General features: G+C 37.4%; 2 protein-coding genes across 9 annotated transcripts in view; one reads left to right on the top strand and one right to left on the bottom strand.

Moving 5' to 3' along the window:
• Positions 1-76,662: 76,662 nt before the first annotated feature.
• On the bottom strand, positions 76,663-253,609 carry elavl4 (ELAV like neuron-specific RNA binding protein 4). 8 transcript variants are annotated; one of them, XM_049486068.1, is made up of 9 exons: positions 252,759-253,609; positions 251,679-251,807; positions 179,726-179,812; positions 164,310-164,550; positions 131,123-131,226; positions 116,706-116,858; positions 98,627-98,862; positions 90,716-90,754; positions 76,663-81,892 (listed from the first exon to the last, which is right to left on the bottom strand). In XM_049486068.1, exons 1-9 carry the CDS (start codon positions 252,804-252,806, stop codon positions 81,565-81,567), a joined length of 1,365 nt encoding a protein of 454 aa, XP_049342025.1. In that variant the 5' UTR covers positions 252,807-253,609; the 3' UTR covers positions 76,663-81,564. The 8 variants fall into 8 exon arrangements, with proteins under 8 accessions (XP_049342025.1, XP_022526741.1, XP_049342027.1 ...); XM_022671020.2 differs by having other exon boundaries at positions 98,627-98,852; positions 116,705-116,858; positions 252,759-253,607; XM_049486070.1 differs by having other exon boundaries at positions 251,793-251,807; positions 252,759-253,599.
• A 13,914-nt stretch (positions 253,610-267,523) lies between these two features.
• agbl4 (AGBL carboxypeptidase 4) overlaps positions 267,524-288,358 on the top strand; it is a 678,742-nt gene continuing 657,907 nt past the window's right edge. Inside the window, exons 1-2 of the mRNA XM_049486062.1 lie at positions 267,524-267,629; positions 272,294-272,416. Of these exons, the coding sequence (XP_049342019.1) occupies positions 267,599-267,629; positions 272,294-272,416 (154 nt within the window). The 5' untranslated portion in view covers positions 267,524-267,598. The remainder of the gene's footprint in view (positions 267,630-272,293; positions 272,417-288,358) is intronic.

The following is a 288,358-nucleotide window of genomic DNA, read 5'->3' as shown; positions in this document are numbered from 1 at the left end:
TCATCACCCCACTGCTCTCCACTGTCCCTGACTCCTGTCCTCAAACTGCTGGGACAGCACATGCACCATTGACTCCAGTGGAAATCTGTCCTGCTGACTGCAGATTTCTGCTTACACTGATGGATTTCTGCTCCAAACGGCCAGACGTGACCTTTGCTGTGCTGGCTGGGCTGTTTTTTAATGCCACCACCTCACAAACTCAGTACACCTCATTAATGGAGCCTTTGTGAAAACATGAGGAACATGAGCATGAACACCAGAACGATTAGAAAACCCGTGTATGTTAATAAATTAATGTATAAATACTCATGGTGGGTGCTCTTGGTCTACTCAGACATCAGCAGCTGGAGTCAGAGAGAGCATAATGCTAATATAATGCTTTTACTTGGTGGTTAGATGACACTCTCTCTCTTCTCTCATCACTCCTAATATAGTGTTGGTTGAAGAATATTGATATTTGATTGTTGGTTCTGTAGAAGAAAAGCACTGGTCAGAGAAGCAGCCAAGAGGCCCATGGTCACTCTGGAAGAGCTGCAGAGATTTTTCTAAAATTCTCAATTTTAATCAAATAAAATTCTGAAAAGTGATGTAACGAAGAATTCTTAACTTAATTAGTTAATAGTACTAATCCATCTTCATCGGTTTGTTAGAGCACAATTTTATCTGATCTAAGTGGGTAAAAGACTTAAATGGAAGACATTTAAAAAGTAAAAAATATAATGAAGATATAAATATAAATATGAATATAATGATTTGGTGCTCATCAACTGATCCGAATCATAGAAACCAACTACAGGTGTGAAAACTCCAATTACCCAACCCACTCATTAGAACTCATTCCCTGTCACTATTAATGCCTTAAACACCAGGAGGGTGAAGACTAGCACATGCCTCCTCCAATACATGTGAAGTCAGACTCCGCCTCTTTTTGAACTGTTGCTGATGCAGCATTGCCAAGTTGCATCGACTCAGTTCCGATACATCAGCTCACAGATGCAGCCTCATGCTGATACACATCACCTTTTGGAGTGATGAGGGGAAAGAGCGCCATCTACTGTACCCACCCAGAGAGATCAAAGCTGATTGTGCTCTCTCAGGGCTCTGGCAGCTGATGGCAAGCTGCATGAACAGTCTTATAGTGCCATTTCATTTGTGTTTCATTTGTTTTGTTGTGTTTGTGAGTGTATAAATATATATGTGTGTGTGTGTGCTATAGCTTTGAGTGTACGGGTAGTTTTAGAAGTCAGCTGTGCTTTACTTCCTCCCCCTGAGCTAGGATAGAATTCAAAGTGGAAGGGATTCTGGCGCTTACCATCTGTAATCTCTCTCCGGCTCTGCTGAGGGAATCATCTCATGCTGAGAGTACGGGAGAAGGTGAGAATTTCCTCATATGCTCCGACAGTAAAGGAAATACGTGTCTTTTCTCTGTTTCTGTGGTATTTATGGCTCTTTTCTCTCTTCTCTTTTTTTTTCTGTATTTGCTCATTCACTCATCTGTCCATCCGTTTGTTTGTCACATTTGTGGAACTAGTCACGCCAAAACTGAACACAGCAGAGCACTAGTGTTCTCCTATAGAGTGGTCGACCTGTTTCACTCATTTCTTACTGCTTCTGCTGAAGTGCCCCTAAGTACTATGTAGTTACACGGTAACAATCCATGTAACTACAGTGTAACTACTGATGAAGTACACATTGTTACAGATTAACTACAGAGGTACAGGTTATGTAATTACACGTGTATTAAGGTTAATTTTGACTTGTGTAAGTACACGTGTACTAGGGTGAGTGTACTTACACATGTGTAACAATGTGTGTGTGTACTCAATCAGCCCTAATTACATACTAGACAATAGCTGTTGGATAGGTTTGTACTCAACTTATTACACACACTATTACACATGTAAGTACACACACATTGTTACACATGTGTAAGTACACTTACCCTGGTACACATTTTCACCTTAAAATTAACCTTAATACACATGTGTAATTACATAACCTGTACCTCTGTAGTTAATCTGTAACAATGTGTACTTCATCAGTAGTTACACTGTAGTTACATGGATTGTTACTGTGTAACTACATAGTACTTAGGGATACTTATCATAAAGTGGGACTCTTAATTGTACTTGATTTTAGGCTATGTCCATATCGTCGCTGTCCAATAAAAAAATGGGTGTCAGGTTGAGAGCAGGAAGAGGACGCGGAGGCGAACGCAAAGAAAACAAACACAAAATAAACATAAACTTAACAAAGAAACCAGAACTGAGCATAAACAGGAAAAACATGAGGACCACTGACAGACGTAAAAACGTACAAGAACCGACAAACTAACACTGACGACAAAGGAGCTTAAATACACACACAAGGCGGGAAAGGAAACAGGTAAAACCTGGGGACTGATTAATAAGGGGCGGGGCTACAAATGAACACAGGTGAATGGAAAATTACTGGGAAACACACAGGGAGACGAGAAACACAGGAAACAGGGCAAGGGAGTGACAATGGGTATCTAAATTTTTTAAAAGATTTTTAGTTTACTACATAATTTAAACCCACAAACAATCCCTTACACTGTGCTAAAAGTTCTTTAAAAATGGACCAATAGAAATACTTTAAAATGACCTGAAATAAACTCTTTTTACATTGACTTCCATTAAACATTGGAAAGCACTGATATGTGTTAAGACATTTGATGTTCTTTAATTATTAATTTTACCAAAGTTTGACCCAAACCTTCTCCCATTAATCACTCTTTTTACAAATCCTGCTGTTGTTTATTTATTTTAATGCATTTACATCACTAAAATAAACTGGTGTGTGTCAACAATCTGAACATTAAGGAGAATTTTTCATACTTTAATTTGTTTTTTTGTTCACTAAGTTCAATCTGTAAAATTAAACAGGTATGATTAAACAAACATATTTAAATATGCATGAAATTCCATTGTGTTGGTCTTACTTAGATTCTTTTATTTGTTTTTGGGTGTAACAAGAAATAAACCAATCAGGGTGTCACTTGCCATTCCCTTTAAGAGCCAGGTGAGCTCTGACTCTGGCAGATTGCTATTTTAAAAGTTCAGAGCTTTTGTGTTTCTTAGCAGAGAAAATGAACGTGCTGACTGTTGACTGTTGTCAGGGTTCTAATCAGTCAGTGGTGCAACTGTGTTTTCTGTTGCTAAGATACCAATACACAAAAAAATGACCTGAAAACACCTCATTTCCAGACCACTACGCCCATTAGCATAGATATGTTCACGAACGTTGTCACTATTTTAAGGATTTAAGGATTCAAGGAGATTTTATTGTCATTTCACATGAAATGGAACAAAATTGTATTCCCACGGTCCAGTGGGCAATTTTAAAATAGATAAATATAAAGATAAAATAAAATAGAATTAAAATACAATAATAAAATAGATAAAATAAATACACAACATGAAGTCTGAAGTGCAAATTGCTATAGCAGCATGATGATTATTATAAAAGGATATCAGTAACATGAAAATTGATAAAGTGATAAACCAAGGCAGGTGGAAGGTGTGAAAATAGACAGTTTGCGGGGTGTAAGATTGCAATGAGCTTAGCGGCACAGTATTTAAGATATAGGGCTTATTAACTTATAATTCTCCTCTATATCAAACTGTTTAAATCGTTTACATAGAGTAATACTAACTAACTGTTTGTTTTTCCCTGTTTTCTCTCAGTATTTTATGGCTTTATTTTAATTTATAGCTTCTCTCTCTCTCTCTCTCTCTCTCTCTCTTTCTTCTCTTCCTCTCAGTCGTTTAAACTCGTGATTTCAAGGTTTTTCTCCCAAAATCCACACGGAGACACTGAGACGCTGATTATCTGCATGCAGGAGAATGAAATAAGTCTGTAATTACAGTGGGGGCAGGATGCTAAAAGAGCTAATTTGACAGAACAAGACTAACTATAAAAAAAGTATTTATGTAATCATCTGCAAGGTTTAACTTTGGCCTGAAAATACCTGGAATAAAGTGGGTTTAGGTTTTTTTTTCTTTTTTTTACACTCCTGCCTCCCTGCGCTGCCGGGAGATTATTACTGTGGCCGAGAGTGGAGCCGACAGATAAATTGTGCATTAAGACGTTTCGCCGCATTGAAATATGTCATTTTTATTCAACACACTGAGGAGAGGCCATTAAAATGGTAAGCAATTTATTTATCTGGATATTTTTTTTTTCTTCTGCACTCTGAAATAAAAAGCCGTATCGCATTAAACATTTCTTTTCCCCCGCAAGGCCATTTTCTCCTTGAGCTCCCAGGAAAGGGAAGTACCTGATTAGGCTGAGAGCGAGTGTTATTTGCTTACGCAGTGATGCTGAAAGCACGAGGGCCGTAGTGTTTAAGACTGTTCCCGTTCTCGCTCACGCCTTCATTTGCTTGAATAATTACCTCCATCATGGCCAAACTGATCCACGCTGATCCACACTGATCCACACTTCCGGCCTCGCGGATCTGATGGTGCCGAAGCCCCGGAGCTGCACCCTCTGGAAGCTCCGTAATGCGTAATTTGTGCACAGCCAGCTCTGGTTCCTCCATGACTGAATGGGTTGTCACAAGTGGCCATTAAGTCAGGGACAAACTGAACATTGAGATCAGTTAAATGACCTCTCTATGGCCCTGCTTCCTCCTAACACACCGTTAGCAGCTGCACTGGATGGCTACATTATACCCCACAGAGAAAACAGTGTGGACTGGGCTATTTTTGTCCATATTACTCATATAGGCTGCTGATTTTAGCCAGATCTCGCTCGCTAGCTTGTTAGAATAATGTGTGGAAAGACCTTCTTTCAACACCCTTCTCTTACAGTCCTCTTGGAAAAGAAAAGTGCATTTAAGTATAACCTTTTTTAAAAGTATACATAACATGAAAGTATATACAGTATATACAGGAGCAGCCTGGTGTTCAATCTTCTTTAATTGCACATTATTGCACCAGTAAGAGCATAAAGAGTATGAAGGTTCAATTAGCAGGGTAAGAGCACAGTTCTGCTCAAAATATTGCAATGCACACAACATTAAGGGAGACATACCAGAGTTCAAAAGAGGACAAATTGTTGGTGCACCAATCGTCTTGCTGGCGCATCTGTGACCAAGACAGCAAGTCTTTGTGATGCATCAAGAGCCACGGTATCCAGGGTAATGTCAGCATACCAAAAAGAAGGACCAACCACATCCAACAGGATTAACTGTGGACGCTGTAAGAGGAAGCTGTCTGAAAGGGATGTTCGGGTGCTAACCCGGATTGTATCCAAAAAACATAAAACCACGGCTGATCAAATCACGGCAAAAATGTTTGTGCTCTAAAACCAGTTGTTTCAGTTTCATTGCTCAACCCCTGTACTTTTAACATTAGAATTAAAACAATCTTAAATACCTACTAAAGCCCTATCCGGATCAGATTAGTTTTCTCTTTTATGGGGGGTTTGAATCCTCTGTGATTTTATTCCAGTCCAGAACGATCATGTACGTGTTTTTCTCAGACGTTCTCTGAAAAAAAATTACAGTCTAAATTATCTACTGTTTTTCTCTGAACTCCTTGGTCCTCCAGTAATTTTAGTCCCGTCCGGACACACATCTCTGAGTTTAGTCTCCTCGTGTTTAATAAAATAGCTATTTGTGCAGTGCCGCGCACCGTAATTACACTTTGGGCGCACGTTTCCATGGAGATCCACGTGAACACAACAGCGAGTGGAAATGGAGGAGCTACTGAACACAATGTCATGTCACAGAGAAAGCCAAAAAACTCACTGGTCCTCCTGTTTTTTCAATTGCAGTCCGGATGAAGAGTTTTATCACTAAGTAGAAGAAGTCTTATGGCCACTTACTGTAAGTATATTTTAATACTAATTAAGGTATATTTAAAAAGCATTTCATTGTGCTTTTGAGTGTTTTTTTTGTGTAACTTCTCCAAACTTAAGTAGATTTTAGTAAACTTAAGTTGATCATTTTTAATACACTCACATTATATCCTGTACAATCATGTATTTGTGTGAGAAGCTTCCAAGTGGCTTAAGAACTGGAAGAATGAGAAGAACTAGGCCTGTCACGATAATAATATTTTTTTCTGGGCAATATATGATTAGAATTATTGCAATAAACAACTTTATTTTTCATTTTTTGCAACTGGAGCAATAATGATTATAGAAATTATACCCTTTTAAATACCACACATTTAAATGAATCTTAGTTTGGGAAATATACTAGTACATTTAAAAAATATATATAGAATATCAATGAAAAGTCACTTTATTTCAGTAATTCAGTTCAAAATGTGAAACTCATATATTATATAGATGTATAACCCAAAAATCAGTGTTTCAGAAGATTAGATATTACATAAGACCAATTGGTACTTTTTGAAAGTCCTGCTGGAAAATGAAATCCACATCTCTATAAAAGTTGTCAGCAGAGGGAATCATGAAGATTTTGTGGGAAAACAAAACTGCACTGACTTGATAATAAGACTTGATACTTGATAATAGACTTGAAGACTTGATAATAAAACACAGTGGATCAGCACCAGCAGATGACTTGTGTGTGTGTGTGTGTGAGGTGGAGAGAGAGGGGGGCTTGCTGTGTGTGTGTTTGTGTGTGTGTGTGTTCAGCCTGAGTGCTAGTTTTAGCCTGTTAGTCTTTTAGCTTGTTAGCCTGCTAGCCTGTTGTTATTTTGGCGTGGCAGCTGTCAACAGTCGCTTTATTTCTGCAACAGTCGCTTAATTCCAGCAATAAAGCAACAATACTAATTCATCTTTTTACAAAGGAAAATGACCAAATAGTAACACACAGTGAGTTGGATAAGTAACTTTAATCTGATTTGATCTGGATTGAGAAATAGTAATGCGTTACTCGTTACTTAGTGACGCGTTATTGACATCACTAATTATATATATATATATATATATATATATATATATAGTATTTCTTACACTATATTCGTTATCAAGACATTCATTGTATGTTGTGTTTTGGATATTTTTTCATACACTTCAGTTTATTTCAGTTTGAAAAGTTGGAACTTGGAGCAGAGAAGCAGGTTTTATTAGAAGTTAAGGGGAGTTAAGGGAAATTTTTTAGCGGTGGCGCTTCCATATGCTAAAGGCGTCAGTAAATGAGGCCATTAGTAGGGAAGTGTGGAGGGTTAAAGTATGGTGTGAGAGCCTTTCCCTGCTCCGGCTCTGCTCTCATCTCCCCTCGCCTCGGCTTTATGCTAATGGAATCAAGGGAGAAAACCAATTGTCCTTAAGGAATGGTTGAATGAAATGTGCTGTAAATGCCAGTAGATGACAGATCGAAGAGATTGCAGGAGCGATACAGAGAGGGAGAGAGAGAAAGGGTGATGGGAGGAGGAGGAGGATGAGTGAAGAAGCTCCTGCTTTTCATCTCTGGCTCTGCTGTATGCCCCCATTTCCCAAGCAGATATAAGCCGCAGTTTTACGGCCTAATAGTGGAAGAAATATAAAAATGTCTGTAGATGTAAGCTGCTGAAGGATCTCCGCAGTGGGCTACATCGCTTTAATTAAAAACAAGATGAAGAGACAGAAGAGACGGAGGGAGAGAAAAGCCCCGGCACATTCTCCTGCCGTTTATGGCCACCCACAAAGTATTTTATCCCAAGGCAATGACATGTACCAATGCGTTTACTGCACGGCCGTAAAGAGAGGCTCTTAGTGTACTGAGATACTGAGATCCTGAGATCCTGAGATACTGAGAGCGGCTCACAGGACCACAGACCCAGGCCAGGGATAGATTTTTACTAGCCAAAAGATTATTACCACTGCAGACTCTGAGATCACGCTGTGGCGTAACTGTCCTGCAGTGTATATAGACTGATATAATTATTATTAGGCCTGTCACAATAACTACATTAGCGACTTATCGTTCAATAAATGGACATGACCTAATTCATTTTAAAAATCGCGATATTGTCCATTGTGTTTGCACTTACAAAATGCACTTACACACAGTACAGGCCAAAAGTTTGGACATACCATTTTCATTCAATGCATTTTCTTTATTTTCATGACTATTTACATTGTAGATTCTCAGTGAAGCATCAAAACTATGAATGAACACGTGGAGTTTTATGTAAATTATTTTTGATCTTTTTAAAGAAGTAAAATTACAGTTTGAAACTCACTGCAGCGCTGCATTGAGGTGTAATAGGAGGAATAGCGGTGCTCTCGTGTCTGTGCCGGAGCTCCTCTGAGCTCAAACCAGACTCTGTAAGTTTTCCGAGGCGGCCGCGACCAACGCTCGTGAGAACTGCGACCTGCTTTCCGACCTTTAGTTCTAACAGTTCTACAAGAACTACTGGTTCATTCTTTACAAACTAACATACAGACACTCTGCCAGAAGCTGGAAAGAGACCAGAGAAACTAATCCGCCTGAAACATTTATTACACTCTGCACCTTTAGGGGGAGCCCACGAGCACAAAATCTCAATCCTACCTAGTGGAGCTTTAACAAAAAAAGGGGAAATAACTGAAAACATGTTTTATATTCTAGTTTCTCCAATGCTTTAATTAGCCACTAGGGGTGTGACGAGACACAAATATTACGAGACGAGACACGATACTGGGTTCACGAGAACGAGACGAGATGAGATTAAAACATTACATTTTAAAGAAAATGTCAAAAATAAAAAATAGCTTGAAAACTAGAGTTTTATTTGACAAAATCATATAACTCAAACTTAACACTTAATTGATTTCTCTCACATATTGATTCTATAAGAAATAGAAATAAAAATAAGAATAAAAAATAAAAATAAAACTTTTCTAGGGGTTATATTGTGTTTTTTCTCCTAAATCTCTTGTAATTTAACTATTCAGAACCATAACCAGTCATATTAAGACTATGATTGAAGTGAAACAGAGACAGAACATGTTTTTTAATACAGTACAGAGCTAAGGGATTAGTACAGCTGCCTATGAAACAGTCAGGTGTAGGATTTACTTACAGTATTTATATATGGTTTGTGTCTTGTTGGTCACTCTGTTACCGTTTATTGTTTCCACTGGAGCCAAAATGCAGCCAGACATACAACTTAAAAGCAGCAGAAGCATCTTCTATACAAATACCTGAATTTTCCTCTTCTGCTCAGCCACCACACTCGCTGCTATCACTACTGTGTTGCCAGATCCCTCTGAAAAAAAGTCCACGCTAAACTGTTTTTTTCCCCACAAGACAGGTTTAAGCTTGACGAGAAATATCGTCACGTTTTAAATCGTGAGATCTCATGCTCTGATTACTGCTTTGCACACTCTTGGCATCATTCTCTCAATGAGCTTCAAGAGGTGGCCACCTGAAATGAAAAGTTTTCCAACAGTCTTGAAGGAAGGAAGGAGTTCCCAGAGGAGCTTTTGGATTGTGTTCAGGTCATCTGCCACATCACTCCATCAATCTCCTTCTTGGCTTCAAATAGCCCTTAAACAGGCTGGAGGTGTTTTTTTGGGGTCGTTGTCCTGTTGAAAAATAAATGATCGGCCAACTAAACGCAGAGCAGATGGGATGGCATGTCGCTGCAGGATGCCGTGGTTGCCATGCTGGTTCAGTGTGCCTTCAATTTTGAATAAATCCCAAATAGTGTCACCAGCAAAACACCCCCACACAATCACAGCTCCTCCACCACCATGGTTCACAGTGGGAACCAGGCATGTGGATTCCATCCATTCACCTTTTTTGGTTGGAACCAAAGATCTCAAAATTGGATTTCCACTGGTTTAATGTCCATTCCTTGTGTTTCTTGGCCCAAACAAATCTCTACTTCTTGTTGCCTTTCCTTATAGCAGTGGTTTGCTAGCAGCTGTTTGACCATGAAGGCCTGATTTGCACCTTAGTCTCCTCTTAACAGTTGTTCTAAAGATGGGTCAACTTGCGATTTCTGATCATAGAGGCAGCGTTTTAGACTGCTGGACCAACTCAGAGCCTTTTAATAATGTTTATTACTGGTGTAAGTACTGTTATTTGTGACTCTTATTTTAAAGTGTTACTGTTATTTGTTATGATAAGTTTAATTTTAATAGTTGCAAATGCTTCCACTCAGTAAAATGTTACCAAATTTTAGATTTTTGAGAATTTCCTATTTTTCTAAGCCAAAACAAGCTATTTGGGATATAATTAGGGCTCTGTCCAATTATCATTCAGTATTTATGGAAACTAACGCTGACCTCAGTATTGAAAATGTGAGCATTTCCCCACTAATGACTAACTCTGAGGAGTGTAAATCTGAGGAGAATGTCTCGAATGTGAGTCTGAACTTTAATATAATGAATTATAATGTAATAATTAGATAGTTCAGATATCTGCGCTGTTTTGCTCACATGCTCTCCTCCCATATGTTCGTTCGTCTTTACGTAAACCTTACATTACATTTTTTTACGGTTTTAAAAATATATAAATATGAAATCCCTAACAGATGTTGAGCGGGTGCTTAATGGATGATCAGCCTAATTAGCTCATTATTCATGCGGTGGTTTTGGAACTGGAGCTGATGCATAGTGATGAGGCCTGCTGATTGTTGTTGTGGATGTACTGTAACTGGATGTCGCTCTCTGTGTCTGTCGGCAATTTGTCTATTAAACACCACCAGTGAAGTAAAATTGAGATGGGTAGGTTGGTAGATGTGTGTTTAGAACAGTTCTGTTTACACTAGTTAAAAGTAAAAATCCACTCTGGCTCTGCTGTGGCTCATCCAACAAAAAACCCAGGGTGGATTTTTACTTTCTGGACCTGGACTACCCACCTCTGTGTGTTAGTAACTATAGGTTTAAATAGGATCTCCGGTGGATTTGGTGTTTTACTCTGAGAGACTCTAAGACTAGGTCAGTGGCTGAACTGCACTTAGCAGGGCATTATTACACATGTTGTAAAGTAAAATATGACATTGCAAAGACTGTTATTCGTGTAAAAATGTCTTACATTGATTCTTCGATTTAAATCGATCTTCATTTGAATGATCCGATATCGATTTGTAAAAACCTGAATCGATCTTTAGAAATGGCCCATTTTCCCCATTTATCTCGTGAGACCATCCTGGCTGGGGTGGGTTCACTCAAATGATTCGTTCACTCAAATGACTCGTTCACTCAAATGACTCGTTCACTCAAATGATTCGTTCACTCAAATGATTTGTTCGCGAACGACACAACACTAGCAAAGGAATCGGCACTGCAGGAAGTTTCTGTAAAAAAGTAAGTAATTTTTTTCTGTATTTCCGCTAAATTCAGCTTGTGTTTATCAAACACAAATCAAAAGTTGTTTTCCAGTGTTGTTTTCGCTTGTACTTTATTTAAACTAAGACCTGACCGGCTGAATCCACCGTTAGCTTAGCGTCTTAGCCAAATCTGCTCAGACCAGCTGTTTTTTCCTTTGGATTTAATAAAGTTTTCTCTCTTTACATTCACTCATATTCATTTAGCTTGTTGTGTTTTTTATGATCACTGTGCTTATTATATTATCACATCTGATAATCTGAAATTTCACACTTTTGTTAGCAAATAAATTGAAAAAGACGTTTATAAAGCATGCTATGCTATAAAATGTCAGTATATATGTTCATACTGCGCTGTGGAAAAAGCCTCATTAATGTTCTAAATCATATTTTACCCACACGTACAGTACAGGCCAAACGTTTGGACACACCTTCTACTATTTACATTGTAGATTCTCACTGAAGCATAAAAACTATGAATGAACACATGTGGAGTTTTATGTACTTAACAAAAAAAGATGAAATAACTAAAAAAACATGTTTTATATTCTAGTTTCTTCAAAATAGCCCCCTTTGCTCTGATTACTGCTTTGCACACTCTTGGCATCATTCTCTTAATGAGCTTCTTCAAGAGGTGGCCACCTGAAATGAAAAGTTTTCCAACAGTCTTGAAGGAAGGAAGGAGTTCCCAGAGGTGTTTATTAGCACTTGTTGCCCCTTTGTCTTCTTCACTCTGTGCTCCAGCTCACCCCAAACCATCTGGATTGGTTTCAGGTCCGGTGACTGTGGAGGTTCAGCTCATTTTTTGTTAAGTACATAAAACTCCACATGTGTTCATTCATAGTTTTGATGCTTCAGTGAGAATCTACAATGTAAATAATCATGAAAATAAAGAAAACATTGAAAAAGAGAAGGTGTGTCCAAACTTTTGGCCTGTACTGTATATACATTGAAGTAATACCTGTATAGAGATTTGAAGCACGGTGTCGCAATTAACTAAGCTATATTAAATGATATTAAAAAAAGAATGTAACTGTTGTCTTTATATTTTATAAGTCTATATAATATAAACACACATATATTTTTAATAATGGAAGTTTGAGTGCTCCTTTTTATATATACATTTTATATATAAACTACAATTTTTTATCATGGTTGGCTTTGCTTTAGCATTGCTTTAACTATACTCTATTCTGCGTTAGTATTAATATTATTGTTATTATTATTATTATTATTATTATTTGCACTGACCTAGCAACTGCTTAGCAATACAATAGTTACCACCACAAAAACCATGGCAGCATCTTAGCAACCACCTAGCAACCAGCTACCAACACCATAGCAACCACCAGAGACAGCATAACAACACCTTAGCAACCGCTTAGCAACACCATAGCAACCACCACAACCAAATGATTTCGATTTTGAATCGGATCGGGACATTCTAAACTGGGAAATCATTGACAAAACTGATACCCACCCCTAGCAGAGACGTTTTTAGGCGTTTTCCTGTTTTTTTTTTTCCCGGGTATGAGATTCCCCACACAGCTGCGTCTCCCCGGAGCGTTTTTATAAGAACGCTGCAGAATATTTTGTTTTTGTAATACACAGTCTGCTCCGGGGCGTATTTGGTGAGACGGAGTGAGCTTCAGAACTGTTTGGACAGTAACACGTTTTTATTATCTGGCGTACTCCAGCACTTTGAATTGGAAATGACAAAGTGACGGAGTGTTAAAGTGCTGTCTCTCAGCTTTAAAGGAGCTGCATGGAAGATTAATGACTTATTAGGCTTTTCCCTCCACAGTGTGCCGTTGTTGATAATCGTAGCAGGCGAAGCTTCTTCTGAGTCAATATTGGAGCGTGATCACGCGTTCTGCTGCGTTCTGCTGCTGTCGTCTTCCTGCTTACGGAGTTTGATCATTTGCCATATTAATTTGGTACAATACTCGAGCAGACAGGGTGATATGAAGATCTTAAAAGACGCATGAAGATCTTTGTAATGATCGGCAACTCAATTCAAAAATGGCATTACGTTAAAACATCACATTGCATCACAACACATTACATTACATTACATTACATTTACAATAGTGAAGTACAAAAATAATAGAAGTTAAAGATAAAGGAGGTCAAAGGGAAATAATGGGATAGAGGAGTAAAGTAGGGGAAGAAGAAAATGAGGTTAGAAGTAGTTAGTGTGTTAGAGGTGTTAAGAGAGTAAGTGCTCTTTGAAGAGCTCTGTCTTCAGGAGTTTATTAAAGATAGTGAGAGATTCTCCTGATCTGGTAGTAGAAGGTAGTTAGTTAGAGGTGTTAGGAGAGTAAGTGCTCTTTGAAGAGCTCAGTCTTCAGGAGTTTATTAAAGATAGTGAGAGATTCTCCTGATCTGGTAGTAGAAGGTAGTTAGTTAGAGGTGTTAGGAGAGTAAGAGCTCTTTGAAGAGCTCTGTCTTCAGGAGTTTATTATTAAAGATAGTGAGAGATTCTCCTGATCTGGTAGTAGAAGGTATTTAGTTAGAGGTGTTAGGAGAGTAAGAGCTCTGTCTTCAGGAGTTTTGGGATTAGTTTCTCAGGGAGATACTTCTACTCAGTAATAAAACTCCTGCATCTGGACTGCAATTGAAAAAACAAAAAACAGGAGGACCAGTGAGTTTTTAGGCTTTTATCTTGATCACATGACATCATCACGTTCAGTAGCTTCTCCATTTCCACTCGCTGTTGTGTTTTTAATATGGATCTCCGTGGAAACGCATGCCTAAAGTGTAATTACGGTGCGCAGCAGTGAACAAATCGCAATTTGCTCGGAGATGTGCGTCCGGACGTAACTAAAATTACCAGAGGATCACGAAAAGAGTCCAGAGAAAAACAGTAGATAATTTATTCTGTAATTTTCTCAGAGGACGTCTGAGAAAAAAATACGTATGTGATCGTTCTGGACGGGAATAAAATCACAGAGGATAAAAAAAACTCATATAAGAGAAAATTACCCCAGAACCCCCTGAGAAACTAATCCCATTACAGTAAAATTATAATACATTTAATAAGTATTACAACAAAAAAGGAATGATTGATGTTAAATACATATTTACATTAGAGTACAAATATGCTTCTTGTTCCTGTCTTTTGTAAATAGCACACTTTAGTATACTTCAATGGATATAAAAATATAATTTAATATACTATACTTAGTGCTGGGGGATTTTCACAATTCATTTGATTAATTCAAATTAAAAACAGCTTTTTTACAGTTTTAATGCGGTTTTCAAAATAGAGTAATCACAATTTTACATAGTCATTTTATCTTTTTATTTATTTATTTATTTATTTTTATCAGGTATTCCTAGTTTTGAACCATTTCTTTGTCATATGTAGTTTGATTTGTAACAAGGGGGAAAAAACAATAATAATCAAAAATCAGATTTTTTGGGGAAAAAATCGAAGATTTTTTTTTTAAGCCATAATCGCCCAGCACCAACTGTACTACAATTTTTAGCTTGTTACAAATGTACTTTTTTTTTTTAAATTAGTAGTAGTAATTTAATTTACTTTCTAAAAAGTTGATGACACGATACAATGCTCTTTAAGTGAACTACTGTAACAGCTGTTTTTAACACACCCTGCTAAAAATGTACAAAAGTATATTCGGAAATATGTATTTTAGAAGTATGTATTTAGAATTACATTAATCTAAAAGTGTACTTCCTAGTAGTCTATTTATTTAAAATACACTATATTGTACTTATCAAAAAGTATGATCATAGTTTACTTTCAAACATTTGATGAAAGCGTAATATTAACCTCTTAACATGCCCTGGCCCGCCGGCGGGCCAGAAAAATATGATATTTAATATCTGGCTGTGTTTATGAATAGTTATAGGTTCAATATAGACACCCAATATACAATTTTAAAGCTTAGAATCTCTGCTTTTCAGTTATATAGCCTATTTAGCTGTATCTCCTTTCAGAAAATAAACATTTAGGGTGAAATATGCCTTGGTTATGAAAATATTAAATCATAATTTTCATATTTCCGTTTATCGGACGTCCATATTTGATCGAATGCGGACATGTTATACACCATTCGAACCGTCTGGCTCTCCGGATTCCGAAACTGTGCTCCGTTTTAGTGCTAATGCACAGGTTTGGTCCTGTAGTTACCTACAGTCACTCCCCCCACCCCCCCAACACCCACCAGCGCGTCCCCCACTCTCTTACCTTCAAAACGAGTCCACACTCAAGAAAATCCATCAATCCAGTCTCCTATAATCCACAGTTATATCCACCCCGCGCGAGGAATAATGTGAGACGGAATCTTAACTTTAATTACGAATTAAAAGCATTTTATTCGACGCTGCTCCGATTCTGGCCCACAGCCAGACAGGGCGGAGCCTACTGGACATGACGGTATGAGAATGAGGTCTCTCAGCCAATCAGGTGGCGAGTTCGGCCAGCTGAAAGGCTAAGGAAGAGAGATGCTTGGCCATAGAAACTTTCTCTAATAGAATTCCACTCAGCAGAACAACCGCTCTTAAAGAGACAGTGCGGATTTCTGTTTGTATATGAGTAGACCACACAAAAGCCCAGAGTTTACTGCAAAATGAGTTATAAAAGTGGTAGTTTTTATTCTTATAAAGTTTCCAGTCCTTTGGAGAAAGAAAAGACCATTACTGGTTCAAATCACTATAACTTCTAACCAGTAATAGGTAGCAGTTTAAAATTTTATATGATGATTGTAAACACATTATAGTAAAATATAGAGCTGTCAAAACCCTTGTTCCATATAAATAGTTCATTTTATGTGTCTGAAAATAAAAAAAAATAATAGAAAATCTGAAAAGCGCCTAAAAATTTTTCCTGGTTTTTACCATATTTTGGCCATTACATGTTCAATTGAATAATTAAAATGCTTTAAATGAATTGTGTAAAGGCTTCTAAGTAATATTAATTCATAGAATTGACTCTAAATAATTTAATATTGGAGTGATAAGCCTTCAAATGTGAGTATGTAATTTCAGGCGGAAAATGGTAAAAATAGGCTTGGAGCTTGTATTTTAAATATTTTTAAAGTAAGTACATACACTTAAACATTTCTTAATATGTAAGTATATATTTTTTTTCACCAGAGTAGATAACCAACTCAAGTTTCTACTTAAGTAACGTAGCATTCGTTCACCCACTTAGTGAGCAGTTCACTTTTACACAGAGCGTTTTCACCACAGTAACAGCAGCTCACAGTTCAGTGATAAGTGTGTTGACACGTGTCAAATGGTTGAGGCGTGCACTATTTGTAAAAGCAGTGGATCTCCAGTTCTATACCATTACAGCGCGAGTATTTTCACTCCTCTGCCTCTAATGGTGCGCTGCCTCAGACAGCGTCCATTAAAAAGAAGCCAAAACTCCAGCAGAAGCTGTCAGCTCTGGAATAGATCACGTTCACTCGTGTTCTCCGGGGAAGACACTGCAGAGGAAGCAGCTGACGCTTCCTGTCTCGCTTCAGTTTGTGCTGTGTCTCTTTTTTTTTTACCGTTAATAGCTTTTTTTTTGATGATCCGCGAGACTCATATATGTATTTTGCCAGACTTCTGTTTCTTCTTCTTCTTCCTCTTCGTCAGACGGAGAGATCCCCCCACGAATGTCACTGCAGACGATGTATGGAGCTCACTACATGTGGTGTGTGGGAAGCTGAAGAACGTTATATAACGTTATGCTAATGAGGTGTCTCTCTTTAAGTTTCTCTGGTGTAGTCGTAGGCATAGTAGTCTGGCTAAAGCAAAGACTGGAACAATGAAAAATCCACCTGAAGGCATCTAGACCAGGGATGGGCAACTTCCATGATGGAGAGGGCCACATTTTTTTCAGCATGACCATTGGAGGGCCACATGACCTCGCACTTCAAATAATTGAATATGAAAAACGCTACAAATGATTTTCAATAAGAACAAATTTTATATGAATTTATATCTGTATGTTTACAGCACCAACATTTATCAACAACTATTTTCTGCATATTAATGCATTTTAATACGGCAAAAGACAAACCGTTTGCTTAAAAAAAGTGCAAAAAGGAAGTCCTTCATATCAAAGAACAAAAAGTTTGCTTTAAAAACTGATTGCAAATACAGTAGTTCCTCTGTGTAAAATAAGTTCATTATAACAAGTCCTTCATAAGCAACAAGGACAAAACATTTGCTTATAAAAGTGCAAAAGGCATTTGAACTCATTTATAACAAAGAACAAAAAAGATTTAAAAACTGATTGCAAATAGCTCATTCAATAATAGCAGAAAACTAGACCACAGAGGCCCAACATTTATTGAAGCGAATGAGAGAGCTGTGGTTTGGCCTGCTGGCTCACAATGGACTGGATGTCAATGTCAATTTTCGTGGTTGTTTGGCAGCGCCCTCTAGCGGTCAAAAGTAGAATTACGTTTTTTTTTTTTTTTTTTTAATTATGAAATTATGAAATTATTTTTGATCTATTCGCGGGCCGCACTGAGTGATGACGAGGCCCGTGTGCGGCCCCCGGGCCGCCAGTTGCCCATCCCTGATCTAGACTATTGTGCATGTTCAAATAATGGATATTTATGACAAAAAAATATATATACATACACTATATATATATGCATGCACATTGGATTTTTCTAAAAGATGCTGCAAAGCTACTGTCATATCTTACGCACAGCACTCATTACACAAACACAACGGTAAGCAGTGGCAGCCAATCAGGCACAGCGTACACTCAACCGGAAACCACCGTCCACCTGGAGGACTGCATCCAGCAGTAAGGGACTCTCATGAAAGTCTTCATTTTACAGAAATGGTTGACTGCATGTTCAAATAATGGATATTTATGACACAAAAATCACTATATATATGCATGCACATTGTATCTTTCTAAACAATGCAAAGCTATTTTATCTTAACAAATGACGACCCAAACAGAATTAGAAAAGAATGGTTTACACCTGGAACTGGAACACACTCCTGTTACTGGCACTCAGTCCTGTTACTGGAACTAGTTTTTATTACTGGCACTCAGTCCTGTTACTGGAACTAGTTTTTATTACTGGCACTCAGTCCTGTTACTGGAACTAGTTTTTATTACTGGCACTCAGTCCTGTTACTAGCACCCAGTCCTGTTACTGGAACTCACTGTAGCTCACATTAATAAATCAATAGACCAGGGGACAATATTCATTCCTGTTACTGGAACTCACTCCTGTTACTGAAACTCACCCCGGCTCTCAAGAAAGTCTTTATTTTACAGAAATGGTTGATTGCATGTTTAAATAATAGATATTTATAATAAACAATCACTATATATGCATGCACATTGTGTTTTTCAAAAAGATGCAAAGCTATTTTTATAGCTATTATCATGAAATGTATTAAACAAATGGATAAACGACAAACCAAACAGAATTGGAAATAAAATAGTTTACATTGACAAATATTTACATTAATAAATGAATGAACCAGGGGACAATACTCACCCCTGTTACTGAAACTCACTCCTGTTCCTGGGACACACTCCTGTTACTAGCACTCACCCCTGTTCCTGGAACTCACTCCGGCTCTCAAGAAAGTCTTTATATTACAGAAATGGCTGATTGCATGTTCAAATAATGGATATTTATGACAAAAAAATTCACTATATATGCATGCACATTGTATTTTTCTAAAAGATGAAATTGATCTCATTCAATTTATTAAACAAATGGATAAATGACAAGCCAAAAAGAACTGGGAAAAATTGGTTTACATGAACTAATATTCACATTAATAAATCAATAAACCAGGGGACAATACTCATTCTTGTTACTGGCACTCACTCCTGTTACTGGTACTTACTCCTGTTACTAGCACTCTAACCTGTTACTAGAACTCACTTCTGTTACTGGTGCTCACTCTTGTTACTGGACCTCACTCCTGTTACTAGCACTCTAACCTGTTACTGAAAATCACTCCTGTTAATAGCACTCTAACCTGTTACTGAAAATCACTCCTGTTACTAGCACTCTAACCTGTTACTGAAAATCACTCCTGTTAATAGCACTTACCCCTGTTACTGGCATTCAGTCCTGTTACTGGAACTCAGTCCTGATACTGACACTCATTCCTATTACTATAACTCACTCCTGTTACTGGCACTTATTCCTGTTACTGGAACTTATTCCTGTTACTGGAACTTATTCCTGTTACTGGAACTTATTCCTGTTACTGGAACTCACTCCTGTCACTGGAACTTATTCCTGTTACTGGAACTTATTCCTGTTACTGGAACATATTCCTGTTACTGGAACTTATTCCTGTTACTGGAACTTATTCCTGTTACTGGAACTCACTCCTGTCACTGGAACTTATTCCTGTTACTGGAACTTATTCCTGTTACTGGAACATATTCCTGTTACTGGAACTTATTCCTGTTACTGGAACATATTCCTGTTACTGGAACTTATTCCTGTTACTGGAACTCACTCCTGTTACTGAAATTTACTCCTGTTTACTTTCAAACATTTGATCAAAGCATAATATTAATGTACTTTTAATATATTTTAGGTAAGTACATAAATCTGTATATTTACAGCATACTTAGACATTTATCAACATGTTTTAAGTAAAATTAATTATAAATATATATATATATATATATATATATATATATATATATATATATATATATATATATATATATATATATATATATATATATATATATATATATATATATTTTTTTTTTACCAGGGTATAGATGTTTGAACATGGGGGTAAACCTTTTCTAGACTGGATTTTTTTTAATTTCCCGAAACTTTTTAGTGTTTTCATGCTGTCAGGCCAAAAAAACAGCTTTTTGAGAATGCTGACATCACATCCTTCAACTTTTCCATAACTCTGTACAGAACATCCTGTGCTCACATTCATAAAAAGTTATTAAAACACCACCGTTCAGATCAGGAGAGAAGAGTTTGTGGGTGATTTGGAAGAAGAGGTGTAGCCTCGGAGCATAGTAGAGCGTATTTAGGTTGTCTTGTGGAGAGAGAGAGAGAGATTTTCAGAAATGCTGCTGGAGACAGATAACAAAATATGTTTTTTAAAAAATATCTGTATATATGTATGTGGACAGGGCCTTAAGATAGGCTGCTGCAGCTTCTACAGGATCATTTAAATACACAGAGGACTGTAAATCTGTATTGGATCAGAAGTGCTACTTTACACACTGTTAACATTAATATTTAACTCAGATTTACAGGAACGTAATGTTTAGATCAGTGAGATTACGTTTTTTTTTATATTTTTATTTCTGACCTGGAAAAATATTTTTACCTGAATACAGTAGCTTATAAAATTATTCCTACCTCTTGAACGTTTCCATATTTTGTAAAAACCACAACCACAAACTTAAAACCTTAATTTAATATATTTAAATGATAGGGCAACACAACCTCATCACCCTAGGAGTGATGAGGAGAAAGAGCACCACCTACTGTACTGTACCCACCCAGAGAGAGAGCAAAGCCAGTTGTCGTCTGGCAAGCTGCATGACTGGGATTCGAACCAGCAATCTCCATATCATAGTGGCAGCACTTAGCTGCTTCATATCAGATTCTCAAATATTTTAATAATATTTTCATAAAGAACTATTTGGATATTTATAAAGGGCTTATACTGTTACTTGCAACACAACAAAATTTAAATGAATGTTTAAGGCACTAAACTAAATTAGTAGCCTATTTTCCTTTAATAACACCATTATTAAGCAAAATTCAGTAGATTTCATGTTATGTATTGGATTTATGTTATTTCATGTCTTAAATATTACAGTTTTTAATTTTCAGTACAATATAATTTGTTTTACACAAAGCCTTATATCATACTGTACTCATATTGACAATAATGGCATAAGCTCTTCATATATATATATATATGTATATATATATATAATGCGTTATTCAGTAAATATACACCAATGAATTGGTGGAATTGGTGGAAATGTGCACTATGACTTTGCTCATTATAAATTGTCTAGTGGGGGGAATCTCTATTTATAGGTAAATGTTTGTATAAAATGAACATTGCAAAAAAAAATTAAACAATAAAAAAATATTGTCATTTAGAGCGTTTAATTGCAGAAAATGAGAAATGACTGAAATAACACAGATGCAGATCTTTCAGACCTCAAATAATGCAATTTAAAATGCATTTTTTGGTTTCCTACATGGCGCTGGTGTCTTGTCTCTAAATAAAAAAATTAAAAAAGCACAGTTTGCATAGTGCATTAATGGTAAGTCCATTTTTTACTTAATTTAAAACCTCTCATGATCCTAATCAGCTGAATTAGTAGATTATTTGATCCCTATTATAATCCACAGTGACAGCCCTACAGTGCAGATTCACTTAATTACCACTGGATTTCACGCCGGTCACAAAACCTCAGCAGCAGCAGCGTAGATTCCTCCACCGGTTAATGCAATCTCTTCTTTCCATCTTTCTGCTGTAATCTCGGCCCCCCAGGCCAGGTGAGGCTCATCCTGCATTCTCCTACCACTCCATACATTATGCATTTCAGGCGGAATATCTGTCCCCCAGCTGCCCTTGTTATTGGAAGACTCCTGGTATGAGTTATGGGAGGCTCTCAGGACCAAATGTCCCGTGCAGGAGACGGTGGCGGCGGCGGCGTTCTGCACCGAGGAGTGGAAAGGAGCACATCTGGCTGAGCTGCCATATGGAGAGATCCTTAATTTCACTGCTCGGGCCAAACGTTCCTGCTCAGCTTCATCCTTCACTGAGTGCAGGGTCAAAACTTACTGCTGACTTTCTGAAACCACAGGAAGTTGTTGTGGGAATCAGTACCTGTATCAGATAAGGAGCAGGAAGGGCAACTAATAAGCAACAAAAATGAAAAATGAAACTGAAACACCTGTCATCATTTTATTGTGGGAGGTTTCATGGCTAAATTGGAGCAGCCTGGTGGCCAATCTTCATTAATTGCACATTGCACCAGTAAGAGCAGAGTGTGAAGGTTCAATTAGCAGGGTAAGAGCACAGTTCTACTCTAAATATTGCAATGCACACAACATTATGGGTGACATACCAGAGTTCAAAACAGGACAAATTGTTGGTGCACCAATCGTCTTGCTGGAGCATCTGTGACCAAGACAGCCAGTCTTTGTGATGCATCAAGAGCCACGGTATCCAGGGTAATGTCAGCATACCACCAAGAAGAACCAACCACATCCAACAGGATTAACTGTGGACGCTGTAAGAGGAAGCTGTCTGAAAGGGATGTTCGGGTGCTAACCAGGATTGTATCCAAAAAACATAAAATCACGGCTGATCAAATCACGGCAGAATTCAATGTCCACCTCAACTCTCCTGTTTTCATCAGAACTGTCCGTCACCACAATCAATTATTGTGCTCTAAAATCAGGTGTTTCAGTTTCATTGTCCAACCCCTGTAGATACAGCTCTGGAAAAAATTAAGAAAGCACTTAAAATGATAAGTTTCTTTGATTTTACCAGATCGAAACCTCTGGAATATAATCAAGAGGATCACAAGCCATCAATCCAAGCTTAACTGCTAGAATTTTGCACCAGGAGTCTAAAGCATAAAGTTATCCAAAAGCAGTGTGTAAGACTGGTGGAGGAGAACATGATGCCAAGATGCATGAAAACTGTGATTAAAAACCACCAGGGTTATTCCACCAAATATTGATTTCTGAACATATTTAAAACTTTATGAATAGGAACTTGTTTTCTTTGCATTATTCGAGGTCTGAAAGCTCTGTCAATCAATAACACCGCCCCCCTTCCTGACGTCCAATCATCTGCATCTCAGTGCTGTCAGGGTGGAGTCAGCTAAAATCAGGGGGTTTAGTGGTCATTAACAGATTCCTGTAGATGTGTTCTTCACTATTCATTAACAGTATAGGAAATCATCTTATTTAAACCTTTGTTTGATGCAACACACCTCAAGTGTAAAAGGGTAAAAGTAGTTAGTAAACCGTGCAATTTACATTTTTTTAACATAACCCCAAATAACCCTACAATACCATGTTACTGCATACGAGATCACGTCCTTCAGCTTTGTTTTCAGACAGTTTTCTCAGAGAAGACACTTTCTGTCAGTCATGTCAATTATCCAGCCCCAATCCAGTGGAGTGTGCAATTCAGATAGAGAAGAGGAATCTGAGAGTGGTGAAACATGCAGGAACTAAAAATGAATATAGCATAAGCCCAGTAGTTGTTGATGTGTATTTAATTTAAATTATTTGCATTTAATTTATAAAGTATTTAATTAAGTAATTATAGTGCTTGTAATGCCCTCATAGATGCCAGTTTACATACTGAAATATCCATCTCAGCTGGTTTTAGATGATCCGGGCTGGTCTTGGTCTAAAACACCAGCAACAAAAGTGAGTAGACCCCTTGTGAAAGTGAAAGTTGACATGTCTTCAGCAAGCTGTTTGCGGACTTTCTTGTGTACAGTCTTCAGAAGAGGCTGCTTTCTGGGGTGACAGATATACAGACCAATGCTGGCAGCCCTCCTGCATCTATCTTTCAAATACAGCACTTGGACGTGACACTGAGCATTTGGACGACCAACGCGAGGTCTGTTCTGATTGGACCCTGCTCTTTTAAAACGCTGGATGATCTTGGCCACTGTGCTGCAGCTTAGTTTCAGGGTGTTGGCAATCTTCTTAAAGTCTTTGCCATCTTCATGTAGCGCAACAATTTGTCTTTTGAGATCCCCAGAGAGTTCTTTGCCATGAGGTGCCATGTTGGAACTTTCAGTGACCAGTGTGAGAGACTGTGAGAGCTGTTCTACAAAATGTAACACACCTGCTCTCTATGCACACCCGAGACCTAGTAACACTAACGAGTCACATGATATTTTGGAGGGAAAATGACGAGCAGTGCTCAGTTTGGACATCTCTTTCATACATCTCTTATATCTCACTTTATCTCTCATCTCTCTCATATATCTCTCTCATATCTCTCACTTTATCTATCTATTCTCTCATCTCTCTCTCTTATCTCTCTATCTCATATCTCTGATATCTCTCTTTTTATCTCATATCTCTTTTATACATCTCTTATATCTCACTTTATCTCTCATCTCTCTCTCTTATCTCTCTATCTCATATCTCTCTCTTTATCTCATATCTATTTCATACCTTTCTTATATCTCACTTTATCTCTCATCTCTCTCATATATCTCTCTCATATCTCTCACTTTATCTATCTATCTATTGTCTCATCTCTCTCTCTTATCTCTGTCTTATATCTCTCTCTTTATCTCATATCTCTTTCATACCTCTCTTATATCTCACTTTATCTCTCATCTATCTATCTATCTATCTATCTATCTATCTATCTATCTATCTATCTATCTATCTATCTATCTATCTATCTATCTATCTATCTATCTATCTATCTATCTATCTATCATATCTCTCTCATATCTCTCTGATATCTCTCTCTTTATCTCATATCTCTTTCATACCTCTCTTATATCTCACTTTATCTCTCATCTCTCTCATATATCTCTCATATCTCTTACTTTATCTATCTATCTATTCTCTCATCCCTCTCTCTTATCTCTCTATCTCAAATCTCTCTGATATCTCTCTCTTTATCTCATATCTCTTTCATACCTTTCTTATATCTCACTTTATCTCTTATCTCTCATATATCTCTCTCATATCTCTCACTTTATCTATATATCTATTCTCTCATCTCTCTCTCTTATCTCTCTATCTCATATCTCTCTTTATCTCATATCTATCTATCTATCTATCTATCTATCTATCTATCTATCTATCTATCTATCTATCTATCTATCTATCTATCTATCTATCTATCTATCTATCTATCTATCTATCTATCTATCTATCCCCTCATCTCTCTCTCTTATCTCTCTGTCTCATATCTCTCTAATATCTCTCTCTTTATCTGTCATCTCATACCTCTTGTTTATCATATTTTCTCATTTTTACATTTCTCTCACATCTCTTTCTTTGTCTCTCTTCTCTCTATCTCAATTCTCTCCTATCTCTTTTTGTTATTACTCCTTATACGTATCGTCTGTCTGTCTATCTATCTATCTATCTATCTATCTATCTATCTATCTATCTATCTATCTATCTATCTATCTATCTATCTATCTATCTATCTATCTATCTATCTATCTATCTATCTATTGATCTATCTATCTATCCTATCGAGGTGACCACTTGTTGAAAAGCGGTGTTCAGAGAGGAGGTTTAGGGGAAAGCTGTTCTTAATGTGGAGATCTGCACAAGCGCAGCAGCCGTACCATCCGTGAAAAAAATCATGTTTTTTTTGTGCATAATTGAGCCAAACACTACAGATTAATCATGAGGGTTTATCAGAATTTGTCAGTGACTTAAAATATGTTTGTGACCTTCAGTTTCCAATATTTTGGTCTTTTTTTCCCATTCAATGAGAAAGGCAGCTAGCTGGTCTTCCGTAAATGGACGGTAAGTAAACTGACTTGCCTACAAGGACTTTGATTGAACCCCTGGAGCAAATACACCACCCATATCTGCTACTGGTGCAAATAATTAATCAGCACTGAATACAGGTTGTTTTTTTTTTTTTTTTTTCTAAGGCTGAGTTTTAAAGTTAGGAATAGAGAATTATAGAGCGCTGTGAAATAAATCTGCTGAAACTAATTTGTTCAGTAAGGCAGAGGCTAAAGTTTTCGTCTGGCCTCTTTCTGCATCTCTTCGTCAGGTGAGATGAGAGCGGTCCTCCCTTTTAGAGCCAACTGCTCCCCCCTTCCTCATATTTCCTTACAAAGCGTTTTCATCCTCTGATTAATAGACCAGAGAGGGAAAAAATCAGTTTTAATTAGAGAAGAAAATCTATTATCAGCTCCTCGGGATAATTTGCTCCAACTGCGAAAGCTATTACGAGTAACAGGGGTGTGAGGGTGCAACTGTGGTTACCTACGATGCCAAGCTGTATTTTAATTAGTTGTTGTTTTACCAGTCGCAAAGAGCGAACTGTCATTCGCTTTTTCTTGTGTTTTCATGGTCCGTGATTCAGAGCGCTTTAAGTAGAAAAGTGTCCCGTTAAATAATCGCCCAAACTAAAACACAAAAACACGTAAAGCTGAACTCTTCAGGTTTAAACAGGAGGAGTGTGTGATTAATGAGTGTGAATATCTGGAAATATGATGCTCTTCTCTGAGTAATCAGGTAACAATATTTATTAGAATGTCATTTTCCTCCAAAACTTGTGTGTAAGTCATGCAAAATAGAATGATTTGTGTAAGTTTTAAATTTTAACTTTTAGATGGAAATGTGCTTTATTCTGTTTTTTAAGTGTAAGATATTGAGCTATTGAGTACAAAATACAATATAAACTTTAGTGCAATTAATCAGCAACACTTTAACGGTTTATAGATGTCATTTTGGGATCTTTTTTAAACATGATTAGCCATATACATTTTTTATTTTAGAAAATGTTGCAGACTCTTACAGTAATTATCACAGTAAATAAGGGTAGTGTGAGGATTGGGTTTTGGGTTCTTTAATCAAGCAAGAACCAGAAAGTTCCTCAAAAGTCTCTTCTTCCACAGCCATGTCTTTGCAGTGTTTGCAACATGTAGCTTTAAATTGTCTTGTTGAGGAATTCAAGGACATCACTACAAAAAAAGGTACTTTTCTGCATTAATGGTGCCATCATCAGTGTAGTCGCAGTTCACATTTAAAATAAACTGGTTCAAAGTTCAGTTCATATTCATTTAAATGAACTAGTTCAAGCTAATATATATATTTTTTCCTTAATAAATATGCTGCTATTCTTTTCAATAGAACCCCTTTCTACCCATGAATCACCAACTTAAAATTACTGCTACTCATTTTAAATATATATTTATATATTAGGGCTGTCAGCGTTAAAGCAAAAACACACACAACTAACATTGAATCAATAATGTCTTATTATTATTTAAACTCGATTAATTACGCCACCCTTTATTACTTTATTACTTTAATAAAGTATCCATCCATCCATCCATCCATCCATCCATCCATCCATCCATCCATCCATCCACCCACCCACCCACCCACCCACCCACCCATCCATCCATCCATCCATCCATCCATCCATCCCACTTTGCCCCTAACTTTCACCGTAATCTGGGTAATCTAGATCCGACCCAGCTATCAAATATACTTCTTTTTTAATTGAGCTAAACTGCTGATAAGGTGCATTTTAATCTGATATATTAGTCATATAATATACTCTGCTGCTCCATGCTGTTTACATGCACAGTATGTGCAGCATTTACTTTTTATTTAATTTTTTTCATGGTTGTTAAAAAGTGTATTTCACTCGTTGTCAAATGGTGCGCACCAAAGATATGAGCTCCTCTTCTTTTATTTATAATTTTATTTATAATTTTCTCTAATTTTTCTTCCAATATATGGGGCCAATTGTCCCTTTCAATTCAGCTGCTACTCATCTGTACATCCCCTATCACTAGTGATGCCACAACACCAGGAGGGTTTAGAAGACTAGCACACACCTCCTCCGATACATGTGAACTCAGACTCCGCCTCTTTTTGAACTGCTGCTGATGCATCATCATTGCCGAGTAGCATCACAGCGCTAACGCTCGGAGGAAAGCGCAGAGACTCGGTTCTGATACATCAGCTCACAGACGCAGCCTTGTGCTGATCCACATCACCCTAGGAGTGATGAGGGGAAAGAGGCATATCTACTGTACCCACCCAGAGAGAGCAAGGCCTATTGTGCTCTCTCAGGGCTCTGGAGGCTGATGGCAAGCTGCATAGCTAGGATTCGAACCAGCGATCCATCTTCTGATCGTCAGACCCAGTCATTTACTTAAATACAGCAAAATCACTGCAGAGACTAATTGTGTGAGTGAGTGTTGTTGTTGGACATATAGTATACACTAATCAAGCATAACAAAGATTTTATTTCTAATTTTCTCTCATTTTTCTCCTTACGGAGGGTGAAGACTAGCACACGCCTCCTCTCATACATGTGAAATCAGACTCCGCCTCTTTATTTAAACTTCTGCTGAGTCATTGCATCATTGCTGAGTAGCATCACAGCACTAACGCTCGGAGGAAAGCGCAGCGACTCGGTACTTATACATCAGCTCACAGATGCAGGCTTGTGCTGATCCACATCACCCTAGGAGTGATGAGGGGAAAGAAAGAGCGATATACACTGTACCCATCCAGAAAGAGAGAGCAAAACCAGTTGTCGTCTGGCAAGCTGCATGACTGGGATTTGAACCAGCAATCTCCATATCATAGTGGCAGCACTATTCTCAAATATTTAAATAATATTTTAATAAAGAACTATTTGGATATTTATAGCGCTAACACTCTCTATCTATTCTGATACATCAGCTCACAGATGCAGGCTTGTGCTGATCCACATCACCCTAGGAGTGATGAGGGGAAGGCCAACTGTGCTCTCTCAGGGCTCCGGCAGCTGATGGCAAGCTAAAGACTTAGTGTTTATGTGATTTTTCTGCATTATTCAGCTACTATGTGACAGAAGTGTACAGACATAAAACCTGATATCATGACGGAACATTTTTCATACCGTCCCAACTTCTTTTTTTTTTACAGACTGTGTGTATGAATTGCATTGTGTGTGAGTTTGTGTGTAATGAAGACAATTTGCCTAGGAACAGATGGCGGCTGTTGATGCTCTCGTTGACAGGTAGCATGTTGTCAGCGCTTGGTGTTGTTATCATACAGAGAACAGCAGCTTTGAGTCTTAATTGGGACCCAGAAGGATTTTGCCTCAGAGCTGGGCGTTGAGAGAGAGAGAGAGAGAGAGAGAGAGGGAAAGAGAGAGAGATGGAGAGAGAAAGGCTCAAACAGGAGACAAGCCAGAGTCTGTATTAAAGCGAAACACACATCAAAAACTCACCAGCTGGTCCAACACATTCCTGAAAAGAGGAGAAGGAAGTTTTTTTTTTCTTTTCTTTTCTCCTCCGTTCCTTTCCCTCCTCTCCCTCTCGAGTGCCGCTCGCACACATGAGGAGCCAGCAAAAAAAAAAAAAAAAAATGGAGTGGAGATAAAAATAGATGGTGTGTATGTGTTTTTTATTTATTTATTTATATATTTATTTAGCGTGCAGTGGCACTGCATGACTAATGCCACATCAAAGTTCTCCCCAACTAATACCCAAAACCTCTCAATCTGCATCTGAATATTAACAACCCTTCCTCCTCCTCCTCCTCCTCCTCCTCCTCCTCTTCGCCTGGAGATACCTCGTGGAGGTAGAGATGGATGTAATGGAGATGGAGTGATGAGGTGCTGCACTTGGGTGAGCTGGAAGAGAGTACTCCAGCGTCTCTCCATTATGGAGGACCTCATCGCCCATTCCTCACGTTCATTACATTCTATCCGTCCAATCAGCTTCGAGAGTCGTAGCATTATAAGCTGAAGATATGTAAGAGCGATATCTGGATCATATCTACATAAATACAGTGTTCAACATTTATTAAACGATTTCTTAGAAAGGCCTGTGTATAGGTTTACATAGATAGAGTTGTGTTTGAATTACTGTATGCGTAGTATTTAGTATTTAGTCTTTACTTACATTACATTTTTTCTTATATATATTTAAAATATTATTTATGAAGGGTGTGACAAGATCTCGCGATATTAAACGTGACAATATTTCTCGTCAAGCTTTAACCTGTCTCGTGGGAAAAAAATAGTTTAGTGTGGATTTTTTAAGCGGGATCTGGCAACACAGCAGGAGGACGTTCTGTTTGTTGTGTATGCAAACGTAGTGTAAGTGCTGTCATTTCTAGCCCACCCAGCTCGCAAAACCAGCACTTATTGTTTGCACTATATAAGACCTAGAAACGTTTTATTTTTATTTTTTATTCTTATTCTTATTTCTATTTCTTATAAAATCAACATTTGAGAGAAACCAGTCTGTTAAGTTTGTGTTAAATGATTTTGTCAAATAAAACTCTAGTTTTTAAGCCATTTTTTATTTTTGGAGGTTTTCTTTAAATTTTTATTTTAAAATCTCGTCTCATCTCATTCTCGTGAACCCAGTATCATGTCTCGTCTCGTCTCGTGATATTAGTGTCTTGTCACACCCCTATTATTTATATATATATATATATATATATTTTTTTTTTTTATGTGGCTCCAAACATGCTCTTATTCTTCGTGGGTGTATTTCACTTATTTTCACATGGTGCGCTCCTGTATCAGCACCAGACCAGCTCACAAATGCTTTAGAGGGGCATATGCTATAAAATCCTCACATCATTTTCCCAAATTCTACAGTAAATCATTTGCAGAAGACTACTGTCTGTCGCGGGTGTATTTCACTCATTATTAAATGGTGCGCACCAAAGCTGAAAGTGACACTTGTGCCGCCTTCTTGAGAAAATATAATTATAAGCTATAGGTGTGTATATATATATATATGCCTCTGCATTTTGTACAAGTGAATAAATGTATTTCGTTACATTTTAGTAATTTAAACTTTTTTATTTATTTATTTAACTTTAATTAAAAAAACACTACATCAACTACAGCAAAACTACATCAACACTACATTTAACTCTACATCAACATATGGACCATCTAAAGTATAAGCTTTTTATACCATTTATTTTTCTCTCTTGTTTTGGGCATTGAGTATTATTGTTCTTTGAAACTCCTGGACACAGAAAGATCCTTGATTATGTTAAGTATAGCCTAACATAATATATAATATTTTTTTTGTGAATAACCCCACTCATCCCTCACACGAACTGTTCTCCCTCCTGCCTTCGGGAAGAAGGTACCGCAGCATCCGGTCCAGCACGACCAGATTCTGCAACAGCTTCTACCCCCAAGCCATCAGACTCCTCAACTGCAGAGACTGAACTGATGGTTTTTCTGTACATGCACACACACTCTTACCCCACTTACCCCAGAAAATGGAAAGCACTAAAAACCCTACTACCTCACTGGACTCTATTGCACACTGTGTAATAGAGTAATTACTACCTCACTGGTCTTTTTTGCACACTTTTTGCACACTGCATAATTTGCACACTGTCTTGTTATTTATTATTCTTTGTCTGTATTGTGTTGTATTGTCTGTCTGCACTTTTGTACTGTTGCACTATTGTTCTGTCTACACTGTGTTTATGTGCACCATGGTCCCTGGAGGAACGTTGTTTCGTTTCACTGTGTACTCTGTATATAGCTGAAATGACAATAAAAACCACTTTGACTTTGACTTTGAATATATTTATATATAGCTTATATTGTTAGTGCAAAGTTATGATATGGGTACATTTCACTTAATTTAAACTGGTGTGCACCAAAGCCATGAGCTTGCAGAAAAAACATATATATTACAAAACTTAATATATTTTAAATATATATTTACATATTTAAATTCTTGTGTTCCTTTAGTTCCTTTAGTTGTATTTTAACAATCAATACAACTAAATCTACGAATAAATCTCCATAAAGTATTGAATAAAATGAATTTTATAGGTTCGTAAACTCTATATTATCACCCTTGAATTCAAAAGCAAGTCTAAAACAGAGGACATTTTCTATTAAATAAAAGGTGCTTTTCTTATTGTAGAGTTAATTGTTATTGTAAGTTCTGTTGATTGCCACTATTACCTCATATTACCATTGAATCATATGAACAAGAATGTCATACTTTCATCAATAAGACATACTAACTATAGTTAAAAGTGCTCAAATTTGATCAGAAGGGGCATAAATATGTGAATTTCATAAATAAAGCCTCTGTCTGTGTTCAGAATTACAACAGAGGTATCAAATATTGTGAAATACATTGTGTTTTATATGAAATTTAGCTCAGTTTCAGCTCAGCTGGCTTATGAAAGTAAAGCTGATATAAAGATTTATTGATGTAAACTGTCCTTGGATTAGTAAAACAAGTCCAACAAAGCAGCTAAAGCAGTTAAAACATGGGTAGACAGTGATGCAATATAGCCGTGTTTAACATTTTCTTTATCGTCTGGCTGTGGCACAATAAAACAATGGGTTTCCAATGGGTTTTCAATGGGTTTCAATAGGTTTGTCCACTTCAGGGCCAGCCTGCCATTGAGAAATATACATTAAAGAAAAGTACTGATCAGACTGAGCCCACGAATCACTTTAAAATAAATACTTTCTGCACAATGTTTGGTTTTACAACAACGTGATACCAATCTGAAATCAGCCACAGCGGTAAACCAGTGGCGGTTGAAAACCTCTATTAGTGCAGAGCATGGGTGCAGATGGCACTGGGGATGGATTTATAGTGACCTCATCCAAAATCTAGCATCTACAAGCATAAACGTTGGGATTTTAATTTAATTAACTGTACGTTTGTGGAATTCTGTGTTCCACAATGCCCTCGTTTTTAAACTAGGAAGCGTTCAGTTCAGAGGTTACATTGTTCGGAGCTCCGTGTTCCAGTTCCAATGTAAATTTAACGCACCTTCTCAAGTCCGGGGTTCTAAGGAGCTGGTAACTGCCTGTAGACTACAGACACAGGCAGTTACCAGCTCCTTAGGGTACGTGTCCACTGGCACTTTTTTTCAACGCAATCCGCTGCGCTGGATCTCCTTGCTCGTTTTTGAATTAAAATGAAGCAACAGAAGTAGACAGTCATAAGTTTAATATTTTTATTTTTTTACCAACCTCACTGTAACCTATAGCTCTATAAATCCATATTCTGCCGCTTTCAGCTTCTCTTCTGTGGTTGAAAGGCGCCTGTTCTGTGTGTGTGTGTGTGTGTGTAAGAGGCTTGTGTGTGTGTGAAGACGCAGCCTGCTCTTCCCTCATTGGCTGGACGCAGCCTGCTTTTCCCTGATTGGCTGGACGCAGCCTGCTCTTCCCTCATTGGCTGGACGCAGCCTGCTTTTCCCTGATTGGCTGGACGCTGCCTGCTTTTCCCTGATTGGCTGGACGCAGCCTGCTTTTCCCTGATTGGCTGGACGCAGCCTGCTTTTCCCTGATTGGCTGGACTGGACACAGTGCGGCGGCCGGATTTATTTGAATAAAGTTGAGACGGAGGGCGGAGCTGCGTTAAACGCAACGCAACCCGGCATGCACCGAGGCATGCAGCGGCTCTCTCCATTGATTTTATGTATGATGTTATTATGATGTTATTTTAGTAAGCAGTCGCTGTTAACTGAAATTATAAGATGTAAAATGTTAACATTGTCTTCCTGGTCTTGCCTAGGCTGTAGCAATGAAGAAACAAAAAACAATAACATATAACAATAACAATATTCTAAAGTTTATTGCAGCATATATATATATATATATATATATATATATATATGATTTTACAGCTTGGTCCCCCCCAGTTCAAAATTTCCATCTGCGCCCCTGGTGCAGAGCGCCCCCTCCATGAGTGGAACGACCCAAATTGAAAATCATGTCAAGAGGTTATCGCAATTCAGAGTGGAACAAGGAGGGCTGGAATAATAAGAGCTAGCATCCAGCTAAAACAGGCAGGAAGCTCTTATGAAAGTGAGTCGGCAGCTCTGAGAAACCCAGAGAGGAAAGAAAGCGTGATGTCCTTGAAGCCCAAGCAGCCAAGTGAACAAAAAACCCACAGACTTTTGATTTGAAAGTCAGCCGAAGCCGGAAAAAAAGAGCTAGCAAAGTAGCATTAATAGCATTATCAACAAAGCCTGAGAGGATTCTGTTGCTAATGATGGTTAGCATTAGCCAGACGAAGGATCAAAGGCCTGGAGGTCCAGAGAGAAGCTATTAAACGGAGACCACAGACACTGTGAAGACCACCACCATTAGACGTGGGAATCACTATCAATATCTGTGATACTCAATATATATCGCTAAAAAAACCTCTGCATTATAATCAAGAGGAAGATGGATGATCACAAGCCATCAAACCACCAAACTGAACTGCTTGAATTTTTGCACCAGGAGTAAAGCAGCATAAAGTTATCCAAAAGCAGTGTGTAAGACTGGTGGAGGAGGAATGAATGAAAAAGCCAAGATGCATGAAAACTGATTGAAAAACAGGGTTCTAAACTCTTAAAACTTTAAATACTCTGAATATAAACTTTTATATAACATTCTCTTTGCATTATTTGAGGTCTGAAAGCTCTGCATCTTTTTTTGTTATTTCAGACATTTCTCATTTTCTGCAAATAAATGCTCTAAATGACAACATTTTTATTAGGAATTTGTGAAAAATGTTGCCCGTAGTTTATAGAACTACTGTGGTCTGTAGGCGACCCTGCTGTGCTGATTGTGATGATAGCAGTGAAGCGCTAAAGTTCAGCAACCTAACTGCTGCTGCTGGGAGTATTTTATCTTTGTCTTCAGAAAGAGGCCAGGTGGGGCATCAATTAATTATTATTGTCTATTCCTTAATTGATCTCTAATGGAAAGCTGAAATTTGCTTTTATTTTTTTCTGTTCCACCTTAAATACTGCTGCCTCTGCCATCTGTTGCCCCATTTAAGGTGGTTAGTTGAAGTTAGTTAGCTACTTAGACAAAAACTGCTATAATTGTGTATGCTTGTTATGAAGAAAAATGCTATAAATCATTGAAACTATGATCAATAATGTCAATAATGAACCTTTATTTTCACTCGAGAGTACATTGACAAACAGTGATGAGACTAACGCCGTTACTTTTTTCAGTAAGGAGTAATCTAATTAATTACTCTGACTGTAACTATAACACCGTTACCATTTCCCACACCCTGTTACTGCACGGTACTTTAGCAGCTGAATAAACTTTTTTTTTAACTTTGCGCATACAGACAAAGGCGCAAGTGTGCGTGTGATTCACAAGGGACCAGTGACGTGCAGACGCTATGGCCCAATGTGCTTGGGCAACTGCCCTTTTGCCGTCCTTGGCTGATATTGCCCTTCCGAGGGAGGGGAAAAAATAATATAGGCAAATATGATTTCATATTTCAACAAGATTTTCTTTATAATTCGTAATTTTGATTGAAGTTTCGTAAAACAAAGTTTTCAGAGTCAATCATTCAGATTCAGACACCTTGAGAGATAGGCAAAAGGGAGGGGTGCGGGCATAGCGGGGGACACACAGCACTAAAAAAAAAGAAAAGCGCAGCGGAAAAAATGGATTGATGGTGAGATGGTCGCTCTAACCCTATAAAAAGGGGTAGTGGGAGGGTTTAGGAAGTCGTTTGCCCTGGTTAACCCCTCCTCTTTACGGTGAACTTGAGCTTCTGGCCGCTGTGCCTGTAGGTTTACGTGGTTTTGCGTGGTGAAGCGAGGCACAATTGTGACGATTTGCGTGCTCTAATCAATTCAGTGATTGCCTGTTAAACTGTTATATTAATACCATTGTAACGGTCATTAGATTGTTGTTTTTGTCCATTCCTTTGTTTTGTTTATATATACATATTTCCTTTGAGTGTGGTTTGGTTTGTTTAATTTCCTCCCCAGACGCGTTTTTCCGTTTTTTTTTTGTTTGTTTTTTTTTTTTCGTTTTTTTCAGTATTACAAGTTTTAGTAATTTTCTTTGGTTGTGTGAAGAATTTCATTTTTTTTTTGTTAATTCGTTAGATTATATTTTTGTCAACATTTTGGGTTTATATTCGTTTGTTATTTTTCTAATAATAATAGTAAATATATAATTGATTTTCTTTTGTTATTTTCTTTTTTACGGGCGAATAACACGAAGTAACGCAATAGTGACTTTTACTGGTAACTAGTTACTTTTATAGTGGAGTAACTCCGTTAGTAACTCAGTTACTTTTTTGGAAAACTATAATTTTTTCAATCCTTTTTATACTGTGAATGCTTGGCTGCATTTAATAAAAATGACAAAACAATTAAATAACTTTTTTTAAAGGTACTCTGAATGAACACATTCTTATACAAATAGAGGAATGATAAACTTCACTGTAAAGAACTTTTTGTACTCTAAATAAACATTTTATACAGATTTCTTATATGCATAACTGATGCATATAAGCAAAAGACTAGAAGAGCAGTTGTTACTTGTTTACCGAACATTAGTTAACATTATTAATGAAGTGTATGATTTATTTTATTGTTCATGGTAATAAATGCTTTACTTCTAACGTTAGTTAATGTGAAAATAACATTAATTAATGCTGTAATTATCATTACCTAAGCATTGTTAATGTATTACCTTATGTCTTATTCATGGTAGCTAATGCATTAACCCATTAATGTAACGTGTTGCCGTAAAGTCATACATATGATGAAAAATCAAAAGACTTAAACATCTTAAGTCATATTTTGAGAGATATAAGAGCTAAAAAGGCTCAGTATTGTAGAAAAAGATCTCTTACAGTAGCATTAATAGCATTATCAGTATAGCCTGAGAGGATTCTGCTGCTAACGATGGTTAGCCATCGCCAGCCGAGGATCAAAGGCCTGGAGGTCCAGAGAGAAGCCGGTTATTAGGAGGAGACCACAGACACTGAGCCTGTATATATATATATCACCACCATCACTTTATATACTGTATTCTATAGCACTAGACCATCTCCCTCCAATTTAAGTGCAGCCATGCTTTCTTTCATGTTCTAACATGTGCAGATCCAGACCCTGATCATGCTGCAGACCCACACTACCACACATCTGCAGCTTCTGACATGCATGTTTTATCCTGACGGCCTTTATTGATTTTAATTAAGGAAATGGATTCATAAATGAGCAGGAGCTTCTTCCTTTATGCAGCTTTCAGCTTGAAATATGCAACTCAAGACCAGCTTTTTGTGGTAGCTGGTCGGGGTGGTTGAAAGATGGTTATCCACACTAAAACCATAACCAGTTAACCAGTTCCTGACCAGCGTAGTGTATGTGGAAATTAAAGTTTTGGTCATGCCTGATCATGATGGTCAATCAGCTTGGTTTTTGCTGGTCAGTGCCGTTAGTCATGCTGGCAAAAGGGTGAAAAGTATCTCCATGCATTACTCTGTAGGTAGAAGTATAGATACTAGAGTTTAAAATACTTCTGTAGACGTTAAAGTATCAACTCAAGCTTTTTACTTTTTACTCTTTAAGTAAAAGTGTTTAAAAAAGTACTGGATTCAAAACTATTTAAAGTATAAAAGTAAAAGTAATGTAAGTGGAAAAAATAAAGCCATTAGGAGCAAAAGCTTAGGCCACGCCCACAGAGTCCTATAGTGCACTATTACCCTTCTCCCCAAAACACTTTTTTCTAAAAGCCATAATGACTATATAGTTAAAATATTAAAATGTAATTAAGTTTGGGAAGATCTAAGCTGCTCCCTACTGTTTCAGCTGCATATATGCCCTTATTGTAAATCAATGTATTTTAGTAGAATGTAAATATATATATATATATTTATATTTTCTATATTAAAGAAGTTTAGTTGGACTGGAGTTTGTCTGGAGTTTGTCTCTTGAGTCTCTGCACGGATCATCTTCATACCAGGCTACATACATCTGCTGTGTTCTTGCTGGAGTGTGTGTGTGTGTGGGGAGGGGGGCATGTGCAGGTGTGATGGATCACAGCATAAACCAATAGGGAGTCGAAATGGTATATGTATATGTATATGTATGGTATATAGTTCTCTACATCCAATCACAATCAGATTCACTCTATCTGGATGGAGAGATTTATCTGGATAGGGGCCGGAATGAAAGCGAGGAGGATATTCTTAAAATGTAAGGAGTAGAAAAGTTGTCAGCACAGGGCCCCCAGAAAATGACTGGTTATGAATTGAATGCAACAACAAACTGTGTGAAACAGTCATGAAGTGGAGTTATCCATCCATTTTGCTTGGGCAGCCAAATTACTTAAAACGACCCTGGTGGTCATCAACAGCTTGGTCAAGCTTGGTAATATTGGTAGTTTAGTTTGGTCAGCAGTTGACCACGTTAGTATCGTTGGTCATGTGGGTCAAACAATATGGTCAAACTTTGATCTGGTCATTTTGGTTGTGTCTCTCTGTCGCGCTCGGCGTGACTTTAGTTTCCGCCCGTTCTCGTTTTTCCTCCTGTTCTCGGGCTCCCTATCTCCTTATAAGGGCATTTTTTCTTGACTGTGTCCCAATTCACTAACCAGGCCAGCGGTATTGTGTTGGACCGTGACCCTGACGACACAGGTCGGATCTTCTTTAACAACCCTCTGGGCTGGAGAGCTACTAGTCTGTAGCACTCCATCCCATTACACTTCATTTTCCAAAACAGAATGTTTTTTTTGTGGCCCCCCACATAATGGCTTTGGAAAATATCTGACCCCGGGTCCAACCTTAAGTGCCGACCCCTGGTATATACTGGATCTACCAATTCTTCATTATTTTTGTGTATTTTGTGCTTTTAATTGATTGTATTATTATTATTACTTTACTTTTGGTATAGCTTTTAAATGTTTTCACATTTGCCATCTGTGATTAATGAAACTGTATTTTAAGACTTATTTTCAATAAATAAACCCCAGTGCTGATGTTTTATGTAGGTGTTTATTTGGAGTATAAGTTGAAATAGGTTAAAATGGGTCTGGCGAACACATGAATCAGCAGTCGGTCACAGTTAAAGGTCAGCGAATGGGATCTGATCACGGCTAATGGGGGTCAGTGCTGGGCGGTGTTGACCCTGGTGAACTTTCTGTGCCACGCTATGAGAGAAGTTTGACTGAGGACACTCTGTGCTCTTCATACCTGAGCCTGAGCTCACAGTATCCAGGAACCAAGTTAAATAAGTTAAGGAAGGAAAAACAGCAAGCAAAGGCCTGAATCTCTGTATTATTATTATTTTTCCACTCATATGACTGTTGATATTAGTCATTGGTATTCATGTTATGACAGATTTTCCTTCTGGGTATGGCATTATGGTAGGCGTTCTCGGGAAAACAACATATCTCTGCTCTTTTGCTCTCGACTGCTGACAGACACATACTGTTTCTGAGCTCGTTTCATTTTCTGATCTCTCGCTCCTAAAGGTGCAGAGCTTAATGCTAAAATAAACAAGAAAACAGCACCGGCACACCGATACGGCACTGGAATTTGGGTGGAAAGTCACAAATCATATTCATAGACCGAAGTCTTCATGGATGTGCTTCAGAAAAAGGAAATTAAAAACGAAATAGAAAAACTTGACCTATTAAATCTTCACTTAAACAGTGAAGTGGGTAAAAAGGTTGTGAATAATGTATTATACATGATAAAAATGCTAATTTAGCAGCAAATAAAGCAGTTTATTTCATTATATTAGTTTTTCTGTTTACTGTTGTAAAGCTTCATGAATAGCTTCTATGTATCCACTGTATCTACTGGAGTATTATTGTTACTTCATTACTACTCTACTGTACTTAAGTACTAAATACTGTATCTGTATCTACTGGAGTATTATTGCTACTTCATTACTACTCTACTGTACTTAAGTACTAAAATGCTGTATCTGTATCTACTGGAGTATTATTGTTACTTCATTACTACTCTACTGTACTTAAGTACTAAAATGCTGTATCTGTATCTACTGGAGTATTATTGTTACTTCATTACTACTCTACTGTACTTAAGTACTAAAATGCTGTATCTACTGGAGTATTATTGTTACTTCATTACTACTCTACTGTACTTAAGTACTAAAATTCTGTATCTGTATCTACTGGAGTATTATTGTTACTTCATTACTACTCTACTGTACTTAAGTACTTAATACTGTATCTGTATCGACTGGAGTATTATTGTTACTTCATTACTACTCTACTGTACTTAAGTACTAAAATGCTGTATCTGTATCTACTGGAGTTTTATTGTTACTTCACTAGTGTACTTAAGTACTAAAATACTGTATCTGTATCTACTGGAGTATTATTGTTACTTCATTACTACTCTACTGTACTTAAGTACTAAAATACTGTATCTGTACTGTACTGGAGTATTATTTTTACTTCACTACTCTACTGTACTTAAGTACTAAAATGCTGTATGTTTATCTACTGAAGTATTATTGTTACTTCATTACTACTACTGTACTTAAGTACTAAAATGTTGTATCTGTATCTACTGGAGTATTATTATTACTTCACTACTCTACTGTGCTTAAGTACTAAAATGCTGTATCTGTATCTACTGAAGTATTAATGTAACTTCACTACTACTACTACTGTACTTAAGTACTAAAATGCTGTATCTGTATCTACTGGAGTATTATTGTTACTTCACTACTTATACCGACTTAAGTACTAAAATACTGTATCTGTATCTACTGGAGTATTATTGTTACTTCACTACTACTACTACTATACTTAAGTACTAAAATGCTGTATCTGTATCTACTGGAGTATCAATGTTACTTCACTACTACTACTACTGTACTTAAGTACCAAAATACTGTATCTGTACTGTACTGGAATATTATTGTTACTACACTACTGTGCTTAAGTATTAAAATGCTGTATCTGTATCTACTGGAGTATTATTGTTACTTCACTACTGTACTAACTTTCCATTGTTTTTTTTCATAACTACACAACACAGTACTGTACTTTTACTTTCATTACTTACTTAAATATGTTAGTACAAATGTTAAATACTTTTTAAGTACTTCCACTCAATTGTGGAGCATCTACTCAAGTCTCAAGTTTGTTGATAGAGCACTTTAGAGTACTTTTAATCAAGTCTGTATTTTTAGTAAAAGCATCTTACAGCATCCACAGTTAATCCTGTTGGATGTGGTTGGTCCTTCTTGGTGGTATGCTGACATTACCCTGGATACCGTGGCTCTTGATGCATCACAAAGACTTGCTGTCTTGGTCACAGATGCTCCAGCAAGACGATTGGTGCACCAACAATTTGTCCTCTTTTGAACTCTGGTATTTCACCCATAATGTTGTGTGCATTGCAATATTTAGAGCAGAACTGTGCTCTTACCCTGATAATTGAACCTTCACACTCTGCTCTTACTGGTGCAATGTGCAATTAATGAAGATTGAACACCAGGCTGCTCCAATTTAGCCATGAAACCTCCCACACTCAAATGACAGGTGTTTCAGTTTCATTGTCTAAACACTGTATATTAATTTGGTGTACTCTGGTACTCTGAAGTGCAAAAGGGCCAACTTTAGCAGGGAAATTGATTTGCTCAGAATTGGATAAAAATCTTTGCTCCATTTTTCTCCCTTTTCTTCATGAACGCACGAAGCTTTATGCAAGTTATGTAAGTGTACATAAGCAGTTTACTCACAAGACACCCTTATAAAGTCTTGTGCCCTTAACGCCTCTCCTCTCCATTTACGAGCCGTCGTGACTAAACAGCTCTGCTGATCCATCATCCCTAAACACAGAGTGCGGCGCAATCTGCGGCAGTCCTCCTCGCTCCCCGTCGCTCCGCAGGACGCAACTTTTGCCTTTGCCGAGGGCGAATCCTGCTAAATAAATCCATTTACCAACAGAAGACACCATGCTGAATTGGCCACGTCTTTCTCGGAACTTCCCGCTGGTCTCAAGCCAAATAAGCAAAGGCATCGCGCGACCTTATTATTGAGGGGGAGAAAAGGGCTGTTTTCTGTTTGTTTTGGAGGCCATATGGCTCCATTAGTGGCGTAATGACCCTGAGTCCCCTGGAGCGCTCTGCACTGCCCCCAGTGGCCACTCATCCTCGCGCACTGCTGATGGTCTTTTCCATGCTCCAATTAGCGGCTGCGAAAATGCCCGTTTGCTCTTTAGAAGATCGTTTGTGTCAGTGTGTGTTGTGTGTGTGTGCGAGTATGCCGTCCTTGCACGTGTACCTGTTGACTTGGTGATTTGCGCTGCACACACTCTGGTGGTGTAGTGTTTTCGCCTCAGCATGATCTCAGAAACTTCACCACTTCGCCGCAGAGCCGGGTGCGTTTAAGTGGCTTTTAATGCATGTAAAAGGTATTAGCGATGCTGTATTACTGCAGGCTGGAGGATTCGGCGAGGACACTTCCGACTCGCCAACAACCTCTCCAGCCTCTTTAAAGTGATTACAGCATGGCCACCAAACATAATCTCAACTTAATCATTAATTAATTAGTGCATGTTTAATGAGGCCACATTACTGCGGTAATACACTCGACTCGTCATCTCTGGGTAGGCTGGGAAGGTCAGGTTTTTAAAAGGCCTTGAAAGATATGTATATTTAAAAACATTCGAATGAAATCAGAAATCAGAAACCAGGGGATGCTAGATGCTAGAATATGCGTTTTCTTTAAAAAACAGGAAAAAAAAAAATAAAGAAAGAAATAAAACATCAAAAGGAGTGGGTTGTAGAAGTAAATTGGAATGGATTGAAATGTCATATGAGTGATTGTAAAGAACATACACAGTCTCACCCTCTAAAGGTATTGAAACAGTGAGGCCAATGCCTTTTTTCTGCTGTAGACTGAAAATATTTGGGTTTGACATTAAAAGATGAATATGACACCTTATATTTACCACCTTATGTCTGAACCCATTCATTTTTTTGTGAGCAAAATATTGAAACATCAGGACTGTCAGGTACAGGTGTTGGAGAATGAAACTGAAACACCTGGTTTTAGATCACAATAATTGATTGTGGTGACGGACAGTTCTGGTGGAAACAGGAGAGTTGAGGTGCACATTGAATTCTGACGTGATTTGATCAGCCGTGGTTTTATGTTTTTTGGATACAATCCGTGTTAGCACCCGAACATCCCTTTCAGACAGCTTCCTCTTACAGCGTCCACAGTTAATCCTGTTGGATGTGGTTGGTCCTTCTTGGTGGTGGTATGCTGACATTACCCTGGATACCGTGGCTCTTGATGCATCACAAAGACTTGCTGTCTTGGTCACAGATGCTCCAGCAAGACGTGCACCAACAATTTGTCCTCTTTTGAACTCTGGTATGTCTCCCATAATGTTGTGTGCATTGCAATAGCACAATTAGAGCAAAACTGTGCTCTTACCCTGATAATTGAACCTTCACACTCTGCTCTTACAGGTGCATTAATGTGCAATTAATGAAGATTGAACACCAGCCTGCTCCAATTTAGCCATAAAACCTCCCACACTAAAATGATGACAGGTGTGTCCTGATACATACACAGAACATCTACCATTCAAACAGATAATCTACCTGTCTTGGGCGAGTGCATTGTAGAGGTAGGGTCTCTCACCAAGAGGTGCACTACACTATACTACACTAGAGCACTAGGGCAGCGAGTGAAGCACTTTTGCGCCCCCTTGTGGTTAGACCCAGTGTAGTGTCTAATCAGACACCACACCTGTAATTGTTTGTATATCTTCATGGGAGTTTTGCAGCATTTTTTGTTGGAAGTAAGTTTATAAACTCTGACAGTTAAGCAGGAAAACATGTTTTTAGAGTTTTCGAGTCGTACGCTAAGCTGCTGTGTGTGTGTGACTGTGACTCACCTGTGGGCTGGCTTTGTAAAAAGGCCTGCAGAGTCCTCTTCGGCACACAGGTGTCAGCTGCAGGTTAATGACTGGAAAGCCATGCCCTCAAGAGTATAGCCTTAATGCCTGTTATTATAAAAGATCTCTCCAGCAACTCGCCGAAAGTCAAACCCAACTTCTCATTAACATCTCCACAAAGCTGCCAGTCTCTCAGCCTACTATTGTTAGGTGAACTTCAAAAAGCACAAAAGGAGTTTATATTATAAAAAGAGCTACTTCTCACCACATAATGCATAAAAGATTTCCTTTTCCGTCCCGGTATTTCAATTAATGGAGTCCTTGAATTGTAAATCATGAGTGACGTTAATTTCCCTTTGTTTTTAATGCGAGGAAAAGGGAAAGTATAAAAAACAAGTTAATATTCCATGCGGAGAATGAGCTATCAGTGATTTAAATGAAATAATCTGTGCCAAATGCAAGACGGCATAATTAAATCAGATATGATTTGAATATCATCTAAAGGGTTCCTTTTGTAATGAAGGCATAGGCAAAATTGTCAAACACTTGTAATTGCTGTAAATTAAGGACTTTGTTCAGGAATATATTACAGGAATCGAGGCGGTCAAAGACTAATGAAATTCATTCAGTACTGAAAAAACTTCACGTTCTATTCTCACGTGGCTTAAAGCTTAATCATGCGCTGCCTTAAAACAACTCATTCTCCTCGAAAACTTATATACAGCTCCGGAAAAAAAAACGAGAGACCACTTTCTGAATCAGTTTCTGAATCAGTTTCTCTGATTTTGCTATTTATAGGTTTATGTTTGAATAAAATGATTGTTGTTTTATTCTATAAACTACGGACAACATTTCTCCCAAATTCCAAATAAAAATTAAATTTTCATTTAAAGGCATTTATTTGCAGAAAATGAGAAATAAAAAAAATATGCAGAGCTTTAAAGTTTTAAGAGTTCAGAAATCAATATAATATTTGGTGGAATAACCCTGTTTTTTTTGCTCATGCATCTTGGCATCATGTTCTCCTCCACCAGTCTTACACACTGCTTTTGGATAGCTTTATGCTGCTTTACTCCTGGTGCAAAAATTCAAGCAGTTCAGTTTGGTGGTTTGATGGTTTGTGATCATCCATCTTCCTCTTGATTACATTCCAGAGGTTTTTAATTTGGTAAAATCAAAGAAACTCATCTCTTATTTTTACTCTGTTTATGTAAATAATTAAATACCTGATGTCTGGTAAATGCATTTAATTTGCTTGTCATGCATAAATGCAGTACTACACGTGTGGACATAAACAGTATTTAATGTTTAATTGCAGCCAATCCTCAGTTCAGTTTTCAGCACTCAACTGCAGTGGAGTGCTTCTGCAGTAATGCAGTAAACTGAGGTAGAACTAAGGATGTAAAAAAACATACAGTAGTTTTAAAAAAAAAACATTTAAATCAACTTTAAGATCTGAATAACTGTATATCTCACATGTTTCTTGCTCTCGAAACCAGCACAACATAGGACTCCGAGTGGTCCAGCAGACTTAGGTGATCCGGAGATTTCAGGTTTGAATCCAGGTCATGCAGCTTGCCATCAGCTGTCAGAGCCCTGAGAGAAAACAGTCATTTTATGTGAGCGATGACGTGCAACCATCCAATGAAAAGGCTAGCATGTTTTTTTTTATTATTATTTATTTTATCTCCTTGTTTGAAAAACTCAAGGAAACGCAAGGAAATGGATGATGATTGGTCAGTAGGGGTGTCACGATTTGGATATTTTATCGAAATCGATCAAAATTATGTCATGGTCTCGAGCCTCGAAGTCAAAAAGATGATCAACAATCTCTCCCTAAAGCTACGCAATTGGCGCAGCACGCTGTCGACGCCGCGGACATTGATACTGCTCAAAGAGCAGCCCTTTCTCCAGAGAATGTGGACATTCTCATCTCCTTAAAGAAAAACTTGAAAATATAAGTTGTTTTGTCTATCCTCATATATGTTAATAGTGTTGGTACCTTAAGGAGCATCTTTCTCTCAGATAAAGTTAATGATATATCTTTATTAAAGAAAAAAAAAACTTGTCATTCTCAGAGACCGAAAAAGTCTTAAAGTCTTATTTTTCATGTTTAACTGTTATAGTAGGATAGAGTTCAGTTTGTTAAGGCTCTAATTGTTCTATTATTTTGTAAATGACTGTTCCTGTATTTTTTTATTATTTATTTTATGTTGCACATTGCTGTTTTAATAGTGCACACTGCTGCTACCAAAAAAAGCCACTAGATGGCATTACATATGTATCTTAATTAAATTATTTAAATTTGACCGTTAGTGCCTAATGTGGTGTATTACAGATCACTTGTATCACTTTGCATCACTTATATCAAGCCCACCTTTTGATATATAAGACATTGTAAATTTGATGAATCAAACCAATGACTGACCATAGACTAATCTAAAACTGGCATAGGCCTCTCTGCTGTAAAAAAAAAGAAAAAAAGAAAATCGAGAATCGAATCGAATCGTGACCCTAAAATCAGAAATAAAATCGAATCGAGGATTTAGAGAATCGTGACACCCCTATTGGTCAGTGAGTATCGTTTAGCATTTTCCCCAGTTTCCCGATTAAGGCACGAAAAGAAGATGACTGCTTAATCTGACATGGTGAACGTTGTGAGAGAAAAAATGTTGTGTAATCTAATTTAGTTTAGTGAAAAACTGAAAAAAGAGAAAAAAGAGAGTGAAAAAAGAGTTTTTAATAAGAGTGTTTAATCCAGTAGCAGCTTATTTGCCTCGATTTATAGCTAAAGCCCCCTGTGGGACAGTGTTGTACAGCTTTTCGAAGCTCACAATGAAAGGCGAGTTGAATAGCTTTTTAGGGGAAATGAATATGTGCACGTTAACTACTTTAAGTGGCTCGTATTCGAGAGGGGATATTAAATCACAGTAAAAAGAAAAAAATTAGTAAGTTGTAGAAGTGGGCTTGGTGTGGTGTTAAGCTGCTGCTGCATGTGGTCTGTAAATGCATATATTTCTGGCCTTTAGTCTACGGGCCCTTAAAAGTGCTGCTGGTACAGTAATTACTGCATATATGTGAAGTTGAGTTGATAAGGCGCGGGGATGGAGGCAGCGTAATGCAGTTGCAGGGCCCTTAATGGAGGTAATGGGAGGTTGATTGGGGTGCTTTGTTAGGCCGTGGCGTGTGTGTGTGATGACCTGTGATTATCCAGGCAGTGTGTTGACTGGAAGGAGACCCCCTACCCGGCAGCGGCAGGCGGGGAAGCCCACCACATCATTACAGTGAGTTGTTTTGTCATGGAGGTAGAGCTAGGCTCTCATTAGAGCCACTAGCTGTTCACACAGCTCTCTTACGGCACGTTGATCGCCCTCCCAATCCACCCCGCCTCTCTCTCTCTCTCTCTCTCTCTCTCTCTCTCTCTCTCTCTCTCTCTTTTTCTCTCTCTTTTTCTCTCTCTTTCTCTCTCTCTCTCTTTCTCTCTCGCACCTGCCCACTCCATGAACTGCTGAACTGCATGAGCTCTATAGCTCAGAGTGCAGGCCTTTTGCTCTCTCTCTCTCTCGCGCTCTCTCTCTCTTTCACACACACATACAAGCCTCCACTACCACTTTTTTCCTTTTTTTGTACCAAATCTGTATCATTTTCACTCTGCCCTGCAGCTGCAACACTTCAGCTGATTTTAAGCTCTGTTTGTCCTTGGCTCAACCCTTTGAACTCTAGGCTGTTTTGCTGTTTTGCTGTTTTGGTGTGTTTTTTCTCCGTTTTCTCAGTTCAGGTCTTATAACACAGTAATTATATCAGACAGTCACATGCAATGATCTCTTTTACTCCGGAAGACATACGGCTGCTCAAAAATATAATCATTTAAAATGTGTTTTTGAATGTATAGACTTTAAATATTTTCACACCTAAGATGTGATATTGATGATATATAGTTCATTACATGGCTTATTAAATATTACTTTGATTAAATACATGGAGAAACAGCATCAGGCGGAGTTTTTTTTCTTGATAATCAATAATCACACCTCTAGGATACATGTAGATACGAAAAACCTGACACTCAGTGCAGCCTATGTCTTTCAGTATTTTGAGGAATCAGGAAACACAAAGAAAACTACAATATATACAAAAATGTAAACCTTTTAGTCTAAATAAATGTTAAAAAATGTTTACTGCAAAATAACTGCTTAGTAAAAATGTGCAAGAAAAATAAAAAAACTATATCAAGTAGTGCACACACCATACCTAGCTTTAGTTTGAGTAAAGCAGGTAGTTTCACACTTTTTCTGTGGACACTTTCTTTGAGTCATTTACTGATATTATTTGGTTTGAAACATCATATAAATATGTTTGAAGCACTAAAGGTAAATACTATTGGTTGGGGAAGGAGATTTTTCACTTTTTTTTAGGTGTTTTTTTATGGGTTTCTTGTAGATTTAGCTTTACCGCACTGGGATCTCATGGATATTTTTTAGAAAGTAAGTTCCGCCCTTTCTAACCAAATATGGATTATGTTTATGTGTGAAGGGATTCCTGAGTAATTAAGATGAGAACACAAGGTGCGATTTTGGACAAAAAATCTGTCGGTAGGGTTCTAAGGGTTAACCTCTCCAAATCACTCAGATTCACCCCTCCCCAACCATCCACCAACCCACCACCCTACAGAGCCCGTCTGGGCACCAGACACCAGTCAAACTCCAGACAGATGCCTTCAGCATCATTAAGGTGCTCTCGCAACGTCAACCATTCATCAGAAACGCCGGCCACTGCTGTGCTGCTGTCTGCAGTTCAACTGAGGAAACCCACACCCAACCAACCAACCAACCATCCAACCATCCAACCAACCATCTAACCAATCAACCATCCAACCAAACAACCAACCAAACATCCAAACATCCAACCAATCAACCAACCAACCATACATCCAACCAACCAACCAACCAACCAACCAACCAACCAACCAACCAACCATCCAACCATCCAACCAACCAACCAACCATCCAACCAACCAACCAACCAACCAACCAACCAACCAACCAACCAACCAACCAACCAACCAACCAACCAACCAACCATCCAATCAACCAAACAACCAACCAACCATCCAACCAACCAATTAACCATAGTAGATGTAGGGGTTCTGTTTCTTTTTACAGTAGATGTTCTGCTTCTTTGGACTGCTACTATCCCAACAAACAGAACTGTACCAATAAACAGGACATCAACCAACCAAACAAACAGAACATCTACTGTCCAAACAAAAAGAACATCTACCGTCCAAAGTAACAGAACATCTATTTTACAAACAAAAAGAACATCTACCATCCAAATTAACAGAACATCTAGCATTTAAAGAAACAAAACATCTACTGTCCAAACAAGCAGGACATCTACTGTCCAAACAAACAGAACATCTACTGTCCAAACAAACAGAACATCTACTGTCCAAACAAACAGAACATCTACTGTCCAAACAAACAGAACATCTACTGTCCAAACAAACAGAACATATACTGTCCAAACAAACAGAACATCTACTGTCCAAACAAGCAGAACATCTACCGTCCAAACAAACAGAACATCTACTGTCCAAACAAACAGAACATCTACTGTCCAAACAAACAGAACATCTACTGTCCAAACAAACAGAACATTTACTGTCCAAACAAACAGAACATCTACTGTCCAAACAAACAGAACATCTACTGTCCAAACAAGCAGAACATCTACCGTCCAAACAAGCAGAACATCTACTGTCCAAACAAACAGAACATCTACTGTCCAAAAAAAATAACAAGTGTTCTGTTTCTTTGGACATTAGATGTTCTGTTTTTGCTTGTTTGGACTCTAAATGTTCTGTTTGTACCGTAGATGTTCTGAATGTGGATGTTTAGTAAGGGCTTAAGGCTCAGGTCGGCTCCTGATTAGGTGACCCTGTCGGGCCCCTTCTGGAGGCCCCCTGCAGGGCCCGGTAGCATGCTGCGGCGGCGGGGTTGGGTCGTCCCTCCCGACAGGCACCGGGCCCCGGTCCGACTCGGGCCCAGTGATGGAGAGTGGCCGGCCAGCTGCTGTTTCATGCTAGATTAGCCCTCCTGTGGTCAATTTGCTTTTCCTAATGTCAGCTCCCCTCTGCTGTCGCCTAGCAACTGCCGCTGCAGCCAAGAGGCCCAGCCATGCATACAGAATTCCACCTGCCGGTTCTGAGGGAAGGGGTGTGTGTGTGTGTGTGTAAAACAGGAGGATGCTGTGCTTGTGTGAACTGCCTCCAAATGATCCAAATGCCTGCTTTCTCGCATAATACCGAAAAAAAGTACAGAAAAAAAAAGAAAAAGAAGAATAAGAAGAAGTCACATCCGTTCTCTTTCCTGGAGTACCGGTGTCTTTGTGGCTTCTTACTGGAAGAAAAAAAAGCACAGCCAGTGGTTTAGCTGGTTGACCAGTTTAGTTTAGCTCTTGACCAGTGTAGAGCATGGTTTACGGTGTTTTCACACCTGTAGTTGGTGCTCTGATCTGAATCAGTTGATGATTTCATTTTTATTGAGTGTTTTTCATCTTGGTTTGGTTTGTTTTCACACATGCACAAACCTAAATGCACCAAAATGCGCCCCAACACAGCATGAGATCCTGCTGTCTCCTCTGATTGGTCAAAGCTGTCTAGTGCTGTCAAGATTGGCTACCTTCCCCTATCTGGCTACTTATTATAACATCTATTAAATTGTGCTTTTCTGGCTTCAGTGTTCCAGGCTGTAAGAGCAAGTTACAACTTACTAACCTGCTGAGAGTGTGTCTTTGTGTTGGCTTTATGTAGACATTATTATATATTATATATATTGTCTTCAATGACATTAAGTGAACTTAAGTTGTATTAGCCAAAACACAACTCAGCTAAGTGTAGTTACCATGTATAGGGCACACTTAAATTCTTTAATTTTCTCAAAAATCATCAGTGCACTTTATAATCCAGTGCACCTAATGTATGAATTCTACGAGTCAGGTATTTGGAAGCAGTAAAGCCACTCAGCTGAAGTACAGCGTAATAGAAATGTTTTTCTGTGAAGTTTCTCCAGCACTAAGGCTGGAGCAGTATTGCCATTAGCAGCTAACAGCAATTTCCCTGTTCAGAGGTGAGCATTATCAGACTGTAGTCTGCATGTATTTTGCATTAAAACTAGCTACATGGAATGAATCACTAGATATAATACATTATATTGCCCTGGCTTGCATAAACAGTCAGAGTTCCTTAGTGTAGCGCTGTCTGGCGGCATTATCCACCGCTAACCACTATTGATTAGCCATTAATGATAATGCTCCATCCTTAGTGCTGGAGAAATTCAGATATCTAAGTAAATATCTTACCGTAAAAAAACGAAAGCGCTTTACTCACCCAAATAAACAGTATAAAGGAGTTTTCAGGAGAGAAATCTAAATCTGTGTAGATTAACATCCAGCACTCGTTTGACTTTGAAAGAAAGGGTAACATGAATGAATGCATTAAAATCTGTTATGGGTATGATTATAAGTCTTATAGCGATGACATTCATAGAAAGTGTTAACGAAAGTCTTTTTTTTTTACAGTTTTGTTTATTAAGCTTAGCTTTACTTAACTTAGTTAGAAGTTCCTTATAGTGTCTCTTATAATGCGCCTTATAATCAAGTGCACCTTATATATGAAAATAGACCAGAAAATAGACGTTTATTGATAGTGTGCCTCATAATCTGGTGCGCCTTATATTGTGAAACATATAGTATGTTATTGTTATTGCATGTCCATCCTTTTAATCACCTTTAATCGTGAAAAATACCAGATTAGACCATCTGAAATCATCTGGAATGTGTATTTTTCAGCAGCATTTCTCTCTCGTTGCGTCTCTGAGCTTTATGAAGTGCTGTGCTGTATATGTTAGAGAGTGAGGCGATATATCTCTGCTGGATGGTATGTGTGTGCCGTGCCGTGGCGCTGGCGTGCCGGTGCCGGGAGAGGAGGGAAGGAGCGGCGCTTGATTACATTTGCAAGGCATGAGCAGGAGTGAAGGTCAGTGAATCAGATAGCAGCTCGATAACGCAGCGCTCGCAGAGCCGCCGCCCGACGCCTCACTGAATGCAAAGGAAGCGTTTTCTTTTTGTGGCGGCGCTCAGAAAACGCCAGGCGTGTCAATTCCGACTCGGCCCCCAATCTCACACTGCCCGCAATTCCCCATGATTCAGCAGAGGGGTCACTTTGTTGCTAAGCAAATCATGCCGGCGCAGAGTGCAAAAAAAAAAAAAAAAAAGCAATACCTGCTAACTGACAGCCGAAGCAAATATGTTAAAGAGGATACGTGCGGAAAAATATCATCTAATGTTTTATAATCAGGCTGATTTTTCATATCTATAACCGTCTATAAACAATTCATACGGGGCAATTCAATGCATTCAGTGCAGAAAATTAGAATATTATATAAGGGGAATTGGTACTTTTGGCAGTGTGGGCAGTGTGCCAAGTCCTGCTGGAAAATGAAATCCACATCCACAGAGAAAACTCAACTCAATCACAAGCCATCACTGATCATCAGTAAATTTTATTTCATTTGGGTAAATCAAGGGAGCAGAGTCTGGAGGAAGAGTGGAGAGACACACAGTTCAAGCTGCTCGAGGTCTAGTGTGAAGTTTCCACCAATCAGTGATGGTTTGGAAAAAGAGACATGTCATCTGCTGGTGTTGATCCACTGTGTTTTATTATCAAGTGTAAAGTCAGTGCAGTTTTGTTTTCCCGCAAAACAACTTTTATAGAGAGGCGGATTTCATTTTCCAGCAGGACTTGGCACGCTGCCCACACTGCCAAAAGTAACATTTGTATTATGTAATATTATTTTTTTTTGGGACACTGATTTTTTGGGGGGTTGTATTGGCTGTAAGCCACAATCATCAAAAAATAATAGAAGTGAACGCTTAAAATAGATCACTCTGTGTGTTTAATACATCTATACAATACAGGAACTGGAACACCTGGTTTTAGAGCACAATAATTGATTGTGATGACGGACAGTTCTGGTGGAAACAGGAGAGTTGAGGTGCACATTGAATTCTGTCGTGATTTGAGCAGCCGTGGTTTTATGTCTTTTAAGATACAATCCGGGTTAGCACCCGAACATCCCTTTCAGACAGCTTCCTCTTACAGCGTCCACAGTTAATCCTGTTGGATGTGGTTGGTCCTTCTTGGTGGTATGCTGACATTACCCTGGATACCGTGGCTCTTGATGCATCACAAAGACTTGCTGTCTTGGTCACAGATGATCCAGCAAGACGTGCACCAACAATTTGTCCTCTTTTGAACTCTGGTATGTCACCCATAATGTTGTGTGCATTGCAATATTTAGAGCAGAACTGTGCTCTTACCCTGCTAATTGAACCTTCACACTCTGCTCTTACTGGTGCAATGTGCAATTAATGAGGATTGACCACCAGGCTGCTCCATTTTAGCCATGAACCCTCCCACACTAAAATGTTATTAACTCTTGATGAGTTCAGCACAGCTGTTAAGTGAAAGCTAGTATTAATCTACAATGCAAACATTTTAAAATGAAGAGAACTGTAGGATATGTGTTTGCTAAAAAGTCTGAAAGTAACTCATTAAATGTTTTCCATATTCCGGTTCCAGATTGAGGGAGGTGCTGTTAAATATTGAGCCGTATCAGAATTCAGCCTGGTGCTTTCAGAGGGGTCAACATCTGAACTCTCTCTTAAGCTGCTTGTTCAATTTGATTATAATTGACCCGCGAGCTGAGAGGCTGAGGAGGGCGGCTCTTGTAAAAAGGTAACGAGGGCTGATTGTAAATACTGCATTAGCAGAGCGGTTCACAGCCGTGGCCCTCTTCACCCCGGCCCGGCCAGGAGTGCTTTAAAAGCACCGCGGCCCCGGAGCCGAGGGCCTGACCGCACCCTCACACACCGCCACGCTCTCGCGCTCGCTCTCGCTTTATCAGCGCGAGTGGCTCCTTCACACTGCTGTGCTGGCCTGATCATTTAAAACAGCCTGCACTTCAGACGACACCCACCACCGCACTCACATCCGTACAGAGACCGTCCAAACTACACCACTCATCACATCATAGAGCAGCTAAACCTGCTGGATTTACACCCGAGCGGATACTCGAGAACAGGAGAATAAACTCGTATTATTAGGAGAATAAAGTCGTAATATAACGAGAATAAACTCGTATTATTAGGACACTAAAGTCATAATATTACAACTTTATTCTCCTAATATTATGACTGTATTCTCCTTATCTTCCAACATTTCAGATTAATGTCGTAATATTATGAGAATAAACTCGTATTGTTAGGAGATAAAGTCAAAATATTACGACTTTATTCTCCTAATATTATGACTGTATTCTCCTTATCTTTCAACATTTTAGATTAAAGTCGTAATATTACGAGAATAAAGTTGTATTATTAAGAGAATAAAGTTGTAATACTACAAAAATAAATTTGTAATAGTATGAGAATAAAGTTGTAAAATTACGAGAATTAAGTTGTAATATATGGAGAATAAAGTTGTAATATATGGAGAATAAAGTTGTAATATTACGAGAATAAAAGTTGTAATATTACGAGAATAAAGTCATAAAATTAGGAGAATTAAGTTCTAATATTAGGAGAACAAAGTTGCAATATTATGAGAATAAAGTTATGATATTAAAAGAAGAAAGTTGTAATATTATGAGAATAAAGTATTACAAGAATAAACTCGTAATATTACGACTTTAATCTCGATTTTAATCTGAAGACAGGAGGCGCCTTGTGGTGGTGGAGCCAAAGGCTAGGCTACTGGTAGCGACGTCACCTCAGCAAACCTGGACACTGTATTATCTAACTGTAACAATAAAACATTAATAAGCGGCAGGTAATAAAAGTAATTAACTGATGGAAATCACAGCAGCCCTGTAACCGTTCATGAGCGGAAATGCTATTTTTCTTCCGAGCTTCTGAAACTACAGAACAAGTAGTTAGAACTACATTTCCCTCAAAATACTGCAACGTTAATCTTGTGATATTACACCTTCATTCTTGTAATAATATTCCTTTAATTCGTAATATTACACATTTATTATTTTAAAAAAAAATTTAACAGTCGCTCTAAAACGCTGTCATACTGCAGCAGTGCTGAGAGCAGACACTATTCACTACAGGTACATTCATTTCCAGACTGCATGGAGAAACAGTGCCACAGCACAGCCGAGCGAATCAAATATGCGCAGAATCGTGACGAGGTGAGATTTACAGTCTCATTCTGTTGTGCATGGCGTGCACAACTAATCAGTATAAGGCTCCGCTCATAGCATATGAGTCCTGCAGTGAAAGCATAAAAAAATGTAGACAGCACTGCAGAATAGCAAGAGCAGGAGTGAGCATGTGTATTTACAGTGTTAAAACCAGTGCTGGTGCACCAAAAAATCTCATAAGTCTCATAAAAAACATCATAATAACGACGTATTTAAAATAGAAATCTCTATTACGGTAGCCGCATGCACAGCGGAGCTGGGGGAGAAAGCTGCGCTCGCTTCTTGTGCAGAGACAGAATGAGTTTTACAGCTCAATAAACATCATATAACCAGGTCTAATCAACACATATACACCAGAAACATAAACTACCTCTCTGTAGAACAGTGTAACATGTTGGAAATGCAGGAAATACATTATATGTCTTACATTACGTTAAGTAAGTAAGAAGAAAATCAATCTGTCATCAAAAGAAACCAATTAATTTGGAAAATTAAAAAAGTTGCATATTTGGTTCTATATAGTCCAGAATCAAAGGATTATCAAATGACTCCACTGAAGCCTTGCTAAACACTTTAAACAAATTAAGTTTTTAAGTTTTCTGGTAACCCAGGGCGCTATTAGCTAGCGGTTTGTCCCTTGTAGCTTGTTTTAACACAGTAAACACGCAGACTACAGTCCGATATAGTCACCTCTGAATGGTGAAAGAGCTAGTGCTGTGGTTAGCGACTAATGCGAATGCTGCTGCACCTAGGCTTAGTGCTGGAGAAGCTTCACTGAAAACTCACCCTTATAATGCTGTACTTCAGCTTAGAGTGGCTTTACTGCTCCTTAATGCCTGACTGGTAGAATTCATACATAAGATGCACCTAATTATAAGGAAATTTAAAGGATTTTAAGTGCACCTTATAGTCTAAATAATAAAACATTATTATAACATCACACGTGTTTTATTGTAGATCTGATATCAGCTATGAAGCAAACCAGAAACACAAAATCTAGTAAAAATTAAATCACCGCAACAGGAGGAGGGTGTATAAGAGTGTGTGTAAGTCTGTTATTGGTATGAGTGGTGAGGTAAATGTATAAAGGGACAGTGTGTATCAGGGCTTGAAGGTGTTCAGATGCTGAAGATTTTCTGAAACTGCCAAACTGCCTGGGAGAGAAACGGGAGCGTGCATGTGCATACTGCAGGAGTGTGTGTGTGTGTGTGTGTGTGTTTGATAAGAGGTGAACGTTAGGTGAGGTGGTGTTGACCCAGAAATGAAGTGATGCGTAGAGGACAGACAGCCATGACAGCGGGAGAAAACTGAATTCTCACCAGGTAAGAAGAGTGTGTGCCTCCTCCCTCCCTACTGGCCTGCTGTTTAGATGGAGGTGTGTGTGTGTGTGTGTGTGTGTGTGTGTGTGTGTGTGTGTGTGTGTGTGTACATTTTGCTACCTTTGTGAGGACCAGATATCCCCTCACGACCCTAGTGGATTGTCATAAATTGTCGGTGTGTGAGGACATTTCAGGTGATCGGCAGTTCGAATCCTGTTCATGCAGCTTGCCATCAGCTGCCGGAGCCCTGAGAGAGCACAATTGGTCTTGCTCTCTCTCTGGGTGGGTACAGTAGATGGCGCTCTTTCCCCTCATCACTCCTAGGGTGATGTGGATCAGCACAAGGCTGTGTCTGTGAGCTGATGTATCAGAACCGAGTAGCTGTAGGTGCTTTCCTCCGAGCGTTAGCGCTGTGATGCTACTCGGTAATGCTGCATCAGCAGCAGTTAAAAAAGAGGCGGAGTCTGACTTCACATGTATCGGAGGAGGCATGTGCTTGTCTTCACCCTCCTGGTGTTGAGGCATCACACTACTAGTGATAAGGGGAGTCCTAATGAGTGAGTTGGGTAATTGGGTAGCCATGTAAATTGGGTAGAAAATGAGAAGAAAAACTAGAGATGAAAGGTAACACTTTCTTTGAATGTCATCTCTATAAGACTCTATAAACACACTCATAACACATTATAATGTATTCATAAGGCATTATAAACATGGCTATACATATTTATAAAAATGTATAACTCATTATAGCAATGTTTATTATGCATCATGAACTGTGATTATAATGCATTAATAGCTGTGTTTATAACATGTTATAGGTCAATACCAAGAAACTCAGTCCCTGCTTGCAGACTTTATTATGACTAAAAAAGCTTCCAACTTATAAACACACCCTCAATAATCCTATAAATATATTTTTAAGCACTCATAAATTATTCTTGTCTTGAATATAATATTAATTATAGTCAATTATAATGTATTATAACAGGTCTTTGTGCGCTCTAAGTAAAGTGCCAGACTTTCTCACTCATTGTAGGACTAGATTGTTAATGATAGAGATATACTATTTTAACATATATATATTATAAGCACAGCTTATAATGTATTATGATCACAGGTCATAATGCTTAACAAACATGGCTATAATGGGTTATGCATTTTTAGAAACATTTATAGCCATGTTTATAATGCCTTATGAATGCATTATCATATGTTATGAATGTGGTTATAGCGTCTAATAAAGATGACATTCATAGAAAGTGTTACCAGATAACATTATATATATAAAATTAGAAAATCTAAAAGAGTGAAAAAATATAAGTGATAGTTTAAGTGGTCTACCAGTGACCAGTTTTTGGGTATTAGCTTGTCTAACTAGATGTTATCATACTTTTCATCATAATGACTTACTTTTACTATACTAATTTTGCTACTATTACAAACCTATTATTATTATTATTATTATTATTATTATTATTATTATTGTTATTATTATTAATACCACTACTATTATTAGTAGTATTATTATTACACTACTTATACTACCACTAATATCAGTACTATTATTACTGACACTATTACTACTGCCAGTCCACTTATCACACATATTGTAACATCTGAAGTTACAAAAATATTACCCTCCATATCAGTCTACATTTTTAATCATTTAGCATTACAATGATTAATAAATAATAATGATATACTGATATAAATTTATATGAATATAATACACACAAGTTATAGCAATCAATAGACATCTAAGAAGTCAACACTAGCAAAGTTAAAATTAGTATGGATAAAAATAAATCACAGTAATATAATATAATACTGTTTAATTTAATGGTATACTTGTTATTGGGGCTTGTTCATTATTTGGAACTTCTACATCTTTTATTTGGGAGGAGAATAAGGCCACTGACACTGCTGATGACCACCAGCCTTATACAACATGTGGCACAACTGGGACTGGAGGTCAGAGCTTTATTTAATCATCACCCCTGGGTTGCTCTTGGATGTTGTTGCCTGCAGCAGTTTTAGACAGCTGACGCCATGTTTGGTCCTCACCAACAGGTTGCCCATTTATAGTCCTCTCAGTGTTGAGTGTTGACAGGCATGAAAACCACAATCCAGAAGAGCACAGGAATCTGTGTGTGTGTGTATGTGTGAGAGTGTGTGTGTGTGTGTTTGTGGCCATTCATATGTGTCCTTTCACATTGTGTGTACAAGGCGTTTGTAAGGGTTCTGCCATCTAAAAGCACTGCAGTTGATTTTTTTGCTATTATTATTAGTGTGTATTCTTCAGTGGTGTGCAGTGAGGCCCTTCTAACCCTTCAGAGAAGGGGTGACAATAAATAGATGTAAATCATTACATCATTTTTAAGCAGGAAATATATATCATAGCTATTGTAAGTGTAAGAATTTATTTGATAAATTAACTAAAATAAAAAAACAGCAACTAATTCAAAGCATTACTCTATTTTTTTTAAGTTGCTACAGGACTCTTATCTGACTGACAGCGGTTTTAACCAATCAAAGCTTTTTAAAATGGCTTCTGCCCTCACGTGACTGCGTGACCCTTCTCCTGATTTTGAAAAGGGTGTGGTAATTAATCTATTAGCAAAGTCGAAGCAAGTCTAACCAATCAGATTCATGATTTTCACTCTGGGGGCGGGGCCATGAATGTGTAACCCCTTCTTAGCACTGTGCTGAAGGTTTTACGCATCGCTTAGTCATAAACGGAGCTCATGCTGGATTAATTCAATAGTTAGCGAACTATCATGGAATATTTGGGTGAATTAAGCTCTTTCGTTTATTTACAGTAAGCTTAGATTTACAGATTTCCACTAAAGCTGGAGCATTAGCATTATTAGCATCTATCAGCTAGCGGTAATGCTAATGCTGCTCCAGCAGTGCTAGCCGGGGTTAGCAGAAGGCTACAGGCTGATTATACTTACCTCTAGACAGCCAAAGAGCTAGCACTTAGCCTGGTTAGTGGCTAATGCTAATGCTGTTGGAGAAACTAAACTGAAACTCCTGTATATCTCTGTACTTCAGTGGAGTGTCTTTACTGCTTCTTAATACCTGACTGGAAAATTAAAGGATTTTAAGTGCACCTTATAGTGTGAAAAATATGGTACTTACAGTACAGGCCAAAAGTTTGGACACACCTTCTCTTTTTCAGTGCGTTTTCTTTATTTTCATGACTATTTACATTGTAGATTCTCACTGAAGCATCAAAACTATGAATGAACACATGTGGAGTTTGAGCTGGAGCACAGAGTGAAGAAGGCAAAGAGCCAACAAGTGCTAATAAACACCTCTGGGAACTCCTTCCTTCAAGACTGTTGGAAAGCTTTTCATTTCAGGTGGCCACCTCTTGAAGCTCATTGAGAGAATGATACAGAGAGTGTGCAAAGCAGTAATCAATCATAGCAAAGGGGGGCTATTTTGAAGAAACTAGAATATACAAACTCCACATGTGTTCATTCATAGTTTTGATGCTTCAGTGAGAATCTACAATGTAAATAGTCATGAAAATAAAGAAAACGCATTGAAAAGAAAAGGTGTGTACTGTATTCTTTGAGTGTTTTTTGAGTTAATATGTCTGCACTTACAGTACTCCTTCCAGCCTGATCACAGGAACCTCATTAGCCTCGTTCCTATTGGCCAAACAGCAGGCTCCCATCCGCTACCATCAGTTGGCAATGGCCTACACTTGTAGACTCCAGCGTTTAACCAAACCCATACCCCAACTGCTTCCAGTTATAGAATATGGTGAGGCTTGTGAGGCAGCTTGTTGCATTTGGACGATGCAGCTTGTTGCATTTGACTCCTCCACATGACCATGCAGATGTGCAGCATCGCTTAATGATGGAAATCAGGACCCTCGGCCCACTCTAATGAGAGGGAGGCCAATTACGTTCTGAGTCTACAACCACCTACAGGCGGCCGGCGCCCGGTGCAGCTGGATCTCAAACCCGGATCCCTGCAGCCGCTGCCAGGAGCCCAGCGGCGGCCAAGTTTCTTGAGTTGATGAACTATTTGTATAATGGGTGCTCCAGACCATGCCAGTGAAAAAAAGCAGGTCTATGGCTGGCGATTGTGCCAGTGGGCTCACAAAGTGTAGTGACTGGCTTTTGTGTGACAGAAGACTGAAGACCTGGCTGTTGGTCCAGCCTGAGAGTGTGTGTGTGTGTGTGTGTGTGTATATATGAGTGTGTGTGTGTGTGTGTTTGGAATGCAAAGCGAGGATTTTGGGGCCTTTGAATGAAGTTTTGGCTCGGAGACTTCACTGTCATCTGTGACAGATGGTGGAAAACAGCAAGTGCTGAGGAGAGATATTCAAATCTGATCTTGGAGAACCTGAAGAAGATTCCTGGCGAGAGAAAAAGAGAGAGAGAGAGGGGGGGAAAGAGGACGAGCGAAAGAGAGAAAGAGAGAGAGTAAGTATTTTCTAGATATTGATTTGATTGGCAGAACTAAAAATGACTGCTCTTTGTTGTGCTCTTGCTTGCCGTTCTGTAGCTCTTTTCACTGTATCTCCATGATAATCTCTCTCTTTTACACAAACGTTGTTTTATAAAAAAAAATACATAAAAAATCTAGCTTACACTAGCCCTTTCAATTCCTATGAGTTACAGTATGTGATGGAAAAATATTAAAATAATGCTGTTTTGTACCTGTAATGCCTGTAATTCCAAGTTGCAAAAGTTGATTTCAGGGAGGTTAACTCAAACCTCCCCGCCCCCCAACCGTCTCCCAAAAAAAAAATAATAATAATAATTGCACATACACCAAAGGATAATGGAACTTTACTTTTATATTCATTAATTTTACTTTTTTTAAATTAAATTTAGAGTATTCAGAGGTGAAATGAGTTTTACCCTTTTTTGTTTTTGGAAGGCCCTGCCTCTGCTTTCCTTTTTTGTTTTTTTTTGGAAAAAAGCCTTTATTTGACAAAAAATGACAGTTACAATATCACAAAAGAATGCACAACATCAAAAATATTTCATATCATATTACAATAATTATTAATATTGCCTCCGCCATGATCTGCTTTCTCTCACTCACTGAACAAATCCCGTCCGGGAGGGGGGGAAAACACTGCCCGCCCACACTAAAAACTGATTGGCTGTCTCACAGACTCTTTGCAGAGAACAGGCCAATCAGAACCCTCTCTGTTTTCTCTCTTCTTCCCACACGCGATTAGAGAAAAAAAGTCTGTCGCCTGTGTGAACGAGTCTGTGTGCAGTGCGCTCTTGGGGCGCTCGTTCTGAATTCTGGGAGATTATATGTGACTCGCGGGCATCAGGGAGCCACTACCGAAATGCGGGAGACTCCCGCAGCTTCAGGGAGACTTGGTTTGTCTGTAATGCTGTCAGTCTCTAATGCAAGCTCTGGACTTTGTTTCACATAGAAAAAGACTCCAATTCCCAGCATGCACCCACACCGGACTTTCCTGACACTGTTGATCACGTGACGCTACAGCGTTCACGCTCTCCCAGCTTCTGATTGCTCACACCTGGTCTGTTTAGAACACTGTAAAAATTTCAAGGCAACTTACTGCACTCGATTTTTGAGTTTTGAGGCTAAATCAAACTTAATTATCAAGTCTCACCTACTTGATAATTCACTTTGTGTTGTTTGGCTCATTTCGGTTCTATGAAATGTGTTTTGAAAGCTCTGCTGACTCTCCTTTAAGATCAACTAAAACAATTAACTTGTGCCAATCACATGTTTTGCATTTAACAAACTCACATAATGAGACACAACACTATATTTTTTGTTAATTTAAGTTAGCAACTGAGAATTTTTCTTGTTCAGCTGACTTAAAAATCATATTTAGGTGAACAATTTTAAGTTTTGTTTTTTACAGTGTATAAATACCCCTCTGTATTGAATCTAGTTAGCTAGCTCTTTTACTATGTGTTTCTTTTGATTGTTTTCCTTTGTTATCAACCTGTTTTGTGTTTTTTGACTACTCTATTGCCTTACCCTCTGTATCGTTTGTATCTGTATTGTTACCGTCGCCCATTTTTGTGTTTTTTGACTACTCCTTTCCCGCCTGTCTCTAACTATCCCTGGTATCTGCAAGTAAGATACTCAAAATAAGAAACTAATACTATTATATATTATCCAGTTAAATATAATTAACTATAATTAACTGTCCATTGTATTGGAAGCCTGTGTTTAAATTTTTTGATCATTTTTTTGATTTTTGATATTGACCTTTTAATGTCAAAAATCATTCCTTTACATTACATTACATAACATTACATTTGGCAGACGCTTTTGTCCAAAGCGACTTACAATAGTCAAGTACAAAAATAATAGAAGTTAAAGCTAAAACATTTTTAGATAGGGCCTAAAGGAGCTCGAAGGGAAATAATAGGATAGAGGAGTGAAGGAGGGGAAGAAGAAAATAAGGTTAGAAGTAGTTAGTGTGTTAGAGGTGTTAGGAGAGTAAGAGCTCTTTAAAGAGCTCAGTCTTCAGCAGTTTATTAAAGATAGTGAGAGATTCTCCTGATCTGGTAGTAGAAGGTAGTTAGTTAGAGGTGTTAGGAGAGTAAGTGCTCTTTGAAGAGCTCAGTCTTCAGGAGTTTATTAAAGATAGTGAGAGATTCTCCTGATCTGGTAGTAGAAGGTAGTTAGTTAGAGGTGTTAGGAGAGTAAGTGCTCTTTGAAGAGCTCTGTCTTCAGGAGTTTATTAAAGATAGTGAGAGATTCTCCTGATCTGGTAGTAGAAGGTAGTTAGTTAGAGGTGTTAGGAGAGTAAGAGCTCTTTGAAGAGCTCTGTCTTCAGGAGTTTATTAAAGATAGTGAGAGATTCTCCTGATCTGGTAGTAGAAGGTAGTTTGTTCCACCATTGGGGGACTCTGTATGAGAACAGTCTGGATTGCTTTGTGTGAATGCTTGGCAACACAGTAAAACAAAGTTGATTAAAGGTAAAAGTCAAAATTCTTTAGTGAAGTGGGCGGGGCTAAGCTGCTGTTTCATTGACTTGTTCAAATTGATCATTTGCTGGTTTGTCTTAATTAGTGTTGTGTGCAAAATAATGTTAAATGTAATGTAATGTTAAATGTAATGTTAAAAAAGGCAATATATGATGTCCATTCTATTGGACCCAGGGTTTGAAAGGGTTAAGACATTTCTAGAAATCCAATGTATACGTATAAATAGACATTCCTGGAACAAATCACACTTTTAGATATTTTTAGATATTAAACACATTCAGAAAGCAGGGAAGGGAAACAGCCGTGTCTTATCTAACCGCTACTTCCTTTCCCACCACTGGCGACTATGACAAAATAAAAAAAGCAGACAGTGAAAGAGACAGAGAGGAAGATACAATAAAAGACTGAGAGAAAGACTGATAAGGCTGCTGCACCTAGCCATAGTAGAAATCTAAACTTACTGTAAATAAACTGTATCTATATCTATAACTATATCTGTGTAGATTAACATTCAGCACTTGTTTGATTTTAAAAGAAAGTTTTTTTTAAGAATTACAGTTTTGTTTACATAGCTTAGCTTTTAGCTTTAGCTTTTACCAGAGGTGTCAAGAAACAAAGTACAAATACTTTGTTATTTAAGTAGAAATGTTGGTTTACTGTAATTTACTGTGGTAACTTTTATTCAGATGACTTTTTACTACTACTCCTCACATTTTCACACAATTATCTGAACTTGCTACTTCTTACATTTTAAAAATAGCCTCATTACTCCTATTTCATTATGGCTTCTTATCGTTCAATATGTTCAAATTGATCATTTGCTGGTTTGTGCTCTAATGCTTTATTCTGATGGACAAAAGCTAGTCTTAATTAGTGTTGTGTGCAAGACATTCCTGGAAAAAAATCACACTTTTTGATATTTTTTTTAGATATTTAACACATTCAGGAATAAGGGAAGGGTAACAGCCGTCTCTTATCTAACCACTACTTACTTTCCCACCACTGGCGACTATGACAAAAAAAAAAAAAGCAGACAGTGAAAGAGACAGAGGAAGATAGAATGAGAGACAGAGAGAGTGAACGATAAAGCATAATAAAGGAGAGAGAGAGTGTGTGAGAGAGAGATAGTGAGTATGTAAAGAGAGGGTGCCAGTGGAAGGGCTGTGTTGGCGCTGAAGAATAGGGCAACCGGAGCACATCCACTCCATCTGTGTGAACACACACCCCGGCAGACCTGACTGAGTCCAGGTCCTCTCTCCCACGCCTCCCTCGCTCATATACACTCACAGAGAGAGAGAGAGAGAAAGAGAGAGATACCAGAGCCCAGAGAAATGGTCAGAGTTTGGGTTAAACACGTTGAACTTTGCTAAATCTTCCCTAGCAAAAGTTTTTGTGCCTTTAAAACGTATTATACCACAGTTAGTTCCGTTCCTGCAATGTGATTGGCTGAGAGGCATTTTATGAGTACCATTATCAGCCAGTAATGCACTGTAACCAAAGCTCTCCATGTATTACTCCGCCACATACAGGTAACCTAGCAACGATGCAGCGCTTACAAGCCAAATACAAACCAAATTCTATGTCATTATACACCACTGGGAGGCGCAGACAAATACACATGATAATTTTATTATAACACATATAATTTATTTTTGCTGAATCAATCTTCTCTTTTAGTAACCTTTACTTAATGTCTGCATACAATATTACCTAATTACAATTACTTAGTTTATACAATATTATTATATATATTTTTAGTAAAAAACACACATTCAAACAGTTACATGATCTCAAAAATTTATTTTGTAAACAGACCAAGTTTCACTGTCTCAACACATGGATGGCATGTGATACATTCTTTTTAGTTTACTAAAAATGTGTAATATGTGTGTTTTATCTAAAAATATTAACGTTTCAGGAATTTTAATATATTATGTATCATAAATTATTTGAGTCATATAAATTAAGTAATTGTAATTAGGTACTATTGCATGCAGAAATTAAGTAAATGTTATTAAAAAAAAGGATTGATTCAGCAAAAATAAATTAAGTAAAGTTTGATAAAAAAAAGGATTGACTGAAGTTCAGTTCACTTATTTACTCTTTGTAACATTTAAGTCTTGAAACCGAATTGAAGTTACTTAAATTAACATGAAAAATTACATTTACTAAACCAAATGCAGAAAGTTAGAAAAGTTTTTTTAAGTAAATTTTACGCATCATTTTTTTCAGTGTTCCACCACCATGTTTTACGTTTTGTATGATGTTCTTTTTCTGAAATTATATGTTAGTTGTACGCCAGATGTAACGGGACACACACCTTCCAAAAAGTTCCACTTTCCAAGATGTTTGTGGTCTTTTTGGTCAGTTTTTGTTTTTTGACTCTTTCTTATTATTGAATCATTAACATTGATCTTATCTGAGGCGAGTGAGATCCTGCAGTTCCTTAAATGTTATTCTGGGTTCTTTTGGGACCTCCTGGATGAGTTGTTCATGCCCTTTTGGAGTAATGTTGGAAGGTCAGTCACTCCTGGGAAGGGTAACTACTATTCCATGTTTTCAGTGTATTTCTTTTTTTTTTTTTTTTTTTATCATTTAGTTGGTCATTTGTTAGGAAATTAATGATGTATCATTAGAGTCTTCTGGTAGAACTTTTGAACTAAAGCTTTAATAGTATACTTGTAGTTTGTGGTTTGGGATTTACTGTTTAATGTTGTTGAGAAAAAGCTTCTAAAAAGTTTTTTTTTTTAATATAAAGTTGGATAAGGACTTTAATTGGTCTCTTATAAATCAATTTTAAGAAGCCTTTGATTTGAAAAAAATCCCTTTAGCAATCCAAAACCAGGTTCTTTTTCAGGTTATATTTGATTACGCCAAAGAACCCTTTACAGGACCTTCAATACCTGTATTTTTAAGGGAGCGAGACGAAAAAACACAACAGATAATTCATTACTGCCATTTAGAAGTCTGAACATTGGATTTTGATGATGGGCATTGCTGACATTTACAAGCTATTCTTACTGTCACCCGTTCAAGTAGCTTATTGATTGGCCTTTAAAAAAAGAGAATTTTTTCGAAATTTTTCACAGTGCAGGAATAATATCTCTCCCGATGTTTCATGAGTTCAGGCTAAACTTCACAATGACTGACATAAAACGTGTTCATCTCTGAAGAGACAGAATGTCAGATGTGGGATGAGATACTGAGTTACATAATCGCGTGTGACATATGGCAACGTGCCAGATGTTTTTGGAGAAAGACGGCGCTAAACTGACGGACGCAGCCGTTAGATGCTTCACTCTGTAAATGCTACAGAGTGTTTTATGTCCTAATTGTGTTACAGAAACTGCATAACAAATAAAATTGAGACATTTAGCAGACTTTATTTATGATACAGTGATAACCTGCTGAACTGTAATTTACATATTCAGTTGTAGGCTAAAGTTGTGGCGCTCCAGACCAAAAAACACACAAAATTAATGCTGCACACTTAGAATCTCCTGATAGAACTTTTGCAAGAGCTTTTTTAACTAAGTATTTTTACATACCGTTTTTTTTTTTTTTTGCACTATAAGGTGCACTTAAAATCCTTTTACAAAAAGGCTCATATTTCATCTTGATAATAAGACGAGGGTTCAGGGGGTGAAGATGCTGACAGCTTACAGTGTGGGCAGTGTGCCAAGTCCTGCTGGAAAATGAAATAAGCCTACCATATATTGGACAATGCAAGCCTTTAAGCTAAGCTACCTTAGCTAGTGTTATGTTAGCTAGCTAGAGCTTTGCAAAAGCAGCCTACATTAGATCACAAATGGCAACTAAATAAATATGATTTTAATAACTGCATGGAGGATTGCAAAGCATGTTCTTAGGATGCAGGATGTGGTGCTCACCACTTAGTATTTGGTGCTCGTTGCTTTTCGCGTGAACAAAAATACACCATGTCCTTTCAGGGGCTCCGTCTCTACCTACTGAGTATAGAATGTCAATCCTTTTCATTATAGTCTTGATGGAAACAGGGGTCCACGAACACATAGTGGATTTTATTACCCACCTGTTTTTTCTTAATCTTTCAAGTGTCTATTTTAAGATTCTGACAGGTAACAGGATAAAATAATGTCCCATGACATTTATTTTTAACCCTTTACTGCATCTAAGCCAATTCCGAACTGGAAAAAATGATGAAGAAATTGGCTACCGTTTTTTTTTGCACTATAAGGTGCACTTAAAATCCTTTAATTTTCCCCAAAAATCGTCAGTGCGTCTTATAATCCGGTGCTCCTTATGTCTGAATTCTACCAGTCAGGTATTAAGGAGCAGTAAAACCACTCTGCTGAAGTACAGAGTTATACAGGAGTTTCAGTTTAGTTCTCCAGCACAGAGACTGTAGCAATATTAGCATTAGCTGCTAACCACGCTAAGCGCTAGCTCTTTCGCTGTTCAGAGGTGAGTATATCGGACTGTATTCTGCGTGTTTACCGTATTAAAACAAGCTACGCGGAACAAACCGCTAGTTGATAGCGCCCTGGCTTACCAGAACACTTAGAGTTCCTCAATGTAGTGCTGTCTGATGGAATTTACTAGCGCTAGCAGTTAGCTGCTAATGCTAATGCTGCTCCATTCAGCATTATTGGAAATCTAGGAGATCTAAGCTTACTGTAAATAAACGGAAGCGCTTTGCTCACACAAATCTGTGTAGATCAACATCCAGCACTCGTTTCATTTTGAAAGAGGATGTTTTTGCTTAAGAATTACAGTTTTATTTACTTAACTTAGCTTGGCTTTTGGTTACCCCCCACCATCACCCAGTGGTGACGCTGCTAAATTAGAATGAAAACAATTACTTCTTACTTGTGTCGCTTCATGTGTCTTATAATCCGGTGCACTTTATAGTTCAAAAAATATAGTGTATATATATTCATAATGTTTTAGTATGCAGGACTAATTGTGCAGAAACACACATCCCACAACTCAATACAGACAATTCTAGCCAGATGTTGCTACCAGAGGTGTAAAGAAACAAAGTTTAAATGCTTTGTTTCGTTACTTAAGTAGAGATGTTGGTTATCTATACTTTACTGGAGTAATCATTTAACATTTCCACACAATTATCTGAACTTTCTACTCCTTAGGCTTCTCATTGTTCAGTAAAACCCCTATCTAGATAAATGTGACTGTGATTGGATGTAGAGAAGTATTAACATATACCATTCCGACTCCCTATTGGTTTATAGCAGACGTATGTAGTCTAGTCTGAAGATGATCCGTGCAGAGACTCAAGAGAACTCCAGGCAAAATCCAGTCCAACTCAGCTTAATATATTTACATTCTACTAAAATACATTTATTTGTAATGTAATGTAATTTACAATGGGGCATATATGCAGCTGAAACAGGGAACAGCCTGGTGCAAAATCCCAAATTATATTATCAACATTAATATTTTAATATTTTAACATTATAGTCATCATGGCTTTTAGAAAAAAATGTTTTGGTGAGGGGGGTTAATAGTGCACTATAGGACTCTGTGGGCGTGGCCTACGCTTTTGTCCTTAATGGCTTTATTTTTTTCCCCTTACATTACTTTTAACGGTACATTTACAGAAGTACTTTAAACCCTAGTATCTATAATTCTGCCTATTGATTACTGAATGTTAGTATTTTTTAATGTTGAGAAGTGCATGTAGACATAAACTAGTGTTACTAGAAGGTTGAATCTTTTTTTTTTCTTCTTTTTCTTCATGAAATTGTAAAGTAAATTTAGCTTCAGCTCATATTTCATCTTGATAATAAGACGAGGGTTCAGGGGGTGAAGAAGGTGACAGCTTACAGTGTGGGTAGTGTGCAGAATCCTGCTGGAAAATGAAATAAGCCTACCATATATTGTAAAATGCAAGCCTTTAAGCTAAGCTACCTTAGTTAGCATTATGTTAGCTACCTACTGAGTATAGCACGTCAGTACTTTTCAGTATTGAGAAGTCCATGTAGACATTGCTAAAATATTTTTGGGTACCACTTTAAAATAAGACTACCTTTATAAAGGGTTTATAAATGGTTTACAATTAGATGATTAATGGTAAGTAATTAGGTTGTAAATGCCTTAAAATCATTAATAATCAGTTATAACACATACGTAGAAAGGGCAACAATGACCTGTTGTTGCCAAATAGTGAACCCACAGCCATCTATATTGTTGCCCTTTCTACGTATATGTTATAACTGATTATTAATGATTTTTAAGGCATTTACAACCTAATTAGTAACCATTAGTAAATTATTGTAAACCATTTATAAACCCTTTATAGAGGTAGTCTTATTTTAAAGTTGTACCCTACATACACTTCTCAGTACCACTTTAAAATAAGACTACCTTTATAAAGGGTTTATAAATGGTTTACAATTAATTCATTATTGGTTACTAATTAGGTTGTAAATGCCTTAAAAATCATTAATAATCAGTTATAACACATACGTAGAAAGGACAACAATATAGATGTCTGTGGGTTCACTATTTGGCAAATAGTGTTACATATGTGTTATAAATGATTATTAATGATTTATAAACCATTTATAAACCCTTTATAAAGGTAGTCTTATTTTAAAGTGGTGCCGTATGTAGACATGAACTAGTGTTACTAGAAGGTTGACTCTATTTTTTCTTCTTTTTCTTCATAAAATGAAAGTAAATTTAGCTTAAGCTCATATTTCATCTTGATAATAAGAGGAGGGTTCAGGGGGTGAAGATGCTGTAAGAGATGCTGGAGATGGTAATGATGTATGGGAGAGCTGGTGGAGGTGGTGGAGGTGGTGGTTGAAGGCTGGCAGCTGGTTGGAGAGGAATGTTAAAGGCGTATGGGGGGCAGAGTGACTCATGTTGTCACATCGCTCCCTTTACGAGCCTCTCACCTCATTAAGCCTCTAACAGTGTGGAGAGGCTCGGACAGACTGGAGGACTTTATCACTCCACTGATCTCTCTCTCTCTCTCTCTCTCTCTCTATCTCCCCGTCCTCTCGTCCTTCCATCCCTCCTCACCCCCTGCTCTCACCATCACACCGAGGAAATGACTTCAGCCTCCACCACCACTTACTTTTTATCACGGTTAAATATATTAATGATATACTCCGCCGCTGTGTGGAGGTGGTATGAATTTAGCGCTCTCGTAAAAACTGCGCTGCCATGAAGTCTACTCTAAAAAAAAAAAAAAAAAACCCTCCTAACGTCCTGTTCTTAAACCTCTCTAACTCCAATTATCAATTTAATTATTACTCTATAATAATTACATTATAACTCAATAATCTACATGGGCAACAGTGTAAACTCAATTCTTGATGACTTATATAGTCATTATGAATAAGCATATATAAAAAAAATCACCAAAAATCAACTACTTTCTTTCCTATTGTACTAAAGTTATTTTATTTTATTTTAAGAGCCTTTATGAAATGAAAGAAGAAATAAAAGTCTAAAAAAAATCACTTTTTAAAGTTTTAAAAGTTAAAAAAATATTATTATTCACGCAATTATTATGTGTTAATGTAATCAATGCACTTTCTGTCTTTTTTTTAAGTTTTAGACTTTTAGTACTTTTAACAAAAAATAAACTTAAAATAAAAGTATTCTTCATTGCTAAAATATTTTTTTATTTAAATATTAGATTTTTTTTAACAGTGTGTATAAATGTTTTCCCTTAGAAAATCTTATTTAACATTTAATCCCATGAGCCAAAACATTATGTATCAATATACACTCTTTTTAGAGATAAATCAGCTACTTTCTTTATTATTATTATTATTATTATTATTATTATTATTATTATTATTATTATTATTATTATTATTATTATTATTATTAATATCATTATTAATATCATTGTAATGTATTTTATTTTAATTGTCTTCATGAAAGAAGAAATATAAGTCTTTTTTAAACACTTTTTATTTTATATTGTTAAGTTTTTTTTTTAATGGTCAATATATGGCTATTTATAAGAGGGGCTCAGTTATAGGACTGAGCAATTTCTTTTTATAAAATTTTTAATAATATTTTTCTTGCACAAATTTCCTACAATAATTAAAATGCTTCTTATGATTTTACACAGTAATCTAGTGAGGAAAAAAAAACATTTAATCACATGAGCCAAAATATTATGACCACTTATGAATGAAAAAACATGCATCGATTTCTTTTTTCCTTTTAGGGAGAAACCAGCTACTTTCTTTACTATTATTGTAAGTTAGTTTATTTTATGTGCCTATCTGAAAGAAGAAGAAGAAAAAAAATTAAATAAAGCACTTTTTGTTTTTATATTGTAAAAAAAAAAAAAAGTTGAAAAAGTTATAATAACTGATTTCTCCCAAAATGGTGAAATGGTCTATTTATAGTTATTCATAGGAAGAGCTCAGTTATAGGATTGAGGAATAGAAAGCCTGAAACGGAGAATTTGAAACAGAAACAGTTATAATGACAGGTGTATGCAAGAAATGTAGGGACCCTAATTTGATAAAGAAGAAAAAAAATAGTTATTTTATGTAATTTCTTATTGCTCAGCACAATTTAAGCTTCCTTTTGTATTTAATAGTGTGTTAATAAAGTAAATAAAATATTTTTTTTCTTACAGAGAGCTATGTTTGTACGACTTACACAGGTGACTATTAAGACTATTAGGTCTTAATGTTTTGGCTCATCTGCTGAGTATTATGCCATTTCATTAAGTACATCACTAGTTTCTTGCATACATAACTTTTGGTATAGTGTTATTATTATGTTTTTTTAGCTCTGGAAAAAATTAAGAGACCACTTCAGTTTTTGAATCAATTTCTCTGATTTTGCTATTTATAGGAATATGTGTTTTTTTTATAGCATTTATATGCAGAAAATGAGAAATGGCTGAAATAAAAAAAGATGCAGAGCTTTCAGACCTCAAATAATGCAAAGAAAACAACAAGTTCATATTCATAAAGTTTTAAGAGTTCATAAATCAGTATTTGGTTCTTAATTCTTAATCACAGTTTTTTTCATGCATCTTGGCATCATGTTCTCCTCCTCCACCAGTCTTACACACTGCTTTTGGATAACTTTATGCTTTTTACACTCCTGTTGCAAAAATTTAAGCAGGTCAGTTTGCTTTGATGATCAGCTTGTGATCATCCATCTTCCTCTTGATTATTATATTGCAGAGGTTTTCTATTTGGTAAAATCAAAGAAACTCAGAAACTTATCATTTTTAAGTGGTCTCTGATTTTTTCCCAGTCTTCTCAGACTGCTGCTGTAAACTCTGAGCCCACAGTCTTTGCTTTTCTCCTGTATTTAAGGCGGTTTGAGTTAATTCTCGGCTGTGAATGCAGGGGGCACTATGCTCACACTCTTGATGTTGGTGCGCTCACACCGGCCGCCGTGCTTGATTGACTAAAGGAAGCATATTAATGTGATAATACAGTAGACATTTCAGTGGCTTTGATTCTGACCCGCACCACAGAGTAATGACCTTGGCATTTATACTCATTTTGATAAGTCATCAAATTCATATCAAAAGGAGGAGCTCAAGTGACATTTAGATCCTGTGGGGTTGAAGGAAAAAAGTCCTCCATGCATACCTAAAAGGTCTGGATCCTCCAGCCGCTCCATTAAACGTAACCTGGAGCTCGGGAGGAAGAGTTTTAGTTCCGCTAAAGTTTATTCAGTAACGCTTTCTGTGAATACTGTACTTATAATGCATTATTAATGGGTTTATAATGCGTTAAATGGCATAAATAATACCCCATAGAAGATTCTGGCAACATTTCCTATGAACCCTGTATTCATAATGCCTTATATGACATGCATAATACCTCACAATGATGGTGGTAACACTTTCTATGAATGTCATCTCTATAAGACTCTATAGCACATTATAATGCATTCATAAGGCATTATAAACATGGCTATACATATTTTTAAAAAATTATAATTCATCATAGCCATGTTTATTTTGCATCATGAACTGTGATTATAATGCATTAATAGCTGTGTTTATAACATGTTATACATCAATACCAATAAACTTATGACTAAAATAGCTTCCGACTTATTAACACACCCTCAATAATCATATAAATATATTTTTAACCACTCATGAATTATTCTTGTCTTGAATATAATATTAGTTATAGTCAATTATAATGTATTATAACAGGTCTTTGTGCACTCCAAGTAAAGCGACAGACTTTCATTGTGGGACTAGATTATTAATGATATATAAATAAACTATTTTAACATAGATATTATAAGCACAGCTTATAATGTGTTATGATCACAAGTCATAATGCATAATAAACATGGCTATAATGGGTTATTAATTTTTTTTGGGTTATTAATGTTTATAATTCTTTATGAATGCATTATAATATGTTATGAATGTGGTTATAGAGTCTAATAGAGATTATATTCATAGAAAGTGATTGTAATAAGCCTGTATAATAACTCATAAGTACTTACAGCAACATTCATAACACATTATAAACTACAAATATAAGGGTTTATAAAGAAACGGCATATATAATGCCTTAACATATCTGTTCATAAGAACATTGTACAATGTAGTGTTGTAATGCACTAAAACACAGATTTGGTATATTTTGGTATAATGCATTATAATATGCAGCTATGACACATTATAAAGCCTTTTGTACAGTCATTACTGACTTTAAGCGAAGTGAGTTTTTGTATGCTTTTTTAAAATGTGAAGTAAATTTGTTATGCCTCACTGTAATGTCTTATAGAGCATTATGAGTGCTTTAAGTGACGTGTGTTTTCAAATGTCTTTTCAAATGCCTACAGTAAGGCATTATAACATTTACTTTGCATTTAAAACGCACTTTTTAGCACACTTAATTTCTGTGCTAAAAACCTCATTCTTGTTACTCAAAACATTAGAAAGTAACAGGAGTGAGTTCCAGTAACAGGAGTGATTTTCTTTTCATACATACAGTGAACTATTTCTTGAAAATAAAGACTTTCTTGAGAGAAATTCAAAGGAATAAGTGAACTTTCTTTTAAACATGTTTTTGAAACATGTTGCCATTTCTGTTTATATATTCATGAACTGCTTATTAATGTGTTTTATAGTATTTGCAACCTAATTAATAACCATTATTAAACTCCTTAAGCCATAAGCCATACATAAACCCTTTATAAAGGTAGTATTATTTTAAAGTGGTACTCCATTACCTTATAATATTTTTTTTACCTTATAAAGCCAGTATGAAGCACTTATAATACTCAAATACTCTAATAAGGTGTTATATAAAACAATATAAAGAAATATATAATATATTATCTGATGAGCTGTTAACTTTCTGAGGCTGGTAACTCTGATGAACTTATCCTGTACAACTTTCTTTCCTGCGGCAGTCCTGTTGAGTGCCAGTTTCATCATTATAATGTTTTTGATGGTCTTTGCGGAGACTGCACTTGAGGATACTTTCAAAGTTCTTAAAATGATTTCTTAAAGTATTTTTTTTTCTTTACTTAGTTAATCAGTTCTTAATATGGATTAAAACATTACTCAAAAGGAGCTATTATTTAAAAGGCATTATAAAACCTATCTTTATCAAAAGGTATACTTTATATCATACTGTACTGTAAGTACTTATTATTCGATTAATATACAAGCTGCAACACTTTCCATTAATGGTACATGTTAACTAATATTTCAATTTGTTATTAATTTAAAGGATTTACAATATTCTGAAGTATTAAAATATATTAATGTTTAATAATGTTTTAACTAGTATCAATTAATAATCAATTTTAATAAATTAAAAGCTTGTCATAACAAGCTTATGACAGTCATTATAATGTATTATGTATGCTATATAAAGCATTAATAATGCATTTGTGTACAGGACACTTGGTGACATTACCTTCATAAAGCATTATGAAAGTCCCATACCTATACTCTATAATGTATTATATTTGTGCTATAATCACTTGAGTTATTACACAAGCTTGTGACAGTAATGTAAGGTATTAGCTGCTGTTGTATGTAATGCATTATGATTACAGGGCTTTTTTGTATACTGTGTAATGCTTAATACTGTATAAATGCATTTGTAGTGCATTATGTATATGTTTTTTTTTAACACCAGATATTACATTCATAAGGCATTATGAAACTGTTATTAAGTCCTATACTTGTACTCTATAATGTATTATATATGCGCTGTAAGCATTATAAATGAGTTATTATAAAAGCTTATCACATCATGTAATTAATAGGTGTTTCATATCGTATCATACTCAATAATATCCCAATATTCTTAAATATTATCACATTGTTTTCATTTCCCATTATATATCTACTACAGACAGATTATATCTGTACACTATAATTAATTTCACTTTAATTCTGGATATTTTGAGTGCTTATTAGTACCATCACATGCTGGATCACTGACTTCTGTTACAATCTGGTTTTATATATAAGTTTTATATACCCTAAAATATCGTGATATTATTATACGCCCATATCGCCCACCCCTAGCTGGTATAAAGTATTAGCTGTGCTATATAATGCATTATAAACACCTTTGCACTAAATGTTATATATGCACTATAAACACTTAGTAAAGTATTATGCAGTCATTAAATACCCTAAGTATTTTTTTTTTACTTCAGTTCTGAATATTTGTGCATTATTAGCATTATGACATGCTGGATTATTGACTTCTGTTACAATCTGGTGAAAATGTCAATTATTACATACCCTAAAATATTGTGATATTATTTTATGGCCATATTGCCCAACTCTAGCTGTTATAAAGTATGATCTTAGCTATATAATGCATTATAAACGCCTTTGTAGTTCTCAAAATGTTATATATGCACTATAAACACTTAGTAAATTATTATACTTAGTAAATTAATATCCTAAGTAAAATTTATTTTACTTCAGTTCTGGATATTTGGTTTGAGTTATTAGTATCATCACATGCTGGGTCACTGACTTCTGTTAAAATCTGGTTTTATATATAAGTTTTGTATACCCTAAAATATTGTGATATTATTTTACGGCCATATCGCCCAACCCTATCTGTTGTAAAGCATTAGCTGTCGTATATAATGCATTATAAACACCTTTGTAGTACTCAAAATGTTATATATGCACTATAAACACTTAGTAAACCCTAAGTAAAATTTATTTTACTTCAGTTCTGGAGTACATTATTAGCATCATGACATGCTGGATCATTCATACATCTGTTACAATATGGTAAAAAATCTCAATTATTATTATATATTTTTAATTCAATGTTTTGTCATATATCGTCAATAATATCGTTATCGCAAAAATACCCTGAAATATTGTGATATTATTTTACAGCCTTTATCGCTCACCCCTCTAATTGTTCTAAGGTATTATTATATGCGCTATATAGCGCATTATAAACAACACATTCTCAGTGCATTATGTATGCAGGATATATATGTATATATATATATATTTTTAAACACCACATGCGCAGAGCACAGCTTTCAACACCTCATTTTATTGTCCCAACATTCAAAAGTACAAATAATTCAAACACAACAGTTTATGAAAAAGAAAAAAACATTTACAGCAAGATTTTTTTTTTTCCATATTTTGTTTCCAGTTTTCAGAAATGACCTAAACTAGCAAGGATAACATGAAGTCATTCATCGCAGTAATTTGATTAATAATAAGAATAAGAATAATAAGAATAATAGTAATCATAATAACAATAATCAATAATTGATAGTTAAGTAATAACGTAAGTAGGAGAGACCAGCTTGGTCCAGTGAACATATTTTTTTTTTATCGTCTTTTTTGTCTTTAAAGATTTATAGATTCTCAGATAGTAAACAAACACATCTTCAGGAGAAAAATGAAAAATGACAAGAGCCTTGTTCCTCACTTGGCCTTCCCTCCTACACTACTGGCTGTTGGTTTCCTATTGGCAGGCTGCCACTATAAGGCGCTACAAGGGGAGAAAGTGAGCCACAGCGATTTTGGCGATTCTTTTTTTTTGGGGCGGCGCGCACCGCGGAGGCACGGCCCCGTGTTCACCCACCCACCCCCCCACACACACCCCACACCCTACACCCTACCTCACCCCCCGTAAAACCCCCTCTCCTAACGGCACGTATCCCTCCCCACCAGAACCCCCCTTTTACCCACCCCCAAACTCACATTCACACTCACAACCATTCACTTACGCACTTCAAAAAAGCTTTCTTTCTCTCTCTCTCTCTCTTTCACTCTCACTCTCACACTCACACAACCAACACACACACACTCAAAGCGGAGGGTGATGATGTCATAGTAGTCGTAGTCATAGTCGTTGTCATCGTCGTCTCATGAGCGAAGAGGAGGAAGTGATGTAAGACAAAATTAGCTCCTACATCAGAACAACATTCTACTGGGGTCGTTGCATAATTCAACCTGCCACCCGTGAGCGGCGGTGGGGTTGGAGGAGGGCTGCAGAGGATGGATTGATAGACTGATAGACTGATAGACTGATGGACGGACTGACTGACCGACTGACTGAAGGACTAAAGGACTGAAGGACTGATGGCGGAGGTGTATGGACGAGTGTATATGAATGTGTATCAGTGTATGAGTGTGCAGTGTGCAGGTATCAGTAAGTGTATGTATATGTGTTTATATGTGTCTAAAGTAGTTAAAAGTAGTCGTAGTAGTAGTTCTCCAACATTCACAGCAGTTCTATCTCAACATGAGCTGATTCCCCCCCCACTCTCAAAGAGCCATTCACTAAATTCACCTCTCAAAATAGACTATATATTCATCATAGAAAATATATAACGGGTGTCATCTATCAAATATCATCTTCTATAGCTTCTATTTCATTTCGACCAGTACAATCAGCGTCTATGCTTCTCTTTTTTTGTTTTTTTTTGGAGTCGTGATGTCGTATGCAATGCAAAAAATGGTAGAAATGTCGTCGTTTTCGAAATTAAGGTTTTGAGTTTAAAAATGTAACGCCGAGCTCTCCGCCGGTAGGTCCAATGCAATGATGATGACGAGAGTTAAACGAGAGCGAAAACGATGGACGATGTAGCGGTACAACGGTCATCTCGGAAAAATCCAGGCGGCGCCAGCCGAAAAATGTCGAATGCCGTTTAAAAATCCATGAGAAACTATGTTTCAGACCCACATTTTTGCATAAAGTTGGATCGCAAAGCAACGGTAGTGTGTGGAGGGAGGGCGGGACGCGGCTTTTAAAACTACACAAACTTATCACAGGTTATATTGAACCAGAGAACAACTGTTATAACATTCTATTAAGACTAAACTTTATTGAAAAAGATTTAAAGATTTATGTTTAACAAGACAAGAAAAAAGCAATAGCAAATTTAACTATCGACTAGGTTATGCATAGCGAGTAACTGTTTCTAGTAATAAGGGAAGAGCCTCACCAACCCTCTTGACATTTTTTTCGTTTTTGACTTTTAAACTTTTTTATATTGTAATTTTGATATATTGGTACAAAGCACAAACGTACTAAAATTTCTCAGTGCACAGGACTAATGGAAGAGCGTCTCCCCTAGTCGTTTGTTCCCTTTAGCTCAGAAACACCCCCCCCTCCCTGTACCAGAATCACACAAAAACACAGACAACGTAACAACAAACGAACAAACGAACAAACAAACAGAAACAACCCAATAAATTAAGTAATAAATATATATATAGAGAGATATATTCCAGATAAATAAATAATTTAAACCAATAAATAAATACAAATTCAAACTCTTTTTCAAGAAGCTTTTTTGTCCGGTTTCTTTTTGCCGCAGCGGTAAACAAAAACTCCCAAGAAGGAAAAAAAAAAGATCATAATCAATAATAATAATATTAGAACATAACCAAACAAAAACTCAAAAACATAAACTCAAAAACTCAAAAACAAAAAATCAATTATACGAATCCAATTTTTCTTTTTTTTATCCACAAGCGACATGACAACATATTAAACAGGATTCCTCACGAGTTTTTCTAAGTAACTGAACCATCACTTCATAAAGTTTTCATATGAAAAAAGACAAGCTCGAACCAAAAAACAGTGACAACTCATAGATATAGAGAGAGAGATAGATCGTAAAACAAATGTAGACTATATATCATCTATTTGTACACAACAAAGAAAGACACATTTGTAATAGATCCTCCGAGGAAACGAATACTAGACTAACGAAACTAGCTAATTATCATTGAGTTTTGACAAACGCTGTACACTCAGCAAGTAACCTATATGTCAGCAAGCCAAAAAAAAAAAAAAAAGGAGAAGGAAAAACTCCATAAGTGATTCTTACGAGGCCCGAAGCTTTTGCTTTTGCTCGTCCGGCTTCTCCGGGCGCAGAAGAGATGCTCTGGGCCAGACGCGGGGGGCCGACGGTCGGAAATCAACCGAGAAAAGAAAAGAAAAAAATAACAAAAAAACAAACAAAAAAAAACAGCAGCTCAATTTAATGCCAACATCGAAGTTTCTTTTTTCTTTTTTTTTTAAAGTTTCTCTAAATAACACACAGAACAACAAACTCGGATATTTAATAAGATATGTGAACCATGTAATATAGCACCTACGGTCGATCGCTAAAGGAAGTACATCTCAAATGCAAAGATGACGAAATCAGAGTGAAAGGAACCGTAAGAATGTTGTTTTCTTGTGTTTTCTCTAAATGATGGAGGAAGGAAAAGTGTGTGTGTGTGTCTGTGTGTCTCTGTGTGTGTCTGTGTGTGTGTGTGAGAGAGAGAGAGAAAAAGAGAAAGAGAGAAAGAGTATGCGTTACCGAAATATCCCAAAGACTGACGATGGAAAGAAAATGAGTGGACGAATGTGTGGCCGTACTCTGGGCTCTTGACTACGCGACTCGAGGATGCGTCAGGCCTGGGAAGACCCCTGTCCCTCTCCTATTGGGTATCGCTGTTGAACAATTACGTGCTATGAAAAATTACCTGCCTGAATTTGCATCTCTTGATAAAACCGTCCGTCTACAAAACCGTTGCCAATCTGGTTCTCCCCGAAAAACAAATGACCTTTGATTCCTAAAAAGTACCACGGCAGAACGAACAAGACAAGGTGGCACCTGACCCCTCCCCCCGACCCCTAATTAGCCAGTCAAAATATTTTTCTCTTTTTTTTTCAAATCCAGATTCATGTAAAAATTCTTCAATAATTATTATTTTAATCATTATTTATAAAAATAGATCTTCTTTCTCTTTATTTTTTCATTTTTTTTCTAAACCCATTTTCAAGCAAAGAGATTTTCTCTTTGGCAACAGTGTGTGTGAGTGTGTGTATATGTGTATGTTTGTGTATCTGTATGCATTTATTTATATATATATATATATATATATATATATATATATATATATATATATATATATATATATATACATATATGTCTGTGTGCAAGTGTATGTATGTGTGTGTGTGTTCATGTGTTTGTGTTCATTTAATGTGTGTGTGTGTGTGTATTTTTTTTGTATATATCTCAACAGGAATGCTAACCCATCCCTTCCCTCTCCCTGTCTCCCGATCCCTCGTGAGGAAAGACATGTTGTGTTCTGTTTTCAGTACAAAACAAAACAATGTTAGAAATCTTCAAATTTCTTCTGCATTAGAGAAAAGGGATGGCACCATCCCTGTCAATTTACCTTACATTTTAGGGGCTTCAATAATATTCACCAAAAAACAAATGAATGAATGATCACTGATTTATTTCTATATATATATATTTCTATATGTATATATATATATATTTCTATTTCTATTTATATCTTTTTAAAAAGAGCCCCCTCCCGTTCTCTTCCCAGGGAGGCGTTGTATACTAACGACAGTGGATCCGGATTTTTTTTAAAAGAGGAAAAAACGATAAAAGGAAAACCTGAATCAAGAGAGAGAGAGACCAAGAGAGAGTTCAATCTAAAGAAGGACATTCTTCTCTTCCTCGTCGAAATAAGGGCGGACTGGTTTTGCTACTGTTTTTACAGAGAAAGAGAAAAAAGAGAGAAAAAGAGAGAGAGAGAGAGAAACGAAGAAGAAGAAGAAGAAGAAGAATAAACGACCACGAGAAACTCAAAGGATATACAACAGAATGCCTGTACCACTTATACAGGTCTTCCAAATCATTAATATCATTTTCTTACTTTTTTTTTTCTTTTAATTTTCGTAATACTTAGGCAACATTGGCTTATAGGTCCAAAGGTATATTATAAGCCATATCCAGTTCTCTTTAGTTGGTTTGTTGGTTGGTTTCGTTCCTGTTTGGAGTAGGCTAGCTGTGTGGGCTGAGGTGGGTGTTAGTAGTAGTAGTAGTGGTGGTGTTGGGTTGTTTTTCTCTTTACGGGGCTACGCGAGAGTGGGGGGGGGTTGGGGAGGTGGGGAAGGGAGTTCAGGACTTGTGGGTCTTGTTGGTCTTGAAGGACACCTGCAATACGCGGTCGCCCAGCCGGTACCCGTTCAGACTGGCGATGGCCATGGCCGCCTCGTCGTAGTTTGTCATGGTGACGAATCCGAACCCCTTGCACTTGTTGGTGTTGAAGTCGCGGATCACCTTGACGTTGTTGACGGCTCCGAACGGCCCGAAGAGCTGCCACAGGACACTCTCGTCCGAATCCGGGGACAGGTTGTAGACGAAGATGCACCAGCCCGTGCCGGTGTGTCCCGGAATATTCATCCCTACGAGACTGGTCATGCTATCTATGGTGATGGGGGAGAACCTGGAAACGATTCGAGAAAAAAGAAAGAAAGAGACAAGAGAAAAAGAGAGAGAGAAGTACATTTTAGAAAAGTTGCTGTTGCAGCATGGAAGCAAACAAGCAAACATCATCACAAACATCACAAACAAAAAGACAGACACACATCCTCACTTTTTAGCACCAGTTGGGGAACAAACATTCTCAGTGGAAAGTTTGGTTATAGTTTTATATATGTTTTTATATTATCTCAGGGGTGTTAAACCTGTCCACATTGGGTTGAAGAGGCTGCAGTGTCTTTTTAATCCAGTTGTTTGACTAAATCTAAGACTGTAATCAGTTCACCCGGCGGCCATCTTTGCGATGCCAGTATGTAAGTTATCTAAGGTCACGTGTGACCAGCCTCCTATCTCTATGTTTTGGGCGACATTATTATTATTTTAACAGCAAATTTGACATGACTGATAAAATCGAACAGACCTTTACATTTTGGTGTAATAATGCATTATAATAATAATTAATAATGTTGTTTAAACTCTGATTCTACAGTATGGGCACAGGCAGCTCAGGATTATTCCAATATTATGCTCTACAAACAGGGGGTGCTATTCCTTGGGACTTGGGCTGGCTGCTGTACTATCCTCAGTAACTGGGGTGTGATGGCACAAGTGGTGTAAGACGATTCCCATAGTAAACTCAGCAACCAAGGTGTTGGCACGAGCATCATAGGACGATTCCCATAATATACTGAAAGCAAACAGTGTGTTGGCTTGAGCCAATTCCCATACTATACTCAGCAACCGGGGTGTTGGCACAAGCAGCTTGGATATACTGCCGTCTTGCCGTCATTTACCCTACAAATAGGGGTGTTAGCACATGTGGCTTGGGCCAATTTTCATACTATACTCAGCAACTGGGGTGCTGGCACATGGGACTTGGGCTGGCTGCTGTATTATACTAAGTAACTGGGGTGTTGGCACAAGCAGCTTGGGTGGATTGCTGTCTTGCCGTCTTGTACCCTACAAATAGGGGTGTTGGCACATGGGACTTGAGCCAGCTGCCGTATTATACTCAGCAACCGGGGTGTTGGCACATGGGACTTGGGCTGGCTGCTGTATTATACTCAGCAACTGGGGTGTTGGCGCAAGCAGCTTGGGTGGATTGCTGTCTTGCCATCTTGTACCCTACAAATAGGGCTGTTGGCACATGTGGATTGGGGCAATTTCTAGACTATACTTAGCAACTGGGGTGTTGGCCGTCTTATCTTCTTGTACCCTACAAATAGGGGTGTTGGCACATGGGACTTGAGCCAGCTGCCGTATTATACTCAGCAACCGGGGTGTTGGCACATGTGGCTTGGGCCAATTCCCATACTATACTCAGCAACCGGGGTGGTGGCACATGGGACTTGGGCCCGCTGCTGTATTATACTCAGCACCTGGAGTGTTGGCACAAGCAGCTTGGGTGGATTGCCGTCTTGCACCCTACAAACAGGGCTGATGGGTCATGTGGCTTGGGCCAATTCCCATACTATACTCAGGAACTGGGGTGTTGGCACATGTGGCTTGGGCCAGCTGCCTTATTATTATACTCAGCAACCGGGGTGTTGGCACATGAGGCACTCAACACGGATATGAGCTGAACATGTGGTACTCAGCTTAGAAATGGCCAGAGTGTTTCTGGCATGGCTGCTGCTCTTACACAGATCTCCACATCATGTGTGGAAGGCTTCCCCACTACCATGCTGACTCTGTTCCAATCTTTTGGCTCTTTTTAAAGACTCTTTTTTAGTTTTTATATGGGTAGAACATTATGAGAACTCCTATTCATATTTCAGCTCTGGCTGCTGGTTGTACAGTAAAAAACAGAATAAAAAAACCTGCAGCTCAGTGTGGACCCCAAGTTTGACACCCCTGAGCTAAAGTGATGTTCTAACAAATGTGCCAATAGCTCAATATTCTACACTACACTACTCTAGTCTACATCCGAAACACGATTAAAAGAGCTTCAGCTGCTTCTGCTGCTGCTGCTACTGTCTCTCGACAGGGACCGGCCTTCATCTGCCTCTCAGCCTCGTCTGCTCGGGCTTCTTGGATCTGCGGCGTCTTTTGAATCGAATCTATTGCTCTTGATTTAAGATGATTTGAAGTTTCTGTTCAATATCGGCTCGGGGCTGAAAGGAAGGCGCCTGGTGGCTTTTTGTGTCGGGGCTGAAAAGGCTGCACTGTAGACTGCGGGAGGGCTGCGGGAAAATGCCAGAGACACGTCGCGCCTTTTCTCTCTCTCGCTGTCTTCCTGAGTGCATCTATTGGAGGAAGTAAATTGCAGGAACTCGTCGCATTAATACCTCTCGAATTCATGGGAGATTTAGAATGCAACTGAGTAAATCTGCTCTCGTTCCCCTTGTAATCTTGCCTTTTTCTTCTCCCCCCCTCTCTCTTTTCTTTCTCTCGATACAGAAATTTGAATGCTCAGTTGACTTCAGTTAATTGCCTTTCCGCTTAAAGGAAATTTCCACTTTAAATAAAAGGTAAATTGGATAAAAGGTTCATTTCGTATGCCACCTCTCCAGGAATGACTATAGGCATTATTGGGAGGGGGCTTTAATTGAGATTTCCGCTTTGCTGCAGACAACGAACAATGAACAACGGCGACGGCAAGGCACGACGGGACGGCTGGTAGCAGGCGAACCCATCGTGTTGTGTGATGGTTATATGCATATATGTGTGTATATATATTTATATATATGTGTGTGTATATGCGGCACCGGTGAGGTATTAGGGTAAAATGGAAAATGGAAGCGCGCTGGTGCTTTCAGGCTTGCCTGGCATGGGAAACGGAGTGTGTATTCCACCCACACCCTCTGCAGCAGTGTGTGTGACTGTGATCGATAGCGCTGCGCGGACCACAGGGCCGGCCAATTCCCTGCTTCTTGTTTTGCCAAGAATTACTCAGACGTTTCATCTGCGCTTTAGCTACCGCGTCCTGGCAAAAGTCGGAGCGTCTGTCTCTTTTCTAACCCCCCCGTCCGCCCCCGACGCTCTCCCAGCCCTCTTTTGTGCGGCGTCGGACGCATCTCATTATGCAAACGAGGAGTATAATTGCACATCGGCTCACTTTACGTTCGCTGACAAGCAACCATCTCATAACTTCAATTACGGCGTGTTTCTGTGTAAATAATGAATCTGGCTCCATTACTCATCTTTGAGGAGAAAAAGAAGAAGAAGAAGGGCACGAGGAGAGAGAGAGAGAGAGAGAGAGAGAGAGACAGGCAGTGTTACAGAAAGAAAGAAAGAGAGAGAGAGAGGGGGAAAGAAATGGCTGGCTGCATGGTAATTTGGATGCCAGTCATCTGCGAGCGCGAGAGTGAACGGATGCGCGAGAGAGAGAACGAGGGCCAGCATAGCTTTAGTGCTGCACTCAGGCGCAGGACTAGAAGGATTCGGGGGAAGGCTCCTGTCTGTCCAAGCAGAGGCCACATGAGTAAACATGAGCGCGAGAGCGAGCGCGAGAGTGAGCGCGAGAGTGAGCGCGGAGCGAGTATAGTTTTAACCCTCCTGCTATCTTCAAATCTTCAAATCAAATCAAATTTACTAAAGCCTTTATTCTCTGGGTGAGAATAAAGGACATGGTCCTAGAATTTAACACACAAACAGTAAATTTATATAATTACATTTAAATAAACATGTTAGCAAGTAAGTCTGGCATTATTATATTGTAATATAATGTAGTATTATGTAGTATTATATAAGTATTATAAGAATTGTGTTTAGAGAATTATATTTAGAGATTATAAAACTGAATGTCCAAGTTACCTCAAGATTATTAGAACACAAATATGTGTGGAAAATATTGATATTGATATTTATTATGTTTAATGCATACAAAACAGCCTTAACCCTCCAGTTATGTTAATTTGTCAGGAACAGCAATGGTGTTCCCGGGTCATATTGACCTGGTGCATGTTTAATTATCCAAAATATGTCTGAAACCCCCCAAAAATCCTAAAAATCTGTGTGAATATTTCATTATTAACTCCTATCAATATTTGGAGCAAAAGTGTTCCTTACGTCTAACAGGTAATGCTTCGATTGGGCTAATTCACTCGTTTTTCATAAAGAAATATATGTTCAAACTTTTTTTTTTAACATTTCACTACTTATAACTACTATACCTTTTAAAAGACCTATAGACATAAAAAACACAATGGTTTTACATAACATTAAAACATTGTAACGTTGCAATATTTAGTTTTTAGTTTTAGCAAAGACTTTAAATCAGGTCAACATAATAAAACAGGGTTAATATAACAGACATTGAAATTTAAACGTCATTTTTTATGAATTGTCTTCATCAAATTAAGAAAAGACAATAAATATGAATAACAAATCTAATATCAACCTTTTTTCAGAGACTTTCTTTTTTAGAAACATTGATATAACAGGAGGGTTAAGGAGGACTTCTGTCTATATAAGCAGAGTGCGAATGTGAAAGTGTGAGAGCATGCAAGAGCATGCATGCATGCAAGCGCGAGAGTGCGAATGCAAGCAAGAGCAAGAGCATAAGTATGACTCTGGGCCAGTGTAGCTTTAAGGAATGCTGGTCTCTGTTCACGCAGAAGCCACGTGTGCTCTCGCCGCTCGTCACGCCGACCGAGAGGCAAAACAGACGGACAAAGGAGTTGCGTAGCAACAAGCAGCTGACCTGCAGCCAGCCCACTCTCGCGCATAGCGTCCACCTTCGCCCGTCGCTGCTCACTTCTTCCTTTGTTAATTACCTTCCAGCACACGCGCCGTGCCGTACCCACCCCACCCCACCCCACCTCGCTGCGCCAAGACCTCTCTGACAGCTAATTGCACACGGTGTAAATAATCAGCGTGTTTTTGTCTTGCAGTTGTTTTGAATGGTGCGCCACTGCTTCTGATGATCTCTGCCTTGTTTGCATATCTTCCCTCACTGTCTGGGTTCACTGGATTCACCTCCTGGCTTTTATAATTTGTAGGGATTTTTTTTCTGTTTCTTTTCTAAACATATTGTCTGGATGTGCGACAATATGAGTGTTTGATTGGGTAATAATATTGGTTTTCTGGATAATAACAGTCTATATGTATATACTTTCTGTTTTTCCATTCCTTTCCATACATATTCGGAATGTCTATTATATATATATATAGGGCTAGACAATCAGGAAATGTCTATTTTATGTTTATTTAATCAGGCAAGTCTTTAAGAACGCTTTCTTATTTACAGTGGCAGCCTGGATAATAAAAATAATAAGTTAGCATAAACTGCTATATGTACATTATATATACAGTATTTTCCTTGTTTCTGTCTGTCTGTCTTTTTACAGCTCTGGAAAGAAATTAAGAGAGCACTTCAGTTTCTGAATCTGTTTCTCTGATTTTACTATTTATAGGTTTATGTTTGAGTAAAATGAACATTGTTTTATTCTATAAACTACAGACAACAAGCTTTCAAAACTTGTTAAGAGTTATAAGAGTTCAGAAATCAATATTTGGTGGAATAATCCTGGTTTTTAATCACAGTTTAATCATGCATCTTGGCATCATGTTCTCCTCCACCAGTCTTACACACTGCTTTTGGATAACTTTATGCTGCTTTACTCCTGGTGCAAAAATTCAAGCAGTTCAGTTTGGTGGTTTGATGGCTTGTGATCATCCATCTTCCTCTTGATTATATTCCAGAGGATTTCAGTTTGGTAAAATCAGAGAAACTCATCATTTTTAAGTGGTCTCTTATTTTTTTTCCAGAGCAATATCTATTTCTAAATTATTAGAAGTTTGTATGTGCAAATATTCACTTAGATTTTTAGTTGTTCATATCAATATTGGAATTATATTGCATCGACTGAAATTAAGAAATATATTGTGATTTTTTTTTATCATATCATCCAGTCTTACATATATGCATAGAGTATCTAATATATAAGATTTAAGCTAGAAAAACAATGCAGCCAACATAATGCTAATATGATTGATTCATATAAATGTACACATCAATTTCATTATTGATTTTAACTATAAGTACAACTGAATAAACATAATTATTACTATATTATGTAAAAATAAAAACACATAAAATACATTTTAATTAAACACTTTTAACAAGCTAACAATTCAGCATCTCCCATCAACAATTCAACAGTCAATTCCACTCTTAAAACGATTTAAAAAATGTGCAACAAAATGTTAACGTAAGCTTTAATCCATCACACACAAAAAAAGACATTCCCCCACTAATCTTCCACAACAGCACAAAAGCAAACATGAGCAAAAAGCCCAGGTGTTCAGAGGTTGCGCTACCTGCAGTGAAACACAAGGTTTCCTGCAGGGATCCAGGTAAACTCTCGCCCTCCTCCGCCTCGCTCTCGCGCTCTCTCACTCGCTCTCTCTCACCCTCCTCGCCCAGAAATAGGACGGAGCTTTAAAGCTGCAGTGGTAGGAGTTTATGTTAAAATAGCATGAATCATTTAATGAGGCTCACTGGCCAACATTGGTCCCTGAAGCATTTTCTGTTGTTTCTAACAGCTTTTCACTTCCTACCCCCTGCCATATGTCTGAGACGGCTATGAAAATAAGAGAAACTAGCAGCCAAATTGGGATTGCAGTAACACCTAAGTCATTCGGGGGTACAGTGTGTACGGTTTTACTGCATCTAGAGGAATTACAGAGCCTCTATAGAGTTTGGAACAACGGCAAATTGGATTTCTGCAGTATGATTAGAGCTGGGATTAGAGCATTGGCATTAATGGCAGTTTACTGAGTTGTGATTAGGATGTCATCAATGTACACAGCAGCTGTGGGTTTCGGTAACACTTCCTATGAACCCTTATAATTGCATTCATAATGCATTACATGACATGCATTAAAATACCTTATAATGACTGTATAAAGCCTGTTTAATAATAGCTCAAGTACTTACAGTGAGTATATACTTACAAGTATAAGGGTTTATAAGGAAACAGTGTATGATGCCTTATAATATCTGTTCATAAGAACATTGTACAATGTAGTCTTGTAATGCACTATAACAGATTTGGTATATGTTGGTATAATGCATTATACTAATATGCAGCTATGCCTTCTCAAATTAAGCTTTTATAAAAGTGCGTAACACATTATAAAGCCTTATATACAGTCATTATATTACTGACTTTAAGTGAAGTGAGGTTTCATATGCTTTTTTTATTTTTGCCTCACTGTAATGCCTTATAGAGCCTTATGAATGCTCTTTACTGCCTTTGTAATGCTTGTAATGCACTACAACACAGCTTTTGTATATTTTGGTATAATGCATTAAAGTATGCAGCTATTACTTCTCAAATTAAGCTTTTATAAAAAGTGCTTAACACATTAAAAAGCCTTATACACAATCACTGAATTAATGACTTTAAGTGAAGTGAGTTTTCATGTGCTTTTTCTTTTAAATGTGAAGTTACTTTTAGTATGCCTCACTCTAATGTCTTATAGAGCATTATGAGTGCTCTTTACTGCCTTTGTAATGCTTGTAATGCACTACAACAAAGATTTGGTATATGTTCGTATAATGCATTATGCACATGCAGCTATGACTTCTCAAATTAAGCTTTTATAAAAGTGCGTAACACAGTATAAAGCCTTATACTCATTATATTACTGACTTTAAGTGAAGTGAGTTTTCATATGCTTTTTTTAACGTGAAGTTAATTTTAATATGCTTCACTGTAATGTCTTATAGAGCATTACGAGTGCTCTTTACTGGCTTTAAGTAAAAGTGAAGTGTGTGAAGTTTTCAAATGTTTTTTCAAATGCCTAAAGTAAGGCATGATAACATTTCCTTGTTAAAAAAACACGTTTAAAACACACTTCTCAAATCTCACTTAACTTTCACTTAAAGGCAGTAATGACTGTATATAAGGCTTTATAACGTGTTACAAAACTTTTACAAAAGCTTAGTTTGAGAAATATTAGCTGCACATTATAATGCATTATACCAACACATACCAAATCTGTGTTATAGTGCATTACGCTACAGTACACTATATTGTACAATGTTCTTAGGAACAGATATTATAAGCCATTGTACGCAGTTTCTTTATAAACCTTTTACCATTTACATTTGTAGTTTATAATGTGTTATGAATGTCACTGTCAGTACGTATGAGCTATTATACAGGTTTATTACAGTCATTATAAGGTATTATTATGCATGTCATATAATGCATTATGAATGCATTCATAAGGCATTATGAATACAGGGTTCAGAATACAGGAAGTGCTACCCATGTTTCTTTATATTGTATATTCAGTGCAATTCATCCTGTTTAATTTGATGGATTGCATGAAATTTGAGGTCAAAATGACTGTAGACTATTACTAATAAGTATTGTCCATTGTTAAAATGTAGATAAATATCGCCCAGCCCTAAGCATTATGGCATTATGACTTTATTGAGCTTCATTGCATTATGAGCTAGGCGGAGTTTAGGTTCGAGCCCCTGAATCCTCTGGCCACGCCTCCATACAAGGGCTATACACATAGTAAAAAACACAGAAAAATACCAAACGTGATACAAAAAACTCAAAAAGCCCGCAGTCATCATAATAATCAAACAATGCATACTCAACACTAGAAATTATGAAAGTATAATCTGGCTTTTTAAGCACTAAGAGTGGTTGGTGGTTTGAAATCAAGCAGAATCAAGTAAAAAACAGAAGAACTGAAGCGACGGAAAAAACCTTGAACTGAACTGAATGCAAGCGACTTTTCAGAAAAATGAAGAATCAAAAAAACGATAGAAATCATTTTGTCAACATGGGACATCTGGCATTCGGTGAAGTTTAATTACCTCTTAACGCCATAGGCCATATTAAGCAAATTGTCCAGCCTGTGAAGAGAAGGAGGGTTCTGGGGTTAATGCCAGGCAGATGGTCTACTCACTCAATGGAACTAATGCTACAGCCCTGCGTCGCTGAAGGAGGACGCCCATCCAGCGATGGACCATTACACTGTTCGGCCCCATCAGGCATCTCGCAGAGTCACTCGCTAAGCTAGAGAAGTACAAGGCTAGCAGCGGCGCACTAACATTAATTTGGAAGGCCAGTCCACCGCCCACCCGGTGCCAAACAGACTCAGTGTCATCGCTAATGTAGCTCACGGCTACTCGGAGGAGCGGGAGTCTAGCAGTGTTACGACTTCAGACTGACAGACTGAGTTTTTGGCTGATATATATATATATATATATATATATATATATATATTTATATATTTATTTATATATATTTATGTATTTTGGTAGATGAGAGAGTCTTGAGAGATTTTTATAATTCAGTAAAGCGTAGTAAATACACTGAAACTGAATGATGAACACATATAGATTTATATATATATATATATATATATATATATATATATATATATATATATATATATATATATATATCAATTCATAGCAGGTAACACTTTATTTGAAGGGTACCTACATTATACAGAGGCTTTATTACACTATATAAAATGGTTAGAGTTGGAGAGTTAGTAGAGTTGGAGCTGTATTTGTGACATTTGTAATGTTTTAGTGTTGTATTTTTTTCCTTTATACACATTTACTTTCAATTTATGGCATTTATCTTTTATCCAGAGCGATCTACAAGGTTAATCCTATTACAGAGTTGGGCCAATGTAGTGTTAGGAGTCTTGCCCAAGGACTTTGTCCCTTACACTGTTTTCTTATCAATTTCTTCATGAATGGACCAATAGAAATGATCCAAAATGATTGGAAATAAACTCTTTTTACATTGACTTCCAAGTTAAAGTCCAAGTAAAAGTTAAGAAGTTTGGGAACACTTTCTATGAATGTCCGCTCTATTAGACTCTTAACCACATTCATAACATATTATAATGCATCTATAATGCATTACAAACATGGCTAAAAACATGTATATTATGCATAATGAATTATAATGAATATAATACACTGCAATCAGCCGTGCTGATATGTATGTCAAATAGTATATACTGTATATCTATCGTTAATTATAAATATAATCTCACAATAAAAGTCTGTCACTTTACTTGAAGAGCAAGCACAATACCTGTTATAATACATCATAGGTGACTAGAACTAATATATATATATAGATATATTCAAGACAAGTATTATTGAATATTGGTACTGCTGTATAACATGTTATGAACACAGATTTTAATTAATTATATAAGTATTATAATGTTTAAAATGCCTTACAAATGCATAATGTTTTATAAACTTCTATGAATATCCTATGTTAACAAAGCTTTATTACAGTGTTATAACAGAATCATGTATTCATCCCAGTCACCCTACTAAGAGAACCCAAGACTCTACATATAGTGTATATAAGTTAATATATTGTATTTAAATGAATTGATATTAACAAATGCACAAGCATTGCTTTGTAAAATACATTATTCAATGCTTATGCATGTGTTATGAAGTCCCTATATAAAGTTATAAAGTTATGAACACAGCTATTAATTAATAATAGAAGTATAATAATGGTTATAATGCCTTATGAATGCATTATAATTTGTTACATTCATAGAAAGTGTTAGCAGAAGTTTGTGTCTACTGTAAAGTTGCTGTGTTGTAGATGCATTACCTATAAATAAGTTACAGATCTGATATATATCGATATATAAATATATATGGTTCGAAAATAGCTTAATGTCTTATAAACTTCTATGAATATGCTATGAACGTCCTATGCTAACAAGGCTTTATTACAGTGTTATAACAGAATCATGTATTCATCCCAGTCACACTACTAAGAGAACCCAAGACTCTACATATAGTGTATATAAGTTAATATATTGTATTTAAATGAATTAATATTAACAAATGCACAAGCATTGCTTTATAAATACATTATTCAATGCTTATGAATGTGTTATAAAGTCCATATATAAAGTTATAAAGTTATGAACACAGCTATTAATTAATAATAGAAGTATAATAATGTTTAGAATGCATTATAAATGTTATGGGTATGTATGTATATAGTCTTGTAGAGATAACATCCATAGAAAGTGTTAGCAGAAGTTTGTGTGTATTATAAAATTGCTGTTTTGTTGATGCATTATCTATTAATAATTTATAGATTTGATATAAAAAAAACAATGGGAAATATGTTCATGTTTTATAAACTCCTATGAATATCCTATGAACATCCTGTGGTTATAGAATGAGGCTTCATTACACTGTTATAACAGAATCATGTATTCATCCCAGTGACACTACTAAGAGAACCCAAGACTCTACATATAGTGTATATAGGTTAATATATTGTATTTAAATCAATTATTATTAACAAATGCACAATCATTGCTTTATAAATACATTATTCAATGCTTATGAATGTGTAATAAAGTCCTCATATAAAGTTATAAAGTTATGAACACAGCTATTATCTGTGTTACAGATCTGATATATAGAAAAAAATAAAAATGGTTCAAAATAGGTTAATGTTTTATAAACTTCTATAAATATCCTATGAACGTCCTATGTTAACAAGGCTTTATTACAGTGTTATAACAGAATCATGTATTCATCTCAGTGACACTACTAAGAGAACCCAAGACTCTATATGTGTATATAGTTTAATATACTGTATTTATATGAAGTTGAATACAAGCATTGTTTTATAAATACATTATTCAATGCTTATTAATGTGTAATAAAGTCCCTATGTAGGCACCCTTCGAATACAGTGTTAGCAGATATCCTGAGTTATGTCATTGTAATGGTTCTGTATCAGTGACAGATGATTTGTAGACTGATTTGAGGGACTGTGGCACACTGGGAATTCAGCAATATCAAACAATTAGCTAGCAAAAAATGAATTCATGTCATTTATGTCAAGTGCGGCATCATGGAGAGATATGAGTTATGCTGGTGGTATGAATGGGGCTGTCTCCGGGGGTCTGCACCTTTTAGTGCGAGGGAAAAGTTCAGTAATCTAATATGACATTTGAATGAAGTTTGAGGCAGAATGTAATGGGACATTAAATAGAGATGTCTCTCGCCCTCATTCTCTCTCTCTCTCTCTCTTTTCCTCTCGTTCTCTAGTCTGTTCATTCGCAGTGACCTGCTGGACCACTGCATTAGGCTCTCATCTTCATCAGTCACTCTCGTTTTGGCTTCCCGTCTGTTTGGCTCCTCCATGACCTCCATCCCTCACTCGGCCTGCCCCTGTCTCACGTCTTATTAAGCCTCGTCAAGACGGCCAACGGGGCTAATTAACACTTTCAGACCATCAGACCCAACTTTCCCCTCAATATACAAATATACAGACTCACACTGGGGCTGTCACAATCGCCGATTTTGATTGGACGATATATTGTTCCATAAATAATTGTGATAAAATGCATTATTGTCATTTTAAATGACTTTGTGTGTGAGTTTTTTAAGTTTTTAATTTTATGCTTCCTAAGCAGTGATAATACAATATATTATATATATATATATATATATATATATATATATGTATACACAGCTCTGAAAAATAAATAAAAAAAAAACACTTAAAAATGACAAGTTTCCTTGATTTTACCAAATTGAAATCCTCTGGAATATAATAATCAGGAGGAAGATGGATGATCACAAGCCATCAAACCTTCAAGCTGTGAGCTGCTTGATGAACTGATTTTTGCACCAGGAGTAAAATATATAAAGTTATTCAAAAGCAGTGTGTAAGACTGGTGGAGGAGAACATGATGCCAAGATGCATGAAAACTGTGATTCATATTCATATGAATATGAACTTGTTTATCCTTTGCATTTTTTGAGGTCTGAAAGCTCTGCATCTTTTTTGTTATTTCAGTCATTTCTCATTTTCTGCAAATAAATGCTGTAAATGAGAATATTTTTATTTGGAATTTGGGAGAAATGTTGTCTGTTGTTTATAGAATAAAACAATAATGGTTATTTTATTCAGAAATAAACCTATAAATAGTAAAATCAGAGAAACTGATTCAGAAACTGAAGTGCTCTCTTAATTCTTTTTTCAGAGCTGTATATATATATATATTGTAATGTTGCGATTGCTTTGTTTATGAAAAATAAGACAAAAAAATTACAAAAAACAAAAACATGTTCGGTTGTCAGTTTTTGGTCATATTTTTCATTTTCTTCAGTTTTAGATCAATATGTTTTAATTCTTTTAATTATTAAGAATATTTGTGTATTTTAATTGAAACTAGTTTTTATTTCTTATTTTATAATTTTTTTTCTCCCCATTTTAAAAGGCCAATTACCTCACCTACTCATTAGGACTCCCTGCTGATGCTGTAGCATTATCGAGTAGCATCACAGTGCTAACGCTCGGAGGAAAGCGCAGTGACTCGGTTCTGATACATCAGCTCACAGATGCACACAGACTTGTGCTGATCCACATCACCCTAGGAGTGATGAGGGGAAAGAAAGAGTGCCATCTACTCTACCCACCCAAAGAGAGAGCAAGGCCAAATGTGCTCTCTCAGGGCTCCGGCAGCTGATGGCAAGTTGCATGACTGGGATTTAAACCGATGATCTCCTAATCATAGTGGCAGTGCTTTAGATGGCTGAAGCCCCCTCGGCACTCGGAGCCCCTCTCATTATTTTATTTTAATTATATTCTATTCTAATTTATTTTTATATCTATCTATTTTAACCATAAGCTGTTTGGGTGTAACTGGACTGTGGGAATACAATTTCATTCTATAAAATGACAATAAAATCCTTAAATCTTTGAATTTGAGAGGAACTAAAATAAAAGTGCCTATTTTTAAAAAAATGTTCAAATACTGGCTCATTCATTCACATTAATGAATTCACTTTATTAGCCTTGTTAATAAAAATATAATGGATAATAGTGATTAAGGCCATGTCCATTTATTATAGCGAGAAATTTGTATTGTGAAAACAGGCTTAACTCTCACACTACATTCGCAAACAAGCGTATTTTTTTTTGCTTCCCTATTGTTTTTTCTCTACTACAACTTTTACTAGTGGTGTTTGCTTCAATTCTGTCAACTCTGTCGAAACCAAAACCAGGGCGTACAATGGCGTGTCGCATCATTAAAGCACCAATTAGCCAATTAGCCGGGCAGGGTGCATCGTGGGTAAATGAGTTAATTGGAGAGGGGGCTTTGAGGTGCGAGAGTGATCTCCTGTATTGGAGACGTCTGCAGGCCCGTGCCAGCCGAGCCGAGCCCGCGGCTTTTCACACCGGCTCCCCAAACAAACAGCGCACAATAGCACCTTTGTGTGGCCACCTAATCCATTCAGATACAAGGCATCCTTTTCATTTCGGCTGGGTTCTAATTGTTTGTGATGTATGAGGGATTAATTACTGATTACTATCATTAGCATTACAGTACAGCTGTAATTGCTAAGCGCCGTTCATTTGTGTTAATGCATGATCCCGGGCAACTCCATGACCTGAGTGAGAACAGGTTGTGAATGTAGAAGAAGAAATTAGTCTTATAAAAATTGGCTTTTTTTTTTCTTATCAAGTGGGTGTGATCTGTTTTTTTCTTCTTTTTCTTCTTATTTTTATTTTTTTATTAGACAAGGTTCAACATAGTGGCTTCATAATTTCAAATTTCAGCTTTATATAACACACACTGACATGCCAAAAGCCATGGGAAAGAGTTTTTTAACTCACAACTTGTACCTCACCTGTGTGGTACAAGTTGCGAGGTGTTATCTTGTGAGTTGTGATTTGAACACTAATTGAGACTAAACTGATGCCAGTTTGGGCAGTGGTGGTTACGGGTTCAATGCTCAGGCTTGGCAAGCTCTCCACTGTTGGGTAGGGTTGCCACAGTTCCCATGAACTACGGTACGAAATCGTCCTTTATTAGGCAATTAAATATTGCAGCCCATATTGAACAAATACAGGACCCGATATGTTCTGTATTTCCATAATTGTTATATACAGATGTCTGTCACAAACACATCAGCACTTTTTTTCTAACAAAAATGATCAATACTAATTGATTTAATACGTGGTTATGCTTTTGCCAGAAGATGTCAGTGCATGTGGGCGTGGCTTGAGTGTTGAGTTTCTGAAGATTAAAAATGTTTGTAGGACTTCATGTGTATTTTGTCTCAAAGTGTTTATATTTTTTATATAAATATACAGCTCTGGTAAAAAAGAGAGCACTTAAAAATGATGAGTTTTTTTATACTTTTTGATTTTATCAAATTGAAAACCTCTGGAATATAATCAAGAGGAAGATGGATGATCACAAGCTGATCATCAAACCACCAAACTGAACTGCTTGAATTTTTGCACCAGGAGTAAAGCAGCATAAAGTTATCCAAAAGCAGTGTGTAAGACTGGTGGAGGAGAACATGATGCCAAGATGCATGAAAACTGTGATTAGAAAACAGGGTTAATCAATATTTGGTGGAATTATTTCAGATATTTCTAATTTTCTGCAAATAAATGCTCTAAATGGCAATATTTTAATGTGGAATTTGGGAGAAATGTAGTCTGTAGTTTATAGAATAAAACAACAATGTTCATTTTACTCAAACATAAACCTATAAATAGTCAAATCAGAGAAACTGCTCCAGAAACTGAAGTGATCTTCAGAAGTCTCTTACTTTTTTCCAGAGCTGTATATTACATTTTGATTCTGCCTATGATGGTCATGGCCCAGAGGAGCTTTTTTGAATTATCTCAAATCATGAAAAAAAAAAAAAAAGCTGTTTTCTGTCTGTAATGCACAAAAACAGAGACTGTAATGTTCTACTATAAAATCTATATATTTACTATATGGATATACTAAAATATACTAAAATATTTAAGTTGTTTTTATTTCCATTGCATTTGAAGCCTGTTTGTAATATTTTCTGTCATATTAACCTTTTTATTTCAATAAACCATCCCTAAACTTGAAAGGGTTAGTTTCTGAAATGTGGCAACCCTACCAAATCCACAGTGTCTGGTGTTTTTCCAGGAATTTAAGGCATTAATATCACCTCTCACAGTGGACAGTGCAGTGGGTGTTATTGATCGAGGATGGTCCATATGGAGCATTATCCATTATCTGGCATCAGTTACATCCACATTCAATGCAGAAAACTCCAAACCCATGTTCCTTTTCCATGACATTCGGTCAATGTCAGTGCATATTGACTGCAGTACTATTAAAACTGGATTATTATTAATAGATTAGGTTCGTTTCTTCATTGTCTACATTGGTAACCCATTGGTAATGGGGACGGGGTGATGCGGAGGTGAGATGAAGGAGTGGTGAAGCGAAGTGTTAATGAAACAGAACAGTCATGGAGACATTGTGAACGACAGAACCCCACTGTCTCTTATAAACAGCCCTTCAGTCCTTTTTCTTTTTTTTTTTCTTTCATGTTCATTCCATTCTCTTTTTTTTTTTTTTTTTTTTTTCGCTTTTTGTCAAATTGGCACAGGGGCAGCTAGTTTCCAGAACTTTCTAACAGGAGTCTAACAAGCTTATATCGAGCTCTGCAGCTAACATCTGTATACATCTGCACAATCTGCACAGCTGCTTTCCAATCCTTTTCTTTTTTAGAGTTGGTAAAATTGGAGAAACCACCAATTTTAAACACTAAATCTTACGAATAACTCTCTATATATAATTCTAAAGACAAAAACATGCACTAGATTTAAGCAGTTTTATGATCTACTGTATAATAGGTTAGAAGACTCTCATAGTAAAGAAGGTGCTGATCTGCAGCCAAGCTGGCTGGGTTTACCTGAACCTCTGGGCTTGGTGGTGCAGGGGGCCGGGGTAGCGGCGGTTGGGGGACTGGTAGAGCTGGGAGAGCAGGGCCTGGCTGGTCTTCTGACTGGGATTGTTGGCGAACTTCACTGTGATTGGCTCGGCCGCTCCAGAGGGCTTCTGTCCGTTCAGGCCCTTGATGGCCTCCTCCGCCTCTATCCTCTTATCAAAGCGAATGAAGCCTACCCCGCGAGAGCCACCTGAAGGGCCAGCAGAGCAAAAAACACAAGTGATGTTACATTTATTGGCTTTGTTTCGCATCGGCACTCTAAATATTTCCAAACATCTCCATAAAATGTGCTTAAAACTGTGAATTCACATGAATACCAGAGTAGTGAGTATTCTAAATAAGATATACACACAAATGGGGGTTTCAACCATATAATCAACCATTTAGAAAAAAAAACACACCTGGGTATATGTTGTATGTATATGTTTTTGAGGTGTTATCTTGTGAGTGAGGCTGATGTTGAGCACTATCAAGGCGACACTAATTATCGAGATTGGAGATTGAGCGAGGCATGACAGTGAATGGAGCCAGATGGATGGGACTATAGCATAGGTGGCATTTCTTTTTTAAAGAGCATAACACAAAGTACTTCAGCATGAAAGCTCATATCTGTAATGTGTAACAGCATCCTATATCATAATTACATCTCTGCTGTTTGTAACAAACCAAACCGTGTATAAATCGGGTATAAAATGGTGGAGTTGTGATTATTATAGATGTATTAAACACCTTAATCAGAGTAAATTAATGCTCTGGGGAGCGCTGGATAGGAGAGCTTGCTTTGCTGTGCAGCCACCTCTCGTAAAGTGTCCCACAGCGCCACCTGCTGTTCTGGGGCGATGCATTTGTACGAGGGTTGGGTGTAACACGAGTTTGCGACTCTGCTAAAAGTGTGCCAAAAGTCACGTGATTTACAAATGGGCTATGCGTGTTCGTGAATCATGACACGGTAATGTTTGAAAATCATGTTTTACGTGTTATTTATTGCTTTTTGCATTTGTGAAACGTGTTATATTTGTTTGTAAAGAGCAATGTATTAGAAAACACCTGTTTATTTATTTGAACGGTTACGTATCTATTTACAACCATCAGGTTTTGTGTTTGTAAAACACTCTGTGTGTGTTAGATAGTCAAGTTTTGTATTTGTAAAACGTGTTGTGTTTGTTTGCAAGTAGTATCATATTGTAACGCAGAGGAGGAGGCAGGATGCAAATGCAAGTCTTTTTTATTATCCATATATAAACTAACCAAGAAAAGAACACTAGGGAGTATAAAAAGAAAAGGTAACTAAAACAAAACACTATGAAACAGAGGATAAACTAAAATACTGAACCAAACAAGCAAGCAAAGCAAACAAAGAAACAAACTAAACAAAGCAAACCTGAGACACTGAGGACAAACAACACAGCAGGTCTGAGGCTAAACAAAACAGATGAACACAATCTGGACAGAGTAACATGACAAGTTGAGACAAAAGATGCGACAAACTACAAAGGAGCACATGGGGTATTTATACACAGGCACACACTAGGGACACCTGTGGAGGTAATGAGGGGGGCGGAGTTACAAATGAGACAGGAGGGGTTACAGATGACAAGGCGGGGCTAAGGCGGAGACATGACCAAAACACGGTAGCACATGGCTGGGAAACATGACAGGTAAACAAAACACGAGAACAGAGGACAGGAGCAGGAAGGAACCAAAAAAGGAAAGACACTGGACAGACACAGGCTAAGGTGTAACACATATTTACAAATATCGTTTTCTTTATTTGCATAGTTTTGGCACTAATTTAGCTCCATACATTACCACCTACAGTGGACAGCAAAGGTGTAAAAAAGTACCTCCTTTCATTAATCTGTAGGTAGAAGTATATTGTAGATACTATGGTTTAAAATACTTCTGAAGAAGAGGAAGAATCAACTCAAGATTTTTAGCACAATTGATGATGTCACATTTATTGGCTTTATTTCACATTGGCTTTACCCAAGCATTTCCAAATATCTTCATAAAATGTGCTTAAAACTGTGTTCAAATGGATACCAGAGTAGTCAGTAGTCTAAATAAGATATACACAAATTTGTGTTTTAACCATGTAACCAACCATTTAAATTCAATTGTTGAACAGTGTTTAATTGTGAAGCACAGTGGCGTATTGGTGATAATGATCATGAACAACAGCGTCTGGCTATATTAGTCCATGTCCAATTAAACCTATGTAGCCCACTCAAATAGCATCAGTGTCTTTGTCCGTGAATAATCCTGTTTTTTTTAATCATGCAAAAAGATTTAGATTGTTTAATATAGACATCCAATAATATTGACTGTACTATGCCAGACCATTCTTTGAGCTTTGACTGAAATTTAATGTTATTGTCAAAAATATTCATCAATATCAGGCTTGAATATTAAACAAAGTTTACAAAAAAAGAACATAAGAATGCTAATTATTTGGGGGGGCGGGATGCATGGCTGTAAACCACTGCATGTAACCTGACTTAAAATAAGCTAAAGTAGTACTTATTGTACACACATATACAGTAAAATAGACATAATAGTGTAAAAAATAGTGCAAAACAAAAAAAATAGCTTTATTTGGTCCAGTGTCTGAAGCCTATATATATATATATATATATATCCTTTTATTACTCTGCAGGTAGAAGTATAGAGACTAGTGTTTAAAATACTTCTGTACTGCGTTCAGAAATATTTAAAGTACAACAGTAAAAGTAATGTAAAGGGAAAAATGTTTGCAGGTGTGATTAATCACAGTATGAACCAATCAGATTCACTCTATCTGGGTGGAGAGATTTATCTGGATAGGGGTTTTATTGAACGTTGAGAAGCCGGAATGAAATCGAGCTGAAATAAAATAGGAGTAACGAGGCTGTTTTTATTAAAATGTAAGAAGTAGAAACTTTAGATTATTGGGTAAAAATGTAAAATAATTACTCCAGTATAGAAAGTATAGATAACCAACCTTTCTACTTATCATGACTGTCATATTCAGAGCACACGGCACATTTTCCTTCCATGGCATGTGGCTAAAGTCTTGGAACACACAGTACTAGTCCCGTGTCACATGACGTTTTGTTTGGCAGTTTTGTCAGTGTATAAACATAGCTATTAAGTCCCTCCCGGGTGCTCATTTTTGATTCTCGCTTAGAGACACACACACACACATTTAAACACACACACACACACACACACACTTACACACACACTCATACCAAACCTATTCCTTTTAATATATAAATATATAAATATATAAATATGAAAATATATGGAGATCGAGAAGCCATACATACGTACGTACGGCTTGATGTCGGAAATGGCGGGTGACAGTGATGTGCGGCCCCGTGCGTGACGGCTGCTATTGCTGGTGTCACATTATGCAAATGAGCCGGGAGCGAACGGCGGGACTTCATTGGCTGGCCCTGCGTTGTGCCGCTGTCAGGCGGACGTGTAATTTGTTTTCCTTTCTTCACGAGATTATGGAGATATATTGTATAGGGGAGCTGCTGCCTGCTGGCGTGGAAATGAAGTGTGGGACTATGTATGCGCGTGTGTGTGTGTGTTGTAAGTGTAAGTGTGTGTGTGTGTGTGTGTGTAGGGTGAGGGCAGGGGGGTGGTAGTTGGGGGGGGGGGGGGGGTGGCGAGCGATTGTTCTCCCCGGTTCTGTGCGAGCGTATCGTGTCCTGTTCCATCTCAAGCTGTGCGGCTTGCGTAAGCTGACGGCCGCTCGCTACCGCATGGCATGCGGCACGCCGCTGACATTTCTGTGGTTTCCCAGGCAATGTTTTTGACCGCCACCTGAAAGTAACATTTAAAAGAGCCTGGCTGGCTTGGAGGCCTTTTGTTGGGCTGCTTTTTAATGAGACGGCTCCTACTGGCTCCGGCGAGGTGAGCGGGGAGACGACTCGCCTGGAGGACCATTTGCATAATACGCTGTGTATGTGTGTGTGTGTGTGTGTTTGTTTTTAGACAGTGACAGTAACAGCATATCTAGTATCTAGAAGTATCTGTAGCCTGGCATCACTCCACTCATATACACACACACACACACACTCTGCTTCAGTGTCTCTCGCTCTCACTTATTGACGGTTTCTGTTTTGTTTTCTGGGTTGTGTTGCAGCAGCAGCGTCGTCGTCGTCGTCGTCGTACTGTTACTGCTGTCTTACCATTCAAATCACACTCTTTTGATATATGCAGCTCTCCGAGCAAACATTTGTATACACATCTCTTCAATGCAACGAGCTTTCATTCAGCCTGTCTCTGCATTACACACCCTCTCTCTCTCTCTCTCTCTCTCTCTCTCTCTCTCTCTTGCGCGTACGCTTATTTATTTTTTTTTCGTCTCTCTCTCTCTTCTCGCCAGCATCATCCCTGACAGCTTTTCCTTTCTCTCTCCCAGCCTTCCCACAACCTGTTCTCTTTAATTAGTCTGACAGAAAGAAAGGCAGGAATAAAGCGAGCGCATGCATTATTCGGCACGCGCTTTTCGCGGAGCGCGGCTAGCCTCCCCGGCTTCCGCCGAGTGAAACTGAGGTCAGCGACGCCAATTCCTTCGAAAGAAGAAGAAGAGCAACAACAGAGAATAGAGAATATACAAGACAAGATAACGCGTCTCCTTTTCTGTCTGTCTCTGAATGAAGAAAAATAACATGACAGGAAAAAACAAAAGAGAGAGAGAGAGATCTGTTACTGGCAGACAAACAAACAACAGCAAACTCTATATATATACGGCAGGCCTCAGTCTAAGTGGAATCTAAGATCTCTAAATCTGAGAAATAAATCCTCAAAATCCTTGAAAAACTCCCATGACTTTCAGCTGTACTATTTCAAACTCTCAGCTGTACTATCTCAAACTCTCAGCTTTACTGTCTCAAACTCTCAGCTTTACTGTCTCAAACTCTCAGCTGGCTGTACTATTTCAAACTCTCAGCTGGCTGTACTATTTCAAACTCTCAGCTGTACTATATCTAAGTCTGAGCTGTACTATCTCTAAGTCTCATCTCAAACTTTCAGCTTTACTATTTATATAAGTCTATGCTGTACTATCTCAAACTCTCAGCTGGCTGTACTATCTCAAACTCTCAGCTATACTATCTCAAACGCTCATCTGTACTACCTCAAACTCTCAGCCATACTATCTCAAACTCTCAGCTGTCTGTACTATCTCAACCTTTCAGCTGTACTATCTCAAACTCTCAGCTGGCTGTACTATCTCAAACTCTCAGCTGTACTATCTCAAACGCTCATCTGTACTACCTCAAACTCTCAGCCATACTATCTCAAACTCTCAGCTCTCTGTACTATCTCAACTTTTCAGCTGTACTATCTCAAACTCTCAGCTGCACTGTCTCAAACTATCAGCTGGCTGTAATATCTTAAACTCTCAGCTGTACTATCTCAAACTCTCAGCTGTACTGTCTCAAACTCTCAGCTGGCTGTAATATCTTAAACTCTCAGCTGTACTATCTCAAACTCTCAGCTGTACTATCTCAAACTCTCAGCTGGCTGTAATATCTCAAACTCTCAGCTGTACTATCTCTAACTCTCAGCTGTACTATCTCTAACTCTCAGCTGTACTATCTTAAACTCTCAGCTGTACTATCTCAAACTCTCAGATGTACTACATCTGTTACTGGGAGACAAATAAACAACAGGAAGCTCTATAAAAGTCAAACTAAGAAATAAATCCCTAAAATTCCTTAAATCCTTGAAAAACTCCCATGACTTTCTGTTCCGTGTCCCATGGAAGCTAAAGAACGCTGCACTGACCACACTGTGCGAGTAAAGCATGTGGGCGGGGCCTAATGCAATTAAAGTGTTTTGTTTGAATTTGCTTGTTTGCATGGACTGGAATTCCAGCCAGAAGCCGCCGGTCACGATTACACAATCACGCGATAACACAATCACAGCATCCACTACGCTGTTCACTGTATAGTGTTTAAACTATGAATAAAACAACACCAACACTGTTTGCATGCCAACATGCTCATAGCAAGCAAGGTGAATATAATTATGACAGTGACTTCATGAGTATAAGCTAATAAATAAAGGCGCAGAGTGATCCAGCAGTATAAAGAGCTGCCGCTATGATCAGGAGATCGCTGGTTTGAATCCCAGTCAGGCAGCTCGCCATCAGCTGCCGGAGTCCTGAGAGAGCACAATTGGTCTTGCTCTCTCTGGGTGGGTACAGTAGATGGCACCTTTTTCCCCCTCATCACTCCTAGGGTGATGTGGATCAGCACAAGGCTGCGTCTGTGAGCTGATGTATCAGAACCGAGTCGCTGCGCTTTCCTTCAAATGCGCTGTGAAGCATCAGCAGCAGAAAAAGAGGAGGAGTCTGGCTTTACATGAAGTAGCGGCCAAGCTAAATTGGGGAGCTATTAAATATGTAATGTACAATATTGAGGTTTATAGATGTGTATGATACGTTAAAAATTTTTAAAATGTTAACAATTATTGTGACAGGCGTATGGATAAATATTTGGACATATAGTGATTGTGTATTTTGTATCTCTACCTTTCCGAACGACAAAAGGCAGGCAAGCCTTTGTGTTTCTCAGGTTCTTTAGCTTGAGAGTGAAAAAAAAAAAAAAGCCTGAGCTCTGCTCCGCTGGGAATAGCTCCGACCGCCATCATTACAGTTGCCACTACAGTGGGCAAACCAACCATCCATCACACGCTGTCAGCTCCACATAAAAGCTAACATTAGGAGCTAAGATAAAAGCTACTTGCTACTCAATAGTTAAAAAAGGAAAAAGAAAAAATTGAACACCTTAACGTTGCCTGTGTTTTACTGTCCTTTACTGCACTCGCTTCTCCGGCATTACCATAATGAGTCAAGCGTGTCTTTAACGGTCTTAGCTAAACAAAGCCAGCGCCGGGCTCAAACCAGAGACACGGGCACTTTGCGGCGGCGCCTTTCAGCACTTATCACCAGCCGAGCAGAGTTACGGCCACAATGTGCCAGTTAACGGCACTATTCTCCTGGTAATCACCCCGGCGCCTTACGTAACTTTTCTACCTGTACTTATCTCGGCGCTGCACACGCGTCGCAGGAGAAAGGCTGGTTTAATAATAACCCAGACATACAGAGAGAGCCAGCACAGCGCGCCACAGTGCAGCGAATACGACTACGGCCCACCTGACAAAGCCCTCGCCTCTCCACTGCCGAGGGAGAAGGAGAGAAAGAGAGAGAGAAAGAAGAAGAAAAAAAAAACGAAACAGCACATTCCTCTGGGAACAGAGAGAAGATCTGAAGCCTCGGCTGTTAATGAAAGCTTTCTCTCTTCCTTCTGAACTTAAGCGCTTTGCTACTGTCTCTCATTCACTCACTTTTAAGTGGCTGTGCCAACTGTATGGAGCATTTACGAAGCTAGCGTGCTAAACAGATCACCGTGGAGGGAGGGGGGTGGGGGGGCGAGCGTGCCCACCTCACGCTGTCGCACCAGCCTAATCAGGCTGAGGACGGGGAAAGTTTAGCCGCTGCTGCTGCTGCTGCTGCTGCAGATGGCGTTTGAAAAGCCTCGGTTAGGAAAGACTTTGAAGAGGAAAGAGAGGAGAGAGACACTTTGCTCGTTTCTGCAGCTACACAGGATCCAGTCCATCTGTTTGGCCTCGTACGATAGAAAGGGCAAGAAGGTGCTGCTGTCTGTCTTTCCTGTGTCTATAGCTTCAGCTTCAGTTTTCATTCCCAATTATTTAATTTTGGCTGAGAAAAATGTGGAATACGTTGTGTTTTCATACACTACAGTTATGCAACGAAACTTTACATGATGTAGGCAATCGAGATAAGGAAGGAGTGGAATCAAAACAACTGATGAGATACAGTTATAGCATAGTAAAAGACAATGTAGCATAGTATAGTGTAATATAGGGGAGTATAGGGAGTATAGGATATGATAGGTGAGTACAAAGTAGTATGGGACAGTATAGGGCAGCATAGGTAAGTTTAGGGTATAGTATAGAGAAAGTATGGGGCAGTAGAGGGAAGTATTACATTGAGTCTCCAATATATTAAAGGGTAGTATAGAATATTATAGTGGAGTATAGGGTAGTATAGTGATTATAGGATATTATGATGTAATATAGGGTAGTATAGGATATTATAGAGTAGTATAAGGTAGTATAGAATATAATAGTGGAGTATAGGGCAGTATAGTGATTATAGAATATATATTATGGGGGACAAAAGAGTAGTATAGGATATTAAAGGGTAGTATAGTGAGCATAGGAAATTATAGTGGAATATAGGGTTGCTTTCTGTATTTTATTATATTTTTATTTTATTGTATTTTTATATAAGGGCATTTTCAAATTGCTGGATGGAAAACTATACCAGTGTTTGTTTGCATGGTATGTTATGGAGTTTTCCTCCATACATGAACACACACATTGATATATATATATATATATAGATAGATAGATATATACATTGAGTAGAATACATTGATTAGAGGTCCTGAATGTTGGTTTTAATTACCAACTTTTTGATTAACTGTCCAGGCCAGGGAATTTATACGCATCTATGTACTGTATATAAAATTTATTCAACTCTTAAATAATTTAGAATGATCTTAAAGTGCTAAATGCTCTGATTTTATGTGTAGATTATTTTTATAGCCTGCAGTGCTGGAAGCGCCTCTTACAGCTCAAACTCTAGGAAAATTCTTTGTCATTCCAAATGAGCGAGAGGAGGAGAGGGAAGCGCGAGAGCTGGGATGTTTCAGAAGTGGGAGCGGTGTCAAGGCGAGCGATTTTCTCTAAAGAACAGTAGCTTGTAAGAGGCAGCACTCTGGATCAATTGTATTTGCTCTCATTGATGAGAGACATGTATTGACTGCTCTGCGCCAGGCTCAAGAGCTGCTCTGAATATTTAACTATTGATCAAAGCCGTGCACACATCACACTTCACTCTCGTTAATGTTATAGCTTAAATGGCTCGGCGGCGGCGGCGGCGCCGTGATCTAATGCCGCCTCCTTAAGCTGGCAGGAATTGAGTTACAGTGCAATTCTGCTCTGCACTGTTTACTCAAACAGTCCATACCGAACCAGCATATATATAAATATATATATATATATATATATATATACACTTTCAATCCGGGGGAACTGGGAGTAGAAATATTCACACCATCACCATCACCCCCGCTGCGCTGGGAGACATCGATCTGCAGCTGGTGATTCAGCTGCATCGATTTTTAAATGTTACAATATACTGTAATAACTTTCAATTACGTACATGCTTATTTTTGGGCCAAAATACAATTCTTAAAAACTCTTAAACTCACTTAAATGTCAGAAAGTAAACTTTTTTTTAAGCGTTTAACTTGTAAGCATGCATTTATTGTCTGTATCACATTTGAGTAATTTGAGTTTAATAAGATTTAGGGCTCTGTTTTAGCGAGTGCAGCTTGATTTAGGGCGTGTCCGTGTGTCTTTGCTATCGTAACGACGGGAAAAGTGCACCTTGTGCAACTCAAAACTAGCAAAAGGCATGAGGTACTTATTCTCTTAATTAATTAATTAATTAATCATGGGTGTGGTTCATTTTGGGCGTAACATGAAATAAACCAATCAAATCAGTGTGTCACTTGCTCATCATTTCCTTTAAGAACCAGGTGAGCTCTGACTTTGGCAGATTGCTGTTTTAACAGCATAGCTATCTGGATGTGTCCAATGCATTTTAGCAGAGGAAAAGTGACCTGCTAATTGACATTCATTCATTCTTCACAGCCAAGATAGCAATAAACGTCCGACTTTTGACGTCTGTCTGGGTTGTGTCTGGGTTGTGTCTGGTTGCGTCTGTCAGGTGTCTCTTGTCTGTTCCTGTGCATAAATACTCATGTGTTCCTTTGTTCTCTGTCGTGCTTTTTGTGTTTGATCCTCTGTCTTTTGTTTTGATTTCTCTTTTTTTTTTATCCCCAATCCTGCAGTTTTGTGTATGTTTAGTTTCTGGTATGTTTTCTTTAGTTTTTAGTTTAGTTCTTTGTTTGCTAATTTTGCTTGTTTGTTAACCCTTTGTTTGTTTTATAGTCTGTTTCTGTAGCCTTAGTGTTTGTTTTTACGACCCTGGTGCTTGTTTTTTGTAGACTTGCATTTCCCTTTTACCTCCCACTCGTTACAATTTGTATCTATTATTAATGTAACAGTTTAATATTTAGTAGTATATAGTTTAATAAACTAACAAATGTTTAGTTTTTTTTTTAATGGCAGTTTTTATAAAATACAAAAAAAAAAACAATCAATGAATGTTAGATTTGAATAGTATTTTTTTTTCCATGTTGAACAAAATCTCCATTGCCATTACAGCAATCATTTTTGAGTACTTTATTCAGTTTGTCAAATCTTGTTTGTGTATATATGAGTGTGTGTGTGTGTGTGTGTTAACAAATACTGCACATTTAGGCCTTTAACTGAAATACGCAGTGATTTTCAGACTGAGTGAAATGTACATCGCTGTGATGAGACTCAGACTGAAGCTCTCTGTTAGAGGATGTGATTTAGTTGCATAAGTGTTTGCCCTTGTCTGATTTGGGGTCTTGGACAATTGAAATGAATCTGTTTCCTTTTGTTTTATGCACTGAAATCTCACAATACAGCTCTATATATAAGCTCTGTATATAAGATATACTAAAACTAAGCATTGTAAATACAGCATGTCACTAATAGTGGTACAGTGTATGATTGTTTTTCTGATAAATTCACAAATAAACCTTATTAAACTTCATTATTGTGAATCTATCACAACAGAGAGAACACATTACAGCAGTTCTGGGATCATTACATTGGCTTCCAGTCTCTTTTAAAAATAGATTAATATATTAAAGTACTGCTATTATAGCAACTTACATATATCATACATTTCATCATATATTACAGATTACAGACTCCTTATTTTCCCAATTGTTTTTTAGGATCTAGCACGTCCAGTCAGCTTAAAGTACCTTAAGTTTCAAAAAGCAGCTGAAGACGTATTTTTGTAAACCTTGCTTTAAAAAATGAGCAGTTTGTATTATTATACATCGATATATGCATTGATTTATTTTTAGTAGGTGTAGCTTGATATAGAGCGTGTCAGTGTGTCTTTGCTTTCGCAACAACGGGAAAAGTATAACCAACGTGACTCAAAACTAGCAATAGGCATAAGGTACTTAATTATTCTCTTAATTAATAATTTGTGTGGTTTGAGCCAGGTGAGCTCTGACTTTGGCAGATTGCTATTTTAATGCTGCAGCTACCTGGACCATGTGTGCGTGACAAGCATGAGTGTACACACATTCAGGAAGTGCCTGTGTTGACATTTCACTGCCAAGATAGCAATGAACGTCCGACTGTTGACGGCTGTCTGGGTTGATTTCAATTATCTTTTTGTTTTAATTGATTTTTTAAAAATGTAACACAACCTGTAGTCACAACATTTTGTTATTTGTATTTTATTTGCCCTTTTTACAGTTTTACTGTTTTTATTATTTTATGTTATATGCTGTTTTTATCTTGATTGTTAATTTTACTTAACTTTTACTGTTTTTTTTTTCCTTTTTATTCTGATTTTAATCTCTCTGTATGTATAGTACTTTAAGCTGCATTTTAATGTATGAAAGGTGATTTATAAATAAAGTTTATTATTATTATTGTTATTATTAACTAGACCAACTAGACCTGCTTATTCCATTGATATTGATATATTTATATGATTAATTGTGATGTTACTGTGCATCCCTCGTATTGAGTTGAGCAGGTACAATATATCTGTTATGTAAACATTCGTTATGAGTATTAATGAACCATATTAATGCAGTACACTTTGCTGAATTTCTGTCCATAAATTGTCTGCACTGGCCCTGGAATTCAGCACTGGTTAATTATAGAATTATGTAAGTGGCATTATGTGGGTGGCATGCTGCTGAAAAAAAATGTCTCTTCAAGAAATTTAAACTTAGAGCTGAAAGTTGTTCCAGAAACATCTGAAGTTTGTTCTGACGGCAGATCTTGGATTTCTCTGCTGTTTCTTTTTCACGTTCATTATTTCCTTCATCCACAAATTCACTGAAACACACACTCTTGTAAATTTTATGGTTGACATTTAGAGATTTGCAGGAGACGCTGTTTCTCTGTCTGCTCTGAGGGCAGATGTCTACTAGAGAAACTACCCTCAGAGCAGCCACAGAAACTGCCCTCAGAACAACCAGAAAAACTGCCCTCAGAACAACCAGAAAAACTGCCCTCAGAGCAGCCAGAGAAACTGCCCTCAGAGCAGTCAAGAGAAACTTTCCTCAGACCAGTCAGAGAAACTGCCCTGCCTCCAGAGCAGCCAGAGAAACTGCCCTTAGAGCAGCCAGAGAAACTGACTCCTAGTCACAGACTGAGTCAGATATCTAGCAGGTCAAATATTTGCCAGACTAAAATCATGTAGTGTCAGCCTGGCCATCAAGCTGCCCTCAGAGCAGCAAAAGAAACCTCCCTCAGAGGAGCCAAGAAACTGCCCTAGGAACGGTGAGAGAAATTGCCCTCAAAGCAGCCAAAGAAACTGCCCTCAGAGCAGCCAGAGGAACTGCCCTCAGAGCAGCCAGAGAAACTGCCCTTAGAGCAGCCAGAGAAACTGACTCCTAGTCACAGACTGAGTCAGATATCTAGCAGGTCAAATATTTGCCAGACTAAAATCATGTAGTGTCAGCCTGGCCATCAAGCTGCCCTCAGAGCAGCAAAAGAAACCTCCCTCAGAGGAGCCAAGAAACTGCCCTAGGAACGGTGAGAGAAATTGCCCTCAAAGCAGCCAAAGAAACTGCCCTCAGAGCAGCCAGAGGAACTGCCCTCAGAGCAGCCAGAGAAACTGCCCTTAGAGCAGCCAGAGAAACTGACTCCTAGTCACAGACTGAGTCAGATATCTAGCAGGTCAAATATTTGCCAGACTAAAATCATGTAGTGTCAGCCTGGCCATCAAACTGCTCTTAGAACAGCCAGAGAAACCTCATTTAAAGCAGTCAAAGAAACTGCCCTCAGAGCAGCCAGAGAAACTGACTCCTAGTCGCAGACTGAGTCAGATATCTACCAAATATTTGCCAGGCTAAAATCATGTAGTTTCAACCTGGCCATCAAACTGCTCTCAGAGCAGCCAAAGAAACTTCCCTCCGAGCAGCCAAAAAAACTGCCCTAGGAACGGTGAGAGAAATTGCCCTTAGACCGCCAGAGAAACTGCCCTCAGAGCAGTCAAAGAAACTAACCTTAGAGCAGTCAAAGAAACTGCCCTCAGAGCAGCCAGAGAAACTGCCCTCAGAGCAGCCAGAGAAACTTCCCACAGAGCAGTCAGAGAAACTGCCCTCAGAGCAGCCAAAGAAACTTCTCTCAGAGCAGCCAGAGAAACTGCCCTCAGGGCAGCCAAAGAAACTGACTCCTAGTCACAGACTGAGTCAGATATCTAGCAGGCCAAATATTTGCCAGACTAGAAACATGTACTGTCAACCTGGCCATCAAACTGCCCTCAGAGCAGCCAGAAAAACCTCCGTTAAAGCATCCCTCAGAACAGCCAGAGAAACTTCCCTCAGAGCAGCCAGAGAAACTGCCCTAGGAACGGTGAGAGAAATTGCCCTTAGACCGCCAGAGAAACTGCCCTCAGAGCAGTCAAAGAAACTAACCTTAGAGCAGTCAAAGAAACTGCCCTCAGAGCAGCCAGAGAAACTGCCCTCAGAGCAGCCAGAGAAACTGCCCTCAGAGCAGCCAGAGAAACTTCCCACAGAGCAGTCAGAGAAACTGCCCTCAGAGCAGCCAGAGAAACTTCTCTCAGAGCAGCCAGAGAAACTGCCCTCAGGGCAGCCAAAGAAACTGACTCCTAGTCACAGACTGAGTCAGATATCTAGCAGGCCAAATATTTGCCAGACTAGAAACATGTACTGTCAACCTGGCCATCAAACTACCCTCAGAGCAGCCAGAAAAACTGCCCTAGGAACGGTGAGAGAAATTGCCCTTAGAACAGCCAGAGAAACTGCCCTTAGAGCAGTCAAAGAAATTGCCCTTAGACCGCCAGAGAAACTGCCCTCAGAGCAGTCAAAGAAACTAACCTTAGAGCAGTCAAAGAAACTGCCCTCAGAGCAGCCAGAGAAACTGCCCTCAGAGCAGCCAGAGAAACTTCCCACAGAGCAGCCAGAGAAACTTCCCACAGAGCAGTCAGAGAAACTGCCCTCAGGGCAGCCAAAGAAACTGACTCCTAGTCACAGACTGAGTCAGATATCTAGCAGGCCAAATATTTGCCAGACTAGAAACATGTACTGTCAACCTGGCCATCAAACTGCCCTCAGAGCAGCCAGAAAAACCTCCCTTAAAGCATCCCTCAGAGCAGCCAGAGAAACTTCCCTCAGAGCAGCCAGAGAAACTTCCCTCAGAGCAGCCATAAAAACTGCCCTCAGAGCAGCCAGGGAAACTGACTCCTAGTCACAGACTGAGTCAGATATCTAGCAGGCCAAATATTTGCCAGATTAAAATCATGTAACCTGGCCATCAAACTGCTTTCAGAGCAGCCAAAGAAACTGCCCTCAGAGGAGCCAAGAAACTGTCTCCTGGAAAACCCTGAGTGTCAACCATGTCTACCAGAGGTGCTATATCTGCCCTACCCTCAGAGCAACTGCCACTCGTACCCGGCGCTCTGCAGCTCAGAGGGAAGAATCTTCCTTGTTTCTTAATCACCGGCAACTCAGATTTAATTAGTCATTAAGATTCCTCCTGTGGACCCGCCGCCCCGGGGGAGCCTTCACACGGCCGTGCCGGGGCCCAGCATGTCACAGGGTGTGTGTGTGTGTGTGTGTGTGTGTGAGGGTAATATTTCGAAATGAGGTTGGGGGAATTAGCAGAAAATGTAAATGTGTACGTGTCGGTGTACGAGAAAACATGTCTATAGAGTTTATGGTGTTTATATGTATGCTAATCAAGGGCGTTAGCGGGGTGAATATCTGAAGAGTTTAGTGAGGCGATTGTTTGGAAATGGGGGGGTGGGGTAATGTTTGTGAAAATGTAAATGCAGTAGAGTGTTTACTGTGCTGGAGTACATGCTGCTGAGCAGAGTGAATTCTTGAGGGTTTATATATATTTATTTTATATATGTTTTTTATACCATATATGTATGCTGTATATAGTTTTAATTGCAATATATGTCATATGCAATCACTGTCTGGCAAAAAAAAGTCTCCACCTGGATGTAAGTAAGTAAATGATGTTGGTTGGTTGGTTGATGCTGCAGTTGGTCTGCAGGTTTAGGTTCAGCAACAGTATGTGCTGAAAGAATGAGGTCAGCTGACTACCTGAATATACTGAATATAGACCAGGTTATTCCATCAATGGATTATTTCTTCCCTGTTGATATACACAGCCATATTCCAAGATAAGACAATATCAGTATTCATGAGGCTAGAATTGTGAAAGAGTTCAGAGTTCAGGGAGCATGAGATCATCATTTATCATTTTCACACATGGATTGAGAGAGAGTTCACCACAGAGTCCAGATCTTAACCTCATAGAGAATCTTTGGGATGTGCTGGATGGAGAAGAGCTGCTTTGTGCAGTGGTCAGACTCTACCATCATTAATGCTACTGCTCTTGGTGAAAAATATGTGCCGCAGTGAATGTGTAAAGCGGCAATCAAAGCTAAAGGCGATCCAAATAAATATTAGACTTTTAACATGTGTTTTTATATATACTGTACATATAACATAATATATACAGTGTAGATAGGTGTATATATGTATGTATGCTTATGTGTGTGTATATATATTCATGTATATCTGAATATAAGCACCCACTGTTCTTTAGAGAAGCCTGAAAAAAAAAAAAAAAACAGGAACTGGCAGCATCTTTACAGTATGCAATACTCTGTGGCTTACGTGACACCATCTGCATGGTAAGTAAGGTTATAAAATATGCAGGCGTTTGAAAAGTATTGTTCCACTGCCTGCGTAAGAAATTCAGTTCCATGACCATTTATATCCTGGCTGATTTATTTATGATGCTGCCAGAAGGTGAGGTAGATGTAGAGAATGTGCCGGCTCCGGAACACACTGTGTTTCTGTGGCCTGGATTTACATTTGTTATTTGCCACTTTCTAAGGTCATGAGACTTTTTTCTTTGTGGTCAAACATACGTGCATATAAACACACACACACACACAAACATTTATACACACACATGCATACGCGGGCGCATGGTGGCTCATTTGTTGAGTCTTGGCAGATGAGTGTGTGTGTGTGTTTAAACAGGCATTCTGCTCCATCAGTGCACATTAGGCAGAACAGTGGTGCATGCCGCAGGGGAGGGGATCCTGTGAAACAGAGCTAACTGAGCTAGTTATGCAACGCAAGAGCCAGGCTGTAGGATTCCACATTACAGGAGAAACCCACAGTGTATATATAGTCTATATATGTTTTTTGGATACAACCGGGTTAGCACCCGAACATCCCTTTCAGACAGCTTCCTCTTACAGCGTCCACAGTTAATCCTGTTGGATGAAGTTCTGTGGTTGGTCCTTCTTGGTGGTATGCTGACATTACCCTGGATACCGTGGCTCTTGATGCATCACAAAGACTTGCTGTCTTGGTCACACATGCTCCAGTAAGACGATTGGTGCACCAGCAATTTGTCCTCTTTTGAACTCTGGTATGTCACCCATAATGTTGTGTGCATTGCAATATTTGGAGCAGAACTGTCCTCTTACCCTGCTAATTGAACCTTCACACTCTTTATGCTCTTACTGGTGCAATAATGTGCAATTAATGATAAAGATTGGCCACCAGGCTGCTCCAATTTAACCATGATGAAACCTCCCACACTAAAATGACAGGTGTTTCAGTTTCATTGTCAAACACCTGTATATGTATACAGTATGTGTGTGTTTGGTTGGGCGTGCCATATCATATCGAACACCATATCAATAATATCTTTAATGCTTTGGAATATCGTGAACGAAACGATATTATACCCTGAAATATGGTGCCATATCACCCACCCCTAATTATCACATGAGGGTACTACTTTTTTACTGTTTTTATCATAAGAAAAATTCACATTGTTCTCATTTCCCATTATATATCTACTAGAGACCCAGTCCAGTAGAGTCCAGTGTCATTTAATTTACTTTAATCCTGGATATATGGAGATATATGGAGTGCATTATTAGTATTATTAGTATCATGACATTCTGGATCATTGACTTCTGTTACAAATCTGATAAAATTCTTGTATTTTTTAATATGTCACTCAGGGGTGTACCATATCATATTGTATTCAGAAATAAAAAATAAAAAAAACAGTTTCTGGAACTGGTTTGCTGAAAAGCACCAAGGTTCTTAACTGGCAAAATACTACTTATACTACTAATACTAATAAGTACATTTGTGAGTTAATATACACAAACCCAATGGACCAAGTCATGATATTTCCATCCATCCATTAAAACAACAGTTATATATATATATATTTATACAGCTCTGGAAAAAATAAGAAACCACTTAAAAATGATGAGTTTCTCTGATTTTACCAAATTAAAAACCTCTGGAATATAATCAAGAAGGAAGATGGATGATCACAAGTCATCAAACCAAACTGAACTGCTTGAATTTTTGCACCAGGAGTAAAGCAGCATAAAGTTATCCAAAAGCAGTGTGTAAGACTGGTGGAGGAGAACATGATGCCAAGATGCATAAAAAAACTTTCTTTGCATTATTTGAGGTCTGAAAGCTCTGCATCTTTTTTTTGTTATTTCAGCCATTTCTCATTTTCTGCACATAAATGCTCTAAATGACTTAAATATTTCTATTCGGAATTTGGGAGAAATGTTGTCTGTAGTTTATAGAATAAAACAACAATGTTCATTCTATTCAAATATAAACCTATAAATAGCAAAATCAGAGAAACTGACTCAGAAACTGAAGAGTTTTTTTTTTTTTCATTTTTTCCAGAGCTGTATATAAAGTGGTGTGTGTGTGTGTGTGTGTGTGTGTCTGAGTGTATGGTGTGAGTGTGAGTGTAATAAAGCCCCCCCACGGATACCTGTGACCTGGTCGACGAGGATGCGGGAGGTGATGATTCGTCCGTACTGGGAGAAGAGCTGCTCCAGTTCTTTCTGGGTCATGGTCTTCGGCAGCCCACTCACGTACAGGTTAGCATCACGGATAGAGGCTGAGCTGGGCCGTGCGTATGACACCTGGGATACACACACACACACATACGCACACAGGTCAGTATATTATACAGCGTTTCATAAACACTGTTTCTCTCAGGCTCTGAGATCCTCCAAGTTTCACACATCAACAAAACCAGCGTGACACACACACACACACACACACACACACACACACACACACCTCCTGATATGAATAGTCCTTAGATATAGCAGTGATAGCTCACTGCTGGTTGACACAAGAGCAGAAAATCTAAATTATAAGTGGATGCCATATTCAAAAATTTGATAAATCAGAGCTTGATATAGAAAGAAATAAAAAATAAATGTATTTTTCATGTATAAAAACTAATTACTTAACAGTTTAAATATATACACTGATAAATGCCATATGTCTTGGGACATAAGTCTAGTATCTTGTCCATCTTGTCCCCTGATTTTGGCATTTCTCAAGAAAGCTAAAGAACAAATTTAGCCAAAAGTCGCCAGTCACTTTTTCAATCTTTACCATCCCTACTGCACTGTCTACTGTGGGTGGTAATAATGCCTAATATGATTTACACTGCTGTGGTGCCACATCCAACAGGTTAATACAATGTTCTTTAGCTTGGCAAAAGTCATGGGACACAATAGTTGCACAATTATGTAGAATTCAGTACAGTAGATACAGTATAAACATGCTTGGAGGAGAACACTAATTACTACTAATATAAGCTGTACCATGCAATTATACTCTTCAGTGATGCTCTGTTTTAGTTGTGTTTGTATAAATTGTATTAATTTGTTTGGTTTATAATCTATATACAAGTAATAATAATATAATACTACAAAATTGTAGGGTATTCATGCAATAACGAAATTTTTGGCAACATTACAAACCATTCATTTTTTTTTAATTACTGCAACAAAACAAACACTAACGTTTTTTTTTTAAGTATAAATTTAAAGTTTCATTAATTCTGTAGAAACAAACTTTTGTTAAAAAAAAATGTTTTTTTTTTTCTATTTACCAGTTACCAGTATGTTACCAAAACCCTGGTTTTATTAAATAATAATCAATCATAAAAAAATATTAGTATGTTTAGTATTTATCGTTTATCCTGATACCTGCTATTTCTTATAATTAATTTATTCTGTATTACTGCACTACCTCATATCAACATATTCATATATTCATGTATATATTCTTTTTTTTTTAGCATTTTTTAATTTTATTTATATCTTATAAGGTATAGTTAATATTTCAAATCTCAATTTAGAATCTTTTGTAGTCTTATATTTCTTAATGTGCTCTCTTACTGCACCACCCCTTATTATTGTTGTTTGTTTCTACTATCTATCTATCTATCTATCTATCTATCTATCTATCTATCTATCTATCTATCTATCTATCTATCTATCTATCTATCTATCTATCTATCTATATATGCATTTAACTGAACGTGAACAAGCAATTCAAAGTAAATACATAAGAAACACTAAATAAATATAAAATCTATGGTTTTCAAGAATATTCTGATATAACAATTTGGATTTTTTTCTTATGATATCAGTATTTTTAGGAGATATTATACAATTATGCTATACAATATGACACACCGCTAGTATAGATATATGTACCACATACATAAGAAGTGAGATGATAGAAGGCTATGCATTTAAAATAGTTACTAAAAAAATGCAGGAAGTTCATTAAAAAATACAATTCCTTCACACTAGAGTTTATTTACAGTGCTCACAAACACACATGGTGATATGATCAGAAGAGAAAGAGAGAGAAAAGAAAGAAAGAAAGAAAGAAAGAAAGAAAGAAAGACGCTGGCAGTTTCAGTACGATGGTAAAAAACACTCTGGAACCTTCTGTTTGTAGAAGCAGTGAGAGCCAAACCATCTACACCTCTCTCTCTCTCTCTCTCTCTCTCTCTCTCTCTCTCTCTCTCTCTCTCACACACACACACACACTCTTACACACACACACACATTATACTCCATCTCTTTCTCTCGTACACTAACACAATATGCTCATACCATCCTCAACTTGTCAAACTCAGTAGCACCTTGGACAGCTCCTCTCTTTCTCTCTCTCTCTCTCTCTCTCTCTCTCTCTCTCTCTCGCGCTCACTCTCTCACTAACACACTGTACTCCACCTCTCTCTCCTCCTGTCATTCACTTCCTGACACATTCTCGTTTCAAGTTTGTCACTCTCTGTTAGACTCACACTCACGAGACACTTTTTTACCGTACAGTTTTTCGGCATACTGATTGAATATAAAATAAAATAACATTACTGTTCCCAGTGTCTTCTGCTGAGAAGTGTTGGACACGTCCAGGCATCTGCGCTGTTAAAATAGCAATCCGCCAGTGTCAGAGCTCACCTGCCTCAGTGACACGCTATTTGGTTTATTTCAAGTTACGCTTAAAATTAACCACACCCATGATTAATTAAGAGAATTAGTACATGCCTTTTGTGCGTTTTAAGCCGCACAAGGTGTACTTTTCCCGTCTTTACGATAGCAAAGACACACTGAACTTTAAGGTGCACAGATCTATACAGCTCTAAATGCCACATACACATACAGACACACATATAGATCTATATAGTGTATTTCTAAACTAAAAACTAAAGATCTATTTGGGTTTACCCACAGTCCTTTTCCTTTGCATCCTCTGTAGAAATGCATATCCAATGTCCAAATTCTAGCAATTTCTCATTTCAATTTTCTTATCATTACAACTAAGCTGAATTTCAAATTATCCTCAATCCTCAATTTATTCCAGTTCTCCACGTAGGTTTTATCTCCCCTCAAACATACAAAAAAAACAAGAGAGCACTTAAAAATGATGAGTTTCTTTGATTTTATCCAATTAAAAACCTCTGGAATATAATCAAGAGGAAGATGGACGATCACAAACCATCAAACCACCAAACTGAACTGCTTGAATTTTTGCACCAGGAGTAAAGCAGCATAACGTTATCCAAAAGCAGTGTGTAAGACTGGTGGAGGAGAACATGATGCCAGGATGCATGAAAAAAAATAGTGATTAAAAACCAGGGTTATTCCACCAAATATTGATTTCTGAACTCTTAAAACTTTATGAATATGAACTTGTTTTCTTTGTATTATTTGAGGTCTGAAAGTTCTGCATCTTTTTTGTTATTTCAGACATTTCTCACTTTCTGTAAATAAATGCTCTAAATTACAATATTTTTATTTGGAATTTAGGAGAAATGTTGTCTGTAGTTTATAGAATAAAACAACAATGTTCATTTTACTCAAACATAAACCTATAAATAGCAAAATCTGAGAAACTGATTCAGAAAATGAAGTGATCTCTTTGAGCTCTATATACTAGTATTTGAATTAACACTGCTAATAGAAATACAATTGCATTTTGCTTTTCTTTCATTTATTCTTTTATGTACATTTAAACAGCTCCTATAAAAACTGGCGTTTTTAGAAGAACGAGTGCGATGAATCTCAGTTAATCACCGAATATTGGGTACCACTTTAAAATAAGACTACCTTTATAAAGGGTTCATGAATGGTTTATTAATGAGTTTATTAATGTTTATTAGTTAGGTTGCAAATGTTTAAAAAATAGAAATGTCAACAGTGAGCTATAAATTTGCAAATTTGATTCCAGACTAATTTATACTGTCAAACCTCAGATCTTTCTGAATACTGATCTTACCTTATGTTTTCCATAAACCTTTCATATTAAGTATTTAAATATTTGTAAGTATGTTTAACTATTAATTATAAATTAAATGACTTGAAGTTGAATTAAATTAGTAAGCAAACATAGGATCACTGTTGCCTTTTCAGTTGATGTGTTGTAACTATTAATCAATGGTTTATAAAGCATTTACAAACTATTAATAATAATAATAATAATAATAATAATAATAATAATAATAAATAATAAACTAATTTCTAAACCATTTAAAACCCTTTATAAGGATAGTCTTATATTAAAAGTGGTACTAAATATTGTACCACTATTTTAAAATTACGTGAACACGATACTGGGTTCACGAGAACGAGACGAGACAAGATTTAAAAATACAATTTTAAAGAAAACGTCAAAAATGAAAAATGGCTTGAAAACGCAAACTTAACACTCACACATTGATTCTATGAGAAATAGAAATTAGAATAAGAATAAAAAAATAAAAATAAAACTTTTCTAGGTCTTTTATAGTGCAAACAATAAGTTCAAACCACAACCAGTCATATTAAGACTATGGTTTGTGTTTTTTTCTCCTAAATCTCTTGTAATTTAACTATTCATAACCATAACCAGTCATATTAAGACTATGCTTGAAGTGAAACAGAGACAGAACATGTTTTTTTAATACAGTACAGAGCTAAGGGATTAGTACAGCTGTCTATGAAACAGTCAGGTGTAGGATTTACTTACAGTATTTATATATGGTTTGTGTTTCCACTGGAGCCAAAATGCAGCCAGACATACAACTTAAAAGCAGCAGAAGCATCTTCTATACAAATACCTGAATTTTCCTCTTCTGCTCAGCCACCACACTCGCTGCTATCACTACTGGGTTGCCAGATCCCGCATAAAAATCCACTCTAAACTGTTTTTTCCCCACGAGACAGGTTTAAGCTTGACGAGAAATATCTTCACGTTTTAATCTCGTGAGATCTCGTGCCACGAGATCTCGTCACATCACTAGTCCTCATCTACCTTTTCTGAGAATTTCCCACTAGTTACTACCATCAAAATCTATATCTGTCTCTATCTGCGCGTTCTCTCTCTCCCCCTCAGTCTCATTACAGCAGATCAGCCTTAATTCATGATGGAGAGATGCTTCTGCCTGTCCCTCAGACTCTGGAGTCGATGTAATCCCCTCCCATTAGCGGAAAGAGCAGCCATTGCTCTCCATGTTTCCATCACTGCTGACATTTGGACTCCAGAGCCATCAAATGCTGTTACAGTAATACAAACAGTGAGATGAAGACGTGCAGACATTCTGCAGTAATCTCCTGAAATCCAGTTAAAGTGAGAAGGCAAAAGGCACGCAGCCCTGCCAGCCTCCTCACCCTCCTCACCCTCCTCAGCCTTCTGCTCTCTCTCTCTCTCTCTCTCTCTCTCTCTCTCTCTATCTCACATTCTTTTTTTTCTCTGCTTTTTTTTTCCACGTCCTTCTCTTCTTTTCTTTCCATGTCAAGCAGCTCCAGATGTCGGATCTATCACCACCCTGTCTGCCTGTGAGAAGAGAGTGTGTGTGTGTATAAGTGTGTGTGTGTGTGTAAGTGTGTGTGTGTGTGTGTAAGTGTGTGTGTGTGTGTATATAAGTGTGTGTGTGTGTTCTCTAGAAAGACGTGCATGTACATCTAATTGAGGATGTGTGTGAGGAGTGTGTGTGTGTGAGTGCGTGCATGTGAGAATGATTTTGTGTGAGGAGTGTGTGAGTGAGTGTGTGTGTGTGTGTGTGTGTGTGTGTGTGTGAGAAGTGTGTGTGTCTCGGCAGCACGTGGCTCTGCTCTTGACGCCCTCGGTAGGATTGTTCCTCTCACACCTCGATCGGAAGGCAGTGCTGGAGTCAGGCTGTGAAACAGCGAAGTGTCATGAAGACACACACACACACACACACTCTCTCACTTAATACACACACACATATGCACAAGAAAAGTGTGTATCAGGAGTGCTGACACTCCCACCGTCTCTTTCCTTCACTCTATAACTTTTCTCTCCATTTATATCATCCCTCATTCATCTGTTTTAACCCTGCTTTAATCTAGAGTTTAGATTCTCTGCCCGAATCTGATCTGAGTCGGGTCGAGATTTCCCACCACTTTCCTCAGGCTGGTTTGGGTCAGGCTTAAAAAAATGGTCTGTGACATAGGCGTCTGTTTTTTAATGCTATTTTTATTTTATATAAAGCTATGGCGTGATAAGATAGATAGGTAGGTAGGTAGATGGATAGATGGATAGCAGGTAAGGTAGGAAGGTAGGTGAGTAGGAAGGTAGATGGATGGATGGATGGATGGATGGATGGATGGTAGGGAAGGTAGGTACTGTAGGTAGGAGGGTAGATGGATGGATGGATGAATGGATAGTAGGTAAGGTAGGAAGGTAGGTAGGTAGGAAGGTAGATGGATGGATAGTAGGTAAGGTAGGAAGGTAGGTAGGTTGGAAGGTAGATGGATGGATGGATGGATAGTAGGTAAGGTAGGAAGGTAGGTAGGTAGGAAGGTAGATGGATGGATGGATGGTAGGGAAGGTAGTTTGGTAGGAAGGTAGATGGATGGATGGATGGATGGTAGGGAAGGTAGTTTGGTAGGAAGGTAGATGGATGGATGGATGGATAGATAGTAGGTAAAGTAGGAAGGTAGGTAGTTAGGTAGATGGATGGATGGATGGATGGATAGTAGGGAAGGTAGTTTGGTAGGAAGGTAGATGGATGGATGGATAGTAGGTAAGGTAGGAAGGTATAGGTAGGAAGGTAGATGGATGGGTGGATGGATGGATGGATAGTTGGTAAGGTAGGAAGGTAGGTAGGAAGGTAGATGGATGGATGGATGGATGGATGGATAGATAGAAAGATAGATAGAAAGATAGTAGGTAAGGAAGGAAGGTAGGTAGGAAGGTAGTTATGAAGGTAGATGGATGCATGCATAAATGGATTGATGGATGGATGGATGGATAGATAGTAAGTAAGTAAGGTAGGTAGGTAGGTAGATGGATGCTTGGATAAATGGATGGATGGATGGATTGATGGATAGATAGTAAGTAAGTAAGGTAGGTAGGTAGGTAGGTAGGTAGGTAGGTAGATGGATGCATGGATAAATGGATGGATGGATGGATGGATTGATGGAAGGATAGATAGATAGATAGATCTAGTAAACTAGTAGTTTACTAGTAGATAAACTAGTAGTGCAAAATAATAATCTTCACAATATACCAAAGCAACAAATCAAACTGTGTTTTAAAAAAGTTTTTAAAAAAGCGCAGTGCACACTCCACATGTCCGTATTAAGCACTTGACCTGCAATGCTGTGCTGGGAAGTGCATAGCCTATTACTGTGTTTGTGTTTTTTTGCACATAGACTATAACTCAATGTAAAATTGAGTTCAATTGTTTAGAAATTCAGACATCCTTCTTGTAGCCTAATTTACCAATGTTTAGGCCAGTGGATAATTGTTCGCATTGTTTGTGTTATAATCGTTCAATAGTGGGTCTATGCTTCTTCAGTGTTGCAATGTTAATTAACATCACTCTGAACAGATTTCACTCATTCAAACATCCCCAAAATGTATTTTAAAAGCTCTATGCTCTACTTACTAAAAAAAATATTTGGTTTAAATCAGGCTCAGGCTCAAAATGACAGTGTATGGGGCGGATCGGGTCAGGCAGAAGGTGCACAGGCTAGGGCCGGGTCAGGCTGGATATTTTGGGCCCGATCTAAACTCTAACGATAGTTAAGATGGTTCAGAGATGGTGCTTCTTAGATCTCCAGCTGTTGTCTTTATGTATAAGTGTATAAGCTGCATCCTTCCATCTTAGACTGGGAAGCGTGTGCTGTCCATGGTGCTGCTTCTCAAACCTCACTCAAGTTTCAGTACCAGTGCTCTGGACAGCTCCAGATAACATGTGCATACATTTTAAAATGCAACTAACTGATTCACCTTACTTAATCTGGATCCAGATTAATTGCTGTTATTGCTGAATGCAAAATAACTGGATCTGTTGTAAGATACAGCTCTGGAAAAAAATAATTAGGGAATAATTATGAGGGAATAAATGATGAGTTTCTTTGATTTTACCAAATTAAAATATAAACTGAGCTCAAGAGGAAGCTGGATGATCACAAGCCATCAAATCAAACTGAACTGCTTGAATTTTTGCACCAGGAGTAAAGCAGCATAAAGTTATCCAAAAGCAGTGTGTAAGACTGGTGGAGGAGAACATGATGCCAAGATGCATGAACAAAACTGTGATTAAAAAACAGGGTTATTTATTAAACCAATTTTTGCATCTTTTTATTATTTTCATTCTCATTTTCTGCAAATAAATGTTCTACATGACAATATTTTTATTTGGAATTTGGAATGGATTAAGAGTGGAATAAGAGAGGAAAATAACAAAAGTTATTTTCCAGTCATTCCACTTTCTATTTTTTTCTTTCTAATTCTATTCCTCCATTCTATTCTATGTTTCCGTCAAGCTTTCTATTCCCCCTTATGTTCTTTCATAACCAGTATTTTTAGCCACTCTTCTCTTTCCTCACTATCCTTCCTTCCATTGCGCTTTTCTCTTCCGCCCCTTTTTTTCACAATTTTCTTATGCTTTTCATTTGTTCTCACCATCTTTTCTTCTTTTCTCTCTCTCTCTCTCTCACACACACACACACACACACACACACTCTCACACACACACACACACACTGCTTCCACAAACACTCAAGTCTATCTCTGTATGCAGTCAGAGGTAATGAAGCAGGAGTCATCTTTCGTGACTTAGTATCCCCCACACACACACACACACACACATAGATCTAGAACTGTACTCAACACACACACATACGCCCCATGTATCATGATCAATGTGACTCTTTTCCTATCTTTAACACACACACACACTAACACACACACACACACACAGAAGAAAAACACCGCAAACAAACAAAGACGGTCCACAATGCGGATCTCTCAGCAGGACTCCATCTGAAGCAGCCGGTCGGCGAGTGCTCTAACATCTTTTCCTTTCTCCTCCTCTTTTCTCCGGCCTTTCTCCATCCATCTCAGCGTGAGGCGATGGAGCGTCTCTTCCATCTCCAGGCTTTGATCAGCCCTTATCCTGTCTCTCCTCTACTTCACTGTGTGAACCCTTTTCTTTACACTAACGCCGGCCGCCTCAATGAGCCTTCCTCTCCACTAATACAGAGCGCGAGAGCGAGAGAGAGAGAGCGAGAGATTGAGAGAGGGGGAATGAATCCTCTCGTACTACTCGTCTAATAAGTGTTTGAAGGTCATCAGGCTCGTGTGTGAAAAGCACGCTGTGAGCCACAGGCCTCCCCAACCTCCCAGAACATCTAAAGAAGACCAGGGATGAAGACAGAGCAGCTAACACATACAGACAGAGAGAGAGAGAGAGAGAGAGAGAGAGAGAGAGAGAGGGGGGGGGTAAGAGGAATAGAGAGAGATTGAGAGAGAGAGAGGGGGTAAGAGGAATAGAGAGAGAGAGAGAGAGAGAGAGAGGGGGGTAAAAGGAATAGAGAGAAAGAGAGAGAGAGAGAGAGAGAGAGAGGGTAAGAGGAATAGAGAGAGAGAGAGAGGGGGTAAAAGGAATAGAGAGAAAGAGAGAGAGAGGGGGTAAGAGGAATAGAGAGAGAGAGAGGGGAGAGAGAGGTAGAGAGAGGGGAGAGAGAGAGGGAGGTAAGAGGAATAGAGAGAGATTGAGAGAGAGAGGGGGTAAGAGGAATAGAAAGAGTTAAGACAAATAGAGAGAGATGGAATAAGAGGAATAGAGAGAGAGAAGAGAGGGGGTAAGAGGAATAGAGAGGGATTAAGAGAGAGATGGGGTAAGAGGAATAGAGGGAGAGACAAAAATTAATAGAAGAGAAAGAAAAACAAGAGAAAGGACAGGGAGGAAAAGTAAGGAGGACAGAGGGTGAGGAGACAAAAAGGATTTAATGGAGGAAGGGGAGAAACAGATGAAAAAGATGTATAGATGAGTAATGGAGAAAAAAGGAGGAATGGATGGAGAAAGAGAAGAAGTAGAGGGGAAAAGAAAGGTGGTTGGTTAAGAAAGGGAGGAATAGAATGAGACCAAACTGGGAGTTAGGGATAGTATAGATAGTATAGAGTTCAGATTGAGGTCGGATCACATTTTCACCACAAATAAATCGTTTTAAAGTTAATTTAGAAATGAACCAAGATCCACTAAACCTGCGCTTATGTTTAGAGTGTGTTGGAAAGAGTGTGTGTGTGTGTGTGTGTGTGTGTGTGTAGAAGTGCAGCAGGAAGCTCAGTGACGATGAGTAAAAAACACACAGTGACTCATTTCATCTCTGACGGACGACAAGCTGAGCCTGAAACCAGCACTACAGTCGAGTCACCACACACACACACACACACACACACACACACACACACACACACGGACACACACACACACACATGGCCACCTGGTACTGCCACTCTGGAAACCGCCCATGTTTAGAAGTGCTGCCCTGTTTCAACAACAGTTCTGACAGACTACCTCTCTCTCTTTCTCTTTTTACCATCACTCTCTTCTTCTCCATCTCTACCTCCTACTGTTTCTTTATTCCACAACCACCAACACAGCTCTCCTGTTCTTTCTCAACATTACTTTTATTCTTTTGTTCTCTTTTAATCTCTCTTTTAATGGAAACAACTCAAATATCTCCTTGATTTTATTATAAAATTACATTCTGATAAAGTGGAAGATTGATGCAAAGCGACTTCCTACACTCCTATACTACCCTTTACTCATCTATACTTCCTACAATACCCAATAAGTACCCTATAATCCCTATATTACCCTATACTCCCTAATATGTCCTACCTATACTTCCCTTTATTACTTATCTTTACAGCCATATACTCCCTTATGTTCCCTACCTATACTACCCTATGCTCCCCTATATTTCCCTTTATTACTTATCTATACTACCCTATACACCTTTATATACTACCCTTTACTCCTCTATATTACCTTATACTTCCTATTCCACCCTTTTCTACCTAATACTACCTTATATTTTCTACCCTATAAACTACCCTATAGTCTGTATTCCCCCATATTCCTGTATACTTTCATACATTGCCTTTTCCACTCTACTCTACCATATACTCCCTTATATTCTCTACCTATACTACCCTATACTCCCTATACTCCCCTATATAATCTATCTCTACTACCCTGTACTCCCAATACTAGCCTTTACAGCCCTATAAACTACCCAACACTCCCTATTCCTCCCTATATTCCCTTATACGACCATATGCTACTCTATACTTCCTATATTCCCCTTTACTCCCCTATATTCCCTATATATACTACCCTGTACTCCCTATACTACTCTATTGTTTTCTATATTCCAAAAGATACGACCTATACTAACTATATTATGCTATACTCCCTATTCCTCCATACTCTACCCTATACTCCCTTATATTCTCTACACATACTATCTTATACTTCCTATACTCCCCTATATTCCTACCTATACTACCCTATACTCCCTGTACTGCTCTATTGTTCCCTATATTCCTTAAATATACTACATATACTCCTTATTACACCCTTTTCTACCGTATACTTCCTTATATTTCCTACCTATACTATCCTATACTCCCAATGGTAGCCTATACAGCCCTATAAACTATCCTACACTCCCTATTCCTCCCTATTTCATCCAATATTACCCTATACTATCATATACTACTCAATACACCCTATGTCCCCATTACTTCCCTATATTCTCTATATATGCTACTCTGTACTCCCTGTACTGCTCTATTGTCCCCTATATTCCTGAAATATACTACATATACTCCTTATTCCACCCTTTTCTACCGTATACTTCCTTATATTCCCTACCTATACTATCCTATACTCCCAATGGTAGCCTATACAGCCCTATAAACTACCCAACACTCCCTATTTCTCCCTATATTCTCTTATACGGTCATATACTACCCTTTACTCCCTATAATCGCCTTTACTCCCCTATATTTCCTATATATACTACCCTGTACTCCCTGTACTACTCTATTGTCCCCTATATTCCCTAAATATACTACCTATACTCCTTATTCCACCCTTTTCTACCGTATACTTCCTTATATTCCCTACCTATACTACCCTATACTCCCAATACTAGCCTATACAGCCCTATAAACTATCCTACACTCCCTATTCCTCCCTATTTCATCCAATATTACCCTATACTATCAAATACTACTCAATACACCCTATGTCCCCATTACTTCCCTATATTCTCTATATATACTACCCTGTACTTACTATACTAGCCTATACTAATCTATACAGCCCCCTATATTCCCTTATACTATCATATACTACTCTATACTGCTCAAACTCCTCTACACCATTTTATACTCCCTACTATACACTCCATATATGATATTGGAATGAAAACCCAGGGTCTCTCTCTCTTTCTCTGTCTCTCGTTTTCTCTCTCTCTCTCTCTCTCTCTCTCTCTCTCTCTCTCTCTCTCTCTCTCTCTCTCTCTCTCTCTCTCTCTCTCTCTCTCTCTCTCTCTCCGTGACCGGGTGCTGTGTTTGTTAGTCTAAGCTGGGGAATCCGATCTGATTAGATTAGGGTGGATGTAAGTGAGAGGCCAGGGATTATAAAGCAGATGATGGCACACACACAGCCCGATTACGGCGTGACTCAGACAAAAAAATAATAAATAAAGGAACATCGTTCAGGATTTACAGTCTAAAGCAGCTGCTTCTAAATTTACACTAAACACGCTGTTCGGGGGAAATGCAGGAGGTTATGTTTCTCAGCTGAATAAACATAAAGTACCATTGACACTAACCGCTCCGCCAGCAGCGAGCGTTCCACATCCTCAGCCTGCCGCTCCTCTCTACCCGGCTTTAGTATTAAAAAAAAAAAAAAAAAGGCATTCGAGGCGGCTACTTAGCATTTTAGCATCATTTCATTATACATTCTATTTTTCCTTTTTCGTCTGACTCCATGATTTGACATTTGGAGATGCATTTGCATATCAATTACACTATTTTCCCTTTTCTCCCCTCAGTCGCTCTCCTATTTCCTTCTGCATCTTAATGAGGCGGATTTCCCCTCCTCTCGCTTTGTGTCGCAGCACTGCCGCCCAGCACGAGTCAATACACACCACATGTGCTAATCAATGCAGCTCCACTGGCAGGAATGGTGACAGGAAACATTCGGTGAATTGACTCGTGCAGTTGTGAGAAATGGCTGATGACTAATTGGGGAGGAAAAGCAAGAGCATATTGCCACCCAAATGAGATATTGTTCCATTACCGCCGCGCCATATCATAACAAAATCAGCAGCACACACTTACTGCTGTCACACTCACACACACACACTAATACACACATACCCCTTACATACACACACATATACTCACACAATCACAGAAATAGATTTATAGATATATATATTATTGCTGTCATATCAGAAGACTGTACATAGGGCGTAGGGTTGCAGCAGTATGCCATTACTCGCTATAACATGGCATTAAAATCGTATAGAAGGTTATTTTACTGTGTGTATGTTCACTTAATATTAGTATTGGAAATAAAAAATGCAACTCAACCAAGAATGAATTGAGAATTTGTCATGTAGAATAGAATAGAATAATAAACCAAAGATGTTTTACATACACGTCCATTAATAAACTAATAAATGGTTTCAAGCTTCATCTATAGCAGTGCTTTTGTTCAATCAAAAATCAAATACACTGTAATGTTCTCGTCCTGTTCCGTGTCCTCCCTTTATCCGCCTCCTCATGTTTTTTTTTCCCATGTGCTCCTTAGCACATGGCCCTGTTGTGTTCTCATGGTTGTCATTTGTAGCTCCGCCCACTTGTTACATGTCCCCAGGTGTTTCTTGTTTCCTGTCATTTTCCGAGTATATAGAGCCCCTTTGTTTTAGCGTTTGTTTGTAGGATCTTGTGCATTTTTTTTCACATCGATCAGGTTGTTTCTGTGTTTCTTTGTTTTCCAGTCATATTGTATCATAGTATCTTTGTTGTTAAGTTGTTTTGTTTTATTTCCTGTTCGTAAATACATACCTCATCATACTGTAATGAGATGCTATATTTATTAGATGGTTATCATACTGCAAAAATCTCATAACTTTTAACAAAAATAGAATTAAGCTGAGCATTCTATGCTAAACATTTTAATTTCTTAAGCAGGACTATAGTAACCAGGGGTCAGCAATGGCTAGTCCCACTGGTGGAACTGTACTAACTAAAGGCTTTTTTTTGTTTTCTTTGTTTTTTCTTTTTTTCCATTGTAAATTTAATATTAAGACTATAAGACTAATATTAAGACTATAATGCTGAATTATTTAGGAAAGAAATGTGTTAAACAAACCTGAATATGTTTTATACTTATATATATTTATCTTTGAGGACAGATCTGCACACTCTTGGTATTTTAATCTCAGTGTCTTCATGAAGGAGAGTCTACTATTTCTATTTCCAGTATAAGAGCAATAACATATATTCTATATACTTCTGTATAGTCTGTATAGAGGTTGTTTGACAGTACCTTGATAGTTTTGGTTTGAAGTCTGAGTCCATTTAACGTATTGATGGCTTTCTCTGCATCCTTTGGGTCAATGTAGTTGACGAAACCATATCCAAGGCTCTGTCCTGTGAGAAAGAAACAAGAGAAAGAGAAAAACAGAACTGTTAATGCTGTGCATTAGCAAGAACTTGCCAATACAATATGTTTTGGGATACAGGTGATGCGATTTTATATATGGCAATATATTACAACACAAAGCATTTGTTCTTAAGGCACCGAAATGGATAGCACCGCCTTGCATGTCTACATTGTTTGAGAACAAGTAAGCATATATTTCGATTGTACTAATATTGATTTTGATAGTCTAGACAGCAAAACATTTATGTGAAATCCATATTGACTTGAAGGATTGAAGTTCAATCCTTTTTGTGCTTTGACTCCAATGTGATTGGCTGGGAGGCGTTATATGAATGACGTTATCAGCCGGTAATGCACTGTAACCGAAGCTCTCCATGTATTACTCCGCCACATACAGGTAACCTAGCAACGATGCAGCGCTTACAAACCAAACAGCGCAGCTACAAACAGAGCAACAAAGGAACAATTTTAACTGGCGGAATGTTTATTTTATAACCAAACAGATCCTATTTTCTCGTCCTCTTTTAACTCTTTTCAAAATCTTTCAGTAAACACTAAAAATGGAACTGTGGTATAATCGCAACAATACACTTTAGGTTTGTGCTATAACTTGTAATATTGGCACTGCTATTATTACACATTATTGCACTCCGTCTCGTGTATTATTACTTAATTACATTCTACATATATTTACTAATCAGTGTATAGATGCAAAGCAATGCAAACTAGTCCTAAATTATGACAATGAGGAAAAAATGTAGAAACTACTGGCAGTATTGAGGAGAAGAAACAAACAAACAAACTGTGCATCATAAAGTATCTTTACTCACTCATTTAAAGGCGGGTCTGAATACCTTTTTATTTATAGTGTTTATTAGTGCTTTATCCTAGATTTTTTTTATTATTGTAGTATTATTATTATTTTAGTTCTGCTTTTAATTGTTTTTAGTTGAATATTTTATTCATTATTATTTATTTGTATATATGGTAACACTTTATATGAGTGTCATGTCCATTAGACTCTATAAACATATTTATAACACGTTATAATACATTCATAAAGCATTATAAACTTGTTTATAGATATTTATATAATAATGTAGAACAAATTATATACATGCTATATGCATGCTTCCTATGAACTGTGATTATAATGCATCATAAGGTGTGCTTGCAATGTACCACACATCTGGAATAAAATATCATATATCTGTTACTAACAACTGAGGAAATATATGACATCTGTCACTTTATTTAGAGTGTACAACGATACATTATAAGAATGCATAAACTAATCTTAGTATATAACACAAAACATCTTATAACACAGCTGATTTGTGCATTATGATTGCAATAGATAATGCATAATTGTGGAATCTTTATCTTGACAATCTTAATTTGCAATATGTTGCTCTTTTTTACTTTTCCTGTGGCTCTTGGCTACACTGAAAATGGTTAAAGCTCACCTTCCGTCGTTTTTTCTTTCATTTTAAAATGTCTAGTTGTGGTCTCTAGTATGAATGAATGACATGTGAGCCGTTTTTGTAAAAAAAAAGTGCTCAGGTGTCTCTGTATAGCTCTTTTTTAATGGACTGTTTTAGGGGTGTGTCCAAAATGACCGGATTCCAGCTTTGCTCATGAATATTCATACATGCAAACAGCATGCAAATATCTCTCCTCTGATTGGCTAGGAGCACTGCGACGCCCCTCCGCCGCTCTGCCGCTCACTGCCTCCCACCTCCTAACTGATGAGCGGTGATGTTGCGTCGCTTCAGCTCCGCCTCTGGGAGTTTCTCGAGCCAAGGTGGGCTGGTCTGTGAGTTTCTGCCTACGTAGGCAGAAAGATAATTCAAAATTCACCCGTTTTTCGGAGGGGGGGAGGGGGGATTTCTTTGCTTAGCTCCTGCAGACAATGGGGGCTGCAAAACAGTTTAATGTGCAGGTGTACACATTCAACTCGGAGAGACCTACTGTATTCCACAAAAAACAAGAAAAATCGGATTTTCGCGGAAGGTGAGCTTTAAAGAATAAAGAATGATGATGAAATATATGATGAAAGTCTATTATAGTACTGTTTTAAACTACATATTATCATTTTGATATTGTTGGCATCATTATTTGTATTTATATCATACATTACTATGTAATTAATGTTGTATTGGTTAGTGTAATATATAGGAATATCAGTTTGCTATAGTGAATATTGGCCAGCCGTAGTGTGCATATCTGGAAAAAGGTTATATGAAGTAAATGGAGTAAATGGAGTGAGCTGCTAAAGATCTAACACTCCCTCATACAGAGCTTCAGGGATGAGTCGTGCTGTGCTTAATGATACACAACACTGTCTTACGCTCTTCTTCCTCCCTATTTCCTTAAATGGCCCAGGGCAGTTAATAGCATATATATATATATATATATATATATATATATATATATATATATATATATTTGTGTGTGTGTGGGTCCAGCTGATGCCGTTTCTGCTGCAGTAGAGCTAGGCAGGGGTTATCTGTCACCATTCGTTTCAGCTTTAGCCTAAGGGTAAAGGGAAGCCAACTGAGGCAGTAACTTCAGTCACAGGAATTCCACCCACCACCCTAACCAACGCACACACACACTCACACACACACACACATGCTCAAAAAAGCTTAACAGTGGAGAGCTCAGCAGGACGCCACCACCAGGTTCTTCACTGGAGATAAAACACCACCGCATACGGCATACATACATAAACACATTTTCACAGTATGTGTTATGATAACGGCTGCTGACGACTCTCGTAAATCTGCAATATTTGCAATATTACTCATAAAATCTGAAGAGTCTGAATAGTGTCTTCATCAATAATTTACAATCATACACGTTAGAAATTTGGATTGCACTATAAGATTTAAATCTTATAAATCTATAAATTTCAGCGCTGGTTCTGAGGAGATTAACCAAAAGAAAATTGAACAAACTGTTCATGTGCAACTGAATGCCTGGGTATGTAAAGTATAGCTTAACTCACTCTCACTATTAAAATGCGTGTCTGAGTACTGTTTAATTTCTTTTTTACATATTGTAAAAAATGCACATATGCTATTGTAGTTTAGGATTAAGTCTACACTAATGATTGTGGTAGTCTGGAAGTGAGTGAGGTGTGTTCAGGTAAATTTCTGGCGTGTTTCTATATTAGCAGCAGAAACAAATACAGGTCTGTGCGCCACTGACTGATTAAAACCCTGACAACAGTCAACAGTCAGCTGCCCAATCCTATATTAGCCATGCAGGAGTGCCGTGCGCACTGCGAATCCAGGTTTTAAATCATCATTAATAAACAGAATAAATAATAAAATTTCATTGCTGATCCCTTAAATGAGCTGCTGGTCTATCTTCACAGTGTGAACAAGCAGGTCAGAATTCCTTAAAAGCTCTGTGCTGTTAAGATAGGAAGGCGCCAAAGTCAGAGCTCACCTGTCTCTTAAAGGGAATGATTACTGGCACACTGATTGGTTTATTTCACGTTATGCCTAAAATTAAACACACCTATGATTAATTAGGTGCATCCAATCAGCAATAGGTCTGGTAATGCAGCTGGCCATGGCATTATATATGTGTATAATCAAGAAAAGCTCTTGAGATCACAGCAGTTTGTGGATAAGCACGGTCCTGTTAGAATAGCTAGTGCACTAGAGTGTGTGTTTGTTCAGAAAATGTAGAGCCACTGATTGCAGGACCACATTAGCATTAAGTTAGGCTCTCAAAATGCCTGTATTTAAGACCAAAGGTGATCTTTGAAGAACAAGATATTGCAATGTCTGTTTTTTCCCCCCGATATTGAGCAGCACCACAGCGAAAGTCCATTATTTCCTTTGCAGCCTTTAAAAAAACAGCTACAGAAAAACTCACGCCACGGTCTGAGTGCGAATACGGAGAGGGAAGATGTCTCAGCAGTGTTTGTGGTCTGTTTTGAAACAGTTAATCTGGAATAACTGGAATAAATGATTCTGAACAAAGCCTGGAGAAGAGCTGCGCACATAAAAACGCTACACTCATTCCCCTGCAACAATACGCAGAGTCAAAGCCTCCAAGATGGAAATGTCATCTGCCTGAAATCTATCTCTCTCTCACACACACACACACACATTCACACTCGCGCACACACACACACGCACTCGCGCGCACACACGCAGGCGCAGGCGTGGGAGAGAGCCGTGTGCAGATTGTGGGCCAACATAGGCTGGCTTGGCTTTCACTGTCATAACACGAACTCTCTCAGCGTGCACACAGCCCAGCAGGCTAACACACCACGCCACAGCTTTCTCTCATACACACACACACACACACACACACACATAGGCCTGGTAATGTAACAAAGCTATTTAAACTATTTAAACTATATAGTACTAACTCAGGTATTTACTACTATTCAGTTGAAATACAGGTAATTTTACCAACATAGGAAATTGTACCACTAAACTAAAAATTAAGATAGATACACAAGTATACAGCAGAAATACATATAATTATGCCAGTATACGGTAGAAATAGAGGTAAATATACCAATATACAGTAGAAGTACAGGTAATTAGACCAGTATATAGTAGAAAAATGGGTAATTATACCAGTATACAGTGGAAACACAGGTAATTATACTAGTACACAGTAAAAATATAGGTAAATGTACCAGTATACAGTAGAAATAAAGATAGGTATACCAGTATACAGTGAAAAAATTAAACATACCTGTTTACAGTAGAAATATATACAAGTATAGATTAGAAATACAAGTAAGTATACCTGTGTACAGTAGAAATAAGAAAGGTATACTAGTATAGACTAGAAATACAGGTAAATATATCAGTATCCAGTCGAAATATAAGTAAACAAAACCAGTATACAGTACAAATACAGATAAATCTACCAGTATAAATCTACCAGTACAAGTAATTTCAGTAGTATACAGTAGAAATCAGAAACATGTATACCAGTATACAGTATAATAAAGATAGGTATACGAGTATAGAGTTGAAATACACTGTATACAGTATACAGTAGAAATATAACAGTATACAGTAGAAACGTGGGTAAATATACCAGTATACAGTAGAAACATGGGTAAATATACCAGTATACAGTAGAAATACAGGTAATTTCAGTAGTATACAGTAGAAATCAGAAAAAATATACCAGTATACAGTATAATAAAGATAGGTATACGAGTATAGAGTAGAAATACACTGTATACAGTATACAGTAGAAAGTAGAGTTAAATATACCAGTATACAGTAGAAACATGGGTAAGTATACCAGTACACTGTAGAAATACAGGTAGGTACACCTGTACTCGTCAGAAATAAAGATGGTTAAACATGTAAACATGTATCCAGTAGAAATACAGGTAAATATCCCAGTATATTGTACTGAGAGCTGGGGATTCATTTTTGTCCACTGTAGTGGCACATAGGCCTGAGAGCTATAAATCAAGCACTTTTTTTAATCCCAATATAACCTCAGTTATGAGGGCGTGGCCAAACAAGCACAGGGACCTTGGGACATCATTGGTTTTCTCGCCCAAGACAAAAGCACCACGCAAAAGTCTATTATTCTATTTGTTGCCCATATAGGGAAGATAAAAAATGATGAAAAATGAATTTAATACCATTACATAACCCTTATATATTACGAGACCAAACAATATACTGTATCTGATGTCCACTTCATAAAAAAAAAAAATAAAACATATGATGGAAAAGGAAGATTTGGCCTTGGGAGCAGTAAAAAACAGTAGAAACATGTAAACAGTGTAATCTAATGCACTGAGCTGCATTAGATTAGTCAGTAGGTACTCTGCACAGTTTATAGCTGTGCTATGTGCTGCTGATCTCTAACATAAACTCATTATCGACAGCGGAGGGAAAAAATCACAGAGAATGATTCATTGCAACACAAGCACTCAGACACCCAAAGGTCTGCCAACTCATTCAATCTTTCATCAGATCAGATCTACAGCACAGAATATACTCTCAATATATTATTATACTGATACTAATGCTCAGATCCGGACTGTATAGAAACCAGTAATGTTGGTTATCTATACTTTACTGGAGTAATTAGTTTTACATTTTCACACAATTATCTGAACTTTCTACTCTTTAAATTTTAAAAACAGCCTCGTTACTCCTATTTCATTTCAGCTGGTTTTCATTTCAGCTTCTCATCGTTCAATAAAACCCCTATCCAGATAAATCTCTCCTCCATCCAGATTGAGTGAATCTGATTGTGATTGGATGTAAAGAAGTATAAATATATACCATTCCGACTCCCTATTGGTTTATACAGAGGTGGAAAAAGTACTGAAAAATTGTAATTAAGTAAAAGTACCTTTACTTTGCTAAAATTCTACTCAAGTAAAAGTAAAAGTACCCATCTAAAAATCTACTCGATTAAAAGTAAAAAAAGTACTCAATTTAAAATGTACTTTGAGTAAACGTTACATAGTTACTTTTATTAATTTGATGTAAAAAAGTACAACAAATCATAAATTAAATAATTATTAAATTAAATAATTTGGACCTTTCAGGCAGTATTTGTTCAGACCACCCCATAAAACAAGTGTTATAGGTTTCTATTATTATTTTTTTTCTTTACTGTTAAAAAGTTATGGTCATATATGTGACTATAAACTGTATTTTTATAGTTTTACAGTTCGTTATTATTTTTTAACTTGCCATTGCTATGCTTTACTGATATTTACATGTTTGTTTAACATTCAAGCAGATTGTTTAATGTTCCCAATAAAAACTTAAATAGGAAATATCATTAAAAACATAAACATAAAAAAAAAAATGTTGATCGGCGCATGCGCAGTGCCGTAAAGAAGCACATATCGATGGGTAGCATAACTCGACAGAACACCGGTTCCCCCGAGCCCAGCTGATTCACACAGCGTCTCTCCCGCTAACCGTAGTAATAAACACTGCATGAAAAAGTTCAGCTGCGCTGCCATGGAGAACAAAACTCAAGTTTTTTTTTTTTAACTCAAATTCAATTTTTAAAAATTTTCCCAGCATTGAATTTTTTTTAATGTTTTCCAATGTAGTGAAGTCAATTACTTGTGTCAAAATGAACTTGAGTAAAAGTAAAATTACCTATTTTAAAAACTACTTTAAAAAATTACAAATTACTCATATTACAGTAATGTGAGTAAATATAATTGGTTACTTTCCACCTCTGGGTTTATACTATGCAGCTGAAACAGGGAGTAGCCTAGTGCAATATCCCAAAAAATATTATTAACATTAACATTTTAATATTTTAACATTATAGTCATTATGGCTTTTAGTAAAATGTGTTTTGGGGAGGGGAGGGGGGGTAGTGCACTATAGGACTCTGTGGGCGTGGCCTTAGTTTTTTTGTACTTAATAACTTTATTGTTTCCCCTTACATTACTTTTACTTTTATACTTTAAGTATTTTTTAAACCAGTACTTTTTTTAAACACTTTTACTTAAAGGGTAAAAAGCTTGAGTTGATACTTCTACAACCTCTACAGAAATATTTTAAACACTACTTTCTATACTTCTACTTTCTTTAGCTTACATTGGACAACATGGGAAAAGTTCCTGCATGAAATATTAGTTTATTACACTGGTGACAAAGACCTGCAGTGTCTTTAGAAGCTCTTTGAGTTTTAAAAACACAAACTTGCAGAAAAAAAGGGCAGAGAATTGTAAAAAAAAAAAAAAGCGTCCATTATTTAGGATGCTGTAAAATCCTATGGGGAAATATGTGTGCGGTAAACATTAGCAAATGGAATATTAACCCAATGTTATTTTAATTAGACTAATGGATGCGTTAACTTATATGTCGTAATTGTCAATTAAAATCGCAGAAACTCTGCAATGATACATTGAGCTTTTAATGAGATTTTAATGAGCATACATCTCCACATTTTCCTCCGGTTTCAAATCCCCAGCAGGATAGCCGCACTAGCCAAACAGGGAGCCATTTAAAACGGCGTCTACATAGACCATGCCTAACAGAAAGTGAAGAATTAGAATAATAATATTTAATGAATATTACATATTCTTCTGTTCTCTGTTTAATCAGAGGCAGTTAGAGGGGAGTGGGCTTTAGCGGGAGTTCGGCGTCTGAGAGAGAGCGAGTGAGAGAGAGAGAGAGAGAGTGTATGGGCTTCTGTATTTTTGATTCTAGGAAAAAGTGTGTGGTGGATCTACTTTGTGTGTAATATTTTGTTAAAAGGTCTTAAATATAATATGAATAGTCAAGCAGCTGTTCAATAGTGGCCTATGACCACTGATAATGATGCTGATGCTGGTGATGATGCTGTTACTGATTCAGGATATTAGATCAGTATTAGATCTATAACGATAATTAACCTAAGGCTGGGCTATATATATATATATATATATATATATATATATATATATATATATATATATATTGGTAAAAATATTGTATCATGATATTTAACGGTTTTTTTTTTTTTTTCACAATACACAATCATATTTTCATCATTATACAAAATACTGTTAGTGGCTTTAGCTTCCATTTTTTAGCTTTCTTTGTTTTTGGTTTATTTTTATTTTTTTCAGTTTAACTTTTTAAATTTATAGTTTTCTCTGTAATGTTTAATCTGTCACTGCATTTCAATTTATTATTTTTAATAACTTAAAATATTTTTTTTCCTGTAATTTTATGATTTTAACCCTTAAACTTAAATTTTTTTATCTAGTATGTTTTATATCTTATTTTATAATGTCTTATATATCTTATAATTAAAATGCTGAGGCTTTTTTCCCATTGACAGTTCCCATTGCTCTATACATTGGCTCAATATATGCAATATATGCAACATATACTGTATATCTATAAATGCAATAGTGGAAAAGTAGCAAAAAACACGAAAACAGTATAGTTAAAATTACATCGATCAGAGTTGAATCTACTGGACTGCAATCTGTGTGTTTAACGTGTTAAAACAAGCTACGTGGGGTGAACTTCTAGCTGCTAATGCCCTGAGTTACCGGACCACTCAGGGTTCCTTAGGTTAGCGCTAGCGGCTAATGCTAATGCTGCTGCACCTAGCCTTAGTGCTGGAGAAACTTCACTAAAAACTCATTCTTAGACAAAATATTTTTTTTTTCAGGAGATAAATCTGTGTAGATTAACATCTAGTGCTCTTTTGACTTTGAAAGAAAAGTTTTTTTATTTTATTTATTTAGGCGCTTACCCACCTTCCCTATTAGGGAAAGAAAACATGGCGACACCCTTGCTCACTTCAATGTAGGCATCCTTACTAGTGTCGCTTATAAATGCGCCCTATAATCTGGTTCACCTTATAGTCCGAAAAATATATATAATGTTTTTCCCATAAAATACCATCCACTCATTGCGGTGTATTGCGTATCTGCTATATGATGCATCGCGCTGCTGTGCTGAATGTCATTTTTGATAAATTTGAGCATTTCCAGCAGCATTGCTCACAGTAGATTGAAAATGTGAATAACTTCAGTCCCCGTCTCCTCTCTCCTCCAACCATCTGAATTGTTGGAACATCATTTAAAGGTCCAGTGCTTCCATTGATTGAGAATGAGATGAAAATTGAGTTAAACACTACATGGCCTGCAGCGTTCTCCTCCTCCTCCTACTGCAGATTTCTGTAGCCGTGATACGCCTGCAGTAGCTGGAGCTGCACACTAAAAAACAGAGGTATGATAGAAGTACTTTCTTGTACTCAAAGGTACACTTTTAATAATTGTATCCTCTAAGATACAATATTGGTCTTTACAGGGTCAGATTTGCTCCCCTTTATAAGTATATCACTGTATCACTGTGCTAATAAACAATATATACAGGGGTTAGGCAATGCAACTGAAACACCTGGTTTTAGAGCACAATAATTGATTGTGGTGACGGACAGTTCTGGTGGAAACAGGATAGTTGAGGTGCACATTGAATTCTGCCGTGATTTGATCAGCCGTGGTTTTATGTTTTTTGGATACAATCCGGTTAGCACCTGAACATCCCTTTCAGACAGCTTCCTCTTACAGCGTCCACAGTTAATCCTGTTGGATGTGGTTGGTCCTTCTTGGTGGTATGCTGACATTACCCTGGATACCGTGGCTCTTGATGCATCACAAAGACTTGCTGTCTTGGTCACAGATGCTCCAGCAAGACGATTGGTGCACCAAGGATTTGTCCTCTTTTGAACTCTGGTATGTCTCCCATAATGTTGTGTGCATTGTAATATTTAGAGCAGAACTGTGCTCTTACCCTGCTAATTGAACCTTCACACTCTGCTCTTACAGGTGCAATAATGTGCAACTAATGAAGATTGAACACCAGGCTGCTCCAATTTAACCATGAAACCTCCCACACTAAAATGATGACAGGTGTTTCAGTTTCATTGTCCAACCCCTGTATATATCCTGACACCCTGACTTTAGGATCTAAAAAAAAAAAAAAAAAACTTTTATCTTTCGACAGTGAGCAGAGAGAAAAAATGTAAGGAGAATAGTTTTAAACATAAAACTGGATGAGAGTTTTGTATCTGGTGCATGTTTCTGTCTGAACTGGCTGTAGAAACATTTGACTGGGATTCCCACCCCCCTCTTGGTTTCAATCAATTGAGTGTTGAATGTTGTCATGTGGCCACTAGATGATACAGCAGTGTGTCCATATCAGGCCAAAGGGGTAAAAGTTTAAAGTTCTGCAAAATGATTAAGTATAATGTTGCAGAGAAGCAAAAATGTGATGTCCTCATATGAGGACATGGGGTCTCAAGAGGATATTAATTATATTTTTTTTATCATTTGAAAGCCAGACAATTTTGCATCGTCACGTTTTTGACACATATTCAGTTGATGATAATGTCTATAATTTCTTTTTAATCTACTCTATTGTACCTAATTATCAGGTAACATAAGGCAAAAAGCTTTATACTCTTTTTTAAGTACAAATCTGTACTTTTTTTTTTCTTAGAGTGTGGAGCTGATGCGAGCGTTCGCGTGAGGAGAAAGCATGACAGTTCTCTGAGCATCTGACGCTAACTCACCTTGATAGCTCGAAGCTCCCTGGCCACGAAACAAGAAAATGTGTTTGGTCAGTCTTAAATTTAGTCAGGTTTGGGATTCGGACGGCAAAAAAAGGAAAAGGGAAAAAAAAAAAAACTCTTCAATTTGTCAAAACAAATGTATCACCGCTGTTCCCGGCCTGACATCCCGCCCTTGCTGCAACAGCATCCAGGGACAGTTCTGCTCCCTGCTGACGAGAAACTTCGCCATTTCCACTCCGCTCTGCTCTCGCAACACGGAAAAAAAACACACACAAATACACTACAAACTAATTGATGCAGAATAAGAAGTCGTATTACTCAATTCGACAGTAAAGTACGACTTGACGACTCTTCTAATTTGCTCAGTAATCTTCCATCAAAAGAGAGCGAGCCTTGAGTGCAGTGTAATTAGATAATGTGGTGTGTTATGTTATAAATCTGCATTATAAATGTTGTTTATCATTAGCTCTAATGGCTTTAATTCAGCCCATTCCTGCTACATAAGCTACATAATTCACTCAAAGCTGGCTAAGTGCTCTCTCAGACAAAAGCTAAAAGCTGCTCACTATATTCTGATTGGATTTTCATTAAGGAGTCATATTCCTTTGTGTACCTCTCTCTCTCTCTTAAACCCACCGGCTTACCTGGAACTCGCCGCTCTGCTGCTGCTGCCGCTGCTGCCACTGCTTCTGCCACTGCTGCTGCCGCTGCTGCTGGCCTATTTACTAATACGCCTGGCGTAAGGTGCCAACATTTTAATGATTCTGGAGGCTTGTTTAACACTCAAATACGGCAGCAGTGATTTTTTTTCTGCTTTTACTATAATATGCTGCAGTATGTAGGTAGGAATTCAAAGGGCATGCCAAAAGTCATGGGATATCAGTATGCAGCTTGATACGGTAAATGTACTGTAAATGTCATCATTTCTTTTTTAAAAGCCACAGAAAACTGTCAAAAACATTCATAATTGATATTTGTAGCTATAAGTCATGTTAAAATTCATGTTAAAATTCATTTCGCTATCACATTATTTGGATGGTCCAATATACTGTACAGTTAGATGCCTAAATAGATCATAAATGCAACTGAATTCTCAGCTGGATGTAGATTCAGATTAGAGTGTGGGTGTAGGGTTACATTTAGTAGAGCATCATTTACTATCAATTAGTTAAGTAAAGCTAAGCTAAGTAAACAAAACTGTAATAAAAAAGATTTTCTTTCAAGGTCAAACGAGTGCTGGACGTTAAACTACACTGATTTCTCTCCTGAAAACTGTTTATTTGGGTGAATAAAGCGCTTTCTTTATTTACAGTAATCTTAGATTGCTAAATTTCTACAACATTAGCGCTACACTGCACTGAGGAACCCTGAGTGTTCTTGTAAGGCAGGGCAAAAATAGCTAGCGGTTCGTCCCACGTATCTTGTTTTAACTCTGTAAATTTGAAGGCTACAGTCAGATATACTCACCTCTGAAAGGCAAAAGAGCTAACAGGGTTAGCGGCGTATGCTAATGCTGCTCCAGCAGTGCTAGCTGGGGTTACCAGCAGGCTACAGGCTGATAATATGAAAGTAGCAGTTAGTGGCTAATGCTAATGGGCCTTATCGTGCGAAAAATACGGTGTTGCCCAGCCCTATTTATATGCTTAAAGTTTTAAATTAGGGGACAGCTTTGGAAAATCCACATACATTGTATAAGTTATAAGGTGATAGATAATAGGCTAGCATGCATATGGCTGAAGGCAATGTAAATTATTGGAGGTCAGAGTTCAGGTAAGGTCTGAAAATAGAGAAATTTCATTTCCAATGTTGTGCAAGCTCAGTACTTAACAGCATTCCTCAAACTACAGTGTCAAATATGTACTTTGAATATGTCATAGAGAGCGTAGTTATCACCCACAGTGGAAATAATGCTAATTATCGAGCCTGGCAGGTCAGTGCAGTGTCCTTAAGTCATGGGATACCATGCTAATTTTATTATGACTGATGCTTGATGCATGATCAGTAGTAGAAGGTTCATAAACTATTGATTGATAAATATAATTTGGCTAGACTCTGCTAATCGCACTTGGCTGTTCAGGTGCAGTTTAACCTGATTTACAGTATTAACCACATACTGTAATTACTACAGCTATTAACTCTATTAACTTAATGCTATCTCTGCTGCTGCTCAATGCTAAGCTGCATAGAATTCTACACTAGTCCAGAACACAGGACCTTCTTTCTGTATTTACTTTTTAGCCGCGCCCCAACAGCTCTGACCAATCAGAGGAGAGGATGTATTCACAAATTCACAGAAACTAAACCAAATCAAACCAAACAAAGGAAAAAAAAACGCTAAACTATTTTGTACCCAAAGAAACAAACTACAAAAGGGGAAAACTCCCTCAGATGACATTGAAAAGATCCAAACTGTGCATTATCTTCTATCACACGTCCTACTTAATTGCAGGCGAGAAAACTGCAGATGCTTATTTCAGTACGTCGGGTTATTTGTGATTTTATCAACCAAAACTGGGACGTTTCATTTGTCTACCGTGCATACAGACCAAAGCGCCGTGACAGTCATTTATTTTCATCTCGGATTCACCTCTGAAACACAATGTTCCACTTCTGCAACCGTCTGACAGCAGCGTAGCAAGGACGTTCTTAAAGAATGTACATGTGCACTGATGATAAAATATGCCGTATAAACAGAGTGAAAAACTTTTTACTAATTTAATACTAACAATACAGGAGACAATCCATCAAATTTTAAACTGCCAGTTCTGTTGCCTGTTGTCCAGTGAGTGAAAAACAGAAAGCAAAATTAATATTTAATTCAGCTTTTTTCATCAGCTTTTTACTAAAGGTCTACAGAGTGAATAGTGAATGAGTTCATGCGTGAACCATTACGAACACAGCTTTATACAAAAGTATTAGCATAAAACATAGCAACACCTTAGCAACCACCTAGCAACACCTCAGCAATTACTTTACACATTAGCATTCAAAACCTACCAAACCTTACCATAGAAACATCACCTATACCATAGTAAAACCTTAGCAACCATCTAAAAACACTTTAGCAACAAATAAGACACCTATAGGAAAACCTTAGCAACCACCTAGATAGAAATGCTTTAGCAGCACCTTGGAGGCTTACATCACATATACCATAGTAAAACCTTAACAACCACCTAGATAAAAAACACTAAAGTCAGCTTAGAGACTCACACCACCAATACTAGCAACCACCTAGAAACACTTTAGCAACACATTAGAGATTTTCACCATCTATACTATAAAACAACCTAAGCAACCACCTAGAAATGCTTTAGCAACACCATAGAGACTTTAACCACCTACATTATAGGAAAACCTTAGCAACCACCTAGATAGAAACACTTTAGCAACACCTCAGAGACTTAAACTGCCTATACCATAGTAAAACCTTAGCAACCACCTAGATATAAATACTTTAGCAACATGTTAAGAGATTTACAGCTCCTATAATATAGGAAAACTTTGGCAACCACCTAGAAACACTTTAGCAACACCTTAGAGGCTTACACTGCCTATACCATAGTAAAACCTTAGCAACCACCTAGATAGAAACACTTTAGCAACACCTTAGAGGCTTACACTGCCTATACCATAGTAAAACCTTAGCAACCACCTAGATAGAAACACTTTAGCAACATCTTAAGAGATTTACAGCACCTATAATATAGGAAAACTTTGGCAACCACCTAGATAAAAACACTTTAGCAACATCTTAGACACTTACACCACCTGTAACATAATAAAACCTTAGCAACCACCTAAAAACAATATAATAACTACATAGCAACAAAAACCACCTATACTATGTATATGTATGAAAACCCTAGCAACCATAAACAAAAACACTTTATTAGTACCTTAGAAACCTACACCACCTGTACCATAGGAAAAACTTAGATACTTACACCACATATACTATAGGAAAACCTTAGCAACCACCTAGACACACTTTAGCAAATGCCACCACCTATACGATAGTAACCATCATTATTAATCACATTTCAGTAATTACACACCTACAAAACCTTCCCTTATTTACCAAAAAAATTATATAAAAAATATAAAAATAAAAATAAAGTGTATTTTATGGTTTTATTCAATTTTATGACTTTATTAAAACATTAAAGCTAAGACTGGAACGGTTACTGGAATACCTCCTGCCCCTCCATCACCAATTACTGTATTATAAAGCTCAAACAGCACTGGAGGAATGAAGATGTGGATGTGTTGTGAGTGGGATGAGAGAGGAGGAAATTGGTGAGAATCCAGGGTTTTCTGGCAACGTTAGCTTTAGCTTTCACAACTAACGAAGCAAACTTCAGATAGTCTATCAAAACACGTCTTGGCTGATTGACTGAATCTGAGTTATGTAATTAATCATGTTAATCATTTTTCATTTTTCACCAAACTCTTCTTATGTCTTTTCAGACACACAGAGAGTTTATTTAAAGATATTAGATTTCATTGGTTGGGTATTGTACAGGTTGGTTTATGTGCTCAAAAGTGTTAATATGCCAACATACTGCTTTTAGCTACAGTGCACTTACACCACATGTACCATAGGAAAACCTTAGCAACCACCTAGAAACACTTTAGCGACACCTTAGAGAATTACACCACCAATACTATAGCAACCACTGAAAAATGCTGCAGTAACACCTTAGAGACTTACACGTCCTACACCATAGTAAAACCTTAGCAACCACCTAGAAACACTTTAGCAACACCTCAGCCTCCTACACATTCTATATCACAGAAAATCATAGCAACCACCTAAGAACACTTTAGCGAGACCTTAGATTTACTATGAGAAAACCTTAACAACCACCTAGAAACACTTTAGCAAAACGTTAGAGACTTACACCACCTATACATAAGGAAAACCTTAGCAACCATCTAGAAATACTTAAGTGACACCTTAGAGATTTACACCACCTATATTATAGAACAACATTAGCAACCACCAAAAATGCTTCAGTAACGCCGTAGAGATGTACACCACCTATACCATAGTAACACCTTAGTAACCACCTAGAAACACTTTAGCAACACCTTAGTGACCTACACGACCTATACTTTACTTAGACTTACACCACCAATACTATAGGAAAACCTTAGCAACCACTGAAAAATGCTTCAGTAACATCAGTAACATCATTTTAACCACCAATACCATAGGAAAACCTTAGTAACCCCATAGGAACAGCTTAGAATCTTCAATGGAAACACTAAAACTTTGCTCAAAGGTGTTACTTTAATATCTAACTATATTATCTTATTTATTCTTAGGGTTTATTTCTTGTTTTTAGTTAATCTCTAATTTCTGCATTTTGTTTATTTCTTTCACTATTTTATTTGTAATAGTTTTGTTTTATTACATTTTAACTAGTTGTAATTCTTTTTTAAGCTTTTTTTCCTTTTATTAATCTCTAATCTTCTTTATATCTTAATTTCTTAAGCTATATTTTTATCTATTTACATATTTTATTCACTGTTATTTAAACATTTCTTTTAATTTAAAATGATTAAATGCAGTTGCCCTCAATGGAATTCTGAGTCAAAATAAAGATTGATTGATTGGTTGATTGATATTGTAAATCACTATAAAGTTTACTTGACTGCGTTGCCACTGCCGCACTTGCTGTCTTTTTTTATCAGCTCTTCTAGTACTGTTCTATTCATGAGTCTTGTTCCATTTCTTATTGCATAGTGTCCATTGTAATCACACTTAATGCAATTGGGACGCAGCCTCAGAGAGTGATGGGAGTTTTGTAGTGAGTGATACGAGATTATAACAAGTTGTGGCACCTGAGTTCATTTACTTGGATACTGTAAATCAGGTTAAACTGCACCTGAACAGCCCTTTGAGATTGAGTCACGTTCTCACCACGAACAATCCACTCTGGCAGGTGCAATGAAGCAGAGACTGTGCTGTTGTGGAAACACCATCTTTTGGGAGGAAATCTTATATTTATGAAATTATATTGATCCATCAATAGTTTGTGAACCTTCTCCTACTGCTGACAGGCTTTTGGGCATCAGGCATCTTCACGTTCAGATGGATTTCATCACCGTCTCTCGTGACGTGCCGCTTATTGTACACACATATACCCAGATATTACCCAGAATGCTGCCGGTGAGCAGCACGCAGGAAGCTGATGTTAAGCTGTCAGTATTTCTTTCTGTCTGGCAGGCTAGCGGAGCAGCTGGAGGACGGAGGAGCCTCCCTCTTCCCACTGAGCCGGAGCCTACGGCGGCTTGGCTCCGAGCCCGAAGTGTGTGGGCTGCTGGGAAGGATGTGTGTGCTGAGCAGCCCCTGCGAATCTGGGACACCCCGACCGAGCGACGTCAGACCCCCGCACGCGAGACGCTGCTGCTGGCAGGCGCCCCAAGGGCTTCCTGGAAGCCCACGTGGAGCTGCGATGTGGAGCCGGCGGTTTATGCTAAGCCACCATCCAGCGCGCCTTTATGGCCTGGATACGGCGAAGGCTTATAAAGCATGAAGCGTCAGATCTGAGCTCTGCGGGAACATGCAGTGGGAGAAGATTCAATTCATAAATAAAATGAGCTTCGATATACAACATATACAACATATACAACGAATGCAGCGTATGGGCACTGCATGAGTACAGAACAGGAGAGTACGGAACATCCATTGAAAATACTGTATGCCTGTTACATAACCCTGAATTGTGTTCACAAGATGCCCAATCCCATTCACAGTGTCCACAAACACAGCCTGTATATAGACCTGTATAGAGGATGTGTGCCTTTATTTCAGAGGGAACAAGCTCAAAAAGGATAGGATAAGAAAAAAAATTGCCCTTTATCACACACTTTTTGTTCAACAACAACAAAAAAAGTTTCAAGGTTTTAGGTTTTATCTTTACAAGATGCCTAGGATGTCTAGGAGAACTCCAGAGAACATCCACACTGTAAAAAAATAAATACAACAACAATTGAAGAGTTTAATTCCAAAACGCGATAAACGCCGTTTTAAAAAAAAAGAGTTAGAGCCAGAATCAGAATGTTATGTGACCACTCTTGAAAAGCCAATATTCAATTTTCATCAAAACGCCACATCCTCCGTGTAATACTGCCCTGCTTTCTCTCTTTCTTTCCAAAACACAACAAACGCCAGTCTTGATTTCCCCCAGAATGCCACATCTCCCCTCATCCAATCACAGGGCAGCATTCCACGAGCTATCTAATGTAAACATCATAGCACGCGCCCTGTTGAGACGGCCGGCATTTCGCGTCGCCAACTTTCACTTTCGTTTTTCACTCTCAAAGTCCGTGAAAATGAACGGTTTGATGGTATAGAGGAGCCTGTTCGTGTAGCAGTTATTGAAAAAAAAGAGAAAAGCCATCAAAAAAGTCTCCTGTACGTGAAAAGGTAAAGACAATGAGGCATTCAGAAGGGGGGAAAATGCCGGCTGTCATCTGCAGTTCACACACACACACACACACACACACACACTATACTACATTTTGGGGATTTTATTGTCTTAATGTCTTGTTCGTTAATGAAATTTTGCACTTTTTCGAAAAGAAATTTGTGTTTTTAGGCCCAATGGTCGAACCATTATATTCAGATGTACAATTTATTGTTATTTATTATTGTATTTTGCACATTTTCAGTCAAAAAAATGTTCTATTGATGCCAAAGGATATATAAGACATTTTGAAAAAAAAAAAAACATGGCATGCATTTATTGCGTTTTGCGAAAAAACGAATTATTTTTAAAAATAAATCTTTAAATATTAAAATCTTGATTTGATTTTTTTGTGTTATTTTAACCCTAGTATGGTATTTGATAGTTTGAAACAGAAAACAGTGGTTTTCAGCCTACCACTTTCTCGCTAAAGAAAAACCTTTTTTACTCAAATTGATAAAAATGGATTTATAGCGTTTTGGAACCAAACTCTTCAATTCTACAATGTTTAAATGACTATTTTCGCTTAGATTAAGCTTAGATTTACATTTTTAGCAGCTAACTGCTAATGCTAATGCATAATCACAGAAACTCAGAAACTGTCTGCTTTATCTTTCTAGATAAGTTTTGGTATTTCTACAGTAAGTATGGGTGTTGTCTTGTCCCTTATCTGATGTGTTTACATGTCTGAAGACACTGAGCTGAAGGCACACACTGAGATGAGTGTGTGCCCATTGCCACATGGTACACAGGGTGTAGCCCAATCAATCAAATGATCAATCGATGATGCGTCAACAAGGAAAATCAGTGATGACAAATTTCTATAGTAGATTGAATAGATAATTGCAGCCCTACTTAAGTGCTGGAAAAAGGTCAGTTGTATATACTCAGAAGGCATTATTACCTCCCACGGCTGTTCAGGTGCAGTTTAACCTGATTTACAGTATCCAAGTAAATGAACTCAGGTGCCACAACTTGTTATAATCTCGTATCACTCACTACAAAACTCCCATCACTCTCTGAGGATGCGTCCCAATTGCAATAAGTGTGGTTACAATGGACACTATACAATAAGAAATGGAAAAAAATGAGTTATTAATGAATAGAACAGTACTAGAAAAGCTGATAAAAAAAAATTATAAAAAGTGCAGCAGTGGCAACGCAGTCAAGTCAACTTTATAGTGATTTACAGTATCAATCAACCAATCAATCATTCTTTATTTTGACTGTGCTAATGATCGTATCTGGCTAGAATTGTCCATGCCTAGAGATGAGCAGAAATCAATCACATCCATATTCAACACATTCAACACATTCAATGCACATAAGAAGCTTATTTCCTCATGCATATCCCACACATCAGTACAAATCACGATGTTCACGATACTAGTTGCTCTCCCTTGACGTTTTTTTTTTGAGATTTCAATGTATATATAGCTATTTCAGTATTTAGACCACATAACGACCTTGTTAAGAGCTTTAAAAAGTCTATAGGGAGGCGGAAGACTGCTGCACTGGTGCCGGAGTCACCGGTGCCGTATATATATCTGCAGGCGCTCTGAAAGCTGCTAATGCATTCAGCAATCATTTGTCTTGCCTGGGTGAAGCGGTGTGTTGAGTTAAAAAGATAAATTGTGTGATGTTTTAGTTATTTTCTGTGACGCGGGGGGAAATTCACTCCTTATTTCCCCAGCCAAATGTCAGGTATGGAATGTTGATTCATTCTCTTTGTGGTGTTTGTCGGAGGAAATGAGACGGTGAGGAAAAGTTCATTGTCAGACAATGTAAATTGGCTTCGGATGCTTTTAGCTTGAATAACAATTACCCATTCCCCACGCTCTCACTACGCCCAAATTGGAATTCATCAAGGCATCACATTAATTGTCTCTCCAGCATACATTCGAATATTCATGATCTCCACTTTCCCGGCGCCACCCCACGTACTCTTCTGTCGCACCTGTCTGTGCGCAACATCTATCCTTAGCAGCATCTATCCTCTCAGTACAGTTCCTTCGCTCTAATTTAGTCTCACGCTGATTAAAGCCGCCGCGACCGGGAGGACATTTTCATTTCTCCAGCATCAGACAAACGTTCTGCGTGTTTGACACGCAGGGTTTTCGCACGTTTCGCACCGAGCCTGGCTGCGCTTTAGCGAAACATCGAGCTCCATGAATTTTTCATGCCGCTACATCTGCTTTTTCCCCCCCGTTTGGCTGCGTATTGTCAGCGTAATTGCGGCGCGAGCCTCGGCACAGTGGTTGAGTCAGGTGGAGTGCCACACTGGTCTCCAGTCAGCTGGCGACGCTCTGCACCCGTCCAGCTGTGCGCGATTGTGCTGTGAACCCTGTGCTCAGATCAGGTGTGATCGGAGGGGAGTGCTGCACACACTGGTCTGCTCACTAGATGATGGTCAAAGTAGTTTGTTTTATCCGAAAAAAAAAAGTTCCGTATGAACCCAATCACCCAATAAAATTATAAAATGATTATTCTGGACATAATAAACCTAATCACCATATTTTAGAGACAACAGAAGCTTCTATATGTGGGATTTAAACTCTGAGAATATGTGTAAATGTATAATAATCTGATGTACAGTGAGTGTGGGGGTGTCGTCTTGTCCCTTATCTGGTGTTTTTACATTTTTAGAGTCACTAAAAAGTGTGAGCTGAGCGTGTGCACATTACCCCTCCTACATGGAGTAGTCTGCTCATTTTTATATCAATTATGTCGACTAATTGAAATAAACATCCTATTAATTTACAATTAAAAAGTTAACCTATTGATTTTAAGGCAAAACAAGGCAAGAAACGAATCAACTTCCATTTATGTTTTTATGTTTTACCAAATTAAAAAAACCTCTGGAATATAATCAAGAGGAAGATGGATGATCACAAGCCGTTAAACCAAACTGAACTGCTTGAATTTTTACACCAGGAGTAAAGCAGCATAAAGTTATCCAAAAGCAGTGTGTAAGACTGGTGGAGGAGAACATGATGCCAAGATGCATGAAAACTGTGATTAAAAATCAGGTTATTCCACCAAATATTGCATCTTTTTTGTTATTTCAGCCATTTCACATATTCTACATATGAATCCTCTAAATGACAATAGTTTTTTTGGAATTTGGGAGAAATGTTGTCTGTAGTTTATAGAATTAAAAAACAATGTTCATTTTACTCAAATTTATACCTATAAATAGCTAAATTTAAAGAATTTAAAGAAAGTGGTGTCACTTTCTGCTTCCATATTATTAACAAGCTCTTAATTTTGTACACAATTATGTGGAGAATTCAACTCAAATCTCGGAAATCTGCAGTTTTTAATTCCAATCTAAATCTAACACTCTAACTCCATTCAGCCAATCAGAACGCAGATGAAAATGGACGGTAAGGCCAGATATCACACTGTGTTATAAAACAACGCTATCTGCACTGTCACTCCAGCATTAGAGTGTTTTAATAAATCTGCTCCATTACTGGAGGCGTAGTCTCGTCCTTCACACTGACGCAGGATAAAACAGAGCTAAATGTGAATTATTGTATAATGAATTGTGTAACAGTAAAAAGGACAACAGAACATTATGAATCTCACTTCAGGCAAAGTGAGGGGAGAAAAGGCAGGACAAAATCTGTTTCCACAAAGTGTAAAATATTTACCAGCTCCACAGATATTAAAGAAACTCTCCCCGGACAGACTGAACCCTGCGCGCTGTGTGAAGAGTGAACAGGGAACAGTGAAGTGCTCCGTGTTCAGCCTCTAATCACCGTGCTTTGGTCAGTAGCAGTGCGACAGATGGTGCGCAGGCCGGTACGTATACCTGAACAAGCGTGCGCACAATGCAGGATCTGTTTGATGTGAGCTACATAAGCGTTCAGCACAGTCTGAACTGATAGTAGCATCACTTCCTCTGCCAAGACCATTACACACAGCCGCCAATGCAGCCTGTAGCTTTAGCACAGAGAAAAGCACAGTAATGAAGGGGAGTGGAAGGCATCAAAGAAGCCTGGGGAACAGGAGTGCGTGTGTGTGTGTGTGTGTGTGTGTGTGTGTGTGTGTGTGTGCCGTTCGATTTTCTTTCCAAGGGAAAGGAAAGAGTGCTGGCCTGAGAGAGAGAGAGAGAGAGAGAGAGAGAGACAGAAAGAGGGGAAAAGAGATGAAAAGGAGAGAGAGAGAGAAGAAGAGAGGTAGAGAAAGCGAGAGAAAGAGAAGAAGACAGAGAGAGAAAGAGAGAGAGAAAGAGAGCAAAATGGAAACAGAGAATGAGAGAGAAAGAGAAAAAGAGCAAGATATTAAGAGAAAGAGTGAGAGAAAGCATGCAAGTAATATAGATAGATAGATTAAGAGAAATATAGAGAGAGGAAGAGTGAGATGAAGAAAAAGTGAGAGAGAGAGACAGAGAGAGAGAGAGAAAGAGTAAGAGAGGGAGAAAGCACATGGTATATAGATGGATAGATAAAGAGCCAAAGAAAGCAGACAAATGAGAAAAAGAAAGATAGATAGATAGATAGATAGATAGATAGATAGATAGATAGATAGATAGATAGATAGATAGATACCTAAAGAAAGAGAAATAATGCAAGTGAGAGAAAGAGAGATAGATAGATATAGATAGATAGAGTTAGATTAAGAGAAATATAGAGAGAGGAAGAGTGAGATGAAGAAAAAGTGAGAGAGAGAGAGTGAGATAGATGGATAGACAGAGAGAGATAAAGAGTAAGAGAGAGAGAAAGCACATGGTATATAGATGGATAGATAAAGAGCCAGAGAAAGCAGATGAGCAAATGAGAAAAAGAAAGAAAGAGAGAGAGAGAAAGGGTGAGATGGAGAGAAAGACAGAGAGAAAAAGCAAGATAGATGGATAGATAGAGAGAGAAAAAAATGAGAGGCAAAGAGAAAGCATGACAAAAAGAAAGAAAGCTAGAGAGAGAAAGAGTAAGCGAGAGAGTGAGGTGGAGAGAAAGACAGAGAGAGAGCAAAATAGATAAAGAGAAAAAGAACAAAAGAGAGAGAGAGAGCAAGAGATGAAAAAAAACAAGATAGATGGATGGATAGAGAGAGAAAGCATGTGAGTGAAAGAGTGATATATAGATATTTAAAGATAAAAAGGAGAAAAAAGCAAAAGAAAGAGAAAAAGAAAGAAAGGAGCAGCTTTTCTCTTTTTAATCACACAGTAATTGTTTACCGCTCACAAAACGCCAACAGATGACCTTTATTTTTTCCTCCTCCTCAGATGGAAAATCACAGACGTGATCTATTTGCAGCCCTGCGTCTGTGTGTTTCGCCTTTTTCTGCCTTGTCATAATAAACACAAGCGCATTCTCTGTTTTTTTTCTTTTTTCGTTTGTTTGTTTGTTTGTCTGTTTGTTTGTTCACAACCCTAAATTAGAAAAAGATGCGACAGGACCGACAATGCAAAAACAAACACAAAAATTCCATTCCATTCATTTTCTTTCTCTTTAAAAGTCATTGTGGAACTGATGTCAACCACAGCCTCTTTTTGAACTGCTGCTGATGCAGCATTACCGAGTAGCATCAGAGCGCTAACACTCAGAGGAAAGCGCAGCGACTCGATTCTGATACATCAGCTCACAGATGCAGCCTTGTGCTGATCCACATCACCCTAGGAGTGATGAGGGAAAAGAGCGCCATCTACATACCCAAAGAGAGAGCAAAGCTGATTGTGCTCCGGCAGCTGATGGCAAGCTGAATGACTAGGATTCGAATCAGCGATCTCTCTAATAAATACACATTTTGCAAGAATAATGTTCTTCATTGCATTAATTCTGTCTAAAACAAAGGCAAATGAATTGCAGTGAAAATGTACAATGTACAGAATGTATTCTATTAAAAACATATCAAGAACTATCAGTGTGGCGGAAATATAAACTGTTGATGGGGACAAAAGTTGTGAGTCTCTGATAAATCACAGAATTGATAATATATATATTATTTGTAACTTAATATGTAATATGTATTGTATATAAATTCCACCAGAAGCATGATGGGAAAATGTAGTTGCAGTCTTGCAAATTTTGATCCCTAGTCTTTGTAAATTTGTATTTAGATGTGAGAGGGTTTTAGACTTTAGTCTGTTAAAAGTCTTTTTAGAGTATTTTCAAAGTCGTGTAGTGTATAGCAGAACCTTTATAACATGTGCAGCATGTGGTTTTGCATTGTACTGCTGAAATGTCCTGGATGTTACTCTTAATGTCCTCAATGTACCTTAATGTTCGGTTATAAGGCTTTATAAGTTCTCTAAGCATGAAATATCTTGGGTTTGAGTGTCACAAATTATTTTTTCTTTTAGGATTTATTCTTAGAAGCAAAATCCAGGCAGATATAGAGGAAAAATGCCTCACTTTTCATTATGTTTGGCAAAGTAACAAGGCTCCAACCCCTCCAACTTCCTCCTCCCCTCTCCCCGGACTCGCTCTCCCCGCCCGGACTGGCTCCCAATCAGCCGCTCTCTGTTGTCTCAATGCCGATAGCTGGAAGCGAACAGTCGTTCTTAATGTATTCCATTAAAAGTTCGCATTCAAGATGCTGCCGAGTCCGTGAGAGCATCACACGGCTCTCCCCGCGGCCTATGTGTTTAGCCCTTTTATTAGCGGTGCGCGGAGAGGAGCTGAGGCGGCAGGGTTTTGGCGGTGGATGTGTGTGTGTGTCTGTGTGTGTTTTTTTTTTTTTTCCGACTGGGGGGGGATTTTCAGCTTGGTTCAGGTCTTTAAAAACAAAGACTTTGCGCAAAGTTAGCAGCACAGCCATCTGTTTTATTCCTCGCCTCAAACAAATCCTCGCTGTAATGACTTTTAAAATGCTTTTCCTTCGCTCTTCCCAGCCGGGATACAAAAGTTTCCGCTGACGAATTTACACAGAGCGGGATAAATATTGACCGTAAATCGCTACATAAGCCAGAAGACAGACTTTTTCTTTTAGTTTTCTTTTTTTGTGAGAGAGAGTGTGTGAGTTTTAGCTTTTTTTGCTAAGCTGAGAGATAAAAAATTAAAAGATACATTTTTGCTGGTTGAGGGGGCATGGAAGAGTGTGTGTGTATATGTGTGAATGTGTGTGTGTATGCAGAAAGTAAGAAGTGTGTGTGTGTGTGGCCCCTGTGCGTGTTCCTCTGCATTAAATAAAAGATTAGGCCTCAGGTCTCTGGCGTATTGCTGTGCATAGAGCATAGAGCACAGAGCACAGCAGGGAGGCGAGAGGCGATAGATGTGTGTATATGTGTATATGTGTATATATGTGTATATATGTGTGTATAGGTGAACAGTACCAGTCAAAATTTGGACAATTAATATTGGTTCTTCATTTGTATTAATGTATTGTATTTTAATGCAATTGCAATGTTAATTAATGTCATTTAAACTGCCCGAAAACATATTTAAAAAATGTGGGGTTTAAATCGGGCTCGGACTCAGTTTAGAATGACAGTTTATGTGGCGGGTTGGGTCGGGCTGGATTTTTTGCGTCCGATCTAAGTTGTTGTAGTCTCTAGTACTTTGTACATAATAATAATAACAACAACGGTTAATGTATACAGAAACAAGGAGGTTGTCATAATGTTATGCTCGATATGTGTATGTATGTTCTATACATATGGCAAAAGCAGAAGGGTAAACAGTCTGCAGTGGCACTTCAGTGATGAGCATTCATCCAGGCGTGCCTGATAACGTGTTAAAAAAAATGTGGGGTTTAAATCGGGCTCGGACTCATAATGACATAAAGTTTATGTGGCGGGTTGGGTAGGGCTAGATTTTTTGGGCCCGATCTAAGTTGTAGTAGTCTCTAGTCCTTTATACATAATAATTACAACGGTTAATGTATACAGAAACAAGTAGGTGGTCCTAATGTTATGCTTAATATGTGTATGTATGTTCTATAGATGGCAAAAGCAGAAGGCGTGCCTGTCAGGGACGGAGAAGCGCTAGCCGCTAAGAAACATGTTTCTTAAATAATAGGTCTATGCTTCTTCAGTGCTGCAATGTTAATCATTAAAATCATTCAGAACAAATTTTGCTCATTTAAACAGCCCGAAAATGTATAAAAGATTAAAATGACAGTTTAGGGTTGGGTCGGGCTGGATTTTTTAGGCCTGATCTAAGTTGCAGTCTCTAGTACGTTATGCACAATAATAACAACGGTTAATGTAAAGAATCAAGTAGGTGGTCATAATGTTAAGCTCGATCTGTGTATGTATGTTCTATAGATGGCAAAAGCAGAAGGGTAAACAGTCTGCAGTGGCACTTCAGCGATCAGCATTCATCCAGGCATGCCTGTCAGGGACGGAGAAGCGCTAGCCGCGGCTAACGCTAACACTAGCGCTAACTCAGGCGCCTGGCGTCTCATCAAAGCTGACAGGAGCGAGGGAAGGAGGAAGAAAGGGGAAGAAGAGGCCTGTCTGTTACGGAGCAAAGGCCTGCCTGTTCTCACCTTGTCGGGGGAAGCGTCGCCGCTGCGTTTGAACTGCTTTGTAAAAGGCTTTCGCGCGCCACGCGTCGCGCCGCTTTGAAAAACAGAGCGCAGTGACTTCTCGCCAACATCCGTAGCCTGTAGATGAAAGCCCGGCACTGTGCTCGGGAAGATTGATCTGGTCAAATATTATGACATCGAGCCTCAGACGACATCCAGGCTCTAATACTGCACCTCTCTCTCTCTCTCTCTCACGCTCTCTCTCTCTTTACCCCACTCTCGCGCTCTCTCTCACTCTCTCTTTTCCTATACTGAACCTGATACTGTAACTAATGATGGCAGCAGCCTGAGCACACATCCTCCTGGCGCTCTTCTCCGTTCCTCAAAGAACAGCGAGCGCTTAGTTAGTCTAAAATTCTGAACTGGGAAATTGCACCCATGGGAGTGGAGCCACAGATAGACAGAGAACGTACAGAGAGGAAAGAGAGAGAGAGAGAGAGAGAGAGAGGGGGAAAAGAAGTAGAAGAGTATTTATAAAAGCTCTCTGCTCTCCTGAGCCACTTTGGAGAGACCCTGATGGAGATAAACACTTTGGAGGGAAACCACTGATCTCAGAATATCTGAGAATCTAAAAGAGATCTGCTGCGCTAACTGATCCCCCATGCTTCCCCCGAAACTTAACACTCATTAATCTAAATACAACTAATGCTCTCTAACGTACAGTAGCCTATATACCTATATACTCAAGACAAGATATGATACTTGACGATTATTGATGATATTAATCACGATATAGAGGTTGCTAATCAATATTTGCAATATATTGCAATTTATGTTTTTTAGCAAAGGGAAATCTTTCAATTGATTGAATAAATCAAAGGTTAGCACACTATCGTATTAAAAAAAATTGAGTAAAAGAAATGTTTTAGAAGCAAACTAAACATATTTAGGGTTTTTAATATATTTAAAACAGTTCCCAAAAATATGCGATACATTGATTAATCCACAAAAAAAGAGCACTTAAAAACGATGAGTTTATTTGATTTTACCAAATCGAAAACCTCTGGAATATAATCAAGAGGAAGATGGATGATCACAAACCATCAAACCACCAAACTGAACTTCTTGAATTTTTGCACCAGAAGTAAAGCAGCATAAAGTTATCCAAAAGCAGTGTGTAAGACTGGTGGAGGAGAACATACCAAGATACATAAAAAACTGTGATTGGGTGGGTACAGTAGATGGCGCTCTTTCCCATCATCACTCCTAGGGTGATGTGGATCAGCACAAAGCTGGATCTGTGAGCTGATGTGTCAGAACCTCCGAGCGTTTGCGCTGTGATGCTACTCGGAAAGAGGTGGAAAAAAAGAGGCGGCGTCACATGACTTCACATGTTTCAGAGGAGGCGTGTGCTAGTCTTCACCCTCCTTGTGTTGTGGCATCACTAATGATGTGACTTATAGTTAGATTAGTTATTTATTACTTTTCTTAGATTTTATTGAATATTTAGAGTCAAAAGGTTCATTCCATATTATTTTGGATAGAATGGAGAATTTCTGTTGTAATTTGGCCACAATATTAAGAACATGTTCCAGATTAAAATACAAAAAGGCAAAAAGACAAAAATGAAAACATGGACCTAAGGAAAAAATGTCCTGTATTTTTATGTTTTAGACTTTAAACTCATTTTAAACTGGCGCAGTGCTGTGGACCTCTGGCACGGCGAGCTGAAGAGGACTTTGAATAGCTTTGAAATTCGATCTTGAAACCATATGGACACTGAACTGAGAGTGATGCAATCCACGGCCACTGCTCCGGCGCGGCAGGACCCACTGATGATGCCCTTGCTCGGCCATCTGACTGCTTGGCAATGACATCAATGACCCACGACCTGTGGTCAAGAGCCAGGGCAGCGACTGTCGCGCTCTCGCCGGGCTTTCTCGCCGGGCTTTCTCGCCGGGCTCTGTGACCAGCGCCCTCCCTCCCTCCTCCTCTCACCCCTCCCCATCATTCTCCCTCCCTCTCTTTGTTTAAAAACCAGCGGCTTTAGGCCCGGCCCTGCTCTAATGAGATTATCCAGAGCAAAGTGTCACTAAGTAGGATATAAAATGGAAGCCATTATCTGGCATTATCTGCTAGCAGCCTCCCCATCCATCTGTGTGCCACCCACATAGCCACTAGTGCGGGATTAGGGCTGTGATTAGCAGGGGAGTGCTGCTTAAACACCTCTGTGTGTCTTTTCTCGCTCTCTCTCGCTCTCTCTCTTTTTCTTTCTCTCTTTTACTTTCTCTTCAGGCTCAAACCTGCTGCCCTTACTCCATAATGAGCAGGAGGAAGCTTCAAGATCAAGAACCTCATCCACCCTAGTGAAAAATTACATTAAAAAGTAGATTAAAGTGTACTAAGCATTATAATGCTCCATAGTGCACTGGAGTTTACTTGTAGCCACATTATTTTAACAGCTTTTACAAAAGTAAAAGGTACAAAAGTATATTTGGAAATAAGTATTTTAGAAGTATACTAAATTACATGAAACTAAAAACTGTAGTATATAAATGTAGTTTATCTTTTTTTAAATACACAATATTGTACTTTTTTATTAAAAGTATGATCAAAGTTTATTTTCAAACATTTGGCGAAAGCATAATATTAATGTATTTTTAATATATTTTAAGTAAGTACATAAATCTGTTCTCAATATGTTATAAGTACAATTAAGTATATATTTTTTTCTCTCTTTAGGACTTAAACCTGCTGCCCCTATCTCCATAATGAGCAGCAGGAAACTTCAAGATCAGGAACCTCATCCACCCTAGTGAAAAATTACATTACTTGTAGCCACATTATTGTAACAGTTTTATTTAACACACTTTTCTCAAAACATACAAAAGTATATTTGGAAATAAGTATTTTAGAAGTATATTGAATTACATTAAACTAAAAATGTACACTCTAAATAACAGAGGTACGATATGAGTACTTTTTTGTACTCAAAGGTACACTCTTCATAATTGTACCCTCAAAGGTACAATATTGGTCTTTACAGGGTCAGATTTGTTCCCTCTGAAGTACAAAGTCATTTCTAACAGAAATAAGTACAGATTTGTACCATTTAACCTGCAGCCAAAGGGTACATTCAGTATTCTGTATCACTGTACTAATGAACAGTATATATTTTAATTGCACATTTTTTATTTGAAAGCCAGACAATTTTGTATCATCAAGTTTTTGAGCCATATTTAGTTGATGATAATGTTTATAATCTTTATAATCTTTACTGGCACAAAAACCATGGGTACAAAAAAGGACTTTCACTGAAAGGTACTTTTTTGAACCTTAATATAAGGTACAGCCCCAGCGACAAGCTTTATACTCTTTTAAGTACAAATCTGTACTTATATTTCTTAGAGTGTAGTATGTAAATGTAGTTTATTTTCTTTTTAAATACACTATATTGTACTTTTTTAAAAAGTATGATCAAAGTTATTTTTTTTAAACATTTGATGAAAGCATAATATTAATGTACTTTTAATATACTTTAAGTAAGTACATAGTATATTTACAGCATACTTAGACATTTCTCAATATGTTATAAGTACAATTAGGTCTTTAGGACTTAAACCTGCTGCCCCTATCTCCATAATGAGCAGAAGGAAACCCCAAGATCAAGAACCTCATCAACCCTAGTGAAAAATTACATTAAAAAAAGTAGATTAAAGTATACTAAGCATTATTATGCTCTATAATGCACTAAAAAATAATAATCAGTATATTATATAAAGAGTTAATTACAGTATAAAAGTAGTACAAAGGTCCTACTTAAACTGCTTAAATTGCTACTTAAGTGTACTTAACTGTACTAAAATTAAACTATTTTAAATATAAGATTTATTTTAATTTAAATATTAGATTTTGTTACATGTCAACACCAAGAACCTCAAAATCTGTTTTTTAATGACTCATTAATGACATTTTTTGTTAAATATTATGGTTTCTAGTTTATATTAATTGTAATAATGTTTTATAATGTGTCGTACAAAGAAAATAAGAAAAATAAGTAAAAATTTGTACTTAAAAGAGTACTTTTTTGTGCCCATGTTTTTTCGTGCCAGTAAAGATTATAAAGATTATAACTTAAATATATAACTTAATATGGCTCAATAACTTAATGATCCAAAAAAATGTGCAATTAAAATAAATACTGTTTATTAGTACAGTGATACAGAATACTGAATGTACCTTTTGGTTGGTTAAAAATGGTACAAATTTGTACTTATTGCTGTTAGGAAATACTTTGTACTTCAGAGGGAACAAATCTGACCCTGTAAAGACCAATATTGTACCTTTGATGGTACAATTATGAAGACTACAAAAAGTACTCATATTGTACCTCTGTTTTTTAGAGTGTAAAGTGACAAGTAAAGGTGGACAGATGCCCATCATGGGGTTCTACAGTATTGATAGTGACATATAAACGATATTTTAATCCAGATGTGTAATATATAGTATTACAATATTAAAAAACAACATTAATAATCCAAGATGTGCTTTAAATGTATGGAAGACCTTATTCTCCTATTGATTAAGTTTGAGTTGTTCAGCGATGCAGTCAACCCTTAATTTCAAATGTATTTTATCCTAATCTTATTTATGGGACATTCCAGGATTTTGCTACATTTCCTGTCCCACCACTTAAATTTCAAATGTACATATCCAAAATATCTAAATGACTATTTTTGTGAATAATGTGCTTGTTATAAGACCAACTGTAAAATGTGGTGAAAAAATAAGCCTGAATTTAGACTGAAAATCTTTGGACCGCCTCAAAAAATGGCCGTTTCTCTTGTCCCACTCATTGGGTGACCAACTCCTTTGGCAAATTTAACAATTAAAATAAGCTGTAAATAAATGACTTCCTCTTGTATATTGTTGATCTGCATCTCCTTTACTTATGAAAACAACTTCTTTGGTCTACATTGTTTTGCATGTTACAGTTTTTATGCTATTATGTTGTGTCCCACAACATGCGCTCAACCCTGTTACCATAAGGAATTTTACCTGCAGAGAAAGAGTTAAAAATATTTGTCTACTGGCACTTCAGGTTCAGGGCATATCAGTGTGTCTTTGCTGTCATAACAACGGGAAAAGTACACCTTGTGCATCTCGAAACGCTCAAATAGCTCAAAAGTACTATTTCTCTTAATTAATCATGGGTGTGAAACAAACCAATAAGCAACTAGGTGCATTCTGACTTCGGCAGATTGCTATTTTAGGGGTGCAGCTACCTGAAAGTGTCAATGTGTGCGTAACAAGCAGGGTGTATGCACATTGAGGACATGCCTGTGTTGACAATTCACTGCCAAGATAGTAATGAACGTCTGACTGTTGGCAAGATAGCAATACACCAGAAATGTACCTGAACACAACTCATTTCCACGTACATTATATCGTACATTGTTTTGCATGTTACAGTTTTTATGCTATTAAGTTGTGTCCCACAACATGCGCTCAACCCTGTTACCATAAGGAATTTTACCTGCAGAGAAAGAGTTAAAAATATTTGTCTACTGGCACAAAGGAAGTGACATCACAAGGACATTTTCTGCCCACATGGCAAGACCAAGAGTAAGAGCTCTAACAATTTCCAAGTTTTTTTTTTCCAAATATTTTGGTTTGTCCAAGTTGTGTGTGTCACTCAGTGAACTCAACCCTGTTACTCATATTGTAAGACTAATATTGAGTAGAGTCAAAATTTACTTTATATACTTATATAACCATGTTTGTCCTTGATATTTTATACAAAGCTAAATTTTACAGTTAGCATTTGTTCTTGGGGTAAACCACAACTTAGCCTAGATTTGCAACCCTGTTACTCGCAACCCTGTTACTGTAAGTTACCAAATAAATGGCATTATCTAATTTAAAAACTGCTTTGATACCTGAGCTTGACGAATCAAACTTTTTGATAGTCTATTACCTGTATTTAATAAATATATGATTAAAAATGATCAAATTGAAGATCAAATTTTCAGAAGTGACCACCCCTGAAATGTACCAAAATCCTGGAATGTCCCTTATTTATACAGTCCCACTTATTAATGATGTCTCCTCGGTACCTGTGATCTTGTCGCGGACCAGCTTGCAGGACTCGATCTCTCCGATGCTGCCGAAGAGGCTGCGGAACTCCTCCTGGGTCATGTTCTGGGGCAGGTAGTTGACGATAAGGTTGGTCTTGCTGTCGTCGTTGGAGCCGCTGGTCTGCATGGGCGAGGGGCAGCTGCGGCTGTTGCTGGAGGGGCCGTTGGCCGTGGCCGGGTTCGGCCCGTTCGTCACCTGAGGCTCCATGTTGCTGATTATCTGTGAAGACGAGGAGCGGGAGAGACAAAGTGAAGACGACAGCTTCTCTCAGATCGCAGAAGAGCCGTGCTGATACAATAACATCACGGCTAGCCTGCAGATACACACAGCTAAACAGCAGCGGTTTAAAAATATATATAATATAGATTAAATCTAGTCTTTAAATATGCTGCAGTGTCTGTGTAAATTCGGGCTGCAACGATTAATCGATATAATCGGCAATGTCGATTAATTAAATTTGTCGACTTAAAATTTCACTGTCGACTAATCGTTAATTTGTAACAGTACTGCATCACGCAAAGTGCTGGAGACAGAAAGTACCCAAACACAACATATTATACAATATTTATCCACTAAATATCAGAACTAAATCTCATGTTTAACTTTTTTTCTGTTGTACAGAGATGGAGGACATGTCAGAAATAATCGTCGACTAATCGACTAATCGAAAAAATGATCATCAGATTAGTCGACGACCAAAATAATCATTAGTTGCAGCCCTAGTGTAAATCTTTCTGTGTGCAGCATGTGCTTTTGCTTTGCATTGTCACTGGGCATATCAGTGTGTCTTTGCTGTCATAACAACGGGAAAAGTACACCTTGTGCATCTCGAAACGCTCAAATAGCTCAAAAGTACTATTTCTCTTAATTAATCATGGGTGTGTTTTGGGCGTAATGTGAAACAAACCAATAAGCAACTAGGTGCATTCTGACTTCGGCAGATTGCTATTTTAGGGGTGCAGCTACCTGAAAGTGTCAATGTGTGCGTAACAAGCAGGGTGTATGCAGATTGAGGACATGCCTGTGTTGACAATTCACTGCCAAGATAGTAATGAACGTCTGACTGTTGGCAAGATAGCAATACACCAGAAATGTACCTGAACACACCTCATTTCCAGACCACCACCAGTGTAATATGTGTTGGTCTAAAAATCTGGAGTTTAAAAAATAGATTAAACCTAGTATCATCTAGTCATTCTGTATGCAGCATGTGCTTTTGCTTTGTCTTGTTAAAAAAATATATTGCATTGTCCCTAGAAAGTGCAGTTACCACTGTGTAAACATGATTTAGGGCGTGTCAGTGTGTCTTTGCTATCATAACGACGGGAAAAGTACACCTTATGCATCTCGAAATGCTCAAAAGGCTCAAAAGTACTAATTCTCTTATTTAATCATGGGTGTGTTTCAGGCGTAATGTGCAATAAACCAATGAGAAATAGGTGCATTCTTACTTTGGCAGATTGCTATTTCAGGGGCGCAGCTACCTGTGGAAGTGTTCAACACCAATGCTTGTTCACGCTTGTTCATTTAGTCTATTTTTAATACAAAAGGTTACCATTCAAACTAAACTGCATGTCCATGTGTGCGTAACAAGCAGGGATGTCTGTGTGAATTACTGTGTAGATTATTATGTCTGCAGCATGTGTTTTTGCTTTGTCTTGTTGAAAAATATATTGCATAGAAAGTGCAATAATTACCACTGTGTAAGCATGATTTAGGGCGTGTCAGTGTGTCTTTGCTATCATAACGAGGGGAAAAGTACATCTGCAGCGTCTCAAAACGCTCAAAAGGCTCAAAAGTACTAATTCTTTGAATTAATCATGGGTGTGTTTGAGTGTAATGTGCAATAAATGAATGAGAAACTAGGTGCATTCTGAATCTGTCGGATTGCTATTTCAGGGGCACAGCTACATTATCATTACTATGTTATTATTATAGTAACACTTCTTATGAATGTTGTTTCTATTAGACTCTTTAAACATACTCATACCACATAATAATGCATTTATAAAGCATTATGAACATGACATGGGTATAAATATTTAGAAAAAATATTTTAAAAAAACCACTAGCTAAATGTTAAATATATATTAATAGTTTATATTAATTTGTAATAATGTATTATAATGTGTCAAAGCATCAAGTAAAGTGACAGATGTCCATCATGGGGTTATACAGTATTAATATTAATAGATATATGATATTGTAATCCAGATGTCCATCTAGATGTCTATTTTTATTATTCTATTGGCATGTTTTTGAGTTGTTTTTTTGTCTTATTTAGTTATTTACATTTTTAAAATTTTGGTTTGTTTTAGCTGTCTTTTACCTTTTAACCTTTTATTTATATAATGTTTCTTTTATTTATTTTTTTCTTATCATTTTTATTACCTTTGTCACGCCTGACCCTGTTTCCTGTCTGTCCTCGTGCCTGTGTTGTCCCACGTGACCCGTGCCCCTGTGTTCTGCCTGTGATTTTCCATTACCTCATGTCTCATTTGTAGCTCCACCCCTTCCCCAGGTGTTTCCACTCCCAGTGTGTTTCCTGTTTAGTTAAATAGCTTTCCTCTGTCACTTGTCCTGGTGGGTCTTTGCACTGTCTCCTGTTGTTTGTCTCTTTCTCTGTGTTTCTTAGATTCTTAGTGTTTCCTTGTTCCTCGTAGCCTTTAGCTCTCTTCCCTTGTTATTTTGTTCCTAGTTTAGTAGTTATTCCCTGTTTAAGTTCTTAGCTCTGTTTAGTTTCTTGTCTACTCCCTTGTCCTGTCTAGCTTTAGTTATTAGTTTATTTCTTTGTTTATCTACTCCCGCTTTGTTTGTTAGTTATTATCTATCTAGTTTAGTTCCTTATTGTTTTCCTCGTTTGTTTTTGTCAGCCTCCCTATTTGTTTGTAGTATATATTTATCTTCCTGTTTATTCTGTTATTTTCTAGTTCCCTGTGTTTTCCCTAGTTTATTCCCTTGCCCTGTTTTAGTTTATCCTGCCTAGTTTTATAGTCTCCCCGTTTGTTTATCTTTAGTACCTCTTGTTTGTTTGTTAGTTTTAGCTCGCCTCTGTTTCTTGTTTTCTTTGTTTCTTGTTTACTTGTTTATTTGTTTATATTTATTTAATAAATTCGCCCTACCTGTGAATACGTCCGCCTCCACGTCTCTCTGCCTGGGTCAACCCTGACAACCTTTGATTTTCTTACTTATGATTTTATGATAAATTATCCTACTAAATTATCATTTTTATCTTATTTGTCTTATATCTTATTTTAAAATATTGTATGTTATTAAATTGCTGGGTCTTTTTATTTATTATTCTTTGGCAATCCTTTTCCTGTGTATTGGTTCGACTACATTGTAAATTAGGGCCACTTGTTAATGTAATATGAGTTTAAATAAAGGTTGATTGATTGAATTATTGATGTGCAACATACAGTATTACAAGCACAGCTTATGATGCATTATAATCAGAATTCAGTAAACATAATAAACATGGCTATAATGTACAACACAATGTTATAAATATGTATATCTATGTTGATAATGCCTTATAAACGCATTATTATATGTTATAATGAGTCTAATAGCATACCATTTATATAAACTGTTAGCATTATTATAATTATGCATGGACAGTGCTTTTATTATAGCATTAGAGCTAGTATTGGTATGAGCACCTGAGCACCATCAGCCTTTATAAAAGAAAAGGATTATATAAATCTTTAATTTCTCTTAATATCTTTTGTCTTTAAAAAAATGATAAATCTGTATTAGCAAAACCATTGCGATTTCATGAAGAGATGATTATTAAAGTATCATAATTCAATAAAACGCTGAAAGCAGAGAATAGTTAAGAGTTGCTGAGCACTTGAACTTCATTTACACATCAATGGTGCTGCGTTTCACTCTCTACATTACAAAATACAGAGAAAGAGCTCTTATCATACAATTTACTCATATTTTATACTGCTTACTGTGGGTTTTTGTACCGTAATAATACATAATCATAATTACAGTTATGTTTTTGGAAAACTTTCTCTATGCCTTAAAATTAAGAAGGCTTTTTTCATGTTTTTAATAATTACAATTAAAAAATTTTGTCTTTTAATTGTTTTCCAATTATTACTTAAACATAAATATATCAGGATTTGTCAATACTGTATCTTACTAAAAACAACAATTAAAGCATGCTTATTTTTAGCTAAGTTCGCATATTAGGAGTAAGTTAAAAAACTAAAAAATTGACCAAAAGTTTTTTGGTCTAATTTAACCTTTCCTTCTTTTATGTTTGTTTGTTATTGTTTAGTTTTTTTTTTTACTCCTTTATGTTCCTAGTTTTATTTATTTATCCTTATTTTTTCTTACCTTTGTTTTTTCTTACCTATGATTTTATGATTCCTTCAAAAGAAATGAACTAAAAACACAAAACTAAAAACGACAATTAAAACATGCTGGTTTTAGCTTAGTTCGCATATTAGGAGTAAGTTAAAAAAAAATAAAAACTGACCAAAAGTTTTTTGGTCTTATTTAATCTTTAACTAACTTTTAACGTTTTTGTTTGTTTATTTATTTTCCTTCTTTTATGTTTGTTTGTTATTGCTTTTATTTTTTTTTACTCCTTCATGTTCCTAGTTTTATTTATTCATCTGTAGTTGCATTCTTAACATTTTTTCTTACCTATGATTTTATGATGCCTTCAAAAGAAAGGAACTAAAAACACAAAACTAAAAACGATAATTAAAACATGCTGGTTTTAGCTTGATTTGCATACTAGGAGTAAGAACTGAAAAATTGATCTATAAAAAAGTTCTGTGTTTGAGCCATCGCAAAAAATATTGCAAAATTTAAAACATGCTGTTTTATAACATCATAACTCAGTTTTTATATAAGAACTGAGTGAAAAAAAACAGAGAACTTGAGATACTTGAGAGAAGATACTGTATTTTCTATATTTGAGAAATCACAGTTATTAAGTTATTTTTAGCTTAAAACAAAAGGGATTTTTTAAATTTGTTTTTAACACTTTTTACAACTTTAACATTATCCACCTTCTACATCACATACATATATAAGTAAAATAATAATAAGCCCTTTAATATATACAGATCTGAATAAAATAATAATCTTTTTTTATTAATAATGGTAATAAAAGTTTTAAAATATAAAGAAACGTGCACTGTCTGTGTCTCTGCAGTGTGAGGGAGTGGATGTGAGTGGGTTTGGCCGTGGGTCTGAAGCATGTCTCGGCGTGACGTTAGGCAGCGAGCGCTCGGTGTGCTGATCTGCTGTCAGGGTGACCTGTTTTCCGGGCGTTTAGCGGAGCTTTAAGAGCAGGTGTTGGATGTGCGTCATGTCAGCCCTGAGGGGGAAGCTCGGCTAAAGAAGCTCCGCTCTTCTGCCTCCAAAACACTTTATTTTAAGATCCTCCTGCACTTTTTAACTCTTTATAGTGGGTGGGTATATTGGGGTGGGGGTGTGCCATATTGTATTGCAAAGAATAAAACTATTAATATTGAAAAAATAGTGCTGAAATAATTTTATTTTGTATTTGTTTTAATTTTGCAGCCGGTTTTACCAAAAACCCAGCAACTTCCCTCCTGTATGATCTCACATGAGTCTCTACAGAACATTGTCTTCAAACTATTGTTACAATCCCCCCAGTGAGGGTTTTGTACTGAACTGGCAACCCTCTTGAGGGTAAGCCTGTCACAATAATTACACAATATTACCTCTAAGGTAATTACTTTAAAGTTATTGGTAAATTTACAGTTTTTATATATGTACTGAATACTCAGCATTTTGTATATTTTGTTGCATTATATTATCTTTCTATTTGCTTCATTATAATATGTGCATTATTATTATTATTTATACAAAAAAACACTACAAAAAAAAAATCTTGGTAAATTACTGTTGTTTGTAATATAGACAAAAGTGTACACATTCGTTGTTTATACTGTTATATTAAACTAAATTAACTTCATAAAACAATTTTGCATATACTGTTGCCGTAGTATATATTATTTAAATTAAAGTGACAGTCTGTACGTTTTGTGTATTTGGGCATTTAGAGACCTCTCTGGTTTATAAATATGTATATATTTAGTATATATTTCCCAAAACTAAAATTTACGAATAAAAAATTTAGTTGTTATGCTGCTCTATTATTGTTATGTCAGTGGCATTTAATGGTATTGAGCTGACAATAATATTGTTTATTTTGATGATGTCGCAAATGATGTTATTGTGACATTCCTACATGAGGGTTCTATGCAGACCTGGCAACCTATGACCGAATCTTTATGATTTATAGTTCTGCGTTGTGTCAACGCGTTGCCTTTGCATGCGTCCGCAATTCTGTGTCCCTCTGCATTTTAAAACATGAAGGTGTGATGAAACATTAGGGTAACACTTTACTTGGATGGTCCATTGTTGATGCTTCGTGGATGCTGAAGTAACATTTAACTAAATGTCAATTAAATGCAACTAAATTCTTTACTGTTGACTGTTGTTAGGGTTTAAAGCAGTAAGTGGCGCACCTGTATTTTCTGCCGCCATGATATGCATTCCTAATCTCTGATGCTAGTTTAAGGGCGCGGCTATTTTAACGCAAGGCGTGAAAATAGACTGTTGACGGGGTGTAATATAGCAATGAGCATCGCATCGTGCCTTGTGCAGAGTGTATGATAGGGGCCTATAGTGTAGATTAAGAATAGGTTTATTGTAAAAATATTCTGGAAATATTGTGATATTGATGTAGGGTCGTATCGCCCAGCTCTAGTAGGTGAGTGGATACAGTGGTGTGAAATTCGTGTTGTTTGAGGTTGTGATAAAGGTGTGTGTAAGTGTGTGTGTGTAAATGTGTGTGTGTGTGTTTTAAGGCTGTATCTGACAGGAGAGCAGCTTTAAAGCGCTCGGGGGAGGAAACAGCGGCTCAGTGAGGAGCTGGAAAAGTTTGAAGGCTTCACTTTAGCTTTCGCTCCTCTCCATGCTAAAGAGCCTGACCCCGCGCGACAGCGCTGCACACTGTATGAACACGCAACCTTGATGACTTTCTCTTCCCGCGACGGCTCCTTCAATCTGACAGGTTTTTTAGGAACTGGCCACGGGGATCGCGGGGGCAGCCGTCACTGTCACAACAGTTTACTCCACACCAAAACCCAGCTTTAAAAAAAACATCATAAATAAATAAGTAAATGAATAAATCTCCGTATCAGAGCGCGGCTGAACTCGACCTGACTGTGTTACCCAGCCCTGTTTAATATGCAGCTCTGCCTCTCTCTGACTGGCTGGGGCGTAATTTATAGCGAAATCTAGAGAGACGGAGGGGAGAGTTAGAAGATAAAAAAATACAACACGTCTTAATGTTTCCTACTGATGGATTTAAGAGCAGCAAATAATAATAATAATAATAATAATAATAATAATATTAAGAATAATAATAATAATAATAATGATAATAATAATGATAATAGAGCAGAGAGGTGGAAGCTCTACGAGATCGACAGGAGCCAAAATAATGCATTCTGTGATTATTCAACTGTTCAAAAAATATTTCAGTATTTTTTACACTGTGTACATTTACAATAATATACAATATTACCGTCAACTCTGATCTTAAAAACACTACAGGACATTCAGCTAAATGGTTCTGTATTTGTGACACGGCAAAATATATTTAGCATATATTTTTAGCTACTAGAATTTATTTATTTATTTATTTATTATTCAATAAAAAAAATACTTAATTCCAGCTTATTTTGGAGCATTTTGGGCATCTTTATTTTCCCAATGATATTATCTAATGTGGTTGAAATATAAAGACCATTTTCCAGATCAAGCCGAAGTCAGAAATTGAGAAGCTTAGATAAAATTTAACTGTGTATTTGTATAAAAGAAACATAAATATATTTATTTTGTATTCATATTACCATTAAATAAATAATAGGCTGCAAACAGTTAAGACTTTTTAGCTGTTTTTGTAGATATTTTAGCTTTTATATGACCTTATTTTTTGTACTCAAATTCAGTCCAAAAGTCCAAAAAACTTTCAATAGAAGTCAATAGGAAGTCTTTACTCCTGATCATTCTGGAGTATTTATATGTGTGTAATGATATTATAAGTGTTAGGAAAGCCTATTTGATTAAAATGATGTGAAAAAGACAATTTCGCAAATTGTAGGTTCCATATTTGTGACATCACAAAAGCATTATGTTCACACCAGCCTGTTTTATCTTATATTTTTAGTTATTAACTGTTTTTTTTTTTTTAAATATATTTTGGCTGTTTAATACTTCAATATCACAATAGGCCAATTTAATTTTAATCATAAAGTGAAAATAGCAAAATTGAGTTATGGGAAAAAAAAAAACATACTGTATTTTTGATATAAAAAAAACTGAATTACGTGCACATCAGTTTTTCGCAACAACATCTAATAATCTAATAATCTGACTATTTAAATAAAAAAAATAAAAAAAATAAAAACAACAACAAAAAAAAGCTTTCGTTTTTGTGACATCACAGAAACTGAATTAGGCTGTTTTTAGCTTAGAGACGGATGGAGCGGATAAATAAATAAAAATACAACACCCTAATGTTTCTGCTGATGGATTCAAGAGTGGCGAATAATAATAGAGCAGAGAGGGAAAGCTGAGATCTGAGCCAAAAGCGTTCAGCCGTTGATATTTTTAGCTGCTCAAAAAATATGATGTGGCTCTGCTCTGAGGCCTGGTCCTCTCTCATCAAAGAATTAAAACATTAAAAACCTACGTTTTTCCTTTCAGTCCAGCTCTGAAGCTGCAGCGGGTTGATATATATTGATCACTGCTGAGAACACAATAAACAGAAGTGAATTTTATCTGTAAAAGTGTGTGAACATGTTATTTATTCAGAGTTTTTAGCATTACAGATTCCATTATTGGATACTCTTGTAGCCACGATATTATTTTTCAGTATATTATTTAAAGAGTGCTAAAATGGAACAACTTTTTTATACTTATTATACTTTAATTACAGAATTATTTTAAATATACTTAAGTAACATTGAAACATTTAAACTACTGTATGGATGTAACCATATTTTTTAAATATGTTTACAGGAAAATACATTATAATACATTTAATGAGTTTTACGAATGTATCACTATTATACACCAGGTAAATTAGAAATGTACTAAGAACTGATGTTAAATATATGTGATCTATATTTACATTAGAGTACAAATATACATGCTTCAGGAAATCTTGTTCCTGTTTTTTGTAAGTAGTAAGTGTCTAGTATATACATTGTTGGGTATATATAAAAAAACTAATTATATATATTTTTTCTATTATTATTATTTTGTATGTTCCTAATTATAATTACAGAGCATTGAAATACATATTAACTGCTGTATTAATGTAATACCTAAATATATTTTTAAAACATTTTACCAATGTAGTAATTTATATATTTTTAAAAGCTACATGATACATTGCACTTTAAGTGAACAGCTGTTTTTAACATTCTTTGCTTAAAATGTACAAAAAATATATTTGGAAATAAGCATTGTAGAAGTATACTGAATTACATTAAACTAAAAGTGTACTTCATAGTAGTCTATTCATTTTAAATCTATCTATCTATCTATCTATCTATCTATCTATCTATCTATCTATCTATCTATCTATCTATCTATCTATCTATCTATATATCTATCTATATACATGAGCGGTAAATAATTACTGTGTGATTAAAAAGAGAAAGCTGCTCCTTTCTTTCTTTTTCTCTTTTTGCTTTTTTCTCTCTCTTTAAATATCTATATATCACTCTTTCTTTCACTCACATGCTTTCTCTCTCTATCTATCCATCTATCTTGCTCTTTCCATCTCACAGTCTCTCTCTCACATTCTATCTGCTTTCTCTCTCTTGTTCTTTTTCTCTTTATCTATTCATCTATTTTGCTCTCTCTCTCTGTCTTTCTCTCCACCTCACTCTGTTGCCCACTCTGTCTCTTCAGCTCTCTATCTATCTCTCTATCTCACCCTCTGCCTCACTCTCTGGCTTACTTACTCTCTCCATCTCATTCTTTCTTTATCTATCTATCTATCTATCTATCTATCTATCTATCTATCTATCTATCTATCTATCTATCTATCTATCTATCTACCTACCTACATGAGCGGTAAACAAAAAGAGATTAAAAAGAGAAGGCTGCTCCTTTCTTTCTTTTTCTCTTTCTTTTGCTTTTTTTTTCTCTCTCTTTAAATATCTATATATCACTCTTTCTTTCACTCACATGCTTTCTCTCTCTATCTATCCATCTATCTTGCTCTTTCCATCTCACCCTCTCTCTCTCTCACATTCTATCTGCTTTCTCTCTCTTGTTCTTTTTCTCTTTATCTATTCATCTATTTTGCTCTCTCTCTCTGTCTTTCTCTCCACCTCACTCTGTTGCTCATCTATCTATCTATCTATCTATCTATCTATCTATCTATCTATCTATCTATCTATCTATCTATCTATCTATCTATCTATCTATCTATCTACATGAGCAGTAAACAATTACTGTGTGATTAAAAAGAGAAAGCTGCTCCTTTCTTTCTTTTTCTCACTCTCTTGCTTACTTTTTCTCTCCATCCATCTGTCTGTCTGTCTGTCTGTCTGTCTGTCTATCTATCTACATATTTAACATATTTACAGTTCTGTGTAAATAAAATTTGCTGCTCACTAAATTGATCTGATTCTATTTTTAAATATTCAGAAATGTCAAAAATGGGTCTGGGCTCTTATAATAAAATTTTCCATGATGCATAATCATTTTTTTTACATTAGAATTGGGCAATATTAAGATCTGCAAACATATATAAATGTAAATGTTGTTATAAATTTAAATAGAAATATTTTTCTATTATATGCTGTGGTGTGTGTATTTGGATGGGCGTTTTTTTCATTATTTATTATCAAGTCAGTTTACTCTATCTCCCCTGCTGTGTACCATTCTGTCAGAAAGAAAAAATCAGACTTTAAATATATTAAAAAAAGAGAAAAGCTGTAAAAGCGGACCTGGCTGCTCGTGTCACAATTACCAATTAAACTCTTCTCCTCCCACCCGCTCTCCTCCACTGCCCACTCCACAACTGCCCCTATTGTCCCCGGGCCCTTTAACCACTCTCCATCTCCCACTCTGCTCCCGGGGGGCCGAGCTAGGGGTCTGAGTTTCTGTAGTGATCCTGTGCTGCTGTTCTGGGATCAGATTTATGAAGTATGTACATTATGTATACAGTATATACTCTATTAGGGGCGTATGAAGTGAAGTGAGGATGCTAATTGGTAATTTTAAAAAATTGTTTCTATTAATATCTAAAATAGTGCAGATATGTGAGTAATAATAATAATGATTGGACGATAAGCCCCACTGGTTTCTCTGATTTTGCTATTTATTGGTGTATATTTGAGTAAAATGAACATTGCTGTTTTATTCTATAAACTACAGACAACATTTCTCCCAAATTCCTAATAAAAATATTGTCATTTAGAGCATTTATTTACAGAAAATGAGAAATGGCTGAAATAACAGAAAAGATGCAGAGCTTTCAGACCTCAAATAATACAAAGAAAACAAGTTCATATTCATAAAGTTTTAAAAGTTCTGAAATCGATATTTGTTGGAATTACCCTGGTTTTTAATCGCAGTTTTTTTTCATGCATCTTGGCATCATGTTCTCCTCCACCAGTCTTACACACTGCTTTTGGATAACTTTATGCTTTACATTCCTGGTGCAAAAAGTCAAGCAGTTCAGTTTGATTTGAGTTTTTTTTTATTTGGAAAAATCAAAGAAACTCATCATTTTTAAGCGATATCTTATTTTTTTTCTCTTATGGGTATATAACAGAGCTGAATGCAGCTAGAACAGGAAACAGCCTAGTGCATAAACTGATATTTAATTATTACATCATAGTCATTATGGCTTTTAGAAAAATGTGTTTTGGGGAGGCTTTTAAGCTTTTTTTAAGCTTTCGTTCTTAATGACATTTTTCTCTTACATTACTTGTATTTATTTTTTACTTTTATACTTTAAATAGTTTTAAAAGCTTGAGTTTATACGTTTATCCTCAACTTCTACAGAAGTATTTTAAACCCTAGTATCTATACTTCTACCTATAGTCAGAGGTGGAAAAAGTACTGAAAATTTGTAATTAAGTAAAAGTACCTTTACTTTGCTAAAATTCTACTCAAGTAAAAGTAAAAGTACCCATCTAAAATTCTACTCAAGTAAAAGTAAAAGTACCCATCTAAAATTCTACTCAAGTAAAAGTAAAAGTACCCATCTAAAATTCTACTCAAGTAAAAGTAAAAGTACCCATCTAAAAGTCTACTCGAGTAAAAGTAAAAAGTACTCAATTTAAAATTTACTTTGAGTAAAAGTTACATAGTTACTTTTAATTATTTGATGTAATAAAGTAAAAACAAATCATCAATTAATGAATTCGTTTTTAATGTACTATTATTCCACAAAATATTTTGGACCTTTCAGGCAGTATTTGTTCAGACCACCCCATAAAACAAGTGTTATAGGTTTCAATGATCCTTTTTTTTTCTTTACTATTAAACATTTATGGTCATATAGGTGACTATAAACTGTAATTTTTATAGTTTTACAGTTCATTATTATTTTTTAAATTGCCATTGCTATGCTTTAACTGCTATTTACATGTTTTTTTTTTAACATTTAAGCAGATTACTTGTAAATAATAAGTAAATTACTTGTGTCAAAATGTACTTGAGTAAAAGTAAAATTACCTATTTTAAATACTACTTTAAAAATTACACATTACTCATAAAATCTACTCAATTACAGTAACTTGAGTAAATATAATTAATTACTTTCCACCTCTGCCTATAGTGCATATATATATATATAGTGTACCATATAGCGTAATGAATGGGAGTACTAGTAAGAATCAGTCATTTACTATGGCTTGTGTGATTAATCGTATTTTTATTGGTATTGTGATATGAGTTTTTACAGTGAGTGTATATAGGCTATATATAGGTCAAGTGTGTGTGTGTGTATGTGCGTGTGTATGCACTGTATAGGGTAAGATGTCTCCTCTTGCTCAGAGGTCAGGGTGGAGTGTTCTTGCATTCTCAGAGGCAGTCAGGCTCTCTCTAGGCAGGCCCAGCTGGGTCTGGTGCATGCGAGGGAGCGAGGGAGTGCGAGAGCGAGGGAGGGAAGCAGGCAGAGAGAGAGAGAGAGAGAGAGAGAGAGACAGGCAGGCTAAGCCATCACAGAGGGCTCGGTGTCAGCCTGAGGACAGACATCAGCTTCCCTCTGATTCAGCTGAACAGCAGCCCCAGATTATACTCCTTTATTTCCTCAAACGCAATGGCAGATCTGCCGACTGTTTCTGAATGCTGCGCCGCTCCGCTCGGGCTGTGTGTGTGTGTGTTCCAGAGTGTGTGTGTGTGAGAGTGTGTGTGCGAGTGGGAAGGAAGTGGCTCTGCCACTCTGCCTTACATAAGTGCCTTAGAGAATGTCAGGATGGGGATAAAAATACAGGTTCAACCAGTCTAATGTCCCTGAGTCAAGCAGATCCAGAGGTTTGTGTGTATATGTGTGTGTGTGTGTGTTATGTATGTGTGTATGTGAGTGTAAGTGTGTGTGTGTTTAAGTATGTGTGATGCATTTCAGCTAGTGTCTGCGCTACCTGCCATTTAAACAGTGCACTATAATGGCCTTATTAGTAGTGATGCTGAAATGTCAGGCTCTATTCTAATATGTGTTTTCACTGGTAATGCTCTCCGGTCATTAGAGTGGCCTGGGGGCGGTGCCTGTCTCTGCGCTAGTGTGATCTTATTTATGTGCGGTACGTCAGCAAAATGTGGGGAGAAAGGGGGAGAAATAGAAAAGTTATATAGCTCTAGGAAAAAAAAAATATGAACAGGCACAGGTAAAATACAGGTTATGTCTGTGGTTATGCAATAGCATTATGGCTAATAATAATGTTAGCATAGCTACATTTGTAAGGCATTCAAGCGAACAGTACACGTACACTCACCCGGCCACTTTATTAAGGTACACCTGTCCAACTGCTTATTAACGCAAATGTTGAATCAGCCAATCACATGGCAGCAACTCAATGCATTTAGGCATGTAGACATGGCCAAGTTGATCTGCTGCAGTTCAAACTCATCAGAGCATCAGAATGGGGGAAGAAAGGTGATTTAAGTGATTTTGAATTGTATTTCAGAATCTGCTGATCTACTGGGATTTTTTTGTATGTACAACCATCTCTAGGGCTTACAGAGAATGATCCGAAAAAGCCTTGTTGATGCCAGAGGTCAGAGGTCAGAGAACAATAACCAGACTGGTTCCGGCTGATAAAACTGGACCAGTAACTCAAATAACCACTCGTTACAACCACTTGAGGTCTGCAGAAGAAGAGCATCTCTGAACATCAGCACAACATGATGTCCAACCTTGAGGCGGATGATGAGCTACAGCAGCAGAAGACCAAGACCACACCGGGTGCAGCTCATGCAGCTACAAACAGGAAACTGAGGCTACGATTCACACAGACTCACCAAAACTGGACAATAGATGCTTAGAAAAACCTGGTAACCTGGTCTGATGAGTCTCTGATGATTATCTGATGTTAATTTCTGATGCTACAGTCGGATGATTGGGTCAGAATTTGGCGTCGACAACATGAAAGCATAGATCCATCCTGCCTTGTATCAACAGTTAAAGGTTCAGGCTGGTGGTGGTGGTGTTTAATGTTTAGTGTGGGGGAGATTTTCCTGACACATTTTGGGCTCATTAGTACCAATTGAGTATTGGTTATATTCCTTTATGACCATAGTGTACCTGTATCTTCTGATGCTACTTCCAGCAGGATAATGCTCCATGTCATAAAGCGCCAATCCTGTCAGACTGGTTTCTTCAACATGGCAATGAGTTCACTGTACTGGAATGGTCCAATAGATCCAATAGAGCAGCTTTGGGATGTGGTGGAACGTTCGGGAGATTCGTGGATCATCATGGATGTGCAGCTGATAAATCTGCAATAACTGCATGATGCTATTATGTCAATATGGATCAGATCAGAATCTCTGAAGAATGTTTCTAGTAGCTTGTTGAATCTGTGCCACGAAGGATTAAGGCAGTTCTGAAGGCAAAAGAGGGTCCAACCCAGTACTAGCAAGGTGTACCTAATAAAGTGGCCGGTGAGTGTACATAAATTGTATAAACAGGTATACATGTAAAATACACACAATGCAAATGCAAAAGCTGTCAGTATCCGCTACATAAGCCATGAATGAGCACACAAGCACGCTTGACCCTCTGAGCCCATGCCCTGGGCCTATCTTTTCACAGTTATGGTGGTAAAAATGGCAGTTATGTGGGTGGCAGTCTCCTTACCATCTTTGGCTGTGTCAGCAGTCCTTTGTCAGCCCAGCCCTGGAGCTGCGGCAAGTCTGCCTGACGCCACTGAGTCTCTGTCGATCCCTACAGGACGGAGGGGGGGGCAGGGTCAATATTCAGACAGGCCTATTTTCTCTTATACCAAAGCACTCTACACAGCCAGCCCTGACGGTCTCCAGGCACACTAAAACACACAGGCGGCTTTTTTGTCTTGTCTTGTTTTCTTTTGTCTGATTTTCACTAATTTTAGCTTTTCGTTAAGTGTTTTATGCTGTTTGTCTATCAAATGAAAGATTTATCACCCAATTTAGCTGTTCAATTGAAGAACTCCTTCATTAGAAAATAGAGAAGGGTCAGGACACACAGCACACTCTTCCTCCTCCTTTAAATAACTAGGCAGCTAACGATGCACTTGGAGGAAAGCGCTGAATCCCCAACTCAGATATGTTAGCAAACAGATGCCTGCGCTGGCCAGCATCATATTGACAGGGATGATTTTTTTTTGTCTTGTTTTGTTTTGTCTGATTTCAAATTGAGGTTCAATTGGGGCGTGATTCAATTCGAATTTTACTAATTTTAGCTTTTCGTAAAGTGCTTTATGCTGTTCTTCTATCAGATAAAAGATTTATCACCCAAATTTGAGGAATTCCCTCATTAGAAAATAGAGAAGAAGGGTCAGGACGAGCACACTCCTCCTCCTCCTACTTTCAATCATTAGGCAGCTAATGACGCACTTGGAGGAAATCGCTGAATCCCAAACTATGATAAAGTAGCAAATAGATGCCTGCGCTGGCCAGTATCATATTGATAGGGTCAATTTGACCCGTAACAGAACAGGAGGGTTAATGCAATGTGATAAGCTGTTTACCTATTAAATGAAAGATTTAACACCCAATTTTATCACATTTGATGAAAAATGCGCTAAATCCCCAAAGCATGATATAATACTGATAGGGGACGGCGATAATAGGGAGCAACGCCATCCAATTGTGCTCTCTCGGCCTCCTGCTGCTGATGCCCCGACTTTGCGATCCTTCGGCCATAGTATCAGCTTTTTTTTTTCAGATTTTAGTATCAGATTTTTGTTTATGCTACATGCCAAAGTGCGACAAAATTGGCCTTTTTGAAAGACTGCATGTTGTGCTGGCAAACAAGCAAGCCTCCCTGACCAAAAACGTAGAAAAACGAAGGATTCCTCCTTCACCCATCCGACCCCCGGGTTCCCAAAGTAACGTTAGATCTTTCACTTAAAACGAAGCGAGTCTTGAGCTGTCTTGAGCAAATCACAGCCTCGGCTACAGAGGTGGCAGCGAAAACAGCCAATTTAGGAGGAGAGGATGACTGTGAACCTGACCTTTCCCTCAGATGGAGGGGACAGAGGAGGTGTGTAATGGGAGCCATCTCCAGCACTCCAGCTCTTCAGTATCAGACGCAGAGGAAGGAAGGAAAGGAGGAAGGAAGGAATAGCATTAGCACGGATGCTACAGTGAATTTTAGCCGCTAACTGCTAACGCCACAGTGTTTTTTAAGTGTTTTGGGAGTCTGATTCTAAGAAAACTTGGATTTTGACTTTATTCCCTCCATTTTTAATGCTTTTTTGGACGAGCCACCTTGGTTTTAGCTTTAGTGAGGACCGCAGGGTATGACATCACATTTCTTATTACTGTGGTAATGAAACATAGTGCACATTCATCTTTCATCTTTCAAAGTAATTCAAAGAGAAATTCACATTAGGCTGATCTCTGGCCAGTCAGGCCTCTACCACACATTATCTGCATGAGCCAAAAGCACAGAGCCGCTGATAACACGTGCAGGATAATTCCTCAAGGTGATAATAAAGATGACACAGCCAACTGATGCACCAGATCTGGGCGCATCACTCACAGGAAGGTTTCTAAAAAGTGCTCGGTAACTGAGGAACTGAGGAACTGCAGCAGAAGGACAGATTAATGTCCTCAGATAACAGGAGGGAGAGGACAACGGACTATAAATGAATTCATTCTCTATTTTCACTGACCTTTTCTCCAAGCTTATGAGACTCAAACTGCGAAATGTGAGACAATAGTGGAAAACTTTTTTATTCTATATTTCTATATTTCTCTCTCTATGTTTCCTGTGAAACATCTGCATTTGTTACAGTTAAAAAAAATATATATATATATATACAGCTGTGAAAAAAGAGACCACTTAAAAATGATGAGTTCCTTTGATTTTACCAAATTGAAAACCTCTGGAATATAATCAAGAGGAAGATGGATGATCACAAGCCATCAAACCACCAAACTGAACTGCTTGAATTTGGAATAAAGTTATCCAAAAGCAGTGTGTAAGACTGGTGGAGGAGAACACGATGCTGATATGCATAAAAAAAAACTGTGATTAAAAACCAGGGTTATTCCACCAAATACTGATTTTTGAACTCTTAAAACACTTTATGAATATGAACTTGTTTCCTTTGCATTATTTGAGGTATTTTGTTATTTCAGCCATTTCTCATTTTCTGCAAATAAATGCTATAAATGACACAAATATATATATTTTTTAATTTGGGAGAAATGTTCATTTTACTTAAACATAAACCCATAAATGGCAAAATCAGAGAAAGTGATTCATAAACTGAAGTGGTCTCTTCATTTTGTCCAGAGCTGTAGACACATCAATACATGGGTAGATGTAAAAATTACTATCATAAAGTGTTACAGCTGGCTTTATAATGCCCACACCTCTATAGGTTGTGAGGTGCTATCTAATGAGTGAGGAGGAGCACTCGCCAGCATGCTGGAGGTTTTTTTTTTTTATGTGTGATTTTTTTTTACGCAGTATTCAACTCATAGTGTCACATGTGTACAAGGGGAAGATGTTATAGAAGACCAACATTACCAACATTACCAATGGCTTATATAATATATAATAACTAAACATTTTTGTCTAATTAACTCAAGTTTTCAGTAAACATAAATTAAACAATTTGAGGCAATAATTTTTCCTCAAATAATTGAAGTAAATTCAATATATCCAGGATTACAGTGTAGTCCTAAACGTCCTACAGTACATTAAGAAAGTGCTGCACGCAGGCTTTTGTGAATATTCCAAACTGGACAATAGTCTTATATTTCCATTAAGGAAATATATAGGCTTTTGTGTGCATTCCAGCCTGGTCAATTCTCCATATAAAAGAAGCACAGGCTAATATTGTTTCTCAGTGGGAGTGAGCACAGTGCGGGGAGGCGATAAGGAGAAAGGCTGCTCGCAGTTCTGTTGGAGCCTCACGGAACGGAATATAATTTTGTGAAAGAAAGGGCTTCTGTAAGCAATAATTGTACACCATCTTAAGGCGTGCATTGCTAAAATGGAAGCTTGCAGTTTTTTGAAATGAAACCAACTTGCATTGTGGCACAGTGAACAGAACTGGCCGTCGCAGTGAAACTCCCTAATCATCAAAATGAATGTCGGGGACAAACAGCTCGGGTCCTGATAGAAAAAGCGTGTGATAAACAGCAATTTGCTTCAATAAGGGAGGAATCTGTTCTTTACGTGCATCAGTCTGGCAAGTGTGTACATGTAAATGGGCAAATTAGAATGGAAATAATGACAAATGGAGCAGGATGTTAGAAACAGAGCTAAGAATATGATGACAGTATGTACTAGCGCATCTCAAAAAAATTTATATTATTAAAAAAAGTTACTTTATTTCAAGTAAATCAGGTCAAAATGTAAAACTTATACATATAATATAGATGTATTCAAGACAGAGTGATCTATTTTAAGTGTTTATTTCTTGTACTGTTGGTGATGATTATGGCTTACAGCCAATAAAAACCCAAACAAATTAGAATATTTTATAATAAGACCAATTGGTACTTTTGGCAGTGTGCCAAGTCCTGCTGGAAAATGAAATCCGCATCTCCCATCCCACAAAACCATCACTGATTGGTGGAAACTTCACACTAGACCTTGAGCAGCTTTGTCCAAAGTCAGTGCAGTGTTTTCCTGGAAATTCATGTAGTACTTCATACTTTTACGGAGATGCGGATTTCATTTTTCAGCAGGAATTTTCTGAGACACTGATATTTTTAGGTTTTCATCGGCTGTAAGCCATAATCATCATTAACAATAAAATAAAAAAAAACACTTAAAATAGATCACATAGTGTGTTTAATACATCTATATAATATATATGAGTTTCACATTTTGAACTGAATTACTGAAATAAAGTGATTTTTCAATGATTTTAAATTTTTTGGAGATGCACTAGCATAATAATAGATCATTCTTAAACATGCTCCATCTCTCTTTCTCTCACACACACTCACACATCCATCCATCCATCCATCCATACACACTCACACAGCTGCCAGTGAAACGTTATTCACAATCACATCAAGAACTAAAGTACAATGCTAAGTAAAATGCAGGATCTGTGTATCATTCAGTCCCCCATGCTTTACTCCCCCTGCTGGAGCTCTGCACAACAAGCCAAGCATAAACCAGAATAAATTTAACTAACACAGCCTACACTTATAAAAACCTATATAAAACAAATACATGTTTATTTAAAACTGATTGATTCATGCCAAAAAAATGTAGTATACTAAAATTGTATTTAAATATACTACTGTAGTACCTATGACCACTATAACTATAGTATAAAGCATTATTGCCATATACAGTAGCAGTCAATGTGTTTTCTTTCTTTTTATGATTTTTTTTAACATTGTAAATGTACTATTGAAGACTATTCTAAAGCTACTAAAGACACAGGAACACATGCTGAATTTTTTAGTGTTTTTTCTTTTACTTTTTTTACTTTTTTTGTTGGGGGCCAGAAGGAGAAATATATTTGAAGTCACGGGCCACAGACTCTGTAATAAAACAAATAATGAAATATACCACTTTAAATAATACTTTTTTCTGATTACTTTCATTTACACACCATTTTACTTGACTTACTCTCTTTATCTTTGACAGTGTTGTGTAAACTAAGATTTTTCAAATTGATGTTTAATTTCATGATGCCTCTTAATAGAAATGCGCTAGAAATGCGCACTCTCTCCGCTTTTAGACTCTTTGGCCCGTTTTTCTGCGCTAGAAATGCGCACTCTCTCCGCTTTTAGACTCTTTGGCCTGTTTTTCTGCGCTAGAAACGTGCACCCTCTCCGCTTTTAGACTCTTTGGCCCGTTTTTCTGCACTAGAAATGCGCACTCTCTCCGCTTTTAGACTCTTTTGCCCCGTTTTTCTGCACTAGAAATGTGCACTCTCTCCGCTTTTAGACTCTTTGGCCCGTTTTTCTGCACTAGAAATGCACACTCTCTCCGCTTTTAGACTCTTTGGCCTGTTTTTCTGCGCTAGAAACGTGCACCCTCTCCGCTTTTAGACTCTTTGGCCTGTTTTTCTGCGCTAGAAATGCGCACTCTCTCCGCTTTTAGAATCTTTGGCCCGTTTTTCTGCGCTAGAAATGTGCACTCTCTCCGCTTTTAGACTCTTGCCCCGTTTTTCTGCTAGAAGAATCAATCTATCTACTGAGATTCACTCTGCAGCTTCTACTGATGTAAAGATGTACAATCTCCATTATCTCCTTTAAAAAGTTGCATTAAATCAGCAAATTGATTAACCTCCCAGCCCTGACTAAAATTCTCACATAATACCAATAATACGAAATAATAATACGTACAGGAAATGCACACCTTCAATTATTTATTCTTTAAAATAGTAAAATAAGGGCTGTTTAATAGAACCATGACAGTTTCCTAAACTGTTTCACTGTTAAAATCAGTGGTTCTCAAAAATTTTAAAGCAATGTACCACCCAGGATCAAACCAAAACGTCTAAATAGCACCTATTGGGGCTACTGTGTGGGCCTATACCCACAATGCACTCTGCAAACTATTGAATATTGCAAATGCAACATTGCATAATACTGAGACATGTCTGAAAGTTTAAGAGGAGGGAAATAACAGGAGCGTGAGAGAACGTAGTGAACCACAGTGGACTACAGTGGAGTCTACATGGACAATAGTCTTACAAAAGTCTATATAGGCTTTATATATATATATATATATATATATATATATATATATATATATATATATATATATATATATATATATATATATATATATATATATAGGCTTTTTACACAGCCTGGTCAATTCTCCATGAAATAAATGAATAAAAAAATAATAATATTGTTTCACAGTGGGGAGTGAGCACACTGCAAAGAATTTATCCTGGTCAAACTAACTCGAACAATTCAAAGGTTCTTTTAATCCATCACAGCTGTGTGTGTGTGTGTGTGTGTTTCTGTGTTCTCCATACGTTTGAAGTCACAAAATGGACTGTTTCTGCATGTTTCTGCATGTTCTCCTCCACCAGTCTTACACACTGCTTTTGGAAAACTTTATGCTTTAACTCACTCCAGGTGCAAAAATTCAAGCAGTTCAGTTTGGTTTGATGATCAGCTTGTGATCATCCATCTTCCTCTTGATTATATTCCAGATTAAAAGGATATAAAGGAATAAAAGGAAAAATCCTGCAGCTGACAATACAGCTCTCGTCAGCATTATCGAAGGTTACATGTTGGCCCTGAGAAACCACGCCCACGTTCCCGCTCTGTGTGGTGTGTGTGTGTGTGTGTGTGTGGTGAAATGCCAGAGGGGACCCGAGCTGTCAGAACCCATTGAGGTAGAAGCCTTTATACATTTCTTGTATCTTAACAACAGGTCAGTTTGGTTCTGTGTGCGTATTGATTTCTGAGTTTTTAATCTCTGCGTTTTGCGCCGCCCCCCCCTCTCAGGGACGCCTCCCCCGGCTACAGAGCAGCCCCAGGTCAGACAGATGCTCCGGCAGATCAATCCTGGCAGTAATGTGGGACGGCATGCGCCGAGTCTGCCCAGCTCCAGCGCCATCGATCCGCATCTACTTTAGCAAATGGGTTTCTTCTTCTCCTCCCTCGCTTTTCTCTCTCTCTCCCACACTCTCTCTCCATTTCTCTCTCTCTCTTTCTTTTCTTAAAAGTCTCAGAACATCAAATGTTTCCGCATAAAAGCAGTTTTTTCATTTAACTTCAACTTCTTCTTTTTTTTATCCTCCACCCAGGCTTTCTTTTCTTTTTCTCCTTCTTTGTCTTCTTGCTTCTGCGTTCCTCCTTTCTTTATATTTCTTTTCTTGTCTCTCTTACTGTTCTACTAAATTATCATTGCTAAGGGTATCTTCTTCCCTGTCTCTGTTATAGCTCTGCCTTGCTGTACTTTAATCTACCTTGCTCTACCTCATTGTACCTCACTCTGCCTCGCTCTACCTCACTTTACCTTTCCGTACCTCACTCTGCCTCGCTCTACCTCACTTTACCTTTCTGTACCTCACTCTGCCTCGCTCTACCTCACTTTACCTTTCTGTATCTCATTCTACATCACTGTACCTCACTCTTCTCTGCCCTACTGCCTCCATTACTCCATTAGCCTAGCCTTTCATTACTTAAGAACTATATTTAATAACGCATCTGGTAGAGCGAGGAAAAGTGGGGTAGAGTGAGGCAGAGTGAGGTACAATAAGGCAAATTGAGGCAGTAGGGCTGAGTAGAGTGAGGTAGAATGATACAGAGTGAGGTACAGTGAGAAAAAAGTGGGGTAGTGTGATACAGAGTGAGGTACAGTGATAGAGTGAGGCAGAGTGAGGTACAATGAGGAAAATTGAGGCAGTAGGGCAGGATAGAGTGAGGTAGAATGATACAGAGTGAGGTACAGTGAGGAAAAGTGGGGTAGCGTGAGACAGAGTGAGGTACAGTGAGGAAAAATGGGGTAGAGTGATACAGAGTAAGGTACAGTGAGGAAAAGTGGGGTAGAGTGATACAGAGTGAGGTACAGTGAGGAAAAGTGGGGTAGACCAGGGCAGAGTGAGGTACAATGAGGCAAATTGAGGCAATAGGGCAGGGTAGAGTGAAGTAAAATGATGCAGAGTGAGGTACAGTGAGGAAAAGTGGGGTAGAGTGATACAGAGTGAGGTACAGTGAGGAAAAGTGGGGTAGACCAAGGCAAAGTGAGGTACAAAGAGGCAAATTGAGGCAGTAGGGCAGGATAGAGTGAGGTAAAGTGATGCAGAGTGAGGTACAGTGAGGTAAAGTGGGGTAGAGTGATACAGAGTGAAGTACAATGAGGTAGAGTTTGGGCAGATTGAGGTGGTAGAGTGGGGTAGAGTGAGGTAGGTGTCCATAGTGAACACCCTCACACCAGCTTACACTACTTCTTATCCTGGGAAAATCAAGTGCACCACGCCAAGTGCTGAAATTATCTAAAATTAAATTCGATATTAATTTATCATAATTTACATCGAAATCAAAATATTCCCCGGCATAAATAAACATCACAAATTTTGTCCGTATCGCACATCCCTACCCACCACTCCCGTCCCTCCGTCTAATGAACGGTCCGTGTTTTAAGAAGCAGTTTGTAACTGGCTGAAATGAAAGTGTACAGCACAGCCTGGTTAGAGTCTGCAATTAGCTTCCATTAATTACACAGAATAGTTTCAGACTGTCCTTATTGTCTATCAGATTCTGGCTTTTCACAAACCTTTATTTCTGTATTTCAGAAATGACAGCAGGAATGATGGTATTTCAGTGCCTGATAATAATTTTCAGCAATCAATTATTTTCTTCATCATCAAATTAATTATTGAAGCAGCTGCCGTTAACATCGAAATAATGGCTGTGTGATCTATCATCAATCAAATATATATATATATCACAATATGGGGCATATATATATATACATTCAATATATTGAGCCACTATAAGTCAGGCAATATATTGCTTTAATCAAATTTTAGGAATATTTTATAAAAACACATAGTATAAAACCACTCCATCAAATTTATACAATCTGTATCCATCTACCCTGATCTTCCTTATTGTATCTCACTCTATCCTGCCCTACTGCCTCACTGTACCTCACTCTGCCTCATTCTACACATTTTTCCTCACTGTACCTCACTTTGCACACACTCTACCTCACTCTACCCTGCTCTACTGCCTCAATGTGCCTCATTTTACCTCACTCTGATTTCCTACACCCCACATTTACTCACTGTACCTTGTTCTGCAACATTCTACCCCACTCTACCCTGCTCTACTGCCTCAATCTGCCTTGCTCTACCCCCCTTTTCCTCACTGTACCACACTCTGCCTCACTCCACCCAACTTTTCCTCACTGTACCTCGCTCTGCATCACTCTTCCTTACTTTACTTTACCTCGATCTGCCTCATTATACCTCACTCTGCTTCGGTCTACCCCACTTTTCCTCACTGTACCTCACTCTGCCTCACTCCACCCCACTTTTCCTTACTGTACGTCACACTGACTCACTCTATCCCACTTTTCCTCACTGTACCTCACTCTGCCTCACTCTATCCCACTTTTCCTCACTGTACCTCACACAGCCTCACTCTATTCCACTTTTCCTCACTGTATCTCACTCTGCCTCACTCCATCCCAATTTTCCTCAATGTACCTCACTCTGCCTCACTCTATTCCAATTTTTTCTCACTGTACCTCACTCTGCCTCACTCCATCCCAATTTTCCTCAATGTACCTCACTCAGTCCCACTTTTCCTCATTGTACCTCACTCTGCCTCACTCTATCCCACTTTTCCTCACTGTACCTCACACAGCCTCACTCTACCCCACTTTTCCTCACTGTATCTCACTCTGCCTCACTCCATCCCAATTTTCCTCAATGTACCTCACTCTGCCTCACTCTATTCCAATTTTTTCTCACTGTACCTCACTCTGCCTCACTCTATCCCACTTTTCCTCACTGTACCTCACACAGCCTCACTCTATCCCACTTTTCCTCACTGTACCTCACTCTGCCTCACTCCACCCCACTTTTCCTCATTGTACCTCACTCTGCCTCACTCTATCCCACTTTTCCTCACTGTACCTCACACAGCCTCACTCTATTCCACTTTTCCTCACTGTATCTCACTCTGCCTCACTCCATCCCAATTTTCCTCAATGTACCTCACTCTGCCTCACTCTATTCCAATTTTTTCTCACTGTACCTCACTCTGCCTCACTCTATCCCACTTTTCCTCACTGTACCTCACACAGCCTCACTCTATCCCACTTTTCCTCACTGTACCTCACTCTGCCTCACTCTACCCCACTTTTCCTCACTGTACCTCACTCTGCCTCACTCTACCCCACTTTTCCTCACTCTGCCTTGCTCTACCCCACTTTACCTCACTGTACCTCACTTTTCATCATTCTACCTCACTCTACCCTGCCCTACTGCCTCAATTTGCTTCATTTTACCTCAATCTGCTTTACTCTACCCCACTTTTCACTGTACCTCACTCTGTCTTGTTGTAGTTTACTCTACCTTGCTCTACTGCCTTTTTCCCGCTCAACTTTTCCATACTGTGCTCTACCTTACTTAACATCACTCTTCCTTATTTAGCTACCTCACTCTACAATATTTTACCTCACTCTACCTCGCTCTACATCCAGCCTAATTTTGTCATGCTGTCATTTTGTTAGATATTCTTACGTGTTTATGGTTAAACCTCGTATTCTGTTAATAAATAAAAAATCTGATTTATCTCACAGCCCTGGTGATGGGGTGATGATGTGGGTGGAGAGGAGGTCAGGAGGAGGAGTGTGTGCAGAGTGGATAATCTGAGAGGAGAGGGTGTGTGTGTGTGTGTGTTAAGGGCTGGTGGTGGGCATCAGTGTCATGGCCGGCTCTTTTTCTCTGGGCTACAGCTCTGGAGAAACACCTGCGTCCCTCTGCTCTGCCCACTCTCTCTACATAGCATAGAGACCACTCACCCCCCCCCCCCACCCCCTCGCTCCTCTCCTGCATGTGCGTGGGATCTTCTTGGCCTTAAATTAACCTTCCTCGCAGCTCCTCTGCAGAGGCGAATTAGCACCCAACGTGACAACCACTAATGTGGTGGCGAGGTTTTCACCATGTTTTCAAACAGCCGTAACGAGCCGCTGTAATCCTGTTTAGATACACAAGCTTTAAATGAACTGCAAAATTTCATCACGGCCGTGATGAGTAATCTACAGCACGCACTGTGATGAAGCTGAAAACGCTGAGTGGGCTTTTCCCTAAACACCAGCGCCCACAAACATACCACAGATGTTCTGAGGTCGGACAAACCTACTGAACACTAAACACTGACCACTGAGCACAAAATACTGAACACTAAATACTAAATACTGAACACTAAATACTAAACACTAAATACTAAATACTGAACACTAAATACTAAACACTGGACACTAAAAACTAAATACTAAACACTGAACACTAAATACTGAACACTAAATACTAAATACTGAACACTAAATACGAAACACTGAACACTAAATACTAAATACTGAACACTAAATACTAAACACTGAACACTAAATACTAAACACTAAATACTAAACACCGAACACTAAATACTAACCACTGAACACTAAATACTAAATACTGAACACTAAATACTAAACACTAAATACTAAACACCGAACACTAAATACTAAACACTGAACACTAAATACTAAATACTGAACACTAAATACTAAACACTGGACACTAAATACTAAACACTGAACACTAAATACTAAATACTGAACACTAAATACTAAACACCGAACACTAAATACTAAACACTGAACACCGGACACTAAAAACTAAATACGTAACACTGAACACTATATACTGAACACTGAACACAAAATACTGTAAACTAAATACTAAACACTAAATACTAAACACCGAACACTAAATACTAACCACTGGACACTAAACACTAAATATTTAACACTAAACATGGGACACTAAACACTAAACACTGAACATGAAACACTGACCACTAAACACTAAATAATGAACACTAAAACTGAACACTAAACACTGAACACTAAACACTGAACACTAAATACTTAACACTGAACACTAAATCCTAAACACTGAACACTAAACACTAAATACATAACACTGAACACTAAACACTAAACCCTAGCACAAAACCCATTCAATATACAACCCTTTAATTCCTATGTGTTTGACCTCACTGCTGGGAGCATTCAGCATGAAAAAATATATCATGGCCAAGAAATGGGAAAGAGATCTTGTTTTTATGTCTTTAAAAAAAATGTATTTTCCTTGCTCCCATGCTTTAATAGGTGTCCAAGACTTACACATCTTATTACTTACTAAGCTGTAATCACAATTTAATCATCTTGTTCCCACACTTTATGAAGTTGTAGCCACAACTTAATTTCCGTAATGTGTTGACATGTCTTACTAAGATACCAAATATTTCCTTCCCATTCTTTACTAGGTGGTGAAGACTTACTAATCTTGTTCCCACACCTTGCAAAGCCTTATCTTGTTCCCAAGCCTTACTAAGTTGTGGTCACAGTTTAATTAACTTGTTCCAATGTTTAACGAAGTTGTAGCCACAACTTAATCACCACAAGTTGTTGTCATGCCTTACTAAGTTCCTTACTATCTTCTTCCCATGCCTTAGTAGGTGGCCAAGAATTACGCATCATGTTCCCACACCTTGTTAAAACTTGTTATTCAAATACTATTTGTTAATAAGTCACTTATTGTATTATTCCCACATCTTACTATGTCATGGCCTCAACTTAATTGTCTTGTTCTAACACCTTATTAAGTCTTGATATTCTATTTTATTTGTTGTTAATTAATGAGTCATTAATTGTCGTATTCTAATATCTTCCTAAGCCATGGGCACAATTTAACAATTTATCTCATTCCCACACTTTAATAAATTATGGCTAATATTTACTCATGGCCACAATTTAACAATGTATGTTAAAGTCACTCATTATCTCATTCCCACACTTTAATTAGATATGGCTTATCTTGTATAAGATGTACTTATCTTGTTTCCTTGCCTTACTAAGCTGTAGCCAGGACATAATGATCTCATTCCTATGCTTTATTATGTTGTGGTCACAATTTAAGTATCTTGTTCACATCCCTTACTAGATCTCATTATCTTGTTCCCACACCTTACCAAGCCATGGCCACAACTTATTTTCATTTTTGTTGGATGTCCCCAGCACAAATGTCCTTTTAGAACAAATGCTTGCAGTATAAATACTTATACATTTATAATTAAACACTAATATTTTCAGTAGGTTCACTACACAATTTTCTTATCTTAAAATAAAGCATGTAAAAGTTCACAGCAGGCGCTACTGAAGAACGCAGCGCTGAGATAAAGCACAGATATGCAGCGCAGTTTCACTGTGTTCACTGTGTTCACTTTACTGCACTTTCACTACCCTGCTTTCACTGCTCTGATTGCTCTGCTGGACAATGTCCCCAAAGGGTGTGGAAAAGCCCTGAGATGTGAGTTGTTGCCCCCAGTCCAGTCCAGGCCACCAGGGGACGCCTGGCTTCATTTGGACGTTAGCTGCCGCCCAGCTCTGCGCCAAGGCAAGCAGAAAATTGGTGAGCATCTTGATTCTGGGATGACACTTGAATTTGTGTGGCTCCAGTGCCCAGCGCTCTCTGCTCCGCTCCCAGCTGAAATCTGAGAGAGCCTGGCCTTCTGCCCGGCCAGCCACCGGCCATAGGGCTCCTGTCCTTCAGCATGCAGCCCTGCATATACAACCTGCTGCAGCCCAGCAATGTACGCCTTACATAAGCTCCTCCTATATATATATATATATATATATATACATATAAATATAAAAAATTTGATTTTAACAAATTTAAAACTTCTGGAATATAATCAAACGGAAGATGGATGATCACAAGCTGATCATCAAACCAAACTAAACTGCTTGAATTTTTGCACCAGGAGTGTAAAGCATAAAGTTATCCAAAAGCAGTGTGTAAGACTGGTGGAGGAGAACAGGCATGAAAGATGCAACTTCACCAAATATAGATTTCTGAACTCTTAAAACTTTTTGAATATGAACTTGTTCTCTTTGCATTATTAATAAAAGGCTTTTTTTTATTTCAGCCATTTCTCATTTTCTGCAAATAAATGCTCTAAATGACAAAATTTTTAATATATTATAAGAGGAAAAATGTTGTCTGTAGTTTATAGAATAAAACAACAATGTTCATTTTACTCAAACATAAACCTATAAATAGCAAAATCAGACAAACTGATTCAGAAACTGAAGTGGTCTCCTAATTTTTTCCAGAGCTGTATATATTAACTGTAATTAATCACACTTGTTCTTCTTAAGATGCAAGTTTTTATAGTGTATATTTAAATGTAAATAAAAAGAATGAATATAAGAAATGTTAAAAAAATGCAATTGTATTATATACTTGTATGTTTGAGGGGAGATAAAGCCAGCGTGGGGGCGCTGTCATACAGAATGCATGGTAAATTAAGATTTTATTATAAACATCTCAGCCTAGTTGTAAGGATTTCTGAATAAGAAATTAATTTGCTGAGTATAAAAGAGTGTTTTCATACCTGTAAGAATGCTAAAAAAATGTGGCGCTGTGCTAACACTGTTTAAACAGTGTTTTCAATTGGATATGCAGTGCAGATGTATTAAACTGCGAGCAGTGAACGCTGCACATACCACGCTCTTAGTGAGTAAACAGCATGGAGCAGCAGGGACAGATTGGCAGTTGTTCATAGCAGTGTATTATCTAGCTAATATATCAGATTAAACTGTGCCTAATCAGAAGTTTAGCTCAATTAAAAAAGGAGTATATTTGATAGCTGGGACCAGATCACACTCTCTCCAGAAAAAAATAAATCTGTGCGTTGGATAGGGCAGATTACAGTGGGAGTTGGGGCATAATCAATTGATTTAATCCATATTTCAACATTAACATAAAGTACAATAAAAAAACTTATGACAATAGTAACCCTGTGTTTACACCACTAAATAAAACTGCTAATACATCACCAGGCTCTGTAAAAAATTCAAAATAAGTGATGTACAGAAGGAAAATCATGAGCGTATTAATAAAACAGCAAATATGCTTAAATTTTCAGATTAATCTCTGGAATATGTAGAGTTGCAGGATTTTGTGATCTTTTTCTGCAGTGCAGTTTAAAGCTAAAACTGTTGTGGCTGGTTTTCTATAAAGCCAGGACATTTCTGCCCTGGAAATGCATTAAAGCACAAACAGACACGGCTTTCAGCTCGTGTAAATACATACATACACACACTGCATCACACACACACACACACACAGACACACACACGGTACTCCCACAGACAACACAACACACACACACAAGTCTTAACCCCGGCTGCCCAGATCTCCATTAATGCAGCGTGTGTTTCTGAAGCTGCAGAGAAAGCCTCATTAGATGAGCTGCTGTGCTACTTCTGAATCAAAACACATGTAATAGCTGAAAATTCAGAGGATGTGAAGCTATTTCTGTTCGCGGCTCTCGTATTAGCAAAACGTGCTTCATGTGCTGGGGTGATGATCAAAGAGACAGAAAGTAGTGTATGAGAGTATGAGTGTGTGTGAGTATGAGAGTGTGTGTGTGTCTGTGTGTGTGAGGGTATGAGAGTATGAGTGTGTGTGTGTGTGTGTGTGTTAACTTGCCTCAGTCTGACATTACTACACTCAATCTGACTGCCAGTGATAAGATAACAGATTCTAGGCATATTACTATTGATTATATTAGTTTTAATTCATTATCTAGGTTGAAAATGAATCATTTAATCAATTAATGTTTATGCTTTATCTTCATCTACTAATTTCATAATACTAAATCTATGCAATTCATTATAAATCACCACTAATATGTAATTAAAATTATATATATACATATATATATATATATATATGTATATATATATGTAGCACATGAGTATATGGTAGTCATGTTATTAGTAATTATAAAGTATTAGTAGTATATTTATAAAAATATTCAATATACTCGGGTATATATCCTCTTGAGACCCTGCGTCCTCATATGAGGACATCGCATTTTTGCTTCTCTGCACCATTATACTTAATCATTTTGCAGAACATTAACCCTTTTTCCTGATATGGACACACTGCTTTATCATCTAGTGGCCACATGACAACATTCGAAAAACTCAATTGATTGAAATAAGGAAAGTGGGAATCCCAGTCAAAGGTTTCTACAGCCAGTTCAGTCAGAAACATGGGCCAGATACAAAACTCTCATCCTGTTTTATGTTTGAAACTATTCTCCTTATGTTTTTTTTGCTCTGCTCACTGTCAAAAGATAAAAGTTTTTCTTTTTACTTATTGGGTCAAAGATAGCTCTTAAATTTAAAAATAAACAACAATTTCTAAAAAAAAAAAGACATTGTTTTTTGCTTGTTAGATTCTAAAGTCAAGGTCTCAGGAGGATATAGTAATATAGTAATAGTAATATATGTATTTTAATGCACTTAAATGCATGCTTACCGTAGGACAAGTAATCTACGAATTTACATGTATTATAACTGGTAATTCTAGATTTTAGGGATGCACAGAAATCCAACGTTTATACTATAATATACACACTATATTTTTTATATATTATTGTCACTGACACATAAAACCATTCATATTTTAATAAAGAATAAAAACATATAGGCAAAAATTAAGTTCAAAAAGAGAAAATTTTATTATACACTATAAAAAATATTTTAAAAAAGTATTTTAAGGACATTATTACAAATATAATATATTAAAATATATAGAAGTCTTTATCAGACAATTCAGCCTTTTATGTTTTAGATAATGTTATTTAGCTCATTTAATCCTTAATCTACGTTTGCCAACAAAATCGAGATACCCCTCGCTGCAGAACCACAAGTCCAGGGGGTGGGGCTGGATCTGATCCAACTCTTCCTACGTTGTGTTTTCATTGGTCTGAAGCAGATCGGACTCTTCCCCATCCGGTTTTACTCACTCGCCTAACCCTACCCCTACCCCTAACCCTAACCCTAACCTAAAAGAAGATATGGGTGGTCAGGAGGTCAGGCTCCACCCCTTGGATCAGATCCAGCCCCACCCCCTGGACTTGTGGTTCTGCAGTGAGGGGTACTTGACAAAATCAGGTATAGAATACTCATTTATATATGTCTACTGATTATCAGAAGCCAAACGGTCAAATAATTTTGGATGCTGAATATCTTGTGCAATACATTCCCTAACACACACTACACTATACAGTGTCACACAACAAAACACCTATTTTACCAGAAAATTTAAAAAGCACATGTACTAAGCATGTACTTTGAAATAGAATAGTAAACTTTATTTAGCTGTGCTAATGTGGTTCATCACAAAAAAAAAAAAAATATATATATATATATATATATTTTTTTTTGTGATGAACCACATTAGCACAGCTAAATAAAGTTTACTATTCTATTTCAAAACATATAATAAAATATATAATAAAGTATATATCTTCGCTGTCCTATGAAAAACATATGAACGGACCAATAGAAACTCTTCAAAATGACCTGAAATAAACTCTTTTTACATTGACTACCATTAAAAGAGTTTACAAGGTTTTTCCTCCCCCCTGTACAGTTGCTTTGTTTTGGAGATAAGAGTTTTCTTTTATTGGACAGCGACGATTAGTATATAATAAAATATATATTTATACGCCATAAATACATTTTGAACGTAGTTTAAGTACACTATTAAGTACATTTAAAGCTAAAGCTGGTCCTTTTGCATCCTTGATTTACATATTACATCCCTTTTTCTGCATACAGCTCTTTGTAAAACACAAACACACACTCACACACACAGAAAGGAGAGAGAGAGAGAGGGTAGAGTGAGGTAGAGTCTCTGAGGGCTGTGTGTGTAGTAGCTGTGCTCTGCGTTATTAAAGTAAAGGTGACCTTGCTGGAAGAACACAGGGAATCTCTGCTTTACTGCATCTGCCTTCAGCACAAGGTGAAGAGATCGCTGTGCTTTACTTTCATTCTGCGCATGCAGTTCGCTGGGCTGTAGATACAGCGCTTCTGTGTGTGTGTGTGTGTGTGTGGAGTAAATTTTGTCTGTGTGTGCACTTGGCTGAGCTGTGTCAGCTCCAGGTGCTGTGTTGACATGGCTGCAGGTAGCTGGCAGGTAGCAGAATGCTGGTGCACCTGTGCAGCTTCTTCCTGTCACGCTCCACTAACTCACTCCCTACACACACACACACACACACACACACACCACCTAACTAGCTTCATCTCACCCCGCTTCATCCCCAACTGAGTCTAACAGCACAAAGTGTATCGCCTCCCCCGTGATAAAATCTGCTATTGGTGCAACTGTAAAACTACAGCTCTAAGAAACAAGCATTTAATATATTGTTTTAGTATATGTGCATTATCATCACAATATGTGCATGCACAATAGTCACATTACATCACATGCATGCAGAAGGGACATTTGTGCTGTATCACATTTACTTTTAATCTTGGATATATCATGTCAACTTTTTTGGACAATATATTGCCGAGGAAATCAATGGGATACAAATACAGAAAAATTAAAATGTGCTACATTACAAAACAACTAAATAAATTAATAATAAATAAATAATCATAAAATAGTAAAGCCCTGCTTTAACAAAGATTACACACACAGGCTCATTTATGCTAACAGTTTTTCTGGCTGGCATATTAATATAGAGTAATATAGAGGTCAACAAAAATGATTGAGGTCATATCCATACACACATATATATTCCAGGACATTTTAAAGCATTCCTATGGGTCTATTCATCATTCATCATGATTGGTTGACACCATGTGAAGGCAATGGTCTTTATATATATACATACGATACAATATATAATATATATACAACATATAATATAATACAATACAATATAATATATATTGTAATTTTTAATATCTCATTTAGAGGTGTGCCTTATCATATTGTATGCAATAATAAAATTCATTTTCAACTTGTTGCAGTAGTGCATTCTTATATATATATATATATATTTTTTTTTATTCAATGTTTTGTTATATCACCAAAGAGTATCGTTATCGTGAAAATACAATAAAAAATAATATGAAAAATGTCAGTGATGAAAAATATAAAAATGCTCTTTTCTGCCTGTAATGCACACAAAATAAAAATATACTACTTTTCTATAAAGGAAACCTGTATTTAGCATTTTGTTTATTTTATATTTGATATTGACCTTTTTCATATCACAGACCTTTCCTACACAGTAAAATAAACAAAATTAAAGTATATAAATTACAAAAAATAAGCAAAAATGAGCTCTTCTCACTTTGCTTTTGTTGCTTTGTTTTAGAGCACTGCATGCTTTAATGCCAGCAGTAAGCTGTTACAAGCTTTTACAATACTTTTACAATGCACTATTTTTATTTTTTACAATACTACAGTGACTTTTTTTTTAGTTTTTAGTTCATTTGTTTCCCTTAAAAAATATCCCCTGGATTTTTTTACCTTGTATTATTTCTGGTTATTAACTTGACCTGAAGAGCTTAAATGGCAAAAAATAAAGTAAAAAAAAACATTTTATAATATTTGTATTTGTATCATGTTTTATTCATGCTTTATTCTTATTTTATTTTTATTTTTAATTCCTTGTTGTTCTTTTACATGTTTTTAATTTTACTTTTCTTTGTTTTAATCATGTTTGAATCAGTCATGCTTTATTCTTATTTTATTCTTTTATTTCCATTTTTACTGTTATTCTTTTACATGTTTTTTTTTTATTTGATTTCTCTGTGTATTTTCTAATTTGTAAAGCACTTTGAATGACCGTTGTGTATGAAAGGTCCCATATAAATAAACTTGCCTTGCCTTGCCTTATAATAACTTTCATTAGTATACCGTTAACTAATGATTAATAACTGTTATTTTGTTATTTTTCACATTTTAAGAAACTAAAAAGTTGCTATTTCATTTGTAAATACTAAAAGGAACGCATTTGCAACATGAACTGCAATTGAACAACATTCGCCCCCGGTTTAAATTTCAAATTTACTAGAGATTTATTAAAGTTCAAATTCTAATGCACTTATAATTTGCTAACATTTTTAATATGAATATCCATGCTGATAGATAAGTGTCATGTGTGATGAGCATTTGTTAATATTTAAATTCTGATAAACTACTGCTTTGTTCACATCTACTGATCATTAGTTAAAAATATATTAATGAAAGTTAATGGGGGTGTTCTAAAACTGTATTTTTAAATGTATTTAAGCTTGAACTCTTGCTGGGAATAGTACGGATTGGAGGGGTAGAAAATAAAGTTGAATGCCTTTTGTTATGAATGGCAAAGCGCCCCTCCCTGTATTCTCCTTTTAATTATTCCCTCTTTTTAAGCCATTAAGATAATATTTGTTCATTACAGCAAGGTATTAAAAGCTGTACAAAGAGCCTGAGAGGAAAGGGGGTAGGGGTGCGAGAGAGCGGGAAAAAAAAAAAGCTGACTGCAGCCTCATGGTACTGACACACACACACACACACACACACACACACACACACACACACACACACACACACACACACAGGCCCTGTGCGGCTGAAGTCAAGCTAATCCAATCTCAGCCTCCTCATCTTCCTGCAGCTGCTCCTCACTTCACCACTACCCAGTCTTTTCCTTCATTAACACTCTTTCTCTCTCCTTCTCTCTCTCTCTCTCTCTCTCTCTCTCTCTCTCTCTCTCTCCGCCACCCACACTCCTTCCTCTTCTACCACTCCCTCGTCCTCATCCTCATCCGCTTCCTCTCCTCCTTCCTCTTCTTCCAGTTCTCCATCCTCCATCCTGAAGCCTTAATACACACTTACCAACAAAATCTCTTATTATTTTTTTCTTATATCCCTCTCTGTTTCTGCTTTAATTATATCAAAAATCTATTACTATATAAAGTACCAGTCCAAAGTTTGGGCACACACCATCTCATCTGGTGTTTTTCTTTATTTCTCGATGTTATGAAGTTATTTTTTACATTGTAGATTAATATTAAGGAGATATTAATGAAAACGATTAAAGAACACATATGGAATTACGTAGAAAACAGTAAAAAAAAAAGTGATATTCCTCCACATTAATCCGCTGATCTAAACCTGATGAACTGAGATGGTGATTTGAGGTGATTTAATTGGGATGAAGGAAAAGCAGCAGCTATTGTTCAGCACCTCCAGAAACTCCTTCTTCTTTCAAGACGCTGAGAAAACTGTTCCAGGTGACTCTCCCTCATAAAGACACTGAGATTAAAATCTCACCAAGAGTCTGCAGATCTGTTCTCAAAGATATATGTATAAAATACTTAATAATTCTGCATGTGTTCATGTATAGCTTTGATATAGCCTTCAATATTAAATTTACAATGTAAAAACACATTAAATAAGAAGAGATGTGTCCCAACTTTTGACTGGTACTGTATCTATCAATTATCAGAAGCAAAACTTCTAAATAAATTGACGTACAGTAACTAATCAATAATAAACTGGACAGCATTCTCCTTCCCAGTCTGGAGCCTACAGCATGTCCAAACATGTCAAAAGTCATGGGACACAATACTAGTCTTTGTCCCTTGATGTGGCTTATCAGTGTAAATACTACTGATAAAAAATAATAAATAGATTCTGTTAAGTTCAACCAGATGTTTAAATACTTTTCATAAATATATGGGATTTGCCAATTGGTTTCTATTTCTATTTTCCAATTAAAAAAGTAACAAAGAATGCACTTAAATTTGCTATTTTTTCAGCCAAAATGTTACAAGGCCACATATTACACAGTTTTTTTTTTTTCGCTATTTTTATTCATTTTTTCGCTTTTTTTCCACCACTGAATAAATTAAATAGCCTAAAATGTATTTATTTAAACTATTACATAACTGCAATTACACATTTTTTTATATAATTATTCAATACTTTATAAAAAAAATAATATGTTTTTAAATTCCCAGCAGACAAACCAAACCAAATCCCAACAAATTGTGCAGTATATAAAACTATTTGTATGTGTCTTTTTACTTTTATTTGTCTAAACATCATACGTTTAAAGCTTAATCATTTTGGTTGCCAAATATTCAGCACATAAAATTCTCTTAACATTACAATAACAAGAGTGTAAGAGTGTGCTGTATGGAGACCTTGTGGTGTAGAGCAGCATAGTCACTCAGATTGAGTGGGAATTGAACCCCAGGCTCCTACATGATGTGGTAGTCGCTCACTGGTATTGAGTGGTGTTATCCACTGTGCCACACAAAACACAATTAATATAGTAAATATAGTGGCAACACTTTAATTTAAGGAACACACATTAGGCGCTTATTAATGTCTTATTATTATTTGCTTAATAAAGCCTTAATTAGACATTTGTAAAGGATTTATTCACTACTTATTAGGCTTTATTCTGTGTTGTTAGTGCTTAATTCAGGGTCTGTTATGTGTAAATGATTAATAATGGCTGTATTAGTTCTTATAATGCACAATAAACAGTTATTATAGTTAGCACCCTGTTAAGCAGATTATTAAGCATTAACTGTTAGACATTTATACATGTTATTAGTGTTATTATAATTGGCTGCAGTTTGATCTATGTGAGTTTGGTAAGGTTATGTCTGTGCTGGAGTTTATTAACAGTTAATAAGGGCTTAATAAAGTCACTAATACACCAAAAGTGAGGTTCTGATCATCAGTAATTAGAGACTAAAAAGAACTGAATAAATATTGAATCAATCACAGACCCCTAATTAAGCACCAATAATACTTTATAACACAGAATTAAGCAGTGATAATAATAAGTAGTGAATAAATAATTTACAAATGTATAATTAAGGCTTTATTAAGCCATTAATAAGCGCCTAATTTGTGTTCCTTAAAATAAAGTGTTACCAATATAGTAAAGAAATGAAAAAAATGAATCGATCATTTCACAAAACCCAAAAAGAACCAACGTAAGAACCAAATATAGACAGTTCAGCTTAAAAAACACTCCTGACCCAACTATTTATCAATACAGTACAGTACAGTACAGTAAACCACAGCTTTTTTCCTGTTGTACCACATGTTTACTGTATATTTATCTATATTACATCTATCTGAATGAGTTCTATTAAAGCGCATGATGAACACTGTCACTCCCTTTAATAACGCAGCGATGAAAGACGTCTCTGTCTCCGGATTATTGGTCAGAATCTACAGAACAGAAGCGTACTGAGGCATAACGCAGCATCTGCTGCAGCGAGGAGACAAAACGGAGCTAATGGAGTCTCGTGGCTGAGGAGATAACTCCCCTGCAGAACCTCGACGAAAGCACCAAATGTGGCATGCATTCAAAACAGCAGATTAATCTTCCACTACTGAGCTCCAGTGTAATTGAAAATGCCCACAGGGGACAATCGATGCTCATATAGTATGTGCCAGGAAATATATAGGGTTATCCGTGCTGAGCTGTGCTGCACCGGAATAACAAGCTGAGTGTGTGTACGGATCACAGCGCGCCTCTGAACTCGGCGTGTAAACGCTGTGCTTAGTGCGCCGGCCGTGCTGGTACTCGTATAGCTTATAACACAAATTATTAGCTGTAGAGCAGAGTAAATTAGAGGTGAGAAACATGATGATATTTTTGTATTACTGCACTGGGATTGTATCTAATGTATCCACAATATAAATATTCTTCTTAAAGCACATTATAAATTAGAAGTGGGTGAAATGGCCCTAAAATAATATCTATGAGAAAATATTCTATGGTAATTTTGCAATAATGATACTCTTGGACATGATAAAATATTAAATTAAAAAATATTAAAATATTAATTTAAAGAATACACCACTGCAACAAAAGGAAAATTAAATTATATTATTGCATACGATATGATTATAGCACACCCCTAACTGAGATATTGAAAAATACAATATTTTTTATCAGATTTGTAGCAGAAGTCAATGATCCAGAATCCAGAAACACCTCTGGGAACTCCTTCCTTCCTTTAAGACTGTTGGAAAACTTTTCATTTCAGGTGGCCACCTCTTGAAAAGCTCATTGAGAGTATGAGAATGCCAAGAGTGTGCAAAGCAGTAATCAGAGCAAAGGGTGGCTATTTTGAAGAAACTAGAATATAATTTTTTTTTTTTAGTTATTTCACCTTTTTTTTGTTAAGTATATAAAACTCCACATGTGTTCATTCATAGGTTTTATGCCTTTAGTAAGAATCTACAATGTAAACAGTCATGAAAATAAAGAAAACGCATTGAAAAAGAGAAGGTGTGTCCAAAGTTCTGGCCTGTACTGTATTTATATATATATATATATATATATATTTTTTTTTTTTTTTACCTAGTTTTGAACCATTTCTTTGTCATCTGTAGTTTGATTTTTAGTAAGGAGGGGAATAATAAGCGATTATAATCGAAAATCAGATTTTTTGTGAAAAAATCTGAGATTTTTTTTAGGTCATAATCCCTATCCAGCACTATTTTAACGTAACGAGAAACCCAAAGTCCGCTACGAGACGAGACAAAGCAAGACGAGACGAATACAGCGGAGGGTCCGCTCTCACCGCTAATGAAGCTAACTCCAGCCGACAGCCAGATAACAATATCCTCAGCCACGCAGGATCTTCAGGGCCGAGATTTCACCCAACACCATTCCTCAGTGAAATGCCAGCAGTGGTATCCGCGGCCGCTGTTTGATCGAGATAGCTCTGCCGTGCTACCGCTTGCCCTTTCTCTGTCAGGTTGCATTGTGACCGCGGATCACAGACTGGAGACCCCTGACCTCCGTGAACTTCCACCCCAAAACCACAGATGCTTCTGTGCAGAGCAGAACAGTGGCTATATCTTTGACATTTATACCCACTGTTCCCTTCTGCTCTCATTCCTGTCCTCCCTTCTTTTTTCCCTTTCTTCTTATTCTCTCCCTCAGACACTGAGAAAAAAAAAGAAAAGAACATTCTTTACCCTTTTATTTGAAGCGCATACGGATACAGGGCCTGCGATGACGAAAACCAAACAAAGAAGAAAAGAAAAAGCTGATATTCTGCTCTTTCCATTGTGCTTGCCGCCAAATCAGCACTGCTGTTTTGTTGTGTTCCCTGTTCTGGCATTTAAAGTTGAATACATACTGCTGTAGGGAGGGTTTTTGGTACTGTACACAATATATATCATGATATTCTGACATATAGACTTAGCCCAGTGGTTTGTCTTTGCTATTTTGCCTATTTTACAGCAGCACTTCTTTAGTATAAAGGGTTTTTTAGTAACAATATGGTTCTATAATGAATCAGGGCAACTCAAAGCAACTCAATAAACCATCTAGATGCTTAAATATCTGGTACAATCCATGGTTGTTAACTAACAAATTAAAGGAATGATCCACATGCCATTTATATATATGTTTATATATATATTTTATATATATTTTATATGTTATATATGTAAACAAACATACAAATTAACACAATAGACGATAATGCAGTTATCGTGAGATAATAGTAGTAAGGCATGTTTGTGATTACTGGAGGCTAAAACAGACAAAAGATAGACAGAAAACCTTAATAATAATAATAATAATAATATTAATAATATTAATAATATATATATATATATATATATATATTTGTATATATATATATATATATATATAGATATATATATTTTTTCTGTCTGTGTTTTGTCTGTTTTTGCCTCCAGTAATCACAAACATGCCTTACTACTATTATCTCACGATAACTGCATTATCGTCTATTGTGTTAATTTGTATGTTTGTTTACATATATAACAGTATACAGTGCTTTAGCCAGTCATACAATGACCAATCAGTGCTCTGATAACTCCAATCAGAGACTCCATACACACAGTGGGATTTCTCACTACTTTAATTAAAATAAAAGGGTATAAATGCTTTGTTATGCTATTATATTACCATTATATCAGTGTTTGGCATTTAATGCCAATAGTCTTAAAATGACACATTGCAATCATTTCTGAGAGGATTTATTATAAGAGTATAACCCTATTTTTATTTTATAAACATCTATAAATCAACATGAAAGATGCTGGATGATGGTAGTGGCCCGTAACGCCTTTATCAGTACACTCATTAATAATAATTCATTACAAAAACCAATATCACTATATGACTACGCTAGAAAATTTGATGTGAAAAGATAATTTTGCTCCATTTATCATAAAGTATTAAAACAACATGAAGTTTTTTTTTATTTCATATTGTGCTGATATCTCTTTTTTTACGCTGCAGAAAACATGGATGGAGTTGAATTGTGGTTTAAAAAAAGAAGTTGAAATGGTTTAAATCTGAACAATAACACAAGTATTCCTAAAAAGAGGTGAAAACTGAATTAAATGTTGAAAAAACAAAACAGATTTCGGACCACTTCTCCTTTTTTATTTTAAAATATTCAAACACAACATGAATAACATAAATAAAGATGAAGGAGATAGAAATAATGAAAATAATGAAAATAAATGAAATGACATGGTGTTTCATGGTTTTATTGCGACAGCTGAAATGTATTTATACAGCTCTGGAAAAAATAAGAAACCAGTTAAAAATGATGAGTTTCTTTTATTTTTACCAAATTAAAAACCTCTGGAATATAATCAAGAGGAATTAATCAATCCAAGCTAAACGGCTTGAATTTGTGCACCAGGAGTGAGTAGCATTAAGTTATTCAAAAGCAGTGTGTAAGACTGGTGGAGGAGAACATGATGCCAAGATGCATGAAAAAAACTGTGATTAAAAACCACCAGGGTTATTCCAATAAATATTGATTTCTGAACTCTAAATATATTCTATTTGGAATTTGGGAGAAACTGATTCAGAAATTAAAGTGGTCTCAAGATTTTTTCCAGTGCTGTATATATATATATATAAATATATATATATGTATATATATGCGGCGCTCCCGTCCTGCGAGTGACCTTGAGATGTCCTTTAGTGCCCTGTGGCAGGTGAGTTTATTGGCTAGTGGCGGGGGGGCCGGAGCGCGCGGCGGGGCTGAGCTGGCGATAGCTAGCGGTGAAGGCTCGCCTCCTGCTGCCTCCGCTGCTGCTGTCTTTTCCTGGGGTGCAAAATGTAGATCAGAGAAATGTGCAGTTTGTGCACAGTCTCAGGAGAGGCTGCCACTCAAATCCAAACGTCTGTATGAATACCAAAACACACGGGCGGAGGGAGGGAGGGAGGGAGAGAGCGAGAGACGGAGAGAGAGAGAGAGAGAGAGAGAGGAGGGCGTGAGAGACAAAGAAAGACGAGAGAGAGAGAGAGAGAAAGAGAGAGAGCGTGCGGAGAGGAAAAGAGAACAGCAGGCAGAAATAAAGGAAATATTCTGTCCACATGCCTGGATGAACCCTGAATGATAATCAGCCTTTATGAGTGTTTCCTGTGCCTGTGTTGAGCAGCGCTGGAATATGGATTTGGTGAGGCGGCAGTAGGTGTGAAACGGAGAACAGAACCCTTTTTTGGAAAGGGGTACTCTGTGTGAGTGTGTGTGTGTGAGTGTGTATAGTGTGTGTGTGTGTGTAAAATGTGTGTGTGTGTGCGCGAGTGTATCCAGCTGATTATCGCCTGTCTGTGCGTGGCACTTTGAATTTGCGCCAGAGGAATTAGGCTTGTGCTTGTGAAGCCTTCTCCCTTAAGAGCACACACACACATACACACATACACACACACACATAGACATACACACACACACACACACACACACACTCCCTCTCCCCCCCTTCGCCTCAGCTCAGCTATCTGCATGGAGAATGGAGATGAATAAATGAGAGAAATCACTGTGGAAGCCCATTAAAATTTTAACCAAAACGTTTTGTTGGTATTCATGTATATTTAGCGGCGGCACACACACACACACACACGCACACACACAAAAAAAATAATAAAAAAAGACGGCTACTTAAAAAAGAAAGCACATAATCGAGACAATGCTCGCTGGCAGATTGTGTTTGAATAGACGTGCCTTATTAACCTTTGCTTACCTACCATAATTTGCCGCCCAAAAGATGTCAAGACTTCCGAAATTACCCCACTTAATTCCATGTCAAAGGAAGTTCATTAGGTAATGAAAAGCTATAAAAGCCATCAAGTCATCTGTCGCCATTAAGAGCCCCTTAATGCAGCCCAATCTACAGTAATATCATGCTGCTGCCTTATTTTAGCGGTCTATAGGCGATTTATAGGCATCAACCGTGCACTGTGCAGCTTGATTTAGGGCGTGTCAGTGTGTCTTTGCTATCGTAATGACAGGAAAAGTATTCCTTTCACTGCTTGAAGCGTGCAAAATGCATATATATATATTTTTTTTTTAAAGAAGCAATTCCACTCTGATTCGGGCGGATTGATATATTAACAGCGCAGCGCTTTTGTGCACTTCTCAGCAAGGAAGACTAAGCTAACTTGCTGGTTTATTGTTAATGTAAAATTAATATAGAAGTTGGGTTTGTGCACTGCTGTGTGTCTATGTGTGCGTGTAACAATTCAGTGCTGCCAATATAGCAATGAACTTCTGACTGTTGACATCTGTCTAGGTTGTGTTCAGTCAGTGGCGCACCTGTGTTTTCTGCTGCCAATATAGCAATAAGCCAGAAATGTATCTGGACACACCTCGTTTCCAGTCCAACATGTATATATAGCGCAGACATATAGGCGCAGACAAATTCACAAGCACCATTGCTATCTGTTGACTTGGTGTAAGATAGCAATGAGCATCGCAACGCAGCTTGCACAGGGTGTAAGATGTTCTGTAGTGCATTTTTTCTCAATAGTAACTTTAAAAAGCATTCTCTGATAGCTTATATATGGATACAGACGAAACAAAGCAGTACCACTGGAAATTATGGTGCCAGTGCAGCTACATTCTAGGCGTAAGATTGTTGAAAAAGAAGTAAGTGCAGATGTTTAAGCATTGCAAATTGAGTTTCATGCATTCTGGCCTTCAAAAATGTGTCACAATGCATGTCATAATGCAACTTAACCACTAACTGCAACCACTAGTCCACTGTCATGGCTGTAACCCTATCCTGTTTACAGGTGCCATGATTGGTCCTCAAATCAAAGAGTGTTTTAACCGCCACAGTAATGTAAGCACTTTCGTTGTACGCTATATTACATAAGAACATCACCATGACTGCCTCCACCTTCTCCATGTTTGACCACCGACTGGATGACCTACTTAATATTCATGCCAACATATGTGGTGGTTACTCTAAATCTAAAACTGTTGTATTTATTTTTGTACATTTCTTAATTCTAATCGAGGCTTTAGAAATCTGTTTCGAAGGACAAATCGAAGGACTCTAGAAATGCAACCTATGTTTGGATACATTTTGAGGGAGGTCGCAACTGATGTATCCTTCCAAGTCCTCTATTACCCAGTTAAGGTTTTTTTTTTACAAATATGAACTTTCTTGTTATGTGACCATGCAGCTTTGAATGAAGAATAGGATATTGGTGCATAGGACGTGTAAAAATGTGTTTTATCCATTAAATGTACCACCATTATTATTTTAGGGTTGATCCTAATTATAATATTAATCCTGATTGTGACAAAAAAATGGAATAAGTCATGTAGAGAATGGAGAAAAACGCTTTTTTCCTATTTTAAAATCAGCACACAGTCCAAATACGATGACACAAATCCAATTCATCCAATTGAAACAGCTCTACAGCACTGGAGAATAAAAACTAAAACTGACGTTATTATAATTCAGTGTGGGAAGCAGATGCAATGTGTCTTCTCTGCTTCACTAAGTACTGCAGAAGTGATTGAGCTGAAAATATTTAAATATATTTTAAAATAAATCCCTTTATTTAACAATGTGTAATAAAATGTAATATCACAGCGGGCCTGTTGCTGTTAGGGACAGATCCAGACCTGTATTGAAGATGGCGGATGCGTAGGCATGCGTTTAAAGCATCATCTCCTGCCTGTCCTCCTTGGTCAGCCTGTTCTCGTTGGCCACATGTCCAATCCATGAGCTGATTTATATCTGCTGCGTCTCTGAGGATCTGATCCTGTGTCAGTCATGACGTCCGTCTCACAGTCTTTGCTTGTGTGTTCGGATCACTGAGATGGGTGTGGTGCGATGCTGTTGTTTTAAAGGCATACACACTCTAATGTAAAATAAATCAGGGCATCATTATAGATATATCATTATAGATTATAGAAATGTGCTGATTTGCATAATGTGAGTCAACACATCATAGAGATGGCCACACCCAGTAAAACAGGGTCTGTGTGATAAACTGTACACTAGCTATGTGAAAAATAGTGCACCAACATTAAAATAGTGAGCTGCACTACAAAAGATCTTTAGATTAAATTACAAAAACTGACATTATACATTTCTAATATATTTTCTGAATCAGTTTCTCTGATTTAGCTATTTTTAGGTATATGTATATTTAGGTATATGTACATTTCTCCCAAATTTCAAATAAAAATATTGTCATTTAGAGCATTTATTTGCAGAAAATGAGAAATGGCTGAAATGCAAAGAAAACAAGTTCATATTCATAAAGTTTTAAGAGTTCAGAAATCAATATTTGGTGGATATTTGTTCATGCATCTCTTGCATCTTGGCATCATGTTCTCCTCCACCAGTCTTACACACTGCTTTTGGATAACTTTATGCTTTACACTCCTGGTGCAAAAATTCAAGCAGTTCAGCTTGGTTTAATGGCTTGTGATCATCCATCTTCCTCATGATTATATACATATTGCACCTTAAAACAGGGATTTTCACCAGATCTGAACAAAAGTCAATAATCTAATATAGTATTTATGTAGTATAATAAAAATCATTGCTAAGAAATAATCTGCATCTAATTCTAAATTACATTAAAAATGAGAATGGTGTGATTTTTTACTGAGCAGCAAAAAAGATGTATTTAAAAAAATATGTTTTAAAGATTGCACATCCTGTGCATGTATACTGCAGTAATGATGCTAAAACAATGTAAAAATGACATAAACTAACATTACATTTTCTAAGATAATAAATATAAATATATATAGAGAGATATTTGCAGCAGATTTTAATAAAAATAGATTTAAAAAATAGAAAAATCAATTATGTATTGTATGTAGTATAATGAATTAATTAAAAAAAACAATAATAATCTGCCTTAAACTCTAAATGTCATTAAAAATGAGAATAGTGTGAATGTGCCTTTTAGTTTGTGTCACATCTTGGCCTCGTCTCGTGTCTCTGTGTGTCTTCCCCACGTGACCTGTGCTCCCCTGTGTCTCCTGTCTCAGTACTTTTCCATGTGTGTCTCATTTGTAGCTCCGCCCCTTCCCCAGGTGTTTCCAATTCTAGTGTGTTTGTGTTACTATAAATAGCCCTCCTCTGCCACCTTGTCCTCCGTCGGTCTTTGCACTAACCCCTGTTGTTTGTCGTACCTCTGTTTCTTGTGTTCATTCCTGCGCTCCTTGGTTTCCTGCTCTGTGTTTATCCCGTCTTGTTTTAGTTCCTTGTTTGTCTTGTTTATTCCTGGTTATTGTCTCTGCTTTGTTTAGTTCATAGTCTTGTTTCATTCATTTGTTTTCCTTGTATAGCCTCCCTCTTTGTTTGTAATTGATATTTATCTTGCTTATTCTCGTGCTCCTTAGTTCCCTCCTTAGTGTATATCTTTGTATATCTTTTGTTTATCCTTTGTTATTTTTAAGTTCCCTGTGTTTTCCCTAGTTTATTCCCTTGCCCTGTTTTAGTTCATCCTGCCTAGTTTTATAGTACCTCTTGTTTGTTTATGTTAGTTTTATATCACGTTGGTTTTCTTATTCATTTCTTTGTTCTGTGTTTACCCGTCTATTTGTTTACTTGTTATTTATTTATTAAATTATTGTTTATTGATTTCACCCTACCTGCACTTGCGTCCGCCTCCTCGTCTCCCTGCCTGGGTCACTTCGTGACAGTTTGACAGTTGTGCAATGAGTGGCACACCCTTAACATGCGTATACTGCAGTAATGATGCTGAAAGAATATACTGTACAAAATTAAAAGCTATAACATTGAATGTATAGTATATCTATTATGAATAGATATTATCGTTATTACCAATACAATTACAAACTATTCATATGTCAAATAATTTAAGCTCTTCTGACTAATAAAAAAACACAGTGATTATTATTTTAAAAGTTTTTTTTTGTACATTACAAAATGAAAATATACTTTATTTAGACGTATATTCATAAATAATTCAAAACTAACTTGATTTCTCTTAAAAGAGATAGATATAGATATTCATTGGAAGGGCTCAATTAGAATTAGGCTAAATTATTATTTATAGTACGTATGTAATAAGAAATAGCTATTAAATAGTTATTATTATATATTATTATATAAAACACTAGAATCACTTTTTTTTAGCTTGCATGCATTTGGTCTAATATCTACAGTTAAACACTGCATGCTGTATTAGTTAGATTGAGGCATTGTGGAGATACTCTTGGGTGCTACTCTTTCATGCAGAAGCTCTACAGCGCCACCATCTGAGGCCGTGGGGGAAGAGCAGTGCGGAAAAGGGGGCGTTTTAATAGGCGGCAGCAGCAGCAGCATCCAGCTGCTCTCCTGCAGTGGAAGAGTAGAGCAGTTATGGATGGATGCAGTAGTGACATGGATCCCCTGAGTATGTACAGCCACAGGGAAACAACTTCTTTTTCCTTTAACTTTCTCTTTCTCTCTCTCTCTTTTCTTTCTTTCTTTCTTCCCCCCTTCGTGTCTCTCTCACTTTCTGATAGATGAAGCGGATGGCGCTCTCCTGTGTCAGTCCACTGTCATGTGTAGTCACGCTATGTGGAGAAAAAGAGAGAGAGATAGAGAGAGAGAGAGAGAGAGGGGTGCAAACTCCTCCACCCAGCCATCACACATCCCGGGGCTATTTTCTCACCCCTGCTGCTCGGCCCTGAGAACGCAACGGTCAGTCTCTCTCTCTCTGACACTTTCTCTCTCTTTCCCTCTCTCGCTCGCCCCCATCTCTCCCGCCATCTCCCCGCTGCCCACCTGCGCCCTGGTACTCCTCTGCCTCTTAATATTCAGTCTAGCCACACACTTATTAGCATTGATAGGCAACCTTGGAGCTGGACAACAAAGGAGAACAGCTCTGGAGGAGAGCGGCGTGGCCTGTGTACGAGACGAGCGAGAGAGGAGGAGCGAGAGAGGAGAAGCGAGAGGGTGAGGGGAATCGATACGTGGTCCAGAGAGAAGAAGAAGGAGGAGGATGGACTGTACTGTGCTGGGTGGTCAGCGGATGTTCATTCTGTGACAGGGCCCTGCATATGAGGAGGAGGAGGTGGGGGCGGAGGTGTACTAGGAGGAGGAGGACAAAAAGGTGTAGGTTTACTAGAAGAAGGAGGAGGGGGAAAAGGTGAAGGGGAGGTATAGAAGAAGGAGGATGAGAAGGTGGAGATATACTAGGAGTAGGAGGAGGAGTTAAAGGTATACTACAAGGAGGAGGGTGAAGGTAAACTAGAATAAGAAGAGGAGGAAAAGTTGGAGGCAGAGGAATACTAGGATGAGGAGGATAAGGAAGAAGTAAAAGTGTACTAGGAGGAGGTGGAGGTGGACGTATACTAGGATAAGGAGAAGGGGGAGGTGAAGGTATACTAAGAGAAGGAGGAGAAGGTGGAGGTATACTAGGAGGAGGAGGACAAGGAGCAAAAGGTGGAGGAAGAGGTATACTAGGAAGAGAAGGAGAAGTAGGTGAGGGCACAGGTATACTAGGAGGAGGATGAGGAGGAGGTGAAGTTATACTAGGAGGAGGAGGTGAAGGTAAATTAGAGTAGGAAGAGGAGGAAAAGTTGGAGGCAGAGGTATACTAGTATGAGGAGGATAAGGAAGAAGTGAAGGTGTACTAGGAGGAGGAGGAGGTATATTAGGATAAGGAGAAGGGGGAGGTGAAGGTATATTAAGAGGAGGAGAAGGTAAAGGTATACTAGGAGGAGGAGGAGAAGGTGGTTATATACTAGGAGGAGAATAGGGAGGTGAAGGTATACTAGAAGGAGGAGGCGGAGGTATACTAGGAGAAGGAGGAGAAGAAGGAGGAGTTATACTAAGAGGATGAGGAGGAGGTGAAAGTATACGAGGAGGAGGAAAATGAGGATAAGGTGGGGATATACTAGGAGGAGTAGAAGATGAAGGTAGACTAGGAGGAGGAGGAGGAAAAGAAAGACGTATACTAGCAGGAGGAGGTATACTTGAAGGAGGAGGTGAATGATTACTACCAGGAGGAGGAGGAGGAAAAGGTGGAGGTGGAGGTATACTAGTAGGAGGAGGAGATTGTGGAGGTATACTAGGATGTCTCTCACTAGAGGTGTGCCATAAATCATAATCAGTAACATCATTATGATTTTAAAGCAATATAAAAATCAATATAATCCATCATAATAGCACTATTAGGCCCATCACAATAACAACTGTTTTTGTTTAGACACTGTATTGTCCCAGTATTATTAGCAATAAATAATAATATTCTCATTATAAGACTAATAAAAAAATATTGTTATATATTGATGTTATATTTTGAATTATCAAATTAATTATCAAGACGTTTACCTGTGAAGACTGGTGTCAGACAGTGGCTTATTTTGTGTTGTGTTTGAATGCAGCCCACTAGAGAGCAGTGTTGTATTTTATCTTTAGATCCCACTCCTCTGACTGGATCAAAGCTAGTTTCATTCATATTATGGTGTGTTTTTATACTGAGCGTTTTCTTACAATTATATTTTTAAAAAACGCAATTTAATGTCTTGCTTAAAGTATTACAATGTATTGCAATATATTGAGCTCCCATTTCTCATTGCCAAGAAAAACATAAATGTCAGCTAAAATTCTTGAGGTCATGTCCATGTATTGTGCAATAAATCGATACCATAATTATCGTGACAGTCTTTAAAGCAATATAATACGTAGTTGTGTTAATATTGATTGTGACACTTGATGGGATAATTTTGTATAATTGTTATAAATGTTTGCAGTTTATATGCTGCACTAAATATATCCTGAACTTTAGTATTGTGGTAAAAATGATTGTTAAATTACTTTAATTTTTATGATACATTATTATACTTTTTTATACAACGAGTTTGTTGAGATAAAGAGTTAAAGATTGTCGTCTACAAAACATTACTAAAGCAATTCTATTGTTTTGTTGTATTTTTGAGAATATCTTGATCATATCAAACAATTCTCTAAAATATTGTGATATTGTGACTTTAGGGCCTTATTGCCAACCCCTAGCTAATTGCCCTTACTACTCTCTCTTTACACACACACACACACAAACACCTATATATGTATAGATATATTATATATTATATTATATAAAGAAAGATAGGTATGCTAAGGCACGCTAATATACGAACGGCAGGCGGACAGACCCTTCGCTGGGAATCTCTTTCTCTCTCTTTCTGTCTCTCTTTTTAATTAGCATTTTGATTGCATGTTAAAGCCCACACACACACACACTTACACACACACACTTGTACACACAAACAGTCAAACAGTCAAACATTTGCCTGCAAAATGAATAATGCTGCCCACATTTTGGATGCAAATAGCCGTAGCTGTAGAATTCCCTAAGCAGTGGAGGAGGACACCATTTTAAAACGCGCTCAGATGCTGGAAACACTGGGGGTTTATGGGAAGTCGCGTGATCCTGTTTCGAAAAAATGCGCGCAAGCATTCTGGCACCATCAGGCACCAGCGACGCTGCAGGGAAGTGAGTAGTGCTACTTTAATAATATACTTACGCCATAAAAACAGGTGCAGAGTTTGTGCGCACTTTAGTGTATCGTCTACATATAATCTAGAGGAGTAGGGCGTTTTCAAAGCACTTTGGTCAGCTTTGTCCCTTTCTCTCTTTTTCTCTCTCTCTCTCCATCCCTTTCTCTCTCACTCCATTTATTGCTCTCTCGCTCTCTCGCCCGCTCACTCCCTCTCCCTTGTGGGGTGAGTTTGTTTCTGGCAGGCACAGTCTCCCACTAGCCTGGTGACAGTCGGGAGAGGCAGGCTCTGAGCCTTTAGTCAACAATGGATTCACACACACCACACACACACACTCTTACACACACTCTTACACACACACTCTTACACACACACATATATATATATATATATATATATATATACACAAATACACAAAGCATGCAGACTGCAGCCTGCTCTATTATTATTACTACTACTACTACACACACCGTCGTATAAAATTCGCACGGCCCAGGATGCTCGCACGTGTTTACACAAAGGAATATATATATATATATATATATATATATATATATATATATATATATATATATATATAGAGAGAGAGAGAGAGAGATATCCGTAGATTTATGCGTAAACACACACTCACACTCGCACACTTACTCAATCGCTTGCTTTCTCGCTCGTTCACTTACTCGCTTACTCAATCGCTTGCTTGCTCGCTCTCCCATACTGAGTCACTCCCACTCATTTACAAACTTATGCTTCAGAATGCACACACACACACTCTCGCACTCACACAGACACACACACACTGCCATGCGGTTATGCAATGCCCTGCGCATCTGCATCTGACCATGCCGGTTCTGCCACCAGCATACCTCTGCACATAATATACACAATAAACCAAAATAAGTGCAAGAAATATGTAAGAGGCGATTCCGAAGCGATCCGTGAACCTGCGTCGCAGACCTCCCAGACCTCGCATGCTCACAAGAAGAATCGGAAACAAAGGCGAGCACTAAAGGCGAGCACTGGAGCACTAATCTAAAGGTGTTCATTAAGATTCTGCACGCCTCCTTGCTCGTAAAACAGGTTTTAAAACCTGCCAACACACACACACACACACCGCAGCCCCTCATCCATCATGCCGCTCCTGCCATGCCTTTCCCCTCCTCGCCTTCTCTTTCTTCCACTTCTTCCGCCTTCCTTATCCTTATCCTCTTCTCTTTACCCTCGTACCACCCTGCTTCCATTCTTTCCCTTAGATTCCCTTCATCAATTCAACCCTTCCTTCCTCACAGCCTAAAATAAATGTGCTTCCCGGTGAAAAGGGAAGGATGTGGGGATGAGGATGTGAGGTGTAGTAGTTAGCTAAGGAGGAGGACTCGATCCGGCGGAATGGAAAGGGATTGAAGCGTAGGGAGGAGAAAGGAGAGAGAGAAGAGGAATTTACATAGAGAAAGAGAGACAGAGAGAGAGAGAAGGAATATAACAGCATGGGGAGAAAGGAAAAGGCAGGAAGGAAGCGGTACACACTCTCGCTCTCTCTCTCTCTGTCTCTCTCTTTCTCTCTAGTGTAATGCAGGCACTGCAGCTGCAAGCAATGAAATACGGCAAGGGCAAAAAACACACACACACACACACTCTCAAATACATTCACACACACATACTCACTCATAGACACACATATGCATACACACATATACATACATATATACATATATAGATCCCAGACCCAAAAATTGCAGCACACTGCAGCAGCATCCTTACCATTTTAAACCCATTCCACTCCATTTGTGAGCCAGCGAGCACAGTTCTCTCTTCCCGCAGCTGTGCCAATGTCCCGTCTCTCTTTCTCTCTTTCTTCCTCTCTTTCTCTTTCTCTCTCTCTCTCTTTCCTTCTGTTCTCAGCTCCCCCTCTCTCTCTGGATGTCTCTCAGCGGTGGCGACGAGGCAGCGTGCGGCCAGCGCTAGAGAGAGTGGGCATTCCTCCTCAGAGCGCAGCTGCTTGTGAATGCACAGGCTTCAGCATGAGCCAAATGCTGCAGCCCCCCGCTCCCCTCGCTCCCTCCTCATTGGTGAGGTCACGAGTGCCCCCCTCCTCCCCCCCGCGCTCTCACTGGCTGCCTGCGCCGCCCGTCATCTGCGGCCCCCCCTCCCAGCCGGCCCACCCCTGTAAAAATTAACACCTTCGCTCTGGCAGGCCTGGCAGACGAGGAGGAGCACTGATGCTGCTGCCGCTGCTGCTGCCGCTGCTGCCTTAGCTAAAGAAAAGCCCCCCCTCCACCTCCTCCCACTCCATCCACCCCACCCACACCACACACCCCTCCATCTCTCCATCCCTTACCCCTTCCTCCCTTCCCCTTTCCGTCCTTCCTGCCTGCCTGCCTGCCTTCCTTCCATACCAGCAAAAGCAATCAATCGCTGCTGAGGTCCGTGCTTGAGTGAGCGCAATGAGAGATTGCACTTACAGGCACTACGCTGATAGGATGCCTGCACAGCACTGGCTACATAAATTAAACACTAATGCATGCACACTAAAAGGCAGGCACTAAAAGGCAGGCACTGATTTTCTTTTTTTTCTGCAGGGTGTTTTTTTTGTACCCCCCCCCCCCCCCCCCCATTTAATACACACTAACACACTCACACAGTCCACCACCCCTCAGTCCTGACTGAAGAAGGCTGAAGAAACGATGATAATTATAAAATTTGCATAATGCTCTGGTAAACATTTATTAAAAGGCCACTCTTGGCCCTGTTGTTTTAGTGTTTTAGAGTATTAACTTCTGTTCTAAATATAAGTAAGTAAGCTGGATGCATGGTCATAAAACACCATTATATAAAATGTATAACTGAAAAATAACATTAAAAAAATAACAATGTTAGAAAAGCTTACTTTCTAGTAATCTCTACTATCTAATCTAGAAAAGCTAAAATCCAACATTGCATTCACATTAATACAATGATATGTCCAAAAATATATACAATATATACAAGCTATATACAATTCTATAATGCGTAAACCACTAAAATACACTAAATTCCCAGCAGGTATTAAGTAGCAGGTGCATATGTTTCATTCAAGTGTCTACAGATTTAAGCTTTTTAATAATAGCTATAATAATTTAATAAAAGCTCATTTAATTTATTCTAGTGTAACATTAAGTCTAAAACAACACATTTAGTGGGGACGGAGGGTGGATTTAACACACACATGGTCTAACATCAGCTTATTGCCACACTAATACTGTACGATCGAGGTTGGAAAAAATAACTTTTCAACATATAATGCAATTATTATTCAAACTATTTTCCTATATTTTTCTTTTGTGTTCAGCAGCAAAAAAATACTATTATTGTTTTAACATAAAGTTAACTTGAATATGACACACAATGACTTGATTTAACACTTGCTCCAGCATAGACCATAGCATAGTATAATAACCACACCTGATTTTTGTGCAACTGGCAACACACACACACACACAAACACACACACACACACACACACACACCTGAGAGAGTAACCCAAGAAAGCCTGCACCAATCAGAAACAAAAAAGACTACCGCTCTTGTCCCTCACCCAAACAGACCAAATTAACACTCACATAGAAAAGCATAGAAATAGCATACAGTAAAATACATACACTAAAATACACTAAATACACAGCAGGTAACAGCAGGTGGGTGCATCAGATACTACTACAGGACTACTACTACTTTGCTGAAGATCCCATTCATTCAAAAATACAGGTATAAGCATATTTACACAATGAAATGAATTAAACAGGACAAAATAAGACATATTAAAGTCTAGGTGTGAATGTATAACTTTTTTTTATCTGTTTCAATTGCTGTTTCAAGGGTAACAATATGTTGCATGTGGAAGGTGCAAGGACTAGACAAAGTAATATAAATCACACGTGTGCTCTAACATCAGCATATAACCATACTATGACTGGAAAAAAATACTTTTCAACATAAAATGCAATTATTATTTAAATAAAAGAATTAAATAAATACTATTGGGCAAATATAAAATATAATTAGTCTCTTCTTATATTTTCTTTTGTGTTGAGCAGCAAAATTACATTGAATTTGACACACAATGGCGATTGCTTACGATTGCTGATGCTGAAACGATATATTGTGCATCCCTAAACCACACCTGTCTTTGTTTTTTTTTTTTTTTTTTTTTTGTATTTTTGTCTTTTACAACTGGCAGCACACACACACACACACTTGAACACACACACAGACACTCTTCTCTACCACTGCTCTACAAGCTAGGTTAGCTACATAGGTTACCTAACTATTCCTAAGCAATAAGATAAGATGCATTAATTCATGCACACCTGAAAGAACAAGCCAAAAAAAAGCCTGTCTGCACCATATAGGCTACTGTCCACGTCCTCATCCCTCATATACAATGAAAAAGAGGCTAAAGACTAGAAATACTAGATTAGAACTGTCTGGCAGCAGTTTTGCATCGGTGCACGGATTGGGGCAGCATGGAGGAGTGGTGTCCTGACCCTGTCCTGCATATTGCAATACATAATATATATCGCAATATTGTTTTTTTTTTGTATTGTTCCAAAACACCTGTTTTAAACCTTTCCTTCATAAAAATAAGTGTTTTTTTCCTAAGGCACAATGATGAGCTTAATGATTAATCTAAATGTACGATATGTATCTTAGCCATGTTTTTCTTTATATAGCAATTGAGAATTTTTTTTTTTAGCCACATCCTGTTCTTAACCCCAAAACAAAGCCCCTCAGGCCACACTACTCACCATGACCATTCTCGTGTCTGAGCTGTACCGAGCAGGGAAACGCGAGGCTCCGTCCACACCTGGCTGTGCTGCTGCTTCTCGTTAGGCAGCCTAAACGACCGAGCTCGCGGACAGTAAAACCGTGCAGCTAACGATAACGAGAGGCAGCGTCTCTCCTTCCCTCTCCGGATCGCGAGAAAAGGCGCAAACGCACGAGGATCAAACCGGTTTAAAGAAAAAAATCAACGCAAAAAAAAATCAACCCAAATTTAAAGGAATAAAACAAAACAAAACGGTCCCAGTCTCGCTCGGATCGGTAAAGCTAGTGCGTGCGTCCCATTTCCTTCAGACCATTTATGGAGCGCAGCCGCGGTCCCGTGCGTAATCTCATTGGCTGAGCGTGGGCACACAGGGCGAGGGCTCCGAGCGCGCGTTTTTACGCACCTGTTTTCAGACAGGCCCCGCCCCCTTCGCCTTGTGATTGGCTGGTGGGTGCTGCACGCTCACACTCAAGTACACAAGCAGCCCACGAAGCAATAAGATAGCACCTCAAAACAGTGAGATAACATCTACACTTTATTATAGCCTATTTAAATAATGACTTAATAATGAGTATCTCAACACAGTGATTTAGTATCTGGAAATATCGACTTAAAATAAAATAAAATAATGACTTTGTATCTCAAAATGGCAACTAAGTATCTTAAAATAATGACTTTGTATATCAAAATAGCAACTTAGTATCTTAAATAATGACTTAATATATTTTAATAATGATTTTGTATCTCAAAATAACAATTAAGTATCTTAAAAGAATTACTTAGTATCTGAAAATAATGACTAAGCATCTCAAAAGTAATGACTTAATAAGTCAAAATAGTAACTAAGTATCTTAAAATAATATTTCAGTACCTTAAAAAATGAGATATTATCTCAAAATAACAAAATAATAATTTAGCAATTTACTTAAAAAACATATGAAAAAAGAAAAACATATGTGCTGGATTTTTTATTTCATTTTAGGTGTCAGGAATGGGCTTTAAACAGTTGTTTGCTTTGGCTTTATATTTTATATATGCTATCTCTGGTGCTGCACGCTCACATTTAAGTACACAAGTAGCCTACACCTCGTATCTGTGCAGTGTGCGATACAAAGCGCTACAGCTCTGGTGCGCTCTGATTGGATGCTGAAAGGATGGTAGCCAATCAAAAAACAAAGGGGGCGGGATTTCCCTGAAAACGGGTGGGCTGCTGCTGCCGCTCGCGCGCCTGGTTGACGCCCCTCTTTGAGCCGTTTTTTTTTTCGCTCGTGGCAGGTGGACCATTTGTATGGTGGTCTATTGTAAAAGCGCGTGCACGAGACCTGAGCGTGTCTGTTTGACCACGCAGCGGCCACGTGCCGTGTGACTATAGTAAAGATCAAGGAGACATAGCCATACCTGTCAAGTTTTGGACTTAAAAATAAGGGAATTTTTCCGCCGCCCCAACAGCCCAACCGGGGTGAACTGCTTACAGACTACAGTTAGACTATCGAAATCTGATAGTCTACCTTTGTTGACACTGAAATGCTGTGGAAATTCTTACATATGTAGCTAATTCTTTTTATACAGCCGAATTGAAAACTCTTTTCTAGATATTTACATAAAATCTTCTCTTTTTTGGCAGGAATGCACTCTCTTATATGATATATATATATATATATATATATATATATATATATATATATATATATATGTATGTATATACGTATATATATATATACACATACGTATATATACGTATATATATATATATATATATATATATATATATATATATATATATATATATATATATATACACACACACACATATATTTATATATATATATATATATATATATATATATATATATATATATATATATATATATATATATATATATATATATATATTTGTATTTATTTATTTATTTATTTTATTATTGTTGTTAAATTGAAGGGTGCACAAATTACCAAAAAGGATATATTCCATAAGTAAATAATAGTCCTAAGGGGCTACACAATTAATAATCTTTCATTAATACTTCTTTCTATTGATCAGTCCAGTCCTAATCAGTTCAGTTAAATTCAGCCCTCTTCACATTTTCTCTCTCTCCAGCTCAAGCATCTCTTCTACCCCTTCTAAATAATACATTACACCACAATACTTGAGATTTAAACAAATTCTAACAAACCCTAAAACTAGCCCTGAACTAATAAAATAGAGTTTGGAAATGAAATAGTTATTGGCTGATCAGGCACATCAGGGCAGGGCATTATATATATGTAGATTTTTCTCAAACCCTGACCATCTATCTAGCTCATTCTAAAGTTAAGCTAACTGAGTCACTAGCTGTATTTTATTAAACACACAGTGGGTTTAATTTATGTTTTGATTCAGAGAAGAGTCTTTTTAAATAGCTATCAGAAACAATCTCATCACAGTTTACATGGTTATTTACCTTTCTCTGTATATCCAGATTAGTTTAAACGTCAGCTGCTCCGACTAGCTGCCTGAACTCACAGCGAGGGAGGGAGGGGGGCGGGGCTTCCCCACACTAAACTGCGCTCCACAAAACCGATTGTCTGTTTCTTCTGAAAGGCGGGACTTTCTCCTTGAACCGGCACCGCGATTGGTTACATAGCGGTCAGTGCCCTGTCGCCTGTGGTCTACATTTTTTTTATTTAATATAATACGGGAAATTTACGGGAAAATCCTAATACGGGAGGACGGCGGGAAAGAGGAGTAAAATACGGTAGTTTCCCGGCCAAAACGGGAGACTTGACAGGTATGGACATAGCATATATATAAAACATTTACATTCTCATTTGCTATATCGTTATTTTGAGACGCTATAGCATCTCATTATTCTGAGATGCTATAGCGTCTCAAAATAATGACTTAGTCTCTCAAAATAATATGATTATAAGTATTACATAACAATGTGATAACATCTAAAAAATTATTAGTATCACAAAACAATGAGATAACATCTCAAAACAATGATTTAGTATCTCGGAATAACGACTTAGTATCTCAAAAAATAAGATCACATCTAAGAAATAACTAGTATCACAAAACAAAGAGATATCATCTCAAAATTTTAATTAGTATCACATCAACAACTCGGAATAACGACTTAGTATCTCGGAATAATGACTTAGTATCTCAAACTTACAACTTGTTACGTCAAAACTATGAAATAGTATCTCAAAATAACGACTTAGTACCTTGAAAAATGAGACATCAAAGCATTTAACTGCTAGTTGATTTTCTATACTCATTCCTTCACAGGACATTACTGCACTTGTTCAAACCTAAAACAGACTAGATTTCTCCTAATAAACAAGAAAAACATACAAAATTAATTAGACTACAAACCAAATAGCAAATAGTACTTTGTATCAAGTGAATTTAATGCTGTTTTATATTGCAAACATAACATAATTTTGTTAACAATTGTTTATGTGAATGTTGATTAAATAATAATACAATTTCGTTTTTTTTTGCTATGCCTGCTTCACATTTGCATTGCCTAAAACTGAAACATATGCCCTTACCAATCACACCTTATCAAAGTATAATAAAATAACTGTATTTTTTAATACAGAGGAAAAATTAACATTGAGCCAAATTCCAGTCAATCCGTTTGCCCTGTCCTCCAAAACAGTCCCAGTGTATAATGTGGTTTCATTAATTGCCCATCCCTGCTGTCGAGAGAAATAAAAAACACAATGGATGCAGGTATTGTGTATAAGCTCTACTATAATTAAAGAGCTTACGGCACATTTGAATACTTTCCTACATTAAAAGTAAAACCATGTAAAACCCATTATCAAAGTAAAACTTTTGATAAAAGTTCCACTTACAAGACTGCGAGGCATTAAACGTGCAACACGCAGCTTGATTAAAGGTGTGCCAGTGTGTCTTTGCTATCATAATAACAGGAAAAGTATGCACAGCTCACCTGCATTGCCAAGATAGCAATGAACGACTGACTGATGACTGTTGGCAAGTGTGCACCTGTTTTTAACGTTGCCAATATATATCAATACACCAGAAATGTTCCTGAACACACCTCACTTCCAGACCACCATGCCCATCAGTGTAGATAATATTTTGACACTTTGCGATTGCTTATTTTAAGAAATCTTACCAAGAAAAATTTGCTTACGCCACTGGCAAATGTTTTTGCTACATATGAGCATATACGTCAGTGTAGTATATGCTTATATGCTTTTTGCAGTAGTTACACTATCCTTTTTGTGCGATTTTCACAAAGAAGAAGGTGATAACAAACATTGCACCGCCTAATTTCCTGTCGCTACAACAACAAAGCAAATAAATGTGACTTTTGACTTCAAGTGGAAATCAAAAGGATCTTTCAACTAGCACATGAATTCAGCATTACATACAGGGTCTAATAGGATAAATACTAAACACAAACATTTGTACTGTTATGGTAATTATTTAAAAGGAAAATATATATATACTTATGTGTATTTATAACACTATTTTTTCTTTTTACAGTTTTTAAAGATTTTAGCTATGTAAACATGTTTTTAATTGTTACACAGTCCTATTTTACAATTATTACGCCACCTTGAGATGCTTTGTGTGCCACTGTTCGAGAAGCGCTGGCCTACAGACTAATTAAAGTGTAAAAATGGCTTTGTCATTCAGGGACTGGATGACACACTGTCCCATGTTACCCTGCGGTCCCATAACACCTGAATGAATGCAGATGCTCCTTTTTTCCCTTTCCGTTCATGTTGTAGACGTCAAACTGTCTATTTATGGCAACTATGACAGATAAGTGAAGGGGAAAAACCCCATAAGGCATCCTCACACATCCCTCTCTCTTTCCCTCTCTCTCTCACTCCCTCTCTCTCTCTCTCTCTCCCTTTTCCTTTTCTATCTCTCTCTCCTCCCCTCTTGCCTTCTTTCTCTCTCTTCTCCTCTCTGTCTCTGTATCTCTCTCCCTCTCACTTTCTCTGCTTCCTCATTTTCCCCATATCTCTCACTCCTCTTTCCCAGTCAGTCTGTCTCTCTCTCTTTCTCCTTTTTTTTCTTTCCTCCCTCTCTCTCTCTCTCCCTTGTGCTTCCTCTCTCTCACTCCTCCTTTCCCTTTTTCCCCCTCTCTGTTTATCTCTCTTTCTCCCTCTATCGCTTTTTCCCTTTATTGTTCTTTCCTTCACTCATTGCATCTTTTACTCTTTCCCTCTCTCTCTTTTTCTCCCTCTATTGCTCTTTCCCTCTATCTCACTCCTTTCATTCTCTCGTCCTCTATCGCTCATTCTTTCCCTCACTGTATCTGTTTTTCTGTCCCTCTCTCTCCCTCACTCCTCTCTCTCTCTCGCTATCTCTCTTTCTCTCTCCCCCTGTCGCTCTTTCTCTCTCTCACTGTATCTCCTTTTCTTTCCCTCTCGCTCACAGTCCCTCTATCACTCCTCTTTTCCCTCTCTCTCTTTTTATTTCACTCCTCCTTTCTCTCTCTCTATCCCTCTCTTCGTTGTCGCTGTTGTTCGCAGCTGCACGCGACCTGCATGGCTAATGAGCGCGAGCCGCCTCCTGCCCTTACAGACGCACGTGGGTAGTGTTATGTGTGCGCATGCGCATAAGGGGTGAGCGCGCGGGAGGGAGAGTGGCGGGAAAGTCCGCTATTGTAATGGAGACAGTTTTAGGGAAAGGCTGATTAAGAGTTAACTTTATGTTTTTTTCTTTAACCGCAGTAACGAAACTCCACAGAGCTTTTGGTAAGTCTGTAAATGAATAAAAACACCCCTATATCCTACATTATGTTATTATTGTATATATTAAGGTACACTTATGTGTTTTATGTGAGTTTTTAACCTACATTTACACTATAAGCTAAACTAGCTATCGCTAACTAACCTAGTTGCCTTTTTATATTAGCCTAGCTAATCTACCGTTTCCTCAACATCCTTGTAATAAAACAGTGTTTAGAATAAGTTATATTAAGGCTAATATACCGTACCAGTACATAGTTTGGACACACCTCCTCTCATTTAATCCGTTTTCTTTATTTTTATGTTTTTTACATTGTAAATTTAGAATTAAAGACTATATTAAAGCTAACAGGAACACTAGTAGATTTAAACTCACGTTAACGTATCATTATAAAAATCCAAATACAAACCAGGATATGTTTTATACTTTAGATTATTCTAAGTAGCACAATTGGTATTTTAATCTCAGTATTTTCATGTCTCAGAGTCACCTGGAATAGTTTATCTTCAAGACGCTTAGTCTTGAAGGAGTTCCTGGAGGTTCTGAACAATAATTTCTGCTTTTCCTTTACTCTGTGAAGCAGTTTTTGAATAGATAGAAATAATATTCTATATATTATTATATATAATATTCAGTTCGAGATATATAGAGATCTATAATTATCATACCTTTCACACCCCACATCCATTACACTGGACATCATTTATATGATCATGTATCATGAACCAGCCATTGAACAAGTTTATAAACTAATGAAACAGTAACATGGCCCCGCCCACTGCACTAGAAAGCATTAGTGCTTGTACTTAGTAACTGCTAATTTTTACTAATTTAATGCAATTTAGAGATGGTGTTTAGGGATGGTTTATGAAATAAAAATGGTCAACTATTAAATATTTTAGTTAATTGGATTTATTGTCTATATAGATTTTATAGTAGAATAATAGAGTCTTCTTTTCTGTGCATTACAGATGGAAAACTGCATTCTTACACTTTTTCCACCTCTGGAGACAATTTAGGTCTGAATGGGTTAATAAGTTAACATTTTGTATCACATTTATTTAAACATACAATAGTAGTATTTCTTGAGTTTATTCTGATAATAAAAACGTTAAAATTATGAACTTTAATTATTTTTTCAAATATTTATATTATATTAAATGTAGAAAGCCCATATTTAATTATAAGAACAGGCAGATTATAAAACAGATTGAACATTCAGAACACTGTATTTTTTTTTTATAATTTATTTGACTATGGTTTAGATATATAAAACTAAAGCTTAAACCTACAAAATCTGCTGTACCTGCTCTGTACCTGCAGAAACAAAGTGTGACGTCCCCTGGTGCTTCTCAGGCAGCTTGATGAGAATGAGTGTTGGCATGACGGTCCAGCAGCCGTGTTAAATATGAAACAGATTTCTCTGTGGACACACAAGCCTCCCACACGTGTTCCTGACCTTGGGAACCTCAAACTTTGTGAAGATTCTCAGGCTAGTGCTGCACAGGTATCTGAGTTGCATTGCATAACATAATACTGAATACTGAATTAAAATAATGGTGCTTGCAAATTGCAGTGAATTAAGAAGCTCTTTTACTTTTGTGCAAGTAGAAATATAAATAGAGGAGTTGTGTTTTTTATTTTACTGAGGTAATTTAAAACACTTTGCATACTTTGTGGGCATCCCAGCTGTGTATTAATTAGGCGTCATAGTTAAATATTGTACTTATTATCTGGTGATTTTAGACTGCAGTTACGATAGACACTATTAAGCTTTTCACAATAAGAATTATAATTTTTTGTAAATTATATATTATCCCAGAAATTATTGCAATAAACAATACTATTGTCATTTTAAGACCAATAAATGCCACTGATATAACAATTATAGAATTATACCTTTTATACAAACTTCTCTTTTCTTCACCTATTGCAGTCTATCCACACTGTGTGTATTGAGTCACAGTTATTGAAGCACTGATTCAATTTAGCAGGATTGGCTTATATACTTTTCACTGTTATATATGTGAACAAACATACAAATAAACACAATAGGCCATATTCTCATTATAAAAAAAATATTGAGCTAATATCCATATATTGTACGATAAGTCGATCATGTAATTAAATTGCAATTATTGTGAAAGGCCTATAATATGTCTATCATATTCTATAACAAGGGGTTCCCAACTGTTCTCAGCCCGTGACCCACATTTTCTCAAGGTCATTAAGTTGCGACTCACTTTTATATAATACAAACCAAAAAAAAACATTTTATTTTTGAAAAATTAGCCTATAAAAACACATTTAAACATGCATACTCATGCAAAGTGAATTTAAAAGCAATTTCTAAGAAAGTGAGAAGGAACATGACAATAAAATGAAATATTAAAACTGCCCAAAAATAAATAAGGCCACACAGTTAGATATTTCACTTCTTTGCATTTTATCTCTGCATTCAGAGTACATTAATAAAAAAACTCTCCCTGTCTCTTTTCCTTACCTATATAAAAGACAAGCACAATGTCAGATAAGCAATAATTATAAAAAAAAAAAACAATACTGTATTTACTTTTTACAAGATGTCCACGACCCACCCAGAACGTGTCTGCAACCCACTTTTGGGTTGAGAATCACTGTTCCATAGTATGTCTAATAAATCAAGTGCTGCATTATTATGTAAAACACAATAACGACCTGGCAATTGTCGGTCACTGCTTTTGAAAAAAATTAGAACATGCATTTATTAATTAATCCATATATACTAAAAGTCTGTACTAAAAAAATATGTATATTTTGTATATGAAAAATATGTAAAAGTTTTGAAACTATGAATTGTGGTTAAATATATAAATATTAATGACTATAAAATGGTATGTATACTTATAAAAATGCATCACACACTCACACACACACTCACATTTCCGAAATTCCATTATTGCGATTGTTATGCACTTGTGCTTGTGTTGTTTAGGAAAGTTCTTTGGCATGCAGGCTGATTTCCACAAGTGTGAATTAATGTGCTTTACTTTTCCAGCCGCTGCAATGCATTTTGATACAAAATGCATCACTCATCTGCCTCCCAACAACACATTAATTCAGATCACTACCAAACAGAGACAGAGAGAAAGAGAGAGAGAGAGAGGATGATAGAAAGAGGGAAAAAAATTGATAGAAAGAAAGAGAGAGAGAGAGAACCTGCTTTTGGCTTCATTCACATGAAGGTTTGATTCAATTATACGAGGGCCCCTCTCATCGCAGCGCAGACAAACTTGAGTTAGTCCATTAACCTCTGTGTGAGTTCACCAATCTGCAGTCTGCCAGCCACTGATGGGAGCTATCATAGCGCCTCTCCACTGCCTCCAAACTCTGCAGCGCTGTTAACCCAAAGCAGAGCGAGCACGGGCGCTCTCCACTTCTCGGTGCGTGCTGAGTAGCCTGCTAATGACTGCTACCGGTGCTCAGCGGCCTGCTGGAGAGAGGAGCCGGCTATAGAAATGGATGCTCTTGGCGCTGTCCCTGCTCTCTCTGCGATGGAGGGATGGATTGAGGAAAGCTAGGTGCACTGAATTAAAAGAGTAGCATTCCTCACTCTCTCTCTCTTTCTCTCTCTCTCTCTCTTTCTCTCTATCTCTCCTCTTCACCTATGACCCCTCTTCGCCAAGTGCCGCAGCAGCTCTTCAGAACAGTGCCTGTGAAATATTTATGAGGCGTGAGAGTCTACGGCAAAGTCTTGTTCAAGACACCAACAGGAACAGTAAAAAGGAGGGTTTCAGGCACTGTGTAGATTTAGGGAGCTGATATTATTGTATGGTTGGAGGTTTACAGTGCCAACATTTTCTATATAGTATTGCTGCTGTAATGAAACCCAAGCTAAAACCATTTGCCTATTTGTCACAATGATCTACACACAAAGGTGTGAAAAGTATCTCCATTAATTACTCTGTAGGTAGAAGTATAGAAGTTACTAGAGTTCAAAATACTTCTGTAGAAGTTGAAGAAGTATCAACTCAAGCTTTTTACTCTTATAGTAAAAGTACTGGATTCAAAATAATGTAAAGTATAAAAGTAAAAGTAATATAATATAAGGGGAAAAAATAAAGCCATTAAGAGCTTAAGCAAAAGCTTAGGCCACCCCCACAGAGTCCTATAGTGCACTGACTCAACCCCCAAACACATATTTCTAAAAGCCATAATGACAATAATGTTATATATAAAATGTTAATGTTGATAAATTTGGGATGCACTAATCAGATTCACTCTAAATGGAGATATTTATCTGGATAGGGTTTTTTATTGAATGATGAGAAGCCAGAATGAAAACAAGCTGAAATTAAACAGAAGTAACAAGGCTTTTTTTTTATTTAAGGAGTCTACTCCAGCAAAGTAGAGAGAACCAACATTCTTTTTAAGTTATTTGTACTTTGTTACTTGACACCTCATACCTGTTCTGTGCCATGTTTCTCTTCTACCCCTATATATTGCAAAACCAGCCTGAAAAACACTCCTACAGACCTCTAAACTCTTGCAGAATACAGTACTTACAAAATTACAGTAACATGAATCCACATTCCTATTCAAAATACATAAGTGAGTATTTTACATGGTTTGTACTGTAAATTACTAAAGTCTTTTTACCCAATCTAATCTAACTTCATTTTAATGATAAAAAAATATATATTACACCAAAGTATAAAGAATATGTTCCTCTTTTTCTAGTGCGTTTTATGCACATATTTATTTAATTTGCACTCAAATTCAATGTAAAATGATTCTACCCACAGCTTTGCTTTGCAGTGCCAAATTAGCTCTGTTGTAGAACCAGTACTGCCTATTAGTCACTGCACTACACTACGCCCACCATATCACATTACCACATCACACACCACCAGACAAGAGACTTTTGCTATGTGTGTGTATATATATATGGAATATATACATTTATATTCTGTATATATATATATATATATATATATATATATATATATATATATATATATATATATATATATATATACAAAAAGAATATTCCAATATCTTGTAGATATTGGTGAATTTATGTAAGGATCTTATCTCAACAATGAGAGATGCTGGATGTCTGGATGTTTACCACCTCATCTCATCCCCAGCTCCTCATCTCAGTGCTGGGGGCTTTATATACCCTTCTATAGCATTATGCTTAGTATTAATAGATTCAGAGACACTTGTTCTATTGACGGTACTTCTCTACAGGGAGTAGACAAGCTGTGTTTTTGACAAAACCTAAAATTGTCAGTTCTTTGTACTGCACATTTTTAAATGTTTAGTTTTTTTTGCATGCACAGTATTTATTTAGTTAAATAATAAAACATATTTCATCAACACAAGTAACTACCAGCACAATTAAAACACAGATAAAGACGGAATCGTGTTGACGTAGCGCATTTCAATCATTAGCAAATCCAACATACAGAGACCTAAGACACAAAAACTGCACCCATTTTTTTTTTTGTGGAGAAATCATGCAGTCTGAGTCATTTCTTTGAATTACTTTGATTCCTCCACAGTATTGACTGAACTGCAATAGCATGCACTTGAGGCAGGCGATACGTAAGCCGAAGCCGGCGAAGGAAGGCGTCCAGTATGAATCATGCGGGCAGTGTGTTCCTCTCTCTGCGTGTGTTTGACCAGTGGCAGAGCGAGGACAGATGGAGGAAGATGGTCTGAGGGATTAGGATGGCATGCAGTCCATGCTGGAGGCTCCGGCTTCAGAACATGGAGGCTCTGGGAAGGAAGCTGCGACTTGAGTGGTCCCTGCCATCTACCGCAAAAGGTTAGGGTGTGTGCGTGTGTGTGTGCACACATGCTCATGCATTTCTGCACTGCAAAATTATAAATTAAAGTTATACTCATTTATTCGTCATGCATATAAAGTGCATCACATTTACAAATTTATAAATGCACACAAACTAATGGAGCGTTTTTTTTTTTTAGTCTCCAACTGACTCCGATTGGTTTGCTGGCCTTGTGGTTTTGCGTGATTGGCTCTACTATAATCAGGTATAGTGTGCGTCTGCTGCACGATTCATCCCACCACAAGCTGAACAGCCTTAAAACAGGCCAGCTAATGTAAATGACATCATTTATCAGCTGTCAAAAAGCCATTAAAGCAGAAGGGGCCTGCAAATTGAGTGATGAGCTAACGAGCTGGCTAATTGATTTATTTACATCCTGCAAAAATGGCCTTTTATGTGCAGCTCTAAAGTAGATGACTTTAAAACTATATACTATGTTTCCCATTGTTTTTTTTTTAATGAGGCCTATTCTGCTTTAGCTATAGAGATAAATCTTTTTGAAACCTTTTGATTTAGCTTGCTTAAATATAATAATATTCATAATAATAATAATAATAATAATAATAATAATAATAATAATAATAATAATATTAAGATAGTTATCTGCTTATCTACTTTACTTTAATATGGATATTATATTCTCTGTGAAGAAGGGACTGTTTTGATCTGCTGTTTGAGCCACGGCTGAACATTGTCACTTAGTGATTGTCCGCTTGCACAGTCAAACACACACACACACACACACACACAGGCAACCACACAGCATGGCCACCTCTCTTTCTATCTCTCTCTCTCTCTTTTCCCTCTTTCTCTCTCTTGCTCTCTCTCTGCTCTTTTGTTTCTGGAGTACCTCTGATCCTCACCAGCCACTGAGCTCCAATTAAAGCATCCCAGCACACACACGCACACACGCACACACACACACACACACACACACACACACACACACACACACACACACACACACACACACACACACACGCACGCAGACACACTCCTGGCCCCTGCCTCCTCTCACACTGCCTCATTTCAGTCCTCAATCTGACTAATTACATTGAACCCTGCCTGCCCCATCCTGCCCGGCTACACACACACACACACACACACACAAACACAAATTCATGTACACACATACACACTTTTACAAATACACACAAACCTTTACAAATACACACACTCATATTCACACTCACACACTCACACACACACACACACACACACACACACACACACACACACACACACACACACACACACACACACACAAACACAAATTCATGTACACACATACACACTTTTACAAATACACACAAACCTTTACAAATACACACACTCATATTCACAAACACACACACACACTCACACACAAATACACATTCACAAATACACACATGTTTATAAACATACACACATTCTGGAATACACACACACACATGCACAAATACACACACGGCATAATAGTTTTTTTAACCTTTCCGTTCCCTGTCGATTCATTGCCTCTTGTTTATGCTTTAGTTTTAATCTCTCTGTCTGTTTTCACAGAACAAACCCCACGTCTGTTTGGACACATGTCCTCCGTCGAATCCGGAGATCACCCGGCTTCCTCCGGAGCTCCTAACGAGAGACGTGCTATATCTCAGAGCCCTCTCGCTGCAGGGCGACGTGCTGAAACATGCGAGAGACATGGTGATAATTGTTTCAACTCAGCGAAAATCTCTCCTGTAAGTGCATACCTTTCCTCTCAATTTTCACCCTCAGTCATCGCAGGTTTATTTTAAGATGGGGAAGTGTAGACTCCGCTCAAGGTGTCAACTCGATTGTGTTAAAGCCGCCTCTCTCTTCTGACGCTTTTTTTTTTAAAAGCTTTTTTAAACCTCTCCAAAAATGTACTTTGGTTCGTCACCGAGAATTTTCCAAGTTTTGTTGACTTCTCTGTAGAAAGTGAACTGATACATGCATATATTGTGCAGTAATCACACTGCAATGGCAAATACCATCAGACTTTTTTTGTCCTAAGATTTGGGTTAATGATTTTTTTCTTCTTCACTTTACTAGATCAGAATATATATATATATATATATATATATATATATATATATATATATATATATATATATATATATATATTATGTTTTACACACACATTTCTGTGTTCAAATTAAGCCTCAGAAAAGTGTCCACTAAGTGCAATGTAATGTTATGTACATTGACCCTCCCTAGTTTGAATATATAATTTTAGCATCACCATCACAGTGTGCAGAAATCACATCGCAATGACAAATCCTTTTTTTTTTCCTATTTGATACAAACTGATACAAACTTCATTCTCATTTTCTAATATGTATATGTATATGTATATCTACCAGACACAGATCATGTGTACCAAATTTAATTTTTTTATAGAATTGCAATAGATAAATGTTACGTTTAAATCTAAGTTTAAATTGTTGAGCTCTATTATATTACCTTAGTTGATATATAAGATTACTATATATTAACTGAATATAATACATTTATACTATTAATTATGTGCACATGAGATCTTATATGAGAAAGCTATGTTACAAGCATATTACAGGTGAGTAGACACATTGGACACAAATTGATTCATTGTCTAAATATCTTCTAATTTAATGGAATTTAAGTTGATTTGAATCTTTTCTAACATCCTATCTACAATCTTATCTATAATCTACCATTGTGTTTTTTTTTTTTACATAATTGTCATATGTGAAATTGCCATATGTGACATTGAACGTCATTTGTGACTTTTGCGCATTCACACGCTGAATAAGTCATATATAATAATATAATATATAATATATAATATTGTACAGATCTAACATATAAGTTAATTTGCATCTTATCTAACATCCAGGAATTATACTGTCATGAAAAACCTGGAAAAGTCATGGAATTTGAAAATAGCAATTTCCAGACCTGGAAAAGTTTTGGAAAAATAAAAATACCCAGAAAGTTTTGGAAAAGTCATGGAAATTTGCTCTATAAATCTTTCTGTTTCCGTTTATCGACGGGGATCTATTTTAAGCTACAAATACATCAGCTCAGTTAATTAAGTAATTGAGCTCTCAGGATCTGACACACATTTTAATATTAATATTTTAATAATAATCTATTTCAATCATAGTTTTAGTTGATTTTTGGTTTTATTGTCAATGTATGCACTGTTTTAAAATTGTTTGGTCATGGAAATTTGTCTTAAAGGCATGGAAAATCATGAAAAAATCCTGGAAATTTATCGGTTAAAAAGGGTATGAACCCTGAACATCTTATCTACAATCATATCTATAATCTTTAATTATATTTTAATGATAATTTCTAAATTTATGAACAAATTAGTTAAGTTAATACTAGTCATTACTGAAGAATCAGTCTTGGGTCCTGTTCTTTCAGCCGGATCCTTCTTATTTAAGGAGGAACTATTGAGAACCTGTCTTACATTTTCAAAGCTATTGACTGAAGAGGAAGCTGAAGAGTGATATTGAGAGTGATATTTTGGAGCACTCGTGGAGGAAGCTGAAGCTGAGTGCTCTTCTCAAGGGCAGAACGGCAGTTTTATAAAGTGAGGAGGGAAGGGCTTAGAGCCTGCATCCCTGCATGACCATCTTCCTATTATATCCATGATATGAAACAGCAGTCCTACTGTTGCTAATCAGTGGCTCCGTCCACCGAGCCACCTGCCGCTCCTCTCCTGGCGCTGTTTTGTAAACATGCACCCTCTCTCACCTCGGCCCCATGCAGCCGCCGGTGTCTCTTATGATGATGAGCCTTTACCGTATTGGATGTGTCAGGGCCCACCTGCTGGCCTGGCCCTGATCAGACTGCTGCTCATCCAGGGAAACTCCCACACCAATCCGTCTAGGCCAACCACAGGCCAAGCTTTGCTGTTTGCTATTGTTGCTGCCAATTCTATTTCATGAGAAAAGCAGGTGCAGAAAGCAAAAAAATAATGCTGGTTGTGTCTGCATCAGTAGCGCTTTACTTCATTCAAAAGCAACAAATTTAATACAAAAAGCTTACTACTTAAAACAAGCCTTGAATTAACTCTGGTAGTAGTCCTTACCCATTGGCTATTTGTCAGTTAATCGAGCTGTTTGAGGCTATATATATATAAAAAAAAAAAAAAAAAAACAGAAAATTGATTATAAAACTCATTATGTTTTTAATTTCTTATCTTTTTTCCCCCTTAAAATGTAAGTGTTGAGGTAAGGCATGGCATGGCAAAGCAAATTTATTTGTATAGCACCTTTCATACCTTGGCGATTCAAAGTGCTTTACATGAGAAATAAAAACATTAAGACAATATAAAATTTAAAGAAGGATTATTAAAAATAAAATAAAAATAAAAGTGCATTAAAAAGAATAACAAAAATTTAAATAACAATAATAAAAATACCATTAAGATAATAAGATAAGGTAAAAATTAAAAAGTGCAGTAAAGTAAAGTGCTTTAATTAAGTTAAATTAGTTAAATTAGGTGCAGATTTTTCAGAAATGAAAAATGTATTTTTTTTGCTATACTACATAGTAGATAAAATTAAATCAAAAAGTTTTACACCCAGTTTTATCTGTTATTATTTTGCACGTTCAAAACATGCCATCATCTTTTGGCTATTCGTGAAGAGGAAGACGAGAACGTAGAAAACTCAAAGGACTTTGAGTTGGAGTTTGGGCAGCATCAACTTGTTGTAGGAAGCAAGTAGAATTAGGAGAAGTTCAAGAGAAGATCAGGGGATTTCTAGAAAATCCCAGAAATCTGTTAGACTATGTATTTTCATTTATATGAATATTTATACAAACATCTGTAATAATAGTAATAATATAAAACATTTAATATAACCATGTATTCATCTGAAAGTTACCATTTTAAAGAGCTGAGATGCAGCAATGGTAAATATATTATTTTATATGATAAAAATAATAAAAAATATATTCATTTTCTCCCTTCAACAACAATTTTATTTCCTTTTCCAATCACTTGCTAGTGTTAATTTCACTGCATTCTTCTTTCCACAAGACACGAGTGTAAAGTAATTTCAGATTCCAACTCTAACATAACTGATATCTCCATTCTGATGGCACACAACCCCAGATGGGGTTATAACGACAGCTTGAGAGTGATGCTGCAGTGAGTATAGGTCCCCTATACTCAAACCTAGGCCTTGAGGCACCATGCCTTGCACATTTTAGTGGATTGCCTGATTTAACTAATACTCTATTCAGATATCAAATGGGCTATTCTGCAGTGAAGTGCTACTCTCTGAAGCAAAACAATGCATAGATAGATAAAAAAAGATTATTCCATGTATTCCAGGATGTCAGAACATGAATAAATAACGGTGTGTATCTAAGATAGGTCTAAAATAGTCAGATAATTCATTGAAAATAAAGATAAAAACTGTGGGATTTTTTATTTTGCCACAATCAAGTTTAGCATGTCATGATTTGGTATGGTTTACCATTTACCATATGCGATATTGCACATCCTGTGATGTGACTTTTGTGCATTCACACACTGCAGTGATGATGCTGAATATGCTTAAAACCATATATCAAATATTAGATTTAACCTAATATTAGTTTTTTAATGGATATTAGGCCCGTCACACTAATTATTAATTATAATTATGTAATTATCATACAATATATGCACATGACCTCAATATCAACCTTATTTACCTCATTAATGTTTTGTTTTTATATTATATTTCAATCAGGTGTGTACATCAGGGTGTGTGTCTTAATAATTAAAACTTCATTGCTATTTAAAGGGTGTAATTGCATTATAATGCTATATTTTATTAGCATTATAACAGTGGCACAAAATTGGCTTTTAGTTTGACAATAATATAATTTATCACTTATAATATAATTTATCAATTATTTCTAGAGCTAAATATCATCCAAACAAACCCAGTTGAATCAGATATCTTGACAGGTCTACTGGCTATATCAGGTTGTATCATTTATTAATTTAAGATTTTAACTTTAAGCTTAGTTAGTGCCCAAAAATAAAATAAAAAAATCATCATGCCACAGCCATTTATCGGCAAGCCCTCATGTTCTTGGTAGAAGGTTCTTCTTCTTATTTATGGGAGAGTAAATGAATAGAGTCACTTGGTTCTTCCTATTCATTATCATGCTGTGTGGCATGCGTGACTTGTAGCTAAGCGCTGACTGCTGGTTGGCTGAGTGGGGGCATTGGGACACTTGGCTGTTGGATGGCCTTTGTCTTGTTTGATCCCAGTCGGTGGCTCTACAGTGCAACGAGGAGGACCACGGTGGTCCATCTGGCCGGGGCTTTAATCAGTGCTTCCCTTCAGAGGAGGAGGGAGGGCATGCTTGTGCCCTAACCAGCATTAGTGTGGCAGTCTATCACCAATCTACTGTTTCTATTGGAAAAACTGATAGATGATTAGCCTGTTCAGCTAATATAACATTAAAACCACCTGTCTAATATTGTGTAGGTCCCCTTTGTGCAACCAAAACAGTCCTGACCTGTCGAGAGATAAACTCCACAAGACCTCTGAAGAGTAACCAAGAGTAACCTAACACCAGATGCTTTAACACTTGGGTGTCCATGACCCTGTAGCCAGTTTGGTTCCTCATTGGCCCCTAGAGACTAGATAGAGTCTTCTGCATACTGGGAACACCGAACAAGACCTGTCAGATGTTCTGAAGACGTTCTGACCCAGTCGTCTAAAAAAAATTGCAGTTTTAGTTTGTTCTCAGATTGATCAAAGTGTCTCAGACTCTCATGCTTGTCCATTTTTCTGCTTCAACACATCTTCAAGACCTCAAGAGCTGACTGCTCTTATTCACTTGTAGCCTAATTAATTTATATGCACCCTGAAGCCTAAAGGAGCCATTGGAACCAAATCATCAGCATTGTTCATTTCAGCTGGTCATTGTTTTATTGTTATTGCTATTCATTATGGTAATTATTATATACAGGGTTCGTACGGTCATGAAAAACCTGGAAAAATCATGGAATTTGAAAATAGCCATTTCCAGGCCTGGAAACATTTTGGAAAAATAAAAATACCCCGAAAGATTGGGAAAACCCATGGAAATCTGGTCTACAAATCTTTGTGTTTCAGTTTATCGATGGAGTAAAATATATTTTGAGCTAATAAATACGTCAGCTCAGGATCTGACACATTTTATAATTAAAAACAATTGTGTGTCAGATTAATTTTAGGCTTACTATAACCAATTTCGATAATAGTTTTAGTTGATTTTTGGTTTTATTGTAAAATATCATGGAAATGTATTGGTGAAAAAGTGTATGAACACTATATATACCATGTTTTATGTTTTTAATCTTCTAAGATAAGTTCTGACAGTATGGGGATGAATTATTTTTACAGGGTACACAGTAATAGTAAGCTGTGTCCTCTCGCAACATCGCTCTGATCTCCGGACTGAAATTGAACGGAAATCCATGCTGTGTCCGCCTCTTTTTTCCCCCACTCCCCTGTCTCCTGCCCATCTCTCCTTGTTTGTACATCCTCTGTCACCTTGTCATTCGGAGCTCAGGGAAAAGCAGCGTCAGTATTTCTCTACCCCCTCCACCTCCCCCCCCTTCATCCATCCCTGTTCTAGCTGTCTCGGTCCAAAAATTCATAGCACCAGAAAGAGAGAGACAGGGATACAAACAGACAGAATAAGAGAGATAGAGCGAGAGAGAGGAAGAGAGAGAGAAGGAGAGTGGCTGTAGCTCTAGAAGGAATGCCTTGAGGATTAATTATCATTCATAACTTTGTTTTTTTTGCCCCAGCCTCAAATGGGGGTTATTTCGCTGAGCTGCTATTGATGTTTTGGACAGGCTTCTATGGTGGAGCGTTTAGAGCTGAATGCTGCTGTTAGAGAGAATGCATTATTAATGCGAGGAGAGAGAGCTAGCAGGGACTAACGGCTCCTCGGGGCTGTGAGGAGGACGATTACTGTCTCACAGGAAGCAACACCACGCCTCGGAGGTCTTCCTCAGCTTCCCCCAGCATGCCAGGCATCCATCATTTATTCACGACAGCAGACGCTTCCAACCCCCTCATCCCCCCCTGAACAATTAGCCGATCAATAAACCGTATGGACTCAGAATCTATCAATTTGGGGGAAGCGGCGCCGTTCGTCAACGTGTCAGCTCATGGGCGCAGCCTATCATTCAGACACTGGCCACATTTATCACTTTAGCACCAGCCTCTGAGTCATAGCAACCAGCGCAAATCCAGCAGTAAGACGCTTGCTTGATTCGGGGGGACGATCAGCCTCCGGCAGAAGGAGGACCAGTCTGTTTGGATGTATTTAAGCACAGGAATTTTAGTCGGAATTAACGGATGCATTGTGTGACACACCAGTGTTTGAAAATCATAAATAATACCCTAGTTTTGTTCGATCTAATCTCTATCTGATTTCCAGAGCAAATCATCGGCAATAGGAAGAGTTACTAAAGAGTGACTGACTTAAACAGCAGGGTGTAAACTGAATTGATGAAGAGTTACTTGATGAAGAGTACGGCTTGGGAAACAAGCCACACCTGTATAGGTTGCTTGAACACAAGCCTGCATCAATGGTGTCAAAAGTATTCACAATCATTATCCAGGTAGACGTTGAAGCATCAACTCAAGCTTTGTTGTTCTCTTTAAGTAAAAGAGTAGAAGTACTGGTTTCAAAACTACTAAATACAAAAGCTTAGGCGGCGCCACAGAGTCCTATAGTGCACCCCCTCCCCCCCCAAAACACATTTTTCTAAAAGCCATAATGACTATAATGTTCAAATATTAAAATGTCATGGTTGGAAATATAATTAGGGATGCACTAGGCTGTTCCCTGGTGTTTCAGCTGCATATATGCTGATTGGAAATGAATGTATTTTAGTAGAATGTAAATATATTAAATAAGCTTAAAGAAATTGGACTGGAGTTTGTCTGGAGTCTTTGCACGGATTATCTTCATACTAGACCACATACATCTGTTATGTTCTTGCTGAAATGTGTGTGTGTGGGGGGGGGGGGGCATGTGCAGGTGTGATGGATCACAGTATAAACCAATAGGGAGTCGGAATGGTATATGTTTATACTTCTCTACATCCAATCAAAATTAGATTCACTCTATCTGGATGGAGAGATTTATCTGGATAGGGGTTTTATTGAATGATGAGAAGCCAGAATTAAAAATTGAAAGCTGAAATAAAATAGTAGTAACAAGGCTATTTTTAAAATGTAAGCAGTAGAAAGTTCAGACAATTGTGTGAAAATGTAAAATAATTAATCCAGTAAAGTATATATAACCAACATTTCTACTTAATAAAGGTAGCAAAGTGTTTATACTTGTCGTTTCTTGATATCTCTGACCTCAAGTGATGTCTGATAGTGAGTGCCAAATGAATGGAACATTTTTATTTAACTTAACTTATTTTAGCAGCCATTTAACATTCTTTACTCCACGGTGTCGTGTGTACCAGGAATATAGGATTATACAAGGCATTATAACCACCCAGAGTGGACAGTGCAATAGGTCGTAATGATAGTGACCAATGGAATCTGTCTAGATTTGTCCGTGGAAAATCAATGCAGATGATCCCACAGGTCAGTGCTGTGTTCAGTTTAACTGAATTTAATAGAATTTAGTTCTCATGGGAGTCAAGGGCTTTATTCTGTTCATTGATTATACAGAAAGAGATAAATAATAATAGGAATATTTGCAACCACTGTTAGCATTGCATGCTAATTCCTGACAGCGTCAAGTGTGTGAGGAAAACAGATTGTCCGTGCAACCATGGCCAGAAGTGCAAAAGTCAGCTTATGCTGTCTTTGAGGAAAGGTAATGAGTAAAAGAGAGAGAAAGAGAGTGTGCGAGAGAGAGAGAGAGAGAGAGAGAGAGAGAGATTGATGACAGACTGCTTTTCTATCTACCGCAGCCCCATTGCAGCTCCTCTACCGGCTTTTCTATTAGCAAAAATGCTAATTACAGTACTTAGCCAGACTGAGGTAAAATGGCTTCCCCCATTTCGCTGTTCAATAGCTCTCATTCTGAACCACTCTACACTCTTTTTTAGCGGACACGAATAAAATTTGTGAAATAGGTGAAACGCATAAACTGTGTCATCACTGCCGTTTCGCTAGATTATCCGTCAGATAATATAATTGCATCATTGCTGCATGGATAGCTGCGGATTTATCGTGAGTAGTCACTGCGCTGAGAACAAAAAAAACATTTCATTAATTCATTCATTCATTTATTCATTTATTCAAGTTACAATCATTTGCGATTACAGTGCTAAACTGACTGTTGGCGTCACGAACAGGGTTTGTTTTTAAGCCGGCTTTTTTTTGTTGTTTTATTTTCAATCACAGAGCTTTCTTTCACTGTTGACTGATTTCACCCTTGTGATCTTTATTTTCACTAAAGCTTTCATGGCTTAAAATACTAGATAAAGAACAGACCTTTCTCACACGTGTTTGTGTGTTTATATGTGTGTGTGAGGCAGAGAGAGGAAAGAGTGGTAGCTTTTCTTTCGGAAGCCATCACTGCCCTCCTGCTGCTGCTGAAATCACAGGCTTTTTACTTCCAGGTCAAGGTACCTGCATCCACCACGCTGACCCCTCTCTCAGCTGACGCTGCCTTTGTTTTCCTTTCAAAGAGTGTGAGAGAGAGAAAAAAGCCATTCTAATTCAAAGCTTTCTTTTCATGGCGCGCGACCGTTCGTCCCACCTTTCGCCGTCCTCATCAACGGCGAGCAAATTACGACCAGCGCCGTGAGAGCACAAACATTGGACGAATTAAAGCCAGCCAGTTGGCTCCAGCTCCAGCTCCAGCTTCAGCGAGCCGGGCTGACTGGTCTTAGACCGACTGGTGGTCTGGTGGCTGGTTTGCGGCTGGTGATTCCCTGGGGAAGGGAAGGGAAGGGGGGGTGGTGGTGGTGAGTGGGCTGGTGTCACTGGTCCTCGTCTGTGTGGTCGCAGGGGCCGAGGGGCGGAGGGGCAACGCGCCACCTGCCTTCCTCAGGCGAGTGGAGCTGGAGCCGGGCTGAGCCTGGGCTGGAGCAGGCCGCTCTGCTTCTCTCTCTGCCTGGCTGGAGACACCTGCTCCCCGCCTCAGTAGAGACAGCCCCCAGAGCTCTGGCTCAGCTGCTCTGTGTGTGAGTGTGTATTTGTGAGGCTAAGCAAGCCCTGCAGATACATATATCAACCCACACACACACTCATAAACACACACACACACACACACACACACACACACACACACACACACACACACACACACACACACACAGACCAGGGGTGTACATCCCTGACCTCGCTGCAGTGTGGCTCTGATTTTTTGGAAATTGGGAATTGACAGTGCATTGGGTCTATTTAATAGTTTAATGTCACAATTACATAATTTTTTAAACATAGTTTTAATCACATAAAAGTAACACATTTCTGTCTAGAGCTATCAAATATTCAGCTATTGTATTTTTTTTTTTTTACATTTATTTTCAGAAATAAAAAAATGCAATGCAATTACACCAAAAGCTATGAAACATATAAAAAAACCAAAAGTTTTACATAAGAGTTTGGCCATTTTTTAAATATTACACAATGTCTTACACACAGCTTAATCTCATACCTACATATATTTAAATATACAGTAAAAATCAAAAGTTTGAACACACTTCTCATTCAGTGTGTTTTTCTTTTTCTTTTTAATACATATAATGTAGTAAGATACAGTAAGTTAACTTTTGAATGTGTTAAATCTCCCCTTATAATCTTATAATCGAAGAACTACACACTTAACATTTACCATCAATTACGTATAATTACTTATGCAGAACGATAATATATAGCATAAGTCTAAAATCGAAAGTGGAATGTATCAAATCTTCTTTTATTATTTTATATTAAATTATTTTAATCAATTCAAACATTCCAGTGCAGTCAATGCAGGAGTGTTACCACATTTAGATGTGCTATGTACACACACACGCACACACCACACACCTTCACATAAACAAGCACCAAGTATAGCCATTAATTCACGCTTCCTCTTTTCTGTATATAGTAATGCGACATGCTCTTTTTTTGTGTCTGTGTGCTCGTCTTCAGCAGCTCCTCACCACTCCTAAGGGTGACCGACCGCCTGTTGTTCAGCGTAATTGGATCAACAGATGACAAGTCACTGATGACGGACTGGCCACATTGTCTCAGGTGATGCCACTGATATGATCTTGAGAAGGACAAAACATCTCATCTCATTAGTTCTTACTTCCTTATTCTGCACTTACTCTGTGGCAATCTGTCGAGGCTGCAATGCATCAGTCAGTAATTCCATAATTGTCAGTGTATTGTGTTTCATATTATATTTGAATATATATTTGCGGCGTCAGTCCATGGTTATTGTCCTTGTATTGTGCCTGTATTAATCACAACAATATTCCCTTACTTAATCATGGATACATTCATGATAAAAATCATGATCAACTTTTTTCAAATGCAGGTGCTTAACTGTCTTTTAAGGAAGGGGACAAAATAATTGTGTATTGTGTAATCATGCCTGGTAGATTAGAGCTATTTTCACTATATTATAATGTTTAAGGTTTATTTGCTGCTTTTCAAACTAGAATATTAAAATGTGCTGAGTTACTGAGTTTAAATTAATTTAAGTGAGTTTTAATCGAGGAAATAAACGCTAGTGTAGCTCCATATTCCACATTCAACAGCTGTATAAGAGAGAGAGAATAAACTTCAGCATAATTAAAAGGTAATCAATCTTCTGTGTTGCTGTGTTACATCTCTAAATAAACCTGCTAATTAATGCATCACCAGGCTCTGGCAATTTTGACAATTTAGATTAATTTACATTAAAAATCATGCAAAATCAAGTTTCCAGGCCTAATATATACGTATGTTTGCTAACCTTAACCATCACTAACAAACATTGCAAAATCAAAATCAAAAGCAGAGCATGTTTAACACTTATCCGCCTTAAAAAAAGAGAGCAATTGAAGGTAAAGGTTAATGCCTGGCAGGTTAGAGCTATTGTCACTATATTATAATGTTTAAGGTTTAGTTGATGCTTTTTAAACTAGAATATTAAAATGTGCTGAGTTACTGAGTTTAAATGAATTTAAGTGAGTTTTAATCGAGGAAATAAACGCTAGTGTAGCTCCATATTCCACATTCAACAGCTGTATAAGAGAGAGAGAATAAACTTCAGCATAAATAAAAGGTAATCAATCTTCTGTGTTGCTGTGTTACATCTCTAAATAAACCTGCTAATGCATCACCAGGCTCTGGCAATTTTGACAATTTAGATTAAATTAGATTTTTTTTTAAATCATGCATCAAAGTTTCCAGGTCTTAAATATACGTATGTTTTCTAACCTCAACCTTCACTAAGAAACATTGCAAAAGCAAAATCAAAAGCAGAGCATGTTTAACACTTATCCGCCTTAAAAAAAGAGAGAGCAATTGAAGGTAAAGGGAGCACCGTGATCATCTCAACAAAATTGTTATTGTAGTGCGGTCCCTCCGCATTTGCCACCTCAAAATAGAGAGCACTATAATTAAGACCAAAATCCTTCTCTTTAGCCTATTCATCAGTAACGCTTAAATTGTATTTGGAAGAAGGTCTGATGTTTGGCTCGGAGCTGTAAATAATAGGGGATTCTTTAATGCTATTTTATGCTTGTGGATTCCCTTTGCTTGTGCCCGCGCCGTGCGCACTGTTTGCGTGTACTTGTGCGATGTGCATCATGCTGCGTGCTTGCAGTCTGAGCGCTGCAAGGTGCCAGATGCTGTTGTGAGGGGGCGCGTGGGAGTGCGCTTGTGGTATGCTTGCGACCGCTGCTTGACATACAGGTTTAAGAGATGTTTTTAAAGTCTTTCATTCAAAGGATGAAAAGTAGACACCTTCTGCTGTTCAGCCAAAGAGGGTCAGGAGCAGCTACAGGTGATGGAGATGCACTTTGAACCTGGGGTTGAGAGGGCTATGGCCTTTAGTTTCACAGTGTCTGCGTTTTTTTGAGTCTGTCTACTTAGTAAAGACTCTGGACTTAAGTGAAGACATTAGCAGTGGTCTTTAGTCCTGTATACAGGCTACAGGTAGGTGATACAAAACCCTTTTTTTCTGCAGTAAAATAACTTATTTCCATTTATTTGACTAAATTTGAGGGCTTTGAAATCTCCTAAAAGACACTTGGAGAAGCTGCCTGTTATCTCTCTACTTCACTTAATATAATATAATATAATATAATATAATATAATATAATAATTTCAGATCAGCAACAGGAATCAACCCAAATTCGGCATGTTTTAAAATAGACGTAAAAACTAGACAAACATAACGAAACTGAAGGTTTGGAGGACATGAACTGTTCAGGAAAGTTCAGGAAAGAGCCAATTTTATGATTGTATCCATTATATTTTGTCATTAGCAGATTTACTTAAATAGTTTTCTATATTTTCTATTACAATTATGATTATGCTCTTTAGTAATGTTCTTTATCAAACATTAAAGCTTTTAATGTAATGCATGAATAGAAATCCTCAAGATTTAGTGGTGCAATGTCAGGCTGAAAATTGATTCAGTTCATTTATTCAGTTATTTAGTAGTGACCACATGACAAGTTGGTGGAATTTACTTAATATAACATGCTCAAATCTCTGTGTCAGAACAAACAACAAAAACACAGGCAATAAATAAACAAATACATACAAAAATGTCAGTTCATAACCAGGTTTATTGAATGGACAGGAGTCCAACGTTTTTGAATCTGATTGATTTTGTTGTAAGTGACCTGTAGCGTCTTTCAGAAGGCATGAGAATGAACAGATGATATGCAGGATGAGGGGTCGGAAGTGATTTTTATTGTGCCTGTTGTGTAATACGTCTGTAATACAAGGTGTCAGTGAATGGAAGGGGGTGGCCTGTAATTTTTGATGATTTGTCTATTATAATTTGTAGCTTTTTGCATGAATGAGTGTCTAAATTTCCTTATTATAAATTGTAAACTCCCTAAAACATAAAAAATGCATTGAATTAATGCAGAGTGAAATGCTTACTATTAAGCCAGTCTGAAATGTTCAACATTTCCAAATGCAAAGCGAGAAAAAATGTTTTTTTTTTTTTTTTTTTTTGATGTTTTGCGCAGGAAGTTGATCGACTGCAATCTACTGCTATTGTGCAGAGTTGCTTTCGCAGCTGATGAGTCTGCTTCACCGGCTGCTTTGCCACTCTTTTTATACACACACACACACACACACACAGATGCGAAAACACACACACGCACGCACACCCATGCGTGCGCACACGCTCATTCCGCTCATTCTGGCTTTGTGCGCAGCAGAATGCTGCACCTGTTCTTGGATCAGTGGGCCTGGGGTTGAGCAGCACAAATGAACTAATTTCCTGGGCTACATTAAGCAGAGAAACAGTGCAATCACGGCAGGAGGAGCCGGCCGGCCCGGCAGATGGGCCGAGCTAATCACTGTTGTGAAATAGAGCTGACCCTGCCTATCTCGAGCACTGCCAACAGACATTTGCCAATCGCTTCACAATTCCCTCTCCTCTCCCCCACCTCTCCGTTTGCTTCTCTGCTCCTTCAAATGAGTTTAGGGGGGAAATCATAACCTCCTCAAAATGGCTAAAAATGAAGTTAGGGAGGGAAAAAAAAGAAGTGGCGTGTTTGCTGAGACGGAACAGCTGTAAAAGAGCAGCGAATGCTCCGAGAATGTGTGTGTGTGTATGTGTGTGTTTGTCTCAGTGTGTGTGTGTGCGCAAACGAATGCGGCGTTTCTCATCAGAAAGTCACTTTTTCAATTTTGCAAACCTGCATGCAATTTGTTTTGTATCTGTAGCCATGCCCGGCCAATCAGCCGCTGTGTTGGTATTGCCGTTGGCACTGCGCTTTCATTTCTCATTATTGGCCCTTTCTGCTGTTTCAGAAATATTTGCCTTTCTGCGTTGAGCGCCTAGCAGTGCTGAGAATCAAGCTACGCCCAATGTAGCACAGCGTGTGGCGGGCTGCTGATGTGTCACGTCCTTCTGAGGAGAAAAAAAAAAAAAAAAAAAACTCTATATTTGTTCCTCCTGATTGGACACCATTTCAGTGTTCGCCAGCTTTTCCGAGAAGTCGCTGGAGCGCTTGGCACGAGCTACGATGGCAAGGACATCGACCGTGCTCTAATGCGGCGGCCATTAGCTGGTGCAGCGGCGAACTGCACCAGCTTTTTGCTCAAACGCTGTATATTAATGGTAGCTAAATCCGTGACTTCATTATCATTATCTAGCGGTGATTTATTGATTCTTTCTACGCTATATTCATTCTAATAATTACACCCGGCTCTCCGTTTTTAACACCGGTCGGCGCCTGTAAAAAATGGAGCAGTTTCGCTTGCTGAAATTGCAGCGCACAGTCAGTTTATTGCCTGTTTTCCGGCACTGTTTTAGTGCGAAAGGTGGCGAATGGTGGCAAACTATTCTGTATATCCAGTACATAGAATAAAATACAGCAGGCAGGCATGCAGCATGTTCACATGGTTCAGCATGTTCACACGGACACTGCGGCCCCGTATATCGTTATAATTATATAGCCATGGAATATATACAGCCTTCTCTTGCATGCACACATAGAAAAAGCTTGCTTGCTGTATTTTGATGAAAAAAAATAATAATAATAATAAAATAAATAAATGCCTATGTGCTTCATGAAGCACACTCCCAGATAGCCTCTTACCTCCCGCCTCGCTCTGTTCTAATGTATGCAAATGATCCGGCTTCACTTAATGAAGGTGCCATTAATCACTGTAACGATGGTCTGTTTTAACCTGGTTAATTACAATCTGAAACACGTTTAAATATTCGCCAAGAATCGTGAGTCGTGTATGCAGATCCATTTATTCTGCACCACCAACACCACCACCACCACCACCACCAACATTGCCGGGCTCGCTCCATCTACACCTCATGCCAGCTCCAGCACAGGCACGTTCTCTACCTGTGCTCTGAAACACAGCTTTACAGATCAGGAGTGCAGGTGCTTTTGGTTGCCAACAGCAGGAACAGAATTTAAATTATAGTTTATTTATAGTTTATCAAACCTGGGACTTACTTATCATTGATTTTTGAAACTGTAAGGAACAGCAATGATGTTCCAAGGTCAGGTTTTCTCCATAGATACTGTGTTTTATCATATTTTTTTACTGTAATCAAATGTCTGATCCTTTACAGATTATGGATTACATATGATAATTCAAATGTAACAAAAGTATGTAATAGTTTGTTTATTAAACATACATCTTATCCTTTATTTGTCCTTGCCGCCTGATAAATTCAAGCAAAACAGTCAGATATAATAATGTCTCTAATATATGCCTCTTACATAACCGTACACACATGCAATATTATGTTAATGTATCCATTTACATGTTAATAACACGTCAATATAAGCCCAGCTAAGGTTAACGTTAAGGTTTCATGCTCGAAAAATGATTAAAACTCTATTTTCATATCTTTTTAACTTTGAAACGGGGCAGTTTGACCCGCAACACAACAGCAGGGTTAAATAGCTAATATATATTCTCTCAGATTGCAGCGTATAAGTGTGCTGATTCAATAAAAGAAGAAAGTCTTCCATTTCTTTTCCAAAGAATTTCACAGTAAAAGCACAAAAAGAGTTTTAAAACGAGTCTCAAAAAGAGACTCACCTGTGTGTCATGTATAATATATTAGGTATATGTGGCGTAAATGGTAGATATGCTGTTAAAAAGTAAATAAGAAATCCTAAAGAGTCTTTTTTTTAAGAATAGGAACAGAAAGAGATTGTTCTCGTTTGTTTTTTCAGAACTTCAAGGACTTTAAAAGACACATCATTTGAAGTGCTAATAATTGTGCAATTCTGGTTTGTTTGGAGAACACAATATGAATCACCCGCACACGCAAACACTTACACACACAAACACACACACACACACACACACACCTTGTGAGGATTTTGCTAGTCAGGATTTCAGCAACTGCTGCTGTCGCTGGTAAACACTGCTTAGCTATTTCTTAAACCAAAACACACGTCATGCCATCGCAGTGTGTCGATGTGTGAGTGTATGTGTGTGCGTGTGTGTGTGTGTGTGTGTGTGTGTTGGCAAAGCAAAAGCCTGGTACTGTCAGTAGCGGCGTGTTTTGTGTGAGAAAGGGCTCGGGCTCCAGGCAGGCATGCTGATCCTGTTTTGTGGGGAAACGGAACGAGAGCCCATCACAGATTAGACACCCACAGCTTCGTGTCGATTTAATGCACCAAGTCAGGGATTTACTTCGAACCGACCGGCACAGACTCCGCCAGCCTGCCAGGGCTTTCCCTGCACTGCCTGCTTTTCTCTATCTTTCTCTCTCTTTCTCTCTCTCTCTCTCTCTCTCTCTCTCTCTCACATAAATCAGCTCCTCACACCAGCAACGCCACATCAGCCCACTGTCTTATTACGAAACCCACTGAAAATGGCAGCGCTGACAGCTAATTTCAAGCACATTGTGCGTGCTTTCGCTGCAAATGAAGCCGCGATTCTGTTTAAGGCAGCACTTTCTGCTGTGCTGTGTGCACTGTAACTTAATATGCGTGCGTTAGTGATAAAGTATGTATAATGAGGTGTAAACTTGACTAACGTGTAGCACCAGCACGTTTAAATCATAGTGGATCCTTTAGAACTAGAATTATTTCGTTTTAAGTATACGGTTGTTTTTGATTTCTTTCTTCTTCTTCTCTTAATAAGCACAGAAAATTAAATTGAGATAAGCTTAGATAAGGTTGTCAGAGGAAACCACATGAACCACACGCTGCAAACCCAGGTGCTGCAGATGCATGTTACATCAAAAAACAGAAAGAAAAGTAATCAATGGAATATAGTCAAATGCACAGCTCTGTTATAAAGCACCATATAGTCACCATATGTCGTCTACAGTGCCTCACGTCCTTTTCTGACACCCAAGCTTACGCACAATGAACAAACTGTTTTCCCACACTGCAGCGTGCCAAACACTTTCACTTCAACAAAACACGCTTCACACTTCACGCCTCACGCTTAAAGGTAAAAAATATCTAAAAAAAAAAAAGATCCAGTGCACTAAAATGGCCAAACATATACAAATATACTAATAAATAAATAGATAGATAAATAGATTTTAAAACATCAAAGAAATTCAAGGTCACTCGAGTCTGTTCGAGCACAATCACCACAAATACACTCCACAAACACACACCTCACCTATAAGCGACCTTGCTCTATGCCAAAACGACTAAATGCCCCAGTACAAAAGTATGCACCAATACAAGTACACAAACATAGACACACACACAAACGCATAGACACACACACACACATAGACACACAAACTCGAGACTTTGCACACAAACAGACTTTCAATTTCAAGCATCGCCACACATAAGGTGCAAACTCATACCCGCTAAAACATTCACACACACACACACACACACACACACACACACATATACACAAGTCAATATTCTCTCTCTCTTTCTCTCTCTCTCTTTCTGTTTCGTTCTCTTTCTCTCTTTCTCTCTCCATCTCTCACTTTCTCACTCTCACTCCTTTCTCACTCTTTCTGTTTCTGCTGTTTCGGAGTGTCAGTGCTAGAAATAGTAGGCGGACGTGTCATCACACAAGAAAGCATGAAAACAGCTGCTAATTCGAGCCTCAGGGCCGCACTCGTTTACTCATTTGAGTTCCTAAATTATGACTAAGTAACCATTATACTGCTTCCTGTTGTGATTTTATTCACTTGTTGTTTTGTTTGTTTGTTAATTTAATTTCCTTTCCTTTTTTTTACTGTATTCTGCACAGTATTTGTTCTCTCAAGTCTATCTGTCTGTCTGTCTGTCTTACCCCCAGTGACCTGGCCCCCGGCTGGCTGGATGGATCGTGGGGCAAAAGCAGGGAGCCCATGCCCGGAACGGAGCCTTCAGCCTGGGCTAGTGCCGAATACTGGGAGTACCTTACCATCATCTTCAGATACTGCCCGCAAGGTGCGCGATCACACACAGGACAAAGACAAAAGAAGAAGGAACAAAAAGGGGGGAAGAGAGGAAAAGAATAGAAATGGTAAAAAGAGAGGGAGCACAAGGAGAAAAGATAGACCAGAGGGGAGAGGTAAAGAAAGAGAAAGAGGGAAAGAGAGAGAGAGAGAGAGAGAGAGAAAGAGAGAGGTGGACAGCTACAGTGATAGACAGCTGTGTGCTCGCGTACTAGCACGTTCGTATACACACACACACACATATATACACACACATATACATGCATGCACGGATCATCATAATGCACACACACCCACACCCACACAGTGAGCCCCATATGGGCGAGTCATCAAGCAAGCTCAGCAGTTACAGCCATCTTGCTTTGAGTAAATGAGAAGATTAATTTAAATCATGGTGTGTGTGTGTTTGTGTGTGTGCTGAGTGTGTGTGAGTGTGTATATATATATATATATATATATATATGTGTGTGTGTGTGGCAGGTTTAATCCTCTCCTCTTGTTCTTTTGCTCTTTTTTCTTTTTTTTTTTTTTTGATAAATACAGTGAACCCCTCCATTCCCAGCCCCAGCAGCACACTCAGCCCTGGGAAACTAACCCGACTACACACTACACACACACTCCCTCTCAGACAGACCCTGCGCATGAAGCTAGCCCCCTCTTCACTGCTGCCACCTTTCTGGAAGCATGGACACGTTTGCTTGTACAACAACACACAGAGACACACACACACACACACACACACACTGAGAGGTTAATGTCACACACTCAACGGAATGGTTGGCAACATGTACACGTATACACGCACTCACACACACTCGCGCACACTCGCGCACTTGAGCACTCAAACGCATTTGCGCTCACACGCTCTCGCACGCACTGAGAGAAGAAGCGGGGTGAAACAGGAGGAGAAGAATCAAATCCTACGTCTTTACCTCATTGCTCAACAAAGCGGCGTTCAGTGTTCGGCTGATTTCGAACATCTTGCTGTTTTCTCTTCTCGTTGCGATTGTTTTCTCGCTTTTTTTCTCTTTTTTTCCCCTCTCGCGCTCTCTCTCTCTCTCTGGTCCCTTTTCGCCTCTTGTGCGCTTTTTCGCCTCTCGCTCTAGTAGTGGCCGTCCGTCAGTGGAAGAGTCTCCCTTCTCTCTCAGTTGCGGTTTCTCTGTACCGGAAATGGGAATCGTTCCCGGCGATGGCACACACAAAAAAAAAGGAAACAGGTTAAAAAAAGAGGAGAAAAAAGAGGGGGTAAAAAAAAAAATCCGCCTCAAATGTGCTGATTTGCGCTCTGCGGATGTATTTTGTCCCCTCTCGCACCCTGTTCGCCTTCTCTTTTTTCGCTCTTTTCGTTTGCGACGCACCTCTTGTTAAATGTGGCGCTCGTGCCCTGGCTCTCGGCGCACGACTGAAGAGTCAATTTTTTTTTTTCCTTTTTTTTATCTCCCCAGAGTCAGCACATTAAAACAAGCAGCCGGGCTGGCGGGCTTCTTTTCCTTATCTGTCCCCCGCACACTCACTCTCACAATGCGCTCCGATCCGCACAGTGCTCTCTAGCAGATTACTCCGTCCCAAAACATAGCTCTTAGTTTAAACTCCTCTCTCTCTCTCTCTCTCTTTCTCTCTCTCTCTTACTCTTGCTCTCTTACTCTCTCCCTCCCTCCCTGGCTCTCTCTCTCTTTCTCTCAGTCTCTCTTACTCTCTCTGACTTGCTCCCTCCCTCCTCTTTCTCTCTCTCTCTCGATTTCTCTCCCTCTCTCACGATCACGCTCTCCTGCAGCTACAGTTCGCAGTGTTACCACAAGGTGGGTAGACTGTTCTAACAGACGTGACACAGGCACATCTGCCTCACGCCACTGCCGCCTTCCATTGCTCAGAGCTCCCGCTGCTTAGAGAAAGAGAGAGAGAGAGAGAAAGAGAGAGAGCACACAAGATGCCTGGCTCTCGCCCCGGCTTCGTTTCCGCCTATGCGCCTCACGTCGGCCACGTTTGACGTGCACGGGGAGAGCCAGGCTGCTTTATGCTGCAATGCAATTAACAGTCTCCTTGTCCGGCGGCTGAGCTGTGGCTGTTTCAGACACAGGTTCAGCTGCGTTCAGCATCAAGTGACATTCGTGGAGACATGCTTGCTTCCAAGGCATGCATTCATCCAGCACATTTACAAATCATCACGATGCAGTACTGAAGTACCTGTAGTGTTCAGTGTTGTACATAGTATTGCATTGTATCGTGTGGAGAAATTCAGTACTTTTGTAGTAGTAGGGCTGTATGATATTGCAATACATTTTCTTTTTGTGATATGCGATTTAAAATCAGACAACAATGAAAAACCTGAGTAAATATAAAAAAAAAAACACTTTTTAAATGATAATTCTATTTATTAACAGAAACAAATCCATCCAAACCAACCTAAACCTAATTGGCCCCTAAATGATAATAACCTGTTTGGCAACAAGTGCAATCAAGCGTTGGCAATAACTGGAAATAAGTCTTTCACATCTTTGGGGAGGAATTTTGGCCAACTCGTCTTTAAATAATTGTTGTAGTTCAGCCATATTGGAGGGTTTTCCAGCATGAATGTCCTCAACATCTCAACCAGACTTTGAATAGGCCACTCCAAGACCTTCATTTAGTTTTCTTTTTTTAAAGCCATTAAGAGTTGGACATGCTGGTGTGCTTTGGGTCATTGTCCTGCTGCAGAACCTGAGCTGAAGGTCACAAACTGATGTTCGAAAATTATGCATCAGTACTACAGAGCATTGGAAATTTCAATGACAAACTCCATTATGATTTTCAATAAGAACACTTGTTCTAAAATCTGGACTTGTGATTGGCTGTCCAAATCACATTCTGCCTAAATGTCAGCATTTCTTGATTATTCTGCAGTGTGCTGCAGCCATCAATTAATCTCACTTTCAGCACTGCACACTCGTCTCAGCTTAAGCCAGACCTACTTTCAGTTTGCAAACTAAAATAAGGCTAGGGAAAATTAAGCATTGTTTTTTTCTTTAATTTAAGTTGCATTTTTCAATGTTTAACAGTATAACAGTCAATGTAAACAGCCACACCAGTCCATATACTAATGTGGCCTACAAAAGCAGTGTGTAAGACTGGTGGAGGAGAACATGCCAAAGTGCATGAAAACTGTGATTAAAAACCAGGGTAATTGCACCAAATATTGATTTCTGAACTCTTAAAACTTTTTGAATATAAACTTGTTTTCTTTGCATTATTTGAGGTCTGAAAAATATTTTGCATCTTTTTTGTTATTTCAGACATTTCTCATTTTCTGCAAATAAATACTCTAAGCGACAATATTTTTATTTGGAATTTAGGAGAAATGTTGTCAGTAGTTTATAGAATAAAACCACAATATTTATTTTACTCAAACATATAAAGGTGTTGGACAATGAAACTGAAACTCCTGGTTTTAGATCACAATAATTGATTGTGGTGACGGACAGTTCTGGTGGAAACAGGAGAGTTGAGGTGCACATTGAATTCTGCCGTGATTTGATCAGCATGTTTTTTTGGATACAATCCGGGTTAGCACCTGAACATCCCTTTCAGACAGCTTCCTCTTACAGCGTCCACAGTTAATCCTGTTGGATGTGGTTGGTCCTTCTTGGTGGTATGCTGACATTACCCTGGATACCGTGGCTCTTGATGCATCACAAAGACTTGCTGTCTTGGTCACAGATGCACCAGCAAGACGTGCACCAACAATTTGTCCTCTTTTGAACTGTTGTGTGCATTGCAATATTTTGAGTAAACTCTGCTAATTGAACCTTCACACTCTGCTCTTACTGGTGCAATGTGCAATTAATGAAGATTGGCCACCAGGCTGCTCCAATTTAGCCATGAATCCTCCCACAACTAAAATGACAGGTGCTTCAGTTTCATTGTCCAACTCCTGTACCTATAAATAGCAAAATCAGAGAAACTGATTCAGAAACTGAAGTGGTCTCTTAATTTTTCCATGTAAGTATTTACCCAAATTATGATACATTTATCTGTTTTTCAAAAAATCATTGTTAAGTATAGCTATAGGCTATAGAACAGTTTACTCCTATATGTTTCGGTTAATATCCATTGATGTCCTGATGTTTAGTAGGTGTACCTGAATGAACAAAACCAAGGCCCAGTTTCATACATCTGGTCTTTGAATAAAAGGTTTTACTGCCAAAGGTGTGCTGGGTTGACTGGGTTCACTTACGTTTTGAGTTCAGCTCTAAAGACATATCAGTTTGTGCACATTTTACCTCCATGTAGTAGTTTTATAATAACTGAAACATATAAATAATAGAAATGTAGTAGTCTTATAATAACACTTACTAATAACAAAAAATATATAAGTTACTGTAAATTAATGTTTTAATACCATTAAGCATATGGATATAATTCAGTTATATTGAATAAAACAAGAGTTTAAAGGGTTAACGTCCGGATTAGGAACTTCAAATGGCAGATCAGTTTTCACTGAGGCAACAACAGAGGTTTACACACGACAATAATAAGGGTTTAGTTTGGTTCCTACTCAAATTTCCTATACGTTTATGCAGCTAGAAATAGGCTGGGGGTGGTGCTGTAGTTTTTTTGCACTTTTTTATGTTTAAAATAGTACTTCTTTCAATTTATAGTAGTAGTATTGTCAATTAGAACTGAATAACAACTTGAAATACAGTATAATTAGTTCAAATTTAAGTAAAACTGACATATTAAGAAAATTAATCTACGGTACTCTTTATATTAATCTTTCTCTAAAGATGTTTCTGTGACTGTACCTAGGTTTTGAGCTTTCCTTCACTCTATATGGCACTGTATTTCTTATCAGAACCTTTTCTGACCCTTATGATGCATGTTTTTGAATTGGGAATAAAGAAGTAATAACCTTTTAATGTGATTTTAGTAACCCTCTTAAAATAGGGCTATGTATGACTGTAACTATGATGTAAGCTTTTAGTCATAGATGTGTTCCTACCAAGCAGTGTACAGAAAATAAACACTATGATCTCATACTGAGCAACTACTTTATAATTCTTTATACAGTGACATGCCAAAAGTCATGGTACAGAAACTAAAGAACTAGTAAGGTAAGTTTTGCCAGGATAACACCTCACAACCTTAGGTGTGAGCGTTCTCAATTTGTCCCCTGAGGTAATATATAAGGATTATTTTATATGACTATTCCCATGATATGTTGGATTTGGCATGTCAGTGTATATCATTATTACTGAATGGGAATTAAAACCAATAACCTTTTAATTTAATATGGTAACTCATCCAATATAATGTATGCATGACTAACTATGAGGTCATATTTTGTGTTAGAGATGCTGGTGTTTCTGCCAGTATACAGGAATGCAGCACTATGATCTCATACTGAGCAACTGCTAATATTATAAAGCTGTCAGAAGCAATATAATTACCTTTTTAAGGTGCTTAGAAAATAAAGGATAAGATAGATTTAACCCCAGAGCGAGTACCTGCCTTACTCTGAATCCCTACTGTTGACTCATTTTCAACCACTTGCATTAAAACAGTGTGTTTTTTGATAACAAATGATCTTAGTAATTAACAAATAACTTTAAAAACAAAGAAACTATAAGGTTTATGTTACACACTGCACAAAGTGAGTCACGTCAATTTAATTTTAGCAAAGATATACTGTATACCAATATATCTACGCTGATGGGTGCGGTGGTTTGGAAGTGAGATGTGTTCAGGTAAATTTCTGGCGTATTGCTATCTTGGCAACAGAAAACACAGGTGCACCACTAACTGATTTGAACCCTGACAACAGTCAACAGGCAGATGTTTGTTTCTGTCTTGGCAATTCTCAGTGCCCATAGACCCCTGCTTGTTACAACTTTTACATCAACAATAAACAGAATACAGAATTATATGATATTGCTGTTTCCGTAAATGACCTGTTTGCGCACCTTCACAGCGTGAATGAGCAGGTCAGTTTCCACTGCTGAGAAGCACTGGACGTGTCCAGGTAGCTGCACCGTTAGAATAGCAATCTGCCAGTCAGACCTCACCTGACTCTTAAAGGGAATGGCAAGTGACACACTTATTGGTTTATTTCATGTTCCGCCCCAAAACATACTTATGAATAATTAAGAGAGTTAATACAGGATTTTGTGTGTTTTGAGCTGCGTAAGGTGCACTTTTCCCGTCGTTATGATAGCAAAGACACACTGACATGCCCTAAATCAAGCTCCATGGTGCACAGTTGATGGCTAGCCTATAGATTGCTAAAATAGGGCCCTAAATGTGCCAGATTTGCACCTGATTTTCTAAGGCTTCCTTTTAAGTAGTGTTTTGTTTTTTTATTTTTCTGTTTTATTGATTTATGTAGTCTCTGTACATTTACAAATTTATATTTACACTACTGCACTACTAATCCCCCATCAATGCCCTTTAAACTGTGACTTTAAAGAGCTGGTTTGCACTTTAACCAGGCTTCAAACTTTTATTTCTCTATATTTTTGCACTGCTGTTTATACTGGTACTGTTTTTTTACTTTTACTCTCATTCCCACTTTAATTCCCCCCATCAATACTGAACTTTAATGAACTGGTATGCTCATTCACCAATCAGCCTTTTATACTGTATACTTTTTATGTATTATACCGTGCTTACTGACTCCAGTGTCTCACGCATGCCAATATTAGGGACCTTGCTGTATCGTATGTCTTAGCATATGTCTATTCTTATGCTATTTTTCAAACTTTGTTTAGATGTATTTAGTCTATTTATTATTTAATGTTTTTTCTTCAAATATGGGATGGAAAGTAAGGCAACTTTAATTCCCTGTTTGTCTGTTACATATGCTGCATTGACAAAAAAACTACTTGACTTCTACCTATTGAATCATTGTTAAGTATAGCAAATAGTTGGTATCATGGCATTGATAACAAAATAATAATATTAATTAATATCCACTGAATTTCTGATGTTTGACATGGTATAGGAACTAGTACTGTGTCCCATGACTTTTGCCACTTTTGTCCAATCCGTCTGGCACCCATCGTTCCTTCTTCCATAATTAATGATGCCTTGCCAAGAGCATGCTGACCAGTGTTCAGTCTTACTCACAAGATAACACTGTGTAAAATGTAAAATGTAAATATGTCTTCTATGTATTCTATATTCTGTTGTGTACAAAATATTGATCTGTGAGATTTGCATATTATTGCATTCTGTTTTTATTTACGTTTACTTACATGTTACATAGCATCACAGCTTTTTGGTGAATTGCATATTGTATTACGGTTGTATATCTCGGGAAAGCATAAATTCACATGGCGCTAAAATTACAGCAAAATACAATATTTTTAACCCTTTATTAGACACTGTAAAATGTAAATGTATCTTTTATGTATTCTCTGTTCTGTTGTATGCAAAATATGGATCTATGACATTTGCACATTATTGCATTCTGGTTTTATTTAAGCTTATTTTTACAGCTTTTTGGGAATTGTATATTGTATTAGGGTTGTACATCTCAGGATCTAATACCTTTTAAATTATGAATAATGAGTTGCTGTTGTGGATTTCCAGTTAATTATCCTGTTGATTGTTGTAATATGAAAGCATAAATTTATGTGACACTAAAAATACAGCAAAACAGCACAATACAATCATTTTTAACCCTTTTAATAGACAGATGTCAGTGTGGTAATACTGTAGGCCACACTTTGTGGTGGAAAATTGGGTGTGAGCTAAAATAGGTGCAAGTAGGTGCTGTAGGTGGGTGAATTTCTGGTCATAGATGGTACAGTATGCTCTGGTCTCCGTGCCACAGGAGAGGCAAGTGTCCAGTTAATAGCAGCCTATTGACACCGGCCCATCTGTTAGGGTGGACCGCAGCCAATGGCGAAAGAGAGATAGAGAGGGAGAGCTAGGGAGAGAGAAAGCACCCTGCCATGTTCTTCTAATGGAGCTGGTCTTTTTATATTTCACTGTGCCTGAGCATGCATGCATGTGTGTGTGTGTTGTGTATATATATATATATATATATATATATATATATATATATATATATATATGTGTGTGGTAGGATGGGTTGTCACTTGAATCATGGAGTCTGCCGGTTGATTCCAGTGTCAGCTGCCTCTCATCCCCCCGCTCTTCTGTCCGCTCGCGTCCCGGGAGGCTTCTGATTGCTGTCGCCATAGTGACTCTATGTGCCATCCTAAAGCCCGCTCCAAGCCCACCGCCTCTCCTGTGGGTCTGTCTTCTCGACGCATGACCTCCCATTCACTAAGAGGCTGTATGCATGCTGTCCCAACATGGTCCGGTTAAAAAGGGTTTCCCTGTACACCCGAAAATACACGCCGCTCCCAGAGGACACGCGCAAATCCACACAGAGATAATATTCACTTTTTCTTTTACTGCACTGCAAATTTGCCAGTGAAAAATCTAAAAAAAAACACTGTTAGTGTTAAATTAACACTGTGGGCCCTATCTTACACCCTACGCAAGGTGCGTCGCAATGATCATTCCTATCTTACACCCCATCAACAGCCTATTTTTAGTTTATATTCATTTGAGTTTATGATTATACAGCTCTGGAAAAAAATTAAGATGTCTGTTTTATTCTAGAAACTATGGCTGAAATAACAATAAAGATGCAGAGCTTTCAGACCTTAAATAGTGCAAAGAAAACAAGTTCATATTCATAAAGTTTCAAGAGTTCAGAAATCATATAATATTTATTGGAATAGCCCTGTTTTTTAATCACAGTTTTCATGCATCTTGCATATTTCATGCATGTTCTCCTCCACTAGTCTTACACAGTGCTTTTGGATAACTTTATGCTTTACACTCCTGGTGCTAAAATTCAAGCAGTTCAGTTTGGGTTGATGGCTTGTGATCATCCATCTTCCTCTTTTTATATGTTCCAGAGAATTTCAATTTGGTAAAATCAAATAAACTCATCATTTTAAGTGGTCTCTTTGTTTTGTTTTGTTTTCCAGAGCTGTAACTAAGCATGGTGGTCTGGAAGTGAGGTGTTTTCAGGTAAATTTCTGGCGTGATGCTGTTTTGGCAGTGGAAAACACATGTACTCCACTGACTGAAATGAACCTAGACAACATTCAATGGTCAGAGTCTATTACCTTCTCAGCTATGCAGGTGTGTCATGAGCCCAGCACTATTACACCCCCTTTTGTTAAACATACACACAAACGGATGTGCTACAAAGTGCAAACCCAGCTTTTACATCAATAATGAACAGAATAAACAGAATAAAGTATCCTGTGCAAAAGCGCTGCACTGTTAAGATACGAACGTGCCAAAGTCAGAGCTCACCTGGCTGTTAAATGGAATGACGACTGGCGCACTGATTGGTTTATTTCAAGTTACGCCCAAAATTAACCACACCCATTATTAATTAATTAAGAGAATTAGTTTATGACTTTTGCGTGTTTTTTTTTAAGCTGCACAAGACATATTTTTTGTGCCCTCATGATACCAAAGACACACCGTCACACCCTAAATCCAGCTGCGTGATGCACAATTGACCGATGCACTATAGATCACTAAAATAGGGTCCTATGAGTTTAGATTTTTTCTTTTTTTGATATCGCTTTCAGTACATGATGCACGAAATAGTTTACAGAATAGGCAGTTGAACAGAGCATTACAGTCGACTGAAACTTTGATGATTTTGATGTGGGAAAATAAAACAAAAAACAAAACAAAAACGCTGCATCTCCAGAGAACCAATTAAAAATGTGAGGATCAAGGAATGGACTGTACTTTGCTTGTGTTCGGTGTGATTGATGTGTTGATTAAATCATCTGTTTGGCGATGACAGGAGCAGTACAGTGGAAGGAGGAGGAAGATGAGGAAGAAGTGGAAGAAGAGGAAGATTCGGCTCCTGCAGGCGCGTCATAATTGTCAAAGGAATACCCGCGGAGATTCAGAAAGCCCTGAAACGCTCTGCGGCTGGAGAAATGGAGCCGAGTGCGCTGGCAGCTCGCTCGCATGTTCACTGGGAAAAAACACAAGAACAAACAGGCAAGAACCAGGAACAATCCATATTTCTGCTACTCGCCTTAGTTTGTACTATTCAGCAGCCCTGGTGAATACATAACAACACGCAAGCCCATGGAGCAAGCTAATTGGTGGAGGAGAATGACATACCACGAAAGACAGCTATTCAATTTTCAATTTTAAGGAGAAATCGCCCAGCACAATTTCTCATCACTTAAAAAATAATCAGTCCACACTGGCTGCTCCTCTGTCTGTAGTTTGCCTTCAAATATGATCAAAGGGGGTGGAGGAGGTTCGGGGGGGGGGGGGATCATTGCCAATTTTGCCTTATTAAAGAAGACTCCCCTCCTTAGCCGTCCCTGTCTGCTTCTAGCACCCAACGCTTATAACCTGGAAATTAGCAGGAGAGAGTCTATATGCTTGTGCCCGCTTGAAACACAGTCATATGGTCATTCATTTGAAGGCTAATCAAAAAGCAGCTCTATTAATAGAAAATGAATAGGGTCTGGCTTGTGCTTGATGGCATAGACTGTCCTCCAATTGTTCAGGAATTCACACATTTTAATCAGCGCACACATAATTGAAAAGAGACAGACAGTATCGGTCGTGAGGGACATCGCAATTTTGAATCCTGAAGCACTTGAAAGGAACAGTTGATGATGGCAATTTCTGCAGCCTGCTTTTTCGCCCCTTTACAATACAGCAGGAGAAAAAAAATATTAAGAGGAAGGTTTCTGGAGTTTGCATTGATTTCTTTGTTCTTCTTTCTTTCCCAGAAGTTGATTTTAGGCAAAAAATCTTAAAAAAGATCTTGATGAATAAAGATTAATTAGAGTATGTAGACTAAGCTACCTTATAGCTTATAGTATGATATATTAAGAGTACATTACTGAGCTTAGGTCCTTTTCTTTCTGATATGCTAAAAGTCATGGGATAGGAATTAGAAGCGTGTCCCATCAGGTTAACCACGTCTCATGGAAGCTGCATCTTTTGGAAATCTATCCTCTGCATTATGGGCAAGCAGTCAGTAGTCAGTAATTTCATATGTCTAATTTTCATGCTTTCCAATTATTCATTTTATTATATCTTATTTTATTTAGTTTAATAGTTTTAACAGCTTGTTTTTGCTATTACTGGGTCTTTTTTTGGTGTTTTTTATGCATCACCTTCACTCACAAGATAACACCTCACAACATATGCACCTGTCTAGGTTTCCAGGCCAGTCATTAAGCGTCTAAAAGCCAATTTTTGGTTCTTCTGTGTGGAACCTACGCCATAGCCTACATGTATCCAGCGAGAGTCTGCGTATGGTGCATGGTGTCGTATAGGCTACGCCGTACCTTCGACGCAGAAGCATAAATTGGCCTTTAATGACAATTAATCAGTTTACATAACGGTATCTCATGACTTTTGGCATGTTAGTGTATGACTATAAATACTTTAGAGATGCTGGGAAAAAAAAGACTTTTCAATGTCTTCCATACACTGGCATGCCAAAAGTCACGGCACAAAAAACAAGTAGCAATTCCCATTACTTCCTGTGTATGGTAAAGAATGGAACATTGTACTTATTAAATGCTAATTTACTAACACTAATTTAAATGTGAGTATTTATGTACTTTCACTTGAAAATATAAAAATATATATATATTTATTTTTACTTTGTACAATAGGAGAGGAGTACAGGTACAATTAAATCATCCCTATAATTCCCTGAGTGATGTGAAGATTACACACTGTCAGGGCTTTTTATATTAAAGAATTTATTCAAATGAAAAAAACAAAAAAACAAGGGAACTGTATGATTGAAGTGTAAAGTGCGTACAGTAAGCTACATAATTATATATTGTATGGGCTTAGTTTCCTATTAAACTACACTATGTTTTATGTACACCTAAGAAAAAAATATATATATACACTATATTGCCACAAGTATTTGGTCACCAATCCAAATCATTGAACTCGGCAGCTGGGACTGCTTCTACAAACATTAGTGAAAGAATGGGTCTCAGGCATTGTGGTACTATGATAGGATGCAGCACCTGTGCAACAAGTCCAGTCGTGAAATTTCACTACTCACTACTAAATATTCCACAGCCAACTGTCAGTGATATTATAACACAGTGGAAGAGACTGGAAACAACAGCGACTCTGTGCTCTACATCATTACATCACTACATCATAACAATATATATATATATTTTTTATCAGAAGCATGCTGAACTGTGGGTAGCTCCAATTTCCTGACCAGTAAGATGTGCTGATCTAATAAGAGAAGAGCTCAGATAACCAGATACAGAGACATGCTGAGATATTCTCAGATATTGATCAGATAACATTAATACAGCACCGCTGAGAGCAGAGGTGTCAAGTAACAGAGTACAAATACATTATCTTTCTTATGTAGAAATGTAGGTTATCTATTACTTTACTGCAGTAATTATTTTCTTTTTTGTTTAATTCTTTAAATATATAGATTTTTAAATTTAGTGTTTGTAGTGTCATATCGCCAAGAGTATCGTTATCGCAAAACAGCAATTGATATTACTATAGGACCATATCCCCGAGCCCTACTAGTGTATCTACAGTTCTTGAAAAAAAAGTTTAACCACTTAAAAATCATGAGTTTCTTTGATTTTACCAGATTGAAAACCTCTGGAATATAATCAAGAGGAAGATTGATGCAGTGTGTAAGACTGGTGGAGGAGAACATGATGCCAAGATACGTGGAAACTGTGATTAAAGCCCAGGGTTATTCCACCAAATATTGATTTCTGAACTCTTAAAACTTTATGAATATGAACTTGTTTTCTTATATTTGAAGTCTGAAAGCTCTGCATCTTTTTTTGTGTTTCTAATTTTTTTGCGAATAAATGTTTGAAAGGACAATATTTTTATTTGCAGCTGCATACTTCTACTTACAGATTAATGAATGCAGATACTTTTCACAGCTCTTGAAAAATGATGATTTTCTTTGATTTTACCAAATTGAAAACCTCTGGAATATAATCAAGAGGAAGATGAATGATCACAAGCCATCAAACCACCAAACTGAACTGCTTGAATTTTTGCACCAGGAGTAAAGCAGCATAAAGGCAAGGCAAGGCAAGGCAAGTTTATTTATATAGCACCTTTCATACACAGCGGTCATTCAAAGTGCTTTACAAATTAGAAAATACACAGAGAAGTCATATAAAAAATAATAATAAAAAAAACATGTAAAAGAATAACAGTAAAAATGGAAAATAAAAACTAAAATAAGAGTCAAGAAGTAAAATTAAAAACATGTAAAAGAACAACAAGGAATTGGAAATAAAATTAAAATAAGAAAAAAAACATAATATAAAAGTGCCGTTACAGAATAAAAGTGGGCGGAGCTGCAGTGTTTTAAACTGAGCTGAAAGCCTGATCAAACATGTAGGTTTTCAGTCTGGATTTAAACATGTTTAGTGTTGGAGCTCTTCTAACACTCTCTGTTAACTGGTTCCATTTAAGAGCAGCGTAGTAGCTAAACGCTGCCTCTCCATGTTTAGTTTTTACTTTAGGCAGCTCTAACTGACCAGTTCCTGATGATCTGAGAGTTCTGCTCGGCTCATACTGCTGGAGCACATCAGATAAATATGCTGGTCCTGCACCATTAACACATTTATAGACCAGTAACAGTACCTTAAAGTCTATTCTGTAACACACTGGTATCCAGTGCAGGGATTTAAGGATGGGGGTGATGTGCTCCCTTCTTTTACTTCTAGTCAAAACTCTGGCTGCTGAATTCTGAATCAGCTGAAGCTGTTTGATGGTCTTTTTTGGGAGTCCAGTTAGGAGTCCATTACAGTAATCAATCCTACTAGAAATAAAGGCGTGGATGAGTTTCTCCAGATCTGCTTTAGACAGAAAATCTCTGATCTTATTTATGTTCTTGAGGTGATAAAATGCTGATTTGGTGACTGCTTTGACGTGACTGTTAAAAGTGAGATCAGAGTCCATTTGTACACCAAGATTACGCACTAGTTCTTTAGATTTTAGACTTTTTGAATCCAGATAGGCAGCTAGTCTGTGCCTCTCATTACTATTCCCAAATAAAATAATCTCTGTTTTATCTTTATTTAACTGCAGAAAGTTCTGTCCCATCCATTTATTTATCTGCTCAAGGCATTTACACAGTGAGTCAATGGGACTGAAATTGTTTGGGCAGAGGGCCATGTAGATCTGAGTGTCATCTGCATAGCTGTGGTAAGATATCCCATAGTCACGCATGATTTCACCCAGAGGAATCATATATAAATTAAATAAGAGTGGCCCAAGAATTGAACCCTGGGGTACACCACAGGTCACTGACACAGTCTCAGAAACATTATTTTCCATTTCCACAAAGTATTTCCTTCCTTGAAGGTATGAACTGAACCATTTTAGGACAGTTCCAGAAATTCCAACCCGGTTCTCAAGTCTATCTATGAGAATGTTGTGGTCAATGGTGTCAAAAGCAGCACTGAGATCAAGCAGTAGTAGAATAGATATTTTTCCTGAGTCTGTGTTTAAGCGAATGTCATTGATAACCTTAATAAGCGCAGTCTCAGTACTATGATTGGGCCGGAAACCTGACTGAAATTGGTCTAGACAGTTATTTATGGACAGGAAGTGCATAACTTGCTTGAAGACAATTTTTTCAATTATTTTTCCAATGAATGGTAGATTAGAAATTGGTCTGTAATTGTTTAATAAGTTTGTATCTAAATTTTTCTTTTTTAAGAGAGGCTTCACAACGGCTGTTTTTAATGAATTTGGAAAATCACCCGACATGAGTGAGGTATTTACTATTTGAAGAATGTCTGCTGATATTGAGTAAAACACATTCTTTAAAAACTTGGTTGGTAATGTATCAAGACTGCAGGTGGATGATTTGAGGTAACTCACTGTATCAATTAAAACTTCTTCATTAATAGTGCTAAATTGGGACATGTTGACTATGATGCATGGTTTTGGAGAGCACGAGGGCTCGTTGGTGAATGTAGATGTACTGATGGCTTGTCTGATATTGTGGATTTTAGTATTAAAAAATTTAGCAAACGTTAAAGTTATCCAAAAGCAGTGTGTAAGACTGGTGGAGGAGAACATGATGCCAAGATTCATGAAAAGAACTGTGATTAAAAACCAGGTTTTCTGAACAACTTTATGAATATGAAACTTTGAAACTTGTTTTCTTTGCATTATTTGAGGTCTGAAAGCTCTGAATCTTTTTTGTTATTTCAGCCATTTCTCATTTTCTGCAAATAAATGCTCTAAATGACAATATTTTTTATTTGGAATTACTGGAAGACTGGTGGAGGAGAACATGCATGAAAGATGCAAGATTCATGGAAACTGTGATTAAAAAACTGACTTATTGCACCAAATATTGATTTCTGATTTTTTTTACTGATATTTTTTTTTGCATTATTTGAGGTCTGAAAGCTCTGCATCATTTTTTATGGTTTTATTTTCAGCCATTTCTCATTTTCTTGCGAATAAATGCTCTAAATTACACTATTTTTATTTGGAGCTGTATACTTTTACCTACTAAGAAATTAATAAATGGAGATGCTTCTCACACCTTTGGATACTGAGAGAGACATCCGCGTGGATGGGGGAGCTGTGTGCTCATCTCGCCCCGCGCGCCTTGCTCGTCCCTATCCTACGTCACGCGCACATGCTCTCTCGCGCGCCTGCTCGCAGCAGCGTTGCCTGGTAACGCACCTGCAGCGTGGTGTGGAGACTGGGAGCTGAGGAGCAGAAGATGGAGGAGAGCGGCAGAGATCTGGATACTGGTGTGTAAAACTGAGGGCCAGAGCCCCCCTGTTAGCTCTGACCACCACAGGCATGACACACTGACACCTGGGCGCGCGGGGGGCGCGGGGGGATGACAGGTGCGGAGGGGGCGGAGCTAGCGTGCTGAGCGTTTGTAAACACAGGCGGTTTGTTTGCTAACGTTAGCATGCCTAGCTAATGCTGTTATTTCAGGCACAACAAAGCCTTTTTAAGGTTTTTAAAGCTTTTTAAAAGCTTATTTAGACGGCTAGCTGTAGCAGCACGTTAGATAGTGTCCTGTCGGTTTGTGCTACCTTATCAAAACGTGTTACTACACTGTTACTACAGCTATATTAATAGGCTAAATAATAAAGCTGCATGGCTTGTTAAAAAATAGCAGGGAGGATAGGTTAGGTAGCTAAATTAGCTGTTTTAATAAAATAAAAGGATTATATTGGCTAGAAAATATAGAAATAACTTATATATCTTCCAGCATAAGTCTAGGCAGGATATTTTTCATGGGAACTAATAGATAATATATGGTATTATATGTTATTTTATTGTTTAAATCGTCTGTTACACTTTTTAAACTCTAAAACATATAGTGAACAATAGTAAATAATAGTAAACAGTAAGCTTATAAACAGAGTTTTTATTTTATCTAAAGAGAGAAAAAAAAGCATAATAAAATTGCATTAAACCAGCTAAACCTTTAACCAAGCTTGTGGTTCAGCACATGCGCAGAGCTGCTGAGGAGCTCATATAGACAGGTAGCACAAATCGACACAACACCTGCAGCAATTATTGTTAAATTAAAGTCAGAAAAAGCAAGTTTACAGTTTTGTAAGTTTCAAATATATATTATGAGTGAGGTCAGGGTTTATAATACACCATATAAGCACAGGATTGTCATGAAAAAATAGTTTAAACGTTTAAACACTTAAATAATAGTGGGTCACATATCAAAGGGTAGCACTATTCGACAGAACACCTAGTGGTGCACCTGTTAATAGTGCACTAATTAATGAGAGTCAGAAAACTTTGTTTTTTAAAGTTACACATGATTTGTGTCTCTTAAAATAAATATTAAGAGTGAGGTCAGAGTTTATAATGTACCATATAAGCACATAATTTAGATTTAAATAGTGAGTTAGTGCATGTAGCACAGATCGACACAACACCTGGTAGTGCACTAATTAATAATAGTCAGAATAAGCAAGTTTACACTTTTGCAACTCTCCAATAAATATTATAAACAATAAATCAATAACGACAGTGATAAAAAAATAAGTTACAATTTTGTTTCTCTTAAAATAAATATTAAGTGTGAGGTCATAGTTTATAATGCACCAGAAAAGCACAGAATTAGAGTTTAGATTTAAAATAGTGAGTTGTGCATCTAGCACAAATTGAGAGTAATGTAAGTTTACAGTTTTGTAACTCTTAAATAAATATTAACACTAAGGTCTGATTCTATGATCTACCTAAGAAAAACAGAATTATCATTAAAAAAACATTGTAAACATGGAAATTTTATCCCTATCAGACTTGAATTATCTTCAGTGCTGGAAATAAAATCTATATAGGCAGTAAATTGACAAATACAAATATTTTTCATATATATATATATATATTATATTTATTGCATTGAAAGCGTATGTGTAATACTTTATTTTTCATATTGACCTTTTTATTTCATAAACCATCCCTAAACAGTAAAAAAAATATATAAAAAGTGTTCTAAATCACATTAAATTAGTAAAAATAATTGCTTTTACTGCAGTGGGTGGGGCCAAGTTACTGTTCCATTGTTTTTTGTGCAAAACATAAAAAAAAAATATATATATATATTTATTTTTTTATTTATTTATTTATTTTTATTATTATTATTATTTTTATGTTCACATAATGTCAATTGTAATGGATGCAGGGACTGAAAGGGTTAAATTAGTGGGTCAGCCTGTGAAGCACATATGGATGGGTAGCACATATCGACACAACACCTGGTAATTAAGACGGTAACACCTGCACTAATTAATGAAAGACGGGGAAAAACAAGTTTGGTCAGCGCTGCTCTCGCTGTCTGTCCATAGACACATTAAATATAACGCTAATAAATATATAAATAACGCGATATATTTATGTATATATAATATTAAAAACAATAATCCTGAACAGGTTATCCATGGGGCAGAAGCTGGAGCTTAATAAACAGCAGGTGAGTTATTTTACCAGACTGAAAGCTTCAGTGGGATGTTTGTCAGGCTAGCTAAAAAAAAAACTGTAAGGTAAAATAAGTGAAATAAATCGTTTTTTGTAGTTTTTATTTACTATTTATAGTTTTGTAACTAAAGAAATAGTTTAAACTAGCCAATAACAGTTAGCTCGGAGTTTATAATACACCTGAGGAGACGTGAATGATCATAAACACGTTTAAACGTTTATAATAGTGCAGTTAAATAGCTGTGAGGTATTATTTTATTATTTCTGTGCTTTTTTGTTTGAATTGCTTTCAAACAAACAGGTTAAATAGATAACAAATACCAGTAAACTCGTGTTGTGTATATAATAGAAAGCTAGTTTTGGTGATGGGCGTATTTTTTTTTAATCAGACCAAGATTTACACTTTTATAACCCTCAAACAAATAGTTAAAACACAGTTAAATATTTATAATTGTAGGTCAGGGTTGCAAACTAGCTCTGAGGTATTTTTTGTGATATTTTTTATTTTATTTTTTTTTGTTAAAATTGAAATTTACACTTTTTTTTATAGCTCTCAGACAAATAGTTAGCTTAATTGGTTAGCCAAAACAGTTAGCTCGGAGTTTATAATACACCTGAGGAGAACTTAATTTTCATAAACACACAACCAGGGTTGCTAAATAGCTGTAAGAGTATTTAATATGATAAGAGGGTTTATTTTTGTGCTTTTTTAAAATTTGAATTTGAGCGTTTATACTTTTGTAACTTTCAAAGAGGTTAAATAAATAACTATTAACAGTAAACTAAGGTTGTGTATCTATAATAGAAAGTTAACTTAGTTGTTGTGATAAAAAAAGCTTGTATTTCAGGTCAAGATTTACACTTTTGTATAACCTTCAAACAAACAGCAAGCTAAGCTAGGTTAGCCAGTAACAGTAGGCTCAGTGTGTATAATGCACCTAAAGAAAACAAAATTATCATGAAAAACACAGTTAAATATTTATAATTCTGGGTCAGGGTTGTTAACTAGCTATGAGGTAATTGTTGTAATAAAAAATGTTTTTTTTCTATTTTTTTTACATTTTTTTTTGTATACCTCTCAGACACATAGTTAGCTAAGTTGGTGAGCCAGTAACAACAGTGAGCTCATAGTGCAAAATACACCATAGTGCAAAATTGTCATAAAAACACAGTTAAATATTTATATTTGTGGACCAGGGTTGCTAAATAGCTATGAGGTAATTGTGATAAAAAATTATTTTGTGTTTTTCTTTTTGTTCAAATCAGGATTTGCACTTTTTTAACCCTCAAACAAATAATTATCTAAGCTAGGTTAGCAAATAACACTAAGCACAGAGTATATATAACACATACAAATCAAGATTTACACTTTTTTAGAACTCTCAGACAAATAGTTAGCTAGGTTGGTATACCAATAACAACAGTAAGCTCATAGTCCAAAATACACCTAAGGAAAACTAAATTATCATGAAAAACACTTTTAAATATTTTTAACTGTGGGTTAGGGTTGCAAAATAGCTATGAGGTAATTGTTGTGATAAAAAGTGTTTTTTTTGTTGTTTTTTTTTTGTTCAAAATAAGATTTGCACTTTTTTCCACTCTTAAACTAATTGTTAGCTGCTAGGTTAGCCAGTAACAGTGACCTCAAGTTGAACATCTGAAGAAAACAGGTGTTTTCCTAAACATTTAAAATTAATAATGGGTCAGCGCATTGGGCTAAACTGCTAAGTAACACATTATGAATGGTAGCATAAATCGACAGAACAACAGTGGATTTCATTTTCCAGCAGGACTTGGCACACTGCCCACACTGACAAAAATGACAACTGGTCTTAATGTATATAATAATCTAATTTTCTGACATACTGATTTTTGGGTTTTCGTCGGCTGTAAGCCATAATGATCAATTAACAATAAAATAAATAAATGCTTAAAATAGATCACTCTGTGTGTAATACATTTATATAATATAAGAGTTTCACATTATAGATAGATAGATAGAAATCATGAGACAGACAAAAATCGACAGACAGACATAGATAGATAGATAGATAGATAGATAGATAGATAGATAGATAGATAGATAGATAGATAGAAATCATGAGACAGACTAAATCGATAGATAGACAGATAGACAGATAGATAGGTAGATCCCTGAGGGGAAATTCTAGTCGTAAAGGCAATAAAAACCTTTTCACTTGACTTAATTTGAGTATTTCAAAAACAAATATTACGGTACTTTTTTATATCAATATTTTGTTGCATTCCTTTTTTATTTGTGTCATTTATTTATGATTGGCCTGATTAGATCTAGGAAGAAAGAATAAATCTGTTAAGTCTAAAACAGCATCCTGGCACCTTCAGCTGCTGTTATGAAATGGCTTTGTTATTCTGCATGTGAAGCTCCATCTGTGCTTCCTCTGAGTTTGGCTGATCCGGTGTTGTGCGTTCCGCTCGGCAGGCAGCGAGGCGGGAGGAGACGATGCCTTGGTGGGAAATGTGAGCAAATTGACAGTCACTCCTCCAGGATACACGGGAGCGCCCAGGAAAGGACACCTCGTCTTTGATGCCTGCTTCGAAAGTGGTGAGTAGGCTGGATATTTAGAGCTCAGTCTTCCAGGTTACAGATTTCTGCCGGTTACGTTTTCTCTGAAAATATACACCACAGATACCAGAGACCTGAAGTGATACTGAGTACTTCTGAACAGCTAATCTACTGGGAATAAAAAACTTTTATACTGTGTTTTCATTAACCCTTTAAAGTCCTGCTAAAGGTTCTGGAGGCAATTTTTTCTCTCTGTAAGTATATGCTAGGGCTGCTGGTGACAGAAGCGCAGTGGAAGCTGGGTAAATGGCTTACTCAAACAGTTTAAATTCAACTGTCATGGTAAGCACAGAATTGCAGACACGTGCAGATACTGATAAAACAATACGTTTATTATAAAAATAAACAGATGTAAGACGTGGTTGATACAGAAAATGGGTAATCACCAGAAACCAGAGCAATGTAGACAAAACCATACCATAAACGAGAGACAGTCCAGAGTTCATACACGAGAGATCCAATGTCAGAGGTAATCCAAGAGGCAGTAGTGAAAACACAGTCCTGGTAATACACAAGCAATCCAATATCAGAGGCAAAGGCAATAATCGGCGTCGAGAAAACAAAAGCAAGGTCATACACAAGATAAACTGAGACAAGAGATAAAGTAACGCTTTGTAATGAGGAGAACCTACAATACGCGGCGTGGGTGTTTGTGTGGAGTGCTCTTTTATAGTGCCAGTAATCAGTATTCGGGACTTCCTGGAGGAAGCAGGTGAGGTGTCACGTGATCAGGTGAGTGCGTGATGTCAGCGGGTGGTGCATTCTGGGTAATCTAGTTGTTGACCTGAGAACCTCCATTAGAGCTGGGTGTGGAAGGGACAGAGGAGCTAACAGCACCAGACGTGACATCAGCTCAACGAGTGCGTGTTTCCAAAAGTGCCCAAACACAACAGATTACATTTTTACTCACTAAATTTAGTACTTCTCACGTTTAAACAAAATCTAGACATTTAAATGACTTTTAAACCTCATGCTCAACTGTTTCTATTGTGTATAGAGATTGAGGACAGAAATAATCATTGACTAATCGACTAATCGATAAAATAATCATCAGATTAGTCGACTACCAAAATGATAATTAGTTGCAGACCTAGTGTATGTATTAGAGCTGCACGATATATCGTTTAAGCATCGTCATCGCGATGTGTGCGTGTGCAATAGTCACATCGCAGGACGTAATTACATCAAACACGTCATGTTGCAATGTTTTAATTCTTGACACAAGAAGTAGATACACAGCACTGTCTCTGTGTCTGTGTGAGTGACAGGCTGCTGCTGCCTGAGAAGCGTGCGGCAGGAGTAAACACGAGGTAACCACATGGGCTCCATCCAAGCTGTGCACAGTTTTGCACAAATATTTCCAGTTACAGCTGAATTCATGCTTTGAATCCCAGAAAAACGCTCTTATTTACCTTCTAAAAAGCCATTTAAATGCTTGATTAAAGGGCAGATTACTGTTGTTTTGCTGTTTTCCTCGGGTTTTGAGAGCTTGGCACTGACTCAGCTCTTGATCAGTTCGGACGCGAGACAGTGTGCAGGTGCGGGCGGGACCGGTGATGTCATGGGCCCTGCATTGTTTAATATTGCAATATATATCGCAGAGAAAATTTACATTTGCAATGTAATTTTTTTCCAATAGTGTGCAGCTCTAATATGTATAGGCCAACAGAGTTATCTCCTTTTTTAAATTCAAGCCTGGCTTTCAAAATATTCTTGTTAAAAGTGGTTATCATCTTCTGGTAAAACCTTATTTTTTTCCTCATGAAGTCTTCTGCAAACAGTAGATATGGATACCTTCACTCCTGCCCTTTTGAGGTTGTTGCTGAGGTCACTAAAAGTTGTTTAATGTTTTTTATTCACAACACTCACAATGTTTCTGTCATTAACTGCTGTGGCTTTCCTTGGTCTGCCTGTTTGACATCTGTTACTTAGTACACCAGTGATGACTTTCTTCTTCAGGAGATTCCAAAGTTTTGTTTTAGGGTCTTTCTTTACAGCATTTTTTTTCTATTTTCTAAACTATGTATCAGTTCCAGGAAATACCTCAAAATAAAAGCTGAAATGTTGATCTTTTGTCTTTATATATATTCATCTTTTAATTTCAAACCCAGCTGTTTTCAGTCTACAAAATAAACAAAAAAGTTAGCCTTAGTTTTATAATACTTTTGGGAGGGACTATAAGTCAAATAGGGTTGCAGCGGTAACTGGTTTCACGGTATACCATGGTATTAAAATGCACGGTTATCATACCGTGTGTGTTTGCTTATTACCGGTAAAACGCAAGCCAGCGGAGAAACTCACCCGCGCATGCGCAACTCTGCTCCGCTTCAGCTTCTCAGCACACAGCGGTGAGAACAGCAGAGAGTGCATCAGACTAAACAAATCTCCGTCCGCCTAAAAAAAGGCTGAACTAAAATCAGCAGTGTGGGACTATTTCGGATACCCGCCGAACGCACCCGAGGATGGTTATCCGATTTGTAATAAGGTAAAGGTGGACATACGTCAAACCTGTTCTCCCATCTCCGAGAAAACCACCCCGATATGCAGCGCAAAGTATGTGTTTAGTTTATAATTTTAATCTGAACCTAAATAAAACCTCTTTGTAGTCGTGCATAACCCATGCGGTAAGCGCCCGCAATCGCGCTGAGTTATCCGAGATTTGGGCACGCAGGTACAGGCGTGAAGTGCGTGCTACGATGGATTCACGTGTCCGTGTAAAGGTCCTGGCCGGACTGGATGTGAAAGACGCCGTTCATTTACATGCGTTCATTTTCAAATTCAGACGTGCCTGTTTTTCATATGTTAAAACCAGACTCGGTGTGAAAGCCTTAAAATAGAAATCTCTAAATCTATAAATCCCCTCTTTCTGCAGTATCTGGTTATATACCAACTTGGCAGTATAACGGATGTTTACAACAGTTGTTGATCAGACACTGACCCAGGCTCAGTTTATCATATATTAAATAATTTAACTGAATATTTTAAATACAGGATCTTTACTTCCTAGAGGACATGTAATGTGTGTAACGTGTGTATGTGTATGTGTGATATATATATATATATATATATATATATATATATATATATATATATATATATATATATATATATATATATATATTTTTTTTATATACACTCTTAATGCCCTTAAGAATAGTGGAAAAACCTGATTTCCTTCACCTGATGGTGTACAGCTTATTTTTTTTAAAGGAGACATTAAAATTATAATTGTTCCAGGTTTCTACAATAAATAGTTAATTGAACAATAAAACCGTTGTTTTAATTTTTGAGGGTCAGTTTAATAATATATGTAACAAACTGTGATACCGTGATAACCGTGATACCGCGGTATTTTCTGAGAAGGTTATCATACCGTGAAAATCTCATATCGTTGCAACCCTAAAGTCAAATGCTGATATAATAACCTAGTCATGCAAAAAAGATATACTTTCTGGTCATAGCGCCTAGCATTAATGTCACCTTTTTAACATATTGTAAAAAAAAAAATAATTATTATAATAAAATAAATTGTAATACTTTTAATGGTCAATAAATTTTGCAGGCATTGCAATTCATATTTTTTTCATTTAAATTAGAAAAATAAATACTACATAGAGAGATAGATAAATGTACCTTTTTCTAAAGCTAACATGTCATTTAAAGAAAGGGCTGCTGCCGCTCTGTGAGCGATTATAATGTCTATGGTGCGTATGACATTAGAATAGAGCATTAGGACTCGACTATGTGTTGTCAAAGCTGTGTGATTACAAATGGCAGCTCTTATCTTGCGCCGAGCTGAACTTTTTCTTGCTATATGGTGCCAGACAGTTCTCAGAGCGCGATATGCTTTTACAGGCTAATTATCTCCTTTTACAAAGAGGGAGTAAAAAATTTAAAGCCTGGTGCGAGAGTGCCTGCTCTTTTACCTTGTCTGTCTGCCGCGCTGAAAGCCGTAATTAAACAGTGCCGTAATATTTTGAAGAATGCTTTGAGTAAATGGCCTTTGTTTGGCTCTTTTTGCAAGGGTTGAATGAATGGCGGCATAATGAAAATAAAGTGCTTTTTCTGTGACAAGGTCAAGTGGGCAGCTGAGAGTGGCTCTGGGTTGGATTGACAGTGAATCAGTAGGGCTCTGGAACAGACACAATATCATTCTCTGCTGGGAGATTAGGTTCAGGGTCTCCAGCAGATGAGACTCAGCTTTCATATTCTTGACAGGCAACCAATTCACTCCACTGCAGGGCCCGGGCCGGCCACTGCCTCTGGCCTCCCTGTGGGAGAGCTTTTTAAAGGATTTTCCTGCTCGTGGAAATGTTCTATATCAATGCAATTTTAGGATGGGCCGTCCTCTTTCACTCTTATCATCTTGTTACTTTGTGCTGTGAAAAGTTGAATGAGACTAGCCCGTGTGATTGTGCAGCTTTGGATTGAAAACTAAAAAAATAGGAGGCTGGAGGTGAAGTTAGGAGCCGTACGTCACAGTGTACAGCAGCTGACCTTCAGCACTGAGATTTCCATTTCATTCTATTCTATTGATTTGATTATCAATATCTAATCGAATTTAATTTAGGGATATTTTAATCAATCAACCTTTATTTCTACTCTGAATACATTGAGGGTACCCCTCATTTTCAATGCAGCTGAGCATTTACAAAATTAAAGGGATTTTAAATTAAAAAAAAAGTTTAAATTATTAAAACAAACAAGAAATATAAGATTTAATTAAGAAGAAATAAAATAATTCAGAATAAAAGGATGTGCAGACAGGCTAAAATGTAAAGCAATAAATAAACACAGTTAAAGAAATAGAGAATTCAAATAACACCAAAATATAAAAAAAAGGTAATTGATGGAACTAAAATAAATAAATAAATAAATAATAATAAGTTAAGAAAGTAAAAAAAAAAAAATTACAAAAATAAATGAAATAAAAAGGTAAAATGTCTAAAAGTAAAACAAGTAATAAAACAAATTAAAAGGTAAAATATAAAATTAGATAAATAAAAAAGACAAAATAAATAAAAAAAAATAATAATAAAAGGGTAAAAGAAAACTTAACTAAAACAGTTACAGGCTGTCTGATGGTGGTTAAATATTAAAGGTTTTAAGCTTGGGTATTTTAGAGTTTCCTGTAGTGAATTCCAGCTTGCTGCTGCTCTGTAGCTTACCTTACAAGTAATCCAGTCACTAGAGGGGGTCTGATAAATATTGTTATTTTATAGAAATCATGGATGAGATATAAGATTGCAATCGCACATACACATGTTTAGTTTGGATAAGAAATGAGGAATTCTGATCTCGTCATTGTAGAAGATTTAACACTTATAACTGATGGCATGTTTCCTCTTTTTATGCTGTTGGAGGTGTGGAATATGGAGCTACACAAGCTTTAAGACTCTCAGTTAAACTCAGTAACTTACAATACATTTACAATATTCTAGTTTAAAAAGCTGAGATATTATAATACAGTAAATATACTGCAAGATATTATAATACATTAAAACTCCCCTTAGATATTATAATACAGTAAATCTACCATGAGACATTATTATGCAGTAAAATAAAGGATCTAGTCCGCCAGGTGTAATGTAATGTAGTGTAATCATGATTTTATCCATGATTTAGTCACAGAATATTGTTGTGATATAATTCAATACATTTTTAAGGGTTTTTAAAGTGTTTCTAACACTGATTATTTTATTCACATTTACTGATAAGTACCCATAATTAACATCTTAGTCTTTAGTAAGAAAAAGTGTGTTAGTAAGAAAACTTATTTATTAAAGCATTTGTTTTATCTATCTATCTATCTATCTATCTATCTATCTATCTATCTATCTATCTATCTATCTATCTATCTATCTATCTATCTATCTATCTATCTATCTATCTATCTATCTATCTATCTATCTATCTATCTATCTATCTATCTATCTATCTATCTATTTTTAGTTTTAGCCGCACCCCTCTAGATTGTACCACATATGCCTCATATTTGTACAGTAGGTGCACATTTAATGAAGTTCTTTTTAAATTTTATTAGTACTGTAGTTTATTGTTTTAACCTTACTGTGACTTTGATTGAACCGTAAATGGGAATCCAACAGTAGGTCCATGTGAGATCTGTAAGAAATCTGCAGTGAAAGTATGGCTTCTGAAGACGTCTAAAGACGGATTTTGAAACACGATGGTTTTAACAATGTCACTGAAAGAGAATATCGTGCATTATGGCGTCTGGGCTCATCATTGCTGCGAAACCGCTGTGCGCTTTGTGTCTTTTGTTGCTATTTGTGGGCAGTGAAGGGCAGTGGCAAAAGGACGGGGAATATGATCAACATAAATTTGCAGAGCCCGAGTCGATATAAATAAATAATCAGGGGATTTTATAAGTTTCTCTGTTTTCCCTGCTGACTGGCCCTGAGGACCTACGACATTGATTAATGAGCATCGAGCGGCCAGGCACAGATCAGCTAACATATATGATATTACCCCTATGTCTCTGGCTGGGGAAATTCTCCTGAATGATTTATGGAATTGATATTAATCTCTTTCCAGTAAATGCATTACCCAAGTTGGAAAAGGGAGAGGAATTGATATTACGGCGCTAATGTCAAATTAATGTCCTGTTGCTGCTTCAGCAAAGCAACACGGCAGCTAAACGATGTTAACCGCTTACACGCTGACAGAGGAGAAGTGACGCGGCTCTGGCACCAATCGCAGCTTTTGCTGTTAAACGTTATTGAGTGCTGAGCTCCAATGTCAGTAAAAGGACATGCCGCAGAGGAACGTTATGGAATAAGAAAGGCTTGAATTTGACATTTAATTACTCATCTCTTTGCGCTGAAAATGTTAGAGGTGGCAGATTTGGATTTGTACCTAACTTCTGAGCTAACTCTACCACTGTAACTCACTATAACTCCTTATAACTCACTATCACTCACTATAACTCACTATAACTCACTATAACTCACTATCACTCACTATAACTCCTTATAACTCACTATAACTCTGTGATTTCCTCTGTTTATACTTAAAAAAGAACACTTGACTAGAACACAACCAACATTTTCATTTACTTTAGTTCTATTCCAGACAGTTTGAACCCAAGATAATTGACTTGGGTTTAGTGCTGGGCGATATGGGAAAAATCATATATCACGATATGGAATTTTTATATCACGATAACGATATATATCAGAAAATAGACATTAGAAAAATATCGAAAAATATGACAAATTAATATCATTGCTTACTTTTTTCCAACTTTATTTCAAAGTGACATTAAACCAAACTTTCACAAATGAGAATTACTACCTTTTAGTGCAGCAATATATATGTGAATATATCAAATGAAAACAGATGAGGTAGATGCAGTAGCTAAGTTTTTCAAAATTATACAGGTATTTAAATTGAGTTATCAAAACTCAATTAACCTTTTTTAAAGCAGCGTCACGTCGCAAAACCACAGTATGAAGCTTTATTTTTGCTGAGATTACTTTATCACTTATATAAACCGAGTTTATGCAAAGTGACCACACCAATACATTTCATCGTAGCCTACTTTATACATTTGCATGAATAATTGATGAAATTACTGTAGAAACGATAGGGAGACTTTTCTATCGTCCCCACGATATTTATCGTCATATCGCACAGCGCTACTTGGGTTGTAATGAAACATGTTAACCAGTACAAGCTTTTGTCAAATAGCCCACCTAAATTCACCCCAGCATTTTAAAATACAGCACTTTTAGCCGATACTCCCAACAGGATAGTGATAGGGGCATAGTGATGTCCATGTAAAGAAATCACTATTTTTACACCTTTTAACAACAAAATCAAAGTAGCTCATTAGTAGTAGTATTAAAACATCATTAGTAGAATTCTGAGGATCCTGACATTTAAAAAGAGGGAGTAAGAGCCTGAAGTAAGTGAGTAAAATGTGTGGAGCTACTTTGAGCTTGTTTTTTTTGTATTTTAGAATTGAGGGGGTGAATAGATGTGGGCTATTAAACAAAATTTAAAGCTGTTTTCAAGCTCTTTCCCAACACTAAAGTTACCTGGAAGGGTCTGAGAGTCACAGCCAAGTGTATATCGTCGCTGTCCAATGAAAAACAAGTGAAAAAACTGCAACTTTACAGGAGAAAGAACAAACTTAACAATACTTAACTTTTAATGTAAGTCAGTGTAAAAAGAGTTTATTTCAGCTCATTTTAAAGTATTTCTATTGGTCCGTTAATCAAGAAATTTTGGCACATTTTAAGGGACAGTCTGATCGAATTATACAGTAAACTAAAAATAGACAAAAATGGAGATACTTGTTTTCCATTGGACATCGACCATATTTACATTACATACACTGTTGTTTTGTTATTAAATAATGTTACTATAATAAAAGTAGTGAAAATATGAGTTTAATTCTTCATGTAAACACTATTTGTTTTATTATAGCAGGTCATTTATACAATTACAACATTAGTCATGTCTGAACAATATCAGGTCAAATATATTTAATATGTATTACATTTATACATTAAATTAGTAATTCGATAAATAATTGATTATTCAATAAAAAATAATGAACAGATTAATCGATTATCAAAATTATCATTAGTTGCATTGTTCAAATAGTAAGTAATGGGCGTGTTAGTCTGAAAGTGAGGTATGTACATTTACTAGAATACAATATAAAATAACATTGCTGTTCCTGTAAATGACCAGCTTGCATATCTTCCCAGCCTGAACGAGCAGGTCAGGATCCTCTACTGAGAAGCACAGAAGTGCTGCACCATTAAAATAGCAATCTGCCAAAGTCAGAGCGCACCTGACTCTTAAAGGGAATGTAAAGTGGCACTCTGATTGTTTTATTTCACATTACACCCAAAACACCCATGTTTAGCTAATTAAGAGAATTACTACATGCGTTTTGCGCATTTCAAGCTGCACAAAGTGTACTTTTCCTGTTGTTATGATAGCAAAGACACATTGACTCGCCCTAAATCAAGCAGTATGGTGCGCAGTTCATATCATTCTGTCTTTACATTACATTACACTACATTACATTTGGCAGATATTTTTGTCCAAAGCGACTTACAATATTTAAGGACAAAAGTAATAGAAGTTAGAGGTAAAAACATATTTAGATAGGGTCTAAAGGAGATCAAAGGGAAATAATGGGATAAAGAAAGTAAAGAAAGTAGAGAAGGGGAAGAGGAAATGAGGTTAGAAGTAGTTAGTGTGTTAGAGGTGTTAGGAGAGTAAGAGCTCTTTGAAGAGCTCTGTCTTCAGGAGTTTATTAAAGATAGCGAGAGATTCTCCTGATCTGGTAGTAGAAGGTAGTTAGTTAGAGGTGTTAGGAGAGTAAGTGCTCTTTGAAGAGCTCTGTCTTCAGGAGTTTATTAAAGATAGTGAGAGATTCTCCTGATCTGGTAGTAGAAGGTAGTTATTTAGAGGTGTTAGGAGAGTAGGTGCTCTTTGAAGAGCTCTGTCTTCAGGAGTTTATTAAAGATAGTGAGAGATTCTCCTGATCTGGTAGTAGAAGGTAGTTAGTTAGAGGTGTTAGGAGAGTAAGTTCTCTTTGAAGAGCTCTGTCTTCAGGAGTTTATTATTAAAGATAGTGAGAGATTCTCCTGATCTGGTAGTAGAAGGTAGTTAGTTAGAGGTGTTAGGAGAGTAAGTGCTCTTTGAAGAGCTCTGTCTTCAGGAGTTTATTAAAGATAGTGAGAGATTCTCCTGATCTGGTAGTGGAAGAAAGTTTGTTCCACCATATCACCTATAGATCACCTTAATAGAGTTAATATCTTGGGTTTATACTGTATGCAATCAAATCAAATTCAAAGTAAATGTAAGAAACACTTTTACAAATATCTTTATTTGCTTTTTCCATAGTTAAACCACTATATATATATTTGCATGTGTAATAGCCATGTCAGTTTTTGACACAGCATTGTGTTTCCAGTTGCCAACTCCCTCCCCAATTTACATACCTGTGCTATTATTTGACAGTGACAGCTGGTAAATTAACATACCTCATGTATTCCATATCTTTCAGTGTGATGTATTTTAAAGGTGTGACATCACAGTTCCCCGCATGCTCTCACTCCCAGCTTAATTTATTGCTGAGTGAGTCACAGGAGTTTAAGCAAATGTGTTTATGTGACTTGAAGCCGAGATATCACTCAACGTGCCTCCTGCTGCCAATACAATTGTTTCTGCTTCTCTCTTTCCGAGACAGCTGTCAGGGTTCTGCATAAAAATGTGAATTCTGAGAAATGGCTCATATCTTTAGTATCCAGGTAATAAATTCTAATTGGTTTATTAAAACAGTCCATGGTTATGTAAACTGTTTACTGAAGGTATAAAACACCTAATTTACATTTAGATGAGATATATCTCACTTTCTTGTCAGCCGTATGCAGATTAGGGCAGTAGTATATCTTTTCGGAGGCAGTTGGGCTTCCAGGTTTGGAGTCACTTGAAGAAAGAAAAGAAAAGAAAGAAAGAAAGCGTCCCCTTCTCTCTCTCTCTCTCTCTCTCTCTTTCTGTTTTTATTGGTCTGTCTCTCGCTCTTATTCTAATTCTCTCACTTCGTCTCGCTCTGTTTTATAGAACTGGAGTAAAATGACCCCTATTATGCTCTGCTTGATTCTACAAAGCATATAATGAGTATTTCCTCAAGGTGTCATTAAAGTGGTTTTGATGGCTCCTTATATTTGGTGGAATTAGAAGAAGTAGATGAACATCCATAGGGTATAGAATGCAAATGAGCTTTAAAGGGGTTTAATTAGTGCTTTAATAACAAAAAGAGAGCCCTTTGATTATTCGGTAATTAGTGCTGTGTTTTGTATAGTGTTTACCCTTTATTTGTATAATAAACAATAGATAATATATATAATTAATTGTTTTGTATTTTTTTTTGTTTGTCTGAATGGTTTGCTTTATTACTTGTTGTAATTTTAACAAATCTAACAAAAAATATATATATTTTTTTCTTCCAGCATTTTACCATTTCATCCTTTGCTTTGTGTTAACTGTAGTTTAAGCCAAATCGTGAAATGATTAAGCGTTAATGTTATTTAAGCGAGAATGTATTGGACATCCATTTATATTCAATTTATTTATAATGTTCAACTTTTATTTTTATAGTAAAGATACACTCTTAATCCTAAAAAAATGTGATAAAATATTTAAGCAGTTGCACTCAGAATAAAGTGTCAGATTTCAGTGCTATTTAGTAGGAAGATAACTAGAAGAGACATTTGGTACCACTTTAAAATAAGACTACCTTTATAAAGGGTTTATTCATGTTTACAATTAGTTTATTAATGGTTACTAATTAGGTTGTAAATGCCTTAAAAATCATTAATAATCAGTTATAACACATACGTAGAAAGAACAACAATGACCTGTTGTTTGCCAAATAGTGAACCCATAGCCATCTATATTGTTGACCTTTCTACGTATGTGTTATAACTGATTATTAATGATTTTTAAGGCATTTACAACCTAATTAGTAACCATTAATAAACTAATTGTAAACCATTTATAAACCCTTCATAAAGGTAGTTTTATGTTAAAGTGGTACCGACATTTATACTGATGTGGAAAATTAGAGTATCATTTGAAAAGTTAATTTATTTCAGTAATTGAGTTCAAAAAGTGAAATTCATATATTATATAGATGTATTACACACAGAGTGATCTATTTTAAGCGTTATATTTTTTGTTTTTATTGTTGATGATTATGGCTTACAGCCAGTGAAACCCCAAAAATCAGTGTCTCAGAAAATTAGAATATTATATAAGACCAATTGGTACTTGGTACTGCAGTGTGGGCAGTGTGCCAAGTCCTGCTGGAAAATAAAATCCACATCTCCGCAATGGGAGATGGGTAAATGGGTAAATGTCTCATTCACACAGGTTACACTCAACTTAGTCTGTGTCTCCAGAAGTGCCCAAATAAAACAGATTACATATTTACTCACTAAATATTAGAGCTTTTCATGTTTAAACAACATCTAGACATTTAAATGCCTTTTAAATCTCATGTTCAGCTGTTTCTATTGTTTTAAAGGCGGAAATAATCGTTGACTAATCGACTAAACGAAAAATAATCATCAGATTAGTCGACTACCAAAATGATCATTAGTTGCAGCTCAAGTAATGAATACCAAAGGTGATATAACATCCTACAATTTAGAATTGTGTACGATTCCAGGTCATTCAGTACTAAGGCTGCAACTAATGATTATTTTGGTAGCTGACTAATCTCATGATGATAATTCTTTCGATTAGTTGATTTGATTAGTCACCGATTATTTCTGCCATGTCCTCCATCTCTGAAACAATAGAAACAGCTGAACATGATATTTAAAAGGCATTTAAATGTCTGGATGTTGTTGAAATGAGAAAAGTTCTGATATTTAGTGATTAAATATGTAATCCTTTGTATTTGTGTGAGTGAGCCCATTACCCATCTCCCATTGCACTTCTGTTTTCAGTACTTAGTGAGGTACTGTTACAAATTAATGATTAGTCGACGATGAAATTGGTGGTCGACAAATTTAAATAATCGATATTGTCGATTATATCGACTTATCGTTGCAGCCCTGTTCAGTACAGGCACTTTTATTTGTTGCTCTGTTCTGTGTTTGTGTTGATGGTGCATTTTAGTAGTTTTTGTAATTTAAAAGTTTTTTTCAGCTTTTTATTGTTTATTCCTTTGTTTGTGTTAACCGTACATTAAGCTAAAGCTGTGAAATGAGTGAGCTTCAGTGAGAGTGGATTGGACAGTCAGGCGTGAAACTTTCAACACGATACTTCCCTAACATAATCTATATTCAGAACGGAAAACAGGATTTTTATGCACAGGTGTGTGCTGTAAATTGTAAAGGGTTGTTTTATGAGCGCAGGATTTGTTTTGTTTCCCCCGTTGGCACCGCGAGCAGTGGGTACAGATGTGCTCTGCTCGGATTCCTTGTCTCTTGTTATTACATTAGTGTAGGTGTTACTCACATCAGTTTCATAATTATTCCTGGGGAAATATTATGTTGAAAATTGCTCCACACGTTGGTGTTTCATCAGAGGATCATGTCTTTTGAGTAATAAAACTCATTGACTGCAGCTCCTGATTAAATCTGGTGCCAGTGCCAGTCAGGCATGGGGGAGGTGTGTGTGTGTGTGTGTGTGTGTGTGTGTGTGTGTGTGTGTGTGTGTGTGTGTGTGTGTTCACGTGACTTTATGCTGGGGACGGATTAACACACTGGCTACCCTAGACTGCAGCTTTAGGGCCCATGCAATGATAAGGGCCACATTATTTTTTATTAATTCATTTTCAACCAACATAAATGTGAATAAATGCATTAAATTGATCACAGCACATGTCATTTATTGAAATAAATATATAAATAAAAATATGAAATGTGTGGGATATAAAAAAATGATACAAACATAAAAAAATGGAAAATGGAATTAGGTCCTAAATCCTAAAAATAGGTTTTCATAGTGGCCAGTTTGAGGGGCCACGTCCAACATTTTTACTATTAATGTTTTAGTTTTTTTCCTCACTATAAGGTTCACTTAAAAACCTTTAATGTTCCCAAAAATCGTCAGTGTGCCTTATAATCTGGTGCTCCTTATGTATAAATTCTACCAGTCAGGTATTAAGGAGCAGTAAAGCCACTCTGCTGAAGTACAGAGTTATACAGGAGTTTTTTAGCTCTTTTGCCATTTACAAGTGAGAATTATTGGCCTGTAGCTTGCTGCTAACCCAGGCTAGCAATGCTGGAGCACTAGTTCTTTTTCCGTTCAGAGACAATTGTATCGTACTGTAGCCTGTGCATTTATTGTCTTAAAACAAGCTACGTGGGTCAAACCGCTATTGAATATCACCCTGGCTTACCAGAGCACTCAGGGTTCCCCAGTGTAGCTAATGCTAATGCTGCTGCACCCAGCCTTAGTGGAAATCTGGAAGCTAAAGCTTACTGTAAATAAATGGAAGTGCTTTAGTCACCCAAATAAACAGTTTTCAGGAGTGAAATCTGTTTTGTTTTTAAGAATTACACATTTGTTTATTTAGCTTAGCTTTACTTAACTCGGTTACCTTCCCACCACCCAGCAGCGAGACCTGCTGAAGTTGAAGAAAAACATGGCGACACCCCTGTTCCTTACTAGTATCCCATAATGCGCCTTATAATCCGGTGCACCTTTTAGAGTAAAAAAATACATAAAATATATAAAAGATACATAAAAGATACATAAAGATACCTAAATCATCTTTATGTATCACTGTTTATGCATCACTAAAATAATATCACAATATTTCAGGTTACGGTTTAGGTTTTACAATACCAGTATTCTTGATGATGAGACAAAATATAGATTTTTTTTATGAATTTAGGCATATAATACTGATGTCACAATAAGAGAACCACCACCAATAAGAGACTCATTGAGGCATATGATTTCTGACACCAAGCAATTGAGACCCAAGTAGGAATACAAAATCACACTTAAACACTAGTTTCTCAGGGGGTCCTTGGGTAAATTTCTCATTTATCAGTGATTTTATTCGCGTCCGGAACGACCTTGTTTGTTTTTTTTTAATTACAGGCTGAATTATGTAATGTTTTCTGCTGAACTCCTTGTTCCTTCGGTAATTTTGTCCTGTCTGGATGCACATCTCTGAGTTTCGTCTCCTTGCGTTTAATAAAATTGCTTTTTGTCCACTGCTACACAATGTAATTACACTTTGGGCGCACGTTTCCATGTTATGGAGATTCATGTAAACACAACAGCGAATGGAAATGGAGGAGCTACTGAACGTGATGTCATGTGACCGAGAAAGCCTACAAAAAACTCACTGGTCCTCCTGTTTTTCAGTTGCAGTCCAGATGCAGGAGTTTTATCAGTGAGTAGACGTCCCCCTGAGAAACTAATCCCGTCCAGATAGGGCTAAAAAAACAGTTTTGCATAACATTTTCCTTTTAAAGCTGCAATAATGTTTTATTTTCTTGCTATTGGCCCTTTAAATTGATGGTGCATCTTCATTAAGTTGTTGAACGAAGTAAGTTGCGCAGTCAGAATTGGACGAGGCCTTTGCTGAGAGACTGATAATGAGGATGAATAGTTTACTGCTGATGGAGCTTTAATTGTTTTGTGTTTTCCTTTCTCTAACGGGGGGATTTTTTTATGTGTCTCCCGCCCTCCCTGTGTTCCCTCAGAATTCCTCTTGTCACACCAGCAGAGTACATCTACTGGATGAATGATTGTAGTCACAGCCAGAGAGAGAGAGAGAGAGAGAGAGGGAGGGGTAGAGAGAGAGAATGAAAGAGACAGAAGGGACAAAAAGCAGCCTGAGTTGCTGCAAGAGATTTATACACTTTAGAGCTTCCAGAATCAAGACAGTCGGCTCCCCATTGATTAAAGAAGTGGGGAACATTCTAACAATCAAGCTCCGTGCTTAACACAAGTGGCAGCAGGCGTCAGCGCGGCTCGGAGGGGATCAAGTGTGCTTCTTCTGATATTAGGCCACTATAAATGTTTAATCATTTTCAACACAAGTACGAGGAAAACATGGACTGTGGGGAAAAATTTAAAATCAAGTTGTTTTTTGTTTTTTTAGTTTTAAAAGTTTTTTTTTTGGTAACACTTTCTATAAATGTCATCTCTATTAGACTCTTTAACCACATTTATGACAGATTATAATTAGGCTGCACCGTTTAGTCCAGGGGTGTCCAAACTACGGCCCGCGGGCCATTTGCGGCCCGTTTCCTTTTTTGGAGCGGCCCGCGAGTTATTTTAGAAATAGAATGAAAGTTGGCCCGCTGTTAAGCAGGTTTTTATAATGTGAGATTCAAAGTTTGAATGCTAGGTGTCAGAAACGGGCCAAAGAGTCTAAAAGCGAAGAGAGTGCGCATTTCT

This window comes from Astyanax mexicanus, chromosome 12 (assembly GCF_023375975.1).
Source record: "Astyanax mexicanus isolate ESR-SI-001 chromosome 12, AstMex3_surface, whole genome shotgun sequence".
NCBI classification, from domain to species: Eukaryota; Metazoa; Chordata; class Actinopteri; order Characiformes; family Acestrorhamphidae; genus Astyanax; species Astyanax mexicanus.
Note: the sequence above shows the minus strand (reverse complement) of the source record. Positions and strands in the feature narration are given on the sequence as shown.

Coding starts and splice junctions, on each gene's coding strand:
- elavl4 (XM_049486068.1), bottom strand. CDS start 252,806: ATGTTCGAAATCAGCCGAACACTGAACGCCGCTTTGTTGAGCAATGAG. Junction 251,808..252,758: donor CCGCTTTGTTGAGCAATGAG/GTAAAGACGTAG, acceptor CCTTGCGGGCAG/TATCTGAAGATGATGGTAAG. Junction 164,551..179,725: donor TGCTGACACAGCCAAAGATG/GTAAGGAGACTG, acceptor TCGTCTTCACAG/ATAATCAGCAACATGGAGCC.